Below are 254,287 nucleotides of genomic sequence, written 5' to 3'. Positions count from 1 at the left end.
CAAGGGCATGGACATACTTGAGAACAAGGGTATGGACATACTTTAGAACAAAAGCATGAACATACTTTAGAACAGAGACATTAACATACTTTAGAATGCAGACATGAACATACTTGAGAACAAAGGCATGGACATACTTGAGAACAAGGGCATGGACATACTCAAGAACAAGGCATGGAAATACTTTAGAACAAAGACATTAACACACTTGAGAACAAAGGCATGGGCATACTTGAGAACAAAGGCATGGACTGTTTTAAGAACAAGGGCATGGACATACTCAAGAACAAGGGCATGGACATACTCAAGAACAATGGCATGGACATACTTTAGAACACAGGCATGAACATACTTGAGAACAAAGGCATGGACATACTTGAGAACAAAGGCATGGACATACTTTAGAACACAGACATGGACATACTTGAGAACAAAGGCATGAACATACTTAAGAACAAAGGCATGAACATACTTTAGAACACAGACATGTACATACTTAAGAACAAAGGCATGAAATATTTTAGAACAATGATATGGACATACTTTATAACACAGACATGGACATACTTTAGAACAATGGTATGGACATACTTGAGAACAAAGTCATGGACATACTTGAGAACAAAGTCATGGACATACTTTAGAACACAGACATGGAGGTACTTGAGAACAAATGCATGGACATACTTGAGAACAAAGGCATGACATACTTTAGAACAGAGACATGTACATAGTTAAGAACAAAGGCATGAACATACTTTAGGACACAGACATGGGCATTCTTTGGAACACAGACATGGACATTCTTGAGAACAAAGGCATGAACATACTTAAGAACAAAGGCATGAACATACTTTAGAACACAGACATGTACATACTTAAGAACAAAGGCATGAACATACTTTAGAACAATGATATGGACATACTTTAGAACACAGACATGGACATACTTTAGAACAATGGTATGGACATACTTGAGAACAAAGGCATGGGAATATTTGATAACAAAGGCATGAAAATACTTGAGAACAAGGGCATGAACATACTTAAGAACCAAGAGATAGTCATACGGTATAACAATGGCATGAACATATTTAAGAACAAAAACAGACATACCGGTACTTTAGAACACAGACATGGGCATAGTTTAGAACAAAGACATTGACATACTCTAGAACTAAAACATGGACATACTTTGGAACAAACGCATGAACATAAATAATACCAATGGCATGGACACCTTTAGAAAAAAATATGGACATACTTTAGAACAAAAACATGGACATACTTTTGCACAAAAACATAGTCATACTTTAGAACAAAAACCTTGACATACTTTAGAAAATCATGGACATACTTAAGAACAAAAACATGGATAAACTTTAGAAGATAGGCAGGAACATACTTTAGAACAAAGACATGAAAATACTTTAGTTCAAAAACATGAACATACTTTAAAACAAAGTTGATTTTTTTTTGGCATCTTTGCAATTGGGTAACAGGAAAGATAATGCTATATTCGGCAAAAACAAAAGTTATCATTTTGAAAGTACAAGTTCAAGTATAATAAGTTCATTAATTAAAGGGCAATAACTCTGATGGTACTGATTCAATCTTGACAACACATGTCCATGCACCACAGCACTATTGTTGTACACACATCATGGAAGTTCAACTAATCCATTTCAATTATTTATATTATTAAAGGGCAATAACTATTGTGTTATACACAGTTCATGAAAATTTCACTATGAGTATATTTAAACTCATGTCCTTAGGCCATCAGGTAATAGCTCCGGATATCACCGTTTAGTGTGTGTGTATTTTTTCATTAATTAAGGGCAATAATTATTGTGTTCAATAAATGCAAGAAACAAAATTTTGGAGACAACAGCGCAGCATTAACTTTTCACTTTTACATGGTCTGTAATGTATTTTGAAACATAGTCGACGGGGTCATTGCTTATGATCTAGGAAGATAATGGTGAAAACCTAGAACATGTCCCCGATCGAACAAAGTCAAACAGTTGACACCCAACAAGACAAAATGCGAGTTTGTCAAGCCAACTCAAGTCGACTGGAGTTTTAAGGCTGTGTAGATGATGTGCAAATCCGCAAATCCAGTGAAGTGTGACACAGTCAAGAACACGCTAGCAACATCCAACACTGCGGACGTAAAAGGCTGCCTCGCTATGACGGACTACGGATAACAATTGATTCACAACTAAAGAACACTGACCAATCCGAAACCTGATAAAATGAACGTACTGTGGCAATGGACGGACGAGAAGCAGACTGCCCTGCAAGATCTAATAGACACGCACAACACTGAAACAATCTTGATCGGATACACACCGAAATCATCACTGATGCGTCACCACATCATTTTTCAAAACAACAAGGTTGACACATTTTCCCTGTATGTCTATATTTGCTGCGTTTAGTGTTTGTTACATGTTGTCTGCGTTTTCCGTAAATCATGTAAATGGCTATAGTGGCTGTGCAAATAGCTGCGTTTCAAACCGAGCCCAAGGTTTTGCAAGCAAGGCACTGACGGTCGTCGAAACAAGATATTCACAAACGGAAACGGAACGCTAGAGGGATGGCGTATACGACTAGAAGTTTTTGACTTTGATGGCAAATATCGTTCTGGCAAAACGAACATGTAGACAGTCATACGTCTATGCCTAAAACGTCCCTTGCAACAATTAATGCTGCAGGATAAGTCTCGCTCATAGGGCAAGAAAGTGTTCCTAAAGACTGCATGAGACCTCCTAAGAAAAGAACTACAGACATTTAAACAAACTCTATTACAATAACAGTTTATTTGGCAGTGTTATACCTTCAGAAAGGCGAACTACTGCTCACGAAACTAAGCTAGTAATAGCAACGACACATGTTTCGATAATTACACAAAGACTTCAAGACATTGTCAAACGAAACAAAAACTGAGAAGATGAGTTTTTCCAGCAGATGACAAAATGGTTGAACATGTATGTACAAGCTGCATTTTATAGCATATACCAACACAAGAACCGCATAATCAAAATGTCTGAAAACGTTTTAAAACGTAGTTAGACTTCCAGATTAGTTTACATTGATGACCATTCAAGACACCTGAAGGTGAAACTAGTTAAATATCTAAAACATTTGGCTAAGACAGTAAAACAGATTTTGAATGGTTATCATTTAGCATACTTTGCTGAATATTTTGGTTTCAGAAACGGAGAAAATTAATCATTTTATTAATCATTTTATTAATCATTTTATTAAACATTTTATTAAACAAGTTATATAGAAAAATTGTAAATTGGAATTTACGTTTCCTATTATATGGTGGCATATAACTGCTTTGTGTTAACAACTTACTTTTCGACTTTTTTTACTTTTTTCTTATGACATTTATCTTACCGAAAAAGTTTCGCGAATATTAACTTATATATATATATAAGTTAATATTCGCGAAACGTTTTCGGTAAAATAATTATCATAAGACTTTGTACAGGCGGGAAGGAGCCCAGAACTGCCACCTCCTACCCTTTCAGTTAGCTGTACAACATTAACAGGTTAATGTGTTATGGTTTGCGAATTCAAGTGCATACTTACTGGTAAACTAGATAAGATTCGTGTTACCATTTATCTATAAATGGTTATCTAGTTATGATTTGCGAATTGCACTTACGTAAGTTACATAATAATTGGTTAACAGTTAATTGTCGAATACAAACTTGAACCGAGTTCCATACATCTTTGGATAAGTAAGTTAACCATCTCTTACCATAATTGGTTTTGTAGTGTTTTATTTTGTTTGTAAATGAAATTACTTCGCTTAAATATGTTGGCATGAGCCCAAGCAAATATTTAAAGATAATAACACTGATGTGAAATTTACATCTGTTATCAAAATTCACCATGGTAACCTAATTCTTTGGGAATATAATAGTTTATTCGGATTTAAACGTACAGTTCATCATCCATCAGCATGGTTATACATACAAACAATAGACAATATACCATTTAGTGTATTACATCTAGAATACTTTACAAACATATCAAATGTATAATATAACTAAGCAGAACATGCATAAAAACATACTATCAAAGAAAATAGAATACTACATTGTAACAATGATAACAAATATTCAATTTACAAGTATATATATCAAAGTTTTTTACGTCTTGTTTTATGAAACATGCATTAAACAAAAAAACATCAATGTCATTGATACTGAAAGACCTAACATGGTAAAAAAGTTTTAGTTTATAAACAAAAATAATTAGAAAATAAGTGACTTCCATAAACTGTGCTCGTACAGTACGTAATTTGTTACCTCTGAGGATTGTCTAGTTTCGATTCTTAGACCGTGACATGATATCCTCATTTGTGTCAATAATTTTAAAATATGACGGGGAATATAACTATTCAGATAAATCTCGTATTCAAATATAACCTTAATTACCTTATACACATTTAATACTTTTTTTCCATTATATCATTTCTCCAGTTTTGCATATTACAATCATATAATCTTTGTTTAAAGCTTAGTAAAATATATCTTTATCAACTAAGTAAGGTTGTTCCCACATCAGCAAAATCATACATATACAGCAAGTTTTTAACCAGGTTTTTCTTATTAAGTAAATCATTCAAGGACATACATATATTTTCATTTTGCAATTTTCTGAAAACAGCAACTTTAACCAGTACTTTATAAATAGTGGGCGTTTTCCCAGTTCACCATGGAACACCTAAAATTCTAAAATTCGTTTACAAAAACGCAAATGTATAAGCTCTATTTCTTTGGATGTTGTAACGACCCAAACTTCTGACGAATAATTGAGTATAGACAATATACGCAACTGGCATTTTCTCTCTGCTGTAAATCTAAACCCTTTTGATTTAAACAATTACACGCTAAAGGCATTTAAGGCCTTTACACACAGTAGATGTACATTTGTATTGAATGACCCATAACAGTTTAAAATAGTGTTGTCTACCATCTCGCGAGAAGTGACACCGTACATTCAGTGTTCATCATTTCGTAAACGACAGCTGCGTCTCAACACGATACTTTTTGTTGTATAAACATTTACTCTTAGTCCCCGGGCATCGACCACAGTATGCCTTCAGACTGTCTAAGCTGCGTTACATATGTCTTCTGGGACCAGACTGAGTAAGAAGAAATTTTCGTAAAATTATTTTAGCAGTTTCTGAATTGTAAATATGTTAATGCCTTTAAGCCTCTGCTTCATATTGTACAGCAATAGTCCATCGTAGATAAAATATAAGCGTTGTAAAAATTGTCTATGTCAAAATTTAGAAAATATAACTAATTCATTTGAGAAGTGCAATTTAAGAGTTCATTTTACCATGATACTTAGTTAAATTGATATTTCCTGTTTTATTGATCATTAATAATAACACCGAGAACCATACGTTTAGGGACTTGTTCAGGCGTTGTATTATTCATTACTTAATGACAACGTAGTGCTTTGTTTAGATTTGTAACAACTAGAAATCACCACGCCATTAGATTTGCCAGGAAGAATTAACATATTGTTGTTAGCACCAAGAAGCAAATGCATCATAATCAAATCATTTTGCAAATATTGTTGAATTTAAATGTACGTATCAAGAGTCGGACCCCTTTCTAAGTTATATTCACGAGTGCTACCTGACTCTTGCAGCAATATAATAATATGTAATTGCTCTAGAACTCATGATTTGTTGATGTACCAAGGAGAAAAAGAGTGTGTGACAAAGGGTTTGATAAAATATGCACCAGTATGAAAAAGGGAGGGTGTGACAGACGAAAGAAGAGAGAAAACGTGTGTGTGTGTGTGTGTGTGTGTGCGTGTGCGTGTGCGTGTGTGGGTGTGGCAGAGGACGAAACACTGTGACAGGGGGAAATAATAGATTGTGTAGCAGCGGTGAAATGAGAATGTGTGCCGCAGGGAACGAGAAATAGTTTGTGATACAGAGGGAGAGGAAAGTATGCTGCTGGCGGAACGAATAGTGTGTGCTACAAAGGGGAAAAAATATTGTGTGCTACAGAGGGAAAGAGAAGTGTGTGCTACAGAGGGAAAGAGAAGTGAGTGCTGCAGATGGAGAGAAGTGTGTGCTACAGAGGGAAAGAAAAGTGTGTGCTACAGAGGGGAAGAAAAGTGTGTGCTACAGAGGGAAAGAGAAGTGTGTGCTGCAGAGGGAAAGAGAAGTGTGTGCTACAGAGGAGAAGAATTTTGTGTGCTACAAAGGGGAAAAATGTGTGTGCTACAGAGGAGAAGAATGGTGTGCACTACAACGGGGAAGAATAGTGTGTGCTACAGAGGGAAAGAGAAGTGTGTGCTACAAAGGGAAAAAAGGGTGTACTTCAAGTAGTAGTAAAAGGGACAGAGCAATCTTAGGTTAAGAGCAAAACCTAGGTTTCATGTGGTATAGAGCAATCTTGGGTTAGGAGCCAAACCTAGGTTTCATGTGGAATAGAGGAATCTTAGGTTAGGAGCCGAACCTAGATTTTCATGTGGTAGACTCCCTTTGCTATTACTCGCGTGAAAGAATATACAAACAAATCGTTTTGTTGTATGAAAAGCGTTATGAACAGACGAGGTGGGTGTGTGCGTGTGCTTGTGTGCTGTTCACTTATTGTCTATAAATGAGACAACTGTTTACATATTGCATCATTATTGTCGTGTTGGGCTTAGCATCAGTTCTTGAAACTTTTTGTTTGACGATGGATACCGATGAAAAGGATGATATTTTACAAAAATATTATTTCGAGGAAAATAACCCAGCCGCGTATGCTGGTCCGCAAAAAATTGTTTCATGTGATTCCAAAGAAATATCCCGGAATATTTACATACTTAACTTACACTATGTAATTTGTACCATAAAAAGGATTCGAATATTGTGCGATATTTTCACACCAACAGTATCACATCTTTAAAATCATAAAAGTAAATAATCAAGCACGTCGTGACAAAGTTTATCAAATGTTGACATGTACTGTTACAAATCTAACTTTAATGGAGGAAATAATATACAATATATTACCACTAACACAATATGTTATTAGTATGATCTATGATATAACCATAATATGGTGACATATATTACCAAGATATGAAAATTGTAACAATGTAAACTTTATATTGTATAATTTAAACATTATATTACCAATATATTTAAACTTACAAAGTCATCATTAGAAAATTGAATACCAAATAAATCAGCATTCTTTTTTTAAAAAAGTCACGATATGACAATGCAACCTTTCTAATGGGAAGCCATCATTATGGACACTTTTATGATTTGATCAAACTATTTATTTAGGCCTACATCGTTCTAGCTTCAAACTGCTTTTATCAAACATCAGAATAAGATGTCTGCTCAAACATCAGAATAAGATGTATGCTCAATTCAACACTATTTTAACAGAACTTCTAAATGCGCACACCAGGATAATAGATCAGCAACACAAAGTAAGGGTTTTTTTTACTATTCTTGCAGTAATCTATTATACTCATATTAAAATACCATTATTGAAATATCGTTTTCATCCTAGTACTATTTTTAAATTTGCTTAAGTATCTATTGTTACTATTTCAGATTGCAGAACTTGAATTAGAAAACGCTTTAATGAAGCAACAAATTATTGCACAACATCAAGTGAGTAAATTTTACTGTTATTTATTTACAACTAACTCATTGATCATTATTTGGTTTACTTTAAGTAATGTCTTTAATAATTCCCAGTCATTTCCTCCTCAAGTCATCTCTGACAGTGAAATAAAACATAATGTACTCGATGGACAAACCTGGATAAATTCAAATTAACAAGTACAAAATTGTCTTCCACATAAACTACCAGCAGATATTGAAAATATGTTTTGTTTATTTTTCCAGCTTCAGGAAATCAAATTCAACATTAACGCAATAGCTAATACACTAAATCAGCAGCAGCAGGAAATCACATAAAAAATTCAAACAATAGCCAATACACTTGATCGGCAACAGGAGGATGAACCACAGGAGAGGTGTGTCTTAAATATTTTTATTAGGAATATACGTTTAAGATATATAACAACTTTTCAAACTTAAAACAGTAAACAAAAACATGAACATGAGTGGTAAAACTTTGTATCAAAATACCCTTTTAATACTGTTATTGGTAGAAAACTAACAAAATGATATGAAAATACACCATGATACTATGAGGTAAAATGTATATGAGGTAATATATATATGAGGTAATATATACATGAGGTAAAATATATATGAGGTAATAAATATAAAGCCAATACTTATGAAGCAGAATATAGTAAGGTAATCAAAAGTTTAAAAAATGATTAATTTACAGCCACAAAAATGAAATAAATGAAATGTGATTCTATTGCAGCATGAAGAAAACGCCAGTCAAGCCTTTTTCGGTATGTACAAAAATGTTATACTGAAAATAGATTTTCAAATTAGTTTAAGTGAAGTTTAGGCATACTGTGATACATCAATGCCTAACCGTTTTAAAAAATTCAAACGGATAATATCTCGATAAAAGATTAAATACAGAGCAATTTAGAACTAACACCATAACTATGCATATGTATTACAACAGAAATAACACAATTACCGAGCAATTTAGAGCTAACACCGTAACTATGCATATGTATTACAACAGAAATAACACAATTACCGAACAATTTAGAGCTAACACCGTAACTATGCATATGTATTACAACAGAAATAACACAATAACGATGCATAACAACAGAAATATCACATACCAATATGACTATAAATTGAGATGATTGTTCTAAGTTTTATGAAATAACTTGAATTGACAATTTCCTACTGAGTGATATCCCTTTTCGGGCAGAGAAAATCTGTGACACCGCGTAAGACAACTAACTTGAATTGATCTTATTATCGGTTTATTTTTGATAAATAAACATGTTGCGTGTATTAATGTAATATTGTATTTAAGTTTTACGAAATAACTAATAAATGTATCAGAAAATTTACTGTCTGTTTCTGTGATTTTCAATTAATCTTAATAAGCAAATCACTTTGCAGTTTTAGCTCTTGTCCTTTTACTTATAGGTTCTTGTTCTTTTTCAGAGTCTTCTTCTACCCTATCAATGCGTATGTACCTCAAATACAACAGGAGACAGGAGGGATTGACGAGGACTTAGGAGGCAGTGAGGAGTGACGAGGAGGCTTTAATGAGTTTCTAGTAGTGTTTTCCAAGCATTTGAGAAACGTGAGGGTTGCATTGTGCGCATTCCTTTAACAAATATACTTGTGTCGAATTAAAGTCAGTGTCCGGCGAAATACCGTTGACAGATCTGCATTTATAATGGAACCAAACAAGAACGAAATTCGTCTATATTCGTGCGTCAAATGTAGGTACTTTTTCTTTTCCTGGAGGAATCTGTTGCACCATTTACGAGTATGGCATACCTGCGCATATTATTCCTACACATGTATATGCTGCGAGCAAACGTTTCAGGATCGGAAAACATTTTTGTTGCATTTGAAGAAAAGAGTTGGTACACAACCGCGCGGTTAATGATGCTACTATAAAATCAAGTGTCATGAAGTTTTCAACCTCAGTGAGTGTTTGGATGACAAGTAGTCAAGTCGTACATTAGTGGAAAAAATGGATCTATTGGATACACGAAAATATAAGATGAGGAGTAAATTGAAAAGCAGTGCCTCTCGAAACAGACATGAGCCTCTCTCCAAAATGTATATACGGATGGTTCTCCCGGCTGAACAGACGACAGCTATCGCCAAAAGCATGCTTGACCGTCATTCGAAACCTAAAGGGACTTGGATTGACTTGGAATTACAAAGAATGAAAGAAGCCAGCAAAAACCGAAAGTGCTCAGTGTGGGTGTTATCGGTAATAAGTGCAACAAGAAACCTAGAAAGATGGCACCATCTAGACAGAAAACGCCGAGACAAACTTCAGAAAAGTCCGAAAACATCGTTACCATCGGGCAGGTATAAACCTGAATGTTTCACTTACTCCTCCTCATTAGCGCTTAAGGATTTTGTTGCGATGCACCAGTGTGATATTTGTTTGAAAAGTTTCGGAAGACGCGATAATATGTTGCGACATAAAAGGTCTGCGCATTCAAACGAATATTCGGATGAAGACGCTATGTCTGACGTTACTGACCAAGAGGATATTTTTAGATCTGTTGATGAAAACGAGTCTGATAACAGCGACGACGACATGTCTGTAACCTCGGAGAACTCTTCGGGTATTGATCATTGGCAAGAGGTTGTCGATGAGGCTTTTCAAGAGTTTCAATCGCAGTATGAGGAGGAAGTGCGTGAACTTATGAAGGATGATACCGACCTTAGTGAAAGCGAACCCAAGAAGGATGAGCAAGAGGAGAAACAAAACAGTGAAAATCATTCAAAGATACTTTAATTCGTTCGGACTAGAGTGCTTTGGGAATTTATTTGTTTTCAATCCTTACACAATGCAGAATACAGACGCCATTTAATTCCATAACACAATTGTATCTGATAGTTTTGCAACACGCACTTGTTTTTAAGTAAAATAAATGTCTTTAATGATGTAAAATAAAATGTCTTATAATACGAAACGGAGTTGTTTTTGTGTGTTTTAGTTGTAGTTTTATTTATGTTTTAAGCGTTTTCCATATAGAAACAAGACAAATGTTGATGTTGGGTATCAAAGACGCCGCCAGATCAGTTAAAAATAATAATGATTGCATTAAAATATTATGTTGATATTGTATTCAGTCATACCTCCTAGTTTGTAAAAAGGTGTGCTTAAAATTAAACATCTCAACTGTCCAAATAATAAACTCATTTCATTGTACTGAGCATTAGGTTTAAAACTACAATCTCTACCAAATTTAATCAAGTAAGTTTTATATCTGATTACAATTCATACATACTACATGAGTAATATTCTCGATGACATTTTATTACCCAGCTTGTATGTCTACAGGTTATGTTCTATTTTTATATCTCTATGTTATATGCGTTTACTAACACATTCATTGTGTATGTCATCTGCAACAGTGCAAATCCTTCTTCGCCTTATATATCTGCAACACTATATCTATACTATGCGTTTAAGTCTGCGCCCGTAACCAGACTGCTGTAAATGTGCCTTTTCGATCACAGGCATCTGAATCATTGTTTGTCACTTAAATGTTGTTTAAAACCATTTTGGGTACATACAATGAGATAAACAACACATTTGAAGATACATACCAACATATCGCACACCATTTTAAAGGTAATTGACTCTTCTTTCCATGTCACTTATTTAAAAATGGATTGTTTATATGTTGGTTGAGAAATTTGCATAAAACTGGACTTTACCGTGAAATCGGGTAAGTTTGAGTTACATACCTTGTTTCTTTTTTTGTATATCAAAGACACTCAATATCTTCAAATGTGTTGTTTATCTCATTGTATGTACCCAAAATGGTTTTAAACAACATTTAAGTGACAAACAATGATTCAGATGCCTGTGTTTTCGACTGGTGTTTCGAGTTCTTTTTCAATCCTAGTTTGACTATTGTTATCAATTTTAAAATAAAGCGAACTGTGCTGATTATATCCTTGTACAACATTGCTTGCCATTTCTTGGTGAAAAATATAGGGAACCAATAGCGAGAAATGTCTATAATACTTCCAACCATCGTGAATTAAAACTCTGCTAGCAATCAAGCGATCTCCGTCGGAGTGTTTCAATCGAACACATCCATGCTATTTGTTAAACTTAACGCTCACATTTGTTGTTGTAATTTTATACCTGTTCTTATAATACTGATACTGCATATTTTCTTAGTTCTTACTTGAAGATAAAAAATATCAATTTACCTTCTGTTTGGTTTTCTGATTTTCCTAAAGCTATAGAATGGACACGTCTAAAGAAAAGGGTAAACCAATCAAGTCTCGCTTACAGATCACAGTAAAGAGCTGGCTTCTTTCATTCTTTGTAATTCCAAGTCAATCCAAGTCCCTTTAGGTTTCGAATGACGGTCAAGCATGCTTTTGGCGATAGCTGTCGTCTGTTCAGCCGGGAGAACCATCCGTATATACATTTTGGAGAGAGGCTCATGTCTGTTTCGAGAGGCACTGCTTTTCAATTTACTCCTCATCTTATATTTTCGTGTATCCAATAGATCCATTTTTTTCCACTAATGTACGACTTGACTACTTGTCATCCAAACACTCACTGAGGTTGAAAACTTCATGACACTTGATTTTATATTAGCATAATTAACCGCGCGGGTGTGTGCCAACTCTTTTCTTCAAATGCAACTAAATGTTTTCCGATCCTGAAACGTTTGCTCGCAGCATATACATGTGTAGAAATAATACGGGCAGGTATGCCATACTCGTAAATGGTGCAACAGATTCCTCCAGGAAAAGAAAAAGTACCTACATTTGACGCACGAATGTAGACGAATTTCGTTCTCGTTTGGTTCCATTATAAATGCAGATCTGTCAACGGTATTTCGCCGGACACAGTATATTTGTTAAAGGAATGCGCACAATGCAACCCTCACGTTTCTCAAATGCTTGGAAAACACTACTAGAAACTCATTAAAGCCTCCTCGTCACTCCTCACTGCCTCCTAAGTCCTCGTCAATCCCTCCTGTCTCCTGTTGTATTTGAGGTACATACGCATTGATAGGGTAGAAGAAGACTCTGAAAAAGAACAAGAACCTATAAGTAAAAGGACAAGAGCTAAAACTGCAAAGTGATTTGCTTATTAAGATTAATTGAAAATCACAGAAACAGACAGTAAATTTTCTGATACATTTATTAAATGTAAAAAGTTATTTCGTAAAACTTAAATACAATATTACATTAATACACGCAACATGTTTATTTACCAAAAATAAACCGATAATAAGCTCAATTCAAGTTAGTTGTCTTACGCGGTGTCACAGATTTTCTCTGCCCGAAAAGGGATATCACTCAGTAGGAAATTGTCAATTCAACTTATTTCATAAACTTTATAACAATCATCTCAATTTATAGTCATATTGTTATGTGATATTTCTGTTGTTATGCATCGTTATTGTGTTATTTCTGTTGTAATACATATGCATAGTTATGGTGTTAGTTCTAAATTGTTCGGTAATTGTGTTATTTCTGTTGTAATACATATGCATAGTTATGGTGTTAGTTCTAAATTGCTCGGTAATTGTGTTATTTCTGTTGTAATACATATGCATAGTTATGGTGTTAGTTCTAAATTGCTCTGTATTTAATCTTTTATCGAGATATTATCCGTTTGAATTTTTTAAAACGGTTAGGCATTGATGTATCACAGTATGCCTAAACTTCACTTAAACTAATTTGAAAATCTATTTTCAGTATAACATTTTTGTACATACCGAAAAAGGCTTGACTGGCGTTTTCTTCATGCTGCAATAGAATCACATTTCATTTATTTCATTTTTGTGGCTGTAAATTAATCATTTTCTAACTTTTGATTACCTTACTATATTCTGCTTCATAAGTATTGGCTTTATATTTAATACCTCATATATATATTACCTCATATATATATTACCTCATATACATTTTACCTCATAGTATCATGGTGTACATTTTATATCATTTTGTTAGTTTTCTTCCACTAACAGTATTAAAAGGGTATTTTGATACAAAGTTTTACCATTCATGTTCATGTTTTTGTTTACTGTTTTAAGTTTGAAAAGTTGTTATATATCTTAAACGTATATTCCTAATAAAAATATTTAAAACACACCTCTCCTGTGGTTCATCCTCCTGTTGCCGATCAAGTTTATTGGTTATTGTTTGAATTTTTGATGTGATTTCCTGCTGCTGCTGATTTAGTGTATTAGCTATTGCGTCAATGTTGAATTTGATTTCCTGAAGCTGGAAAAATAAACCAAAACATATTTTCAATATCTGCTGGTAGTTTATGTGGAAGACAAGTTTGTACATGTTAATTTGAATTTATCCAGGTTTGTCCATCGAGTACATTATGTTTTATTTCACTGTCAGAGATGACTTGAGGAGGAAATGACTGGGAATTATTAAAGACATTACTTAAAGTAAACCAAATTATGATCAACGAGTTAGTTGTAAATAAATAACAGTAAAATTTACTCACTTGATGTTGTGCAATAACTTGTTGCTTCATTAAAGCGTTTTCTAATACAAGTTCTGCAATCTGAAATAGTAACAATAGATACTTAAGCAAATTTAAAAATAGTACTAGGATGAAAACGATATTTCAATACATGGTATTTTAATATGAGTATAATAGATTACTGCAAGAATAGTAAAAAAAAACTTACTTTGCGTTGCTGATCTATTATCCTGGTGTGCGCATTTAGAAGTTCTGTTAAAATAGTGTTGAATTGAGCAGACATCTTATTCTGATGTTTGAGCAGACATCTTATTCTGATGTTTGATAAAAGCAGTTTGAAGCTAGAACGATGTAGGCCTACATAGTTTGATAAAATCATAAAAGTGTCCATAATAAAATGAATTATGTTTGATGACTTCCCATTAGAAAGGTTGCATTGTCATATCGAGACCTTTTTTAAAAAAGAATGCTGATTTATTTGGTATTCATTTTTTTTTAATGATGACTTTGTTAGTTTAAATATATTGGTAATATAATGTTTAAATTATACCATATAAAGTTCACATTGTTACAATTTTCATATCTTGGTAATATATGTCACCATATTATGGTTATATCATAGATCATACTAATAACATATTGTGTTAGTGGTAATATTGTATATTATTTCCTCCATTAAAGTTAGATTTGTAACAGTACATGTCAACATTTGATAAACTTCGTCACGACGTGCTTGATTATTAACTTTAATGATTTTAAAGATGTGATACTGTTGGTGTGAAAATATCGCACAATATTCGAATCCTTTTAATGGTACAAATTACATAGGTAAGTCATGTATGTAAATATTCCGGGATATTTCTTTGCAATCACATGAAACAACTTTTGAAGACCAGCATACGCGGCTGGGTTATTTTCCTCGAAATAATATTTTTGTAAAATATCAACCTAGGTTTGGCTCCTAACCTAAGATTGCTCTGTCCCTTTTACTACTACTACTACTACAGAGGGGGGAAAAGTGTGTGCTACAGAGGGAAAGAGAAGTGTGTGCTATAGAGGAGAAGAAAAGTGTGTGCTACAGAGGAGATGAAAGTGTGTGATACAGAGTGAAAGAGAAGTGTGCGCTACAGAGGAGAAGAAAAGTGTGTGCTACAGAGGAGAAGAATGGTGTGCGCTACAGAAGAGAAGAATGGTGTGCGCTAAAGAGGGGAAGAATAGTGAGTGTTACAGAGGGAAAGAGAAGTGTGTGCTACCGAAGGAAAGAGAAGTGTGTGCTACAGAAGAGAAGAATGGTGTGCGCTACAGAGCGGAAGAGAAGTGTGTGCTACAGAGGGAAAGAGAATTGTGTGCTACAAAGGGGAAGAAAAGAGTGTGCTACAGAGGAGAAGAATAGTGTATGCTACAGATGGTTAGAATAGTGTGTGTTACATAGGGTAACAATCGTGTGTGTTACGGAGGGAAAGAGAAGTGTGTGCTACAAAGGGGGAAGCAAAGTGTGCGCTACAAAGGGGAAGAATAGTTTGTGCTACATAGGGGAAAAATAGTGTGTGTTACAAAGGGGAATAATAGTGTGCGCTACAGAGGGGAAGAATAGTGTGTGCTATAGAGGGGAAGAATAGTGTGTGCTATAGAGGAAGAGAATAGTGTGTGCTATAGAGGAGGAGAATAGTGTGTGCTACAGAGCGGAAGAATAGTGTGTAATATAAAGAAGTATAGTGTGTGCTACAGAGAAGGAGAATATAGTCTGTGCTATAGAGGGGTAGAATAGTGTGCGCTACAGAGGAGAAGAATAGTGTGTGCTACAGAGAAGGAGAATAGTGTGTGCTACAGAGGTTAAGAATAGTGTGTGCTACAGAGGGTAATAAAAGTGTGTACTGCAGAAGAGAATAATAGTTTGTGCTACAGGGGAGAAGAGTGTGAATGCTAGTGGGGAGTGAAAATAGATCGTGTGCGTGCGTGCGTGCGTGCGTGCGCGCGCGCGTGCGCGCGTACGTGCCTGATGAAATTAAATAGAGCATGACAGAGGAAAATAATGGTGTGGTTTAGAGGATAATAAATGTGTATGTGTCAGATGGAATAAAATAGAGCGTGACAGCAGGGTACATTGATGTTAAACACAGGAGAAGAATAGATGCGGGAAAATGAGATGGGATAAAATGAGCGTGTTATAGAGGAAACGAATATCATACAGATAGATGTAAGAGGGAGAAAGATGAGAATACTTGACCGCGCGCGTTGCAAAATGGTAAGATAAAAGGTACATTGTATGTCTGACAGATGTGAGAAGAGCTTAGAGACCTATTTTCAAATCTATATTTATTGGAAAAGGAAATACATGTATGAGCGCAGTGACATGTTTTGATAATTATCACGTCATTTACTAGCCTGGGTTACCTGCCCTTACCATTTCATTTCCTGTTGTGCAGAGTACGCTGGGAACCGACAACTGCGTAGTGTTTGTAGAATTATAAGAACTGTTGTGTGCTGCGTTTGCAATTCTTACAAGCGTCGTTTCCTATTTAATGTTTTTATGCACTTTATGGCACTTTAAAGGGATCTGAGACGTTTCCTTCCAATAAATATGTAAAAAACCAAAATCATAAGACAACCTTGGTAAGTAAGACTACTCGAGATGTCAAAATTTAGTCAGTGTACCTCATTAAAAATATGTTTTAACGTCAAATAATAGATATCAGTCCTCATTTTCTCGAAACGTCTTCTACTTCAGACTTCTGTATTTTTGTTTTTCTATAATTTGTGTACCTTTAATCTCCATTAAGGAATTTAGACTATTTTATAGTTATTATCTATATGGTAATGACAATTAACCATTTCTCATTGATCAAAATTAAGTATGTATTTATCTCATTAAAATTAGATACATTCATCGAGTAAAACACACTGTCCCATTTCCCTTCGTGAATTTTCGCTTTAGTGGCCAAAACAATGAATTTACCCTCTGTCCACTTGCCACTGGTTATGGATTTTCAGCTCTTGACAGCCGATCAGACGACTGAGGAATTACAATTGTGGCATTTTTTACAATTATCATGTTCATTTTTAGTTGTACTGAGTTAATATTTCACATGTAACATCTTGGGGTACTATGACAACATAAGTCAAAATACAGTTTCATGGTCTTATTTATTTTATACTATAAATCGTTCATTGTAGAGGCGGTAATTAAAGCCTTGATTTTTGTGCTTTGGAGTGCACAAATCTGGAACTCTTAAAGTGTTGTTATTATATGCCCGTTTTAGAAAAACGGGACATATAATTTTAAAAAGTGGGGGCAGTTCCAAAGCCTGGCAGACAGTGTTCAGTATGTTGTTCACTCAATAACTTTAAGAGCCTCTTGCCAAACATAACCAAATTAGGGCAAAATGTGATAGGGCATAATACCATGGACAAGTATGATAACCAGCCCGTCGAGAGTAATCAACCTTTAATTATAGAAATTACCTAGAATTGGTCTAGTCTGCTCAAAAACTTCAGAAGTCTATGCGCAATCACTACCAAATTTTGTCAAAAAGTGTATTGGCATAATATCTCGAACAAGTTAGAAGGTCAGCGATGAAGCTACATGTATAGTTACTCCAAAGATATCTCCCTTTAATTATAGAAATTACTTTATATCTGTCTTGTCTAATCAATAACTTTTGAATGCTTTATCTAATCATTACCAAATTTAGCAAGAATGTGTATGGGCATAATGATAATATCAAAGACAAGTCTGATAACCAGCCATATTGCTTTAGTCACTCGGAGAATTATTGCCCTTGAATTTAAAGAAAAATCTCAAATCAGTTGCCACTCTTGTTCTAAAATAAAACATCATTTTAAAAATGTTTTGCGAAATTTTGTCAAAATTTAGTTTGAATTGAAATGTAAACTAACTTGCATCTAAAACTTGATCAGGAATTAAATGGCTTAAGTCAACCCTGAAAAAATACATGTACAGTTTTAATGAATTATTATGCTATCTTAATTAGCACTTGGCTGCCAAGTTATATGCTGTATAAACTGAAATTCTCAAATACAAAGCATGATTTCTATTTATAAATATCTTTAATGAAGGTAAACATTACTATGATGCCTCAAAGATGCATACATGCTCTGTGATGTCATTCTCCCATTATGACCACCTTTTAGCAGTTTGGAAAAATGAATATCATTTTTTAGAATGATGATCAATGAAACAAGAAAATTTTTAGCAAGTGTTGCTTAGGCAAGCGTCTGTATTAATTTGATCATTGAACAAAAACGCATGTTTTACTAGGTGTTCAGGATTTATAAACTGTTCAAATCGTCAACCAGTATTGATTAAGGTTAATTTCAATAATTAGATAAGCAATTTTTTTACAGACAGAAGTATGAGCTGGCCGTCCCAAAGCGCAAACCAGGGTGGTCAGACAAGCCCTCTGACGTCCAGCTGGCAGCCATTTCTCGACCAGGCACAGGAGACTCAGGCAGCTTCTGCTACTGCTGGTATTTACTTAGGCCATGCTGTTTTGTTATTTGGTTAAGTGTCCACATACTCCTTGGTTTTGAGCTTTGTGAGCAGAAAATCAACATTTTTGAGTAGCTTAAATAAACCGAATTATCTTCAGTTTCCAATGGACAACAATAGGATTATTAGCATATGTTTTATCAATACCACAAGCAGACACTTGGTATCAATGAATTTAATAGAAAAGCAAGCATCAGGTGTCTGGGCAATCAATCACAACAACATATATTTTTAACTCAACTATTAACTAAGCTGTGATAGTGTGATTGTTTTCCATTTTCTGTCTGTCCATCATCAACTTCTGCTCCTAAACCACTGGGACAGTTTCACCCAAACTATTCTTCTCAGAAACCACTGTCATGATTTTAAAATAATTACACAGAAATGTTCTTTTGTTGACCTTATATTGAATTCTTACACTGCATGTTAATTTGTAAAAAATGGCCACCAAGGGGCGTGGCTACATTTCACTTTATATGTCTACAGGAAAACTTTAAAAATCTTCCCATCAGAAACCACTGGACTGATTTTTAAATGATATCACAAAAATGATCCATCTTGGCCATTTTGTTTTCTTTTTTGATCAGATATGATAAAGCAATACAAGGGTAACATTTAACACAAGTACATGTAGCATGTTTGTAGGGAACTGGCCCAAACTTCTCAAAACTTCCTATTAAGCTTAAGTAGTTTATTTCATTTAGCATTACTACATATAAAGTTGTCAAAGCATTCTCTGTCTTATCATTATGTATAAGTACTTCCTGAAGTGTCGAACCCTGCATAAACATGCTAAATAGCTTAATATTTGCATTGGCAACTGATTATGTCCAGTGTCTGGCGCAAGTTATGTATGTTAATGTACCTAAAGAATGTATGGTTGTGTTTCAGGGAGCAATGGCCTGATCCCCCCTCCCCCACCCCTGGTACGCCACAATGTGCCAACGCCACCAGCAGGTTCGTGCAACGTTACATGCTGCTGGCACACTACTAATGAGTTGCATCATGCAACTCATTAGAAGTGTGCCACATAGGTGGCAGTAGGTCACTGATGGTAAAAAAATATTTTGTTGACGTAGTTCGAAATCAAAATGAGCATTTAAAATATTTCATGTATTGGGTTATAGTTAGGTTTTGATGAGGCCAAGTTGCTGCAGAAGAGGGGTAAGGGGCTAAGGGAGGAAAAGGACACATTGTATCGGGATAGAAGAATTTTATTGTGATGTGTTTGATAGAAAGACTTAGGGCTTATGATATAATTGAATCAAGTTAGATTTTAACTGCCAAACATGTAAGTTTGTATGTATTTTTAAGCATATTACTGTAAATATCCTTTTATATGTGCTTGCTCTAATAGACATGTGGGGGGTCTTTCTGTGGGTCTGTTTTCTGATTCTGCAACATAAAAAATAATAACCTTTGTTCTAGACAAAAAAATATACAATTCATTCTGATAAAAAGCATTCCTACATGTAGTTCTTGCCAAAAGTTGTGTATTGATATATTGAAGCTATGTGTTTAGAGGAGATTTTATGATTTACACATTAAAGAGTTATACCAATATGTTGCAGTGGAAATTGATGGCTGTATATTTGGTTTGCTGAAGGTGGAATAATAGTTCTTATTTTAGGAAGCAGTGTTCACAAAAAGACCTGTGCATTTAATAGGACATTTAGAGTATAAGTTTAAATCAAAACAAAAGATCTGTTGGACAGCCTTAGGTATTTATTTCTATGAAGGCAGGAGGGTACACATGCTGGTCTTCATGAGGGCAGAAGAGCTACCAAAAAAGGACAGGGTGCAGCCCACTATATAAACTCTTTCAGATTAACACCCTAAATGTATTTATTTAAACATATCAAAAATTAATTTTCCTCATCCCTGACCAGTGACCAATACTGCCACCTATTGTCAAAGTTTTCAAAGAAAACACGTTGTGGTATTGCTAAAGCCATGAGTTAGGTGAAATGTTTATTGATTGGTCGATGGTTATCCAATAATTTCTGTTGACCAATTAAATTTCTTCTATGTGCAAACTAGCCAAAAGACGTATGGATAACTTATCCTTTTTTATACAATTGGCCCCTGGTGTACAGAAGTCTTATTAGACAGGTAATTATCCTAATTGAACAATGGTTGTCATTGAAACGTTCAATGGACCAATAAAAGAAAAGTATTACGTAAATTCAAATAGCGGGTGATTGTTTAATCTATATCTTTGATCGTCTTTGACAAATCTTAGTGATAAGGCAGTGTTAGGCTATCATCTGAGGCTACCATTTTATGTTAAATAAGCCTTTTGTGTGTGTGTGTGGGGGGGGGGGGGGTGCTCCTTGAATTAATTTGAAATGGAGTTCTGCATTTAAAATGAGCAAGACTTAGTATACATGGATTTTAAAATGAATACACATTATTGTTGAAATCCTCTTAGACTGTTTAAAAATTGGGGTTAATTATTTTAAAATTCTCTTTTGTTGGGTAGTAATGCAGGCAAGCTGATACTATGGAGAGTTACTAAAATGATATCTGATCGTATTATAACACTTCATTTTGGATTCTGGAGTATGTTAAGATTTTGTCTTTGTGTTGAATGAAATGTATTGAGTATCTGTCGAAAATAAATTCTGTTTTTGTGATGTACATTCTTTTCCCAAAAAAGTCTGCACTATGCTTTCATTTAATCTCCTGTTTCGTACGGCACACATAAAGGGACCATGATGTGCGGCGGAGGCGGCTTCTTCACCAACACATTTTCATTTTCACTATCTAACTCTTGCCTTTGATTATCCAGTCTTTACCACACTTGGTCAAAATGTTTATTGTTATAAATTTCTCAACTGACTTTGATCAACAACCAGATCACACTATTTGTTCCAGAGTCTTGGCCCCTGAATTGTCAAAAATTGACCAAATTCATGTTGTCCACTAGAGCATTTCTATTCCAGTCTTTACCAAACTTGGCTTCAATGTGTGATTGTTATATCTCAACTGTGTTAAATGAAAAGTCGCATTATCATACCCTAAGATAGCTGTAGTATTGTAGTTGCTTATGTCCCATCCCGTCACAAGATATAAAGTATTGCAAAACACATGAATCTTCAAAGCAATGTTTGGTCAGCATGGGCAATTGTACACTCACCACATGTGTGACATGTCATTAAGCCCATCAAGAGTTATGGCCCTTCACTTACTAAACATGGTCTGAAAGATGTTGTGTTGCATGTAGCTTAAAAAGTATTGCACATACATAAATGAAATATCACAGAAATGTTGTTCAGGGTGAGAAACTATTCGCCTGCAATTTTTGTGACATTTTACAATACTTCATCATATAAGAGTAATGTTGTTCAGCTAGGGAAATTGTTCACCTGCAATTTTTGTGACATTTTACCTCATCTTACTAGAGTTATGGCACTTGACTTGTGGCATAGTGACAACATTACACCCAGCTCAGTTAGGGAGCAAGTTCCTGTACTTTATTCATCTTCTGGTTATGTAGGTCAATACATACATTATCGTCCCCCGAGGCAGATTGGCTTGCCAGACTGTCATGTGCCCTGTCATGTGACCATTATGTCACATCTCTCCCTTTCTCTATATAACAAACAAACTACAAAAAAACACATAAGAACTATACTTTCAACCCAGGAGGTTAAAAAGAAATATTCAACATGACAATTATATGATTAAAATATTCATAAAGATTTATTACATATTGTAATGGTACATGATAAAAAGAAATGCACAACGTTACAATGATAGAATTAAAAATATACACATAAAATAATTGCTTTCAATTATAAATGAAGACATGATGTAGTCTGTGTTTTGGGGTCGATCGGTGATCTTGGAGACCCTATCTTTGAACTGATAACTTTTTTTTAACTTATAACCTTGGGTATTTATTTCTGATGTTACATGATGCATTGATGGCCTCATGACAGTCTGTCTTACCAATCCCCCAGGGGGATTGATCAAAGGCCATTAGGGGATTGATTATGTATGTATTGATGTTTAAACAACTAGGAATTGAGGAAAGTATGGGTAACCTGCCCCTGAATCGAACTGAGTGTTGTGTTGTCACTATGCAGTTTGGGAGAAAGTCACCAACTTGATTCAATGTTATGTTCAAGAAAATGTGATAATAAATGTTCATATTAAATGATCAAATAGATGAACGCTATATCCATGTTAGGATGTACATATCTGCTTGGTTGCAATTGTCTGAAGATTGAATATAAATTATATAATTATATATATATATTTATATATATATATTAAGAAAATTTCCAGCCTGCACTGTTTAACAGTTTCAATGAGGCATTAGATGTGTTCTATGATAAAGAATGAATTTCAAACAGATCATTACCGGTGATTGACAGCCAATGCCCACAACTTAATTGATTAAACAGATATCAAAAGGTCTTATTTTGATCTAACAACCAGATACTTATTTCCATCAGTTATGGTTTTACATGTATATCCTCTGCTTGAAAATATACATGTGGGGGTTGTCATTCGTAAGATAGCTCTTGATGTCGGGAATATCTTGGAAAACTTGCACACTTTTATACTACCCAGGTGAGATTACTGAGAGGGAGCGGCAAGACATTTGGCTGATTTTTCAGAACTTATTTAAAGTTAACAACATTGTTAATGTTGTTGTTGTTAACTTTCAAATCTTTACTGCTCTGGAAGTTTAATGGATGCCCTTACGATCTGCTGTGTTTCTTTTAAGATTTGATACACTTGCTTCAGCTGTACTTGTTTTTATTTAAAATTGTGAGCACATCATCAAATATTTCACATTTAAATGTTAAACAACCTTGTCGTTAATACGTTATTGTTTTGAGCAATCAGCCCATTTATTGGTGCAATAAATATTTACGTGTATTTTTATTAATGACAATTCTATTTGTATGTGTTTTATCCTGAGGTGAGCTTGATTCATGTTTGTGTGTATATTCATGTTTGTGTGTATATTCATGTTTGTGTGTATACATGTACTCATGTTTGTGTGTGTATTCATGTTGGTGTGTATATTTATGTTTGTGTGTATATTCATGATTGTGTGTATATTCATGATTGTGTGTATATTCATGTTTGTGTGTATATTCATGTTTGTGTGTATATTCATGTTTGTGTGTGTATTTGTGTTTGTGTGTGTATTCATGTTGGTGTGTATATTCATGTTTGTGTGTATACTCATGTTTGTGTGTATATTCATGTTTGTGTGTGTATTTGTGTTTGTGTTTTTATTTGTGTTTGTGTGTATTTTCATGTTTGTGTGTATATTCATGTTTTTGTGTATACATTGTATTTACTTATAATTGCTTTTTGATGCAGGAATAGCCCGATCACAGTCTGGAGGATACACAGCCCCACCAGCTCACTCGGGTGTGGTGGTTTACCATGGAGCCCCGGCAAGGTTTCCAGGCCAACTGGGCACTGTACAGGGAACTGCAGCACCAACCCAGGTCACAGGGTTTCAACCAGGTAGATATCCCTATAGTTATTTAACTAATTGATTTAAATAATAACAAATGAGAACAGGGATTTTTTTCAGTAATTTAACTTAAAGACAAACCTCAGAGTCAGTATTGAACATTGATCTTATCTTATTATCTTACCTTATTCTTAGACATGCCTCACTGATCCCATTCAGCCCTATTGGTTAGCTAAATATACTGGCCAATCAAAAGACTATTAATAATAAAGATTCTAATCTTAAATTTAAGTTTAATCTAAGTTTTTTATTGAATACAGCCCCAGGGTTAATAAGTATTTATATCGAGATTTCTGATTGTAAGGCAGTATCTTAAGCCCTTGTTTTTCATAACCAATTAAGTTTTTTGAAGTGGTGTAGAATATACATGGGTGCAATTTAAGTTTATTGAAGGAAACTTGCTCGAGGGTTTATTTCCTTTGAAAAAATCATTGTCTTTACTTACATGTATTCTGAAAACAGTTTACACTCATGTATATATACTTAAAAAAATACTGAGTTTGATTTGAAACAGAAGCAGCTCTACAAACTCAATCTAAAGATATTTTAATTTTATGTTTCTAAATTCCTTAATACAATTATGTGCAGTAAATGATGTCTTCTTTTACTAAAAGTCCATTTTTACTCAAACAAATGAAAGTATTCATGTTTGTATTAATCTTCATTTTCCCTTGACAAAACATTTTTGGCAAAAAATGGCAAAATCACGTGAGATTTGATAAAAGCAGTTGTGAAGTTGACAATTAAAGAGACTTGCTCATGTTTTGGCACCATTTTTTACTCCCTGGTAATGCACGTAAAAAGACTTATATTTTAACTATTTTACTTTTTGATACTAAAATTGAAATTAAATTTGAAGCCTTTTGTTGCAACGCATTACTAACGCTATTCAAAATTCAAAAAACGATTTGCCACACTTTATTTTGTCAAACAAAAAAAATAATATCATTTTACAAAATTATGACCAAGTCCCTTTATAGACTAAGACAAAACTCAGCAGTTACAAATTGGATGCTAATTGTACTCATCAAAGATATTATGGCCATGATCACTGTAGCCCAGTTTGGTAATCTTGTGAAGTTAAAGGGCGGTCATGGTCATTTTTAGCTCGACTATTCGAAGAATAGGTGGGCTATACTACTCGCTCCAGCGTCGGCGTCCGGTTAAAGTTTTAGGGCAAGTTGGGATTTTCACTTATAAGTCCAATACCCTACATTCAATTGACTTAATACTTCACGCATTTGTTCAGGGCCATCACATGCTGAGGTTAGATAACTCCATATTATTCTTTACACAGATTATGGCCCCTGATTGACTATGAAACTTAGGTTAAAGTTTTAGGGCAAGTTGGAATATTTATTAATAACTTCTATATCCTTTGTTCAGTTGACTTAATACTTCATAACAGTTGTTCAGGACCATCACACAATGAGGTTACATAACTCCATATTATCCTTTATACAAGTTATGGCCCCTGATTGACTTAGATTAAAGTTTTAGGGCAGGTTAAATTTTTAGGGCAAGTTGGGATTTTCACTTAAAACTCCAATAGCATTCATTCATTATCCCCCACCTTGAAAAGGCGAGGGGATATAGTAATGGTAGGCGCGATTCCGTACGTGTGTGCGTGCGTGTGTCCGTCTGTCTGTCCCACATTCATTTCTTTGCATCTCCTCTTACATTTCTCATGCAATTTCTACCAAACTTTCACAGATTGATGATCATAAAGTGAAGCAGTGCATATTGTCGGGCTGTTGCGATTCTTCGCAACTCCTCTTACGTTTTTCATGCGATTTCTACCAAACTTTCACAGATTGATGATCATAAGTGAAGCAGAGCATATTGTCGGGCTTACCTGATTTGACCATTTTTGAAAGAGTAATTGCCCTTTGCTTATTTATCATTTAAAATTGGTTTCTTCCCAACTCCTCTTACGTTTTTCATGCAATTTCTACCAAACTTTTACAGATTGATGATTGAAAGTGAAGCAGCGCATATTGTCGGGCTTTCCCGATTCGACCATTTTTGAAAGAGTTATTGCCCTTTGCTTATTTTACATTTAAAATTGGTTTCTTCGCAAATCCTCTTACGTTTTTCATGCGATTTCAACCAAACTTTTACAGATTGATGATCGTAAAGTGCAGCAGCGCATATTGTTGGGCTTTCGCGATTCGACCATTATTGAAAGAGTTATTGCCCTTTGCTTATTTTACATTTAAAATTGGTTTCTTCGCAACTCCTCTTACGTTTTTCATGCAATTTCTACCAAACTTTTACAGATGGATGTTCATAGAGTGAAGCAGCACATATTATCGGGCTTTCCTGCTTTGACTATTTTTGAAAGAGTTATTGCCCTTTGCTTATTTTACATTTAAAATTGGTTTCTTTGCAACTTCTCTTACGTTTTTCATGCGATTTCTACCAAACTTTTACAGATTGGTGATCATAAAGTGAAGCCGGGCATATTGCCGGGCTTTCCCGATTCCACCATTTTTGAAAGAGTTATTGCCCTTTGCTTATTTTACATTTAAAATTGGTTTCTTCGCAACTCCTCTTATGTTTTCATAAGATTTCTTCCAAACTTTCACAGATTGATGATCATAAAGTGAAGCAGGGCATATTGTCTGGCTTTCCTGATTTGACCATTTTTGAAAGAGTTATTGCCCTTTGCTTATTTTGCATTTAAAATTGGTTTCTTCCCAACTCCTCTTACGTTTTTCATGCGACTTCTACCAAACTTTTACAGATTAATGATCATAAAGCGAAGCAGCCCATTTTGTCTGGCTTTTGCGATTTGACCATTTGTGAAAGAGTTATTGCCCTTTGCTTATTTTACATTTAAAATTGGTTTCTTCCTAACTCCTCTTACGTTTTTCATGCAATTTCTATCAAACTTTCACAGATTGCTGACTATATAGTGACGCAGCGCATATTGTTGGGCTTTCGCGATTCGACCATTTTTGAAAGAGTTATTGCCCTTTCTTTATTTTACATTTAAAATTGGTTTCTTCGCAACTCCTTACGTTTATGACTATATAGTGACACAGTGCATATTGTCAGGCTTTTGCAATTTGACCTTTTTTGAAAGAGTTATTGCCCTTTCTTAATTTTACGCATTTCTTATGTTCCTGAGAAACTACCCTTACCATTGATTGGCTTTCGTTACATAAAATGTCCCCATGAGGTTGGGGATAAAGCTGTTTGTGACCGCTCTTGTTTGACTTAATACTTCACACAGATGTTCAGAGCCATCACATAATGAGGTTAGATAACTCCATATTATCTTTTATACAAATTATGGCCCCTGATTGACTATGGAACTTAGGTTAAAGTTTTAGGGCAGGTTGGGATATTGTTTAATTACTTCTATACCCTTCATTCAATTGACTTAATACTTCACACAATTGTTCAAGACCATCACCCAATGAGGTTACATAGCTCCATATCCTTAATACAAGTTATGGCCCCTGATTGACTTAGGTTAAAGTTTTAGGCAAGTAAAGATAAGGGCAAGTTGGGATTTTAATAAAAAAACAGGCTGGTGGGAGGGCAGCATCAAAGTCACCTTATGTATCGCATAATTTTAGTTAGGTTTGACATAAAGAGACCAAACTTGGTATTATTACATCTTTATTGTATTCTAAGTCAAAGTGGCATAGTCGAGCGCGCTGTCTTAAGACGGCTCTTGTTTTGCTAATACTAACAATAAAAAGATCCACAGCAGTGATCAAGCTATTATAAGCTAAATATTGTTCATTTTAAGGTATGATCATATCTCATATGAGTGAAATCAACGATGTTCTGGTCAATTTACTTTAACAGTCATAACAGTTATCATTGAATAATTGTGTGCTTTTTGTTCCCTTCAGGTACCCAGCAGTACCCCATGCTGTCTGAACAGCTGTTCTCTGCTTCCCAACACCATCCATATCAGCAGCAGCAACAACAGCAGCAGCAACAACAACAACAGCAGCAGCAGAAGCAACAACAACAGCAGCAGCAACAATATCAGCAGCAGCACTTCCCACAACAGAAAGAACAGCGTCAGAATTACCAGCTTCAACAACTACTGCATATTCAGCAGCAGCAACAACAAAAACAACAACAACAGCGACTACCTCAAACTGCTGCTCAACAACCATTGCCTATCAGAACACAACAACGTCAGCAACAACAACCAGAGTTTGTCCAGCTGGACTCAAACCAGGTGAGATTTGCAGGACAGCAGTATGCCCAACAAGTTCTTCAGTCGACAAGTACTCAAGTGTTTGTAAACCAGCAGCCACAATTCACCAAGGCAGGCCAGTCCAGACAGTTCAGGCCCCAATTCCCCACTCAAGATCAAGTCCACACCCAGCGGATGCCTTCTCAGCCAGATAGAAGTGCAAGATTGTATGAGCAGATGTCCCAGGCAGGAACATTTGTCCAACTACAGCCACCTGGGGGTCAGTTTGCTGGTCCCCAGTCAGCTGCAGGCCAGCCAAGATTTCCTGGCATGTTGTATGGGACTGTTGACCAGTCAAGCAGTGTACCGAGGCAGATGGGGGCACAACCAGTATACACTCCACAGCCCCGTTCACAAGCTCCTCCTCCACGTGCCCACCAACAAATGGCAGACTCCCATGTCATCAGACAGCCTGCTCCTCCTCAGAGCAATGTCAGTAATAATCCCATCTCTGGAAATGTAGGTCCAGTGCTTTTGCAACCGCAAGATGTTTTCAAACAAAATGTTTTGCGCCATGCTTTGAGTAGATTGCAACAAGCATTTAAAGATACTGATTTGAATTTTCACAACTTAAATCCTACTCACAAAGCTGTACTTGTGCGCTATATTAATAACTTGAAGAGGAGACATGAGGAAAAGGTTGCGAGGGAGAGACTTGAGAACCAGACTGTACATGGTGCTGTGCCTGTCTCTACCAGTGAATCAGACCGGATCCGAGAAACATTTGTCATACCAGAGGCAGTGAGCGACAGAGAGATGATGGGTCGATGGTACAGCCATCCGGACAATGAACAGGACACACCTACGGCGAGGAATCCAAGCCTCAGTATCATAGACATTCTTGGGACTCACTCACCTACAATTACCACAAGCCCATCAACTACGGCAAGCCCTACGCCATCTCCCCCTGTCTACACAACATCTCTACCTGTCCGAACCACTGGTCCAGAAACTGAGGATTTGCAAGAAATGTCTGTAATGCAACCTTCCGAAGAAACAGAAGCAATGTATGAATATAAAGTTAAAGATTTATTGAGTTTTGAAACCATGACTAGGATTAAACACCACAGTGGAATAGACTCTGACAGTAGTTGTGGAATGTCGCGGCATCCAAGTATAGCTTCAGAGAGTGGTGGAAAGTCGCGGCATCCAAGTATAGCTTCAGAGAGTGATGGAAAATCGCGGCATCCAAGTATAGCTTCAGAGAGTGGTGGAAAGTCGCGTCATCCAAGTATAGCTTCAGCGAGTGATGGAAATCCGCAGCCATCCAGTACACCTTCAGAGAGTGGTGGAAAATCATGGCACACTAGTACAGCTTCAGAGAGTGGTGGAAAATCACGGCACACCAGTACAACTTCAGAGAGTGGTGGAAAATCACGGCACAACAGTACAGCTTCAGAGAATGGTGGAAAATCACGGCACACCAGTACAGCTTCAGAGACTGGCGGAAAATCACGGCATACCAGTACGCCTTCAGAGTGCGGTGAACAAGTTGGAAGAGATAAGGAAACTGTTTGTATGAGTATGGCTACTGATGTAGTTTTAAGTGAGCCAAGTCCTGTCCAGGTGAACACGCCTATGGACAGTGGAGCGAATGACAGCTCTGTAGAAATTATCAGTGGTGCCGTGATGCTTGATGAGCACAAGAACAGGATGATGGATGAGTTGCAGCTAGATCCATTCTTCTGCACCCAGGATCTCTTCCCGGATGTTGATTATTCTGACTATGTGCCCGCTACTCCCAGAATGCAAGAGTGTCCAACTCCGCTGGATTTAAGCTCATCGGGAAGAAATTCGGGCACCAATTCACCATGTACTGTTTCAGATCAGCCTGTAAACCCCATCTTACCTATGAGCACGTCTTCGAGTGAAGTATATAAACCTACTTTACCATTATTGTTGCCCTCACCTAGGCAGACAGGTCCCATTCCCTACAGTACAAACCCTGGAACCACTGTAGCTGGTCCTGGCGGCAGTGTGCAGACATCAGTGACTCCAGAGTGTTCACCTCCAGTTTTATCACCTGTAAGCACTCCCAGACTGATGTCTCCCAGGGAGAAATCACATGGGCAACCAGCTGATCAGCCATTTAACCAGGTTACAGCTTTTTTACAATTTCACATAAGTTTTTTACTTAAGCCAGATTTATAACTTTAAATAATTCAAACAGAGATATAAAAAACTGTCAAATTTTGTTCTGTATGTGTATATTATATATATCGTATGTGATAGTGATGTTCCGATGATCGATTATAATCGAAAATCGATTGGTTGGGCCTGAAATCGGGGACAATCGATAGTATTTAGTTATAATCGATTATCGAAAAAAAAAAAAAAAGAAAAAAAAAAAAATTTAGTTTAGTGTTCAGATGTTATCTTTAACAAAATGGCTGATGAAAGCCACAATGAGCAAGAAAATGGACTATTTTTTATACAACAACGCTTAATAACTTCAGTCATAGACATAAGGTATATGCATATAATAATTAAGAGTTTAATACTGTACATGAATAAAACTACAACTCAGGTACTATCTAGTATTTTAAAAACCGATTGTACTATCGATAATCGGTTACTTGAGTGGAACCAATCATCGATAGTAAAATTGCAACCGATTCCCAACACTAGTATGTGACAACATTTACATCGAACCGTAAGCTTGACTGTTCAAATCTAATGTACCAAAGGTATAATGATTCTCTTAAATATTTGTTTTAAAGTTCAGAGGCTCATTTTAATAAGATATCTTAGTCATAAACCTAATGCTGCATAGGAAACATGTCAATTAATGGGCAGAAACTGTACGATAAATGCTCTTACAATATTTTTTTATTGAAACACAGTTTAACATCAAAACTGGAAAGCCTTGTAATGTTTATTTAAACAAGGCCCTGTGTGTTAAAGCTGCACTCTCATAGATAAACCATTTTTACAACTTTTTTATTTTTTATCTTGGAAAGAGCAAATTTTTGCGTAAATATCTACAAACCAATATGAGAGTGCTGACAAAAAATCAGATTGTAGATTTTCATATTTCTGTTCAAAATTAATGTTTTATGACTTAAACCATTTGTAACTGTTAAAGAAAAATGCATAAAACATCAATTTTTGAGCTTAAATATAAAAAATTTGCTATCTAATTTTTTGTTAGCAGTCTTATATGACTGGTTTCCATTGATTTTCGCAAAAAAATGGCTCGTTCCAAGACAAAAAAAAAAGTTGTCAAAACGTTCAATCTGTGAGAGTGCAGCTTTTAACAATTATGATATAAGTTTTGATCTTTGTTTATGATGAACATGATTGTATATTTGTAGGGAAGCGGGGAGGAAGAGGAGGTGCAGCCCAGCCCCAGGGGAAAGAGGAAAACTATGTGTGACAGGACCAGTCTGCCCTCCCCCAAGCGTGCTAGAGGTCAACGGACCAGAAGGGGCAAAGGTCAGGATCAGGGGGAAGCTCTTATTTGAAGCTTGTCAGTTTTTCAAAGAAAAAAAATGGAGTTATTGTCAAAGGGTGTTGTCATTAGCATTTGGTGGCTGGTAAAAACTTGACCTTGACCATCATTAAAAAAGCATTTGAGGATTTGGCATGAAATTTAGTGCACATGTTTTACAGTGGTGGCGTCTTATAAACTTTAACCTTGGTCATAATTAAATAAAAAAGAAAGATTTTTGCATGAAACTTAGTACACATGTTTTATATTGACAGTATGTTTATTTTGTAGCAAGGGGATTTAGTAAAGGCGTGTGTGTTAGTGCATGTTCCATGTGTGCGTGTTGGTAATCTTGTCCGGAGCATTACTTGATAAGTCCTTAGATATGACCTTAAATTTCATAGATGTATTGATTGAGGAGAAGTGCGGTGCACAGGAACCATAACTCTGGCTGCAATATGTTTTGAGTTATTGCCCTATGTTGATTTTCATACTTATTTTTTGTCCGGAGCGTAACTCGAAAAGTTTTTGAGGTATTCACTTCAAACTTCATGTACAGATAGTTCTTATAGAGGAGAAGTGCAGTGCCCAGCAACCATAACTCCGGCTGCATTAAACTTTTTAATTATTGCTCTTTGTTGTCATTAGGCAAAATCAATACTGTTATTAATTCTGTAGGGGATATGGCAGTCTGTGACTGCTCTAAGATTTATATTTTATAAAAATGGTGCATGTTTTACTATACTTGTACTAAAAGAACTATTTATGTTGCAGGTCGGGTGTGGGCTGTGAATTTCTCAGCCCCCAAGAGGGGGAGGGGCAAGAGTGGAGGAAGTCAACCCAGGGGAAGGGGCCAGAGTGGACGTGGTCAACTGAGGGGCAGGGGCAGAGGTGGGTATATTGATTTGGGATTCAAATGATAGAAGGTGGAATTGATATTTAATTAAAAAACTTTAAGTTCATGTTAAACATTTTATAAGGAAAGTATTATGTTTGAAGATAAATTTTATACAATCTTAACATAATTAACTCTGCTCTGGTTGCCATGGCAATGATCAATTCTTGTTAATATCAATCCCCTTTTCAATCACCAAAAAATACACAAAATAGTTTTAATTAGCTGAAAGCAAGAATGTTAATTCGTGTTTTTCAACTGGAAGTACATGTGCATCAGATTGTGTGGGCAGCTCATAACTATAATGTTGCTATGTCACAGGTCGAGGTAGAGGTGCAAACAGAAATGTAACACCGCAGTCTGACAATCTATCCCCAAAATTGGAGCCCCTAGCGACAGAAAACCAAGACCTTGAACCTCCCACATTGAACCCAGAAAACCCAATCAGGAGCTTGATAGATGACATTCATTGGAAAAATCACACTCCTGAGGAACTGAAAACTTATATCGATAATATCAATGAAGATGTGTTAAGAAGTTCTTTAACAGATTGTTACACCCTGAAGGTCATTCTTAATAAAGTATTACAAGGAGGAAGTGGAGCGACTGATAAATCCAATACCACCAAGGGAAAACTGAGTGACAGTGTTAAAGAAACAAATTCAGATCAGAGTGTTAAAGAAACAGATTTAGCTCATGCTGCAAATAAAGAAGTGTACACAAAGGTGAAAGGAAGAAAACTAGAGACAAGAATGAAATTGAAAACTGCGGCTATTAAAAGAGCAAGAATACAGCATCCATATGTAAGAACACCAAGCCCAGTAAAGACCTATCACATACCGAGTCCACTCCTTAGTAAATATCACAAGTCAAGTCCACTCCTTAGTAAGGATCACAAGTCGAGTCCACTCCTTAGTAAGGATCACAAGTCGAGTCCACTCCTTAGTAAGGATCACAAGTTGAGTCCACTCCTTAGTAAGGATCACAAGTCGAGTCCACTCCTTAGTAAATATCACAAGTCGAGTCCACTCCTTAGTAAAGATCACAATTCGAGTCCACTCCTTAGTAAATCAGATACTGATGTGCCAACAAGTCCAGTAAAAAGTGCTGATAAAGTCAAGGATCTTAGTACAGATGGTCAAAAGAAAACTGGTGAAGATGAGAGTGAGAATATACAGCTCGATGAGGATAAAAACACAAAAGATACTGATAACGTATCTGCCAGTGACATTGCTTCTAAAAGTGAAGTTCATGAGAAACTGTCTGAATCTCCTGTTAAGATTAAGAAAGAAACAATGCAGAAAGGTTCTGAAATAAGTGATGTTCCAAATACATGGCCTGAACAAAAAGACAACGAAACAAACGATCCTGTCCATATTCCTATTGCATCTCCTAAAGAAGACCAAACACCGGGTTCTTCAAAAGAAACAGCTTTGGAAGAAAAGAATCCAGCAGGCAGTGTGGAAGAAAAGAATCCAGCAGGCAGTGTGGAAGAAAAGATGCCAGCAGGCAGTGTAAGCTCTGATGAGGTGCTAGCAGCTCATGGTGAAGTTAGACAGATTACACCCAACCATCAGCTAATGTGGGTCCGGTTTCATCAGAAAGTTGTGCTTAGACTTGTATCACCCAAAGGCAAGTTTTTTGTCATGCTTGAGATCTTACGTAGGTGCTTCAGAATAACTGAACCAGACAAAATTAAAAAAGTTCAGAAAATTCGTATTCTCAAAAGCAAACACTTGAAGATAGTGGATACTGAAATAGAAGAGGAGTTCCGACATGATGTTCTTCAAGCACTCACTAAAAGACAGGTCATCAAAACCATCCCTAAGTCTTTAATTGTAATCAGAGAGGAGGATGCACTTACATGGTTTCACTATGTTTGTGACAATCTGTATTGTGATGAAGGTTGTATTGCACCTTGGAATAAAAAGAAGAAAAAGAAAACAAGTGGTGAAAAGAAAACCAGCCAGGGAGAAAAACAGGGGTCAGGAAGCATGGTGAAAACTGAAAAAGGACAGGACCGGAATGTTTTTAACTATATTGAAAGTGTCAACAAACCTGAAGTTATCAACCTGTGTTCAGATGAAGAAGATGAATGTTTACCAGTGAATTTGAATGATTCAAACACATTGCCATATGTTGATGGCCTTCCTAATGATAGACTTAAAGATCTAGAATCAGAACTGGCACACATACAATCATATGGAAGAGAAGTGACTGATGGTGACTCTAATCAAAGTGTTACACAATGTGCTAATAGGGAGGAAGAAGAGAATGAAGGTGTTGAAATGGAAATCGACAATCATCAGTTTGATGACCAAGATGATAATAGTCTGAGCTTAAAAGTTTTAGATGTACGAACTTGTGCTGATGAGAACCTTGTTAATGTTGAAAATAATGAACTTGTTGATGAAGAGAGTGCAATGAGTCCTGTTCTTGCAGTTGTGCCAGAAGTTGAGAAACCTTCGAATGATAGTGGTAGTATTGTTCAAAGCGCAGAATGCATTGGAAATAAGAAAACAGCTCAAAGACCTGAGGAAATGTCTGATGAAGAAATTGTTCTTCTTGATGAAAGTCTTGGAATGCAACCAGTAGAAATACCTCAAACTGTAAAGGAAGACATTGACGAAAATATGGAAGATGCGCTAGAGAATCTAAGGGTTGAAAGTGTAACAAGCCTTGCCATGACAGCACATGATTTTGAAGAACAGATTGACATGGAATTAAATGAAAGTTTGAACACAGCAGAAACACAGGCAAGTGCATGCAAACAAAGTGACCAGCTCTGCAGTCCTGAAAAAATCGAAGAAGATGAAGCCAAATTGGAAAACATTTTTGAAGTACCCAGCAAAGAATTATGCAATGTTAAGACTCCTGCTGTTGAGACAGATTCAGAAGTAAAACAACCTAGCAGAAAGAAATCTTTTAGAGACAGACTTAAAACTACTAACAGAACTCTGTTTGAAATAATTGATAGTGATGAAGAAGATTTGTCTGATTCGGATAAAACAGTTCAGAATAGAAACACAGCAAGTGATGATCCAACAGAAAATAATAGTTATAGTACAGATGATGATACTAGTTTAAAACCACTGGACAGGAGTAAAAGTAATGAGATTGGTGACACAACTAAAATGAATACTAAAAATAAAGTTGAGAGCATTGAAGTTATTGGAACAAGTGCAAAATACAATGATTGTGATGATGATGATGATTATGATGTCATTGATATTAATTCTGATGATGATTCTAATGATGTTGAAGAGGTGTGTTTTGTTGAAAATGTTGGAAAAGAAAATGTTGCAATGTTTACTGCATCAAAGATAACATCAGACATGGAAGACGAAACATGCACTCACAGGGAAGCTGAACCCAATGATGCGGAAACAGACAATGATGATGTTCTCATTTGTAGAGTCCATGGTAATGATGAAAACCCGGAAAGTGAACAACATCTAAATAACTTGAGACTGGAAATTATCGATGGAAAACCTGAAATAGCAAAAGATAGAAGAGAGAAGTTGTCCAAGGCGAAGATGAAAATTGAGGACATCATTAAGAGAGCGAACAGTGCCAGTGATGATGAACTTCGGAATGTGTTCAGTAAGTTCTTTTGAACCTTAAAACTTGAGGGGGTGTTACTTAAAAGGATTTTAAGTGTAATGATTTTAAATAATTTTAAATGCCACAAATGGCAACACTTTGGGTTTTACATTATTATGCCCCCTTTTGAAAAAAGTGGGGTATATTGTTTTGCACATGTCGGTCGGTCTGTCTGTCTGTCTGTCTGTCTGTCTGTCTGTCTGTCGGTCGGTCGGAATACCAAATGGTTTCCGATCAATAACTTGAGAACGCTTTGACCGAGGGACCTCATACTTGGTATGTGTATTGGTCATCACCAGCAGATGAACCCTATTGATTTTGAGGTCAGTGGGTCAAAGGTCAAGGTCAGTGTGACCTTTACATGAAAAACGGTTTCCGATCAATAACTTGAGAACGCTTTGACCCAGGAACCTCATACTTGGTATGTGTATTGGTCATCACCAGCAGATGAACCCTATTGATTTTGAGGTCAGTGGGTCAAAGGTCAAGGTCAGTGTGACCTTTACATGAAAAACGGTTTCCGATCAATAACTTGAGAACGCTTTGACCCAGGAACCTCATACTTGGTAGGTGTATTGGTCATGACCAGCAGATGAACCCTATTGATTTTGAGGTCAGTGGGTCAAAGGTCAAGGTCAGTGTGACCTTAACATGAAAAACGGTTTCCGATCAATAACTTGAGAACGCTTTGACCCAGGGACCTCATACTAGGTAGGCTTATTGGTCATGACCAGCAGATGAACCCTATTGATTTTGAGGTCAGTGGGTCAAAGGTCAAGGTCAGTGTGACTGTAACCTGAAAAAAGGTTTTCTGATTGTCCATATTTTATTTTCTTATATAGTAGACAGTAGAAATTTATATGTCACTAAATGCATGAGTTGAAGTATCAGTTTTCAGTGAACATCTAGTTTAATTATGCCCCCCTTCGAAGCAGAGGGGTTATATAATTGCTTTGCACATGTCGGTCGGTCTGTTGGAAGACCAAAGCTTGTCCGAGTGATAACTCAACAATTCCCGGACCTATGGTCATCAAACTTGACATGAAGATTAGGTATGACCAGTAGATGACCTGCCTCATATGCATCCAATGACAAATCAGCTGTCATTTCAGTCCATGCATATTTCATTCAATTGTCCAAATATTTCTGGCAACTTGTTTCTTCGACTTTGTGTTCATTTATTTACAGTGAATACTGGCTTATGCTCAAAGAACACAAATGTGTAGGAAAGTAATGAAAATATTAAGCTAAGATAATTTCAATTGATGACTAATATTGAGACCTGTATTGAAACAGCCCCAGTGGAATAGTTAAAGAGACACTACTTGAATTTTCTGATAGCAAAGCTGGGAATCAATGTTCAAACAATGAACTTGGTAGTTGGAAAGATGATAAAAATATTTTAACTATTGATATACAAGGGAGAAAACACACAACAATGGAGAGGACAGTGTTGCCTCCAATAGGTACACTACATACACTCTGTAACCAACTGATTATTAAAGCTGCACTCTCACAGATATACCATTTTTACGTTTTTATTTTTTGTCTTGGAAAGAGCACATTTTTGCGTAAATATCTGCAAACCAATGATAAAAGACTGCTGACAAAATTTCAGATAGTAGATTTTCATATTTCCGTTCGGAAATTAATGTTGTATGCCTTAAACCGTTACTAACAGTTTAAGAAAAATTCATAAAACATAAAAAAATTATATTTGTGGTTTCCATGGATTTTTCGCAAAAATTGGCTCGTTCCAAAAAAAAAAAAAAAAAAAAAAAGTTGTCAAAACGTTCAATCTGTGAGAGTGCAGCTTTAACCAGAGACTAACCACAATGTCATAGAGCTCAATTGTAGTATCTATCTTATGATATATAAAAATTTATATTTACTACGCATGTTGTAAGCCACCAAGCCTTAATTTCTCACAATTTGTTAACAAGCTACTTAAGATGATTTCCTTAAGATTCTTAAGATTGTAAATACTACACAAATTATACCGAAACAAAACTATTGAGCTTAACCTTAGCTTAATCTTGTTATAAAGGACTTAAAATGCTTCAAAAAATTTGGGCCAAATGTTGTTGTGTATTTGTACATGTATTTGTCATTAACTTACATACAAAACAAAAAAAATGTGTATGAATCTTTTGAGCTTTTATGTTCACCACATTTGATCAATTTGTTTTGATACTAAATGGAATAAGTTAAAATTAATGTAAAAAATATACATAATTGAGTTGAAAGTTTGCGAGTGTTAATAATTTATTTGTCTGTATACATGAAGTCAACATAATTCAATGATGGATTATGAAGGAATCAAGCCATAGATATGTAAGCTACACCAAAATCCATTCAAAGTTATGGATATTGAATTTGTTAATCCTTGGCATTTATGTGTGGCTGATGAGGTTGTTGTTTTTGCAGATGAGGTAAACCAGCTGATGGCTCCGCTGAAGCAGTGGTCGTCTGTGTTGATGGCTCGAGGCCTGGCCAGTGAGGGCTCTGCAGGTACGATCTCAATCATAAGACAAAAAGTACCAAATTATTGCATGAATTAATATTCTCAGTAAAGAATGAAAAGTTGTGTGGTGAAACTTAAAGGGTCACTATGAAGGTTGATGCAAATAATATTTTTCAATTTTAATGCATTATTATGTTTAACACATTTGACATAAATGATGAAAACAAAAAAAAAGCATATGCTTTGTGAACAGATAACAAAATTTAACCCCTATATGATTGGATTTTTTTTTTATCAATATCTATGTGACCTCAAATTTCCCAGTTAAAAAAGACGCCAAATTATTGCTCATATTTTTTTATCTGTACACAAATTATATGCTTTATTTTGTTTTGATCATTTAAGACATTTTTTTAAACATTAACCTGCTTTACATAAAGCAAATGTAGCAATAAAGTGTGTTCATTAAATTGTATAAGACTGTCAAATAATTCTTCTTCTTTTATTTATAGTTACCGGTACTTTATGATTACATGTACATTAATTTTTTACATATTTGACATGTGAAACCTGATATTGCTTAATTAAACACAATTCCTAACATTTTCTAGAAAATTCATTATTTGCAAGTTCTTCACAGCCTGATTTAATGTGCCCTTTTCACTCTTAACACCCTTTCCCCCTTCTGCAGCACCCTGTCTTTATTAAAACCTGGCTAAAACCCTTGTAAAGGATTTATCATAGAAAATTCAACATCATCCATTGACATGGAGACAAATTGTATGGATTTTTTTTCCTAGAGCGAAATTGAATGTGATAATGTAAACGTATTTCGTTTCATTACCAGGGGGATTGTCCGCAGAGAAATTAAAGCTGCTGCAGAGGAATGGATTTCTCCCCCCAACTGTCATTAACCTCAGTGATGACACTTAAAAACAATAGGCAAGTGTACAACATGTATAATATATACACTATTGAATTTATGGCAAATGTGCACAAATTTGATATATGGCAAGTGTACTACATGTGATATATATACACTGTTGAATTTATGGCAAATGTGCACAAATTTGATATATGGCAAGTGTACTACATGTGATATATATACACTGTTGAATTTATGGCAAATGTGCTCAAATTTGATATATGACAAGTGAACTACATGTATAATATATAAACTATTGAATTTATGGCAAATGTGCACAAATTTGATATATGGCAAGTGTACTACATGTATAATATATACACTATTGAATTTATGGCAAATGTGCACAAATTTGATATATGGCAAGTGTACTACATGTATAATATATAAACTATTGAATTTATGGCAAATGTGCACAAATTTGATATATGGCAAGTGTACTACATGTATAATATATACACTATTGAATTTATGGCAAATGTGCACAAATTTGATATATGACAAGTGTACTACATGTATAATATATAAACTATTGAATTTATGGCAAATGTGCACAAATTTGATATATGGCAAGTGTACTACATGTATAATATATACACTATTGAATTTATGGCAAATGTGCACAAATTTGATATATGGCAAGTGTACTACATGTGATATATATACACTGTTGAATTTATGGCAAATGTGCACAAATTTGATATATGGCAAGTGTACTACATGTGATATATATACACTGTTGAATTTATGGCAAATGTGCACAAATTTGATATATGGCAAGTGTACTACATGTGTAATATATAAACAATTGAATTAATGGCAAATGTGCACAAATTTGATATTTGGTAAGCGCACCACATTTGATATTCTCTATATATAAACTATTGAATTTATGGCAAAAATGTGCACTAACTCTATATAGCAAGTTTACTTCTTGTGTAATATATTCACTATTGAACAAATGTTTTAGTTTTGATCAAGTTGAAAAAAAATTTAATTCCAGAATGGCTTGCTGAACACTGTTGCCTTGTCAGCCAGTAGTGTGGAAACGTTGCATACGCAGACTTAGGTCTCATTGGATACACAGACCTATGGACTCACAGGCTGCACACACGGGATACACATATGGACACGCAGAATGCACAGACGAACGGATACACAGACGGATGGATGCACAGATGAACATACAGGATACACAGATGGATGGTGCACAGACAAACACACAGGATACACAGATGGACAGATGCACAGACGGACACACGGGATACACAGACAGACGGACACACAGGATACACAGACCATGACAGACTTACAGACACACAGATACACAGACTGCCATCTTGAACAAAAAATAAAATTTGTATTGTAGTTAAGTGTTATCACACGAAATACTTATTCATGGCTATGCAATATGTGTTCTGTTCAACTTTTCAAGGAGTTAGTGCAATATTTTGTATTCTTTATTGTGTGCTGATTTTGTGTATATGTTCGTTGTCAGACTATTTTTGATTGCCTTTACAATAGATGCTCATAGTGCCTTATCTCATTTATGTGAACATGTTGAAATTCAGTGCAGCCCTGTCACGATTGTGGTAGGGGTAACCTAGGAGAAGTAAGGCCGTACCAAATTGTTATTGTTATGTTTAGTGTTAACCCAGAGTTCAAAAATCTATCTAGATATCCTGAAAAAAAGGAACCCTCACTGTAAAAAATGTTTACTAAATGAGTGACAATTTCAGTAGAATATATCCATCAGAGCCTCCTTTGTCCATGGTGGACCAATTTTCTATTGTTAGATAAATTTCAACTGCAAAATGAGTTCAAATAAAATATTTAAGTGTGTTGATCATGGTAATTACACAGAATGCATTATTTCTAAAACCAAATGCCAAGTATAATAGAACAAAGTATGGATCTTGTTGTTTGCATGTGTGTTCTGTAGTGAGAATTATAGTAAAACGAAATGGAATATTATAGCACGATTTTTGATCAGAAGAAGGCGAAACTAGGCTATAAAACATGTTTTTATCTTTTTGATCGAGAACCCCTAAACCTACCATCTGCGGACCCTAAGCATAGAAACAAATTGATATTGCCTAATAAGTATAAAAGAGAAGAAGTATGTTTCAGGGTTCCCGACCTACCATATTGTTTTGTCTCGACCCTTTACCTCTGTATTGCCTTGAGTCATATTGTTTAGCGTTATTATTTTTTTTATTTTAATTTATTTGTTTGATTGTTTTTGGCTTTAAACAATACCAGTGATGCTTACACTGATTGTATAGGTGTTCTTAAGCATATAATGTATAGTTTTTTGTATCAGAAGAAATCTCAAGAAACAGTTTGCCAAATAAGAAAAACCTCCTACACTATTTTTTTTTTTGGGATGTGGGGATGAATTTTAAAACAAACATATTATTCTTTATCGCATTAAATGTAAATGCGAAATAAAAGTGCCGCTTTTGTTCGGAATCAATACATACACATGTATAACAAAAATAAATTTTGAGTGATAAACCTTTAGTTTCTTACTAAATAATGCATTTATGGAAAAAAATAATTACTGATAACAAGATTGTCACCGCATGTTTAATAGCTGAAAACGTTCAATGTAAATCAGGGTTATAATGTCTTTTTTTGATGTAATAAATATGTTCTGTTCTGTTTATGATATTATCTATGTATATATTATAGGCTAGATGAAAGCTAGTGTTAAATAGAGGCCAGTTTCTGCTGATAGAATCTATGTGATTACATATTTCATGAATGCAAGATATAAATCATATGACAAATCATATTCAAAGATGTTAGACAGCATTGAATTACATGTATTTCTTGTGAACGCATTGAATTACATGTATAAATTTCATCAATACCTCGGTAATAATCATTTCTTTAATTACTCATCTTTATAGAAAGGAAAAAAATAAATTCCTACCGCCTTAATATTGTACTAATTAGTTTGCATACACGAACAGTCTTCCGTGTGGTATTGCTACGCATTTGTTACACATTTTCATACAGTGCTTTCAAATTAACTGTTGAAATAAAAGTGCTTGTTTATATTTTTATACCAAAAAGCTTTAAAGCATCGTTTGACAGTTGCCTGTTGTACATTTTATTTAATAAATATAAAATAAAACGTGTTTGTTTTTACTGTTTTTATTTTGTTCAAAAAGGGCGACAATATGTATAACTCTTGGCTTTGGTGGTTGTATGGGTGCCAGCAAAGCGTTGTGCAGCAATAATTTAAGTATTTATTATTCAGTCCAAATGAAATTTGGTAATCATGTTTATGGACAAAATGTCTTGGTCCAGTTAGATCATTGTGAAAAATCTTAATAAATTAAGAGTTATGTTCCTTTTTTCATAAAAAAATGGGTTTATTTTCTTGTACAGATAATTACTTAAGTATTTTTATTGATCCAATTCTGATGAATCTTGGTGACAGTGTTTGAGGGGGAAATGACTTTGTCAATTTATCAGTGACTCTAAGAGTTATGCCCCTTTTACATAAAAAATGGTTATCGTGAGTTTATCGGCTCTCTAAACAAGGGATGTAATTATTGAGCTCATGCTTTTCAAATTGACAACAATTCATAAAAGTTGGAAATATACAATCTTTAAAATTGACTAGTAAAAGTGGAGTACTTCAGGGCTCCATTATTAGTCCTCAGTTATTTGTTTTGTATATCAATGATTATAAGCATTTATTTCATGCTTTCCTGTGGTTTATTGAAAACAAAAGTGGATTATATATTGATATACTCATCGATTGAAAGAGTGAGTTCATCGATGTATAATTTCACTGTTCTCTTAGATTTGACCTGTTTCATTGTAAAAATGGTAACATGATTGCATACAATACCGGCAAGAAAATGTAATGACGTCATTTAATTTTTATCCGGTCGGACATCATTGGGTTTACATTTTGCGTGGTTTTCTTCTTATGTATCAATCAATTTTGTTTTACGTTAATTTATAAGCATGAAATGAAAGAAATATTGTTTCAGAAATTCAGTGCTAACTACCTCGTGAGCACCAAAAGTGTATATTTCACTCTTGGCAAAGCCGCTTGTGAAATATTACTTTTGGTGCTCACTTAGTGAAAACTATTGCATATCTTAAACAAAAGCAGACAACTATCCTCTATTTATCTGCAAAATTCTAAAACATATTTATATGCAGGCGATTCCAATATCTATGCTTTTAAGATACTCAAAGGAATTGAAGATAAATTCCACACCTAAATTTCGAACATCATGAAATTGTGTTCTACAAATAATATGGCTGTACATCCAAACCAAACGAAGTTAATTACCGCGTGCAATCATAGAAAACACAGCAACTTAATTAGCATGCGGTGCCTCAAAGCGTCTTCTGTTGTAGTTGAATGAGTTGAAAATGGACGTAAACGGTGAGAATGGTTCTTTCAGGAAACTGATAAAACCAACGGAACGATAACAAAAGACGATTACTAAATGAGTGGCATCCTCAGAAGAATATAGCCACCAGAGCCTCATTTGTCCATTGTGGACCATCTGCAATTGTTAGATAGATTTCTACTGCAAAATGAGTTCAAATAAAACGTTATTTAAGTGTGTTGATCATGGGAATTACAGTATTATTTTCTGGTAGCAAATGGCAAGTATAATAATACAAACTTAAGTATAATGCATGTTGTTCGAATTTGTGTTCTGTAATGGGAATTATAGTAAACGAAATTTATACATACAATGCTGGGAAGAAAATGCAATGATGTAATTTAATTTTAATTCGGTGTGCCATCATTTGTTTGAAATTTTGCCTCGTTTTCCTATTATATATTAATCAATCTTTGATTTTGAAAAATCATAGTCATGAAATAAAAAGAAAAATTGTTTGTTTCTGAAAATCAGTGTAGATCACCTCTAAAACACCAACAATAAATATTTCGCTCATGGCAAAGTCACTCGTGAAATATTACTTTTGGTGCTCACTCGGTGAAATATACTGCAAACTAAAACAGACAATTATCCTCTATGAATTTGCAAAATTATTTTATAAATTAATATATTATATGCAGGCGATTCCAATATCTATCTTTTTGCGAGACTATCAAAGAATGTGAAGATAAAACCCATACCTGTATTTCGAACATCATGAAATGGTGTTCTTCAAATAATATGGCTGTACATCCAAACCAAACGAAGTTAATTACGGCGTGCAATCATAGAAAACACAGCAACTTAATTAGCATGCGGTGCCTCAAAGCGTCTTCTGTTGTAGTTGAATGAGTTGAAAATGGACGTAAACGGTGAGAATGGTTCTTGCAGGTAATTGCTAAAACCAACGGAACGATAACAAAAGACGATTACTAAATGAGTGGCATCCTCAGAAGAATATAGCCACCAGAGCCTCATTTGTCCATTGTGGACCATTTTCAATTGTTAGATAGATTTCTACTGCAAAATGAGTTCAAATAAAACGTTATTTAGGTGTGTTGATCATTGCCATTACAAAGAATGCATTATTTTCTGGTATAGAATAGCAAGAATAGTAATACATTAAGTATGAAGCATGTTGTTTGCACTTGTGTTCTGTAAAGGCAAACATGGTAAATGGAAAGTTACACATTCAATGCTGGGAAGAAAATGCAATTTCGCCTCGTTTTCAACTTTTTTTTTAAAAAATCATCATGAAATAAAAAGAAAAGAAAAGTTTTGGGGTCAGAAATTCAGTGCTAATCACCTCGTGAACACCAACAATAAATAGTTCAGTCATGGCAAAGACAATCGTGATATATTACTTTTGGTGCTCATCCGGTGAAATATACTGCAAACTTAACATGCAACTACCCTCTATTTATTTACAAAATGCTTCAATATATTTATATACAGATGATTCCAATATTAATGCCTTTGAGACACTCAAAGAAATTGAAGATAAATTCCACACCTATATAACAAGCATTATGAAATGGTGTTCTGCAAAAAATATGGCTATACCACATCCAAACCAAACGAAGTAAATTACGACGCGCAATCATAGGAGACACAGCAACTAAATTAGTATGTGGAGCCTCAAAGCGTCTTCAGTTGTACAGTCGAACCTCGTCTGCCCGAACTCGCTTGGCTTGGCTCGAAATTCTCGCTGGCTCGAACTGGATGGTAAAAACCAATTTATTAATACTGAAGGTAAAAATTCCCGCTTGGCTCGAATTTTTCGAAACTCCGAGGTATTTTCGCATTCGGAACTCCTCGGCCATTTTTTTCAAAAACAACCTCGGATGTATTTGGACGGTTTACATACTCAAAAAGTGGTACGTTTAAATCAGCTGCAAGTAGATCGCGTAGTAATTTTATTTAGCAGTTAAACTTTGTGACATTACTCTTGGGATTCTTAAATATGTTTGCAATAATACAATTCAATGGCAATCAATTTAAACTTAGATCAATAAATACAACTCTAAAACACTACATTTAATTAATGATATAATTCAAAAAATTACGAACTACTTCAACTGATGTACCTGCATACATGCGAGGTTGTTTTCGATAAAATGGCCGAGGAGCTCCGAATGGTATTTTCGCTGGTCCCTGCGAGTTTGAGCCAATGGGGTTCGACTGTGGTTGAATGAGTTGAAAATGTACGCAAACGATGGTGAACCAATTTCAGAGAATTGCTTAACCAAATGGAACGATAACACTTTCCACTACAATCCAGCTCTAGCAAGTTCTAGACGACCAGATTTTAATTTCTGTTAAGAACTCGGAATCTCATGGCGAATCCGACGTGTAACTACATTCCTCCAGTTGTTTTAATAAACTCGTATACACCTGATAAGGAAAACAGAGCCTGATAAGGCTCACCGTTTACATCCATTTTCAACTAATTGGCACTACAACGGAAGACACGCTGTAGCATTTTCAACGCATATATATTAAAATGTTGTGGCTCCTAAGGTTGACTGCCGTGCGTAGGCTACTAATCTCACAAAAAAAGTGAAAACTATGACTGAATTATTTTAAAATACATAACTGAAATCAAGAAAAAAAATGTCTTAAGAAAAACTTCTTGGGGTATATATAGACCATAATTAAATCTGGGACTGCAATGAATCATGGTTTGCAATCAGCATGCTATCTGAAGAGTGAAATCTTCAGCAATTAAACTACTGGGGAAGTTTCACTTATTCGCACATTATCAACACGATCCGGCTTGGTGAATTTTTTGGTGAGTTGTGGCCCTTGTTTTTTTGCAATTTATCGTGGGACCAGTCCGTCCCACTATTCATTTCCGGGCTATTTCTGTAATGATTCGATGACATCTTAATTATTAAGAGTGGACGGGGTTTGCGTAGATGTGAGTTTTTAAAGTCAGTTAGATGATCTCCACCCACTCTTAAATCAGTAAGATTTTACTTCATGCCAGCTAATTACGGAATGTCTGTGAAAGGGCAATAAATGGCCACTAGCGCCCCCCCCCCCCCCACCACCCCGCAAAAAAATAAATAATAATAATAAAATCAACCAAGTTTATAATCTATGTCTAAAGCAGTGTAAAAATCGGTAAAAACTAGAAGTTGTTATTTTCTTTCTTTTGGATGACACCCCCCCCCCCCCCCCCCAACCCCCCCCCCCCCCCCGTCCCGCAAATATTTAAAATCATGTGTCGCCGCCTCAACTATTTCCCGAAGGATATTGCACAGGAAGTTGACACAGTTTTTTTGGTCAATCGGAACACCTCGGCCATTATCCAACTATCTCGAATCTTGCCGGAGATGGCCGAGCTGTTACGATTGAGTGTTTGGTCTTCTGACAACTTCAATTACCTTGGGACTGTTTTTAATTATAGCAGAAGTTTTATACAGAATCAATCAACACTAGCGGGGATAGGCTTAAATGCTCTTAATGTCCTTCGTTCAAATTAAAAAGAAGGAAACAATAACAAGCCTCTAAAACCAAGTACGATATGTCAATTATTTGACGCATTTGTATCACCAGTTTTTGATTATGGTTGTGAAATTTGGGGGTTTGGAAAAAAAATAAAGAAATAAAAGGGCTTCATTAAAAGTTTTGTTAAAGTGACACTCTTATTCAAAATCAATACATACACATGTTAAACAAACATAAATTTTGAGTGATTAACCTTCAATTACTTACTAAATCATGTATTTATGGAAAATATTAATTACTGATAACAAGTTAATAGCCGTGTATTTAATAGCTGAAAACGCAAAAATATTAAATGATTGGTGAATGCTAAAATATTTACTGTGATCTACTTCCGTCTCATAAGGTAGAAATACCGTGTTTTCTGCACCTTTCTTTCAAATTAAACGCTTCATAAGAACCATTGTTTTCGACATTTATTAATTCCTTTTGGTAAATTTAAACAATTGTATTAAATATGGTAAATCTTATTTGGGATTAATAGTGCATCTTTAAGTATTATTGCACGTAATTTAAACACTGTCAACATCGACTATCTTCTTAAATATAGAGACGCTCCTTTCTTTAAGGATTGTTTTAGTGGCCATGTGTTTGTCCGAAATCGCTAACTGTTGTCAGTATTTGGTTAAAAATGAATTTAAAATATCATTTCCGACCAATCACTGAGTCGAATTCCTGTGGGGATTTGAAGAATTGTTTAATCATCGTAACACGGATTCAAACACACGGAATCAAATGTCAAAAGTATGTAAACAGATTGTACTTTGTGTCCAGTGGCTTTATTTTTCGGTTCATAAATGCTCTTTCGGCTAGGCTTAACGAGTGAATAACGACATTGACAATACACATGCGATCTACTTGCAGCATAGTTAAGTGTTAAGAATTCTGAAAGTGTAATGCACCAGTCAATTGAAACCACGCCCCCCCCACCCAGGTCCGGGGGTGTACCGGGGATAGCGGGGGAAATGGGCTGTGCTTTTACCTTCCATTTGGCCCCGTAGTGCCGAGTGACTGCGGTGGTTTTGTTTTCGTGCCAAAAATAGCGGGGAATGGGCTTAACCTAGGATGCCCTTGGGGTGCGGGGGCTTTTGGCAGGGTTTTTTACCAGCAGTTTGTCCCCGCAGGGTAGGGATTTTACCGGGGTTGGCTGGACCGAAAGTCAAAGTCCCCGCTGTTCCCTGGACCTGGAATGGCCGTGGTTACAATTGACTGGTGCATAAACCGTCCTTATACAACAACCTAGTTTTTTTTATTGAAACTGATGGTTGGCAAAAAACTTTTTACATAAGTAGTATGTGCACTTGCAAGCCCATCTTTAGAGGTATATTTACTTAATGTAATAGTAAGAGACCTCTTCCCCCACCACTTACCAATTATTATGCCTTCCTATTAAACCCAATCAATTAAATTATGACTGCTTTTCATCAATTGATGGTTTTTGTTTGAATTCAGCTTCACAGCAGGAAAACTAATAATTTTCTCTGAAAATGAGCAATTTTATTGAATCAGTTTGCGTCATATTTCTTCCAGCGGGCGATTATCGGGATTGTTTTACAATAAAGTGGAACATATTCGAACTCAAAATACTCATTTAAACAGAGCAATATGTTACAAATTTATTGAATTATTTTTTTTGTTGGAAAAAATATGTTTTTTATTTATATTTTTAAATATTTACGATTTTAAGTTGGCGATTAGTACACGATACATTAGTGCACTGCCATTTATTATGTTTTGCAAGTGAAATAATTCTTGAAATAACCATACATTAAACATTTAATCATATTGATTTTAAGATCAGGGGCCTAACTTTCTCATTGTGAACTCCTTTTTGATAGTTTTCAGTATTTCACGTGTATTCCAGAAAAAATCCATTTCTGGTCTGAAAAGGTGTCCTTTACCAATAAGGCTTCAATTTTATTAGTATTGTATTAACCAAAACGAATGGTCTACTGCCACGCATATCGCATACACATTTTATTTTGTAAATACATACCCATAAGCCATTAACCAGCTAAGTGTTTGAAATTAGATTTTGTCTACTGGTCAGCCTTTGTTAAACTGCTGGGCTGGTATTCAATATTGGTTTTAATTGGATCTAAGAATGATGTAGCTAATCGGATTTCTTGTTATTAATAACTGACCCATAGAGTAAATAAGGTCGACGATGTATGACCTTAAGATTAACATTAGTTGAATATTGAACACCAGCCATGATTTACCAAGATATTAAAGTGTACGGGATATTTGAAAGAAAAACACTGCCATCTCATTGGACATTATTATTTCAATCACAAAGCGCTAATGGGCGCGCAATGGAAAAAACTAAATGCACCAAAAAATAATCAAGAGTGTTAATTGTAGCTGTCAACAGCTGCTATTAAACGTAATGTTTATTGTAACTGTACACAGCTGCTATTAAACATAACAGAAATATTATTTCATTATTTTAGTCAATAACGTCATTCACGTGTTGATTTCATCAATGTAATATGAGGAGTAAGAAAATATTCAAAGAACGTGTGAATATATTCTACCAGATTGTCACCTTTCCCATGGTAATAGATAGAATGCGTGACTTTGCAAGACGGCAGTTTTACTTGGCTCTTTATTGGCACGATTACCCTGTCATCGCCTTTTATTATATTTGAGAGGACACGCTGGAAAAATCTCAGTTCTGCGGGTCTCGTATAAATCAATATCATCGCTTACCTGTAGAATGTCACATCGCAGCACTCGCTAACTATAGCATTCGACTGGCAAACAAAATCATTCATTTTCATATCAGATTTTTACAGAGAAATTAATTAGTAGCGCTTGTTTATTTTCGCCTGGGGTGATTCGCATGACACCTGTTACTAGGTTTGCTGTGGATTAAGTGAGTTTTGTGTGCAAGTCAGGAAGGTTTTTGTGCTCTAGTTCTTCCATGTGCCCAGCAATCGAAAGGACGCCTGTTCAGGTATGTGCTGTTTTATAGCCTGCGTGCAAAGGAAAATAGTTACTCGAAATAGTTAGTGACCAAAAATGAATGCTAACTTTCCGAGTGTTTAGCGGGAAACGCCCTTCAAATGCCGTTATAACCCTACGTAAGCCGCGAAACAACTCTATTAACAAAACCAATTCATGCTTAAATTGAAATTTCGCGGTTGTTTTCGTTATTAAATGATCTTTTTTTGTTTTAATCTGCAGACTAGTTTCAGTTTTGGGTTTCAAGGGTTTCCGTGTTTTTGAAACCTGTTTCGAAAGGATTGCTTCAGGTAACAAATGCATGGTATTTTGTACAGTTTCAATAACATGATGGATCTTCTGCATTTAGCAACTAATTCTGAATTTCTTCAAAACAATGATACCGCAGATGGTCGTTTGCCTGTTTTAACTAAATGGTGTTTCAACTCATGTGTTGAATCACTGTCCGCCATGCTTTTTTTTCAAAGTGAGCTAGATTTCGGATGAGAACGAACCGACGAAACCGCATCCGGAGTGGGTTTCGATAGCTTTAAATAACCAATTTCGGTGTGTTCGTAAGACAAACGATAAAACTAGTTTCCATTTGTTTGAAACTGTCACAACAAATACTTAGTTGGTGAAACCAATTTAAACTTGTTTATTACAAACAACAATTTACGCCCTCAGAATATTTCGGAGAAATATGTTTTCGACACAGTCAATGCTTTAAACCTGGATTCTAATAAGTACCACCTCAGTCGCAAAGTGTAGCAGTTTTATGCAGCAGTCAATTGTAACCACGGCCCACCAGGTCCGGGGAATAGCGGGGACTTTGACTTTCGGTCCAGCCAATCCCGGGTAAAATCCCCATCCTTCGGGGATTAACTGCTGGTAAAATCCCCGCCAAAATACCCCAACACCCCGGGACACCGCTATTTTCGGCTCGAAAACAAAACTACCGCATTCACTCGGCACTGTTGGGCCACCTGGAAGGTATAAAAACACGGCCCATCTTCTCCACTTTCCCCGGTATACCATCGGACCTGGGGGAGGGGTGCATGGCTACAATTGACTGGTGCATTACAACCTAAAAAACATGACGTCATAACTTGGTTTTCCTGGCTATATATAATCAGCAAGTACTTGAAGAGCTTGCTCGTTCAAGCGTTCATAATCTTATTATCATTATTTTAAATATAATATGTTCCAACTACTTGTATATAATAATACCCATAATTAAGACTTTATTTCAATGGATTTACCATGATACAAAGGAAGTTCATGAAAAGCAAACTAAGCTGCATGGTCACCATGGGGACAGACTAAAAACCAAGCAACGATGCACGCGATCCTGTCTATTATAAGGACATAACATAAATACACTTTGATCTTTTGTTCGTTATTTTTGTCGCATATAATTTTTCCTATTTGCTAAGGTGAAACGGATGTTTGACTTTAAAGACATTATAAACTGATACTGGTTTTCTTTCTATAAATATCGCGGTGTTTGTCGCTGTTATATTAACAACGGATCCGGCCCACTTCGGGAAGCCCTGATAAAATGTGCGGGTGGATTAACTTGTTTGAAAGTCTTTGGCAATAATCTGTGTCCATTGATTAATAAAAAATATCAAGTTGGCCTCGAATGTTTGGAATTCCATGTAACAACACGATTGAACATTTCATTTAAAAGGAATCGGTCATCAGGGGCGTAGCTAGCCCTTTATTTATGTGGATTCATAATTGTGTTAGTGTGGCCTGGGGCATGCCCCAACCCCCTTGAATTTATGAAAACAATGGCGTAATCTTGTGAATTCTGGGCGTTTCTGAGGTGCTTTATTTAGAACTGGAAAACGAACAGTGTAAGGAAAATAAATAAACCCTTTACTTGACACATTCTTTCCTCTAAAAAAGCAAAAAAGCCCTGATAATGTAAATAACATTTATCTAGATAGTCTAACTAAAGTCTAATTTTCTATCCTTTTTGCCATTGAACAGTATAATGAAATGTTCAATGTCCATATGTCTGTATAACTTTGACTGAGTTGTTTATATTTTTTTGTTAGAATCATGTAGATTCAGCCGCGTACTCGCGTATAGGCAGCTACGCGCCTGGTCATGTTTTGCCACCAAACACATTTATTTTATGTATTTTACTCTTTGAAACCGAAATGCAGAAAAAAATACAATTGAAGTATTATATGAAAAACTGGTTTTAGTTGAGAGCTAACCCACATAGGTACAGTCAAGAAAAAATAGCTAACCGATACCCTATCCACTTGCCCATCATGAGACTAAAACGAAGTTTCTTGAAACATTGCTAGCATCACGTGATAATTTCAATTAACCAATCACGTTACAGTATTTATTTGAGTGGCGTTAGTAACGCTTTTTAAAAATTGGACTTTGGAGACAATATCTGAGCATACATCAACATTTGTTGAAGGGTTTCAGCCGTCAGTATCTACGTTTTAACACTCCCAATGATTTGCTACACTTTACTTCGTAATAAGGAATGCGTAAAAGGGCATTGTACAAACCATGAACCATGAGTCCCTTTAGAAATAGAAGGTATGTTGCCTAGAAACGGTATGATGAAACTGTGTGTGGCTAGGGAAACATAATTTGCACAATTGTTATAAATCCTTAGATGTGAAAATAATGATTTCGTTCAGAGATTTTGTATACGTGTCGCCATGAAATATGGCTTTTTAGCTCGACTATTCGAAGAATATGGAGGCAGTACTACTCGCCCCGGCGTCGATGTCGGCGTTTGCGTCTGCGTCCGGTTAAAGTTTTAGGATCAGTTCAGTTGGTATTTTCACTGCTAACTCCAATACCATAAATTTTAACTCACTAATTACTTCACACAGTTGTTCTGGACAACTCACACAACGAGGTTACATTATTCCATATTATCCTAAATACAGGGAACATTTTGTCCGTTTAATGTTTTAGGGCAAGTTGGTATTTTTACTAATAAGTTCTCTACCCTTCATTCAATTGACATAATGTTGCATACAACTATTGACGACCATCTTACAGTGAGGCTACATAACACCATTTCATGCTAAAACAATTTACGGCAATTGATTGACATAGGAACTTAGATTAGGCACATTGACTCAATGTCACTGTTATCTGGAATAGAAAAATGGGTGGTATTGAATAACTTTAGTTAGGTTTGACATATTGTGACCAAACTTGGTATAGAGTAAAAGTTTATGGACCTTTCATGGGATTACGTTTGTGCCCCTAGGATCAAGGTCACTGTCACTCATACATGAATTGATAACCGTGTGGTACTGCACTTCTTCAGTTGACATATTGTGACCAAACTTGGTATGTAGGAAGAGTTAATGGGGGACTACCATGGGCTCCTATGGTCAAGATTAATGGTGTTGTAACTAAAAATAGAGGGAATAAACACAGTTAAAACTGAATCTCAAAACGAAGGCTGAAGTCCTTCTGTCAATCATTGAAACCCTGGTTTCGTCACCTTATGACGTTGCTTGTTTACTTTTTAATTTCTTTTGTTATTCACTCTTGCGCACAGTGGTCAGAAATTGGCTCAGTGTGAGCATTATTTGATAAGCTCATAGTGAGCTGAATTTTCTACCTTTTGTGCCCTGTGCGTAGGAGTGTATTGCGTTTGGCAGGCACACATTATACGTGTCCATATTATCGACTCGCGTAATAATTTCAATTTATCAGTTAATTCTAAGGACTCTAATTTAAGGAAAATTAATTATTTATGCAATATTACTCTTCACAGAGAAGTACAAATTACACATCAAAGCACTACAATTAATTACTATTATCATCAATAATTATACAAACTACTTGTACTAATGCACCGGCATGTACATCCGAGGTTGTTTTCGATCGAGGCGTTCCTTTGGTAAGAATTATGCCAGAATGCACAACATTGCACTCTTGATCCAAAACTCTTTGTCCGTTATTTTATGTGGAATCATACGCCACCCACAGGGCTTCTCAATTAATTGTAATATAAAAATGCTACTAGATCATCGTGTTGTCATTGTTATTGATCATTGTCACACATAACATTAATCTGGGCTAATGGGTGATAAGTGACATCCCCACATGCGTCCGTGTGTCTGTCCGTTCGTCCATCTGTCGTCCATCTGGTGGTGGCTTGTAAGCTTATTTATACACGCACTCGGGCCTTGCCTATTCGGCGAGTGCTCAGATAAGTTAAGTTTTTTTTGGACCATAGTGCACAGATAGAATGTAAACCTAGTTAGAGCTACTCTGGTTCTTTAACGTGCACCAGTGATTAGCTCTGTCAGGGGAAACCCCATTTAACGTCCCTACCGGAAGACGATTAATATTTTTTCTTGGTGCGGCGGGATCTCGAAACTGCGACCCCTGTATTGACAGTCAAGTGTGTAACCACTGAACAACGGATCTGTCCTTACCCCACTGACGTATATCAGCTATTGGTTAACTAATGAGGCTGTCAATGTATTGTCAGACCTGGTGCATTTGTCCATTGTATTTTATTTACCTTTGTAACCTTAAATAGCGTTCATTAACAGATGGACACATGTTTCATCACATATGCCCTTTAAGAAATAATTACTTGATTTGCACCAACACCTACGGATTCACCAGTTGCGTCAACCATAGATAATTAATTTTCTACCTAGATCAAGCAGATTTGCAAAGTTTGTTGTCCGCAAGAATGAGATATAAATGCTGCCTTCCGATGTAGCATTTAATATGACGTAATTAATAACGTGGTATACACACACTTGCCATCCTATAATCGTGTTTTTCGCGTTTCGTTTTTTACTTTTAAAGCTTTTGGATCATATTTCCCGTATAAAATGTCGTGTTTTCCCAAATGATAGGGGAAACGGCGACATTATAGATGAAATCAAATACATACATGTACATGGAATCAATGATAGGTCATCTTGCACATATCCTTGTATAAAAGATTTTTTTCTCTCGATTATTACAGAAGCAGCTAAAGAATTGTTTAACACATTTTAAATTTAGTGTAAAATTTGGAATTGTTATATTTCTTTAATAAACTAATTCTTTAAAATAGAGTTTTCATTTTTAAAAACTTTAGAGTCAAAATCTTAATGGCAGAATATACATTTCTTCCATTGAAATTCAAAAGTTAATGAAATTGATGAATTGAAGAAAAAGGTAAAAAAAATAACTTAAGATGCTTCTATTATATGGCCCCTGGTCGTGTTTTCCCCCACCTCAAACCAGCGTTATTCCACCATCTACAAACGTTACTGCCACCACTTCATCTCGTCGCGATTGGTCACGATGAAATAGATTGTTGAATATGTGCAAGTTATTTCTTGAGCTTCTTCTTGACACCAGAGTAAGGATGCTATGCATGCCATTGATTTATCATTATCAATCCTCTGATTAATGAGACTGTTACTTGACAGTGGCGTGAATATAATAAACTCCTTCAATTTATTGCGTGTCATATCACCTGTATATTTTAGTAACATGTGACCTAACAGTATTCAATTTTTTTTTCTTCAGTTTAACATACGTCACTGCTTACAACATCTACCATGAACAAAACTGAATTATACCATTTTCAGAATGTCAAAAGGCTGTCGACACAATACATACTTTTAGGTCACATGTCACCAAATTTTACAGGTCATATACCACTAAATGAAATAACATGAGTTCATTCCCATCATGCCACAGTGAGATTAATCTTTAACGAATCAAAATGACGTCAACAGCGACATTCTTTTCTTCTCGAATGTAAGGCCTCAAAAAGCAACATTCTTCGTTTTCAGTAACCCAACCGAACCTACTTTTTCGTCCCGACCATACACTTTCTTTTGCGTTTTGATCGATATACCGATTTATTTTAGAAATGTCCTAAATCAACGAATTGAGAGGACATGTTCAACTTTGACTGTTTCATATATAAACTGACTTTTGCAATAGTTATATACCCTGATATAGGTCGGTTTGGCATTCAATCTCGGTTCTCAACAACAAAAAATTAAAAAAATAGAACAAAAATGATATGCCTAGCTACCAACTCTATTGTTGGGAGATGTCAGCTGAAACAAAGAATACATTTTTGCGCCTTATACAGTCATTATTTCTAAGTCATTTTATGGTACTTATTGAAGTAATCCCATTTCCTGAGAGTAAAACATGTGCCCCGCCCATCTAATTAATTGCAGCGCACATCTTGATTTTTCTGAGATAAATTGAAGAAAGTCAGATAGCACATTGCATCAACTAATGAATTGATTTAATCTTTGGTTTTCAGAATCATCAGAAACGCCGTTGATTCCCAAGCTCCGTATAAGACTTGTGTACATTGATTTGCGTCCTTTGGAGATGAAGCTGCTTTTGTGCGCCAACTATGCACTAGATCAAAGAACTCTTACAAAGAACTTTAGAAGACTTACTGTTGTGATTTCATGAGAAGCAGATATAATTTAAAAAAAAAAACTTAAAGAACAGCAAAAAGTGACTTCTTAAGTAGCACAAGTTCAGATAAAAGGATTAAACCTATATCTCACGATGATATAACGAAGTATCGATAATGAATGACGTCATACCTTTATGCGAACCATGTTCAAACGATATTTTAAGAATGGAATTTGAATTTTGTTTGAGAAAGAGGTTAGATGAATATTTGTGGGTCAAAGATGTCCTCGTTGGAAGCCACGCCGTCGAAGAAGAAGCAGTGCAATGTGATAACCGTCAGCGAACCAAGATTGAGGTCATTTACAGACGTCGGTGACGTCATCGATACTGCCCGATTGTCTTGTTCTGAAAAGGATCATTGCGCAAAGGTATTTTGTATATTGCGTAAACAAAGTTCAAAAAACAAGCTCACTTTATACTAGTTAAAGCCATTTCACGTTATCACATTTTTTTTGTAAAAAAACTTGCCCCCACCCCATTCCAAAACAAAAATGATGGCTTGAAGGAGGAAATAAAAAAAATAGATAAAATAAAACCGTCACCAATACAAATACATTTTTTTTATATTAAACAATAATGCAGAGAAGCTGTGTGTACTTAAACACTGTAAATAACACAAATGATATTAATCCTTGCCGACACACTTTCTGGGCTTCAGTATAATTTTCTATATTTCAAAACGTAATTATACAACCAGAGTATCGACAATAAGCAGCCAGTTTAACAATTTCCATATCTCTATTGGACGAAATGTCCTGTTTTCTTCAAAGCACTTGAACTACCCACGCGCCCTGCACATTTATAAAAATATACTGCACTCATAAATTCAACATTATTAGACGCGGCCTGGAGGCATACGAGTTCGTTATTTTAGAAATTTACTTTCTGTAAAAACGATTTATATAAACGCTGTGGTAGTAAATAAGCATGTGTGAATTTATGGGCATATTGTGAATAATAGTTTAAATTATGCATTTGATAACAAATATAAGTGCCTTAACACGACATTAATTGACTATTTTAAATTTAAGTGATATAAAATGGAAGTACAAAGCTTAATTCACACGATTTTACTAACAAATATAAGTCGAAATAACGAAATTAACACAATTTAAATTTAACTGATATAAAATAAAAGTTCAAAGCGTAATTCACACGATTTAAAACAAACATTAATGAATAAAAGTAGGCCGAAAAGGATCAGGCCGAAATGATATCTCGGCCGAATCGAACCGATACCAATAATTTTATCGGTGATAATGCAAGGTACCAGTCTAAATAATTTAAGCTTGCCGGAGACGACCGAGTAACTACGATCTAGAAAGTTGATTAAACCGTCATAGTTCGGCTATGTCCGTGTTTATTCGGAATGTTAACAATTGTATATATTGTCACATGACTTTATTGAGCCAATTTGGTATCGATATTTTTCACGTTGGTCAAAAACTAGGTGACTAGGTCCAATCTGGAACACACTAAAGGCATTATGTTTGTTCTAATATTCATGAAACTTAATCAGAATGTTTCATGAACATCAATAGATATATATATATTAATATTCAATAAAACCCATTCAGCCGCGTCTTTGATGCCTAACATCAACATTCGTCTTGTTATAAAGGGAGTACTATATTTACTACTAGGTATATGTTAGGGTCATTTTGGCGATGGACCCACTTGCTCCGCCCTTTTCGTAGTCACGTGGTATTTTGATGCGAAAGTTAGACCGCCCAGGCGTTAGTTTCATTAAATGAGTGGCCATTAAATGATGGTTAATTGTCGCAGCTTTGTGATTGATGTTTGTACAAAACATGGAAAATCACAACCAAGAAAGTCAATAGTACGTTCCGTTTAAAAACCAACAGTGTTGATATTTAGATTAATACAGTTACCTTCGTATGTTTGCACAGTACATAACTTTACTGGGATGTCCTCATTATTTATTTTAGGATGTATGCCGCTAGGCTTGCAGGCTTTTAAAACCGTAAATCGAAATCTTCCATCGGCAGATCAACATAACATTTTACACATTTGACGAATTAATGCGCGCATGAGCGTATCAACCCGAGCGCTGTTAGATCTGCGGTGGTCGGCGACCTAATTTACATTACCAATTTGATCTTATAGCTACGGAGCTGCGTTTTAGTTGCGTTCTGCATGAACAGCCTGCTAAAACTGCTAAAAGCAGCGCCGAAAAGAGTAGGCAAAATAAGTTTTGCGGGTAATGTAGCTTGAATAAGCTGCGTGTTAAAGTACTTACGCATTTATAATCATAGAAAACGCAACTATTTTTACATCTTAGCATTGACGAGTTACCAAACGCAATATTAAAAGCTGAATACGCAGAAAGTTTCAAATTGAACTCGTACTGAATCAAATGAATATATGTATACATCTGCTTCTATTTGGCCGCGGCCGGGTATCTTGATACTATGATATCGGTAAAACCGTCCAATCTTCTCTACATGATAAAAATTATGGAGCTACGGTAAATGGCGTAAATCCTCGATTGTCATTGGCGTTTTAAACACAGACTATTAATGCATTCAAAATATGTCGGGACGAAATCCATGGTTGCTATGGAAACATGAGCAAACCAATGGTCATAAATTGTCAAAAAATGATGCACCAATGACAAACATAAGAAAGAAGATTGGAAGAAATTGATATACATAGAAAAAATCATTATTTTTGGCATCATTTATTAATGATTATTTCATTTGTAATAATAATGTCCGAAGGCCCAAAATCGCGCAATGCGGCTCATATGATGTGGGTAAGGGTAGAACAAATATTAGGCTATATAAATACTTTTTTTTCATTATCATTAATAGCTACGTGGTTAATAATGCCAAGGTTAAAAAAGCGCCAAAGCATCGCTAAAATGTTTTTATCTGTACCTTAATTATGTGCATTTCTTATTTGTTTGGATCATTCAAGTCAAATGAGTTAGACACGATAATGCATTTAAATTAAAAAAAAACACCACCTAATACACCTATTTTGTGATCATTTTAAATGTGTTGATTTTAAGTAACACCAACTTACTTATAGTCAAGAACAGAGAAAATAAACCCTAAAAAATGCCAGATCTGTGCGACCATGTACTTTAGATGTCATTCATCGCAGGTTTTGATGCAGTTGGGGTCAAGGTGATAATTTTTAGTTCTCACCTTTTTGGGTCTCTGGCTTATCCTGTGTGTTTACGTGATTATGCTCAGTTCTTTCAAAAACAAGGAATGGTGTGCCACTGTCAACAAGTTAATTTAAATATTATATATTTTACAACAATTGTAAAGGAAGTTGTGAAAATTTATACTAAGTCACTCTCTTTGGCACGGTGTTGCGCGAGAGTGTGATCTTGTGTTGTGGCATTCGGAGCTCCTCGGCCATTTTTATCGAAAACAGGCCGAGGAGCTCCGAATGGTGTTTTGGTAGTCTGGTTCCCTGCTTATTGTTATTCCATACAGTACCAAATAACGATACAGTAGTGTTAGGGGAAGTAACTCCAGGCTAGTGTTGCGGAGGAAACCGGAGTACCCGGAAAAAAAACACTTATCCAGCTTGGTGACCACTAACCAACGCGCTTTGTGTTGGGTTTTCAGAACGATGCGATGTTCTGTAATAAGGAGTTTTAAAAGTTTAAAGGTAACTCAATATTGAATACATTTATTGGCTTTGGGGGTTTGTGGAGTTCTGAAAGACAACGAAACCGTTAAACTAGAGGCAGTTCCTTCCTACCGCTATACAGGCAAGGGAATTATTTTGGTAACTTTTGAAGACATACACTGAAAGGTTTCTGCTGTGGAACACTTGTTTGGCGCTGTAATTTTATGCCCAGAGGTTAAGCAGCCGTTAAGGTGAGGGAAGTTCCTTCCATAATAGAGAGAAGGGAACAATCTCTGTAACTATTGAAGTTATACACTGAAATGCCTCTTATTTGGCGCTGTTCGTTATTGCCTAGAGATAAAGCAGCCGTTAAAGTGTGGGAAGGTCCTGCCTTATTAGAGGCAAGGGAACAGTCTCTGTATTTCAGTATTGACGCCATACAATGAAAGGTTTCTGCTCCGGACCTCTTGTTTGGTGCTGTAGGCTTTTGTCTAGAGGTAAAGCAGCCGTTAAGATGTGGGAAGGTCCTACCATATTAGAGAGAAGTGGAAAATCGTTTGGCGCTGTAGGTTTTCGCTTCATATAAAGCAGGCGTTTAGGTGGAGGAAGCTCATACCATAATAAAGAGAATGGCTTAGTCACAGTATCTATTTAAGTCATTGAAATCATACATTGAGAAGCTTCTGTTCCGTACCTCTTGTTTGGCGCTGTACGTCTTTGTCCAGAGAAAAGGCAGGGGTGAAGTTGAGGGAAGTTCCTACCATTTAAGAGGCCAGGGAACATTTTCTGTAAATAATGAAGTTATGCACTAAAAGGCCTCTTGATTGGAAATCTTGTTTGGCATGGTAGGTGTTTCAGTGTGTGTATACCACGTGATAATTGCGTCATAAATGTAACGTCGGAAGGCAATATTTTGATTTGTAAAAAGACTTCAAACAAAAGCTGTGTGAAGTTAGCTAAACACACGACATTGGACATTGGACATTCAAAAGTGAAAGTCGTGCTAGCACGACATTGGACATTGGACATTCAAAAGTGAAAGTCGTGCTAGCACGACATTGGACATTGGACATTCAAAATCGAATGTTGTGCTGGCACGACATTGGACATTGGACATTCAAAAGTGAAAGTCGTGCTAGCACGACATTGGACATTGGACATTCAAAAGTGAAAGTCGTGCTAGCACGACATTGGACATTGGACATTCAAAATCGAATGTTGTGCTGGCACGACATTGGACATTGGACATTCAAAAGTGAAAGTCGTGCTAGCACGACATTGGACATTGGACATTCAAAATCGAATGTTGTGCTGGCACGACATTGGACATTGGACATTCAAAAGTGAAAGTCGTGCTAGCACGACATTGGACATTGGACATTCAAAATCGAATGTTGTGCTGGCACGACATTGGACATTGGACATTCAAAATCGAATGTCGTGCTAGCACGACATTGGACATTGGACATCCAAAAGTGAAAGTCGTGCTAGCACGACATTGGACATTGGACATTCAAAATCGAATGTTGTGCTGGCACGACATTGGACATTGGACATTCAAAATCGAATGTCGTGCTAGCACGACATTGGACATTGGACATTCAAAATCGAATGTTGTGCTGGCACGACATTGGACCTTGGACATTCAAAATCGAATGTTGTGCTGGCACGACATTGGACATTGGACATTCAAAATCGAATGTCGTGCTAGCACGACATTGGACATTGGACATTCAAAATCGAATGTTGTGCTGGCACGACATTGGACATTGGACATTCAAAAGTAAAGTCGTGCTAGCACGACATTGGACATTGGACATTCAAAATCGAATGTTGTGCTGGCACGACATTGGACATTGGACATTCAAAAGTGAAAGTCGTGCTAGCACGACATTGGACATTGGACATTCAAAATCGAATGTTGTGCTAGCACGACATTGGACATTGGACATTCAAAATCGAATGTTGTGCTGGCACGACATTGGACATTGGACATTTAAAGGTGAAAGTCGTGCTCGCACGACATTGGACATTGGACATTCAAAATCGAAAGTCGTGCTAGCACGACATTGGACATTGGACATTCAAAAGTGAAAGTCGTGCTAGCACGACATTGGACCTTGGACATTCAAAAGTGAAAGTCGTGCTAGCACGACATGGGACATTGGACATTCAAAACCGAATGTCGTGCCGGCACGACATTGGACATTGGACATTCAAAAGTGAAAGTCGTGCTGGCACGACATTGGACATTGGACATTCAAAAGTGAAAGTCGTGCTAGCACGACATTGGACATTGGACATTCAAAATCGAATGTTGTGCCAGCACGACATTGGACATTGGACATTCCAAAGTGAAAGTCTAGCTAGCACGACATTGGACATTGGACATTCAAAATCGAATGTTGTGCTGGCACGACATTGGACATTGGACATTCAAAATCGAATGTTGTGCCAGCACGACATTGGACATTGGACATTCAAAAGTGAAAGTCGTGCTAGCAGTTAGCACATTTAAATCAATGTATGACATGTTTTATGAATGAATGTTTTTTTTTTACCGACTTTAAATTAATTTTGATTGCATGCATTATTCGGATTTTTTGTTTATTTGAGATATTGTCTTGAAATTATTTGAAAAGGGTCAGAGATCACAAAGCAATGAACCATTATAAAATTTATTAACACCAAGAGAGCATTGTCATGACGATTCCATAGCAATATTTGAAACTTAAGCATGATTCAGATATATATGATGTCACATATGCAGAGAAAGATTCAAATGAATATACTTATGAATGGTCGTGGATTATATGTAGACAAACAGTGATAATGCTTTCAAAATGGCATATTTTTAATAAGCTTAATTGTTTACACATCACTGCTACACATCTAGTACCATTTATAAAGGAAGTGAAGATAATTATATCCACAGTATATAATGACATATGGAAAATATAGACATGCATTGATGATTCCTACAAGTATAAATGTAATCGTCCGTACATCTTTTTTATCTGGTTTGACGTAAACACAAAAAAATATTGTCAATGAGTCGATAAAGTAACCTATTCCTGCCTGTCGACTTGTTTTTTTATCGACTCAGTTAGTCGAACATGCTACGTCGTCTTCATTTGGTAAAGTTTATATGAAATAATTGTGTTCGATAAACCTTTTTGATAAGTCGACAGAATTACACAAAGCGTTTTATAATCAATCGCATCGACATTAAAGAATTCAAAATGACGTCTTCATCACATACGACATAAGTTCTTATAGGTTTTACAGAATATACAATTTATACATGTAAAATGTGACACCAGCGCCATTGGAAATGGCATCTTGGGCAGAACTGACAATGGTTGAAAGGGTTGAAAGGAAACAAAGCGCAAATAATTATATAAACCCAACAAATGTGCACTTCAGTATGTGTTTATCTACAGAGCTTTAGAATAATTATATTACATTAATGAATGTGTCTGCATTTACATGGAAATATGTATGTATATCAATCGAAAGGATTGTTTTAATACAACTCTCAATAACAATGTTGCGGACTTTCAAATACAAGTTTCTTTGTTAAATATGTGTTAGGTACCTCAAATGTATAATATTGTCGGACATGGATGTGACTTAAGGCAACATACACACACAGCTAAACTTGTCAATGCATAAACCATTGGCGATAATGCTACATTTTGATGCATGGGGATCCCATATAATTTTGGTATTATTTTAAAGGGTACTCCTGACAGATAATTAATGAGTAAAAATGACCTTTGTCCAACAATTATTATTTGTATACTGGTTGTCGTTTCATTATATTTTTTCTCTTAATATTTACCACTTCCATTGGATGCCTAAATAATATTTGGTCACTATGAATAGACAGATATACGTTATTATAAACCATATTTTAAAAAATAAAAGCCAAGTTGAATGTCGTTATTTAACACAATAATTTGAATGGACAAATTAGAATTGCAGCCTTATCACCAGTCCAAGATTTCGGATATATATATTTCTGCCACCTCAGAAAAGTAGATTCAAACATTTGTCCATGCGTGAAATTCTTATCTTTCCAACGGGCAAAGATAAACAAGTACCCGTATGGAACTCTTTTTTATTGCCTTCACTTTGCTGCATCCAGAACTATTTAAAGAACGATTTGACTATTAACATAATCTGAATCACTGTGCGAATATCTATGACAACCAGGAACTTTGGAATGTCCAATGTCCAATGTCGTGCCAGCACAACATTCGATTTTGAATGTCCAATGTCCAATGTCGTGCCAGCACAACATTCGATTTTGAATGTCCAATGTCCAATGTCGTGCTAGCACGACATTCGATTTTGAATGTCCAATGTCCAATGTCGTGCCAACACAACATTCGATTTTGAATGTCCAATGTCCAATGTCGTGCTAGCACGACTTTCTCTTTTGAATGTCCAATGTCCAATGTCGTGCCAGCACAACATTCGGTTATGAATGTCCAATGTCCAATGTCGTGCCGGCACGACAATCGTTTTTGAATGTCCAATGTCCAATGTCGTGCCAGCACAACATTCGATTTTGAATGTCCAATGTCCAATGTCGTGCTAGCACGACTTTCACTTTTGAATGTCCAATGTCCAATGTCGTGCCAGCACAACATTCGATTTTGAATGTCCAATGTCCAATGTCGTGCTAGCACGACTTTCACTTTTGAATGTCCAATGCCCAATGTCGTGCCAGCACAACATTCGATTTTGAATGTCCAATGTCCAATGTCGTGCTAGCACGACTTTCACTTTTGAATGTCCAATGTCCAATGTCGTGCCAGCACAACATTCGATTTTGAATGTCCAATGTCTAATGTCGTGCCAGCATAACATTCGATTTTGAATGTCCAATGTCGTGCTAGCACGACTTTCACTTTTGAATGTCCAATGTCCAATGTCGTGCCAGCACAACATTCGATTTTGAATGTCCAATGTCCAATGTCGTGCCAGCACAACATTCGATTTTGAATGTCCAATGTCCAATGTCGTGCTAGCACGACATTCGATTTTGAATGTCCAATGTCCAATGTCGTGCCAGCACAACATTCGATTTTGAATGTCCAATGTCGTGCCAGCACGACTTTCACTTTTGAATGTCCAATGTCCAATGTCGTGCCAGCACAACATTCGATTTTGAATTACCAATGTCCAATGTCGTGCTAGCACGACTTTCACTTTTGAATGTCCAATGTCCAATGTCGTGCCAGCACAACATTCGATTTTGAATGTTCAATGTCCAATGTCGTGCTAGCACGACTTTAACTTTTGAATGTCCAATGTCCAATGTCGTGCCAGCACAACATTCGATTTTGAATGTCCAATGTCCAATGTCGTGCCAGCACAACATTCGATTTTGAATGTCCAATGTCCAATGTTGTGCTAGCACGACTTTCACGTTTGAATGTCCAATGTCCAATGTCGTGCCAGCACAACATTCGATTTTGAATGTCCAATGTCCAATGTCGTGCCAGCACAACATTCGATTTTGAATGTCCAATGTCCAATGTCGTATGTTTAGCTAACTTCACACAGCTTCAAACAAAGATAATTTCACTATTTCTTCACCATTGTAAATAAAACATAGCGCAGTCTACGCCGCTTACGAAGCCCCACCTTCGTTTTTTTACCAAAATTTTATTGCGAGTTAAGTTTCTTAAAAACTTCTTCAAACCATTTCACAATACGGCCGCCTGATGGAGCACTGTCAAAACATTATTTTGGAAACAGGTTTGTCGAAGTGTTTGATTAAACTAATGACCTCATCAAATTTCGGAAATAAAACAAATGCGGGGCTCTTTACGCGGCATAGAATGTCGTTTGTTTCATTTAAAATGGTGTTGTAAATGAAATGTTATCTTTGATTTAAGTCTTCATTAAAAGCAAAATGTTGCCTTCCGACGTAACATATATGACGTAATTAATCACGTGGTATACACATACTGTGTTTGTCTAGAGATAAAACAGACGTTCAGATGCGAGGAGTTCCTACCATTATATGTATTCAAAATAAAAATTAAAAATAATTATTGTAAGAAATTCCTTTTTCAAACACATACTTCTTCGTGTGTTTTTTTTTTTGGTAAAATAATTATCGCAATTTTGTCAGATAATAGTTCAATAGAAACAAAATGGCTATAAAACTCCTATTCTGGTTTCCCTAGTGTCTGATTTCAAGTATCTGTATCGAATGAAAAATCGTATCGGAATGTGTTTAAACATGACATCCATTGAAACTGCCTACATCGCCATGCAATGGATGAAATCTAATGGTGTAATTAACAAATAAAAAACCGTTTAGTTAGAAATATGATCAGTTACAAATTTGATCAATTTCTATAAAGTAAAAACAAACTATGTAAAAAATATGCTTTTTCTTCAACAGTTATAAGTGAAAAATCGCCTATTTAATGTGTGAGTACTATTTGTCTTCTTACCTCCCTTTTCTTCCCCATTCTTCAGGTGAATATGATTAAGTTTTCAGTTGAAATATTTAATGAAAATAACAGTGTAAGTATGATGACTGTTTAGAAAATTTTGATAGAAAAAAATCAACTTGTTATTTAGAATTCTCTTTAACTATTTTTTTAATCTGGGAAAAATGCACTAAAACAATGCCAAAATTCGTAGCACCCAATGGCGGCAAATGTTTGCGTTTGCCTCCAAGAGTCTATTTAACCCCGTTGGAATTTGCGTTTACACAGACTCCCCCCCCCCCTCCCACACACACACCCTGGTGGTTAATTTCTTCATATAAACGGGGCATCAGTAGGCTGTATGCGTGTTGGCAAAGATTTAAACATTTCCCACTTCTTCAGTCGATATTGTTATAAGATGTTGTTAAGTATCTGAGAATATAAGACAACTAATTGACAGGTATGGAGAGCTGGAATAAATGTCCTTTCAAGTGCGATTGTTATGGAAACCAGAGCGTCATGATTAAGCAAAATTTCAATTTTCATACACATACATACATACATATATATTTATGTATTGTCCAACGTCAAGGTACTAAGTCACAGGCCGGGTCGAACTCGTATGGATGAAGGGAAAACGTAACACTAGCTTTGAATGAAAATAGGGCATTTATTAATGCCATAAAAGTGTTTTTACGAAACATCGTAGAATAAATCATAAGAGACAATAGCATTTGTATAATAACATTTCCCGAAATACATATCTGGGTGGACAAATATATATAATATATATATATATTTATATATATATACATATCAATATAATTTACACACGCATACACACATATATATATATTTCAATCTGCGGTAAATTATACGTATATATTTCAATCTGCGATAAATTACATGTTTAATAACTCGTTTATCCTGATCAATGCTGATATACTCGATACTGCATTTAATATGTGAAGCAACATTTATCCGTCTTTCCTTTGCAGCTCAAGTCTAACAAACAAACAGTAATCCCTTAACAAACCTGCGTTTCGTTATTAGACTTCACAAAAACGGTTGAAATAAAAGAGATATTTTGAAAAATTAAACTCATATACTGGATCTTACATATCAAGTGAATATGGCGGAAAAATGTATTTCCGACAACTTAATCACGGAAATTGATACAAGAAAGGTATTGATATTACGCCTCACGGACCTATAAACCTTGGATTGGAAACTTCTTTATATGTCTACATAAACCGTTTGAACTATCGCGTATACAGTACGAGATTTTCCGAGATCATTTCCAGTGTTTATTTACATACTAACGGTGATGGCGGCCATCTTGTATTTTGGCGACCATATTTGATGAATCCATAAGGTTTTAAATTTTAACCTAATGTGCACATTTTTAATTCAAAATTTGATCTGACTATTTGTAAGTTTTGAAGTTGAATGGCATTTCAATACGAAAAAACCTGCTGCCAGGATCTACTTGATGTTTTTGTTTTTTACATTTCATTTGCCCTTCTACGCGGGATTGCGTCCTTATGGAATGCATAGTCGTTACGATAAACCAATTGTATTTTCCTTTTAACAAACGTTACTCTTTTCCTGATATTGTTTAATGTGTAGTCGTTAAGTGGATTTTGCATCTCATATTATGGTGTTGAGGGCGTAAAACACTAGAAATAAGTGTTAGTTTGCGTGCAAATCGGTCAATTCACTATATTATTTACAGGACATTAATTTAGCGATCTGAAAACTTGGAAAACGTGGTGAAACAGGCGAGCGATGAAATTGTCATCCAGTTTTTACAATGATGGTTTTCCTGACGGCATCGCTTCTTTTGTTTATACTACTGTTTTGTTATTCAGTTGATGATGGTGATAAAATTAAATACATTGCTTATTGAAAATTCGCATCAATGTATCGTTTTAAATTTAATTGATTTAATTAACACATTGTCCTGTAACCAATGATTAATAATTGCTAAATATGCACATGATACCTACAACAGATACTGACGGACCTCAACGAGGAGACGGCGCGCTACTGCATCCTCGCCTCCCTGCTGGGCACGCGCACCGACTGCGACCTCCTTCGCCGGAAGTTGAAGATGGCGCGTTTACGTATGTGGGACCACGCGAAACAAGCTCAAATTAAACTTATTCCCGTATTGAAAAGGTACAGACTATTTTTTCTATGAATTATGCCACATTTATTTTTTTAAATGTTTAAATCTTACAGTTTAAAAGTAACCAACAGCCAATTGTATAAAACCGCTTAATTCTTTGGTTTGGTTCAAGTAAGTCTTTAGTGTTTATTGATTGATCGATATTTATCCAAAAATGACAGTTGACCAATGAAATTGATTTGTGTTTATTGATTGGTCAATAAATAATAATATGTCATAAGAAAATCTATGAACTATATGAAAGGTGTTCAGTGTACACGTGTTTCCATGTATGACATGTATATTGTAGGTCTCGGTCCGGGCTAAACGAGGACCTTGAGAGGATGTACCGAGCCTTCTCTGCGTGTCTCGAGTACCTTGAAGAGCAGTACTTTACCACTTTACTCGTGCAGGCGGAGTTCACCATCCAGTCAGGTATGTCACGCTACTCGTGCAGGCAGAGTTCACCATCCAGTCAGGTACGTCACGCTACTCGTGCAGGCAGAGTTCGCCGTCCAGTCAGGTATGTCACGCTACTCGTGCAGGCAGAGTTCGCCGTCCAGTCAGGTACGTCAGGCTACTCGTGCAGGCAGAGTTCGCCGTCCAGTCATGTACGTCAGGGTACGCATGCAGGCAGAGTTCGCCGTCCAGTCAGGTATGTCACTTTACTCTTGTAGACAGAGTTCACCGTCCAGTCAGGTACATCCCGCTTCTCGTGCAGGCAGAGTTCACCGTCCAGTCAGGTACGTCCCGCTACTCGTGCAGGCAGAGTTCAACGTCCAGTCAGGTACGTCCTGCTACTCGTGCAGGCAGAGTTCACCGTCCAGTCAGGTACATCCCGCTACTCGCGCAGACGGAGTTCACCGTCCATTCAGGTACATCACGCTACTCGCGCAGGCAGAGTTCACCGTCCAGCCAGGTACGTCCCGCTACTCGTGCAGGCAGGTACATCCCGCTACTTGTGCAGGCAGAGTTTACCGTCCAGTCAGGTACATCCCGCTACTCGTGCAGGCAGAGTTCACCGTCCAGTCAGGTACATCCCGCTTCTCGTGCAGGGGAGTTCACCGTCAAGTCAGGTACGTCCCGCTACTCGTGAAGACGGAGTTCACCGTCCAGTCGGGTACGTCCCGCTACTCGTGCAGATGGAGTTCACCGTCCAGTCGGGTACGTCAGGCTTCTCGTGCAGACGGAGTTCACCGTCCAGTCAGGTACATCCCGCTACTCGTGCAGGCATAGTTCACCGTACAGTCAGGTACGTCCCGCTACCCGTGCATGCATAGTTCACCGTCCAGTCAGGTACGTCCCGCTACCCATGCAGGCAGAGTTCATCGTCCAGTCAGGTACGTCCCGCTACCCGTGCAAGCAGAGTTCACCGTCCAGTCAGGTACATCCCGCTTCTCGTGCAGGCAGAGTTCACCGTCCAGTCAGGTACTTCCCGCTACTCGTGCAGGCAGAGTTCACCGTCCAGTCAGGTACATCCCGCAACTCGTGCAAGCAGAGTTCACCGTCCAGTCAGGTACATCCCGCTACTCGTGCAAGCAGAGTTCACCGTCCAGTCAGGTACATCCCGCTACTCGTGCAGACGGAGTTCACCGTCCAGTCAGGTACGTCACGCTACTCGTGCAGACATCGTTCACGGAGTTCACCGCCCAATCAGACTTCACCGCCGAGTGAGGTGTGTAAGGCAACCCGTGCAGAAAGAGTTCACCCCCCCCGGTCAAGAATTTGACTGTACAATGCATGTGGACGTCATTTCCCGAAACGCGGCTTTACAGACATAAGTGGTTTACTAAAGGGGTAAATGTGAATAATTATCTTTTGTCAAATTGTATAAAGTCGGTTAAACGAACACAGCTTAGTGATGGAGGTGACGTCAACGTTCTACGTCCATTTTATACTTACAAATACATTTACATGTAGAGTTGCCGGCTGTCCACTTTTAAAAAAAAAATGCTGATCGTGTGGTGTTTCAGAGCTAGATGTTCTGATACACGCCGGGATGTCAGAGAACCCGTTATCAAAGAAACAGCACGACAAACTCGTGGTGGACCGACTCCCTGGCACAGACATCCTCTCAGTGAAAAGTTTCGGTAGCGGCGACGTCCTCTCCACCGGCGTAGATGAAAACTTGCAGAGGTACGAGACCGCCAGATCTTTAATAGTTCTCGTATAATGTCATCATTATAAGTTTTATTTAGTATACAATGTACTTATTGTTACAACATACCACAGTCGTTGAAGGGTTGCTTCAGTGTCGTATGACCTGTTTTTAGTGACATTTAACCTAAAAGTCTGTTGTTGTTTTTTAAATACTTTTAGGTAAAATGTCACTATAAATGTACATGACATCATGCATACAATGTATGAATTTGTTACTGCATACCACAGTCGTTTAAAGGGAATGAACTCCTGGTTTGGTGTCATATGACCTGTATTTTAGTGACATTTAACCTAATAGTCTGTTGTTGCTCTTTAAATACTTTTAGGTTAAATGTCTCTTTAAATGAACATGGCGACATTAATACGATGTATTAATTGTTACTCCATACCACAGATGTTTGAAGGGAATGAACTCCTGCTTTGGTGTCATATGACCTGTATTTTAGTGACATTTAACCTAATAGTCTGTTGTTGTTTTTTAAGCACGTTTAGGTTAAATGTGTCAATAAATGTACATGGCAACAGTAATACAATGTATTAATTGTTACTCCATACCACAGTCGTTTGAAGGATATGTTTTGGTGTCATATTACCAGTATTTTAGTCACACATAAGCTTTATGTTGTTTTTTTTTAATTATTTGAGGTTAAATGTAACTAAAACTGTACAGGTTATGTACGACACTAAAGCAGGAGTTCACTCCCTTCGATCGACTTTGAATTGTACGATCCTTATGAGAAATACACACCACTATGCGTTCAAATTTAATTAACATTGACAGTTATACCTAATTGACTAATTTTAAAATAGAAATGTCATCTTGGAAATTATAGTAAACATAGTGTCACATTTTCTGCCAAGCCATTTGTGTTAAACATTAAAATATACCTCACTACAACTAAAAATAAACAATTTGCAAAATCAATCTCACATATGACACGCTCGCTGATGAGATGGCTGTCTGAAATTGAAATTGCTAATTATGGTGGACTTATGCGGAGTAATCAGTAGTCAGGCCAGACCATGCCAGACCCATTCTATGTTCAGCGTCATCGGGCTGTTTGCACCGTAAAAAAGCAATAAACAACTACTAAACAATCAGCCAACTTAAACTACGTCATGTTAATGCCCTTATGTTCTTTAAAGCTACTTAGCACCTGTTGTAAATATATGTATAAATTAATTGATTTTCTACTGAAAGTTAATATTTTGATACCTGTACACAAATCATATTCTTTTTTATTTCGATCATTAAGAAGAGCTCAACATCAGTGTGTGTATACCACGTGATAATTTGCGTCACAAATGCTACGTCGGAAGGCAATATTTTGCTTCAATTGAAGTCTTTAAACAAAGATAACTTCACTATCTTCACCATTTTAAATGAAACATAGAGCAGATTACGCCGCTTACGGAACCCCACCTTCGGTCTTTTACCAGAGTTTGATTGAGGTTTTAGTTTCTTAAAACACTTCGACAAACCTTTTCACAATACGGCCGTCTGACGGAGAACTTCAAAACACTATTTTGGAAACAGGTTTGTCGAAATGTTTGATGAAACTAATCATCTTATCAAACTTCGGTAATACAAGGAAGGCGGGGCTATTTAAGCGGCATGGACTGCCCTTTGTTTAATTAAAAATGGTGTAGTAAAGGAAAAGTTATCTTTGATTTAAGTCTTCATTTTAAGCAAAATGTGGACTTCCGATGTAGCACATATGACGTAATTTATCACGTGGTATACACACACTGAACATAATAGCGACAGAAGACGGGCAATTAAGGCCCGCAGAAGTTGCATTTCTTAATCCCAGTACTTTATGATTGCCTATCTGCAATTCCATTGACTGAAAATGTCGGTTGTATTCAGGGAGATAGACGACCTGCGGGAGCTGATATACTCGATGAACCAGAGTATCGCCATCCAGTCCTGGGAAATAGACCCGGAGATTGAGACGGAAAAGTTCACCATTACTGTCGGTCAGTACATTACACATTAATATGACTACACAATCGGAAATCCTCTGCCATTTTCAATCGATAACAACATCCGGTGTCATTCGGAACTACTCGGCCATTTTTATCGAAAATCATTAATTGACTCATGGACTTATAAGTTTATAGGTCCGTGATTGAATGTAGTGTTTTAGAGTGGTATTTATTGATATTAGTTTAAATTGATTGCCAGTGAAGTGTATTATTGCAAACATAATTAAGATTCCCAAGAGGTGAGTCATAAAGTTTAACTGCTAAATAAAATTACTACGCGATCTACTTGCAGCGGACTTAAACGTACTACTTTTTGAGTATGTAAACCGTCTAAATACATCCGATGTTGTTTTCGATAAAAATGGCCGAGGAGCTCCGAATGCATCCGGTGTATATGGACGGTTTACAATATCCAAATTCGGTGCATCTACGTTGTAAGTAGTTCGAGTAGTAATTTCAATTAAGCAGCTAAACCTTAAGATTTTTTTTGGAATAATAATTATTTATGCAAAAATACACTTCGCTGGGAATCAAGTTGACTCCTTGTCTACATGTTGAACGTAGGGAGTGAACGCGAACGCCGGTTTTTAATTGTAGAATGTCAAGTTCCATAAGTACTTCTGTGTTATTATTGTGTGTTTTTTTCCATTTATGTATCAACATGCTTATTTTTCATGAGACTTAAAAATATTAGTACGTTCGACCACCTGATGTACTTTAATATTAACGTCTTATTCTTAAGTAGAATGATATTTACGAATAATCCTAATATATATATATATATATATGTTTTTTTCTGATTGACAACAAAAGATTTTTTTTTTTTTCATTTTAGATAATGGGGAGTCTTTTGCAGAAAGTACAACTAATACAGAACAACTATCTGAGGTATTTAATCATGATAATGAGAGAGTTATTAACAAAAACGTGTATTAAAAATCTGTGATGACCGACACTCATACATCATTAAAGGCAAAGTCTCTTAAAAATAATTTCTTAATAACCTTATTACTTAATTACTGAATAATGATCAAACATAATTACTTAGTTGGTAGAATGGATATGTATAGTGAACCTTAATAGAGACGATGAATCGCTATTTTCTTCCGACAATATTTCCAAGGTTTATACGATTTTTTACCAATTAATTCTTCGTATGATAAGTTTATGAGCACATATGAAGCGAACATATCTCTGAAGCACAAAAAGGCTTTTGCCATTAAGAATGATGTACAATTGTCACGACAATCGTGAGACATTAGTTGACGCACAAACCACCTACTATTAGTCGGCCTTTGTTATAGAAATTCTAAGAAATTCTTGACGCGATACTGATTCAACTTCAAGAGGTATTAAGTTCTTTATACTCAGTTAAACTGCCATTTCCGTTGACATTTCTTTGCCATTGTTGTAAATACAAATGTATTCGTCTATAAGACATTGTTTAAAAATAGAAATGAAATGGTGTTCGTTTATGTGAATCGTCACACAAAGAAAAACATATCGTTTGAGGAGGTTCTTAACATTACTAAACAAGTTTGATTTGTTATTATCAATATCTAACATAGCATCTTCAATTACCTATTGAATATCTATATTATCACTTCTCTTTAGTTTAAACTAGAATTTAATTACGTACGTATATATTTATATGTAACGGGTATCTACCCAATTCACCAGATAATAGAAGCGTTTGAGGTTGTTTGTCTAACACCAAATATAACTTTGCAAAATATAAAATGCATCCTATCCAACTGTGCGGATTGTGTAAATCCCCATACTTCACATTCGTATGTAATAATAGATGAAACCTTCGTAAACATTCATACCTTCTTAAATTTTAGTTCGGTGCGTTTAAACTTTTTACCATACTTGCCCAAATTTCTCGAAACTTCTTAAGCTTACCGTCTCAAGTAGCTTATTTCAATTAGCCAATACACATACTTAAATTGAATTTTGATAACAGGAAAATGGTTTATTGTGATAATCTTACGGATAGTTCCTCTCTAAAAGTATAGAAACTCTTGAAGAAGTAAATATTACGCAAATTATTGATAAACAAAAATAGTGAGCTTACCTTAATCCTTTTATAAGGAACTTGAGAGGTGTCGAGCAATTGGGGCCTGAGTATGGGTAATCAGATTACTAGTGTAAATCTTCTGGGGTTTCACAAAGTTCAACATATCATTGGCAAATAATAATAAAATTAAAAACATATCCTGATAGCTCATATATTATTACTATTTGTAAATATGTTTCCAAGTCCCAAGTTCCGAGAAAACATTAGCTTTACAATAGCATGAAAGCATTGTCCATATATCCTTGGGCTAGTAAATATAGGTTTATCACTTTCTGTAATGAAACTAGCTGATTCTATTAAAATTCCATCAATTTGCATTATCTATACTTAGGTTAAAGCACGTATTGTTAACAGTTTGCGGCCACTCAAAATATTTTTTCGGAGTCGATTTTTATTGACTGAACCGAATTGTACAAAAGTAAAATCACGCTTGTCGCGTTTACAGCCTTTCAATGTTTTCAACGCCGTAATTTTATTAGAAACCAGTCACGATAATTGTTCATTGCTGAAACAAAATGTTTGCTGGTAGTGGTGTACATCATGAAACCTTTGAAACGAACCCATGATTAAATGCCGTTTACATTGCAAAAGAGGGTTGGGAAGGCAAATAAATAACTGCAAATATATTTCTTAAAATAGAAGCAATCCCCACATGACATTGTTTTCCCGGAAGTCTTGAATATGTTGACAGAAAAAATATCATTTTGTACAGAGACTTGCACATAAATGCAAATGGTTTTTGATTAAAAACCTGAAAAAAAATCACCTTTCGTAAAATTGCTCTACTCTTTATTTCACCGAAACATGTTTCAAAGGATTTTTGTATTTTGTATAATGCATGCTAAAATGAACGCCAAACTTAATAAAAAAAAATTGCAACATTTCATGTTTTGGCGCTTCAAACCAACTTTTGCACCGTGTATGGGCCTCAAAGATAGAAGAAAAAATATATCGACCAGCAACAATTACATCGTCTTTTAAGAGCGTTCTCTTCCCTAAGTAGTTATTTCCTCCGGTCTTTGATTGCTTTTTACGGTCGTGTAAACAGCTATTTTATCTGCAGTATTTGTTTCAAATCTTACAAATTATGTCTTCAGAGGAGCTCTGTCTTCTTGATGTTTGATAATATTTGCATTAGTGATTTTAAAACTCTCTTCGTTTCATTTCCATTTGCAGGATAACGAGGGCAGGAAGATTCGGTGTGTCTCCATAGTGATAGTGATTATTATGGTTGTGATTGTTGGGGGCATTGTGGGAATACTGATGGGTGTGCTCGATTGAAAACATTTATAGAAACATCCAACCAATCAGAAGTCGACTTAAGTACAGACCGTTGCAAATAGAAACTGTGAATATCACACGGATTATTAAAATGCCGGTGTGACAGTGAACGAACATACTGAGACACAACTCTGTGCGAGAAATGGTGAGCTCAAATATGCAAGTGTCGGGCATTTTCTTTGCTTAACCAACGAAATAGGATGGTTATGACCTGTTGCTTGTTCTTGAGAATTTTCCTTCAGACATCATCAGACGCGAACCAAGTCTGTCATGTAAGAGATAGCCCTTGGAGGAAATTGAATATTTTATGCAATTTCATAACAACTATTGCATGCAAATATGTCATAGACATACCGAAAGAGTGAAATGAAGAGGTGTTTCTTTTACTATATATTGCCTCAATGCAAACTGAATGGGTTTGAATACGAAACACATTTTCTAAAACATATATTTTAATATACATGTTTCGCTGGGTACAATATTAAACAATCACACTGTATGTATCCTTTCAAATATGTTTTTATTTGTGTTTAACGATATGCCAAAGTGAGATTGAAATTGAAATTGTGTGAAAAAAACAAGCTTATTGTTTTCAACTATTATTAATTATCTTACAAAATTTCACCAATACATTCCGAATGATAAGCACACATTGTTGGGTTGTTTATTTATAGCAATTTCAGTTTTGTTCGGTTGTTTGTGCAAAAAGTAAGTTTTCAACGCAAAAAGCCTGGTTCTTATTGCAGAGTGTACTTCAGAGTTTAAAATTGTGTTGAAATATAGTACAGGGTTATGCTACGTTTACACTAAGTTCCCGGTGGCCACGGCAGCCCCGTTTGCCCGAAACGTATTGCGCAGTGTGATTTTGGCCATTTTTGTCTCCATAAACAAGTTTTGTTAGGTTGTGCTAAGTTTCCTCACGTTTTGTCAAGGTAACCGTGACAAGCCTTAGGGGCGAAAAAGTGGTTCGTCCATGGCCCACTAAGGTCCTGGCGCGGTCTACCAAGGATGCATGTACGTTGCGTCCCGGTCCGATACGTTCTGATGGGATCCCTCACGTTGTTCACGTCTTCATCCAGGTCTGATGCGTTTCCCACGTTTTGTCAAGGCTTCCTATGCATCGAACGCGAACACCGCAGAAGTTTGGGTTACGTTTGTGTCCACGGTATAAATAAAATCCCCCGAACAACAGCAATCACTGTATCACTGTATCAGAATACTTCTACAAGTAAACATGAATTCACAAGATGAAGAAGATTTTGTGTTTTCACCGCAAATGAAACGTAACGAAACGGCTATCGTTAACCCTAGCTTGCCGTGAAAACCGTGACAAAACGAAGCACAACGTGACAAAACTGGAAAGGAACTTCAGATGCCGGGGATTACATATGATTCCCGCCCCCCTACGGACGATTTTTAAGTTGTGTAACGGACTATTACGTACTGTCACGTACTGTCACGTACTGTCACGTGTCATTACGTTTACCCCGTTTTACTACGACCTAATACGTGTATCATCCTCACCGTGGCTGCCGTGGCAAATTTTTTGACAGTTTAAAATTCTGGCCCGGCATGCCCGGCAATAACGGTCTGTCACGTTTGCATATCTCGTTCTCCCGCGCCGTCTCACGTTTATCCCGTTTTCTCCACGATGGTCTGAAACGGGGCTGCCGTGGCCACCGGGAACATTGTGTAAACGTAGCATTAAATAGATGTAGGAGGGTCTTTCGATTTGTTAAATTCTTTAAAGGAGAATGAATTTGAGGCAAATATATGTTTATTTCCTTTTTTTTGCACTGAAAATATCCAGAAAAAGGGCTTTGTGCAGACTCACCTGTAGACATTTTACAATGATTCTATGCCTGACATTTCGCGAAGTAGTATATGAGACAATAACCTAGTTAGGCCTAAAAAATGTTTGGTTAGGGTTACGTCCTTTTCAAAAATAGGTAGGGTAGATAGCCTTTTAAAAAAAAAATATTAGCCTTTATATAAGAATGTCATTTTCATCATTGAAGAATGGTGTTAAAGTTATTTTCCGTATGAAGCATTCAAGGGTTTAAACTACATATTGAAAAGATTTTTTAGTTAGTTTTTCCTTTTTTTTTCAAACTAAAAATTCAAAACGGTACGGTCGGCACCTATTTCGTAGGTAGGGTCGGGTAACCCGAACTCAATGTATTTTTAGGCCTTAGATTGTGTTTAGATTTGTTAAATATTGCATTGTTTTGATGAAATTTTGAAAGAAAAGTTTTCTACATACTGAGAGTTTTTGGTTTTCTCTTTCGACCTTTGTTTCTACATTCTTTTATTTTATCTTGTTTTTATAGTCATATGCTTAAAAAAATGAAAACCAAAATATGATGATTGAATTATCTAGTTTTTCTTTGAAAACAGATACAGTGATCCCTTCAGCGTATCCTTAAGTCTTACCACTTGGCAAAAAACAACGACATTTGGAATGCTTTAAGAAAGTGAGCATTCTATAAACACTTCTATGTATATGTTCTAGTGGCGAAGCCGGGTTCCGGGTTATTTGTGGTGGTATTCCGGCATTCGGAGCTCCTCGGCCATTTTTTCAAAAACAACCTCGGATGTATGCCGGTACATCTGTTGAAGTAGTCCGTATTTTTTAATAAAAGCATTAATTAAATGTAGTGTTTAAGAGCTGTATTCATTGCTCTCAGTTTAAATTGATTGCCAGTGAAGTGTATTATTGCAAACATAATTACGATTCCCAAGAGTTAAGTCATAAATTTTAACTACTAAATAAGATTACTACGCGATCTATTTGCAGCGGACTTAAACGTACCACTTTTTAAGTATGTAAACCGTCCATATACATCCGAGGTTGTTTTTGAAAAAAATGGCCGAGGAGTTCCGAATGGTATTCCGGATACCGAGTTTAATTACGGCGGATTCCACTAATACACGGTGCGTATCCATATCGTACCCCCTTTGCGAAATCTACTGAAACGGAACCATTTTTCCACATGCGCCGGTCATTCTCTGCTGAAAGCAAATCGGTGGACAACAATCCAGTTAATAATCATTCTACTGATGTAAGGAGTTATATCATGTGCAAAAGAAGTATACCACAGAACAGTAGATTTCGCAAAGAGGGTACCGATATGGATAGGCACCGTGTAATAGAGTAGTATAAAACGGGAATCGAATTCATTAAGAAAACAATCAAACAGAATACATATACATTGTGTTTCGATGCAGAATCTAGGAATCGCTGAGCGCTAGTCACGTATATTAAATGTTCAAGTAAAATCTGATAATATTGGGACAGGGACTATAAGTTATAACTTACTAAAAAAAAATGTAGACAATATATAGATGTTTAGATTTACAGCGTAAACACATCTCTAATAATAAAAAAAGCGAAATTCCACTCGACCTATAATTGATATTGCTTCTATTTCAAGACCCCTGGGTGAAGTTTTAACTGTAGGCTATGCATTGTCCAACAGAAATTTCTATTTCTAAGCTTGCCGGAGATGGCCGAGTTGTCACGGTTGCAATATGTATATGTTAATGTTGTGGTATGCACAAACTTTCGGTCCCATTCAAAAGTTGTCTCACTCGCTTTGCTCGCTTGTCATTGAATTATTTTTTAAATGAAATGTCAATACTTGGTTTGAATTTGAATATCACGTTGCATAAGCTCCGATTTAATACGTGCACTCAACTCAACTCAACTTAACAATTTGCAAATAGCCAAATGGCAAACACATTTTATCGTGTATAAGGTCATGGTGATGTTTTCACACACATGCCATCACAGGAGGTACCTCTGGTATTTCCTCCTTTTAAAAACAGAGCAACAACAAACTCACTGTAAAAAAGAAATTGTATCTAGGCGTCTTGCAACTTTATCTTTGCCCAAATGTCATGATTGTATTCTCCGTGTGAATTTCGCTGTTACATTACGGCATAACTTAGTCTACTGTCTAAGTGAAGCGCTGTTTGTACGAACATGGTTTCTCTTCTCCTTCCCGTCCTGCTCGGCTTGTGCTGTGGTGCGGATCGGGTGGACATCGTAACTTTTAACACTGGACTCACCCCGCGGGTGGGGCATTATGAGGAGAGGCGGCAGGAAGTGGGTGCGGCCATCCGGGCCCTGGACGCGGAGGTTGTCTGTCTACAAGAGGTAGGAGTTCATTGATTGATTGTACATGTACATGTTATGTGTCTTTTCCCTCTCTGTTAAAAGGGAACGACAAATCTTCATCAACTCAAATATTTGAAGAGCTTTTAATAATAATAATAATAATAAAATCGACTCGAAGTTCAATTAAAGATGGCTCAAATCAAATTAATCATAGCATCAATTGAATAAGAGACATCTTTAAATTATTTGGAGAGCTCTACAATTCAATTGAAGATATCTCCAAATCAACTGAATAAAAGAGCTCTTCAATCGAATTGTAGGGCTCTCTAAATTAGAGACCTTTCTAATTCAATTGAAGATATCTCCAAATCAACTGAATAAAAGAGCTCTTCAATCGAATTGTAGGGCTCTCTAAATTAGAGACCTTTCTAATTCAATTGAAGATATCTCCAAATCAACTGAATAAAAGAGCTCTTCAATCGAATTGTAGGGCTCTCTAAATTAGAGACCTTTCTAATTCAATTGAAGATATCTCCAAATCAACTGAATTAAAGGGCTCTTCAATCGAATTGTAGGGCTCTCTAAATTAGAAACCTTTCTAATTCAATTGAAGATATCTCCAAATGAACTGAATTAAAGAGCTCTGCAATCGAATAGTAGGGCTTTCTTACCCAGAAACCTTTCTTATTCAATTGGAGATATCTCCAATCTCAAATAATAATTGAATTAAAGAGCTCATTAACAGAATACTAGCTTTCTTCAAAGCAAAAGTGGATAAGAACGGATTTATTAGAATTGGACCCATGCATAAATCATTTGTTGTCCCCAGGATTGAATTAGTAAGAGCTCACTTCAAATGATATTTTTACCAAATGAATTGTTGCTAGCAAATGTTATATACAATCATGATAGTAACACATACTTAGAGAGCTCTTAACTCAATTAAAGAGGTCTTCGACTGATTTGAAGGGCTATTCAAATATTTGAGTTTATATAATTTAGTTAGATGACTTTAATTAACATCTTAAATGAGTAAGAATGGGCAGAGTGAGCTTAGCAAACGAGCCCTTCTTAATCATTAAGATTTTAATTCAGGTCATCTAACTGACTTTAAATACAACCTCATTGGCTGACACATTGTCAACGCAAAATATGATGCAGGGAGTGGCTGCAGTGGGCGGACCTTTCACGCCCGCGAAAATTGAAATTCTTAATGATTAAGCCTAGTACTTAATGATTGCCTTTCTGCAATTTCATTGGCTGTAAATGTAGGTTGTATTCTAAGTAGATTTTGCGTTCCATTTTGTTAAGGAGTGGTATTCAATATTGATCTTGCCGGAACCTAAGAACAATTAAGCCAATCCGAGTGCGTGGTATAAATAACTGATCAACTCAATAAATGAAGTTAATGATGTATGACCATAAGATTGACTTAAAGCTGCACTCTCACAGATTTAACATTTTTACAAAAAAAAAATTCTTGGAAGGAGCAATTTTTTGCGCAAATATCTGCAAACCAATGATATAAGATTGCCGACAAAAGATCAGATCGCAGATTTTCATATTTCCGTTCGAAAATTATTGTTTTATGGTTTAAGATAAATGCATAAACATCAATGTTTGAACTTAAATATAAAAATCTACGATCTATTTTTTTTGCCAGCAGTCTTATATAACTAGTTTCCATGGATTTTTGCAAAAATTGGCTCGTTTTAAGACAAAAAAAATATCAAAACGTTCAATCTGTGAGAGTGCAGCTTTAAGTTGCATATTTAAAACCATCCAAGGTCTGGTATTCCGATGACATGGAGAGAATCCTTAATGCTGCCGGCGAAGACTTCCTATTCACGTATAGCGCTCTCCACAACTCCGCTGGCACGCTGGGGCCAACGCCTGCCATGGACGCTCCGTGTATGACGCTCGGCTTTACCACGGAGTTCATGCCCTGTCTGATGGCTCACTGCATGCACGCGGATGGAGAGATGGCGCTGTTGACGTGTGCCCGGGACACGTGCCACCTGTTTGAGACGCTTGAACAGCCATGCATAACGTGCCTCGCCCTGTCCGGCATCGAACATCTAATGTCAAGGTAATAAACAATTATACATCAATCGTAACCTCTCGGTCATCTCCGGCAAGCTTCGAGTCAGTTCATTCGGAACTCCTCGGCCATTTTATCGAAAACAACCTCGGATGTATGCCGGTATATCAAGTAGTTCGTAAAATTTTGAATTATATCATTTATGAAATGTAGTGTTTTAGAATTGTATTTATTGACCTGAGTTTAAACTGATTGTCAGTGAAGTATATTATTGCAAACATTATTAATATTTCCAAGAGTAAAGTCATAAAGTTTAACTGCTAGATAAAATTACTACGCGATCTACATGCAGCGGACTTAAACGTACCTCTTTTTGAGTATGTAAACCGTCCAAATACATCCGAGGTTGTTTTTGATAAAAATGGCCGAGGAGCTCCGAATGGAGTCAGTTCTGTTAGATAATAGCCGAGGTGTTTCGATTGACAATACATTTATCAAAACATTCTGTTTTGTTTTGATAAGATATAAACGCGACACTGGACTGCTCTTCTTAAAAAAGACCCATAGCTTGTAAACTCTTTGATAAAAACAAATTGATTTGAACACCCTTGGTAGTGCGTGTACACTAATGATCTAAATATCTATCTAAAACATATCTAAAGTCCCTTTATAATAGCTAAACTCACTAATTTTATGGTATACAATTGGAGAAATATTGAAATTCTATGAAGTGAGAAGTGGCGACGGTAGTATTTTCAGAGAATGCTTATGGCAAACACCAACACCACTGAGGAATTGTAGCTTACATGGCAGGCATCATACACATTTACTGGATGATTAAATTTCGTCAATTTTGTATTAAAGCTAGAAGATATAACATATTAACATAACCCCTATAGCGAGTGGCCGCATGTCCCACGTTACGAACGGAATCCCCATTGTGAGTGACCGCATGTCCCACGTAACGAACGGAATCCCCATAGTGAGTGGCCGCATGTCCCACGTAACGAACGGAATCCCCATTATGAGTTGCCGCATGTCCCACGTTACGAACGGAATCCCCATAGTGAGTGGCTGCATGTCCCACGTTACGAACGGAATCCCCATTGTGAGTGGCCGCATGTCCCACGTTACGAACGGAATCCCCATAGTGAGTGGCCGAATGTCCCACGTTACGAACGGAATCCCCATTGTGAGTGGCCGCATGTCCCACGTTACGAACAGAACCCCCATATTTAGTGGCCGCATGACCCATGTTACGAACGGAATAACAACAGTGTGTGGCCGCATGTCCAATGTTACGACGGGACCCCCATCGTGTGGCCGCATGACCCATGTTACGAACGGAACCCCCATAGTGTTTGGCCGCATGTCACACGTTACGAACGGAACACCAATAGTGAGTGGCTGCATTTCTCACGCTACTAACGGAACCCTCATAGGGTGTGGCCGCATGACCAATGTTACGAACGGAACCCCCAAAATGTGTGGCCGCATGTCCCATGTTACGAACGGAACCGCCGCCCCCCCCCCCCCCCCAAAAAAAGTGTGTGGCCGCATGTCCCACGTTACGAACGGAACACTAATAGTGAGTGGCCGCATTTCTCACGCTACGAACGAAACCCCCATAGTGAGTGGCCGCATGTCCCATGTAACGAACGGAACCCACATAGCGACTGGCCGCATGCCCCATGTTACGAACGGAACCCCCGTATATAGTGGCCGCATGCCCAACGTAACGCTCATCTCACCATAGCGCCATACTCCTGAACCATCATCGTTCATGTGCAATTTTTAAACACTTTTTTTATAACTCGCCTTACAGTTTGCATTCATACATTTTGTTATAGGTGCGTAGAGAATGTTGGCTCCCGGTTCAATGTTCCGGGTCTTCTATTGCTAAGCAGACTTCCGCTACGGCACGTGCGCATGCACAGATTCTTTGATGGCGCACAATTTATTCCCCGGGGATACATTACGGCGGAGGTGGGTGGCGATTCTTGCGCATTGTGGAGGTGACGTCTCACTTTGTCTCGGACAATAGATTCGTTCGCTTTAACTTTTCTCATAATAGCAAGTTCCTGTACTTGAACAATGAGATGTAGGGTTCATGTTTACAAACAATCTTAAAGGGGCTGTGCTCCGTATGATAAAATAGCGAAAATTGACATAAACTTGGCATCGATGTGTACAATGCATTGAAACTTACTAACTGAAGTACCATAGTTTACAAATTATTTAAATTTAGCAGTTATTTTGTATTTTTCCATTAAAAAAGATTACTGGGTATGTCTACCAGGTAGAATTCACTCCTTATGCGTGATTGGCTAGTTGGTGTTATCACGTGATATTACCAAGGTAGGTGTATAGCTTAATTATGTCACCCATTTAGAGTAAGCCGTAGTAGCTTAGTGGATACGACGCTGGACTGTAATTTTGGCGACACGGGTTCAAACCCGGTCTCCAACACATTTTTTTTTACATTTTGGTACTTTTGTTTACAATTATGATATCAAAGCGTAACACATTCTATTAGATAATTGTCCTGAGATTCGTTACAGAAAAAAAACTTTTTTTGGTGCCAATCTGGTGTACAGTCCCTTTAAGTCCTAGCCTTGACTCAGATTTATAAAATGATAAGAAAATCATCCTGGCATTCCTTTCCTCGTGCAAAAGATATGTGAAAAATAACGGCAAAATAGTTATATAGTAAAAACATTCACCATCAATGTTATGTTAGTAGCTGTAACAGTGAAATGAAAATGATTTGCAGATTTGAGTGTTGAGTCTGAGTGAAAATAGGCCCTGGTCCAACACTTTCATAACTTCTTAAACTTAAGAGACATACTTAATTTGATTTTGATATACAAGTATGAAAAATGGTTTATTGTGATTATCATAAAGATCATTCATATCTAAAGTCTAAAAACACTTTAAGTAGTACGTAGTACGTAGATTATGGAAAAACAAAAAATAAAGCTTAACTTAATTGACAGTTTTGACATGTTTTTTGTTTTTGCATCAGAATCAGCTGATTTTCGTATCAATGCCTTCAATTCAGTCATATAAGACAACTCACAATAGAACAGATCTCAATTGTTTGGGAAAATGCCGAAACTTTCATTTTTATTAAAGCGTTAGTAACATTCAATTTTTGAATGTAAATATGGAAATATGGAAAAGTGCGATTTGTTCTTTTGTCAGCAGTTTTATATCAGAAATGGTTTCCAGAAATTAACCTTAAAATTTGCTCATTCTAAGACAAGAAAAAAGTTGTCAAAACGGTCAATCTGTGAGAGTGAAGTTTCGAGAAATTGATGCCAGACATACTGTTTTAAAAATGATTGTCATTACATGTACTATATGTTTTACATGTATGTACCACTTTTTCAGGTCGAGGGAGTAGGTACAATCGCCTGTACCCACACAACAGCAGACCTGGGCCCGCCTTACTTCGCAGGTAAGTCTTTGCAGTAGGTGCTGGAACTACACAGCGCAGCTCTCTTACTCCCAAATAAGATTTACCACAATTTATAATTTTGTTTTCATATTCCAAAAAGGATGAATACATGTCGAAAAACAATGGTTCTTATGAAGGATACCGAGTTTAATTTGAAGAAAATGAGCATAACACACGGTATTTCTACCTTATGAGACTAAAGTAGACCACAGTAAATCTTTTAGCATTCACCAATCATTTAATATTTTTGCGCTTTCTGCTATTATTTACAATCTTGTTATCAGTAATTTATATTTTCCATAAATGCATTATCTAGTAAGTAGTTTTAAGTTTATCAGTCAATATTGATGTTTGTTATACATGTGTTATTTTTGAATAAGAGTGTCACTTTAAAGAATAGTCCAATATGTTACTTTAATGCTTTAACTGACAGTTATTTCAAAAGATTGTTGTTATCAATTTCTACCAACATGCATGTTTTTTTTTTCAAGTTTCAACGCCAGGGATCATCTTCCAAGTTATTAAGTCAAGTTATGCTACTACATGTATGAATATTTTGGCCCACATGGGAAGGGGCGACGGATAAGTATTGAGTAGGGTACTTTAAACAGCAAGTGAATCCCGACAACAGGCGTGTTTAGAGACACGATGAGACCTCTAAATAAAAAAAGATTTGACCTGAATTTGTTTCCAAACGAGTTTTTGATTCCTGGACCTCTGCGACACAAGAGATTTTGAAAAATGTCACTTTTATATACAGGGTTGGCATTTAAATGACAATATTTCCAGTTTGTCTTAATCCCCTTTATGGAAAGCAGAATCATCGTTATTGACGGCCAAACGAAATAGTTTCCCTTTAAAGCTTCTCTCTCACAGATTGAACGTTTTGACAACTTTTTTTATTTTTTGTCTTGGAACGAGCCATTTTTTGCGAAAATCCATAGAAACCAGTGATATAAGACTGCTGACAAAAAATCAGATAGCAGATTTTTATATTAAAGTACAAAAATGATGTTTTATGTATTTTTCTTAAACCGTTAGTAACGGTTTAAGCCATAAAACATTAATCTTCGAACGGAAATATGAAAATCTACGATCTGACTTTTTTGTCAGCAATCTTATATCATTGGTTTACAGATATTTACGCAAAAATTTGCTCTTTCCAAGACAAAAAATTAAAAAGTTGTAAAAATGGTAAATCTGTGAGAGTGCAGCTTAAATGAGATGACAGGGATCGCGATGATTGAATAGTGACTTTCTCGATTTTCTTAGAAACGGGTGCAAGTATCGCGACTTTTGAACATAGAATCTGCCACAGCCTTCAGTCTGATCAACATTTATGAGATGACCAGCCGGTCTCTATAACACAACGTTATTCAGTCCAAAGGAAGCCTTAACCATTTTTTTTTATAAATTTGTTAACATAATATTGATTGAAGCGTGTATGCACAGGTCTCGAGTTCGGAAGTTGGCGTGAGCAGAACCTGGCTGAGTTACGACAGCTGGTGGAGGTCCTGAAGGAGGCGCCCCAAGCCGTCATTATGGGCGACCTGAACGCCGGGCCTTACATACCCGCCACGCACGTACAGCCAGAGATCCAAGGTATATCGGATTAAGGTGCAGTTGAAGGTGAATTGGATTGATGTCACCGATCGTTGTATTGGCTGGTATTCAATATTGATCTTAATTGGATCTGAGAATGGTGTAGCTAATCGGATTACTTGTTAGAAATAACTGACCAATAGAGTAAATGAATTCAATGATGTATGACCATAACATTAACTTAAGTTGAATATCAAATACCACCCCAGGAATGTACAAATGCCTCCTTGTAGTATTTTATTTCGATTTCAATCCATGCAAACCGTTTATCATTTTAACTATCCTGTAGCAATTGATTTGATAAGGGAACTGTTTATATCTGAGTATTATTTAAAGCTGCACTCTCACAGATTGAACGCTTTAACAAGTTTTTATTTTTTGTCTTAAAATGAGCCAAATTGTTCGTAAACGTCGGCAAACCGGTGATTTAAGACTGCTGTTAAAAGATCAGATCGTAGCTTTTAATATTTATGCTTGAACATTGATGTTTTATGCCTAAAAGCGTTACTAAAGCTTTAACAAAAATGAATAATTCGGCAGTTTTCTAAATAATTGAGATCTGTTCAATTGTGTGTTATCCTACATGCATGATTTGAAAAACACTGATGCCAAAATCAGCTGATTTTGTGACTAAAAATAATGGCCAATCTGTGAGAGTGCAGCTTGATCACGTTTGATCTGTTTGGCCAGAGTCTTTCTGGTACGCACTGCGGCACCGGTACGCGGATTTGTTCACTGAAACCATGGGGCTGTGTACGTGGTGCTGCTACAACCCATTGTCTGGCGCCAGACGGAACCTCCTCCTAGACCACGTGCTTGTCAGGAACCTCACCGCCATCGCCGCTACCGTCAGTAACACATAATTAAGTTATTAATTTAGGGATGCAAACGAATGGCAAAATTGATATTCGAATATTCTGTAATTCTTTCGAACGAATATTCGAATATTCGATTACCAAAAAAAATATTTTAATAGTTGTAGTAAACTATTATAACATTCACTCAAGTAATAGCCGGGGCATTTTAGCCCTAATTTGTCGTAAACACTACGCGCGGCGGACCCTGAATGTAACCAAATGAATCTCTGAAATTCCTCATTTCACAAGGACAAAAAGTAATACTATATGAATAAAGAAAACAAAATCATTTATATTCCTGTGCCTTCATATTTGTAAACAACGTGAACTAAGATGGATTTCTGGTCAAATGGCGTTATACGCCAATGGAGTGTCTTTTCGTAGGACGAACAGCTTCGTTCTGGGATTGACCTGTACTAAAAAAAAACTATGGAAAAAACACCAAACCAACTCGGAAACTAGTTTATTCCTTAATCGGCAAGGCATTTAAACTTAACCGAAAATAATTGATTTTTTGTGTCACTTATCTTATTGCCAGATATTGTAAAATTAAGGGGACTTTTATAGTACCCTACAAAATACAAATAATTCAAATTATCTCATTGCCTTGTCCTTTACATGAAAAGCATGATGTTTAAAATAGTTTGAAGTGCGTTAAATATATAACAACCACTTGTCGCTTTACAGAACTCCTCTCCAATCGTAACAACTCGGCCATTCCCGTCAATTCTGTTAGATAATGGCCGAGGTGTTCCTAATGCCCTCTGGTCTTGGGCCAAAAAAATAGTACCAGCTCCGTATTAATACTCTATGGTTTAAGTTCGTGTGTACTTTCCACAACACATGCATACCGATATTATACATCTATTACGGAATTTACCAATGCAATCAAGACATCCTTTATGTTATAATAAGTAGTATCTTGAAAAAATGCTCCCAGCCTGGTAAATTCATGATGCAGGTCATTTATGGGTGCGAGTTTTTCAGAGAGTGCTTGACAACAATCTCCCGGGAAAGACGTTTCCGGCCTCCGACCATTTCGGGATCCGGTTGACACTGTATAGGCGGTAGACGATGGAAATAATACACATTGTAATTGATGCATCGATTATCAACAGATTTACATGAACTGTATGTGACTTATGTGACAAATGTTTGTATATATAAGGTTTGTTAAATGTCTAAATGCAAAATAAAGTAACAACAGACTAGAAAGACTTGTCTATCTTTGTTAGTCAGGACAAGGACGGGGTCGCGTGTTATTTTCTGCGCCCCCCACCCCCCACACCACCCTCTCATGTTGTAGGGAATTTGACATCCATCGCTGTTGACATTGACAGCTGGTTTTTGTCACACCGCCCAATTCTCTATCCCTAACATAATGAGTTCGTTTATATTCATTTCAAGGTATTTCACACTGTTTAAATGCAAATGCCTGAGCATAAAATCAATATTTACAACTGTAAAACAGTCCGAAGCAGGGGCGGACCCAGGAGTTGTTAGAGGGGGCGAAATATAGGGGCGTTATCTTTTAACTTGCGCGCCGCCCTTAGAACCGAAATCTATTTGGTTAAAAGTGTTGGGAGGGGGGTTTGAGAGTGCTCCGCCATTTATTTTTTTAACAATTGGACCTAAACTGTGTATTTTGAGAGTATTTTATTACTTTTTTCTCTTATACTAAAATAAAGAGTTGGCTGGACGATTTTAGGGGGTTTGGTTGGCCGCCGGGTGCGCCCCTCCCCCAACTGGATACGCTAGTTTTTCATGATTAATCCTTAAGGTCAGAACGCCTGTATATACAGATCAAAGGGCAGACACTACTTGGGTATAATTTCCCAAGTGCATTAGTGTATCTTGTGACTGACACAAGGTGGTCACCGAAAATACAAAGATGTTTGAAACTGAAAGTGTGCCTTGCACTACTTCTCATCATGCCGGTAAAAAATACAAAGAAGTCATTCCAACAATAACCTTACGAATATTAACCTTAGTTTGTGACCTTCAGTGGCTTCAGACAAAAGCACATCACAGGTGCTGTACCAGGGTATGCAACGCATCGGCTACATGTGGCCAACATTTTGCCAAGTATTAAATTTGGTAAACAAGTTCAGAAAAAGCCACCACGTCAGTAGCAATTGTCACTAAAAGAGAGTAGCCCAAAGTTTGTGACCGTGAAAAAATAAACATGGGTACACCACATCACCTACCCATTGTGAACCTCTATGACAAGTTACATGAAGATGTGTTGAGGTTACATTACTACTTATAAAGACTGTGCAAGGAAACTAAACTAATTCGCCTCAAATTGTCAGCAACCTGACCACATCTTCATAGTTAATACCAATTTCTTTTAGCTCCATTGTGACGAAATCGGACAGCTTGATTATGTTTCTTTAATAGAAACCAGAACTGTTATCAATTTTGAGAGGCCTCAAAGAGGTCGCCACAAGCCACAGCTACATTAACAACTAAATACACTTTACATCATTTATTAATTGTAAAATCCTATCAAATGTTTAATTTACATTAAAACACATTTCATATTAACATTGTTTCAGTGCAAGAGACCTTTACATGCTTACAATATCCATCAAGTATACATGAACACTGGACAAATTAACCTGATCCTAATGACCTCTGTAAGAATAAAAATTTGTGCACACTAATCAACTGATAATAAAATAATAATTAAGGACACAGTTGATGGAAAAGCCTTGAGTGTCCAGAGTGTCACCGACTAATATACTGTGCAATATTAATTATATATTTATGAATCAAGGTCAGTGGGTATATTCAATAAACTCCAAAGACTTTATTTAATTTTAAGATTTTAATCCAAATGTTATGACTGGACAGTAAAAATAACTGACCAATTGACTGAATGGAATCACTGAGGCGTGTCTAATATCAAGAGTGTTATGATTGGACAGTAAAAATAACTGACCAATGGACTGAATGGAATCACTGAGGCGTCTCTAATATCAAGAATAAGAACAATATTGAATAAGTCTCCAGAATCAGATTAATTTGTTAGTAAATATAAAAGCCCAATTTAAACTCAAAATTAACGTATCAAGGACTTGGTGCAAGACGGCTGTATCTCAATATAGAAATAGAAGATGGTACAACAGTCTTGAGCTAGGCCCTCGGTATGGTTGGGTATGGTTGGTTTTATCAGCGTCTCAACCTTTGGCCACTAAACTAAATTACAGCACTTTTTTAACACTCATTTTCAGCAATTTACATTCAATACCATTTAAAATCTTATATGGAAAAAACAACATATAAATAACATTCTCAAACTTTCATCATTAAAACCATGGCGACCGGAAGCTGCCATTCTTTTTTCACATGTACATATGTATCTATGAAGTGGCTAGAAAAAATTATATTGGAATATGATGAAATAAATCCCAAAACAATTTTATTCCTTAAGATCTATGCTAGCTTCAGTATCATAAGCTAATTGCAAGAAATGCTGTTATAGGAAAGTGACAAATGCCACTCAATAAAGTGTTGTCTGGAATATTGCTATTTCTGAACTCTTTTTAGTGTCAAGGATGCAATTATTTTACACAATTATCTTTACTACAATCCTTGGAAGAATTCTTTAAAAAATAATGAAATATCAAGTTACAAAAGAAATTGATTGCCGAGACACATGGCATTTAGTGCAAAAGTGAGACAAACAATGCGGAGAACGTAAGGTACATGACACAACCTCCCATGGTGCTGTTCCAATTTTACGATTTTTTAATTTTCATAAATGGTAATGAAATACCCAGGAGACAACAGAGAAACACTGTTTCATACAGAAAAATATCAATTATATTGTCACTTGAAATGGAATGATTACAATAGATTCTCTGATCTCTACCACCTTAACTGTTCGAGACACACGAAATCCCAGTCTCATAACAGGACAATGTGATTACTTGTACTGTATGCCTCAATTTGGTGGCAAAAATATAAAAAACCTGAGTGATGTTTAATTAATTTACACTTTACATATGTTATGGAAAACTTAACCTGTCTGAAACTTGTTAATGATATGTTTTCAATGAATATCATTATTTCCATTACAACAATAACAAATTAATATAACTGTTTTGTGTTCTTATACAATGTAAGAAAATAAGATGTTCCGCTGAAAAGGTAAACCAAGCATTTCAATACTTAACTGAAAATAATTCCTAAATAACACAGGTGAATGACAGAATGTATGTTATGTTTGGTGGTAGTTAACTCCTCTTTGGTTTGGCGGTGTCGTATTTTGCCTTGCTCGACCACCACAGCAGGAACGGGATGCCAAGGGAAGGCAGAGTCATGAACGCGAACACACACCAGTCAACCTGAAAAACCAAAAACAAGCGACATGAAACAGCTAGAAAGTAAAAACATCAAATTTCTGTTCTAATTCTTTATGCACTTATTTAAAGATGCACTATTACTCCCAAATATCCCAATTTATCACAATTAATGCAATTGTTAAAATATACCAAGAAGGATGAATAAATGTAAAAAACAATGCTTCTCATGAAAGATACCGAGTTCATTTTGAAAGAAAGGTGCAGAAAACGCGGTATTTTTACCTTATGAGACGACAGTAGATCACAGAAAATCTTTTAGCACTCACCAATCATTTAATATTTTTGCATTTTCAGCTTTTAAATACGTGATTACATTGTAAAATGCATTTATGGAAAATATTGAGTAATGTAAACAATATTGTAACAATATTGTTTTCATTACTCAATATTTTTCATAAATGCATTTTTTAGTAAGAAGTTAAAGGTTTATAACTCAAAATTTATCTTTGGTACAAATATATGTATTTATTTTGAATAAAAGTTTCACTTTAAGCTTATAACTGGGAGTAGCATGAAAGCCCATTGTTTGTTCATAGCTGCTATTAAAGTTGGTTACATATAATGTTTCATTGATAATTATTGTACTTGTTACAAGTATACACTGTACTTACAATGTGTGGTGAAAATCTCCTGTTGAATTCTTTGAAGTCAACAATACCACCCTCTCCTGGAGCACTTGTGTAACCAGTCTGAAACAGATATATCACTATACACTTAGTTTTCATTGATTTTATTGATCAAGGTTGCTTTTATTTAACTCAAGTTGCATATACTACTGTTTGCAGATGAACTTATCCTTAAAGCTGCACATTTTCCTTGAACCGTTAGTAACGGTTTAAGCCATAAAACATCAATTTTCCATCAGAAATATGAAAATCTACGATCTAATTTTTTGTCAGCACTCTTATATCATTGGTGTGCAGATATTTACGCAAAAAAATGCTCGTTCCAAGACAAATAATAAAAATGTTAATAAAATGGGCAATCTGTGAGAGTGCAGCTTTTAAGGTTTTAAAGCAGTAAATGATTGTTGCATTTGCTCAGCTCAAAACCAAGTGAATTTGGGATCAATTGCAACATCTATTGCCTGTCAATCAACATCACACATCAAAGAAACAGCAACTACTACCAGTAACAATTGGGCATATTATTTAACATATCATACATGCCATATTTCTAGAGACCATTCAGGGGGATTTGTTTAGAAAGACTGAAAATTCAGGGAGATTTTGGAAGTATTCAGGGGGATTTTTTAGCAGGTCTTAGTTGGCGAAATTTCAAAGTATTTTTAGACGCAAGTACGAAAAAATGTATTCACATATATTTATTGCTATGAAAACCTTTAACTTTTTAAATATATACAGTATTATTTAATATGATTTATTATATTCATATGATACACTGTCATACTGTAATGCATTTGCAGAACAAACTAGAAATGTGTCCATAGGACACGGATGCCCCCACTTCGGTTTTTTGTCACAGAAAATAAGCCATAATGATTTTTGAAGTATTTTTGGCAAAAAAGGGCCGTAACTCCTAAATGACTAAACCGATTTCCATGACTATCGAACTTGATCAAGATATTATGGTCACAAACATGTGTTTAAAGTTTGGTGAGGATTGGACAAACGGTTTTCAAGAATTAGATCGGAAACAATCTTCGGGACGTACGTACGTACAGACAGACAGACGTACGTACGGACAAGGGCAACCCTATATGCCGCCACTTTGTGGGGGCATAAATATGTCATTGGAAAAATATGTTTTCGAGAAAATTAAATTGGTCTACCTTCTCCAAAGGCTTTTAAAAAGTTCTGCTTCATATATATGTGATGACATACAGACAATAAGAGAATGGAATAAATATTATTAATTTCTTCCTTTACAAAAATAGTAGTATTTCTTAGCCTTTGATCATTACTAAAAATAACTTAATCACTTGTTGTAAAAGTTTCCTTCTGGCATTTTTCAAACCTTCTGAAAATATTCTTGTGATTTATACAGTCATTTCTCCTTTGTAGAGTTGTTTGTTTACATGTAGTTTCACTCACATACTGTGGTTTCACTTTGTCATCATTGTTATGTATGTAAAATCTCTTTAAAAAAAAAAAAAAAAAAAAAAAAAATTCTGGTTGATTTTGATCTTCTGTCGGGAAATTGGGGGATGGATGTAAATTCCTTGGGACCCCCCCCCCGCCGGGGGATATGGCATGTATGACAAGTTATATGGAACTTAGGAACTTACTACTGAAAAGATGGACTCATAACCCTTCAAAGCAAATAACTGTACAGCTTCCATTCACCAGCCCATTCAATTGTACGTTTTCATTTTGGCAAGCCGAAGACGGCAACATCAAGCTATGACATCGAGCTATGACAATATCTTCGGCTTGACTTAGTTCATGTAATGTATTTTTAAACACATTGGTTGAAATAGTTTGTTGCATGCTAACGTATGTGACTCCTTACCTGAACAGTTCCTGCATTGTCTCCTGAAGAATAGCTCACTTCCGCAGCCGTGAAATTAAAGTAACCGGATTTAAGAGGGCGTAGAACCACCACATGTGATACATTTGTGTTACTGATCACATCGTTAAGGAACCTATCATTTATATTCCCACACAATCCAACATTACCAGCCCTTGTCAAAATATATGGAAATTCAGTCAAATGCATATATACTTTAAATAAAATATTTTAAGTCCTTTATAACTGATGCCCTTTATATCATATTCCTTGGCAACCCCTAGCTAAGTTACAAACCAGGGACATAGAAGCATTTCATTGTTAAGGATACGGAGCAATTCGTTCCCAGGATGCCTTTAAATTTCCAGCGACAACTTCGAAATCAGCCTCAGGAAAACTGTCATCAGTAAGTTTAACATTTTGAGCAGCACTGAAAGTAGAATACAGCATTCATAATAACGATAAACATTGTAAATATATAGATGATGCACATAAAAAAAATCAGTTTTTTTTCACTATTGCGGAAGAAAAGGGGAAAAATACTAACATGATTCATAATTAAAATACTGATTTAAAAACTTATTTAACAAACCTATCAACATATTCATGAGTGGCACTATATTGCTAGATTTGCTAACAGTTGAAGGACTGTATGCTCAAGCACACTCTAGTTATCAATTTGACAAACTTATTTGTTTTCAAGATCACTGTGATCTTAGACCTATTTTGATACGAGATTAAGAAACTAAAATTAAAGTAAACTAAACGAACCTGCCACCAATGTTGAAGATCTTGTATTCGACAGTCAAGTCTTTCTGTTCAACCAAATACTGGTTGAGGATGTTCTTGGAGGCCAGGAGCCTTGCTTCACCATCATCATCAGCCAGGTTAGAGCCAACAAAACATAACGCAACAACCACAAGTGCACTCAACATCCTCATCTGGAAAACAAAATAAAAACACATCTGGAAAACAAAATAAAAACACATAACTGTGGTAATTTTGAAGTTTCCCATGTTATCAATGTTTTAAGTAGTTGCAATTACTTTTATAGGTACAAAACGCCTGAACAGTGAATTTTTTTAAACACTATCAAAAAATTGTATTTTTTTAATCTGCAGCAGTGCATTTATATACAAGTATTTTATTCATTTATGATATTCAATGATGTCCATGTTCTTCAATTACTAACTATTTGAGGGGGTTTTATGGCTGATTAGTCTAATACCCTATTGAAATATTGCTACATGTATTACATTTTATTAATTTAAATAATACAACTTTCAAATAGAGTAAATAAATTAAATAATTTATAATGATTTTTTTTAATTCACAATATCAATATATCAACACAAAATGTCAACAACAGACGTTTCATCATACACTTAAACTAAGTTGAGAAAAACTAATATAATTTGTTCAGAATTCATGCGAGGGGTTACGCTGATACGCATATGGAATGTGGGTCTTTCCACATTTAGCCTTCCAATTTTTACCTAAGATTGTTAAACCAGTTACTGCCGCAATGCTTACCCACCTCATCCAAAATAATAAACTCAAAACACTCATCACACACTCATTCTAATCTAGGTTACATAGAACTTAACAAGATTTACAAGCTCAGGAACAATAGAACACTGAAATTATGCACCAGATTTCTCAAAATGGACTTTATTTTCGGATTTGGTAAAAACTACAAGTGCCTTGATGCAAAGATAATTTAATAATGAAACACTGTTACCAAAAAAATACAGATTTTGCATGTAACCTACTTCAAAATCACACATATGTGCCCCGACAAACTCTTAAATTACCCCACCCACTGCCACGTCAGTGTAACCGGCGAAGCCTATATCAATTATATTATCACCTTTAATAGATAATTATCATTACAGACAGTCTCAACTGAATTTCCAAGAACAATACAATACTCGCAAACATACAGAGAACATTATTTTTTCGCAATATGCAATGCTTTATTAAAATTAAAATATAAATAAATTTACATACTCTGCTTCCGTGGCTTAAGTCTAGTAGAGTGATTTCCCTTAGATGACAGCGTGTTAAAATATTTGTAATTCATGAAAGTTACAAACGTTTTGGTCAGATAGCATAAACCCTTTTTATGTCACATATGGATATTTTAGTGAATAAAACAATTACGGGTGATAAATGGCATTATCGGTCAGGGATTGAAAACATGTTAACTTATCAAACAGGACTAACTATCAACAACAAAATTGAAGTCGATTCCCCACTATTACACTTATATCACACATGCACAATTTCACATTGCCATTTAAAGTTTCTATCAATTCATTTGAGCAGTGTCGGAGAAACCCTGCCAATACGGATGATAACTCGATCTGCAATATTGGGCTAAAGAGTTTTCATTTTAGCTCCACACGCATCTTCAAGTTTTCATCTATCAATATAGACTAGAAATAACCGCAACCGTGTCTTTGGAAGTAACGATTTAGCAGTGTCATTTACTAATGTGTAAAGTTTCAATACATTTGTTTTGCATCATAGTTTTGGAGCCATTAAAACCTTGAACAAGGGAAGATAACTTGGCAGCAAAATTCTCAAGAGCTGTCTTTCTTGCAGAAGAAGAAGAAAAGGAAGAAGAAGAAGAAAAAGAAAAGAAGAAGAATCATATTGCTTTCTTTAAATATCCAAAACTTCTATTAATGATTTTGAATATATTTCGAGAAATGCACTGAAAAATTAATTGCTATACATATTAAATTAATGGACTCTATTAAGTGTCCAAGAGTTATAATTATTGCAAGATGCACAACTTCAAATTGCCATTTATCAATGGGCAATGTTTTTATTCAATACTCCGGATAAAAATGGACCTTATAACATAACAATTAAAATTAATGATGTAAACTTTAGAAGTTTAAATAATAACATGTTAACTAACGTATATGGTAGTTAATAATTATATCAAATCATGTATAACTCATCAGCCGCAAGAGCAGTACTTGAGATTTGTATTATGGATGGTAATGATACATTTCCTGAGTGTAAACAAAGATAGTGACACTCTCAGTAGTTTATAATCCTAACTTTACATTATGCTGAACATAATTGTACAGTATTGGTGTCATGGAATACAGTTTGATGAAGTGTTAATCTAGCTAGACATACATGTACATTATAACTTGGAATTAATACAGAAATGGCGGGAAAGGTAGGCAAAATGACGTTAGATATAAATTATTTTATTTTATTTTTTATGTTGTTTATAAACATGTAAAGCAGGAAAAAATCGATTGTATTTCTAAATCTATAAATATGAACTCGAGCATGTGATATCATCAATCGGTATAAACACGGATGTTTGAGATTGGGTGGGCGATTTAGGACCTTAGTCGTACTCTTAGAAAAAGTAAAATCATATTTCACTGACTCTCCCAGTTAAAGTTGCTCTACAAATGCATAACCATTGACAAAACATGCAATTTGTTTGATTCCAAAATCTCCTGAAACTGTCCAGTCATCACTTTTCACATACATGTACATGTACTATATACATGTACTTCTCATCTTTCAACTTCTTTCAAGAGAATTTGGACTTAATCTGGCAAATTTAATGTTTTTTTCTCTCAATATTTATGCATTTCCTGTTATGATTTTAATTTATGTGTCAGGGTAATATTAACTAAGATGTAATATTTTTTTCCAAGAGTTAGATAAAGGCACTAAATCGCTCACCTATCCGCAAACCACTGTGGGTATAAATCCAAGCTTCAAGCCAAGTTTGTTAGTTCAGTCCGCCCGGTTAGCTCAGTCGGTAGAGCGTTGGACTGTTAATCGGACAACCAGGGTTCGATTCCCGGGCGGACCAGGTCACTTCTGTTGTGATTGGTTATGAAATACTTTCTTCGACCGTTCGCACTGTACCACTGCCCCTGGCATGTACAGAAGTTGTCAGTTCCTTGCAGAAGTGAAGGCACCTAGTACTGGTTCACCGCCCAGGATAGGTGTAAGGTGGTTGAACTGTCACTCTGGGACCCTTCAATGTGCTCACGCCGGGACCCGGAGTATAAACTACTAACACCACCAGTTTGTTAGTTCGACACAGAACATGGTAAAGATTGTGGTTTAAGGAAATGAAACAGGATGTTCCCATCCTCAATGTGTTATATTTCATTTGATGGCAACATTGATATACATGTTCAGATCAATACTTATGTTACATACGAGCATATTGTTACCGTTTAATCCACATTTGTCCTGCACAAAGCTTGGACATAATATAAGTTTCATAGCCCTTGAAAAAAGGCAATGATCTTTTACGACTTGAAAAAAAAAATGATCGCGGTGATGGTAAGGCAAAATATAATAACTAATAGTGTTAAAAATTATTGCGTACTTTAAATAATAACAGCAACCATTACGTAGGTCACACAAGCCCCCCACCCCTGAAGAGACGCCTGAAATGCACCATTTCTGACTTTGATTGTTAAAATAAATCTTGGACCACCAACCCCTTGAAAACATTTCAAAACATTTAAATGGAGGGAAGGATGCAAAAGGTCCTGCCTCAAAATTACGCCCCCCTCTTACGCCCATTCCTGCACCCGCCCCTGGTTTACCGCCCTTAGCCTGAAATGCAGCAGCAAATTGTTACCACGCCCCCCTCCCCCAGGTCCGGGGGAATACCGGGGATAGCCGGGGAACTTGGCCGTGTTTTTACCTTCCAGGTGACCCCGCAGTGCCGGGTGAATGCGGTAGTTTTATCTTTGCACCAAAATAGCGGGGGATGGGGCTTACCTAGGGTCCCTGGGGTGCGGGGGCATTTGGCGGGAATTTACCAGCAGTTTGTCCCCGGAGGACGGGGATTTTACCCGGGCTGGCTGGACCGAAAGTGAAAGTCCCCGCTATTTCCCGGACCTTGGGGGGGGGCGTGGTCACAATTGACCGGTGCATAAGTTTTATGTCACAAAATATCAAAACATGATTTATCTGATTGTTTTGAAAATAACAGCATTTAAATGTGACAAGTTTTCAATTTATTTCACGAGACATTTACAAAAAAACCTTACAAAGTTAAATAAAAGAAATGTTGGTGTGACAAAAATGTCAGATATTCAATCAATCAGCTGTAATCTATCAATAAATAATCAACACAGAAAATCTTGAAGAAAAATGTCATCTCTTTGATCCCAAAACAATAGCAATCTTCATATTTAAAAAGAGAATTATAATAAATTGCAATAAGTTCCACACGAACACGCCTACCAGTAGTGACTCTGAGAGCGGACACTAGATCCACACAACCACACGTACGAGCCGTGACTCTGAGAGCGGACACTAGATCCACACCACCACACGTACGAGCAGTGACTCTGAGAGCGGACACTAGATCCACACGACCACACGTACGAGCAGTGACTCTGAGATCGGACACTAGATCCACACGACCACACGTACAAGCAATGACTCTGAGACCGGACACTAGATCCACACGACCACACGTACGAGCAGTAACTCTGAGACCGGACACTAGATCCACACGACCACACGTACGAGCAGTGACTCTGAGACCGGACACTAGATCCACACGACCACACGTACGAGCAATGACTCTGAGACCGGACACTAGATCCACACGACCACACGTACGAGCAGTGACTCTGAGAGCGGACACTAGATCCACACGACCACACGTACGAGCAGTAACTCTGAGAGCGGACACTAGATCCACACAACCACACGTACGAGCAGTGACTCTGAGACCGGACACTAGATCCACACGACCACACTTACCAGCAGTGACTCTGAGACCGGACACTAGATCCACACGACCACACGTACAAGCAATGACTCTGAGACCGGACTGGAAAATCCACACAACCACACATACGAGCAGTAACTCTGAGACCGGACTGGAAAATCCACACAACCACACATACGAGCAGTGACTCTGAGACCGGACACTAGATCCACACCACCACACGTACCAGAAGTAACTCTGAGACCGGACTGGAAAATCCACACAACCACACATACGAGCAGTGACTCTGAGACCGGACACTAGATCCACACCATCACACGTACCAGAAGTAACTCTGAGACCGGACTCGAGATCCACACCACCACACGTACGAGCAGTGACTCTGAGACCGGACACTAGATCCACACCACCACACGTACGAGCAGTGACTCTGAGATAGGACTCGAGATTCACACGACCACACGTACGAGAAGCGACTCTGAGACCGGACTCGAGATTCACACGACCACACGTACGAGAAGCGACTCTGAGAGCCGGGACTCGATATCCACACGACCACACGTACGAGCAGTGACTCTGAGAGCGGACTTGAAATCCATACGACCACACTACGAGCAGTAACTCTGAGACCGGACACTAGATCCACACCTCCACACGTACCAGAAGTAACTCTGAGACCGGACTGGAAAATCCACACAACCACACATACGAGCAGTGACTCTGAGACCGGACACTAGATCCACACCATCACACGTACCAGAAGTAACTCTGAGACCGGACTCGAGATCCACACCACCACACGTACGAGCAGTGACTCTGAGACCGGACACTAGATCCACACCACCACACGTACGAGCAGTGACTCTGAGATAGGACTCGAGATTCACACGACCACACGTACGAGAAGCGACTCTGAGACCGGACTCGAGATTCACACGACCACACGTACGAGAAGCGACTCTGAGAGCCGGGACTCGATATCCACACGACCACACGTACGAGCAGTGACTCTGAGAGCGGACTTGAAATCCATACGACCACACTACGAGCAGTAACTCTGAGACCGGACACTAGATCCACACCTCCACACGTACCAGAAGTAACTCTGAGAGCCGGGACTCAATACCCACACGACCACACGTACGAGCAGTGACTCTGAGGGCGGACTCTAGATCCACACCACCACACGTACGAGCAGTGACTCTGAGATAGGACTCGAGATTCACACGACCACACGTACGGACTCGAGATCCACACGAACACGCCTACGTGCAGTGACTCTGAGAGCCGGGACTCGATATCCACACGACCACATGTACGAGCAGTGACTCTGAGAGCGGACACTAGATCCACACCACCACACGTACGAGCAGTGACTCTGAGACCGGACTCGAGATTCACACGACCACACGTACCAGAAGTAACTCTGAGAGCGGACTCGAGATCCACACCACCACACGTACGAGCAGTGACTCTGAGAGCGGACTCTAGATCAACACGACCACACGTACGAGCAGTGACTCTGAGAGCTGACTCGAGATTCACACAACCACACAAACGAGAAGTGACTCTGAGAGCGGACTCGAGATCCACACGAGCAGTGACTCCAAGAGCGGACTCGAAATCCACACGAACACGCCTACGAGCAGTGACTCTGAGAGCCGGGACTCGAGACCCACACGACCACACGTACGAGCAGTGACTCTGAGAGCGGACGCGAGATCCTCACGACCACACATACGAGCAGTGACTCTGAGAGCGGACTCGAGATCCACACGAGCAGTGACTCCAAGAGCGGACTCGAAATCCACACGAACACGCCTACGAGCAGTGACTCTGAGAGCCGGGACTCGAGACCCACACGACCACACGTACGAGCAGTGACTCTGAGACCGGACGCGAGATCCTCACGACCACACGTACGAGCAGTGACTCTGAGAGCGGACGCGAGATCCTCACGACCACACGTACGAGCAGTGGTTCTGAGAGCGGACTGGAAATCCACACGACCACAACACCACATGTACGAGAAGTGACTCTGAGAGCGGACGCGAGTTTCACACGACCACACGTACGAGCAGTGGTTCTGAGAGCGGACGCGAGATCCACACGACCACACGTACGAGCAGTGGTTCTGAGAGCGGACGCGAGTTTCACACGACCACACGTACGAGCAGTGGTTCTGAGAGCGGACGCGAGATCCACACGACCACACATACAAGCAGTGGTTCTGAGAGCGGACGCGAGTTTCACACGACCACACATACAAGCAGTGGTTCTGAGAGCGGACGCGAGTTTCACACCACCACACGTACGAGCAGTGGTTCTGAGAGCGGACGCGAGTTTCACACCACCACACGTACGAGCAGTGGTTCTGAGAGCGGACGCGAGTTTCACACCACCACACGTACGAGCAGTGGTTCTGAGAGCGGACGCGAGATCCACACGACCACACGTACGAGCAGTGGTTCTGAGAGCGGACGCGAGATCCACACGACCACACGTACGAGCAGTGGTTCTGAGAGCGGACGCGAGTTTCACACGACCACACGTACGAGCAGTGGTTCTGAGAGCGGGCGCGAGATCCACACGACCACACATACGAGCAGTGGTTTTGAGAGCGGTTACGAGATCCACACATACGAGCAGTGACTCTGAGACCGGACACTAGATACACACGACCACACGTACGAGCAGTGACTCTGAGACCGGACTCGAGATCCACCCGACACGGCCACACGTACTAGCAGTGACTCTGGGACCGGACTCGAGATCCACACGGCCACTCGTACGAGCACTGACTCTTAGACCGGACACTAGCTCCACACGACCACACGTACGAGCAGTGACTCTGAGACCGGACACTAGATCCACACGACCACACGTACAAGCAATGACTCTGAGACCGGACACTAGATCCACACGACCACACGTACGAGCAGTAACTCTGAGACCGGACACTAGATCCACACAACCACACGTACAAGCAATGACTCTGAGACCGGACACTAGATCCACACGACCACACGTACGAGCAATGACTCTGAGACCGGACACTAGATCCACACGACCACACGTACGAGCAGTGACTCTGAGACCGGACACTAGATCCACACGACCACACGTACAAGCAATGACTCTGAGACCGGACACTAGATCCACACGACCACACGTACGGGCAGTGACTCTGAGCCGGACTCGAGATACACACCAACAAACGTACGATCAGTGACTCTGAGACCGGACACTAGATCCACACGACCACACGTACGGGCAGTGACTCTGAGCCGGACTCGAGATACACACCAACAAACGTACGAGCAGTGACTCTGAGACCGGACACTAGATCCACACGACCACACATACCAGTAGTGACTCTGAGAGCGGACTCAAGATCCACACGACCAAACGTACGAGCAGTGACGCTGAGGGCTGACTCGATGTCCACACGACCACACGTACGAGCAGTGGTTCTGAGAGCGGACTCGGAATCCACACGACCACACGTACGAGCAGTGACTTTGAGAGCGGACTTTGAAACCACACGACCACACGTACGAGCGGTGGCTCTGAAAGCGGACTCGAGATCCACAGGACTAGACGTTTAGCCAGTGACTTTTAGAGTCGAAAACAGATCCAGCATCAAAATTATTCTTGTAAAGTTTCACCCAGGATTCTGACCCCTTTGAGAGTGTTTACTAAACACCAAAAAAATGGGGATTTAAATGGCATATCAGTTTTAACACTTTCCGTGGCAATTAGTAATTGTATATTATTTACAGAGGTATTTAAAAGTCGAACATGTTATAATACCTTATTTTATATTTTCAATCCGGATTATAAAAAAGTAATCAATATTTCCTGATTGTCATAGTTATAAGGAATATGTATTATTTGTTGCGTTCTGCTTTTTTTGCATAAATCTGCCTTTAAAGTAGTATTCTGTAAATAAAGGGATTACTACCATGCCAATGCTTTCAAATAGTGCGTTAAAGCCATTTCAACAAAGGGTAGCGAAAGGTCAATGAATGAAAAAAGGTTTGAAACTAAAGTAGCATGACTAAGAATACCGGGGTTACGTACTGCACTAAATAAGTCCTCGAAATTAAGATTTTTAAGCCTAAATACTAGATGTTCATATATTTGTAATAAAATATCTTTAACAACCTCGAATTTATATACCCATAAGAAACCAAGCCCAGGTTCCATTTATGTGGAGTGGTGCTTTTCCCTAAGCATTTAAGAAGTGATGCTCAGGCCTGTCGCACTAGTCGCATATTAAAGTATTATATTTCTGCTACTTGTCCTAACTACCTGAAAATATCGCAGTGCGCATGCTCGAGACGATACATCCTGAGTAAACATTTTACTATCACCTGTAGATAGTTTATCAAGTTAAGATAAATTATGAGATATGAAAACAAATAAGTAATTTCGTCGTCAATGCATATAAAATACATCTAGATGATTTTTCACTGGATGAGAGATACATAATTTTCACAGTTATCAAACAGTGAAATAAAATGGTAAAACATTTTTATAGTTTACTTCCGCAATTGCAAATGTGAGGTCCGGCCAAAACTATGGAAATTTTTGGTGACCGTTAATACCATTTAACATAAATGTTCTAATAAGTCGTGTATTTTTAATGTTAAATGTTCATATAAGGTCACAAAGTATATCTCTTAGCAGAATATAATAAGGCTAAAAACATGTTTGTTTCCGGTCTCAGAACTGATCCCATTGTTTTTGGGTGCAGGACTAAGTGAACCACTTCCTAAATGAACCACTTCCCAAGTGTACCATTCCAGGACCAAGTGCACCACATAAACATTATAGTAGTGGCTATTGTTTGTTGGCACATAGCACGAAAGGTGATCATAACTAGTAATTATCATCGTTTAAATGCAATACTTCACACATTTCCTACATGTATACTGTAAAAATGGTTCTTTTATCAGTTTGAACTTGAAAAATCATGAAAACCGAAGACTTTTAAAACTTTATAACAAATAAGAAAGTATTGATTAAAAATAAGAACTTTTGGAAAATTGATTATATATTCATTGGAGATCAAATAAAAAAATAAATATTTGTTGCATTCTTTTTTTTTTTAAACATATTTGTATCAAAATACAAAGTACTAATAATCAAACACTTTGATTCAATTAACAATGTATTCATATTATTTTAAAAACATTATTAATCAAGAAAAAACACTGAAATATAATATAACATTCAGGCAATATTCCCTATATAACCATATAGTTGGTTCACTACATCTGACCAAGTGGTTCACTTAGTCCTGGTTCACTTGGGAAGTGGTTCACTTAGTCCTGGTTCACTTAGTCCATGTTCACTTGGGAAGTGGTTCATTTAGTCCGTGTTCACTTGGGAAGTCTTACATTAATTGTTTTCACCTGACACTTTCTTTGATTACCATCTGAAAAAAAATAACCTGAGATTTGAAAAAAATAAAAATCTTAAACAAATATTATTTTTGAGCCTATTTTTAACATTGACAGTTTAATTGAGTTTTTGGTAAAACAGGGAAGTCTAAGATGCCTTAACTAGGCAGAACCTGACCTAGACCCGGGGGCAAATACACTCTTAATCAAAAAATGGCTTGAGGCATTAATCATCTTTTTAAATGACTTAAAACTGCATGAGAACTCTAATTGCGTTTTTGTACGGAATGTTGTGAAGAACATGTTAAGAGTTTTATTAGGCAGACAGATGAGTAGGCAGCATCCACTTAGTTGTCTGTGCTCTAACCCAAGAAGCCTTTATCTGATAATCACCAAAATCAACACAAGATATGTATATGGGCAAAATATTTCGGCCAGGTTTGATAAGCAGACATTTTGCTCCAATCAGTAGAGTAATTGCTCAGATACCACAAACTTTTTTGTCTGCGATATAACTCAAGGAACTTTTGTCTGATCATCATCAAACTTGGACAATATGGAAATTGTTTATAATTTCAACTGGAGTATCTTGTGACAGTTTGATACTCTTGCTTTGAATTGATAATTCTTTCTAAGTTTAAAACTATGAGAATGTGACTGTACTTTACATGTTGTTTGTGTTACAGCCGTACCACTGGCAGAGCCACAATGTCAAGACCAGTGGTGTCGACGACATGGTTCTTCTCCAGAAGATCTCAGAGTCTGGGATTGTGGACAACCTCAAGAAAAGGTTCATGGATGACACCATTTATGTATCCTTAACATTTAGTGCCTACTTGTATCTTGTTTGTGTTGCTTGCTGAGTATTATCTTGGGTTTTGTAATTCATATACTCTTGACACAAGTGTTTATCATTTTAAATGAATGTTAATAATTTTTTATTTTTTTTAGTGTAAACATTGATGGTTGATGGCTGTGTTTTTCCAATACTTTATTTTAACCAAAATCATTGAATGCCTGCCAATTGTCCTTGTGTCCTTCCATTTATGCAAGTGAGGTGTTGATGGCTAAGTCAGTTGTCAGCATTTTGCCTTTTCAAGCCTTGCCAACTTCCATGTTTTGCAATGACATCAGAGAAACCCGATACTTTCATGACATGTATAACATGAGCTGAGGTAAAGAAATAATTTGGAAAAAATATCCCTCTAAGTCAGGCCTTTTTTTATTCTGTTTTTGGGGCCGACATTCGGCCCCATTCCCCAAGCAAAAAAGTATATATTTTTCCCCAATTGTCGCTTAAAATTCCCCCACCGCCAAAAAAAAAATAAAATCCGAAAACGGAACGATATAAAGCGACGCAGTTATTATCCGTCTTCTAAACTTTGGTATGACGTCATCTTAGTGTACTTCCTAGACTACCGAGTGTTCCGAATGTACTGGTTCCCAGTTTAACTGAATTGTATGTGAATAATAAAGCATCTACTCCGGAAACCATATGCGATTTCCGCCCACGATTTCGTTCACGATATTTCAGTTTGAAGTTGGAAATGTCGCATAATAATCGTTGTTACGTCAAGAAATTGGACAAAATTGCGGCGAAAGGATGTAAGCGGGTCGACACATTCTTTCGCCAACAGTCTCTGAGCCTTGATAATAATAATAATGCGGAAAAACGGAGGAAAGTGCAGTCTGTGGATGTCGACCTCGATGGCAAAAGGCAAAAGGGCAGCACAGACATTGCTGCCATTCTCAGTGAGGACCCTGTACTGGCCAGATCCTACAAAGCCATGGCATATCTGGTGGACTTAAGCTGCATTGTGCCGACATCAACAGCTTGTGTTGAGAGACTTTTCAGTTTGATGAATTCCTTGTGCACTCCATCCAGGAGCTCTCTTGGTCAAGTCAGGCTAGAATCTTTGATCAGAATTGTGATTTCTGAAACTACTGAACTTTCTCAATCAGATATTAACAACATCATTAACATCTTCAATCAGTCAAAGAGGGACATATGTTTGTAAAGCATGAGAAAACATGATATTAAAGTTGTGAAACAAGTTTATTGTGTTCGCCTTTCTTTTTTTATAAACAAATGTCAATGTCAATTTTCCCCAATTTTGTTAATTTTCCCCTCTGAGAAGGACCCGCCACCTTTCCCCAAAACCTGAAAAAAAGAGCTGTAAGTATTAGCCAGTGTAAAAGAGATTGATCACAATTTTGTTGACCATTTGCAAGTCATGTACAGATAGGTTGATGGCAGGGTCACTTGAATTATTTAACAAATATGCGTGCAGGCATATTAAGGCAGGCACCAATATGTGTAATGAATGTATTCCTTGTGGAAGAGATCTGAGGTGTGGTTTTTTGAACCCGATTTGCTTCCTTTTATTTTAGTATTTATGCATTTTGTATAATTATATAGAAGTTAATGGTTTCCATGACCACTGTGGTGTTTTGTCCGGCAAGTCAAGGCCAACATGACAGTTTAGATTTATCGCCCTTCCATTATCGACCTGACTTAATAACTAACAAAATATTTCATCTTTATTTGTTACATTCTTGTCATATCATTTTCTGTCGAAAAATGTCCCCATTTGAGTTCTGAATTTAAATAATTGCACTGTATGCCCTTTTCGAGTTTAACATTAAGCTGTATTTGATGTAATGATCAAATCTTTACAAAATATAAAAATGTGATTGGCATAAGCAAGTTTCCCTTTACTTTGTAATAAATGTTTGTTTAAAGATCTGTATTGAGGTTAAGTACACAACCTGTCAACATAAGTTACATACCAGGGTATTCAATATCATGAATTGGGACTGTAGAAAAAACAATATAGTTCCTTTTATGTATGGTAAGGTTAACAATAAAGGCAGGAAGTATTTATTGAGATGAAACATGCACAGGCTCAATATAATACCATAACACAAGCTACACATGTAAGAGGATTTATTGGCAGACGGAAGATGCAATTAAGTAAATTGAAAACAGCTTAGAGAAGAAGACTACCAGAAAAATAAAATAGATAATTATACATAATAATAATAGTAATAATAATAATAATGATAATAATAATAATAATAATATAAATAATAATAATAATAATAATAATAATAATAATAATAATAATAATTTTAATAATAATAATAATAATAATAATAATAATAATAATAATAATAATAATAAAAATAATGATAATAATGATTATGAAAAATAATAATAATAATAATAATAATAATAATAATAATAATAATAATAATAATAATAATAATTAAAATGTAATTATTATTGTTAAATGTTGAATGTATTGTGGCCAGATATTAACCTTAACTTGAGTGCAGACTTATATTGGACCTGTGTTAGTGTCTGTGAACCCATTCAAGAGTCTGAACATCTTTGGGGACAAGGAGGTAGACCAGTACCAGGGAGCTGTAAGTACACCCAGTACATTACACATGGCAACCTAGTGGACAATACACGGATAATTTGAGACCTTTAAAAATATAGTATTTTGTACACTGGAAGTAACTTATACAAATGAAAATAAAGGACAATGATCTCTCTTTGTAATCTACTTGCCCCAATTTCTTGATACTTGTTAAGTCTCTTATAACAGGATTAAGCTAAGCTCTCTATTTTTGTTTTTCTATAATTTGTGTTATGTTTACTTATTAAGATTTTTTAGACTTTAACTAGAAATAAAATTTATGATAATCACAATAAACCATTTTCCATTTATTCACATTCAACTTAAGTATGCATTTCGGCCAATTGAAATAAGCTTCTTAAGCTTAAGAAGTTTCAAGAAATTGGAGCCAGGCCCCAATTTCTCGCAACTTCTTAACCTTAATGGGCTTAAGTATCATTAAGTAAAAGTACATGCTTGAATTGGAATTTAATAAATGATTAATTGTGATTATCATAATTATAATTCCTATCAAAAGTATAAAACTTCTTAAAGAAGTAAATATTAGGCAAATTATTGGAATACAAAAATAATCAGCTTAGCTTAATCCTGTTGTAAGGGACTTAAGAAGTTTCAAGTAATAGGGGCCTTGAGAATAAAGATGTTACTTGACAAAGTACAGGCATTTAAGTGTTATAATTGCAGGCCCAATATGAGAACCCACCGCATGTGTTTGCCCTCACTGACAACATGTACCGTAACATGATGATAGACATGGAGAACCAGTGTGTCATTATCAGGTAACTCTCAATTTATTCTCCTGAAACTTGTGCATATATATTAACTGATACCCCTTTTTTATACTCTCATTGTGCATTGTTGTGTTAACGCCACAGTGGGGTACATGGTATTGTTGTGTTCACTCCACAGTTGGGTACATGGTATTGTTGTGTTCACTCCACAGTGGGGTACATGGTATTGTTGTGTTCACTCCACAGTGGGGTACATGGTATTGTTGTGTTCACTCCACAGTGGGGTACATGGTATTGTTGTGTTCACCCCACAGTGGGGTACATGGTACTGTTGTGTTCACACCACAGTGGGGTACATGGTATTGTTGTGTTCACTCAACAATGGGGTACATGGTATTGTTGTGTTCACTCCACAATGGGGTACATTGTATTGTTGTGTTCACTCCACAATGGGGTACATGGTATTGTTGTGTTCACTCAACAGTGGGGTATATGGTATTGTTGTGTTCACTTCACTGTGTGGTACATGATACTGTTGAGTTCACTTTACTGTGGCATACATGGTATTGTTGTGTTCACTCCACAGTACGTGGTATTGTTGTGTTCACACCACAGTGGGGTACATGGTATTGTTGTGTTCACTCCACAGTACGTGGTATTGTTGTGTTCACACCACAGTGGGGTACATGGTATTGTTGTGTTCACTCCACAATGGGGTACATGGCAGTGTTGTGTTCACTCCACAGTGGGGTACATGATACTGTTGAGTTCACTTCACTGTGTGGTACATGATACTGTTAAGTTCACTTTACTGTGGCATACATGGTATTGATGTGTTCACTCCACAGTACTTGGTATTGTTGTGATTACTCCACAGCGGGGAACTTGGTATAGTTGTGTTCACTCCACAGTGGGGTTCATGTTATTGTTGTGTTCACTCAACATTGGGGTATATGGAATGGTTGTGTTCACTCCACAATGGGGTACATGGTATTGTTGTGTTTACTCCACTGGGTATATGGAATTGTTGTGTTAACTCCACAATGGGGTATATGGTATTGTTGTGTTCACTCCACAGTGGGGTATATGGTATTGTTGTGTTCACTCCACAGTGGGGTTCATGGTATTGTTGTGTTTACTCCACAGTGGGTATATGAAACTGTTGTGTTCACTCCACAGTGGGGTACATGATACTGTTGTGATACCACAGTGGGGCACATGGTTTTGTTGTGTTCACTCCACAGTGGGGTACATGGTATTGTTTTGTTCACTCCACAGTGGGGTAGATGGTATTGTACTGTTCACTCCACAGTGGGGCACATGGTATTGTTGTGTTCACTCCACAGTGGGGAACATGGTATTGTTGTGTTCACTCCACAATGGGGTACATGGTATTGTTGTGTTCATTCCACAGTGGGGTACATGATGGTATTGTTGTGTTCACTCCACAGTGGGGTACATGTGATTGTTGTGTTCACTCCACAGCGGGGTAAATGGTATTGTTGTGATCAATCCACAGTGGGTAACATGGTATTGTTTTGTTCACTCCACATTGGGGTACATTATATTGTTGTGTTCACTCCACAGCGGGGTAAATGGTATTGTTGTGATCAATCCACAGTGGGTAACATGGTATTGTTTTGTTCTCTCCACATTGGGGTACATGGTACTGTTGAGTTCATTTCACTGTGGGGTTCATTGTATTGTTGTGCTCACTCCACATTGGGGAACATGGTATTGTTGTGTTCACTCCACAGTGGGGTACATGGTATTGTTGTGTTCACTCCACAGTGGGGTACATGGTATTGTTGTGTTCACTCCACAATGGGGTACATGATACTGTTGTGTTCACTCCACATTAGGGAACATGTTATTGTTGTATTCACTCCACATTGGGGTACCTGGTATTGTTGTGTTCACTCCACAGTGGGGTACATGATATTGTTGTGTTAATACCACAGTGGGGTACATGATATTGTTGTGTTTACACCACAGTTGGGTAGATGGTCTTGTTGTGTTCACACCATAGTGGGGTAAATGGTATTGTTGTGTTCACTCCACAGTGGGGTACATGGTATTGTTGTGTTCACTCCACAGTGGGGTACATGATATTGTTGTGTTCACACCACAGTGGGGTACATGATATTGTTGTGTTTACACCACAGTGGGGTACATGATATTGTTGTGTTCACACCACAGTGGGGTACATGGTATTGTTGTGTTCACTCCACAGTGGGGTACATGGTATTGTTGTTTTCACACCACAGTGGGGTATATGGTATTGTTGTGTTCACTCCACAGTGGGTTACATGATATTCCTGTGTTCACTCCACAGTGGGTTTTATGTTATTTTTGTGATCACTCCACAATGGGGTATATTGTATTGTTGTGATCACTCCACAGTACTTGGTTTTGTTGTGATCACTCCACAGTGGATAATATGGTATTGTTAAGTTCAATCCTTAGTGGAATACATGATATTGTTGTGTTCACTCCACAGTGAGGTACATGATATTGTTGTGTTCACTCCACAGTGAGGTACATGATATTGTTGTGTTCTTTCACAATAGGGTATATGGTATTTCACATTTCTCTTGGTTACAACAGTAATGGCCTTTGACTTTGTCTGAAAAATAATTTGTCGCATGTAGCACCAAAAGTATTGCACTTACACAGATGAAATTTCACAGGTACGATAGTCAGAAAGGAATATTGTGCATCTTTCATTTCTGTTTGCTCCGCAGTGGGGAGTGTACATGAGGTTGTGATGATATTGTTATGTTTGTTTCACAGTGGAGAGAGTGGGGCTGGGAAGACCGTGGCGGCCAAGTTCATCATGAGCTACATATCCAAGGTTTCAGGGGGCGGGGCTACTGTACAGGTACACTCAACATTCAATAGCACAAGTAACTGAATATAATCGTTTTTCAAAAGATAGGCATTTGTGAAATATATCTTTTAAAGGGGTACAATATTGGTGGATACAAAAAAATAAATATATATATATACAACAACAAAACAATAGCATATGATTGGTGTACAGTTGAGAAATTATTAGCCTTTAAAAATGGATTTTTCATTTAAAAGCTTTATGGCCACAAATTCCCCTGTTAAAAAAGGCTCAAAATGTTGCCACAAATCATATGTTTTTTTGTTGCAACCATTAAAGTCAAAATTCGAATTGAAATGAAAACATTTTATATATAAAGTGCCCCTTTAAAGCCAGGCACAAATTGATAATAGTTTTAGCCACTTCTCTGATGTGTAAAAACGATACACATATTTTTTATTATATTCATGTGCTTGGAAATGGTTTTTCAACCCTATAAATGATCCACCCAACTGGAAAAACTGTTATTGGCATATAAAATCTCCACTTGTTGTATTTCAGAGAGTAAAAGACATTATTTTAGAATCGAACCCGTTGTTGGAAGCCTTTGGAAATGCAAAGACAGTTAGGAACAACAATTCCAGTAGATTTGTGAGTATGAAGTAATTTAACATCTTAGGCATTGTCTGAAACAAGTTACAAAATATGATGGGTTTTTTCCAGTTTTTAATGCATTGGTTATTGATTAAATAGAGAAGGCTTGAACATAGATTTGAAAGCTTTAACAAACAAAAAGTTATGAAATTACACATTTTAGCCTGCATGTTTTAATGGCTCGATAGATACAATAGCTGTTGCCTGTTGTCAATGTTTTGCTTGTGTTTTTCAAACAAAGCTTTACATGACTTTTTTTCTATACTTCTTGGGGCAAAATATGTGTTGTTTTGACTGCCTTGTTTGTGACTGGAAACAGCTGCTGTTAATGTTGGTTTTTAGTCAGGATTTAAAAAGGACAGGGTGCTGCAGCGACAGAATGTTAAGTGTCAAAAGGGCACATTACATCAGTCTATGAAGAACTCGAACATTTTCAATATGGCAGAAAATGTTAGAAATTGAGTTTAAGTGAAGTAATATTAGGTTTCAACTGCCAGATATGTAAAGTGTGTATGTATTTATAATCTAATTATGAGTTTTAAACAATATCAAATAAAATATTTGGCATCCTTGAGCATTTAATTCTATGAAGGCAGAAGGGTGCCCATGCTGGTCTCCATGAGGGCAGAAGGGTGCTTCTGAAAAAGGACGGTGCAGCAGCACCCTTCAATAACGCTTTAGCTAAAACTTTAGTTTATGATATTCAGGGAAAGTATGTGGAGATACAATTCAGCCGTGGAGGGGAACCAGACGGGGGCAGAATCTCAAACTTCCTGCTCGAAAAGGTAATGCTTTTATAGATACCATTTATTTTATAAACACCTTTGATTGGTCTGTTCTGTTTTTCATCTGATTCTAAATTGATTTTGCTTGAAATGTGGCTAGTCCATTTGTTGTGTAAAAAACAGTATTCTTGCCCATTTTGAGAAGCCATGAGGAAGTGAATCCGGTTGGCCTTGAGCCCCTAATGTTTTGGGTAAAAGGTGGCCACATTTATCTCGACACAAGCTCAACCTAAACTTTCTTCAGTCCTTATGGTTAAATGTTTTTTTGTACATTTTAAGATTTTTGACATTATGAATATCTTCCATTACAATAAATAACATTTTATCATTCACTAATTCTGAATCCAGGTCCACATACACTTGTTTGTCATGTATTATCAAGTGAGTAGTAAAACTATCCATTGGTTTAACAGTTATTACTTTTTTATTGGAGTATATTGGTCATGTCAATTGCTTGCCCAGCAAGATTTATTCAAATTATGACAACTTAATTGGATGCAACAAGGCCATGACTTACTTGTTGTAATAGAGAAGTCTGGTTGTAGCTACAATGTGTTTAGAATTATTGCTTGCTTGTTGTTTTCAGTCGCGAGTAGTGAGTCAAAACATGGAGGAGAGAAACTTCCACATCTTCTACCAGCTGTGTTCAGGGACCGACAAGGCACAGAAAGGTGTGTTAAAGGGACACAATATATGTTAAAGGGGCACAATATAGGTTAAAGGGGCACACTAGTTAATACAGGTTAAAATGACACAATACAGGTTAAAGGGACACAATACAGGTTAAAGAGGCACAATAAAGGTTAAAGGGACACAATACAGGTTAAAGGGACACACAATAGGTTAAAGGGACACAATACAGGTTAAAGGGACACAATACAGGTTAAAGGGACACAATACAGGTTAAAGGGACACAATACATGTTAAAGGGGCACAATATAGGTTAAAGGGACACAATACAGGTTAAAGAGGCACAATAAAGGTTAAAGGGACACAATACAGGTTAAAGGGACACACAATAGGTTAAAGGGACACAATACAGGTTAAAGGGACACAATACAGGTTAAAGGGACACAATACAGGTTAAAGGGACACAATACAGGTTAAAGGGACACAATACATGTTAAAGGGGCACAATATAGGTTAAAGGGACACAATACAGGTTAAAGGGACACAATACAGGTTAAAGGGACACACTAGGTTAAAGGGACACAATACAGGTTAAAGGGACACAATACAGGTTAAAGGGACACAATACAGGTTAAAGGGACACAATACAGGTTAAAGGGACACAATACAGGTTAAAGGGACACACTAGGTTAAAGGGACACAATACAGGTTAAAGGGACACAATACAGGTTAAAGGGACACAATACAGGTTAAAGGGACACAATACAGGTTAAAGGGACACAATAGGTTAAAGGGACACAATACAGGTTAAAGGGACACAATACAGGTTAAAGGGACACAATACAGGTTAAAGGGACACAATACATGTTAAAGGGGCACAATATAGGTTAAAGGGACACACTAGTTAATGCAGGTTAAAATGACACAATTAAGGTTAAAGGGACACAATACAGCTTAAAGGGACACACAATAGGTTAAAGGGACACAATACAGGTTAAAGGGACACAATACAGGTTAAAAGGGACACAATACAGGTTAAAGAGGAAGTCTTTAGGTTAAAGGGCACAATACAGGTTAAAGAGGCAGTCTATATGTTAAAGGGCACAATACAGGTTAAAGAGGCAGTCTATAGGTTAAAGGGCACAATACAGGTTAAAGGGGCACACTATAGGTTAGAGGGACACAATACACAATACAGGTTAAAGGGGCACAATACAGGTGAAAAGAGCGTCATACAGATTAAAGGGACACGATATAGGTTAAAGGGATACAATACAGGTTAAAGTGACACAATACAGGTTAAAGGGACACAATACAGGTTAAAGGGACACAATACAGGTTAAAGGGACACAATACAGGTTAAAGGGGCACAATACAAGATAAAGGGGCACAATACAGGTGAAAAGAGCGTCATACAGATTAAAGGGACACGATATAGGTTAAAGGGACACAATACAGGTTAAAGTGACACAATACAGGTTAAAGGGACACAATACAGGTTAAAGGGGCACAATACAAGATAAAGGGACACAATACAGGTTAAAAGGACAAAATACACAACACAGGCTAAAATGACACAATACAGGTTAAAATGACACAATACAGGTTAAAGGGACACAATACAGGTTAAAGGGACACACTATAGGTTAAAGGGACACAATACAGGTTAAAGGGACACAATACAGGTTAAAGGGACACAAAACAGGTTAAAAGGGACACAATACAGGTTAAAGAGGCAGTCAATAGGTTAAAGGGCACAATACAGGTTAAAGAGGCAGTCTATAGGTTAAAGGGCACAATACAGGTTAAAGGGGCACACTATAGGTTAAAGGGACACAATACACAATACAGGTTAAAGGGGCACAATACAGGTGAAAAGAGCGTCATACAGGTTAAAGGGACACGATATAGGTTAAAGGGACACACTATAGGTTAAAGGGGCACAATACAGGTTAAAGGGACACAATACAGGTTAAAGGGACACAATACAGGTTAAAGGGGCACAATACAAGATAAAGGGACACAATACAGGTTAAAGTGACACAATACAGGTTAAAGGGACACAATACAGGTTAAAGGGACACACTATAGTTTAAAGGGACACAATACAGGTTAAAGGGGCACAATACAGGTTAAAAGGACACAAAACAGATTAAAGGGGCACAATACAGGTTAAAGGGACATACTTTGGGTTAAAGGGACACAACACAGGTTAAAGGGACACAATACAGGTTAAAGGGACACAATACAGGTTAAAGGGACACAATACAGGTTAAAAGGACACAATACAAGTTAAAGGGACACACTACAGGTTAAAGGGACACACTACAGGTTAAAGAGACACACTATATATTAAAGGGACACAGTATAGGTTAAAGGGACACACTATAGGTTAAAGGGGCATACCATATGTTAAAGGGGCACAATACAGCTCAAATAGGAACAATATAGGCTATTTTTTTTTTTTGCGTCAACCTATATTGTGCTCCTTTGAAGTCAACAGTTTTGCATAGAGCCCAAGTTTGCTGTGCTTTACAGGTTTTAAGTGATGATATTGAATTTATGATAAATAGGAAATATTTTGTTAGTTCATTAATCATTGGGTTGAATCACTTTGAGTTGCTTGTGGAAAGTCCATATAGTACAAGACCGAAGGTAGAGTGTGATGTATCATTATGAAAGCAAAATGAAGTGATACAATTCCACAGGTCAACCGACTAACATAGTATTTCTTTTATTTCACACCTATTTACTTTGAGCGTACTATTGTGGAAGTAGATTTCCCATGCAAACTAAGCTACTGTGGGATACAGAATCAGAAAACACAGTGTGTTATGCAGAATTATATCCACATAACATTTTGGCTACCTTTGACCAAACCAAAAGTTTACCAGACTTATACAATTCACTGCTGTTGTCTAATTTTACTACTGCTCTCAACATAACTTACAGTCAGTTAAACAAAGGATGATCACTTTATGCTTCAGGGTTATTTATTAAATAAGTTAACAGTTACAGCTCAATTATTAAGTTATATTGTGATGAGTTCTGGTATACATGTTAAGGATTTATTGATCCATTATGTAAATATAGTAGCTTGAAGGTTAAAGTAAGAAATTATTCCATTGAAAAAGACATATTTTCTACATTAAACCACCATCTGTGCATATGTGTGGATGAAAATATAAATGTATGTTTGTGTATATATACAGAGCAGATGGGAAATATTATGTTTGTGTATACAGAGCAGATGGGAAATGTTGAATGTTTGTGTATATATACAGAGCAGATGGGAAATATTATGTTTGTGTATACAGAGCAGATGGGTATAGCTGGTCCAGAGTACTACTGCTACCTGAACCAGACCGGGGCATACACGGTGGACGGTGTAGATGATGCACAGGAGCTCAGGGACACTCTCGTATGTTCTCTCCCTAACATGTGTGCACAGTTGTACACATTTTGTTACCTGACAAAATATGATATCTTTATGAATTAAGCTGTTTGTCCATGAACATGATGTTTTAGCTCACCTGAATGCGAAGTGGAAAAACGTGTGCTCATGTGATCGCCTTTTGTCCATTGTGGGTTGTCAGTCTGTCCTCCACATTTCGTTTGTTACCGCACTTGTTTCCTCATTTCTGACCTAATCTATTTCAAACTTGGACACAATGTCAATGACTATAAGATATCAACCAAGTTAGATTATTTGCTAAATCTGACCGGTAGGGCAAGATTCAAAGCCCTTGAGTAATTTAAAAAAAACAAATTGCCATTGTTACCAATATATTATCTTCATTTGTTCACATATCATAATCATATCAGAATTAAAATGATTGACCATACCATCTGGGTCATATCCAATTATGGGTCAAATCTGAGACGTAGTTATTGCAATTGATTGATGAAGAATGCCATAATTAACCAATCATAATCATATTTAATAGAAAATGTATGACCATTAGGTCTTGGAAAAGTTTGATTATGGACCAAATCTGATTAGAAAAGTTATGTGTCTATTAACTATTAAAAAAATACAAAAGGTCAACTCTTAGAAAAATCTTATTGAACTCAATAGAAGGTTTAATTTCATTGTAGCACCAAAACGATCTTAATTAAATCTAGGTCAAGTTTGAATATAGTTTTTGTCGGTGAAAAAGTGGGACACTAGATTAAATTGTAGACATACCTTATGAACATAATGGAAATACCATGGCCTAAGCTCCATACATATAATGTGAGCGATCTAGGGTTCTTTAGATTCTCTTGTTTGTCACATATATACATTAGTGTGTTAACTTAATAGTTTCTGTGGAAAGACCTTGTGGTTATGTTACAGTGCATTCTCTATTTTTCTGAATGTATTAATTATCATTTCTGGCAAATAAACAACAATTGTTATTATGTGAGAGATAAATAACTAACGATGCTTCCACTATACAACTCAGGCAGGAAAAAGCTCATATGAGCATATTTACAAGCCATGTGGCCATTTTTTAGCTCGACTATTCGAAGAATATAGAGAGCTATACTACTCACCCAAGCGTTGGCGTCACACCTTGGTTAAGGTTTTGCATGCAAGCACACATAGGTTACTATTTCAGCAACTACTTGAGGTATTGCATTTAGACTTTATACAGTGGTACTCAACCATCCAACCTACTTAATTAACCAAGTTAGAAAACTCTAATTTGCATTTAATGCAAATAACAGGCCTTTTTTATTTAGACTTAGAAATTCTGGTTAAGGTTTTGCATGCAAGTACACATAGGTTAATATCTCAGCAACTATTTGAGGTTTTGCATTGAGACTTGATACAATGGTACTCAACAATCCAACCTACTTAATTAACCAAGTAAGATAATTCTAGTTTGCATTTAATGTAAATAATTGCCCTTTATTATTCAACTAAGATATTCTGGTTTTGCATGCAAGCACACATAGGTTAATATCTCAGCAACTACTTGAGATATTGCACTAAGACTTTATACAATGGTACTCAACCATCCAACCCACTTAAATAACTAAGTAAAATAACTCTAGTTTGCATTATATTCAAATAATGGCCCCTTTTTTAGACATAGAAATTCTGGTTAAGGTTTTGCATGTAACCACTTTTTTAGTCAATACCTCAGCGAATACATCATGTATTGCATTGAAACTTTACACACATGCTCCCAACCGTTTAACCTTCTTCTTTAATCAAGTTAGATAACTCTATCTTTCATATTTTATAATTTTTGCCCCTTTATTATGCATCTAAATTCTGGTTAAGGTCTTGCATGTTAGCACACATAGGATAATATCTCAGCAATTACTTGATGTATTGCATTGAGACTTTATACAATGGTATTCAACTACCCAATGTAATTGAATAACCAAGTTAGATAACTGTACTTTGCAAATAATGGCCCTTTATTATTAGACTAAAAAAATCTGGTTTAAATGTTCCATGTAAATACATTTATGTTAATATCTCAGCACATCATGTATTGCATTGAAATGTAATCTAACAGTGATCCATGCATGTTTCGCCAAAACTTTTCAACCCTTACAATGAAAAGCGGCGGAATAGTCGAGCGCGCTGTCTCTGTGACAGCTCTTGTTTTAATTTTGTTTAAGTTAACGTGATTAACGACATCATTGTTAATATTTAAACGTGAAGTAGTTGCTGATAAGCTAGTACAGTAAAACTGCGGTCGTTCGAACAAGCGGTCGTTCGAGAACCGGCGTTCCCTCGAGGTCGGAGCTTGGTCCCGAACTTTTCTCCTTCTATTTTCATATAAAATATACCTACGCTGCATCGAAACCTAATTATGTCGAAGAGTTGAGCAATATACTCGGTGTCAAGTACACAAAACATGCACAAAACCTTATGGCTCCCTCGAGGTCATAATTTCACACTTTATCCCGAACGCGTGTTCCAAAAAAACAAAAAGTTGTAAAAATTGCAATGACAGTTGAAAGGCAATTTGATAAAGTGTGAACTTTCACTTGTCACTTTGCTTTGCAATATGGCAATTTTGTAAAAAATAAAAATTTCTATTTATTCATTTATTGATATTTCTTTTACATTTTATATTAGTATATGACAGCCTTTGAACATATAGGCGATTTCCACAACGCAATCGGTGTCTTAGTAAACAAATGACTTCAAACTTGAAATTCACTGAAAGATATTTCACAACTGACTGGAGAATTGAAAATCGGGTCGTTCGAAACATCGGTTCCCTCGAGGTTTAGGCTCGGTCCCCGGCGACCTCCAGCGATCGCAGTTTTACTTTATATTTAAATAAAGCAAGTATGGTTGAACAGTTGTCTGAAATCTTACGAAAAACTGCAAGTAATAAAGGTTTAAAGGGTTACATTAAACTTCCAAACAGAAACGATTTGAAAGTTAACAATGTTGACCTTAACAAAGTTAACGTTAACAACATTGTTGTGAATTTCAGCATGCTATGCAAGTGGTGGGGCTGGATGAAAGTACGCGGGATGATGTGCTGTCACTGGTCTCAGGAATTCTCCATCTAGGAAACATCGCTTTCGTAGAGAATGGAAACTATGCTGCTATAGCTGACACTGGATGTAAGTTGTCTTCTCAATGTTTAAGTAATTTGCCAAGCTTGCTTGAAATCACCATAACCAACAGGGCTTCTAAAATTTTGGAACCTCGATCAGTCTGGACCCGGCGACAACTCCCCCCCCCCAAAAAAAAAGAAGAAAAGAAAGACCTGTTCAAAAGTCCGATAATATAGAAATGTCACACATTTTTGCTACGTCTTTTCTGTCAATATCTTTTTTGCAATGTGGCAATTCGTAAGAGGGCTCTAGGGCCAGCATAGCCAAATCAGATAGTCATTGATGCAAGCTTATTTCAAATGAGATTCTCATCGAGTTCTGCGGCGTTTCTAACAAGAACGACTGCGACCGTAATTAACTGTGGCTTTCCGGAAGCGGTCAGACGACAAAAAGTGAAACAGTATTATGGTTTATTTGCTAAATGCTTCTACAGTGGGTCAACATTCAACTGATGATCTTAAATAATAATATATAACCAAGTTTTATAATCGGGGCAACAAGCTTTAAGTAAAGTTAACGGTCATATGACATTGTAGTAGGAACGGTCATCTGCATTGTCATGATGAGGTTATGGTCAGTGTTTTCTTTTGAAATCATATTCTTTTGTGGATTTCACAGGTAGGGCAAACCACTCTGCTTTGTGTCAAAATTATACAATAAAGTAGTATGATTTTAAATCCACTCAACTTCTAACACCACAAATGCCATATTGTTATGTGAATACTTGCTCCTTGAACATATAAAAACAGTATAGCATAAAACTTGCGCTGTTACATGTATTGTGATTTTTATCAGTCCTAGATTTTCCTGCGTTTCTTCTGGGTATAAATACGGAGCTGCTGCAGACTAAGATAACCAGTCGGAAGATGGACAGCAAGTGGGGAGGCAAGACAGAGAGCATCGAGGTGACCCTGAACGTGGAGCAGGCAGAGTTTACTCGAGACGCGCTTGCTAAGGCTCTCTATTCCCGCATGTTTGACTTCCTAGTCCAGGTACGCTATCTGCCATTCACATACAGTCTAAACCTGTTGGCTCGATATACCAGAGACCAGCATAAATATTAACAACCTCGCAAATATTGAGCCAAGTGGGATTGCTTACACAGAGTAAAACAAAATCTATCCTTTACATCCAGTTCGAGCCAACAAGGAAATCGAGCTAAGTGATATCGAGCCAACAGGTTTCCACAGTATATCAAACTTAATCAAAAACTAATCAGGCTAGGCAAGATGTATGGGCAGGGATTTTATATTAGAAATAAAGGTTGAAACTTTGAATATTTTAAAGGGCAAATGTAAGATCAGTGTAACAGTCTGTCCATCCGTATGTCTGTCTGGTACACATATTTAAACCCCTAAAATACAGGTCATTATTGACTTTAGTTACAAACAAATCACATTGCTTATCCCCTTTTCATTTTAGCAAAAAAACAGTGTCCGGACAATATTAATCATGAGAGGGTTTATAGATGTAAATCATTTATGGTATACATCTTTAACATAATGAAAGACATTCAAGTTTGACTTTGGTTACAACCATTATTTTTTTAAAGAGTTATGACCCCTTTTTTACTTAGAATTTTCCAACATTTAAGGTACATTGTATTTAAATAATTTTTGGTACCCAGCTTTATCACTTTAAAATATAGGTCAAGTTGAATTTTTATAACAATGCACTCATGTGAGGAGGGGATATGGCCCCTTTTCAAAGAAATAGATTAACAACACTGTATCCAGGTGGTGTGCAGGGGTGTTTGTCACTCCGGTGACTGCCTTAGCTCAGGCAATAGCTTATGAAAGATGTCATAGGTTCTTAAAAATTCATAAATGAATTGCATTATCAAATAACACTATTTAACAACAATTTTTTTAGACTAGTTCTTAGTTTCTTTTTGATGCTATACAGAAAATAAATGTGACAATAACAGTTCGTATAGATGTTTCGCATTAAATATTAACAATTTAATATCAGGACAGGAATAAATGGATGAGCCAGAAGGTCTTCTTATAATGCTTGTTTTTTTGTTTTTCTTTCATCTAATTCTGTCCTTATTTTTCAGTCGGTGAACAAAGCTATGCGTAAGGAGACGGAGGAGATTAATGTAGGAATCCTGGACATCTATGGCTTTGAGATTTTCGAAAAAAACGGCTTTGAACAATTTTGTATTAATTATGTGAATGAGAAACTTCAACAGATCTTCATTGAACTTACATTGAAGGCTGAACAGGTAGAGAAACATTTTTATTTTTTATTTTATGCTCATTTATATTTTGAAGAAAACTATGTTATTGTCATAGTGTTGTTGCAGTTGGTGTTGATGGGGTGCAAACACTTTATTTTGGACTATAACTAAATAGACTATGCATGGTATTCACATGAAACTTGGTCCACATGTTACCAGCGATAAAACACACATGTTGCAGTCCCATAACTCTGGCATTAAAAGATCTTGAGTTATGCCACTTGGTAACTTGTCAAAATGTTTACATGAAACTTGGTCCACATGTAACCAGTAACAATACAAACTTGTCCCATAACTCTGGCTCCTCGATAGTCTGAAAAAAACCCTCAAACTTGGCTATAACTGTTTAAAGTTTTCACATTAAAATATTCATGTGTACCGAAGACGATAACTCTGTATATAATAATTGTTGAGTTATGGCCCTTGTTTAACTGACAGCAAGTATTGGTACCTCATACTTGTGGTGTTCAAATTTATTATTGATAACTATATTGCTGATATTGGTAAGTTACCTTAGTATTTTAAGCTTTGTAATAGATAAGGTTCTATCTGGAATGGATATTGATGACCAGCAGTTTGTGGTCATGAGAGAGGGCCTGGTCGGTTGGTTGTGTGAGAGGACCTGATTGGTTAATTGTTAGAGAGGACCTGATTGGTTAATTGCATTCTTCATGTTGGGTGGACTGGCATTTGCATAAATTTATGTTGTTATTCAGGAAGAGTATGTCCAGGAAGGGATCAAGTGGACGCCCATCGACTACTTCAACAACAAGATTGTATGTGACCTGATTGAGAGCAAGAATCCTGTGGGTATCATGTGCGTGCTGGATGATGTGTGTGCGACAATGCATGCTGTGTCAGAGGGTGCAGACATGACATTAATTCAGGTAAGGGGCCATATTGAATAACCAAACTTAGATCTTATTTAAGTCTAATAGCAGAATTTATAAAAATAAGTGGCCAATAGTCTTAATGGACTCACTGAGGCATATATTAGGGGTTGATTCATAAAGCATCTTCAGTCATTTCCTAACTTGTTGATTTCTTATGTCATTCTTTTCATAGTCAAATTAAAATAAAATAAAAATATTTCTCAATAATGTCAGTGAAAATAATGTTTTTTTGAAATTCTTGACTAAAGAGATACTTAAATTAGGGAAGTGACTAAAGTTACGAAATTACGTAAGAAGTTATATGAATACTGTCCCTGATCTTCATCTTAACTGTATGGGGTGGGAGTGGTCTAGTTGTATAGATGTCCCCTCTCAAACAAGAGTTTGTGGATTTGAATCCTATAAGAGGCACTCTTAAAAGCCTCCCATACTGGCTTCTCTCAAGATACTTTTTTTTCGTGAAAGCCAAAAGAAAGAAAAGAATTACCAACAAACGTCCAATAACATTTTATTTATGGTATAAATCATGTTATGACCGAAAATAATTTGCTACATATACTTCTTTGTGTTTCAAAATGTTCAAAGGAAAATACAAATGTTCATTTCTTTAATGTTAGAAACTGGGGGCAGCAGTTGGTAGCCATGAGCACTACAATGGTTCCAACATCGGCTTCGTGCTTCACCACTACGCCGGCAAGGTGGAGTATTATGCCACAGGGTTTTGTGAACGCAACCGAGATGTGCTCTTCGCTGACCTTATACAACTCATGCAGTCCAGTGAAAAGTGAGTAAACCAAAATGGCATTCTTTCTGGTCTTTTTTTTTTAAGAAAAATAGTGAGGTGTTTGAGCTTTGGTGTTGGCAGAGGGTTCAAAGAAAATCTTGGTTTTTAACTCAAACAAAATTGAATCTATTGACTTGAAATTTGGCACACATGTTTCCTATGACACAATGATGAGGTCATGCCTAATGGATTTTATATTTAGGGTCCTTAGTCAAGTAGGTTTTCAGCCTTCAAAATCAAGGAAAAACTTTTGGGAACTAATATTTGCACCTATTCTGGGCATTTTGAGAAAAAATATTTGTAATAATTGCAATATTTACACATATATACATGTAAGAAATATTTGTACCTATTTGAGTTTTTTTGGGAACAAATATTTGCAACTAATCGAGGTATTTTTGGGGAACAAAAATTGCATCTAGTCGAGGTATTTTGGAAACAAATATTAGCACCTCATATTGTAATTTAGGGAACAAATATTTGGACCTTGTAATGGGAATGTATTTTATTATTTGAATTGGAAGTAAAAAAAAGAGTAATTTGTGAGAATAATGTATGATTTCAAAGATTTTTCCAAGTTGGAGCTGGTCAGAATGTCTTATGTTGAGATACCTAGAAATAAAGACTTGATAATGAAATAAAAAATGTTCCAGTAAAACTGCTGTAATATTTATTGTATGAAGAACACTTGCTACATTATGCACTTTTGTGCATTTAAGAAGCCCATTAAACATAGCCTTCAAAAAATATTGTCATTGACATAACACTATGAATATGTTTTTCAGTGACTTCATTGTAAGGTTGTTCCCGGAAGATGTAGCTAAAGCAAGTAAGGGAAGACCCTCAACAGCTTCAGTTAAAATCAAGGTAATGACAGAATAGTCTGGTTTTGTTCCACAATTAATTGTATTTGAGTCAGGCTATTTTCAGCTCTGTTGTTGGAGGGGAAGCATTTTATTTTGGATTTTAACGTATTTGTTTTTGACGTGTAGAATTTACATCTTTCAAGTATACCATGGCAGGATTTATAGGAATTGTATCCTATCAAAAAAAGTTTGTGGACAAACAACTTTCATATTTTCAGATTTAAATTATTCTCGATTTACTTGTCCTTGAATTTATTATAATTAGAAATATACAGGTGCTAGTTGAATGAAATACTTACATATTTAGAGAAACTTTATTGTGATATTTGGAAACATAATCCATTAGGATTGAGCTATGAACTAACCTTATTAAAGTTGTAAGTCAATTGCAAAGTTGATTGACCCTGGATGTATCCTCAGTTTAAACATTACATTCTTCAACGATTATGAAGAAAGCCACTAGATAACCAATGCGCTAACTGGACAACCATGTATCCTTAGCACTGATATGTTAAGTGCGGCATTTCAGATATAACTTGGTTCATATTATTTCTGTAATGCAATACAATATTTATGAAATATTACACACCACTGAGGGTCATATGAAATTATAACAACCAGACCGTCAGCCACCAAAAGTGTATACATTCACCTTCGGGGGCTTACTGGCCAGTCCTTATAATGTCATATGGCCCGAAGTGGTGTGTAATATTTCTTATATTATACCGAACATTTTATATTGCCATTCAATATTTTAAAGCGCTTTAAATGTGTTTAATTGAAGAAAGCTAATAATGTTTACTTGCGAGAAATTTTCGCCGTTGTGAAAATATCAAGCTGCACTTACCAGTTGTATGACGTCAGTGGTCCATATTACATTTTTGGCGAGGACAAAGAAGGGACACATTTATGTAAGGTATAATATAAAGAATTATGTACCACAAGGGCATTTTGGGGGAGGCACTTCTGTGACAGTTCTAGATGCTCAGCCACAGTGGATTAAATTTACCGTAAAGAAAATGTATCTTGCAGACGCAGGCCAACCGCCTGGTAGAAACACTGATGAAATGTACGCCTCATTACATTCGCTGTATCAAACCTAACGAGACCAAACGAGCACGAGATTTTGAAGACAGCAGGTATGGCAACCATTCATTTTATAACCATTGTTTTGTTTGAGCTTGTCAGACAGTCAGTCTTATCCAGGTGATGTCTTATGATAGGGTAAGCTGGTTTTATTTAGTGAAGGTCAACCCAGAAAGAGGCTGTAATGTATTGTGTGCTGTCCTACGGAATGATCTTCAGTTGGTGCATAATGTATCAACCGGGAATTAACCATCTTCGCTCTATTTTCGCATTGTTATACCCCCCAAAACAAAGTTTGGGGGGGTATACTGGAATCGGGTTGTCCGTCCGTCTGTCCGTCTGTCCGTCCGTTTTTTTTTTTGTCCGGGATTCATCTTTGTCGTTATTGAACAAATCTTTTTCAAACTTTCAAATATTAATGACCATGATGTAAACCTGTGCCTCCGTGGATTTGGTCAGAGTCGCATGATCCTGAGTGGAGTTGTGGCCCCTTAATGAGTTAAATTGGGCAAAATTAGCTTTGTCCAGGATTCTTCTTTGAAGCTATTGAGCAAATCTTTTTCAAACTTTCAAATATTAATGGCCATGATGTAAACCTTTGCCTCCATGAATTTGGTGGGAGTCACATGATCCTGAGTGGAGTTGTGGCCCCTTAATGAGTTAAATTGGGTAAAATTAGTTTTGTTCGTCCTACTCCTTCGTCATTTTTGAATGAATCTTTTTCAAACTTTTAGCCATGGTGAGAACATTTGCCCCTGTGATTGTGGTTGGAATCACATGATCATGTCTCCAATTATGGCCCCTGAATAAGTTAAAATAGGCAAAAATTATACAGCTTTGTCTAGTTGTTACTAAAAATAGAAAAACGGTTTCCGGACGATAACTCATGAAAGGCTAGACAGATTTGAACAATTTTTGGTACACAGGTGTAACATCAGAAGATACAGGTCAAGTTCGATATTGGGGCTGGTGGGGCCAAGGTCAAGGTCATTGTTACTAAAAATAGAAAAACAGTTTTCGGACAATAACTCATGAAAGGCTAGACAGATTTGAACAATTTTTGGTACACAGGTGTAACATCAGAAGATACAGTTTGGTACACAGGTGTAACATCAGAAGATATAGGTCAAGTTCGATATTGGGGCTGGTGGGGCCAAGGTCAAGGTCACTGTTACTAAAAATAGAAAAACGGTTTCCGGACGATAACTCATGAAAGGCCTGACAGATTTCAACAATTTTTGGTACACAGGTGTAACATCAGAAGATACAGCTCAAGTTCGATATTGGGGCTGGTGGGGCCAAAGTCAAGGTCACTGTTACTAAAAATAGAAAAACGGTTTCCGGATGATAAATCATGAAAGGCTTACAGATTTGAACAATTTTTGGTACACAGGTGTAACATTAGAAGATACAGGTCAAGTTTGATATTAGGGCTGGTGGGGCCAAGGTCAAGGTCACGGTTACTAAAAATAGAAAAACGGTTTCCGGACGATAACTCATGAAAGGCTAGACAGATTTGAACAATTTTTGGTACACAGGTGTAACATCAGAAGATACAGGTCAAGTTTGATATCAGGGCTGCTGGGGCCAAGGTCAAGGTCACTGTTACTAAAAATAGAAAAACAGTTTCCGGACGATAACTCATGAAAGGCTAGTTTTTCTTGTCAGCAGTGTAACTTCTAAATTACTCAACATATTTAAATAAAACAGTACATGCATGATAAAAGAAGATGCAGTTTGCAGTAACCTTGGAGTTATGGCCTCTTTTCAAAGGAATGGTTTGCCATTCCTGTGTCCAGGCGGCATTTGGGGGTATTCGTCACTACTGTGACAGCTCTAGTTTACAAATGTGAACGCAGTTATATTGAAATAATTCAAAATTTTGTTTGTTTGTTCATAATGTATTGCTTTTGGTTGTGATTTTTTTCTGAAAATGGGGAATTTCATAGGCTCATTTAGAGGGAAATCAGGATCCATTCCGGGTACCGGCAAAGAATTGTGAAAATGCCCTTCCTATTACTCAATACTTAGCCGAAAAATAAAAATTTACTACAACTTCTGTAAGTTTCATTTTGGTTATCAAATATTCGATCGAAAGAATTACTGAATATCAACGTTGTCATTCGTTTGCATCCATAGTTTTTACCAATGATTGTTTATGGTTATTGTCCAATTTTCAATCCCAAATTTCCATTTTACCGGGGTGAATAATATTGACAGTTTATTTTACTTAGACATGGGAAGTTAAATCTATAAGTATATGACAAATGGTAAATCTGATAATATGAAATTGTTTTGTAAATTTTAGAGTGAAACATCAAGTGGAGTACTTAGGCCTGAAAGAGAACATCCGAGTCCGCAGAGCTGGCTTTGCCTTTAGAAGAGAGTTTCCTAAGTTCATGAGAAGGTAATAGCTGTTGTCATAAGAACCTGGAAAAGCTAACACTTTTAATAGTTGGTCATGTGTTTCCTTTCAGAGATTATTGAAATGTATACGTATGTATACGTTAATGTTATATCCAAATAGACGTGCCGTTTTTATTGTCTATTTTCTGATTCTGCGACATGATCATGGCTTACCTTATCTCAAAAAAGGCAATAAATTTGAGTAAATGTTTGTATTTATAAGAAAAAAAAGTTCAAACTCAAATGTTTTGACAATTTTCTCCAATTTATATGTATATGTATTAATAAAATTAATGCTTTTTGTCTTAAATTTTGCACCAATTTCTACATGTAACGGGAAACAAACTTTCCTCATTCTTGCCCAAGGTCATGTATTGACAGAAGCCGTGTGTTAAGTGGACCATTTCACTGATTTTCACAGCATTTGAAGGCTTCCAAGTTTTTAACTCTTTTCATGACTGATCATCAAATTAAGTGAATTTAAACAAAAGGTCCTTAATAAGCGCGCAGGGTTCCCAAAAAGACACCTGTCCAGCAAGTGTAATAGGACATTTACGGTATCTATGTCAATGGATCATGTAGCTTTGTAGGTGGCAGTAGGTTGGATGGATAGTATTTGCCAACCCTTACATACTGTATATATACAGTGAAAAACTTCAAAATATATGATGAATACAACAACAAAATTTGTTGTAAAAGGTTCAATATTCGACATTTTTTATTCGTGCAGTGATAAATTATGTTGAAAAATTAGCATAAATGATGATTAAAGTAAGCTGTTTTACGAAAGCCATGATTTTTTTTATAACATGTGCATGTAGAAACAAAGATGTGTCCACCGTAAATATGGATTTACATTAAAACTTTTGTCACATGCAGATACGCCATCTTGACACGAGAAACGTGGCCGCGGTGGGAAGGGGAGATTACACGGGGAGTACACCATCTTATGTCCTGTGTTAACATGGACCCGGACCAGTACCAGCTCGGAGCTTCCAAAGTCTTCATCAAAAATCCTGAATCTGTAAGCCATAATGTGTAAGAAACTGGAATTTCTCTTCATTGGCTGTTCTCTACAGTTCCAAACTGAAATTACAAAAGAAAAATATTTCCAAATATATCTTATATACAAAATTCGTTAAGCAGGATTATAGTAATTGGTCCCATGTATACAGTGCTGATCGAAAAATCCATCCAGAGGGCATGTGTGGAAGCTTGCCGAGCAACTTGCAGCGTGCCTGTTAATCAGATTGTTTTAATTGCCCCCACCCCATGAACATGAAAGATATTTTTCTTGCACACCTAATACTTTATATTTAAGTAACATTTGACATTACACATTCTGTTTTTATGCATTCCACCAAGTAGCATTTGCTTAGTTGTTTACTAAAGTCCTGTTCATGAGGTGTAGTAATTTGAAGTTAATGTAAAAGATTGGATGTCTGTGTGTCAGTACATATATTAGGTATCAATAAATAAGACAGACAGACTTTTCAGCGTTTTAACAAATAATCCATTACTCAAATGGCGGGAGCTACATGTACCGATAGACAGGAATCACTTTTTCTATGCATTTAGGAACAATTGGGTGAATGAGAAATTTTAATTTATTCTGACACTTGGAAAGGTTGTAACTTTATACTTCAGAGAATTATAAAGTGCGTAGAGAGAGTATATAGACTTACAATCATTTGATGTTGGAGGGCAAAATAAAAATAGTAAAAACTTGTGTTTGTTTCAGCTATTTCTGCTGGAGGAGATGCGTGAGAGGAAGTTTGATGGGTACGCGCGAATCATCCAGAAGGTATGGAGGAAGCATCACGCCCAACAACAGTACTTCAAACAGAAAGAGGAAGGTATGTAAAATAATGACTCTTGTTTTTGTGCACCATCAGACTCTTGACTTTGTGCGACATCTGACTCTTGAACCTGTGAGCCATCTGACTCTTGTTTTTGTGCACCATCTGACTCTTGACTTTGTGCGACATCTGACTCTTTACTCTGTGAGCCATCTGACTCTTGACTCTGTGTGCCATCTGACTCTTGACTGTGTGTCTCATCTGACATTTGACTCTGTGTCTCATCTGACATTCAACTCTGTGTGCCATCTGACTCTTAACTCTGTGTGCCATCTGACATTCAACTCTGTGTGCTATCTGACTTTTGACTCTGTGTGCCATCTGACTCTTGACTCTGTGTGCCATCTGACTCTTGACTCAGTGTGCCATCTGACTCTTGACTTTGTGCGCCATCTGACTCTTGACTCTGTTTGCCATTTCACTTTTGTTTTTGTGCACCATCTGACTCTTAACTTCGGGTGCCATCTGACTCTTGACTCTGTTTGCCATATGACTCTCGTTTTTGTGCACCACCTGACTCTTTACTCTGTGAGCCATCTGACTCTTGACTCTGTGTGCCATCTGACTCTTGACTCTGTGTGCCATCTGACTCTTGACTGTGTGTCTCAACTGACATTTGACTCTGTGTCTCATCTGACATTCAACTCTGTGCGACATCTGACTCTTAACTCTGTGTGCCATCTGACATTCAACTCTGTGTGCCATCTGACTCTTGACTCTGTGTCTCATCTGACTCTTGACTCTGTGTCTCATCTGACATTTGACTCTGTGTCTCATCTGACATTCAACTCTGTGTGCCATCTGACTCTTAACTCTGTGTGCCATCTGACATTCAACTCTGTGTGCCATCTGACTCTTAACTCTGTGTGCCATCTGACTCTTGACTCTGTGTGCCATCTTGCTCTTGACTCAGTGTGTCATCTGACTCTTGGCTTTGTTCACCATCTGACTCTTGACTCTGTGTGCCATCTGACTCTTGACTCTGTGTGCCATCTGACTCTTGACTCTGTGTGCCATCTGACATTCAACTCTGTGTGCCATCTAAATCTTGACTCTGTGAGCCATCTGACTCTTGACTCTGTGAGCCGTCTGACTCTTGATTCTGTGAGACATTTCACATTTGACTCTGTGTGCCATCTGACTCTGTACCATCTGACATTTGACTCTGAGTGCCATCAAACATGTGACCCTCTGTACCATTTGACTCTGTGTACTATCTGTCATTGGACTCTGTGTACTTTCTGTCATTCAACTCTGTGTACTATCTGACCTTCAACTCTGTGTGCCATCTCACATATGACACTTTGTAATGTTTTACTCAATGTGCTATCTGATTTTTCGACTTTCAGCCTCAGACATACTGCTGAACAGGAAGGAACGGAGACGTTTTAGTATCAACCGTAACTTCATTGGTGATTACATTGGAATGGAGGAAAACCCAGCACTGAGAGCTCTTGTTGGAAAACGAGAACGCATTGAGTTTGCAGATACTGTCAACAAGTATGACAGAAGATTTAAGGTAGGGAATAAAAAAAATATTCTCATTTGATTGAAATGTTTTATGGTATTTAAAATTGGTTAGTCTGAAATTTCAGTGTTTTAAGTGTTGAAAAATTGTGTCATTAAATAGCATTATGAGGAATTCAGTCAAATTAGTATTTAATGAAAGTTTTTTTCTTAGAATCAAGGAATATTTTCCTTTCTTCATTTAATGTTCAAAATCATACTCAAGTCAAAGCAAGCATAGTAATAGTTCTGAATAGATGTACCAGATCTTTTATACAAATTATGAATGTTTCAGTCCACAAAGCGTGACATTCTACTGACACCACAAAATATCTACCTTATAGGGAGAGAGAAGGTAAGTACAGTGACATTTGCGACAAAGAAATAAAACACAACACTGAGGGCCATATGACTTTATAAGGACCACCCAGTCAGCCTACAAATGTGTATATGGACCGAAGCGTAAGCCGAGGTCCATTCACCTTCGGGGCCTGACTGGCCTGTCCTTAAAATGCCATTTGGCTCGAAGTGGTGTGTTATATTCCTCATATTATACCGAACATTTTCTATTGCCATTCAATATAGTGAAAGCACTTTTGATGTGTTTTATTGAACAAAGCAATTAATGTTTACTTGGGACAGTTGTTCGCCGTTGTTAAAATCGCAAGTCTTATTCATCATTTTTATGATGTCAGCGGTCCATATTATTTTTGGCGAGGTCCAGACGGGCCAAAAATATGATATGGACCGCTGACATCATACAACTGGAATTTTTATTAAAAAACACTGATATACAGACAGATCGACTTTATATGTACATATAAGGGACACATTTATGTAAGATATAATATATATCATTAGGTATTAATTAAAGGTCCAAGGGAACTTCATCCCATCACAACCTTTCAAGATATTTAATTCAAACTTATAACATATTAAGTAGACAAGCATAAATTTTTTGTACAGTTATTGCCCCTTTAAAGTTGGAAAATAAAATATTTATAAAAACAAAATAAGGCATCAACACTATTATATAAAACAATTAGTACATGACCACAGCAGATATATTCAGACTGAAATATCAATTGCTATGTGTTTTATCTAATGTAATTGCAGGTGAAAAAGGGGCCACAGAAAGGGCAGTTTGTTGAAGTTGTGAAGAGGAAACTCCCTCTAGAACAGGTCCAATCTATAGCATTCAGGTAGGATACAGAAAGGATAATTGCTTGTTTTATTATCCTATATATGGATATAATTCAACGAAAAATTGTTTATTTCAGTGAAAGATCGCAAAATATTTCACCTCGTGAACACTTGATTAAATATTACACTAGCGGCTATGAAACCCATGAAAAATAACTTTTGGTACTCACTTGGTGAAATATATAACAATCTTACAGTGAAATAAACAATTTTTTATTTTTATCATATCCATAAAAAGGATATTAAATATCATTTTTTTGCGCCAAAACTTTATACGAACGTAACATCATTTTGGAAATGACGTTGTTAGAATAGAGTCCCAACCTTGTTCGCGCTGAGGAACAGACTTCAATTACAAAACAGTGAAAATATCAAATTGATATTTTCACTGTTTAAAACGGAGAAATTTCAATTTTATTTCTCTTATAAATCTTTATAAACCACCTGCAAGCATATAATAAACACTCTTCTCACCTCATTTTCTATACTGCTAGCATAAAAAAGTATCCATGAATTTGAAATGGTCTTATTCGTTGATATGAGTTATACTAGATAAGTCTACTGTACGTATTTTTTCCAGTACTATGCAAGATGACTTGATGGTCCTGCATATACAGAATGACTACGCCAGTGTGTTGGAGTCCGTCTTCAAGACTGAGTTTCTCTCATTGCTCACAAAACGATACAAGGACAAGACAGGGAAAGATCTGAGACTACAATTTTCTGACAGGTAACGCATTCATATTGTAATATGTGGCTTTGCTAATATGTGTACTAAGTCTATATATGCGCCCTTATGAAGTGCATATAGTTGCTGCTTTGTCTGTCCATCCATTTGTCTGGCCGTAAGCCCAACTACTCCGGTCAGGGCTATTTCTCAGCATCTACTGGCTTGTATCAAATGAAAGTTTATGGGGAGCTTAACTAAGAAGACGAGATGGGCATATTATCAGCATGCTCAGAATTTTTGTGACAGTGCTATTTTTTTTTTGTTAATTTCTATATAGTGTGGTATAGGTCAGTATGTGTCTGGGCTATTTCTCAGCAACTGCCAGTTTAAATTAAAAGAAACTTCATGAAACCTTTACTTACAAGAGGATATGCGCATATTATCAGCATATTCCAGTTTGATGATTTTCCACAGAGTTACGGCCTTTATAATTTTAAGAAAGTGTGATATAGGTTCATTTGTGACCGGGCTATTTCTCAGCAACTACCAGCTTGATTTCAATAAAACTTAATGGAAATCTTTACCTATGAAATTTAAAATCAAATTTATAACCCATTTGGGAGCATACTTCATTCCTAATGAATATCTTGTTAAATATTGTCACCTTAAAGCAGCATTAGTGTGTCAAAAGTATCAGAAGTGCTACAGTTTGTACATTTTGTGCAAACAATAATTTTTTTTAGATGGAAGATGAAACACATGAGTTACAGGGGAGGTATGCCCCTTTGATAAAGCTTGTGCAAACTGTAATACAATTATGACCCATTGTCATGAAAGCACAAAGTACTTGAGTGAGATATTATTGTATTCAGTCACATCCTCTTCTTGCTATCTGTCCCACCTTTGCTGCCTGTGTCACATCTGATATCCACTACATATGAACTCTGATATCTGCTACATATGATATCTTTAACTTTTGGTATCTGATATCTACTACAAATGAAATCTGATATCTGCTACATGTCTGCTACATTTGAAATCTGATATCTACAACATATGACATATGGAATCTGCTTGATATCTGATATCTGGTATATTTGATATCTGATATTAGTTACATTTGATATCAACGCTTTTGTGTCTTTATTGTATATATAAAACAAGCGCCATAAAAATCTGGTATATAATAAAATCTTGCCTTTGAAAACTGCAATAGTTACATGTTATTCTTTTATTATGATTTCCAAAATATGAGTTTTATTGTTGTAGTTATCATTTCATTACCCTGATGTATTTAACAGTATTGACTTTGCTGTGAAGAAGGAGGGCTGGGGAGGTGGCGGGTCACGCATGATTAAGTTCCAGAGAGGCAGTGGTGACGTCCCTGTGTTGAAAGCCTCCGGCAAAAATCTCGTAGTCTCCATAGGACCAGGTCTGCCTAAAGACTCCAGTAAGTAACAGTTGCTTTATGACTTCCTTGGATAGTTAAACCTTCGAAAACTCGGATCTGTATGTACGTTATGTTAACTGTGTCACCATTAAAGTTCAAGTAAAATTCGTAAAACATATTAAAGGATCTTGTGTAAGTCAGTTTGTTGCCAAACATGGTCATATGAAACCCTGTGAAATGGATGTCTGGTTAGCACAGTTGTTTGGACTCTAGCTTCTCACCAAGGGACTGTAGGCTCAATTCCGTGCCTGGGCATTCTCCATTTTGGTTTGTTTCAAGTCACCAAGCCGGATTAGTGGGTTTTCTATGGGTACTCCGGTTTCTCCCACAATACTCTTGCACAACATTGTGCCAACTAGAGTTACTTAGCATAAGTTTATAAATTTCTTCACAATGGTTGTAAAATAAGTAAAGTTTTTACCACACACATTCGGTGTAAAACAATGAATTGTGGTCTGCTATCTAGTGTTTAAATTTAGCACCTATTTTGACCTCTAATCTATTCCATGTTTTTCCTTTTTTTCACATTGAGCCATGTACTGTGTCTGATAAAGGGCCATAATAATTTTGAACTTTTATTTAGAATTACAATTGGCAATGTAGTCTATCAAACTATGATATCATGAGAACTTCTATTATTCAAACTGTTATTGTCATTGAATATCTACCCTTCTTTTCAGGGCCACGGAGGACAATTGTTTCTGTCAGCAACGGGAAATCAGGGAACCGCCGCCCATCGAGAACTGCCCCGTCACGCCCTGCTCCGTCCTTTGCGGCACCCGCCATTCCAACCAACCAACGTAAGAGGGTTACATACAGCTATATTAAAGATCACCCTTGTTGCCTTATCAAAATTCTCAATAGAAATCTATTCTCTGTAGATGGTTATAACAGAGAACATGTTATTTCCTCAGTCAGCGCCTAGTGGACTATCTTAATTAGAGTATGCTTGCCAGGTTTATTTCGAAGCCTTGGCATGAATTTTTATTTGCTGGCACCAAGTGGATTAAAGGTGTTTTATGATGTATTTTTCTCTTGGTTATATCCAAATAATTTCTTAGAAAGGCTTCGTTTCAGTGTAAGATCACACTAAATTTCACCTTGTGAATTTTACTTTTGGTGCTATCCTTTATTGCCGTAAGGTACTTAAGTTAATCCCACAAAACATGGCCACATTATTGCGAAACTTTGTGGTTCTGGAAGAACATTTTTCACAGCCTTTTCACCAAGCCGGACAAGTGGGTCTATAGAAAGACAGTAAAGCAGTGTTCTAAGATTCAATGATAAAAAATAGCAATGACTGAAAATGTCATTTCTTTCTAACAATATAATCAACAACCATTTTACAATGTTAGCCCCAGGGAGAAGGATGTCGAAGCAGCGAAGTGTTGATAAAATGCCGTCTCTACCAAGAGAGGGTGGCCATAACATGGCCAAGAAGATTCATAATGCTGTACAGCATAGAAATAATGACTTCATGAAAGTCCCAGATTCAGGACAGTCAGGGTAAATATTATCAGTACTTTTGAATATAAAATTTCAATTTTGTAATTATGGACTAACTAAGCACTTGTGCCAATGTAGACTGAAATTAATTGGATCATGTTGAGGAAATAACATTAAGACAAGAATCTTTACATGAACTTTTTGTACAAATTCAAAGGGCCATTACTCAAGTGGAATATGCTGGTGTTCATGCAAAACCAGGCTTGGTATTTTTCATTTCATTTCTGTAGGTTCGTTTAAATCCGTCCACCAGTTTTGTAGATTTGGGTGGACAAACCTATTTCTATATGAACATTGTTAAAAAACAAAGGGCCATAACTCCAATCCATATACCCGATGTTTTATACAAATGAATGTTGACCAATGTATTTTTTTCATTGTGACAAAATAAATATTGCAGAGCTCAGCGTCACAGACTTAGTGGAGTAAAGCCGAAGCCAGGGGCTGGCCGTCCAAAGCCCACCCCGAAACCGAAGCCTGCATCTTTACCACAGTGTAGAACTTTGTATGCATATGATGCTCAGGACACGGATGAACTCAGTTTTAATGAGGGAGAAATTATCGACATTGTTAAAGAAGGTTAGAAATTATTCCATGTTATTTCTAGTATATAACATCATAATTTCAGTTCAGCGTATGCGTTGTTTTGTTGACATATAGTTCAGGAAGTATCATATCTAACAGTTAAAATTGGGGACAACTTACTTAGCTTTATCCAGGTTTTCTACTGGGTTATTAGAATGAGGATATCATTTGATTAGCGTCCGGTGGGGTCAAACTGTTGGTTTCTGCTCAATATTTTTAATAAAAAGCATCGTATAGTAATGTAGCAAGCTTACGTAGATACGTACCTTGGAATTGCATTTGGGGTATATGGGGCCAAGGTCACTGTTAATCAAAAAAGATGTAATGGAAGAATTGCTTTTGCAAACTTAAGAACACTGTTTATATGAAGGTTACAGCAATGGATGCATTTAGTACAATAGTCTTGTATTTGGGTAACAGAATCTCGAATGGTGAACATTTCTGTTAGCACATCATTAAAACCTGGTTTTGTCGCATTGCAGTATTTCTAGACATTTATTGTACTGGTAATGATAAGTAATTAAACATGTATTCCTTGTATTCAGATCCTGCTGGCTGGTGGACTGGACGGCTTAGAGGAAGAGATGGACTGTTTCCAGCAAACTATGCAGAGAAAATATGAAATCTCATCTTGGGTCTCATTTGTAACTTTAACCGCTGCTTCACTCGTAAACTCCACAATACTAATATCATGACAGTTCCCACAGTTTTCTGTGATTCATGACATTTGATAACTTGTCTCATAGTGTTATGATTGTTATATAATTATAGACTCTGGTGTTGACTCGTTTGCAGACATGCTGATAATTGTCATGTTTGCTTACATTATTACGGCTTTGTTTTTTGTTGATGGTTTTCTTTCCAAGGGTTATTGGCCAATATGTAATCAGTTAAGCTTATACATCTGTGTCATTTAAATGATGTCACCACATGGATGTATATGAATAACATTTGCTTTGTTTAATAAAGCTTTCTAAATGAAAGAGGGAGTGAGTGGTCAGGTGGTATAGGTATCGGCCTCTTACTGAAGATGTTTGAACACCACCAAGGGTACTTTCTCATGCCTTCTCAAAATGGAGACCAGTACTGGTTTCTACCCAGGAAATAGAATTGAGAGTTATTTATAAGCTATATATTAGCTTCCATCATAATGGAGCTGAAAGAAACAAGTATAAACTAAAATATATGTATATTCATCACAATTCCAAATGAACAAAAGTCAATGAATATTTTTCATGAAAATTGTATGTGTTTGTTTACCTTCTGAATATTAGCTCACACTTTTTGTGTACTGAATGCAATACAAAAAATAATGGACTTCATACACTGTAAAGTGTTCAAGTTTTACATTTAGAATTTTATACGATATCGAAATGTACCAGACTGTATATGTTTGTACTGTCCAACATGTATGGCAAATAGTTATTATACTGATCAGATAGTTCAGTATTGTTCTCTGTCATAACTTAGTATTCAGTCTTATGCCTCTGTCAATGGGATCTCTGGACAGATTCACATCATTTAATCATTTAGAAGAGCTCTGATAACCAAAAACTACCAAATTTCCATTCAGTAATGAAAACAACCGCCAAATTTCCATTCAGTAATGAAAACAACCGCCAGATTTCCATTCAGTAACGAAAACGACCGCCAAATTTCCATTTAGTTATTCAAGGGTTTTATTAAGCAAGTTATTTGGAATCTCATGCATGTGTACTGGCTAGTTTAGAGGCCTTTGGGGGGCATTACGTGCTGAACACTAAGAAAGTTAGCATTGATATTTTGGTCTACTAAACGATTACTTACATATACCTTAGTTATAGATATACATTTATACAAAATATATTTTCATAGCAAATGATTGCCTTAATGCTAGGTTTATGCATTTTATAGAATTGTAGACTTTTATAGAATTGTAGACTGCTGCATTTATATTTGGTGGGAGTTTGTCAATACTTTATTAATCTGTTGTCTTCTTACTTCTGTGATTATGCACTTGTTAATGTTTGATATTTTATTAAATACCAAATGTGTTATATGTGAACCACCTGAATCAATACCGTTTGTTGCAACTTTTTTTGTATTACTACATAGTCCCAGTATGATGTCCGAACAAATGTGTGTGATTAAATTATACCCCCACAAAGCAAAGTTTTGGTTGGGGTCTTCAGGAGTTAGTTTTTCGGTTGGTTGTTTTTTTACCGTTTCACTTTGACAACTCATGAAAGGGTCGATGAATAACAACTTGTAATATTGGTCAAGTTCGACTTTGCTTACAATTTTTTTTTTTTAGAGTTTAGCCGCTTTTCAGCTTAGTTAGCCAAAAAATTGATTTCAGGGTCATTGCTCATGAAACAGTTGATGAATTAAAACCGTTATTGCAACACATGTTGAACACCATGTAATACAGGTCAAGTTTGACTAGGCTTAAACATTTTTTTCATGAATTTTAGCCGCTTTTCAGCTTAGTTGCCAAAAATTTGGTTTCCAGGCAATTACTTGTGAAGCATTCAATAGATTAAAAGAGTTATTGCTACACATGTTTAACACCATAAAATATAGGTCAAATACAACTTGGGTTACAAGCTACCCTCTTCAAAAATGGTGTCCAGTTAATAACTTGTAAAAGGGTTGACAGATTTATATAATTTTACTCCATAATATAATTGTTTGGCTATAGTAACAATCTACCGAATTTTGACGGAGTTATGGCCACTTTCAACTTAAAAATTTGTCAAAAATACATTGCCCGATCAGTAACTCATGAAAGGTTGAACTGAGTTATCGCCCCTTTTCAAAGAAATAGTTTACCATTTCTGTGTCCATGGGGTATATGTGGGTATTTATCACTCGAGTTGATTGTTTCATTTATGCTATTTTTTCTCACAAACATTCCTACTTGCGTAAATATTAAAGTGTTGCTTCAGGTTCTTGTTCAACTCTTGTGTAACTGAATTATTTTATTCAATTAGTCTAGTCAGTTGTATCTGAGTAACAACATCTTTTTAAGCATGTTGGTAGCTTATTACAACATGTTTGTCATACTTATTGACAGTGGAGACTATTGGTGTCCACTGTTCACACAATTTATTACTCAAATAATGGCTTTTACGCAAGATAATGTTTTTAAACGGTTTTTAAGTTTCTTCATTATATCGCTGCTCTTAGATTATCAAATATTTCTTTACCAAATATATTTGAACGTGTATGAGATTAAACAATGAAATTTGATATATTATTTCCACATACACTTTATTGTTGAGGTATTATTGTAGCAAAGCCAAGTAAAGCTGGTTTGATTGAACACTAGATACATGTCATTTTGACATTTTGTGAGAGGAGCATGTCAGTTGACACAGATGTCAGTTAACACAGAAGAATAGAGAAATGTCAATTGACAGGATGTAAGAGGAACAAGTCATTTGACACAGAAGAAAAGAGAAGTGTCAGTTGACACAGAAGAATAGAGAAGTGTTCATTGACACAGAAGAATAGAGAAGTGTCAGTTGACACAGAAGAATAGAGATGTGTCAGTTAACACAGAAGAACAGAGATGTGTCAGTTGACACAGAAGAATAGAGACATGTCATTTGACACAGAAGAATAGAGTTACATGTCAGTTGACAATGAATAATAGAGAAATGTAATTTAAGACAGAAGAAAAGAGAAGTGTCAGTTGACACAGAAGAACAGAGATGTGTCAGTTGACACAGAAGAATAGAGAAATGTCATTTGACACAGAAGAATAGAGTTACATGTCAGTTGACAATGAATAATAGAGAAATGTAATTTAAGACAGAAGAAAAGAGAAGTGTCAGTTGACACAGAAGAATGGAGACATGTCAGTTGACATAGAAGAATGGAGACATGTCAGTTGACACATGTCAGCTGACAGAAGAATATAGATGTGTCAGCTGACACAGAAAAAAAAACATGTCTGTTGACACAGAAGGAATGTGTCAGTTGACACAGAATAATAGATGTGTCAGTTGACACAGAAAAATAGAGATGTGTCATTTGACATAGAGGAAAAGAAAAGTGAGACAGAAGAATAGACATGTCAGTTGACACAGAAAAAAGAGAAGTGTCAGTTGACACAGAAGAAGGTGTGTCAGTTTACACAGAAGAATAGAGATGTGTCAGTTGACACAGAATAATAGAGGCGTGTCAGTTGACACAAAAAAATAGAGACATGTCAATTGACACAGAAGAATTGAGAAGCGTCAGTTGACAAAAAGTTGAATTAATTCAATACATTCACGGACTCTGACATGAAGTTAATGCCTTATCTATAGGCCCAAAATGCTGTGCGTGCTACTTTTTTTATAAAAGATATTACACAATTAGGTTTTAAAGGATTTCTTTTTTTAACCCTTTCCCTGAAGAGTGTGTTTCCTTCTTTTTGAGCCGTACATGCATATCGCACATTCTGTGGCATTCCACAATTCTGTTATGTAATCCAAGAAGGGATTCAACACTTCTGAGTTTTAACATTTTAATTACAAAACATATTTAATCATTAAGAACTAACAATAAACACAATGACAGATAATTTTGATATTCAAAACATACAATGAAGGCATGTACAAATCAGATCTTATTGCAAAAACTTAGTTTACCTTGCAAAATCTATTCTGTTTTACTATACAATACAGGTAAAACTTATTTTCTTGAACTGAATTGAATTCAAAGCACATTTTGAATTAATTTAAGACTTAGAACACTACTGAAATGATGATATTAATCATCTTACAAATATGGCGCAATAAAAACACATCTACTTGAATACATTCTAGCAAGAAATTTAAAAAGCAGAGCGACTTCAAAATGCATGACTACTTGGTAGATGAAACTGATTTTTCAAACATTGGCCCTATAAAATCACAACATACAATATTTTCCACAACTTTATATCTCAATTAAAAAATGAAAGACACTAACATCATTAATGTTGCATTAAATGCAAAAATAAAAATATATCCAACTAATTAATTATTGGTAAAACACAGGATAAGAAAAAGAGGATAAAACACAACTTTACATGTCAGATTTTAGACCTTAGAAAAAAATCTGTTTTTCCAAAACAATCTATTAACTAGAAACGCAGCAATGCAACATAACCAGGTTTTCAACATTGACAAGTCTTGACAAAGAAAAAATTGCTTGTAGATGACACATTTGTATCAACAGGCAGGAGTTATTTTAATTCCTCTTTGCATGGCAAAGTAACTGCCTGAACACAAGTGTTGATGTCGCCCATAAAAATCTTTAAAAAAACCTGGTTTATAATCACATTACGAGAACATTGTAGCAAAAATATTTATAACAAAATACTTTTCTATTTTGAAAACAACAATAATGAATTTTTGACAAAAGATGGCTTGGTCTCCTAGAATTGGCAAATGTAGCAAAAATGATAAATCAAGCCTTGTTTAGATATTTAAGATATTTGACATGATAAAAACACAGACACAAAGTCACAACCTAGCGTTCTTACCACCTAGCTTACTTACCAGAGTAACATAGCAATCACATTTACTTTTAAACCACCAATAAATACATATTTTAGTAATGTAATTGTGTTACCATGGCAAATCATATACATTTTAAACATTTAACAAACTAGGAAGCACTTTTTTCTAAGACACTAAGTGTCTGAGGTCAGGTGGTTGTTATGGTAACAAAAACACTTAACAGATAATTATTATATATCAAATATACCAAACAAGAAAACAGCATCTTTAAGACACAGAGTTGTGAATTTGAAAATGAAATGCCGCTTTTAAGCTTCACATGGAACATTTATTATAAACAAATAGACCAATCAAGCTTTGGTAAAATTGATATTATCACAACCAGTTAAGATTCAGAAAAGACTAAGCAATCCTAAAAATGTTAAACAATAACCAAAACTGCCATCACAACATATAAAAAACATCAAAATTACATAAATATTTATGCCATAAAAAACTGTTTTCTCAAATATAGTCCATTTTTCTGACTATCCGAGGAAGACTAAAATTTAACACCTCAGTAAAACAAAAACTTTAAAACAAGTTTTCTTGCATTTTAAAAAAGTAAAGGTTTAGTTTAAGAGCTTTGTTTCATGGATTGCAAAGCAATTATTATTATTAGACCTTAATGCTTCCTAAACTGTTCAACTGGGCATAGCACCATCATAATAATATTTCAATAACTTTTGTCTTCAGAGACAACAGCCTTGAAACGCCAGTTGAACAGAATTTTTCAATTATATGGCAACTTGTAACAGATATTACAGCCAATAGACATAAATTTAGGATTTAAGTTACTCAAATAGCACAAGTTTTAAGTTCACATCACTATATTGGACGTTCAAGGACATTCTAGACTTCAGTGTGTATTTTCTGTGTGTGCAGTGGCGTATTCTCGTCATCACTGTCACTGTCACTATTATTGGCCTCACTATCTTCGATCTCACATAGTCCTGAGATTTCGGACATATCATCTACGATGGAGCCCCGACTGTACCCTATATCGTTCATCTCACTATCTGTAGTGAAGGCAGCTGAGAGGCGATTACTGTCCACGTTCAGCTCACTGTCGGTGGTGATCATCGACAGTCTATTGATATTGCTCGAGTTCACAGGAAAACCGTAGTGTAACACAGAGTCATTATCATCCTCCGAACTTGTTGTGTGACTAGAGTCGCTTACATTTGTGTCAACATTGTTATTGGCGTAAGCGGGCGGTGGAGGCCAAATCTCTTCCTTAGTAGGCTCATCAGCACTATGAGCACTCGTGAAGCTTGAATTAAGGGGCAGATAATAGCTAGGATGCACGTGAATGTTTCTGGGCATCTCGTAGTCGTCCAGAAGTCTACTTTGTTCAGCTAGGAGCTCTTCGTAGTTTGGTAGCTCAGGTGGTTCTTCCATGTCATGTTCGGCATACTCCGAGTCACCAACATATTCCGAATCAGTAAATTCCCCATTTGTCGTATATTGTCCAATACCATTGTGACGACCAATGTTATTTATGTGTGTGTTTGACTCGTTGCTGTGGTGGCCACTAGAGGCTGGCGAGTCTGGACACTCGCCCGCTGGTACCTCGCTGATGTTGGGAAGAGATTTTTCTGGTGCCAAGTCGTACGTATCCCAGTTATAGACTGAAAAAAATACAATTTTTTTTTTATGAAACATGGTATTTCAAGTGGAAAAACTTAACAAGCAATATGTCTTAGACAAATAGATATTACTATGCTTTAAAATATTTAGCATGGAGAAAATACTTTTATCAGCAAAAGAGGTTCATAGAGAACGTTGTCTAACCAAGAGATATCGTAGCTTTATGTGACAGGGTCAGGCAATATAAGCAGGGATATTGTGCCTCATCAATAATACTAGCACAGCCTATGTTAGTTTTCTCTGTTTATACATTTTTACAATAATATACACATTATGTGATACAATAAGACGCCATATTTTATACACAGTTTGCCTTACAATTCATGACTTTTTTTTGGGGACATGACGAGGAGCTTGTTTGCCCAACAGATTGTATGCACTTATCAGTATTTTGCCCCAGCAAGGCAGGCACATGCTTTTTGTAAAGCATTTAATTAGGGTGCACTCTCACAGATTTTCAGTTTTGACACTTACTAAAAAATTAGTCTCAGAATTTGCTGATTTGGGCATCATTGCCTTCAATTTAGTCGTATTAGATAATTCACAACAGAAAAAAATTCAAATTTTAGTTAGTAATGCTTTTAGCCATAAAACATCAATTTTCAAACTTAAATATGATAAATTGCAATCTGATCTTTTGTCAGCAGTCTTATATCACTGGTTTCTAGACATTTATGCAAAAATTGCCTCATTCAAAAACAAAAAATAAAAAAAAAGTTGTCAATTGAGTGAAGCTTTAAAAAAGATGGTTCCCAGCAGATGGGATTTGACATATCTGGCGAGCCCAGAGACAGGGAAGGATGGCAAAACACTGGTAAGTGCATGAATGATGATTAGGATAACAAGGTACTGAGAGCAGTAGTCCATCAACTAAAAGAAAAGTCATTAGAACTACACAGAAGTAAGATCTTCACAACAATTATGTCTAAGGAAGCTGAATAAACATGACATAAAGGGCCATGTTGACTTCAACAGTTCATAATTACAAAGAATGACAATAGTAGCCCAGATGCAATTCAGTCTTTCCCTCCTTTGTCATTTCTAGCTACTCTCTACCGATACCTACCAACTCCTTTCACAAAACAAGTTTGTAATAGAAGAAGAATATTGAACAAGATTCCATAAACAATCCAATAGGAAATTATAATCACTTTGAAAAAGAAACCCAAGCCACAGTTTACCCATGCATGAAATAGAAAATATGCAAAATAACTGAAATAGACCAAACTTAGCATATTTAATACATAAACAAGAATATTGCAAGGCAGAACATAATATATCCTCTGCCAAAGAGCCACAAATTCTGTGACTGGAAACAATTCATTGGGGGCCATAACTCTAGTTACAGAGACTATTTATATAGGTTTATTTATCAACAATATTGTGTCAGCGAAGAGTATTTTTCAGTTACAATACTGTAGCAGGCTTCTTTGAAAAGATGGCAATTCAAGGATCACAACTCTTGAGTGTCTCGGATGTGAATTGGTTGGATCTTGACCAAAATTTTTTATCATACTTTCAGCCCATTAACATTGTCAACAAGTTTGTTAAAGAAAAGAAAATATTGTTTTAGAGTAGACAAATCTTATATGGTAAAACATGACCTTCAAGGGCCATAACTCTGGCTTTCATTGAAATTATGCTTTAAATCATCATTACCAAGTTTGATGAGCACATGATGCTCAAGTAAAACAGCGGACAATAAGAACTCGGTCAACATTTAACAATTCAAGGGCAATTAATCAGGAGTGACTTGAGCAAATTTGCTGATTATTAAACTTGCCCGTACATGTTTGGTGGGGTGCAGTCAAGATCTGATCAAGACTGCAGATGTCATCTGCCACAGGCCTACTCGCCATAAGTGATCCCAAAATAATCCCCATATTTGATAGATACGGGCAAATAAAAATAAAAATAAAACACTAAAGAAAAGGATAACTTAAATAAATCTAGCAGTTCCTACAACCAAAACAGCATAACATCCTATAACAACTTATAATATAAAAAATAAACCATCACTATGCTTCAAACTATTGCATACCATTCTTTTCTGCAGCTTAAAATTGAAAGTAACAAAACAATACAATTGAGCTTAGTGTCAACAATAAACATATGATAGATTGTAGAAAAGCATAATTGATATGACGCCCAAGACATTTGTTCTGTGCCCTGTATTGTTATTAAACAGTTTGTTCGACTTCACCTTTTTAAACCAACTCTATGCATTTCCCTGCCCGGGGCTTCGCAGATACAAATAATTGATACAAGTTTGAAAAATGCCAGTACAGTCAAATCTAGTTGGCTCGGTTTTCCAGGGATCGGCAAAAATACTTTGAGCTTTATGAATAACGAGTGAACCAAATTGGTCCTTTACATTTAGTTTGAGCCAAAAAGGAAATCGAGCCGAGCATTATCGAGCCAACGGGTTTCAACTTTATACTGCCATGTATAAATACTATAAAATTAGGGCCACCCTGCGTCATTTCAATTATAACCAAACAGTTTGTGCCCTCAATAAGTTTGTAGATAGAGATGTTAGTACATGCTATTTAAGGTACATGTAGAGTCCGACTGTAGAGGCTAATCTAATACAAGATACTGTAGGCAACAGGTACAATACAGTGATGTATCATCATGCTAATCACCTTTTCTCCTTTTTTTCCTAGTTTCTGCATCACAAAAACGGTAAATATTAGTATGATACTTCTACAGACAACCAGTATCTCCGAAACAACAGGCCCCATACAAAAATACTTAAATCAAATCTCAACTCATTTTACCACATAACATCAAAAGTTATTAAAAATCGTATATGTTTGTACATTGTCTAATAGAATATGTTGATCAAATTTCCACAGACAAATATTCTGCAACAAAAAATGAAATTGAGTATAACTGTTTTTTAACAATTATTCAAAATTAATATATTGTTTTGCTCTTAAATTAGTTTTCTTTTAAATAATGACAAAAGATTTTTATCGAACACATTTTATAAGAAAATAAAATCTAAAAATAAGTAAAAACATACAAGATTTTGAAGCATACTATGTTTTTGTATGGTAAAATCAGTTGAGACTGAGATTGAAATTTGACTTAAGTATTTTTTGTGATTTGGAGACCTGTTACTTAGTTTCCAAATTTCATGGCTCAAAGTATAAAACAACTGTTTCACTTTTTAAACTAAATACATTAATTAATCTTAAAGAAATATACCTAAAATATATACCATGCCAGTCAATTTTCATCAAACATACAGCCTCATTAAAAGTTCAAATATCCTTATTAAGTAGCATGACATTTTATTTTCCGCACAAACGTGTTTCACAGCATTCGGAATACCTCCTCCATTTTCCTTCAAAAACAACCTCGGATGTATGCTGGTACATCCGCAGAAGTAGTTAGTAAAATTTTAAATATCAGTTTTAATTAATTGTAGTGTTTTAATATCTATGTTGTATATCTAAGCTTATGTATTATTGCATAATTTATTAAGATCCCAAGAGTAAAGTCATTCATAGACAATCTACTTTCAGGGTAATTTAATGTTAGATTTCTGACATTGTAAACCATCCATATACATCCAAGGTTGTTTTGGAATATGGTTGAGGTGTTCCAAATGTTTTCACAGGAAGCATTGTCATGCTTGTTGCCATGGCAGCAGGGTCACTCGGTGCACTCACCCAGTACATTTGCACCCGAAATTGGAGTACAACCGTACTATGACAATGTGTCTGTTGGAAATATTTCTGTTGGACCAAAAGTAACAGTCCTACCTCTAGCTATACCTATAGAAGCCAAGAAAGAATTAAGCCCTAGGAAGCAGGTGAGGACAAATTTAATTTCACATTAAAATCTTTTTCGCATGAAAAATATCTATTAGTTAATTACCGGTATTAACAATAAATGCTAGTAGTTTTCTAAATTAGTACATGTAAAATGGGTGAATCCGATGACCCATCATGATTCAGTTAATAAATCGTGTTGGTATGTTATAAACATAAATGTAATCAGTAGATCTAAGCCTGTGACTGATCTAAATCTAAAATTAAATAACGATTTGTTCATTATTTCTGGTACATATGTTAAGTTCAATGACTGCTATAATTGACATAGGGCCGATTGTTCAGAACTTTATGAAAGTTAATAACATTGTCAATTGCATCATTGTTAACGTTTAAAGATGAACTATTTGATCAGGTCCTCGTATATCACAGCTGAACCAGTTGTCTCAAATCTTGTTAGAAATACAGCAGATCACAAGTGTGTCCCTGGAACTTCTAGAGTGGGAAAGCTTTAAAAGTTAACAACAGTGACGTTAACAACATTGTTAACTTTAACAAAGTTTTGAATAAATGGCCCAATGTCTACACAATGTGAGTGTGAGTGAGGGAATAATACCTTGCTGGTCATCCTCCGACTCCGAGATTGGCAGGCTGCCAACAGAGCTCGTCTCCTGACCTTGACCTTCAAGGTGACTCATGGGCATCACCGTGCCAACCGGCATCAGCTTCGACATCTTATCGCTGTGCTTGTCTGCAATAAAACAACATTACATTGTACCTTTCATAGTTAATACTGCCCAAGCTTGGGATAAATTTCCATGTTATTGTTACTTAAAAGTAATTTGTGATGAGGACAGTTTTCAATATTAACATTATGTACCTTTCATAGTAAATACTGCCCAAGCTTGGAATAAATTCTCATGTTGATGATACTTAAGAAGAGTGTGTTTGTGATTAGGACAGTTACCAATAATTAACCTCTTTAAATTACACCACAATTCCTCAGCAGGGCCAACTTATGGCCTGTTACACAGATGACAATATAATTAACTCGACTATGCCAACACAAGACATATATAACTATATACCTGAGATATAATTCTGGAGAATATTTTGGCACGCTCGTTCCCATGGTTCTTTCTGTAAAGAGTCATTATCGCTGCTGGGAAGTGATGACATAGTTGGTTGAACACTTGCAATGGAGCGGCCAGGTTGGGCAAATGTTTGCAGAAAGTCAGAGTTGTAGGGCGAAATATTGGGAATGCTTTCTAGGTCATCTGCTGCACTGCCATAGTTACAGTTACGGAGCTGGTCAAAGTTGTTGAGCGTGTTAATGGAGTCTCGAGCACTGGGTGTGTAAGAAGCCGGGCGCTCTGGAACGGGCGGAGGTTGAGGGGACGGAGGTGTCTTTCGTTTATTGTTCATGTTGTCGATCTTGAGGATGTTCTCTGCCTTGTAGTTGTGTTTGTCACTCTTGTGCAGGTTGAGGTACACCTCGTTGCCATCTCCTGGCACACCAGCCGTGACATTGTGGTGACGTTGGTTCTTTTTGCGTCGCCACACACGCACCAACACAAACGCTATTACAACTACTATCAGACCACACACAATACCTACAATGTAATCATAGCCATTACAACCAATGAGAATCCACACACAATACCTACAATGTAATCATAGCCATTACAACCAATGAGAATCCACACACAATACCTACAATGTAATCATAGCCATTACAACCAATTAAAACAATGAGAATGGTATTTTTCTTCAATTTACAAATAACTCATATTTTATCCTAGTATTCATTTAAACAACAACAAATTAGACTGTTGTTTGAATAGAACTATAATACTATTGTTGTTTGAATAGTTTTCATTTACTGTGTATCAGTTTTTATAATCAATGAATAAAATTTACAGCACAAAAAGTACATTGTATCTTGTTTTGTCTAAGAGTCCCCTGAACAGTTTTCGCACAGCATTGACAATGAGCACTGATTTGCACCCTAACCTGCCTCCCCTGCTAACCCCATCCAAAGTTGATTGAAAACTTACAACCAATGACAGTAAACAGGTGTTAAGTAAAATTAAAAATAGAAGCAGATACAATTTTCGAAATTTCAACCCTCAAAGTATCACTTATCTCTTACCAACAATGATGTAGATCTCCTCTTTTTCAATGCCTTCGTTAGATGAGGTAACCCGAGGCAGCAAGATTTTCTCTTCGCAATGTACGCCACTGAACATTTCCGAGCAGTTACACATGTATGTGTTTGCCATCTGTACGCACGTTCCTGCATTCTCGCATGGGTTAGACAGGCACATGTCCTCCATTGACTCACACCGTGCACCTGATGAACAAAACACATAAAAGATCAATTGATGATATGTGATATACACCATGCATTGTTGTTATATAGCCGAACCCTGTGGGCTTTTACTCACTTGGCTCAAATATTTCGTTGGCTCAACCTAAATGTTATGGACTAATTTATTTATACTAAACGTAAGTATTCCTGCTTGGCTCAAGGTATTTTCTGAGGCTCAAGATTATTTCACCGGTCCCTGGGAGTTAGAGCCAACAGAGTTTGATTGTAGTTATAAAGCAGTGTACCACGTTTTATATTAATATATGTAGTATTGTTTAAGTTATAACAATGAGTATTTTTTCTTTGATATTTTAACTATTTAAGCTCCTGGAACAACAAATAAACCAACTGTTTTTTAAGCCAAATGGTTAAGTCTGGATTTGGTTACTGTGGCAATTCATTTGACAATGAAACCTGCGCTAGACATTTCCCTAATAAGGCAATACACTTTTATGATGATCGGAAGATAAATGCAATCGAACCCCGTTGGCCCGAACTCATTCCCTCAAATTCTTCATTGCCTCAAACTGGATATAACAGACTGAACTATAAACTAAAGTTAAGCATTCCCACTTGGCTCGAAAATTTCAGAGGCTTGAGGTATTTTCGCTCATCCTAGCAAACAGGGTTCGACAATACTTGCTATTCACATTGCTGACACTGAACATGCAAAAAGTGATCTATGTATGTCACCTATCTGGGCAACACAGTAAAAAGACGCAATTTTTCAAACAGTTCTTTATTACCTGTAATATTTTTGCTCTCGATTCATTTGTTAGTATAGTTACCTGCATATCCTGGGGCACACCTGCAGGTGTACGATGTTGGTCCTTCTATACAGGTGCCCGCGTGTTGGCATGGCGATGTCTGACAGTACTTCCCGTACTCACAACGTCGCCCCAGGAAGCCACCAGGACATGTACACTGGAAGTCATTCGGCACGCCCTTCAAATTCGCGCACACACCTGCAGAGGGGAAGGAATGCATTATTGGCTATTTAATAATCAAATAAGGAAGATTCATGTTAAAATTGTAACACAAAGGTTGACAACAATTTTCATTGAGAGCAGCATGAACTCCCTTTAAAACAATCACAAGTCCCCACTCTTGGGCTACATCGTGCCAATGAGAGTTAATTAGTATTAGTTAATATAAATTTCTTCACAATGGTTGTAAAAAATGTAATGTAAACTAAACATGAACCTGTTTTCCAGCTACCCACAAAGTTAAAGAAAATGTGGGTCCTCTAGATGAAACATTACAGAACCACATACCGTTGTTGAGACAAGGCATCCGCTGACAAGGGTCCTTATCAATCTCACAGCGGAGTCCCTGGAACCGCTCGCCACAACGACACATGTACGAGTTGGCTGACGTCGCCTCACATTTTCCACCATTCATACAGGGGAAACTACTGCATACATCTAGCAGTACAAAACAGTTATCCTTATTTCAAGTATTAAATAAAATACACTGCCATGTAGGTAAAACAAGCACATTTGTTTCCAATTAAATAGCTAGAACTGTGTTTAGTGCCTTTTTTTAACATTAATTTAAGTATCAATTTAAAACCATGCATCTGATATGGGAGCTTACTTGAGCTGTCGATTATAAAGTCGCTGTCCTTGCATGAAAATTCCAGATGTTCAAACTGTTGAGAGAGGGCCACAGCGTTACTCCCAGTGACGGGCAGTCGAACATTGTGCAGCTGGATATCTTCGATACATCCCCTGAAACCCTTCCGAACATCAATGTAACCATTACTGTACGTCTCCACCTCGGCACCAAAGTAGACGTCGCTATTATCCAGATTGAGGACATCATTGATCCCAGGGGCTGTCGTGATGGCGGAAAACTGGCCGTCAAGGAAGAGCTCTGCAAAGTTTTTATGGCGCTCGACCATGATGGTATGCCACTTTCCATCACTGATGTGGTTGGGTATAAGCACGAGACCCTCACCGCTCCCACAGTCAAACCGGTACTGTACCATACCGTTCACCAACTGAAAACACAGGCAAATATAACTATCAAAACCTATTCAACACATGGATGGTACACAACAACGGGATAACAGTCTCTTGAAAGCATTACATTTATACCACTGAAATTATTTAATGCTAAAATGCTCCCAGCAGTGGATAAAACAAAATCAAGGAAACGATGTAAAGATAAGAAGTCATATTTCATAATTTGTATGTTCTGGAACCTTCATTTGTGAAAAATTATGTTGAGGGTGAAAAAAGCAGGAATCTGGACCCATTTGGGGTAAAAGATGAGCCGTGTACCTCCAGAATGCTATAGTCCACTCTTCCCTTGGCGAACATGAGGCTGGCTGTCTCCTTGATAGTCTTGATTCTCATTGACAGGGTCAGTCGCATGTCAATCGGGTTCAACAATGTCCACTTGGCATAACTGTTCCCAGCAAACGTCATAGGAGAATCTCCTTCAAATATCAAGCATAACATGAAAGTCATTGGCTTTTATAAACATTGGTCGACAATGGATTTTCCTGTCATTTACTTCTGTTTGCAAATAGGCTTGGCGTTTAAGGTTATAAAACATCAATAGTGCCGGGGTTTCATTTAAATACTTGAATGTTTTAAGTCTAGTCTCTATAGGTATTGGTATGAATGGTTGAGATGAGACTGCCCTAAATGAAAAATGAACTGAGTTAAAGAAGTATTTTCCCACTCACCTCTGTGACAGTTGGTGTTATCACACTTGTTATCAAGGTCCTTCTCACACCTTTTCCCTGTGAGCCCGTCCGGGCACACACACTGGTACCCATGTTGTGGGTCGGCCACACACTCCTTGTACACTGGACATGGGCTCTCCGAACAACTGGTCGGGTTTGGTAGGCAATTGTCTCCTGAAATATAACAGACGATATTCAAGATAAGTTATATATTACAAAAAATCTCTATCTTAATTTATCATAAAAACCATATCATTCACAAATGTACTCCATTACAAGACAGAAGACATCTTCCATAACTGCCTTTTATATCATTATGCCTTTTTTTATCTATAAACATAATTGCTTGTGACACTGAAAAAAACTACTTTAAACAAGAGAAAAAATCAGTTGACTGGACTAATGGTCTTACCAATGTTTCCATTTGGGCATTCACACTCGTAGGTGTATCTGTGTTTGGCCGATACAAAGCTTCCCCCATCCATAAACACAGGTGCGAGGCTGTCTTTATCAAACTCCACGTAGCCGACGCAGGTGCCCCCTTCACACATCCCCCTCTCACAGATATCAGATATCACCTTGACAACCACGACGCCCATCTCAGTAGTAAAATCTTCTGCCAACTTAGCTACCTTCCTCTTCAGCCTATCTTTTGGAATGTACTCGACACCCTTGTTCACGGCAAAAAGAACGTCTAGATTACTGCTTGCATCTCGCCGCTTTCTTTCTGCGATGTTGCCATTTGTGCTGTCTGAGTTCTGTATGCTTATGATTGCGATATCTCTGGTCCTTACATTAAATACCCTCTTCAGAATCCTGACAAAATCTTTCTTGTGGATTTTGAAAAAATCTTGAGGACTCATGTCAGCAAATTGAATGGTGATCGCATTAGCAATCATTTCCTCCGTGATTATGGTAACATCAACATTTACGTTGCCATATGATGTAAACTTGCCGTCAGTTACGCTAACATTGACATTATAGGCTCCTGCGTCAAGTCCAGCAAACGCAATCACTCGGCCATCTTTCTTATCAATGTCGAACAAGTTTCTATGCATTGAGACGACAGTGTAATCCAATGTGTCAAACGTGTCCCCATCCACGGCTTTTAAAGTACCAATGACACCTCCAGGGAATTCGTCCATGTACGAGCTAATGTAAACATCAAGGTTCGACACCTCGGGTGAGTAGGTGCTCTCCTCTATCACATCAACCATGACCTTGACATCGGAGTACATTGCTGGTGTCCCACTGTCAAAAGCTCGCACTGTAAGAAGGTATGTGGCAGTGACCTGGCGGTTCAAGCCACCCGCAATACATAGGTTTCCTTCTTCATCAACGCGGAACTTCCCATCCTGCTCAAGGCCAATCAGGTCAAAGGTGAAGGGTGCTCCATTTGGGTCAAGGTCATCGTCGCTCACCTCAAACTTCAGGATGCAGGATGTAACCTTCTTATTCTCCTGTAAAATACCAAAGAAATTATATAGCATTTAAATGATGGTTTAATTTCCATTGACATACCTTTAAAACAGAAATTAAATCATACATTTTTAAAATTATAATATTCAGACAAAGTATGAATTGAACTCACAGAAAAAGTGACATGTAACATTGTACTGTAACATTTGAACATCATTCAGTATCTAAAAGGCATCATAAAATAATAATGAAAAAAACACACAACAAGAACTGCCACAGGAACTGCAAAAACATGCTTATTAAATGAATTTTACATGGTACAAAATTCTGCAATATGAAATATCAACAAAAACTGACAATATTTCAAATGTCATAACAGTTACTGAAGTAAAATAATAAATGACAAAAGATTGTTTTTTTGACAAATATTTTTTTTCCGGACCGCCACAGTTTGCAACATGGACTTATCCTCCACTCTATTGATGGGGAGACATTTAATTACTGGAATCTGTTGGTATTCTACTCTACACATTCAACATCCAAGGCAAACAATAAATTTTGTAAAACTTAATCAATAGACTTTTAAAACTCATGAGATTTTTTTTAAATCTTGTCTAAAACAATTTTAAAAATCACCGTTTTCATTAGTTCATGCTGTATGAAAATAGGAGGGCATGCCAACAAATAACCTCAAAATCGCTAATGAGCTTTAAGGAAATTGCTCACGTTCCCTTTGTCTTTCATACAGATTGAAAGTGCAAAAGAGATTAATCTTAAAAATAATACTTTGGATAATTATGAAATTTGAGTAACCTCTCCTGCAGTTAAGTATTTTTTATTGAAGAAAGGTTATTGACAATATGGTTTTGTATAAATGAAAAGCCGACAATTGTAACATCATTTACCATTGGTTAAATGATGTCACCCTAATCCAATCAGAGCACAGAGCACAGTATTATAATAACCAATCACGTCACCATGTGGTTTCATTCAATTTGAACACCAAGTTTTCTCTATGCAATAAAATATGGGAATTTATTGTCAAATATTGTTTAACTGCATGCCTGATTATGGTCGTATGTTCTAAGCATTCTGTAGTTGTTATATTGGGCAAGCCTTACACATACCACAATTACATACAAGTCATGAATACACTTTCAAAATAGCATACAAGTTTCCACCCCTTCCATTCTAATACAAATCAAAACCTTATTTAAAAACAAGTGAATAATAGCCTATTTCCCTTTTGTCAATTACTCTTATTTTTTGGTGTGTAGCAGAAAATGTATCATTCAATTTTCATTTAATGCAAAAAATGGTCCACTCTGTTAGTAGTTATTGTAAATTTCCATGCGGGCAAATAAATAAAATAAAAAAATAAACAAGGACAATAATTGTCTGCATGGCAGTACTTACTGAGAGTAGGTCGTTCATCTGGTTTTAACGGAATAGGCACATATATACATTAAAATGTCTCAAAACAATTGTTTTCACAAAACTTGAATGAAATTAAATCTTATACCACATGTTTCATTATTACTTAGCCTATTCTGAGTATTCTAATTGTGCCAGTGTTATTGTTGAGAATTTCTTCTCAAAAATTCCAATTATCTAAGTATTTTGAAAAAAACAAAAAAACACTATGATTAAAAACTATTGATCTTAAAAGATTGTACTACGGTAATGCCTTAAGCTTAATTGTCACAAAAGCTTATATGATCACACAATTTTTTTTATTTCTTGAGTAAAGACCAGTCCTTATTGAGAGCCCACGAGAAGGTGCCTCTGGTTGGGCTCGAATCATGGACCTCTCTGTTGTTTGTGAGGCAGACATCTGAATAACGACACCACCTCAACCTCTACTGTAGCAATACTACATGATCAACGCAGTGACAGTATTTACACTCCATCCCAACACATACCTGTACAAAGACAGTGTAGTTCTCCTGAGAGAAGCTTGGCGGGCAGTCATTGGCATCCAGAATTTCAATGTTCACCACTGTCTCTGCCGTCAGATGGTAGTTGCTCGCTCTCACTTGTAGAGTATAGCTGGAAATCTGGCAAAATAAAAAACAACATTAGCTTTCATTATCCTGCTTTATTTTGGAGATTGTTGAGTGAATATAACTAAAACCTCATGGCAGGATATATTTACTTGTAGAAACCAAAGTTGACATGAGTATGATAGCTCAGGGGAAGTAACTGCTGCCTGAAATATCATGGGTCTGCCAGAGTAAGAGAGTTGAACAGTGTTGCCACAAATAACCTCTCACCAATCGATAAATTGGTTAGAACGATGCTTTATACATCATTTATTATCTATTTCTTAAAAACTACTTTCAAGAAAACAGACTTTAAACGAAAAATCCTTTATTATACACATTGTTGCACAAAAAAATCTGATTCTGTACATCTGACAATGGACACTTACGGCCTCTCTGTTGAGCATGTTTCTAACGAGGATGTACCCATCGGTGCGGTGAATGTCAAACACTTGTAGACTGTCCCCACCCACCAGGGAAAAGTTGACTGCCTTGTTCAGGGGATCGCTGTCCAGATCAGCCGTCAACACCTGGTTTAGATACAGAGATGCAATTTACACTTCAACAATGGATAAAGGTTTCTATATTCCTACTCATTTTCAATGTATTTCTTTGTCCATAAAACTGGAAACATTTCTTCCCAAAACAAACATGCTGAAAATTTCATCTACCATGTACCTAATCAATTTTCATATCATTCTAATATAAAAACATATTAAAACTTGCAGAAACAGCCTAGTTACAAAAGCATTTGGTAAAACCAAAAAAACACCGATGCATTTCAAGGAGTTCTCATAAGCCAGAGTGAACACTTACCTGTAAGACTCTTGAGCCAATCTGTGCGTCCTCCCGAACCATCCCGGAATACTCCTTCTGCAGGAAGACTGGCGGATTGTCGTTCACATCTGTGACATTGATCTGTACGTATGCGGTGTTGGTCAGGGGCACCTCCCCGTGGTCTTGGGCTTGTATGGTGAGAACATAGCCAGGGACTGTCTCGTGGTCCAGGTAGCCAGCAGTGCGAATTATACCTGCAATTACGTTTTAGGGTGATGGTTTTCTATATGATATATGCAGGGTTTTCAACAGAATGAAAAGCCTCCAGGCCTCCTACAAGATCTAATCTGAACTGTTTTCAAAGTCAGTTACTGTTTTATCAATTTCATGCCATTTATTGAAATTGTCAAGTACACAAATCTAAGACTACAAACGTTAATTTCTAACAAAACCCTAAGCTTTGAAACCTCTGTATATTGTGAGAACACATAACAAAAGGCATGCTTCGTATATCAAAAATTTAATAAAACTGATTTCTCTATTGTTGTGCAATAAATTGTCTAGAAATGCTAGAAAGTTAGCACAATATTTCAAGTCATATAAAGAAATCAAAATGTTACAAATCAATAAAGCGCTTAGTAAGAGTTGTAAGAAATTCTTAAAAAGTCATTAAACTGTAATCATACCAGTGTCTTCCTCGACTGTAAACTTGTCCTTGTCATTGCCAGACTGTATGAAGAATGAGATCTGGGCATTGACTCCAGTGTCTAGACTCGAGGCCCTGACGGTGGCCACGTACTGACCAATGGCTGCGTCTTCCCGCACGGAGGCCCAATATGTGGTCTGTTCAAACTCTGGTGGGTTGTCATTCTCGTCTGTCACAGTTATCTCTATGTCAACTTCACTGGTCAGCTGAGGTGTACCCTGCAAATGGAAGGCAATAATTGTCTCATTATGCAAACTAGAATTCTGAATATCAGGTGTCTCCTGTCGCAAAGATCACCATGACCTTGATATTTGACCTACTGTCCCAAACACCAATCAGAGGTGTCTCCTGGCGCAAAGGTCACCATGACCTTGATATTTGACCTACTGTCCCAAACTTCAATCAGGATCAGGGATGACAATGACCAATGTGTATTCTAAGTTTGAAGACTACAACAGACTACTAGGCATTCAAAAGTTATTGATTGTAAGCCTAAGTGTAATACCACAGATGGTGACAATCTTATTGCTGTGTCTGCCATCCTTAATGCTATGCTTAAAAATCATGAGTAATAATTCACTATATGAGAAGTTACAAGAAAAGATCTTTAACAAACAAATATGAACGAAATTACAGACAGAAGGTTGAATTAAACAAACACTGTTTATTACCTACTGCACTTTATAAATTACCAAAGCAGTCATCAAAATAATTACAATTTCCTCTTCAACAAATTTTCTTGCAAATATTAACAGTCTCAGACAATAAACCCAAATGTTTTAACAATTGTTTGTAAAATACAGAACACTAAAGGGAATATAAGGCAGTAAAAGATCTTAATTGAAACCAATTCTAAGAAAGTTGGCAAGTTTTCATCACGAAGCTTTGGACAAGGAAATTGAAGCAATTCTTTGAGTAAAAGTAAACATAGACAATTTTGCCCAACTCCTCACCTTATCGGCAGCATGCACAGTGATGGTGTAATGGTCTGTTTTCTCTCTGTCCAGACGTTTAGCCAGTTGTATAAGGCCGCTCTTCTCATCAATTTTAAACACACCTTCCGGATTCCCCGTCAGAGAGAATGTGATCTGACGATCGTTTCCTGTCACACAAAGGATAACAACATGACACAAACGTAAACTATGTGCTATTATATTATATGGAATTTCAAAACAATCTATGCAAGGAATTAAAATTTTGTTTAACATTCAATTTTTCACTTAAAATTTCTATTACAAATTACAATACTCTTAAACAATAGTATAGATATGTTAAACACCACCAAAAAGCTCAAAATTTTAATCTGACTGTTACATAAAAGTCTTCATTGACAAATAACATTTCCCCCTTTTTTCAAAGCAGCATGAACAATTTAATGTCATTTAGACATTATTTCCATACGTAATCAAAGCAAGCATGTAGCTTTGTTTCAATGTCTTTTAATATTCTTATAGCTTTATGACTGAATTAGTTCTACACCATTTTTAAAATAATGCTAAAAAAGAATTAGTACCAAGGTCAGCATCAGAGGCGGACACCCTGTATATTAGGGTGTTAATGACGGCCCCCTCGCTCACACTCACTGGACCCTGTATGGGCTGGATAACCGGGCTGTTGTCATTCACATCAGTAATGGTCAGTCTGATGTCCATGGAGCAGTATTTCCCACCAATGTCCACCGCCCGAGCGGTGAGCTGATAGCGGTCAATTGTTTCCCTGTCTAGGTGGCGGGCAGCAGTCAACACTCCTATTATAGACAAAAACACCATAAGCTGTTATGTTATACATGTTGTCTAATAACTGCAAACAATGAATTAATTCACAGAATTTAAAACCTTATCATAATAAGCAATAGCTAAACTATTTAATATTTAACATATTACATATATCATTAACATTTAAATAATTACACTCTCTATATGCACATTTGAGCATTGAAAACAGGTCATTCTTATGTTCATGTTTCCAAAAAAGCGTACCAGAGTTTGGTTCCAGGTAAAAGTCTTGTGCACCATCTCCAGTCAGCTCGTATCTGAGGGATCCATACTCATCGGCATCAGAGGCTTTCAGGGTGGAGATCACCCAGCTTGGCGTCACATCCTCACTCACACTCTCATCATAGACGGGCTGGTGGAACAATTATTGGCAATTTTAAAACAAATAGCTTTCAGCTAGCAAACAATCCTAAATGCTGGAGACTAACAATGTTGTGAACAGAAATTATGAAAATACATTATTCTTTGTAGACCCAAGATATTGAAAATTTATCTTTTATAATTGAATAATTTGAGGAAATGTGTAGTTTGGAACCTCAAAAATGACACTGTAAGATTTATTTCATATTAATTTCAAATTTCAGACTTCTTAGCAAAGATTTATGTACAATTAGAAAATTTATTTATCAAATGCTCATAATAGATTTTGGAGAAATAATCTAAAACTTTTGCATTTATCTCAAAACTGTTTTGCCATTAAAGTGAAGTCAGGTTTGATATATTTGCCACTTAAAATAACATTTTGAGGTGACAAAATTCCAAAGAAAGGCATGTCTTTGACAAATTGTAATCGCATGCCTGTTTTACAGACATTGTGAATTTGTTTTAATACATAAATGTGTCAAAATAAAATGAAACAATGCTAATTTGGGTGCAAATTTACAATGAATTACCTTGTGACAGACTGGAGTGTTGTCATTAGCATCGAGAATGTCTATTGTAAGTGTTGCCGTGGTAACGAAAGCACCGTCTGTGGCAGCAACTGTCAGTTTGTAGCGGGGGACTCTTTCTCTGTCTAGCTGTCCATTAACAAACACATCTCCATCAGCTCTGATCCTAAATTTCCCTTCGGGATCCCCTTCTGTGATGTAGTAATGGGTTTCTGAGGTGAAGGTCAAATCCTTATCAACAGTGGTCAAGGTCATGAGAATAGTTCCTTCATAAGCATCCTCATTCACGGCAGCCTGATAATGTTCGCGTGAAAATATGGGAGGATTGTCATTACAATCCATGACCTTGACCTGGACAATGGTGAAGTTCTGAAGGGCATCTGGGCTATCACTATCCTTGACCCAAACAGTCAGGTTATATAACTCCTGACTCTCCCTGTCCAACTCTGATAACAGTGTTATTACCCCTGTTGTTGAGTCAATGCTAAACTGGTGTGAATATTTTCTGACATCATCTCCAAACGAGAAAATAAACCTTGAAGACTTGTCCATATCATGAGCAACAACTTGGACTATATCAATCCCAGCTTCGGAGTTTTCAGGCACAGTGATTTGGTAGGGATTGGACTCAAAATATGGGTAATTGTCATTGACATCCATTAATCTTATGTTTATAGTGGCTTCTTGCACGAGGGGTGGGCTACTTAACGTCTGAGCCTGTACAGTAAGTATAAAAACGCTGTTGGTTTCCATATCGAGAGGGGCAGCAACTCTCACCTTCCCCTGACTGTCAATACTAAACCTGGCAGGAGAGTTACTGCTCTTGGTATATCCAGGGACGATAATGTATTCCAGCGGTGAAAAACTCATGGCCTTCACTGTTGCTATGACAGTGGAGACTGGTTCATTCTCGAGCATGAAGAATGAGTAGGATGGCTGAGAGAAGACTGGTTGAGCATCGTCATTGTCTGTGACCCACATGTTGACTGGTACGTTGTTTTTCATTGGTGGATCACCCTTATCACTGGCTTGCACGAAGAACTGGAAAATCTCATCAACTGAAAAAAGTAAAAAACAAACAAACTTGAAACAATCATTCAATAGGACTGTCTTATGTCTAAAAACATCAGACATCTGAAATGCTAACTGTATGTGTAATGTAACTATATACATGTTACAAATTTAAGACTTAATAAATAATAGATTTACTGTTCTCAATTTTTTGAAAATGTAGAAAAAAAGGCTGGATTTTGATGACAAGTGTAACATAATCAAATATTAAATGATATATTAATGACGCTATAAATATGTTGTCGGGTGCCTCAGGAACTTACCAGAGTTTTTTAGGCTGGAAGAAAGGGTGATGACGCCGGTGTCAGGGTGGAGGTGGAATAACTGCTGGACTCGCGCGGATGTACCCGGGGAAAACTCATACACTATCTCCCCATTTACACCGCTGTCTTTGTCTTCAGCTTGAATCTGCAGGAGCAGTAATGTTCAAATTTAATAGAATACATTGGACTTTTTTTCACAAAGCTCAAGTTTAGTTTATATCTATGTATAAGATATAATAAGGTTTTTATAGGTACTTTATCCTTGTAGCAGTAAGACTGCATTTGAGTGTAAAATGATTAGTTATAAGAAATCCACAGGCTACTTACCTTTGGCCTCTAGGGCGAAAGACTTAATCTCATACCAATACAATATCTCACCACAATCAAGCTAAATATTCATGAAAATATTCCTTATATTGTAACAATATAAAGTTATCCTTCTTGCATTTAGGACTTGACAAAGATTTTATAATAAACCATGCTTTGGGCATTGTTATAACATTATATGATGCACATGTTCCTGTGTTGGGGAGATCCATAAGATTCTACTCAAATAATTTTTATTTCATACTCCACAAATAAACACCACACAAATCTTAATACACACCACCATTATTGTAGAATTGAGTGGCGTTGAATCGAGGACTGTCTGCTTGTACTCCTGGGCCAGGAATTGTGGGACGTTGTCGTTCTGATCCCTGATTGAGATATGGACTGTTGTAAAAGTCATGCGACCACCATTGTCGGACACAGCTACAGGGACGGAGTACACAGATTGTCTCTCACGGTCCAGAACCTGTACTGAGTACATCTCACCTGTTATGGAGAAAATGTATTTATGAATTTGCATGTACAAGTTTTTCTATCCACACCTCTCAATCTTAGTAAAGTGAAGTTAATTATACCAAGACTGATGAACAAGTAGGCCTTTTTCGCAAATGAGATTATATCTAATAATGATCTTAATAATCATTTAGTAATAATTATTTATTTTGCAAATTAAATTACAACTCATAAAGCTTAAGAATTATTAAGAAGAGCATCCTTTTGACTGAAAGCAATGAGACAAGGTCACTAAATATGACTGAACAACAAATTTCCTATAAACTGAGAATAAACACAAACACAGACTGAGTAAGCTATACCAGTAACGCAAATTATACCAGTGTCAGCATCAATCCTGAAGTACTGCTGCATCTCATCGCTGGAAATGGAGTAGCGAATCATGCCAAACGTGCCATCGTCCTCATCTGTCGCCCGCACCTGTGTAACAAGCATACCCTCCCCGTAATTCTCGGGAAACTCTGCCACATAGATGAGCCGATCAAACCTCGGGGCGTTGTTGTTGCTGGTCTGTACCTTGATGTTGACTCTAGCGAAGTTTGAGAAAACTCCATCAGAGACTGATATATTTAAGTTATAGGCAAGGTACAAGTCTGGGATCCTTTGCTGAGAGAGTGAGATGATTCCCTTTTCCGGTTCCATATCAAATGTCTGTCTGTCATTGCCAGCAATGATAGCATATCTTAGTTTTGACCTGCTGCTCGAGTCCAGGTCAGTTGCTGACACCTTGGTGACTAGTTGGCCACGAGCTATCTGATCTGAGATGGTGCAGTGGTACGACCGCTGGTTAAATGTCGGTGCATTGTCATTTAGATCTGTGACTGTTACTATAACCGTAGCAGTAGCCGACAGGGCCGGTATTCCACTATCTGACGCCACAACTAACAATTTATACTCGGGCTGGTCCTCCCTGTCAAGAAACTTTCGGGTTGAGATAGTTCCGGTATCATCACCAATGTGGAACCAGTCTAGGCCCTGATCGCCAGCATTGCTGGGCACCAGCCGGTAGTGAACCAATCCATTGTCTCCTGGCTCAGGGTCTGTAGCCAGCACAGTGAGCACTGAGGCCCCAATACTGGCAGCCTCCGATATTGAGGCCCTGTACAAGTGGCTGGTAAATGTTGGTACTTCGTTGTTCACATCCTGAAGCGGAAAATAAAACAAAAAACTTGCTTAAACTTTTCAAAGGATATAAACAGCAAAACTATTTAGTAATATATTTGAACAACAAAGGCAACAAATTGGAGACCTTGCATTTTGGATAATTTACTGAATCATTTTCAACTTATAAATCAGCAGCAAAGGTAGTTAAAAAAACATACCATAATTTTCTCAACAGTAACTTATGTAAAATATGCTGGGAAAAGTTAATAAAGTATATTTAAATTGTAAATTAGTTAAAAGTTAACCATAAATAACATTGAATGCAGCAATCATTTTAAAGCTGATGTTGTTTGATACCTGAACTGTAATCATGAGAAAGGAGGTAGCGGTGAGGCCGGACATCAACTCTATAGCCTGTATGGTGAGGTTATACGAGGGCTTGGCTCGAGTCAACACACCATGCACTGTCACCACACCTGTGATATACAAAATACATCAATTACTCGCACTTCATTGTGCTTAAGTTTGAATAAGAAAACTTAAGAGTTGATTAAACAGAAATTATTATTGAAAGAAATCTACAGATGTATCCACCTATTTGAATCTATTTTAAGAAAAGGGGGATCTAATCAATCTCTACAATCGGTAAATTTCAGAAGACATTAACCTATTTCCAAACAGATGTATGAGTTTAACTTTAACTTGTTTAGCAATTTGAGCAGTTAGTAAAATGATAATCTATATATAGTGGCAGTGACTGACAGAGCTGAGCAACAAGAGAGCTGCGAACGTCAACGCTTGTCTGTTGAAAAAGGGGCATAATTCAACAATAATTAAAGCCAGGGTTGCGGGTCTTGATTTAATTGCGGGTATTGTCTCTAACAACATGTAGATATAGATAAAAATGATGTTGGACGTTTTGTCCACTTAGTCAGAAATGACATGGGAGGTTTTGTCCACCTAGTCTAAAATGACATGGGAGGTTTTGTCCACCTAGTCAGAAATATCATGGGAGGTTTTGACCACCTAGTCAGAAATATCATGGGAGGTTTTGTCCACCTAGTCTAAAATGACATGGGAGGTTTTGTCCACCTAGTCTAAAATGACATGGGAGGTTTTGTCCATTAGATGTTTTGTCCAGCTTCATGTTTACCAAGTTTCATATGAATATCATAAATGGTTTTGAATTATGGCCAAGTTTTTCGACGCCAATAATGATAGTTAGGCTATGACAATACCTCGACTTTTTCATTGAAAAAAAGACGAGCAATCTAGCATCAGTGGTTCTAGGATACAGAAGTGAGAGGGGGGTTATATGGGTAATGTCTCTAAGAAACATGGAACAAGGCTGATCTCAGACCAGTTACACTTTGTCAACATATGTCTGACACCCAACGTCACCATACATTTGATGCTATGTCCACAAACAACTGACACCCAACGTCAATATATATCTGACACTCTATTTCAGCATACAGCTGACGTCCGATGTCACCATACACCTGACACGCGATGTCAACATACACTTGAGACTCTATGTCATTTTACATCTGACACGCTATATCGACATACACCTGACATGCTGTGTCAACATACACCTGACACACTATGTCAACATACACCTGACACACTATAATGACATACACCTGACACGCTGTGTCAACATACACCTGCAACTCTATGCAAACAACCAATCCCAATGATAATGATGCATGATGGTATGTTTATTTACTTTTATGTGGGCATATAATTTGGAGCTATTATAACTTAGATCAGTATGTATCTACAATAACTCAGAAGGTGAATTTTCAACTGAACTCTACACAGAAGTACTCAACTTCCACCTAGAAGTCCCAACCTTTCAGTGCAAATGGGAAATTCTCATAAACCCTGACTCCAGAAATATGTATTTATATCTGCAACTGCATGATGTGAAAACCACAATTCGGGAAATGAACAATAAGAGTGGTAGTGAAAAGTCATACAGATGTTTTACACATTTGAAAACGGTCTATCGAGAAAATGTTAAAACAAAGTTATGAAGAAAAAGCCAAATTTCAGTTTCAGCAGGTCATCTTCCATGGAGATTAATTACACCAATGTTAATCTTAGTAATAAATCATAAATGAGCACGATACGAAATAAAAACAATGCAAACCAAATCTACAGTCACCAACCAAAACAAAAACATTCATTAGAAATCAAGCAAGTAGGAGTATTACTGCATAACAAATGAAAGAAACTGGTTTTGTATCTTGTATATGCAATGCCCATGGCTTTGTGCTTTAAGCGGGATAACATAGTTCTATACAATGCTTATGTGATATTGACTAGGTAAAGATTGCATGATTATATATGGTCAGCATAAGCTGTCATCTCTGAATACGCAGAATATGATCAAATAATCATAAACGGAGCAGTCAATAGTTTTGATAAAATATTATAGTTGGTTTAACTTTTCATTTGTTAGCAATATTTCAGTCCAAAAGAGAAGCTTAAATTTTATTCAAGAACTTGTTCTATTTATAGAGTGTTGCCTAGCAACCCTCCCCTACAAAGCCGGGCAGTAGCATACATGTGAATGTAAACATAAATGCAACACAGCATAGCATGACTGACATAATTCCCAGTCTCCGTACATTAGAATACATGGGTCATGTCACCTGACAAACAGCATGGTAGGGCCCTGGCTGTCGCTTTGATGTATTGTATATTGTTTTTGGTTTCCTGAGGTTCGTTTTAGATATTTTATGAATATGAATATAATGGCATTTATTTAGCTATAAAAATATGAGTCAGTACCATACTGTGTAATATAATATCAGATTATTCATATTACTCAACTTTTTGAATTTCCAACATAACAGCTATATTTGTTAATATTAGCCGTAATTAATCCCTCATGAAATAAAACCATCTACAATACTTAGAATGTGAAGGAGTTCATAGGAAAAAAACAACAGATTTCTTATGTAAGAAAAAAAATACCATCAAGCCCCAACCAAAACCACAAACAATTCTGTTTTTCCCATTATTTTGCATTCAGTTTTAGCAGCGACATGCCATAGCCCCATCATGCTAGCAGGGTGCAAGCCACAAGCAGGTCTTCTTGCGATAATACTCACATGGACTTTGAATATCCATGGCTTTAAAAATCACACAATATACTTGGGGTATGGTCGACAATCATACAAAATTTGGTTTGGTAAAAAATTACACTTCACAAGAAAATAGCAAGCCATATAAACAATGCAGTATGACACAATACTGGGAGATGTTCAATAAAATAAAATCAATTTAGAATTAATTTTTTTGGCAGACTTTAAACTTCAGAGTAAAAATTCATTTCTTTTTTTTTAATAAAAACAAGAGCACTTTTAGGACAATGATAGTGTTTGAATTAAGAATAGGTTATTGCTTATTTGGAGGTCTTTATGGAAATAAAATGTTCAAGCCTAGCCCATCTAAGTGAACGTTTAATTTCCATAAAGACCTCCAAATAAATAATAACTTGTAATGAATGGTTGAAATCATTTTTGTTTAAAGACAAGACACCGAATCTAAAAAAAAATTGTGATCTAAGCAGAACAACATTACGGCAAAATACGCGCATACTTCTTACAGCACTGTTATCAAAGTTTAACGCTTATGTCATGATTGGACAAGCTATTTTGTTTCAGCTTTAATTTGAGCAGCCAATATAATAATTATTGTCATCCCATTGGTTAAACAAATGATTTCAAGCATTATCAAGTTTTTCTTTAAAGCTAAAATACTTCTTAAAAGCTTTTTAATTCTATGATGTCCATTTTTTTCAAGTATATGAAGACCATCAATATGGCGAATAAAACTTCCCATGACCGCGATATTATACGAAGTACAATACACTTAATATCCCCCAAAAATCACGTTAATGTAGTGTTTTCAACTGAATTGCCCAAATAAAAAGAACAATAAATGCATTAATGTGAACATTAAAAGCAAATTATCGAAATTCACAGCCTTAAATAATGTGCTATTATATTACCTGTGAACATTTACTGAACAATGTGAAATCTCAACCACAAAATAATGGTTAAGTCAACAATATTATGCATTTTAATAGCAATAAAAAAAAAGTATTAAAATTACAAAAAAAAAGACAATTATCAACAAAATTGAAGCTACAAGTCATGAATGAAACCCAGATATCCCATAATTAACGTTTAACAAATATTGGCAATTATCTTGACAGTTTAGAAATTTCAACCTGATTTTTTTGGTCTCTAATGACTAAGACAAGATAATAAATAGGCAAACTTAATAGATTCTATATGTGCCTGTCTTTCAGAGTTTAATATAACCCTTGTTATATTTAAAATTCACAGTTTATAATGATATAATTTTTTAGAAATATGACTCATGAAATTTAATACCAATGTTCATTATAACCTTCGAGTGAAATAATCCTCTAAATATAGAAAATATACAGATAAACATGTTTGTGCATTTCTGGCCTTGCTTTCAATTAAGAATCATGCAAAAGAAATATTGCTATTAGCATTGTATGGTTTTGACATAAATTCACAGCAAGATTAATGAAACAAAATTTTAACGCAAATGACGGTTAAGGAATATTAAAAGTAAAAAAAATCATGACCATACATTTTACAATAACCACCACCAAATTACGGACAAACATTGTACATGTTATACATCATGAAAAATTTCAATAATTATTATCATCCAAACTCATAACATTAAAATATTATACCCATAAAGTTCACAAAGGGTGATATTCAATATAGGCCTTAATTGAATCTAAGAATGGTGTAGCTAATTGGATTGCTCGATATAATAACCGACCAATAGAGTGAATGGAGTCAATGATGTATGACCATAAGATTGATTTAAGTAGTATATTGAATACCACCCCTGAAGTACAAAAAAAGCATTTTCCAATCACGTGTGACTACTCACCAATGTTAAAATCCACATCAAAATCGCCGTAATAGTTTCCGTCCATTATAGTGTAGATGAGTTTCTGGCCGGTGGGACTGTTGGCGGAGAGAGTTGCGACGGCCGACCCCCGCGGGATGTATTCTGGGATGGTTGCACGGTAGATTAGCTGATCAAACACTGGATACGCCTGGCTGATTACCACAATTTGGAGGGATGTCTCAGTTGTCTTTGATGGAATGTCTGAAACATAAGGTAACAAGTTGTTCATTGCTTTTCAGGTTCATGCATTTTTTTATGATTTATTTTTTACAAAAATAGAAGCAATCTTCCTGCTAGCTCAGCCATCATTGAATGTAATTGAAACATAACACATGTATCGATTATATTGCGTATTGAAACACTACAGTCTACATTGAGCCAATGCTTTAGAACTTTTATAAAGTTAACAACTTTGTTAATGTTATCATTGTGAACATTCAAATCATTACTGCTCTGGAATTTTAATGGATACACTTATCATCTGCTGTATTTCTAGCAAGTTCTGAGAAAATTGTTTCAGCTGTCCTTGTTTATATCAAAATATGTGAGCATCATCAAATATTTCACGTCTAAAAATTAACAACAATGTGGATAATCACATTGTTAATTTCAACAAAGCTCTGAACATTCAGCCTATTATGTCTTAAAATTTTACAAAAAAAAACGCTTAATTCAAGTAGTTCTTTTATAAACAACTTGAAAGACAAGAGCCTTTTTGTTAAGAGTTATTAATTTCGTTAGGCTGGGAAGTAGGTAAGTCTTAATTACTCTGAAATTCCCTGTAAAGTTGTAGTGAATGCAATTAGAGTGTTCAAGCCATGCATTAGTTAGACAGTAATTGAGCAATACTTGGGGTATTAATTCATCACAAATCGCAAATAAAGATATACCTATTTGTTTCCTGGTTTTGTTCCAAAAAATTGGGGAACGCAACTTCAGCAATTTCAAAAAGAAATCTTCGAAACTTACTTGCTTTTTACTGGTTAAGTTGTTTTAGTTACGATAGACCATATTTAAGGGCAATAAGCTACTTTTTAACAAGCAGTAATCAGCTGGTTCCTGTTGTCATAGCTGGATACAGCTGCCAGCGTGAACCAATGTCCAAAAATGGACACTGTCAGTTATGCGAAAATCTACTATAGCTATAACTAATTACCCCCATCTTCAGCGGAAACGGTCAGAACAATCTTTTGGCCCACATCAGACTCCTGCAGGTGCTTCAACACAGTGATCTCCCCTGTTTCCGGGGCAATGGCAAACCTATTGCCATGGTCACCATCTCTCTTTAAACTGTAAGTCACATGTCCAAACTGGCCTGCGTCACGGTCAACAGCGGTCACCTGTCAACACAGTCAACAAGTTGTTTAGAGTAAAACATCATTTACCTCCCTTGCACTGTATCGGTGACAAGAGATTATTAGTAGTCATGCTTATGGCTAGAAAATGATAATTAATTAATTCAGAAAAATAAATTCTATTAAAAGTCAAATGGCTCATATAAGATATCAACATCATTTAAATATAAACGCCCATTACATTAAATGTTTTGCCTTACGGTTGTCATTATTCTATATGAATATCTAACAGTGAAAATCAACTGAGTAAAATAACACCTCAAGATGTACTTTCAGTGAAAAAATTAAAACTTAAAAAACAAAATACAGCTAAATCCTTTTATATTTTTTTCCTTATTCCCGGAGTAAAACCAGACTTTGAGTAGGGGTATTTTTAATGAGTCATTCAGAAAATGTAAACAATTCTTTACATTTGAAAAGCCTAAGCGTACCTGTTTTACTATATGACCGAGAGGAGCATCATACACGAGTACGGAATGATATGGCTGTTGCACAAACATCGGGGCATTGTCATTCTCATCTTCCACCGTTACCTTGACAACAGCATGAGCTCGCTCTTCACTGAATGGTGTCTGCCTATGCACCTGTCAATCAATCAAAACTGAATTACACCTCTATTAAAAGTCATAAAAGTAAAGGAATGAGGATGTGTGTACATAACTCTTTGATATTCAAACTTTGTGGTCAATTTAAGCATTCCATAATCTCAGTTACTCACAACTACATACCTCCACAATGAGATTGTAAAGGGCTATTTCCTCTCTATCAAACACAACGCCAGTAGTGGTAAGCACGCCAGAGGTGAGGCCAACCTCAAACATCCCCTTGCCATTCAGCAGGCTGAACGAATACTGCTGGTTGAGGGCTCGGTCGGCCACCATGATCACGATTAAAGTCTCTTCACTGAGTATATTCTCCATCACGCTGGCCTCGTATACTGCTCGGGTAAATGTGAACGGACTGTATTCAGGATGTGCCACTGTAATGTCCACTGTTGACAGAGCTGTGAACACTCCATCACTTACTTGTACATTTAGTTTATAGCTATCTTCCATGTTTTTTGCATTATCAATGTAAATTGCACCCAAGTTCTTGTCAATTCTGAATCTTTTGTCAGAATTACCTTCAGTAATGCGATATCTAAGCTTGGAATTGTAATCATCATCCGTAGCAATGGTTTGAACGACAATCACATCACTGAACGTTGGTAGAAAAACGTGTGCAGTGTATGAGTCTGTTGAGAACTTAGGGGGCGTATCGTTCACATCATCCACGTATATGGTGACTCTAGCAGGAAGCCGTGTTCTGTGCTGGGGTTTACCCATATCCCAAACCTCTACGGACAGTTCGATCTTCTCAACGGCTTCTCTGTCAAGCTCAGCGACTGTTCTTATTGCCCCAGTGTTGTGATCAATGGTTATAAATTTCTTGGCATACTCGTCTCTGATCTCATAGATCAACAAGGCATTCAGATCAGAATCTTTGTCTGTGGCTCTGATAACGAGAGGCTCACCATACTGGTCAAGGACAATGGTGCCGGGCTCAGCCAATTCTGTGACATTGCCTACATACTCATGCTGCAAAAACTCTGGAACATTATCATTTTCGTCTATAACATGAATGAGCAGATGTGTCATGGCTGAAGAGTGAATAACACTGGTGGCCTTAATTGTGAGGTTAAATGAATGGTCAGTTTCAAAGTCCACTTGCTTCTTGGTGAAAACAACTCCAGAATTTGGATTTACTGAGAAAATGTTCCGATCATTGCCACCAATAATGGTATAAATGAGACTTGATCGGCATATTGCTGATATGGTAAACACGTTGGTAAACACAGGTTGATTCTCCAGCAGTTCTGCCATGTATTGGGTCTCCTCAAATCTGGGTGGGGCATTGTCCGAGATGGTCACTGTAATGGTCACCTTGGTGGATGCTGACAAGGGAGTGTCACCCTGGTCGGTTGCCATGACAACCAGCTCAAACAGCGTCTTGTCAGCTTTGTCAATTTCTTTTGCAACAGAGATCGTACCAAGGAGGCGATCAATTGTGAATGTCCCACCAATGTTACCTGAAAATAGAAGGAAGACAAGTGTAATCAATTGTTTAAGAGAATTGATATACTAAACTGTAAGAGAGGAGTCAAAACTGGACAGAAAAGAATAATTCAACTATGTTTTATCAAAGGTAATACCATACAGATCCTTAGAAACGTGCATGCATAAATATACAAGGCGGAGGATCTTTTCAGTGGGGGGTCTTTTAAGAAAAAAATTGATGGAACCTAGACTTATATCTTCCTTGACCAGAAACTGCAGCTGTAAACATGTTATCAACTGCCATTTTGTTCCTAATGCACCTGCTTACATCTTTTTGTATTCCCCACTGCCTTATTGCACTATTGAAGGTCACACAAAACTAATATTTCAATCAATCATTCTCTGTTTATCTGTTGAAGACAAATATGGTAGACACAAACAGGTTTTGCTGACCCAAGAATGTAAGATTTGTACCAAAGTCTAGACATCCTGAATAGAGTAAGTATGTTTATTAAAAACCTTCAAATATTTATCAATCTAAACATAAAATAACATATATGTTAGTTTTCTGTTCCTGACCTTCATTGAGAACGAATATAGATGACAGTTCATTTATACTGGCTACATTTAGTTTATTCACTTATTTTAATGTATGATGAATTAAAGTGTACAGGAAACGAGGCTACATTACCGAATACATAACAATAAATTATTAACTAGTGCATTTCAAACTCTTGTCTTTCAAACAGTGTCTTATGAATACATTTTCCTATTAGTAAGAGGTTTTACATAATATTATGATTAATATATTTTTGACAAGCGCCAAAGTGTTTATTGCATAATTAATTTTACTTTAATGCTTCTTTATTACCAATAAACAAAGACAAATTAAATGAAGAAGAATTAAAGGAAGGGGATATGAACATTCATGTTATTAATTTATCTTAATTAATAAATCTTAATGGAAAGAAAAACTTGGCACGTTGCATTATGCGGTGAAACCAGAAACCTGAATGCACTGAAACTGTATTAAGTGTACTGAAACAGCATTGAAACTGTATAACAAGTAATGAAACAGCACAATAACTGTATTAAATGTACCGAAACAGAAATAAAACTGTACTGAATGCAGTAAAACAACAATGAAACTGTATTGAATGCAGTGAGACAACAATGAAACTGTATTGAATGCGGTGAGACAACAATGAAACTGTATTGAATGCGGTGAGACAACAATGAAACTGTATTGAATGCGGTGAGACAACAATGAAACTGTATTGAATGCAGTGAGACAACAATGAAACTGTATTGAATGCAGTGAGACAACAATGAAACTGTACTGAATGCAGTGAGACAACAATGAAACTGTTTTGAATGCAGTGAGACAACAATGAAACTGTATTGAATGCAGTAAAACAACAATGAAACTGTATTGAATGCAGTGAGACAACAAAGAAACTGTATTGAATGCAGTGAGACAACAAAGAAGCTGTATTGAATGCAGTGAGACAACAAAGAAACTGTTTTGAGTGCAGTGAGACAACAATGAAACTGTATTGAATGCAGTGAGACAACAATGAAACTGTATTGAATGCAGTGAGACAACAATGAAACTGTATTGAATGCATTGATACAACAATGAAACTGTATTGAATGCAGTGAAACAACAAAGAAACTGTATTGAATGCAGTGAGACAACAAAGAAACTGTATTGAATGCAGTGAGACAACAAAGAAACTGTATTGAATGCAGTGAGACAACAAAGAAACTGTATTGAATGCAGTGAGACAACAAAGAAACTGTATTGAATGCAGTGAGACAACAAAGAAACTGTATTGAATGAACTGAAACTGAGTGAATGCAGTGAGACAACAAAGAAACTGTATTGAATGAACTGAAACTGTAGTGAATGCAGTGAAACTGTGTTGAATGTACTGAAACAGCACTGAAACCTTAATAAATGCAGGGCTTTGTTTCAATAAAGATCCATAAAGTCTTTAAGGTGATAAATCTCCAGTTGTAACCCCATTTTTGGTGTTAACTACATTTCAATAAAAACATCTTAAGTACATTTATCGTATAGATTCTGGACAAAGCTATCCGGTTGTCACTGAGCACCCTTGAGCACGGTAAGGTACACGACTAGGATATCTTATTGAAACACAACCAATTAACTACTATAGAGATATAACGATACTTTCAGAGACAAAAAAAAAGCTGATTATAAGGTTACATTTTTACTATCATACGATCTGTTTTCAAAATGCAAAACCGTATAGTGTAATTTAAAATACATCTGAACTTGAAATATAGCCAGTGCAAAGACGGCAAAAAACATGTTTGTCTTTTGTAATGCAATGTTAACTTAAAATCCGATCTATGTCATGCAAAAGCTTAGTGTCTAGACTAAATCACTGAATTAGAAAGTTTGTGTGCTGTGACAAAAAGAAATGGATTTTAATTACTGATATTAAGTTATTGCATAACATATGAATCCAATTGTATTGTTCACATTATGGAGTTAATAGCATAAAAAAGCTCCTTCCTATTAGCATTTCAGGATATCAGTGCCTGTATAACCCCCATTAAAATGTCAAGCTTTCCAGATTGCTAGCATGAACTTTAATTTTATTTTCCTAACTTTTAATTTGTAGATACTGAATTTACCTCGACCCCAATCGAATGACATAAAAAGTATTGCAAACACTAACCAATGACATTATAACTATTGAAAAGCCCCGCAGCGAGGACTTCACCACATCAGACCATAGATTCTACCCACCAATCACCCGGACACCCAGGCCCCCTCAACAATGGGCATCTATCACACACAGCCAGAACCTGACTGATCCGGCCCCTCCCATCTCTCTCAATTTCACCCTGAAACTCACTAGCGACGTTTTGTGGGATATCTATTTTGGTTAAAAGTACTCACCAACCACAATCACTGAGGCAATGTTAACAAGATTAATGAGTTTAAACTATTTGTTTTTGGGCAAAAATAATAATAAAATATTGCGCAATTCAATGACACATGGTTCCAGTTCTAATTATAGCTAAAATGTCAACATATTTCATGTTCTGGGAAATAAATAGTACATCTACACACTTGATAGTCACATTTAATCTATTTGAACGAAATCTATCATTATAAACGTTCAAAATTACCTAACTACAAAGCCCCATAAAACCATCCCTACTGATTCAACAGTAAATGTTCTCGTTTTTTAACAATGTTACGTATTATATCATGTTTCATGATTTATACATAAATTAAATACAATTCTGTATTAATGTTATTATAATATTTTGCTCAAAACATGGGAATATTTCAAACCTGTAAAAAAATCATTCATAATTCACAACCATTTTTGCCTGTCAGCGATTTTAATATTGAAATAAAACGAAGATCTTAAAATCATACTTCTGGGTTTGGGTTACCAGACCCTTAGTAACATATGAAATAGGCGCCAACCCTACTGTTTTTATAGTCTGTTGGTATTTTTTTTTCTTATTTAAGTATCAGTTTTAATATGTAGTTTAAAGACCTTTAAACCTTTACAGACGATAACTTTAACGCCATTCCCCAATGATGACAATCATGTTTCATTATAAGGCCTAATTACAGAATAATATAAAAAAAACAACCTACTCTTATCTGTTTTTGAAAAGGATGTAACCCTTATCAAATAATTTTAAATTTTTTGGCCTAATTACAGTTCCATTCAAACAAGTTATTAACAGAGCAAAAAAATAGTATTTTTGATCTTTTTTAAATAAAAATAAACATGATCTAAGTGTTTTATAAAATAAATGATCATAATGATTTTTTTTTCTGATTTTTTTTTTTTCCAAAAATAAAACATGAGGAAAGTTAAAGCCGATCCCAGTTCATATTACAGTTCAAAGTAATTAATATCAACCAGCAGACTTCATGCTGAACAATCTCCAATGCAGGGTCATCTAGTTTGTTAGGCGAATGTTTTATATCATTCCGAAATGCATAACGAAATAACAAAGGAACGAGTTCCTTCAGAATGCAGTAACTGATATACCAGTCAAAAAAGTACCGATTATTTCTTCTGATATTACTTCTGTATGTTAACTTGATAAGGCGAGATACAGTCTATGAAAATTAACCTTGTAATTAAACTAAGTTACCCCAAGTAATTAACCCTAGCTGCTGGATGTCTTGATAAAACATTCCAGTTACCAAATACCAAATGACAATGTTTACATACTGAATACTATATCCCAGTGTTATATAATCTGTTTTTCCAAAGTTACTCTTTTTTTTACCAACCTTTCGGTGTAAAATTCCTCCATTGACTTCAAAAATGTGCTTTAATCACACTAGGGAATGTGACGAGGTCAAGTCACCATGCAGCCATTATAGGGCGCTGGCAGACCCTCGTAAACTCAAAGACAGGACAAATCTTTCTCTTTTTTTTTTTACTACATACTAGAGTGGAATTTCTTGTCAGTCTGCTTAGAACTTAAAACCGACAATGGTCTGGTTACAGGGAGTGCGCTGTTTTTTGACTTTAAGACACAGACTCAGAAAAGCAGGATTTTAATTAAGAATATCTTTTTTGTAGGAGCAAAGAGAGTAAAAATTGCTGTTTCTTAACTTAGAATCTGATTAACAATCAGGCACATATATTTTTCAATATTAGCAACATTATAGTTATTTTGAAATATTTTTAAGAATTTAGTTTTTTGAGCCTGAGTCTGACATTCAATGCGTTTGTGAAGACAAGCCCTGGACTGTCTCGTGTCCATACCTGTTAAAATGGAGTATGTGATTTCAGCATTGTGTCCTCGGTCATGATCCACAGCTGCCACCTGAAGTATGGACGTCCCGATGGCGGCTGTCTCAAACACGCGCCCCTGAAACTCTGTGGCCAGGAACATTGGAGGGTGGTCATTGTGGTCCACAACGTTAATGGTGACTCGGGTGTAGTTCCAGTTAGGGGTCAGCCCCTGGTCACTCACCATCACGGTGAGGTTATGTTGGGTGGCCACTTCACGGTCCAGTGGGCTGTGGACCAGCACTGCGCCTGGAATCGGGGGGAAAACATTAAACATCAGCTCTAATTCTAAATGAAAACAGTTCATGAGTGATATTACTTTTATGTAAGGTTAACATGAGGATTCAGATTAAATCATGTTCCAATGGAAAGATATTATCAAGGGCATAGTACCAATATGACCTAACAATATTATAAATTAAGTATACTTTTAATGATTAAAAACACAGCAGCAGACATTGGCGTAAAACTCATTCTTGTTTTTGCAATGGTCAAAATTAACCAAACTGTTTACTGATTGGTCAATATTATTCATCCAGCAATTGATATTAACCAATCAAATTAATTCAATGTTCAAACTAGCTTAAAGATAACCTGTTTTATACAATGGTTGCTGCATGATCTATTTTCATGTACCATTTATTCTTACAAGCATTCAGGTAGTGAACAAAATCCATACACTGGACTATGACAAACAATTATATAGAAGAAATTAATTAGAATTGAACCATCTCAATTTAACAAGTAAAAAAAGAAATACTTGTGCTCAAATATTGATTACAATATTTCAAAACCTTTGTTTTCTTAGGTAACAATTACTATGCTGTTTCTTTAGTTTCATTTCACAAAGCTTATTTATAATTAAGATCGAATACTTCTAATTAATTCTGAGAAAGTAATCAATCAAAAACAGCTAAACAAACATCTTTCCTGTCCGTAGACAAAGCCATCATAGTTTTAAGATTCTGGTGTTCTTTCAAAGTGTCTGTTTTAACAAGCTTTGTTCGGCATCTTCTTATTAAAAGTTAGTGCGTCTTAAATCAAACTTTAATTGATGTAATTGAAACTTGATGTGTTTTTCACAATACCTTGGTACCATATTTATCCTAATAAGAAGTAATTTAGTATCCCTTAAGTCATTATTTTGTTATAAAAAAAAAACGATCTCTTACATCAAAGCTTGTGTCCCTATAAATGTCAAGGATAAAAGAACATATTATTCATAATTAAATTTAGTTTTCTGAACTATTTTCTACTAAGAAATTTATCATTATAAAGACTTCCTTGATTGTTTGTACTGCAGCGTTACCATAAATCAACATATGGCCAAAAATAAAATTCATGTATTATTCCAATCAAAATTAATTTAATAGTATAACCAAGTTTGGTAAAGATTGGATAAGACCAACTCAATGAAAGCATATAGAAACAGAAGCAGTTTTTGAGTTCTTGCATTAAGGTGACTACATGTCTTCATCTTTATTGGTGGCTTGGTACCATGAGAATAATCAGTCCATTTTTCTAAACCCATCTATGTGCAAAACTCATTATATATCAAGGTAAGAGTTATAGGCTGGTCCTGCTTTAATTAAATACCTTGATCATTCATTTAAAGTTGTGCAAATGGATGGCACAATCACCACCAGTACGATAAGGTATATGATGATAACTTCACTTATTGAAAAAAAAAAGTAGCGCTCGAAAAACTAGCCAAATTTCCCAGATTTGAAAACAAACATACACCTTTGGTGTTCAAGCATTTAAGGTTTCCATTGAAAACGACAATATTTCATGATTTGTTAACAGTCAGTAGACAAACTTGACTAAAATTGCATTACAATCATCCCCTGTCATTACCAGTTTCCGCTGCAACGTCAAACAGGTCAAGTGTTGTCTGGGAGTTACAGCAGTCTGGCAGTGAGTATATCAGCTTGTTGTTGTCATCGTCCGTGGCCTTCACCTTCAGTAGGGTTGTGCCGATGGGTGCACTCTCGGGAAAACTGCCCTCATAGTGCGTCGTGGTAAACAGAGGTTTGTTGTCATTGACGTCAATCACTTCAATGTACACCTGAAAGAAACGGAATCAGTATGGATTAGAGATAATTAAATTCAAACCTATAATGGAGCCTCCCCTATCTGTAATGAGCTAACTACAGTGATCTAACATATTGTGATCTAACAGAAGTGATATAACTGCAATGATCTAAAAATGATGACCTGGTTGTTAAGTTGGTGGAGGAGCCCAGAGCTGGTTGTAATGTTGAAGTGAATGAAATTTTTAAATGATTAACAAATAGTTTCTTGCAAGCAAAAAAGCTATTTTGTATCTTAAAAACATCTGAAGATGGGTAAGCTAAGCTTAATTGAGAAGTTTTTATCTTTCAACACAGGATCCAGACATTTATTGAGTTTATATGATCAAAGACATATGAAACGACTCATTTCATAATCCTTATATAATCTTTGATACCTGTTGTAAGAAAAGTTGAGCAATAAATGACAGAAAATATCAGATTTACCAAAAAAATGGCACAATCATCTGATAAATAGCAAATAAAAGCCTGTGCATTACAGAAATGCTGACTCTATCTGAATTCAATTAATGAAATACTTAGCAATCTGAAATGAGACATCAGCATTAAATCATGGACACCCACATTCATTTTCTCTGATGTTCTAAATATGTTAAACACTATTATATTATAAAGCGGAATGCTTGCATCTTGAGACTTTTGCAATTTCCACACCGACCTAACAAACTCATTAGCGGTTACACTCTCTCCCTTTCATCTGACAGTATCTTGTCTCATTGAAGGTAAATTGTCTTCATCTTTTACACAAATGTATCCTATTTGATGGATCTGCTTATGATTTATAGCTGTATGAGGCCTTCGTTTTTAAATTTTCATATAATAAAAGTCCTGGAATCCATCATAAATCATGACCGGCCATGCTGGAGTGGATTAATACTTATGGGATCCAGGCTGAGAAAAACCATCATTACTTATGATGTATGGGGGTATAAACTTGTTATAATGGTTGGGTGGGGAATTATACATCCCCAGGGGGTGTAGGCGCACATCAAACAACCCTAGGGCTCTTTGTGGGCTCCCTATACATTGCCAAGTCAACATAGTCTTTTTATGAGAATTCATACAGGCATTGGCTGAAGTGTTCCTATGATCTTTGCTCATAACCTACCTTAAGATCTCTATCAGTTTTTACATACGTGACCTTGGACAAAACCAAAAATATAAATTAACCTGGGCCTGTATTTACTACTGTTCCAAGTCTTAGTTTAAGACTCAATACTTAAAAAAGCAATTTTTTTAATTTTGTTGTAAAATTGCTATTTATACAGGAGAAAAGATGGTCGAAAGTGCTGTATCTGTTACAAATAATCTGTTCTACAATCAGGCAGATATCTTTGGTCACAATTAGTTATATAAGAGATATTTTGAAACATTTAAGAGTTCAGAGTTTCTGAGTCTGAGTCTTAAAATCAGACTCAAAACGTTGGTTAATACGGCCCCTGGTGATTTCTAAATGTCCAATTAGAACTTTCTTTTCAATATAGCTATCAATAATGAATGCCTATATATTTATATATAATAAACAGGATCCCTCCTTATTAAATGATGTTTGGCATTACATCAACACTGTCTCCATAACCTTGACCTTCTATAAAAACACAGCAAGACATCTCTCATTAATATCAGTATTTCAACATCTATATTTCGAGGGGTGAAAGCGAAAAGGTTCTATCTGCTTCTTTATTTAATGTCACTTAGAACCTTTTCGCTTACACCCCAAATTATTTTATAACATGATAAAATTTATTAGTTCTGCATATCATAAGTGTCTTCATAAATCATGTGAACAAACTATTCTCATCATCGTCAATTATAAATGAAATAAACTGCATATAACACGCAGTGCGCAGTTGCAAGTCTAGATTAACAAGCTGTATTCACACACAACAATGAAAACATTTTCCTGCACTTATTTTTGCAACAGAGCTGAAGGTGCATTAGTCTGTTTTTAGGCTATTTTGATTCCAGGTTTTTAGGCACATTTTCTTATGCAACTTTCTCAGCTTTCATTCATAACATTGAAATCTTTATAGGATGAGGGTATGGATGGATCTGAAAGCCCAACTGTGGCTTGTGTTCAATTCCAGCTGGCTGATTTTTGTGGCCTTGAATGTAAAAAAAACTTAAAAAAGACAATTTGTTGTCATTTTTCATCTGAATCTATTATGATTTGACTGGTGAAGAACTCCCAACAAAGGATGATATTCTTGTTTTATTATGTCAGCGTTCAAAGATTGTTTACTGCTAAAAACACCATTTTCGTTTGGTCCCCCACATTCTCTTTTAATTCAAAGCACATGACAGGTACCTGATTTATAGCTTATACCAGTCGCTCTTTGGAGAAAAAAATAGGGTAGTGATGTAATTATAATTGTTAAAATTAGAAGGCTAGAAATTGAATTTTGAATTTTGCCATTACAAACCGAAGTTATAGTTTGTCTTCTAAACAATTAAAAGTCGGCAGGCCAGGCACAGACAAACTCTGACTAATCAGTTTATAGAAGACCAAAAATAAATGCTGACTTTTTAGTGTTCAGCAGGAAATGCCTATCGAATGCCTCCATACTAGCCAATGTGAAGCTTAATCACTTTATAAAAGCAATGAAAGCTTGAATGGAAATGTGGCAGTTGTTTTTGTGATTAAATGGAAATTTTAAGTTGTAATCTTCTAAATGGATTTGTATGTGCCAGAGCAGTTCAACATGATGAAATGTGAATATGATCGGCAATCCCATCGGCTGCAGCTTGAGCCTTATCACTTAAGCCTCTTGGTGCATCGACAGTCTAAAAATACATTCTGTAATTCTAATAAAATTTACCCTCTTTTTCAGATTACCCTCGTAAATATACATGCTAATACAAGTTACATTTGAACAAAACATCTGAATTTTTATTATTATTTTCAAGGTAACCATTAAAATTAGTTCTCATGCGCCAACCATGTTTCCAATTAAAACATTGAAATCAACGCCTTCCGTTCGTTTCCAAATTAAATCCTGAGGTCGATGATATAAGCTATTTATAACATTATGTTTTTATTTATTTCTCCTTTTGATATCTGGCACACGTACATTGCACATAAGCCAAAGAATGTCAAAGAAATAAAATTAACTGCACATGATTGAGGTTTTAATTACAAGAGAATAACTTGGAGTATCATAAATTACAGAAATCTAAATATATTCCTTCTTTATGTATATAATTAGAGTCAAATGGTCTTAAAACAAAAATAGGAAAAATATAGCAGGGCCCTAAAATGAATTAGTGTCTCTGCTCATGTCTTTACCAGTGGAATCATGGGAAGGAATTACATCAAATCATTTAGAGAGCCTTATTCTCACGAAACTGCAAATTTTTCATTTAGTAATGAATTGGTTTTATGAAGTGGGTCATTTAGAAGCTATATAAAATAAGACATTTCATGATCAACTAACATTTACTTTCACTTTATGGAAAATTATCAGTTGTATTCATAAGAGACTTTCTAAATAATTGCATTCTACCTGTGACTCCACTGGCGAAGCATAACCCTGACTCCTAATTTTATTTGACCACAAACATCTACAATGTCACTTTTTGTCTTAGTGCCTAATTTAAAAAAAAATTCTCAGCTGTAACTTCACAATTCTGACATTATTATTAAAAAGTATGAAGTGGAGTCACTATACTTGGAGATATATAGGTTACAAATTATTTTAAAGCAACAGGATCAATTATACACTAAAATATTTGAAAAATGCCTTTAATTTATCATTATCGTAAATATTTCACCATAGTAAGTTAAAGGTAATTTTTTGCAACATAATTTGCTTTCACATAAAAATAAATTCAATGTTAACAGGCTTTTGAATGTCTAGCTGGGACTTTTGATGTTCAGTAATCGATGAAACAGAAACAATCAAATAGATTAATCAGGGTTAATTAGGTCCACGTGTCAGTATAGATGCCAAGTACATAGTCGAAACTAAGCCTCAGTTGCATGAGGGAGATCAAGATTATTCCCAACAAAAACACATGTTGTTTCAAAACTAATTTATATTTTATTCTCAAATGATTTGGGGGAAAACTTCATCAGGGAAAACATTTGGGCGAAAAAAAAATGATACCAGCAAGCCCAGTAAAGAAATGAATCTCTAAATTAGTTGAATAATAGAAACGAGGGAAAGCGAAACTTTTTCCAAGCATAATCAATAATTAGTAAGTAAGAAACTCTTTCATTACTTAAGCTATGAGTATGTTAAACATGAAACCATAAATTACTAATGTTTTCAGGTAGCAGACAAAATGCTTACAAGCAGCTTACACTAAGTTTATGAGAATCTTTGTTATCAGATACTGCGCCCAGACTGACTATATGTTTAAATATATACTAATATATTTTATTTTAAATGTGACAAAAACTGAGCTCATAGATTCACTTTCATATGTGTTTCCTGGGCAGAAACCAGAACTGTGTCCTTTTAGAGAGGCTGTGAGAAAATACCCCAGGTGGGGATCGAACCAACAACCTCTTGGATGAAAGGTGGACACATATACCGATAGACCACTCAAATATGTTTTGAAGCCTGATTGTGGGAAATGGGAAATCTGATATTCCAATATATATGACGAGATGTAATACTTTTTTGTTTTTCATGGAAATAAAGCTGCGTTAAAATCAAATTTACAAAACATCAGAATGGAGAGGCCTTCCTTAATCCTTCAAGTATACGAAGCCTGTTAACCAATATCATCAATCAAATATGCAACTATGTCTGAGAGTGAATATTTTACATCATTTCCTAACACGGCCATGGTATGTCAGCTTGTAAACATCATAAAGAAACTCTTATGTCATAGAGTTTACTTCAAAATATCCAATTGAAGGTACTCCAATCTGCCAGTGTCATAAATAAGCCAAAATTAGCCACATACCCATTGGCCTTCTCTAAATTTACCGCCATTTTATCAGTCTTACTAAATTTCAACAGCAATTATATTTTTTTTTACTTAAAAGTGCAACTACCATTAAATGCATAGAGACTGATTTATTCAAATTACACGAAATTATATTCAATTTTAAATTCACGGGCCACTAACATTTTGTTTGCAACTTACAGGAAACACGGCCTGACTTAATCATCTGAAAAAGCTATCAAATCTCGTTAGGTATGAGAGCGAAATGGTGGAAAATACATTTTAAATGTCATTAAATTTTATGTTGAAATATACAGCCATCTCAGAATATTGATCATCTCCCTGGGTTTCATTTCATTCCCCCCCCCCACCCTCTCCTTCCAGACTCATCAAAAATGATTGTATCAAATTTTATCATCTTTCTATTATCAAAAAGCAATTTTTAGATTATTATTGAATTTGAAACTTCCTATCTTAAATGCCTTTTTAAGACAATCTGAAGCTTTAGTAAATCAAAACTTTCAAAATATAGTTTGACTTTAAGGACCATTGTTTATGATTCCTTTATAATCATCAAGGAAATGCGTAAGCATATAAATACATGATTAAACACTAACTACATTTCTTACAAAGCTTTCTGGAATAAGCAATAGACAATTTTTAATATATAAAGACCTATATAATTCTCTTTCAACTACATCGGCATACCGTGGCAGTGTCGCTGTTGACTCCATCAGTGACGTGTATGGTGAGGTTATATGCGGGAGTTGTCTCCCAGTCAAGGGGTCGAGCCACCATCAGGCTCCCCGCGTCTAGCCCGATGTAGAACTGGTGGCCAGGGTCGCCATCTAAAACAAATAACAGACAATGTACATGACATTTGCTGTGAACATCTCGCTGTCATAAAATTATTTATAATTCAAAGTTAATATATAAGCAAGAAATAGCAAAAGAGCAATGGATATTTAATAGTGGCATTTCATGTTAATAGCTTATAACACAAGTTGCCTATGTAACTAATACCTTAATGGTTACAGATACCTACGGAATTGAATGTACATTTTCTGACTCAAGTTCTCTTAAGTCCGGAGACTCAATGTCATGAATGAAATCAATTAAGAAAATGGCATAAATATGGACATGTCCAATGTTCCTTTCATTTTCACAGCCAGTCTCCGATATTGCCTGGTGGCCAACATAAAAGCTGTTATCTGTACATTACACAAAACAATAATCTTCCATTAGCCAGCTCTTAGCTACTCAATGTTGTCAAGTTTTTTTGACAGCAGTGGCTTTCCCCATAATTTAACTTACGAAAAAACAAACAGTTTGTCAGCAAAATCCATTTGTGAAACTGCGATTGAACTGAATATTCATTGAATAAGCTGTATCTTTTTTTTGTTATATACCTCTAAAAATGCCTTGAAAAGGTCTGCCCGTAAATGATATAATCTTTACATCTGCAACAGTTTTATTTCCGTGGAAAATACAAGTTATCCCTAGACGTAAACAACTGTAGCTGAGAGAAAAAAAAATTTTATAGTAAATTACAAAATACACCAAAAGACAAGAATTTAATCAAAGATATTGAAGAATCTGCGCCTTCGATAAAATCAAGCACTCTGGACCACTAATTCACCTCCTACCTCTCCTAACCACTAATTCACCTCCTACTTCTTCGAACCACTAATCCACCTCCTACCTCTCAGGAAACCCAAATCTACCTCTCTGGAGCACTAATCAACCTCCTACCTCACTGGACAACTAAACTACCTCTCTGGACCACTAATCTACCTCCTACCTCTCCGGACCACTAATCCACCTCCTACTTCTCTGGACCACTAATCCACCTCCTACCTCTCTTGACCACTAATCCACCTCCTACCTCTCTTGACCACTAATCCACCTCCTTAACTCTCTTGACCACTAATCCATCTCCTACCTCTCTTGACCACTAATCTACCTCGCTGGACAACAAATCTACCTATCTGGACCACTAATCCACCTCCTACCTCTCTGGACCACTAATCTACCTACCTAATCAACCTCCTATGTCTCTGGAGACCAAATCTACCTCTCCAGCACTGCCTGATGTCTTTGACTTTCTCTGACTCTTTCAGACCTATCTTCATTGTCTGATATATTAGCACAAAACTGATTAAAAACACATTATGCTGTCTCAGCATTCCCTTGTGGTTCATTATGGGTCAAGAGTTATTCGGAAGTAATATATAAAAAAGTTGGTCCTCAGTAGAAGTACACTGCAAATTTCATTATATGAGAATATGTGAGATATTGTGACCAATTTAATCACTATAAAAACAAGCAACCCCCAGGATGGCAGGAATAAGTCTTCAAGTCTTTGACTGCGGACAACAGCTGTCCTTGTTTGATCAGCTCCAATGTCTACAAATATTCATTCAGTAACAGCTCAGTGTTGTTGACACTTTAATTAACAATGCCGGTCATATATTTACTGAAGATTATAGCTGTCTATTTCTGTCTCTTGAAATACTCTAACTGGATCAAACAGTTAAATGTATCATTGGACTAAAAAATGGTGCATTCAGCATAGGCAAAGTTGGTCACCAAATTAAAACTTCAATATCATCAGATCACTTCATAGAGGGCGTTGCAGAAAAGGGACAGGGTGCTTAGGGAGAAAAAGAGCAGATTGTATACACATGAGAAGAACTTGAACATTGTGAATATGATAAAAAAAAGGAATTGTGTTTAATTAAGTATGGTGATAATTAAAGAAGTCCAACTTCAACATAAATTATTTATTGATGAAACTTTTTTTTTTTTTTTTTTACTTTAATTAAGTAACATTACAATGCAACTACTTCCAAATATGTAAAACTTGTATGCATTTATTTCCAGGTCACCAGTTCTTTGTTATGTTTTGATATGTTTCGTATGTTTGTTATTCATGTCCAAAACTAGTTCATTGAGCTAACGTTTCTTGTTAAAATAACCCAACTTTAAATAAAGATTCTTGCATCTTGTATTTTATTATAAGTTTGAAACAAAACAAAAGAAATATTTGCAACACAACTTAAACATTGAATTCTATGAAGGCAGAAACCTGTGCTGACGCTGGTCTTCACGAGGGCAGAATGTTGCCACAAAAAAAAGGACAGGGTGCAGCACCCTTCCATGACACTTTAGCAAAAACTTGAACTTCAGTGATTGACACACCCGCAATAATTGTTAATTATACTATTATGGGTTTTTTTATGGACAGATATATATATATTTAATTATACAACCCAAGTGGTTAACCCATTAAGATAGTAGAGAGTTAATGACTGTGAAAAAACATCAAAACACAGTCTTCACTTTTCTAAATATATAGTCCTAGACAGCTGAATATCTAACTTTCGAAGCAAAAAATATTCTTTGAAATTTTCATATGTAAGAACCAGCATAGATAATAGTTAAGCATAGATTTATTCTGTTTCTTATCAAACAAACTGTAATCGTAGACAACTCATTGAACATATTATCGAAGATCTTAATTTTGTACCATCAATTCGAAATTGCATTGCAAAAATTTACGCAAAATTGCCCTAGAGGAGAATGCACCAACTGTTAATGGATCATTAATTTATTGAGTTCAGATGGTAAGGTGAACAGTTCCCTAAATGAATTACCTGTTCATCTACTAAATAATTCACTTTCATCAACTTGCAAACTCTTATCAGTTCAAACGAATTTTAAGTTTCACACTTGATAAAGCAAAACATGAAAATAATGAGCAAATCACAGTTGAAAATTGGATCACTCAACATATATTTAAACCAGAGAGATGGATCATGCTAAGTAGCTTAGCTTGCTATTGTAAAAAAGTCACGTTATTATCATGTGTGTTTTTTTTTATTGAAAATGAGCCAAAATTTTGATCCAATTCACAATTCCAAAAAGAATACTCCCCCACCCCCCCTCCCCCCCAAAAAAAGGATTCAAAATTCACAATCCTAAAACAAACAAACTATTATTAAACCTTAACAAGTGAAACACATGTTTAAATGCAGTCTTATTCCCTTAAAATTCCTCAAATTCAGGATCTTAAATGGGTCTTTGTCTTGTTTGAAATATCCTATGGGAAATTCACAATGTTAGACTTGCTTTTGTCCCTTTTGTTACAGTTCTGAGGACCCTGGCACCATTCACAAGAAGGTGGAAAAAACGAAGCGTGTTATCAATTAATGTTTCTAGGACGTGTTCAGCGCGGTGCAGCCAGCAACAATAATGATAACGAGACTTTTAAAGGTTATGACAAAACCTCAGCTTTTTTTGTTTTCGCACTTTGAAAAAAAGACCTGCTAACAATGTGAAGTATAATATGATTACAAAATGCCCTCCTACAGTTTTACATCACAATAAACAAGGAAACCAGGAGAGGTACTTGACTAAACTTGCAATTTTATTGTAGTTTTATTATTTTGGAAGTCTCTGGGGTGGTTGAACGTAGGATTCCAAGGCGTTGCTGAAGTGATTTTGAGATCACGCTGAAACACCACCCTTGTTTCCGCGTATCAAATAGTCTTTAAGTGTAATTTTTTCCCCATGCTTATCAAAACTTTTTTAAGAACAAATCAATGAATTTTTCCCAATGTTCTATCTAAGACTACAAATCAGCCAGATAAAAATGCCTTTCCTACATACCCCCTCCACTTCAAACTCCAAAACCTGTTTTGGAAATGGTTTCATAGGCAGACAAGCTTAGATATAAGTACTAATTTTAACAGTATGAACAGTGAATGTTCATAATTCAGAGATCATACTAAAGATAGTTTTGATATTGTTGTTGAATGTAAAATAAAAACATATGTTGGTACAAGCTGCATGAAACTACTGCAGGAGGTTTATATCCACCTTTCTTGCAATTTATAGCCAGGGGAAATTATACCTGAAAGCCTGAGTTTTCAGAGGGGACAACACATGAAGCTCCCTGTTTTACATATGGTAAACTCCAGGAGAAAGTTGTGCCAGAAAGCCTGAGTTTTCAGAGGGGACAACACATGAGGCTCCCTGTGTTACATAAGGTAAACCCCAGGAGAAAATTGTGCCTGAAAGCCTGAGTTTTCAGAGAGTAGGACACATGTGGCCCCCTGTGTTACATAAGGTAAACCCCATGAGAAAGTTGTGCCAGAAAGCCTGAGTTTTCAGAGAGTAGGACACATGTGGCTCCCTGTGTTACATATGGTAAACCCCAGTAGTACCCACCAACAATGGTATAGAACAGATTGTCCCTGTCTGGATCCTCTGCTTGGAAAAGGTCCACAAGATGGCCGACACGGTCATCTTCCATCACACGCCGGGAAAAACTTCTGGCTGCAAACCGGGGTGGGTGGGGCGATCGCTTTAGCCTCTCAACAACTTCAATTCGAATTTTTACAGTCGAACGACGTGGCTTAGGGTCACCATGGTCAAAGGCACGAACCTATTGGAAGACAAATATCATGTATATCATTTTATTGTAAAAATTATCATTATTATGATATTGATACGCTGATCAACATGAATCATTCTAATTTAGAATGTTAGTTGGGTTTTTAATTAAAAATATCAGAGAATCTGCTGGACAGGTGACTTGTATGATGACTCTGTCTCCTCAAGATGCATGTACTCTATATATATGGTCACACTTGGGGTAACAACTTAGGATGTGCTACGATCTGACGATTTTGGTGGTTAATTTTAGTCTTAAATTGTGTGTTATTGTGTAATTAAGGCCTATCTTAAATTCATCATATTTACAAGAAAATGCTTACTTGAATAATTTTAAGGAGAGGGCGTATCATGTGCATCTATAAGAACGTATAATAATACGGTACATGCCTTTATTCAATACTCCAGCTCATATCTTTATCAAAATTTGCACTCAATAAAAAACATCACCGCTGACTGTAATCACCAATAATAATCATGAAAATATGCCGATTTCAAAATCAAAGGTACATCAGGTTTTTCTCTTTTGATATCATGGTTAATTTCTAAAAGTTTTTTTCTCCTTTTTTTTCTTTTGATATCATGGTTAATTTCTAAAAGTTTTTTTCTCCTTTTTTTTCTTTAGATATCATGGTCTATTTCTTAAAGATTTTTCTTTTCTTTCTTTTTTTAAGTTTCATGGTCTATTTAAAAAAGTATCTCAAAGTGTATGCATAATGATATGATTGCATAACTATCGAGAATGTTACAAAGATAATTGAATGTTATCATTAGTTCATAATTAAAAACTGTTTACCTTATGATTAAGCCCACACATATTACCTTTCATCTTTCGCTTTTATGTTGTTTTGTTCCCCTACCATATGTCTTAATGCTTTTTCCTTAATTTTCATATAAGACCGAACACACATCTTTACTCATATCCCATTTGTTAACTCTTCAAACAATAAATAATGCATCTGGAAAAGTGTTCTCCGATTTCTCTGAAATATCTTACCACAAAATGATGTATGTCTCCGAAGCTTAGATCATCTGTAGCATAGATCATGCCAGTTTCAGGGTGAATGTTAAAAATTCTTGAGTCATCCTTGCCCGTGCGTATTTCGAATGACAATCTCCCATTTTCTCCCGCATCATCGTCCCATGCGAGCACTTGAAAGACAGGGATGTCCTCCCCCTGATGTGCCGTAGCCAGAAACTGCATGCGGTAGATGCGCTGGTTAAACACGGGCCGGTTGTCGTTGTCATCTTCCACGTCTATAAACACTCGTACGCCGTACTTCAGTGGTGGCTCCCCTTGGTCAGATATGGTTACCTGCAAATATACAATAAAACTTTAAGAACATTCTTTACATTATAAATATTAATATTCTAAAAATAGAATATCTATGAACCATCTTATTCAGCTAAATATTTGACTGTTATAATGGGAACTGCCCCCCCCCCCCCCCCCCCCGAAGTTGGAGTACAAAATCCTTCATACATATTTTAAAGGCCTAGAATGCTGTAAATCAATTATGTAACGTCCTTTAATATTTGCTACTTGAATATTCTAATGTTGGAAAACATTTGGACAATACATATAGATGGAGACCAGTCTAATATAAAACAATATATAATATTTTTTGTACATCCGCCAAAAAATATTCTCCTATTTCAATCACAACAGAATACTGTAGCTGATAGGCTGCCATGAAAATATTTAATGAAACCGATGTTTAAACAATAACTGCCAATTTGCATTGTCAGCAATTTAAGCCGGGATGTATCTGTTTCTTGCCAAAAATGCAATATTTTTTGCATGGAACTTTTGGATGACATGGTGCATGTTATTTGAGGAATGCTGAGATGATTAAAAATAAAATATTTGATTTTGTGGTATATGACCATGATAACATCCAGGTTGACAAAAACAGTTATTTTAATTACTTTAACCTTTTAGGTATAGACAGATTTCACACTTAAAATGACTGAGCCACAGTTGTCGGTATTGCAGACAGGTTTATTGCCAAGATTAATGACACTTGTACAGTGGACATCAACACATTAGTGGCCAAGCAAAAAATGATGATATTAAACTTGTCCAGTGGCCATGCTCTGGGTCACACTGTCAAAATAAACATGATCAAAACCAGTCTAAGCCCCAGAAATCTGATCTTTGTCCACAGACCCATGACAGTCAGAACCAGTCAAATGAATCAAAATGTAACATAATGTTTTGGCAAACAACATGTCAGAAGATCTACAACAAAAAGCTTCTGTAAGTTTTGATTATACAGGAAGATTGTTCAGAGTAAATCTAGCAATCTCTGTATTTTTTTAATCTATAATGATATCAACAGGTAACTGTTTGCACCTCTGATAAGCTCAAATGAAATGCCAGAAACAGTAATTATCACTGCTGCTCTTCAATTAGGAGGAAGAAAAGCTCCAATGAGGTTGCACACAACCAGAACTGAGGCCCGGAAGTCTGGAAACTCTCACACATGCAACTCCACTATCAAAGTGGTGGTCTCTCTGTTTAAACATTTCTACAGACTAAACTCAATTTAAGTTCACTAAGTAATATCTATAGCAGTTCTAATGAATAGTATAAACAGTCCTTAATTAGATGTTTGGCTCATAAAACATCTTAAAGCACTAACACAGATTGAACTTTGTTTTCCAAATAGACCATAGACCATTTGGTTTTTAATAAAATCAAGGAATAAACATGATTTAATTCACAAGTTCAAAGGCAAAACAGGTGCCAAAATGCCACAGAAATGTTACATGTGGGTTTTTATGGATATGGCACAGAAATGTTAAATGTGAGATTTATGGTTGTGCCACAGAAGTGTTTTAAAACCCGGCTCTCCAGTGGTCATAATATGTTTTCATTACAGAATTTAGGAGTTCTAGGAAGCAAGCATATTCCAATTTGATAATGCCTTTCAAGTTGAGGAACCAAATATTGATCCTCTCTCCAAACTGGTTTAACACATTCCATAAAATATAATCAAGCCTTTCCTAAAGTTGTTCCTGGGCGGACATTTATTGAAAGCTCATGTTTACAATTTTTCAAAATTAATTTATATTCTACAATATTAAAATGGTATCAGCTTTACAATTCAGAAGCCCAGGTTTTAAATATCTTGCAAGATTAAAGTAAGAGGAACTTAAAAAAGTGCAGAGAGTTCCTTTAATAAATGTATGACTGATCAGCATCCGAAATTGTGATATTTTTTTGGTATTTATGAGAGTTATTTTAAACTTTGCTTTAATTAAAATAAGGATTAAAAAAAACATTAGTCTGACAACTGACAATTGTTTGAAATGCTTTTCTCAATAACTCATGCTCTGTTCTAGAACTTCTAATAATGTTGTGTTATATTTAAAAAAAATAGGTGTAGTAAATTTGTGAAACAAACATCAATTTGGTGCAGTCTTAAGCGCAAATTTGACCTTTGGCAACTGCTGTTTTTGCTTTTTTTAAGTGTTTATTGATGCCCCATGTCAGAATGTTGGATATAGACAATAAAGCAGGCAAGATGAAAGGTTCTGCTCTATCTCCCCCAGCAGGTAGATGGACAACTGGCTAGAAACCTCAGAACAGAAAAAAATCAACAGGCAGTTGGAAAAGTAAAGAAACATTAGCAAGAAAATGCATACCTGGCTGCAATTTTCATTGTTTAGAGTCGATATCAGTGACATCTGCAATACCACTGTTAAGTGACAGTCTGCAATTTGACTGACATTAGTGAGTCTGCAATTTCAGTAACATCAAGTCTGTTATTTGATTTATATCAATTTGAGTCATATCAGTGAGTCTGCAATTTGAGTCATATTAAAGACAGTCTGCAATTCAAGTTGTATCATTGACAGTCTGCAATTTGGGTCATATTAAAGACTGTCTGCAATTCAAGTCATATCATTGACAGTCTGCAATTTGGGTCATATTAAAGACTGTCTGCAATTTCAGCCCTATCATTGACAGTCTGCAATTTGGGTCATATAAAAGACTGTCTGCAATTCCAGTCATATCATTGACAGTCTGCAATTTCACTGTTTTAACACACATCAGCTATGGTCTGCAATTTCACTGTTTTGAGTCACTATCAAACCAGAATAATGATACAAATCACATTATTTAATGCAACTAGAATATGAAGGTCTGCCTTTCTGAAGGTTTCTCGTACCTGAAATGATGTTTTCATGACAGAAACAACATAAAGCGTAAATGCATAAAAGACTTCATGACAACTATTTCTTGGTATGATGAGATGAAACTACAACACTTCAAAGCACCAAAGGATATGTTACACTGCATAAATAAAGATGTAACCTGCATTCATAGCATTTTATTACCTAGCTCCATCCCTGGCAAAGACAATAACATAGCCCAAGATAGTGCGTTTTATTCTGTGAAAACCATGCACTAAGGTAGGACGAACATCATAATAAACATGTTTTTAATCTTCATAAAAAAATGTAGGGACATTTTTTGGCTACATGCTGTTGTCAGAAATAGGTTCATTTGATACATGATTGCAATGTGGGCGTACTAAAAATGCAACAAAGCCTGTGTTTAAAGCTGCACTCTCACAGATTGAACCTTTTGACAACTTCTTCATTGGAAACCGGTTATATAAGACTGCTGACAAAAAAACATTGATATGTTTTATGCATTTTTCTTAATCCGTTAGTAACAGTTAAAGGCATAAAACATTAATTTTCGAACAGAAATAAGACAATCTGCAATCTGATCTTTTGTCAGCAATCTTATATCAATGGTTTAGAGATATTTACGCAAAAATTTGCTCTTTCCAAGACAAAAAATAAAAAAAGTTGTAAAAATGGTAAATCTGTAAGAGTGCAGCTTTAAGGTAGAACTTGTGGCAAAAAGTTATTATTTTAGGAATTTTGCACATGATACGAAGGCATCCTAATATCTCTGTAATAAAAGACTGGAAACAAATTCTGAGGTACGAGCTAAGAATATTTTAGATGAAAAATCATGTGAATTGTGTTTTTTGCAGGAATATGGAATGGAAAAAATGCCAGAAACAATTATGTGAAGAACTCCAGGAGTTTATCTAATTCACTGACATCAAAATCATATTTAAAAACCATAATACCCTAATGTAATCAAAACATTGAGAGAAAAAAATCCCTAAAACATGACAGATAAGGAGCAAGACATTCATATCAGCCATCATTCGTGCAATGCTGCAGACAGAGCTGTATCATAGACTATACTTCTTTTCCATTTCACAAGATCTGTGACATTTTGTTGTTTCTTTTACGATCCTAAAATGAAGTCAGCTCGGAAAAATTTCCCTTGTGGCCAGACTTTATTACATTACAGTATGCACAGACATGCCCTCTCCCAACGAACATCTCATTAACAGATTTAAAACTAAATCTCATCTCTCTTTCCAAAAGTCAAGAATTCAACAGGAAAAATTATACTGAACCCATTTTTGTAATTTTACCGCTCGTTTGGAAGGAAAGTTAGACATACTTAAAAGGATTTAACTGTCTCATTTTACAAGAAGAGAACCTAGCCCAGGGTGACAAACAAGACATCAATGAGAAATTGCCTTGGAGAATCAAATTGCTATTGTTTCAATTCATCAAACACTGGAAATAGAGTAGTCTCCACAAAAAACTCTGAAATCATTACCAATTAGATTATGGTATAAATTGTCTTCAAGATCAGGGAAGAGTTTTCGGGTTATTCTGACTTTATTCCGCAGCATAACGTGTTAATGATTGGAATCATGTTCGCACATGTCAAAGTTAAGAAATGGCAACACAGAGCAGAAATTAGATTTCCACGCCATTTTCTGGCCATTCCTGTTGATTGACTTTCTAAATATGGTCATTAGTGCAGATGGCTGGCCATCGTTATGATTAGGCATACATTCACCATCGACCAAAGACTGACCGCCATATATCATTCACCATCGACCAAAGACTGACCGCCACATTCTGTCACCCCACTGCCCTCATTTTAAGGCATTAAAAACATCTGATGCTGCATGGTTACAGACCAAATTGCTTCAATATCAACTCATTTAAAAGTCCTAAGAAAAATTGTCAATCAAATGTATAATTAATTGGTATATGAGAATTATGAGTAACTTCCGTATCAAAAGCGAAACCCTATTACTCACTTTAATTTTGCATTATAATGACCAGCATGTTCTGACAGAGGTCGAAAGTTCACCCTCTGTGACATGCATACCAATGCTTTGGATTCTAGGAGAACAATCAAGAATGGTATTGATTGTAAAATCACTGTTTGTGCTTATATACAATGGATTTGTTCCCACCTCTTGACTAAATTGCAAAACCATTCTATCAAAGAAACTAACCAGAAAATGCCGAGATATAATAACTCTCAGGATTCAAGTCTCGGCCATTCCGCAGAGGCAGACCAAGGAATTGACAGACCCAGGAATTGACATTAGGGACACATCCTTTTGACATGCGCCCCTCCCTCAAAACTGGAATTTATATGGTTTATAGTGTTTGCAGGGGACCTGTGGGGATTTAGGGCCACTCATTGATACGTCGTAACAATTCAAGTCTGCAATGGTGCATTTTGGGCATATTTTATTACTTTTTTTACTCCAATGTTAACATAAAAAGTAAACTTGGATGATTTAAGGGGGGTTTGCGCTGCCCCCCTCTCCCCCTCCCCCCTCCCTGGATCCGCTTGTATGGTATTTTTAGTTGCAGATTGATTGCAAATTACATTTACGAAACTGTGGCTGACGGTTGACAATTATCAGTGGCGAGAATATTGGATGTTTGTTACAAGCCACCTCAGGGGTTTGTATTTCCCTGACAGACAAAGTAATGAAACACAATTTTTTGGCAACACAAAATAGAACACAAAATTATGCATGGCTGTTATCACAGACCTATAAACCATTTATGGGTCCGTGCTATTATTCAATAACTAGAGATTGTTTTTAAGGAAAATATTATAATGTAGGCAAAAAACATGTTTCATATCATCCAGTAGAAAATTTAGAAAAAAACTAATTAATGACCAGCATGTTCTGACAGGGTCGAAAGTTCACCCCATGTGACATGCGTGTGTTTTTGTGTCCATATGCATATCCTGTATGTATTTTTCCTATCCACTTCGCGCTAAAAATATTCTGAATTTCCATTGGCCTTCTTACTATATTACCGCGATCAATACTAAATGCCAGACAATGCATCCAATTTTGCACTTGTTGCTGGGGGAATAAGTCACACCATATTAAATATACAGTCACAGCTCTTGCTTGATTGATGTGCAAATTTACTCAGAAATAATATCCTTCTGCAGAAAATAATCATATTTAAGACTAAGCCTTAGGCCGACAATGGGAAAGAAATATATGCCATATGTTTTAATGCTGACTGCATGGACTCCTTATAAAAAAAATCAGTTATTTTAATTCTGGTGACTAATACAGCAAGAAATAATGAATAAATAATTGTGACAGAAATGTGACTAATGCTATCTGCACAGAAGTGATGAGCACCCCCACCCCTAGACTGCCTTGACATAGAATCAATGTTATATTGAGTGACATGTCCTTCAAATCTTATCATAAATAGTGATAATTATAAACATGCTTTTTACGGGAGTGGGATTTTTAACTCATTCACATGAATGCCACAATATGCCAGTCAAAATATTCATATTACACACAAAACATTCAGATAAACATTTTGATGGCTTTTCACATGCCCTAATTGAGTAAAGAATATTGTCAGAGCAATCTTAGTTTGACCTAGAGTAAGCCTATATAATTATCTACACATTTATTTTGTCCATAATATATCATTTAAGAAGTCTTTTAAAAAGGTGAAAGAACCCATCACTCAGCTAACAATTACCAGCCATAATCACCTAGCAGAATCTAATCACCTGATTGAAACACCAGCCAGCATGGAGACCAACAAAGGAACTGTCAATAGGCCCACCAGCCCTACATACACACCTGCCAGAAACCAGCAAGATTTCAATAATGATTTTCTTGATCCCGTTAAGAGAGGAAACACAGAAACTTCAGGGAAACTACATTTACATTTACATGTACAAAGCCTCAATCATCAAGCTTAATTAATTCTGTTCTAGCCCCATGAGCTGAGTTTGAAAAATGACCCAGCAATAATCCACGATCCCCACATCTATATCCTCTCAAATACTTTCCTGACAATTTACATCCTTGGATAGCTTCTTTTCATTTCCATCTTAGAAGCTAAAGAACAAAATAATTACGTAATTTGCATATCAGTGGTACAAGACTGGAGTCGGCCAATTCAGATTATAGTTTGTTCGTTTATTTCTAAACCATCATGACATTTTGTATAAGTGACAAGTATAAGAACCCTACCATTCATTTTAAGTGTGGGTGGAGGTCTAAGTGAAATATCTCCATCTCATTAAGCTTAGATTTAGAAACACTACATCATTCCCCAGTTAAATTATCCTTACAGTTTGTATCTCATTGCCTCTGTTTCTCATTAAATGGAAACTTGCAATTTATAAACAACAGAATTTACAGGAAATCTGTCAGATAATGCTACAGTTTTGTTCATAGCGCAAGTGTGATTAGGCCTAAAAAAAAATACATTTGGTCCGGGTTACCCGACCCTACCTACGGAATAGGCACCGACCCTATCGTTTTTATAGTCAGTTTGAAAAAAAAAATGAAAAACTAAAAAAAAAATTGCTTTTCAATATAAAGTTTAAAACCTTAAATGCTTATACAGAAGATAACTTTAACACCATTCTCCAATGATGAAAATGACATTCTTATGTAAAGCCTAATATAATTTTTTTTTTTTTTTTTTTTTAAAAAGCCTACCTACCCTACCTATTTTGAAAAGGATGTAACCCTAACCAAACAATTTTTTTTTTAGGCCTTACAGCCGGCTGTAATAGACTTTAGACTAATCAAAAAAGAGCGTTGTTGATGCTGTCTGGAACATCAAAATACCCACCTGTCCCGACACACCTTCATTCTGTATTAAAGTCCCTGTGAGAGAAAGTGTGTCCTGTTTTAGATACACCATAATTGATTTCAGACATAAGACAAAATAAATACCACCCAAGTGATTGATTGCAGTGGTTTACAATCATGAGAGATCATTTTACATCAGTCATATAGTTTCATTGACAAGATTGGTGTATCCAAATCTATAAAACACAGTCGATTTGGCACTTGCAAAAGCTGTTGTTGTTAAACTTGAAACAGTAGATATCCCCCAACAGTGTATGAGGGCGTTACAAACAGTAACATAATTATTTTCTGGAAGTGTATGCATTAAAGGTTATTATTATCCATTACAAGCAAAAAGTAATATATATTACATAATTATACTTTTATCAAGCAATGGGTACTGTACATAACATTTATACATTATATGAATGACGCGCGAGAGAAGCAAGTGAGAAAACGTGGTAATACGACCACAAGTTTGGGCACATCAAACTGATATATATAGTGTTTTTTAAACACTTCTGCAGGCTCAGACAAGTCATTTCTCAGAATTGCAAGGTTCTACGTACTTGGATCATGGCTATACAAAAGTATAACAACACCAAAGGGGCCAAGTAATAGAAGCTATACCAGAAAAAGTCCCTTCAAACAAACTTTTTGTCATTTCAGAGATGTGTTCATGCTATTGATCTGTACACTTAAACATTGTTCATAAAAATTTATTATGGTAAGGTATATTGGCGGCTCCCAAACAATATCGCAGGAATCTGGAACACCGCCCAAAATAGCCTTGAATCCAGCATACTAATTTGCAACTTAAGCCACTGTTATGGTCATACATCATTGACCCCATTCCCTACATAGGTCCTGTAACTCCTGTTATTAATTTCAAGCAATCCTATTAGCTACATCGCTCTAAGATCGAATTATAAGACCAGTATTGAATAGCACCCCAGACCCATAAACCCACATGCCAGCACACACAGCTCCACAGCCTTTCCCTTCCTGTCTGTCAACTGTTGCGATTGCCGGAGAACAATTACAATAAGCAGCACATTAAGACAAACACCATGCAAAGCTTCTGGACGCTGTAATCAATAAAAAATACCATAAAACCTTGAAGATGTGCCTAACGAACTGGATTCCTTTAAAATGCTGTGATTTTCGTATTACGTGAGAAAACACATTTCCCTCACATCATGCAAGTTGCATGTAGAAAAAAAGTGTAAATAAAATGGTGCATGTGGGAATTATGCCAGGATACAAAATGGACTTGTATGTTTATCACTCTGACCATTATTTGTGGGCCATTTCATCTCATATTATGCAAGTTGTATGTAAAAAACGTGTTAATAAAATTGCTTGTGCATGCGCCAATTATGTCAGGATGCAAAATGGATATATATGGTGATCTCTCTGACCATTATTAGCCGGCCATTGCATTGCTTCGCTAATGACTTTGGTGACAACTTCAGTGCTATAACCTCTAACCTGGGGCCAAAACTAATATATCTTGTAGCTAATTTCACTACAATATGTTATCCTGTGGTTATGTTGCTCCAACACCAGCGATTATATTCTTGACCTTCACTAAATGGTATGTACCAGAACCTGACAACAGCATTATGGGTGGTTATAAAACATTATGCTTTCATAATTGATTTGTTGACAGTTTAATACCACAAAGCTACCATTTTATATCAATTTGGCAGCTATAAAATATTTATGATAGGTAATAGTGGACATTTTATGTAGACTTGATGAAATACCATTATTTTTATGTGTAAGGTAATAGTGGACATTTTATGTAGACTTGATGAAATATCATTATTTTTATGTCCTTTGCAAATATCAATGTACTGCAAGACATCATAATGGATAGACCATGTACATTTGACAGTGATACTTCTGGACTAATTAGTGGCTATATTATTATAAACTAGCTAAACAAACAAAGTGGACACAGTCATGTCAAGCCGTCTATAAAATTTTATAATTAAAGATATTAAACCAGTCAGGAACAGGAAACCAGTCTGTCAATCAGGATCACTGAAGAGCTTATTAGGATGAATATAGCAATCAGACTGGTCTTGTGTCAGAGAGGCAATGTCAATAAAAACAGGCTGACCAGTCTAGCAATAATCCAGTAATCAGGATCTTGGCCCAAGAGAGCACATGGTCTGGCAGCAGCGCACCAACTAATGACCCCTGAGAAGGCAGCTACTCCGGCTTAAATCTGTCTGCTGTGTGATTTAATCTTACTTTATATAGGCATTCATCTTCCTAGCATGAAACAGGAGGCCATTTCTTGGAAATTACCAAGCAATAACAGATTTGTTCACAAGAAATGCATAATATCACAGCTATAACCGAATGGTTTTGGATTTATTTTGGTATTTTCTCTTAAGTCCCAGGGGTCCATTAGCCAGTCCTTGTGATTTTGGTGACCAAGCCATGTATCATCTGCTCGGAGTGAATAGCTATATGGATGTCTTCTGTCACCTCAAAGTCAGACGTGGCAACTAAAAGGATTACACTTGTATGCATTATCCTTTGACCATTCTGTCTGATTTAGACACAGGGAGACTTGAAACCTGGCTGTTTTGTCCTGGCTGACTGATCCTGCTGACTAATGTCTGTGCTCTGTCCAGCCAAAGTCTCTAATCACCTCTCTAATTAGCATCTGTAACTAGCCACTAGGGTGGTGGTGACTGCAGCAAAAATCAATGTTTGCATTTCTTAAATATCTGCGTACAATAAAAGCATCTATAACAAGATGGATTTCATATCTCAGCTGAGAGGATAGAAAATACAAAACTACCTTTAACCCATTAAGATGACAGTCTGATCCTCAAATATGAATTTACAGCATTTTGATAAGAAATAATTATGCCATTGTATTGAGTTTTTATATAATATATTTCAGATTTGTTTGTGTAAACCATTTGCATTGCCATTAGGATGACAGTTCATGCCTCAAACAAGTATTTACAGCATTTTGATAAGAAATAATTATGCCATTGTATTTAGTTTTTGTATATCTTTCAGATTTGTTTGTGTAAACAATTTGCATTTTATGATTCCCCTGCAGCTTCGCTTTGTCTATCCTGGTGATATGAGATTAATGGAGGAGATATGAAAGAGCAGCTCTCTGCATACCAAGTATGCACCTTCATGGCATAAACCATTAACAACCCAAGGGGATAATTTGTAATTTCACGGTTTGTAGAGTCTTTTGCATTACCTTGGGTTACCACCTTTTGAACCCTTACCTGATGTGCTTGGCTCACTTTTAGCATAATAACAGGGATTAGGGTTACCATCTCTGATTTCTCCGATTTCTCTGTTGCACCCTTACCAACAATGCTTTTCTCTGTTGGGTTATTGCTTGCATGATCAGGCTTTCCATGAGCATAAACATTACACCTCTCCCAAGCTAAAGAAACCAAAAGATGGCTATGCTAACGAAACCACAAGATGGTAATCTGAAAGCCTGGAAACAATCTCTATTGTTAATTACTGCTTTAAGTAATACTCCATTACAATGACACATTTGTCAAATTTTAATAAAATGCATTAATGCAGCAATAAAATACTCGATCTTTATTGCCGATATACCTGCAGATAAAGTTGATAAATACGGAAACTCAGCTGATATCTTCAGGAAGATTTGGGTAATAAAATCTGTGCCGGCACTGAGGGGTCTGATCAAACACAATATAAAATTCACAAGTGCAGTAATTACCAGAAGGGGGTAAGAGAGGTACTTTGAAAGAAATTTGTTACATTTTTACACCATCAATCTCCAATCCTCTTGACAAATTATATTCTCTCACTTTGTTCTCCAAACTCCAATTGAACAGTGATTTTCTTTGACAAAGATCTACTGTATCAGCGCCAATAAGCCGAGATAACTTGTTTCAAACCCCTTGATATCCACAGGTGGAAAATCTCAAAAGCATATCAGATGTATTTGGTTATTATAAGTCTGCAAACTTAATGCACTTGAGTACTCAAGAAACTTTTATATTATACATTTGGGAAGGGGACATGTATCTGATAATGAAAACTCAGTGGAGCAAGCATGACCTGCACTGGTAAAATGTGTTTTTTGCTTGCTCAAATTCTGGTTTTATATAGCAGGGCTTGTTGACCATTTTGTTGCCAAGCACTAGTGAAAGAATTCAGGCTTGTTCATTCGAAAGTCAAAAATTGGAAAAAAAATGACAACTTAACCAAGCAGTATCACTGCTTCTATTAACATGAGTAACAAAGGGGCATTGAAAATGTTGAAAGAGGGACATTGACGATGTTTAAAAAGGGGCATTGACAATGTTTAAAAAGGGACATTGACAATGTTTAAAAAGGGACATTGACATTGTTTAAAAATTAAGGGGCATTGATAAGTTTTAAAAAGGGGCATTGATAAAAAAATAAATAAAGGGGCACTGACAATATTTATAAAGGGGGCACTGACATTATTTTAAAAAGGCGCAGTGACGATGTGTAAAAAGGGGCACTGAGAATGTTTAGATTAGGGGCATATACAATGTTTTAAAAAAGGGAGCTAACAATGTTAGTAAAAGGGGCACTGATAATGTTTAAAAAGGTTTATTGACAATGTTTCATGTATGCATTACCCTACTGTCTGCGATCACTTTTAATCAAAGTGAGACTGCTGTTTCCATAAACTTGGGATGATTTTTTGCCTCTTTCGAAGGATAGCAGAATGTATTTTCCTGGGGAAACCAGATGCTGACCTGATTAGGAAAGAAGGCCTAACATTATACCAGTGTTTGTTCCTGTGTGCTTCCCAACTGCTTTGATGGCAATTTAATGATGATGTGGTCATTAAAGCTTGCCCAATGGTAAAGTCAATGGAAAAGCCAGGGGAAATTTAAAGGAGAGATGCTCATTGATAGATCAGAGGTCATACCCTTGTTTGGATAGGCCATTATTGACAACCAGGAAGTCATATTCACAATGCACGGTCTTAGTGCAAGAAGACTGTAACTCTATATAGGGATAAAATACGTTTGAACAGTCTTGCTCATAACTCTTGAATAGTCTCAGAATAGCAAATTCTGTCATTTTTTTCAGTTAAACTAATCACCTATTGCCATTTGTATCATCTTGTAATTTTTTTGCAATCGTTATTATTAGTTATTCCCGAAGCGTGATTAATTAACTAGCAATTGCGAGGTGAGCATCTTAAAAAATTACAAATTTGCCATTATTTTACTGATGGCTTCCGATTAATTACAAAAACACATTTGGAAAACTTTCCCTTGTTGCCGAATAGACTGTTAATAATTTCAGTTTATAAGATTACCGAACTGTTCGCCATAACACAATATTAGTACTGTAGACAGATTTATGGCTTAATAACGGTAAAAAGTAATTTGTATGTCAACGTTTCCATGATACAAATTTACGTTGTCTCATTTGCCATCCAATAAAGGCAAATTACGCCATCTAGAGTAGTATTATATTATTAACGCTACAATCAAAGCATATTACTGGCCTTCCGTTCACATATAATATATTTCAGGATCATCTGGATGGTTGCATGAAATATTAATACCAATATGAGGGATGTAAAATAACTCACAGTTGTGGTGAAAACCCCCAGAATGGCGCCGGTTAAATGCCGAGTTGTGAAATTATAAACACAGCAAAATGTGAAATGGCAGGTGTACAACAGCCTACATGTATGCTGACTAAAGTTATGAAATTTCATCATAAGTATATGGTGTTACATTTGAGACAAGATTTTTCTGACCATTATTAAGGAAATCAAGGGCCATAACTCTTGTTGGACCAAGTTCAATGTTTCAAAAATTGAAGGTAAACAACTTCCCATTCATAATACCGTTTCTATGGAACCCATGCTGACCAACTTTCCTATGAAGTTTCATTTGTGTAGTTTCAATACTTTGGAGCCATATGCAACACTAGACTTTGCGACCAGAATTGTTACAGGACATGACATATATGCACAACTCCTGTATAGCCCCCAGATATATCTATCTGGGGATATAATGATTCCATCAAATTGTCCTATTATGGCGATTTTAATCTCTCACTTGATTACAGGGGAAAACACAATATGCCTTTGTAGAATGATGTGATATTTACAGACAATAATATATCATGTAAATAAGTGTTAAATATTAATTGTAACAATCTTGACCATCTGGAGGAAAAAGCAACATATTGATTTTGGTGATAGTACCTGACCACCAAACTGGTTGTATTCTGAAGATCGAACAGAAATGTCTCGGAAAGAAGCAAGAGCTAGCTAGAACAACACCACAATCAGAAATAAAGTATTAAGTGATCAAACATTCAAGTTCCAAGCAGAATAAATTTTAATGATTATAAGCTCCAAACCTAGAATATATAATGATTGTGTTAAGTGCCACTGACCCAGCAGTAAATCATGCTCTGACACCACTCTGGTTAGCTTAACAACAGTGCAGTTTGTTTGGACTGACCAGTTCTCTGTTTATGGCTGACCAAAACAGACAGGGGGGCAACCAGAAAACAATCAGTTATTGTTTAGTTACAAACCATGAAGTAATTAAGTTAATTTTTGATACAAGAAACATTGTGGGCGATAATTATTAATGATCCAGGTAAATTCCTCCACCTTTGCTTGGAAGGAACTCCTTATACACAATCCTCTTGAGTGTTTAATCTGCAAATGAAGAGGCAATTGTGCATCTTGCAAAAACAACATAGAAGATGAATTCCATACTCATGGTTAATTAAATGGTTCCATGAACATTGGGTGGCCTGGCCCTAGCTAGAAAGCTTTGTTTGGACAACACAACTGCAAGAAGCCAAAGGTACAACAATAATTTACAAAGCTTAGTGCATTCATAGGAGTGCTTAGACAACCTGTCCATCTGTGTGCTGTGGGTGGGGTTCGTTCCACCTGTTGTCAAGAGCCGCTGTATACAAAAGAATCCCTCTGAACACTTCTGTAACATCTCAATGCAGGGTATACTCCTCCAAATTGCAGCATTATTGCGTAAATTGTTTACAATGTGCAACTAAACAATGCTTTTACTACATATACAGATGCATGCAATTTGTCGACCAGTCTTCAACTTCTAAGAAGCCATTTGCCATGGGGATTTTTGCTGTAAGTGGATCGTAATAAGCCATCTGGAAGGCTCACATGCTAAAATTCACGTATAATTAATACCAAGTACTTACACATGAAATTTATCACACTGTGAAAAAAAAAAAGGAATTCATGGAATTTTTATTCCGTTTCTTCATGCTGGTCCTATATTTGTTCACAAGAAATCATCTTTTTCTTTACTTGTTTCATAAACCCAACTCACAAAGGACATTAAAGTCATATTTTATCAATGCCTTGTGTCATAAGATGAAAGAAAAACTTTAACTACAAGTATCTCCTCAAACAGATCTACTGAGACCGTTTTTTCATCATAATGGGAATGAAGTGCGAACAAAGTACCAGTTTTTATCCCAAAAGGCATGAAATTGGAAAATTCAATTAAGATCAAGAACGGAAACTACCAAAAAGTATATCAATCTTAAATATATCATGAAGTAATATACATGGCTCTTGAAAATGACTAAAAATGTAAAATTTATTATTTATAAATTGAATGCGTTATATGGCATGAAAAATACCAAGATTTTGCAACGTAATTTGGCAATATAAGGTTAGCATTTAAGTTAAAGATACTATCTTTATAACCATACACATTAAAAATCTAAATTTCTTTAAACATTTTTCATCAGCTTTATAAAAGCTCTGACATTAATTATATTGCATGAATGCTCATTGTTAGTTGAGCTAAATTCATTTTCTGTGTAAATAGAAAGGTGTTTTATTAATTTACTAAATTGCTCCATCTTTTCTGACTTTAATGTTGGCAGAAATGGCACTTAAAGCAATTTTGCTGACACATGGTGACAAGAAAATGGTTAACTGAAAATTTACCATATTTGGTGAGATGATTTCCTTTGATGTTTAAATGTAAATACTTTGCATCATATAAGCATTTTAGGTGCAAAATATTTTTCTAAAGTTCAAGTGCACAAAATAAAGAATGCTCAAACATAGTTTTTATCAAGTCAAACGGGGCCTCAGCAACATGTTTTCTGACAAAAAAATATCAAAGTGTTCAACCAATTAATCATAATTTAAGTTATTCATAATTCAAGCGTATTATATACATTACCAAACTGACATACCACATCTGTTCTTATAGATGTGCCTTGCATGTCAAATAACTCCTAATTTTGATTTAAATAATATTAGTTTAGTGTAGCCTACAACCATACAATAGGGCAGTGGGTTATATAAAAGACTTAAGCAGGTGTGCTGGAAACAAAGTGGCAAACAATACAATTTTTAAACAGGAGGGGAAGCTCCATTTTTACAATTTCTTTGGCAGGTAGGCACATTTAAGTCCAAGAAACTGACAAAATAACCACAATTGAATGGCAAGTATATGAAAAGAGTCTACAACCACAAGTGCTGTGTTAAATGTAACAGTTCTGACCAAAAACTGGCAAAATTTGATCTTGCATATCTTGCTAGAGCTGGACATTTGATTTTTTTTAACAGATCATGGACGTGAACAATTCATCAATATTTCACAAACTCTTCATCCAAAATACAAAATGATTTTTGCTTGAGCAATGGTAAAGGACCATTAAAATGTTGTATTTCCAGAATATTAGGCCAGGAAAAACAATTTAGAAACCAATTGTCATAACAAGAATTGGTGGTATGTAACCTATGTAACTATGTAGCAAATTATCACCACAAACACCAATGAACAGGACCAATGGTGTTTGGAATGACAGATTTACAGGCACCTGGCTCAGTAATGTTACCTAGGGCTGCTAATTCCTCCATTCCAATCACAACACCTGTAGATCAAGCCACAGACTTAACAGAGTAACCTAATTGATCCTGACAATTCCAGAATTCTCTGCCATTTATCCTCCAAGGCTACCTCTCTCGTTGGGTAAAAAATCTGCTATCAAACAGAGTCACCACAGATCAAGCAGAGATCATAGCTTCACATGTTTTGTTTTTTAACATTTGACTACCATTTGAGATGTGACCATCTCAATGCCGAGGCCAAAAAATTATGGTTTGGTTAGAGTTACATTCTTTTCAAAATCGTGTAGGATTTTCTTCTTCTTTTTTTTGTTGTTGTTTTTTATTCGACTTTATGTCATCATTGGGAAATGGTGGTAAAGCAATATTCTGTATAACAGTTTTAAAATACATATTTAGACACACACACTTAATATGAAAAATAAATAAAATTACCAACAGACTTAAATGGTAGGGTAGGCGTCTACTTCGTAAGTAGGTTCCTTTAACAAAAAGCAAAAGGGGTTGTTTTTTAGGCCCTATAATGATTTTGTTACTTCAATACAAAAAAATGCCCGCTTTCTATTGTATTATATATTGTAAACAACGCAATGTCAAGCTTTAAACATACATATAGAAAATTCTGAAGAAAGTACTCTGCAAAACTGTTGAGCAGCCAAATCGCAAGTGAAGAAACACAGCCAAAATCAATTATAGGGACGTTACTTTTTCCCCACTGTAAATAATTGAAAATCACACATTTCTTCAAACCTCAGAGAAAAATAAAATAGGTAATCCTCTTTTTTATTATTCTCAGAGGCATTAAGGAGTTTTTGTTTATAACGCCAAAGACAGCACCTCCTATAGAAGAAGAGGACTGAAATGTTGATTAGGGGACATAACTGGTGTAATATCTAATGTGGAAAAGGGACATAACTCTATATCAAAACTGGAAATGAAACGATACACAGAATATCGATACTTTATCGATATTTGCGGTCGCCAGTACTTATTGTTGCACAAGCCTGGCTTATCGCAACGGGAGCCAGTCAAACGTTGTACCAAACAAGCTCATAACATTTCCATTAATCGGTGTAAACTTTATACAGATCATGATGATTATTGTTTGTAAAACATCATCTCATTTTATGAAATGTATTTTGTTATGGCAGCATTCAGTACGATAACAACATCAGTGACTTGATTTAATTGCAGACGACAATTTTTATGATGATGACATTGGAACAACCTCCAAAATTTACTCTTTTTCGACCTAATAATTTTGTCATGTTGGTTGTCATTTATTAATGAAGGTATGAAACAATCATTTTAATGAAACATTGCATGGTTTTAAAACTTGTGAATATTGTCATTCTGGGCATAATTGTAGCAAGTTTCAAGCTTTATAAATCATTTTAAGTTTAATGAGTTTTGGCAATTAAGCTTAATAAAATTCTGAAACTGGGTGTCAATAATGGAAATATTTCAGAAATATTCACGACTCCAACAAAGTGCACATGGCTTAAATAATGTTTTCGAGTATTATCATGTAATATGACATGGGAGTGAGTGTGTTGCCATTGTTGGTAGTCATAGTTGCCAGCAGAAAATGACAACAGGATAAACAATAAATCTTGCATAAATACACCCTTTATTCGAGTTGTATTTAATATTTATAACATAATAAATTAAGTAATGCTGTTAAGATGGAAAAAATAAATTTAAACTCATAGTTCCATTTGTTTAGCTAAAACCAATTTGATTTATCCTTCAAATTTATTGTCAAGACTCCATTTGTTCTTTAATGCTGGAATAAAATTTGCTGAGTTATCAAATTTTTTATTCAACTTTCACATGAATGTTTTACTGCAGGACATTTAAGTGACATTTTCAACATCCTGTTTTGAAAACGTGGTTAGGACCTCGCCAATAAAATCATGGTAAATTGAGCAGTAAACCGCAAAACGGCAGCGTACAAAATTGCAATGTAATTACATATTAGGATATAAGAAAATACAAAGCTAAGGTTTAGGGGGTACTCAGTATCAACTCATTTATTATTATTAAAGGTGACTCGAATGTCAGAACAAAAAACAAGAATGACAATGGCCATTAGCAGGTCATACACCATTTACAGCTTTGATAGGAATAATTATTGTGAGTATTTTATAAATGATTCAATACATTTAAAGCTGCAATGGTTTAATACTTGGTCTATATTGCATGATGTAGAAAACAAGGGGCAGTACTCCAGCCAGGATTTAAAAAGGGCCGGGTGCTAGGTCAGAAAGCGCATCTTTTTGATGAGCATTCTACCTAAAATGAGCACTAAATGCAAGGGCCAATTTTCAAAACATTTTGTGTATGTGTCGTAACTGCTTTCAATCCTAATAATTTGTTATTAATACCTTAGCTGTTAATTATCTTTCCTTCTGTGTCAAAATTACGCATATTTATTATATTTTATTTAGCCAGAATATTGGTAACAATTTGACTCATGTATGTATTGTTATAGTAATCATAAGTACCAAATTACATTTTAATATCTCCAGAATCTGATTTACGCAATAACCAACAGGAAAGGTTTTGCAAAATGACCTGGCTACATCAGCTACTGATGACGCAAAGGATATCAGACATTTGGCAATAGCTGAAAATATGCAACAACCGGAAATAAATGAGTTCTTGAAATTAAAAATTCAATTTGCTAAATGAGAGTTGATTTCAGTGTTTTTTTTGTGTGTAAGATCGATGGCTTTCATCTTTTCATACTGAATGAATGACATCACACTGTACATGTACGTACATTCATATTTTTTGAGACCCAAGAAGCAGCAGACAATTATTTCATTAATTATTTACACTTGCAAGGGCAACAGTGCCTAATTCCCCTCAGAACTTCACCAGTAAATAATCTGCAACATGTTTCCCTCATACTTCAGAATTTTCTGAACTGTTCTCAGAAATTCTCTCTGATAGCAGAAAACAGCCGGGTTCCTTGATCGCCAAAAATCCTGAATGTAAATGATTTTTCAAGGCATACACTTTTTATGTTATAACATCATTACGAATTAACCATCTTGCTATTTCCACTCAAAATTCAAGCCACTCAATTATTACCTGAGAGAAATGCAATTTGCAAACACTATTTCTGTTTTTGCTCTCAGACAAAACGAGAGATTCAATTCATCGAGACATATTGGAATTTGTTCAACAATAATTTACCCAGATTAGATTTGTTTTATTTTTAACCTCACTATCAATGCAATAATATTATAGTTCACAGTTAAGCCGTTTTAAATCGTTTGTTATGATAGTGTTTGTTTTGGGTTTTCTGAACGATTAAGTCGGCTGTCCAACTAACCGCATTTAACAAACCAAATTTAGATAATTTTTCTTAGTGGTTATTTATGCAAAACGCTGCACAAATGCATTCATATTAGTCAACGCACATTCCGAAGCTTCTAAATATCATACATAATAAAACTAATAAATGACTAAATGGAAATTTTGCAGTTGTTTTTGTAACGAAAGTTTTGTAATCTGCTTAATGGATTTTGGGTTGCCAGAGCTTTTCTAAATCAAGCGCATTCAACGAGGGAGGTATGATCGAGCCGGAACACTAATCATGGGTAGCACTTGTGACCTAGGGATTGAATCTTCAAACCAATGATCAGAATTCCCAACCTAGCAGTTTCTTGAAAGGAATTTGTCATTACTGCCCCTTGACATGTGATGCTGCCTTAAAACTCTTTTTCAATTACATCTCCAAGCACTGATTATACATCATATACAGATTCCCCCCCCCCCCCCCCCCCCAATAACAACAGCCACAACTTCAATGCTGCCACAGGTACCATATAGACTTTAACTACATAACCATATACTTGCACTTTTAATTCTTCTAAAAAATCAGACTGGCTTAAATAAGGTTTCCAGGAAAAAAACACTTGTTGAATTGTCAATTACATGAACCAATCAGCAACAGTGAAGACTGGAAACGCTTCATCCATCAGATGAGACTTTACACTGTCATGGAAATAAATGACTTCTTCCTGTCTTAGGGATTCTCTCCAGGAGTTTTAAAAATACCATGGAAACTGTTTCCTTGACAACAGTGGGAGCTTTTTTGTCACCACCGTCTGTGAGCTATTCGTGTTAGGATATAATAACATAATATGGGAATGTTAGATTAATTTCATTTAATCTGTATTTCTCATATTCATCAAATTTTTACTGGTATTTATGTAACACTATTTTTCTCTTTAACGAGACTTTTGGCTACAAAATATAATTATTTTGTATAATGTAACTTTCTCCGATAATGTTCCATCATCCCATTGAAAGAAAAGGTACAGATTTATTGAAATAACAATGTTATCAAAGACGTCTACACGCAGTTTATGTTGGCAGTAGTCCATTGTGATCTCTTCAAAGCATTTTTGGCAAATGTGCACTAGAAAATGGTAAAGATCTCTTAATGCAATTTCCATGAAGGAGCTGTTTGTTCATGATTTGGTATTCAAGAGTTCTTGACTACTTTTCATTAACATTTTGAAATCCATGAACTTTTCATAATTTTTTTTTCAAGAACTTATCATTTTAAAAATCAAGAGTTGACATAAATTATGCATATTTTCATTGCAAAATGGAGGAAGATAAAAACTAAGTCATTTTGAAGAATTTTAGTTATATTGGGGAACACCAATGATGTTTTTTTCAATCCATGGTTTTATGAGCTGTTCAAGAACACTTAAAAGTAGAACAGTATCAGCATTTTATTATAAAAACTGAAAATGAGAAGATTACATAATAAGATTGTTTATGATAGACAACCGTGCAGAGAGGTGAAATATTCATAGAGTCTATCAATCCATAGGCTTTCAAATATATCAATTTATTTGGCAGTTTTCATTTCAATATTGTGACATTAAAAGCATATTAAACTTCATTGCCAAAGTACATTTATATGACAGATTTTCAAACAGATTTTTTTTGCAAAAATTGAAGTGCTAAAAGGTTCTCAAAATACTGATAAATAAACACTTTCAAATGCATAACTTGGAATCTTTCAATCTTTACAGCTCTATATACTGGCAGATAATCAAGCCCATAAAAATACATCTTCAGCGATGGAAAAGTCTATTTAAAGGCTTTCCAGTCTGAAATGCCAGTAAAATAAAATAAATAGGACTGGTGTTTATGCTTGAAGGTTTGAGAATTGAACAAACAAATTTCATTTTTTGTTCATCACATTGTTCAGGAAAAATAAGTGTGAGAAATAAAAGCTAGAATTACACTAAATGGATGTGTCACCTGTCGGGAGCGCCCATGGTCGGATTTAGATAACGGTGACGACAGAAAAAGAAATCCCTGAGTCTGCCATTTTTCACAGACGACAATATATTTTTGTTTATTTTTTTTGTTTTAAAACGGGCAAATGAAGGCATGATCCATATATCCATTCATTCTTTCCTATTTAACATAACCCTAAATCCTGACTTTATTCTCCCTTCAAAGTGCAAATTTAAGGAAATAAACCACAAAAGATTCATTTAATATAACTGTTTCAGTCGTCTGGAAGTTGTCTGACATATAATCACAAAAATACTTTTGATAAGGTGTAAAGTAGGAGCGGTTGCTCATTTCTTTTTGAAAAAAATAGGTGCAGTAAATCAAATGAAACAAAACATCCGTTGGGTGTGGCTTTGAAGTCATGTGACTTTGATGTCCGGATTTTTTTGATTTTTTTTTATCTTTTTGATCTTCAGTTTGTTTTTCGTTTAAACAAAGCAAATGATTTAAAGGTCAACTCCTGCCAAACTAAACTACAGCTCAAAACAGAGAATTATTTAATATCAGCATACCTCAAGTTGATGAACAGCCTGTTGCTCTCTATCGAAAGGCTTCCCCGTGGAACTTATCACACCTGAAAAAAGCAAAGAAATCCTTTTATTGCATATAATATTTATAAAATAGGTGGTTTCAAAGTCTCTCAACAAGGCTCGGATCTTCAGCCTGTTCCCTTCCTCAGCTTTATTAAAGTGTACTCACAGGAACAAAGTTTCATGCCTTAACACAGCAAAGCTAATAAATTCTTAATTATGGCATGAGCTAAAATCTTTTACTAATTATAAAGCCATCTGTGATGATGACTATCATTACGATAGTATTATACAATACATCACGTTCAAAAGTTTTCACACTTTAATATAGAAAAATGTTCTGTGAAGAATAACAATAAAAACTTATTTTAACAATTAGGCAAATAAAACAACAATTTCCAATACGAGAATGTCATAAACAAGAGCACAGAGGAATGAACACCAACTCTTGTCTGTTTTTTCAGTTGAACAAGAGGCACAACTTGACCAGCATTAAAGTCAGAGTTAAGGGCCTTGCTACACATATGCATCTTGTCTCTGTCAACTAGCATACCAAGTTTCATTATAATAGTTTGAATGGTTTCTGAAATATGGCCAAGGTTTTCAAGTTTTGCACATTTTTTCGACTACAACCCCGCCCACAACACCAGCACAGCTATAATAACACCTCTGACTTTTTTTCTTTGAAAAACATAAAAGGTAAAAATCAAGTTGTGAAGATATTTTCTACCAGAAACAAATTGTCAATGGAGTGTATACAGAAGCTCATATTGACAATTAACTGTCAAAAGGTCACCTCAAGTATCATGTACTTCAATAGACCGTGGTAAATTACACTGACCAGCTGGTCAGCACCGGGGTTCACAAAGGTACATGGCCATTAAGCGAAAAAAACATAAAACATGCAAAAACATGCCCGTAGAGAAATCACGGTGAAGCACTTGAAGGTTACACCGAACACTGAACTAATTAAAGGGACTGGTTCACGTTTTGTTCGATCAGACATCGAGAAAAAAAGGCAAAAAAAAGAGAGCGTTTGTGAATAGATTACTTGTAACAATCATGTAACATCATCGCAAATTCGAATATGATCTCTGTTGTTGATATTGAACCCAAATTGAAAAAAGTGACATAAAATGGTCCATATCATTTAAAAGGTTTAGTAATGTTATTGAAAATTGATTGATTTTAAGCTCAAATTTACACAATTTTGTTTAAATAAGAAAGCTGTTCATCGTATGTTAATAAAAGTAGGTAAAATATATCAATGGAAAAATGTTGAATAATGTTGCAAATACAAAATCTGCGAATTTATCCCTTTAACATCTCATTATAATGTATGAAAACAGGTACACTTATGTTCAAACCACGAAAACAACTGCAAACCCAGATATAGGCCGATAATAGCCATACCTAATGGCCATACTGTGTTTCAACAGATATATCTAGTCAACTTATACAAATATTATGTTATTATGCTTTTCTATCATGAGGGAACAATAACAAGGATACAACTGACATACAATACTTGTCTTATAAATCAATTCTGATGTCCTTCATCAAACGGTCTTATAACAATGTTAACAAATGGATTTTAGCATGATTCACTTTCAAGCAAACGGTTATAGGGTTTAAACAAAAGCAAGTAAATAGCGATGAAATAGTCTTCATTCTTAATCAGTTTCTCGTTTGACTGTCAGAATCCCAAATCCAATTTCTCATCTCCATGGCGATGCTTTCAAGACAAAGTGGACATTTGAATGTGCAATTTCTCCCATAATTGGTATAGTGCTCCGGCCTGGTCAACAGCCATGCACTGATTAATGACACGTGACTGGTCAAGAATACTGTGGCCGGACATACGCAGCAACACTTCCTTACAGGATTTCCTGTTTAAATCAACCCCAAATCATTGGGTTTTTTCATCGGTATGAAACAGCTGGGTACAACATTATGGGAGAACATGTAATTTACAACTATCTGTTATAAAACAGAATTAGTTATGACAAGTTTGGTAAGCACAAACCAAACATATGGCATGAAACTGGAGAAAAAGCAAAATCATGCCACAGTGATAGCTAGAACTCTAATTGAAGGCTGCTGTACACAGGAATATTACTGTGTTATAATTTTGAATTTGACGAAGCAAATACGGTTTTAAATGGACGTATACTGTGACCATTTCAAAATATTTCATGCATTTGTGATATTCGATGCTGTCCATTTCTTCAAAGCTGCTGCAGTTTTTTAATGATTTGACCAAGTATAAGCCGGAACAAGACCTCCTAAAGAATATTAAGACGCTGCAGTTTTAAATGATTTTGACAAAGTATCAGCCCGAAAACAAGACCTCCTAAAGAGTTTAATACAGAGAATTTATAGAGATGTTAACACACATGGTAGAATCATTCTGCAGGAGTTCATGATGAACAAATTGTATGCAGTTTCCTCTTTATCACCATGTTTATTGCACTTTAATGATGTCATTTTCTCTGAACACAGCAACTAATGACCTTTTCATCATGCACTGGCATTTTTTTCATATATACTAGACTATTTGCAAGTGAACTTCGCATTTGAAAATTTGAAACATTGAATGGCAGCCCAAGCCATAACAAGTGAAATATCTATAGCCCTAACTTCACAAATCAATGAAAACGTCTAGTCTGCCATCAGCAATTTGGCGTATACTTTCACGATGAACTTACTTCTGAAGAGGGGGGCTCATACCCCTGCAATGCATCCTTACATATTCTGTTTGTATAAGTTTCACTTCAACCGACCAAATAAATCCTGGTTTTAAATAACCCTCACAAGAACTGCACAGTGACAAACAAAACTCTTTGAAGAGATGAAAAACTTCAAAGTCGCATTTGGAGCAATACAAATTTCTTGTCTCTTTGGTGCAAATTGGAATTGTACCAATCTTTGCAAAACTGATTGAAAAGCAGATGTGCTTGTCAAATGGTAGTGTGATTCAGAATAACCTAGTAAAACAGGGGTCTCAGCCAAAACTTTTCTTAGTGTTTATGCACATGTCTCAACCAATGGGCTCATATGACAGCTTCTAATTAAATAATTTAGAAAATCTCTGACAAAAACAACTGTCATAATCCCATATAGTCATTAATTGGTTTTGATAAGTGGGTTATTTAGCAGTTGGCACATATGCACCTGAGCTAGTGTAGAGCAACTTTGTGCCAAACACTAAGAAAAGTTATTTTTGCTTTTCTTAACAGTTAATTCATCAGACAAGTAAAGCAAAAGTAAACAAAAACTATCCCTAATGCAATTTATATAATAAAATAATGGCCCTGTAACGTCTTAAAAACTTCACAAAATAACTCTCCACGGAGGCATAATTAATCCCAAGCTTGTGCAAAATTCTAGAAGAAAACAGTTTCTAATTGTTTCTTAAATTGCTTTTGTCTTACACCGTCTGTGACAAATACCATTTTAGCCAAGAAGGAAATATAAAAGCACAATAGATTTACTTGCAATAATGGCTCTGCAAATCTAAAGCTTAAGCGCTATTTCAAAGGAGAAAAAAGTGACGACCCCATTCACAGCTATCATTATTGAGTATTTTCAGTCTTATCTGTGTATTTTCGTCTTAACTGAGTAATTTCGTATTTTATTCTTGTAATTTTTTGTGATCCTACATTTTCATTATCTATCATATTTCAGCAGGTAATTTCCTCAATTGCACTGATTATAAATGGCAGGAGGTTTGATGTATACTTCATATAATCACAATACGCGACATCCACGCGGGGGACACCGAGACTCAGTGTCAATCTATCCGGGGGATGCCTTGTTCAACAATTATGTTTACCCTGCAATTATGCACAAACATTGACGACACAAGTCTTCTTGAACACAGCTACGCCTTTTTCACTGATCAGCCGTTTTCATTGAATTCAGATTCGAAAAATTAAGAATAAAAAAGTTGATTTTGTGACAAATGAAAAGATATTTGACTTTTGCACAATAGGGACTAGAATAAGGGAAGAAAAAGTATTGTTTGCTATGAATGGATATCATTTCATAACTTGTGAAATATTTTAAAGCAACCCCAGTTTATTCCAACAATAAAATCAATATTCAGTTTCATTGTTATTTTCATTGAGGCCAAACCAAATTGATGTTTCCTTTGAATGTTTTGAAAGGGGAAGTAATCACAATGCAATGAGTTTGATTAAATATGAAATTAGTTTAATTCGCATAATTAAGTGTAAATCGTTTCCAACAAAATGGCGACTTCTGGTAATCGTATGTGTTATAACTTTGTAAGTGAAATGAGTTTTAGGGTAAAATGTGGAAAACTTGTTCTCCTTTTATTGGTTTTTTTTTCTCCACGCCTTAAAAAAAATCCCCTGAAATCTGTTCATCATATAAGTTCGTGTTTACTAAATTGGCAGCATATTGGCAGCTTTCTGACTGAGGCAGACTGGTCTATGGAATGTAAAGTTATCAAAAGTCTTTTACAATCATTCTAAGTTATATTTAGTGTCTATTTTTCCTCCAGTAAACCATTAATTCAGCCCAAGACGTGCACTCACTTAGTGTGATGGTGAATACCTCTATATATAACTATATATAACTATGTAGCTAGTGCACAATTTGTGCAAGCTTCTATAAATAGCAAACTTAATGAAAACAATCATTATGACTAAATGGAAATTTGTCATCTTATTTTCATCAGGGCCTTTCATCAGGGACTTTCCAAATGACTAAATGTGAATCCTTCTGGTGATTCGATTGGGGGCGGCAATAGCGAAAACACAAAAAAACTGAACAATACATCTTTCACAGAAATTTAAGACTGATAAAAAATAGGATGTAAAAACCTTTTTTTTTCGTTACCACAATATTAACATTTTGCACCTTACACCGATATTTCCTTACAGCAGGATTATTTATGTAAAACGAGATGTATTAAAGATGCATTAATTATCACTTTTAGTTTACGCATTTCAAATTTGTATTAAATCTCTGGTGAACAACGTAGTAGCTTAAATTTGTTCAGTTATCTACATAAACACAAACATCAGTGACCTGAATTTTAACCCATTAGTAAATCTAAACAAAATCCATTCAAATATCAAAATCTGACCACATTAATTATTCGGAAACGTGACAGTGTTCCAATGTTATCTGAGGGCACACCTTAGTTGGACAATATGGTCAAGGTGTTAAGACCCTTATGTACATGGAAGTCTTATCCACAGTAATCATGTATTACAAAGTAAACAACATTCACTCCAAGGGAGTCAGACAGCAAGCATTATGGAATGAGTTCAGGCCATACCAAATAGTTTCTATGTTTAGCGTCCGATAGGTTTTGGGCTTCCCGATCAAAAAATAAACGACTGATTTTGTATGATCAACAATTTTACCAGTCATGTTCACCTATAAACAAAATAGAGTGCATGAAATACTTGGCTTTGATTGGCTTGTTTGAAGTGATGAAACCCAAGAAGAAAGATCACTGTAAGTATAATGACAAAGACAAATATATAAAACATTACAGTTATGTGCACTAAAGAACAAAACAGAGTGCATGAAATACATTGCTTTGATTGCCTTGTTTGAAGTGATGAACTACAATTTGCATTGATGATTCAGACATATATGATAAGACTTCCCAATACTTGGCATGGATAAAAGTCCTATATAATAACTATATATGTCTGTATTTGCATACTTGTGAATGTTGGAAAGGGTTCTTAGAGCTGATAATTTTCAGCCTAAAATATAGCGCTGGTCTGTTTGAGTTTGAGGGATTCATGCCTAAAGCATGGGCCACTTTAGAAACTGTTTCCAAAGTAATTCCTTTTCATTTCAAGGTACAATACTACTGTTTTTGATGCAAATATGCCTAAGCAAAAACCTATCTTACAACAGTAGTTACTGTACAATAGTCTGAAGTTAAAAGCTTTCAATTCTAATTTCAGGATTAATCCGGAACCTTAGAACCCCTGTGTAGATCTGATGTATTATTGAAAAACAGCTACATCTTAAGGCACATTTTCTTAAACCATTCCAAAAGTGCATTTTTTATTTTGGATCAGAACATATTCAGAAAGAGAAGTTCAAAGAATAATCACCTAAAAATAACACTGAAGTGAGAGCCCAAGAGATGTAAACATCAAAGTTAATATGTTTTTCCCAGTAATCTTCCTAAATGAACTTAGTTCATGAACGTTTTTACAGATTGCTTTCATGCGCCATTAAAATTATATGTGCAATCTAAACAATCTGTATAAAATAAATATGTTTTTCTTAATTTGACGCCATACAATATTACATCAATCCAGACATTCTGATAAACTTTGAAAAGTACAAAGTCAATTAGTGTCTATATACACTACGCAAATGGGATCACAGCCAATGGGATGATGGCCAATGGGACCGCAGCCAATGGGATCGCCAGAAGGGTTCACATTTAGAAAGACTGATGAAAACAACTGCCAAATTTCCATTAAGTCATTAAGTATAGGTTATTGTTTATTTGGAGGTCAGTATGAAAATGTTTAAATCATATTGATATATTTCCAGTGCAAATTTCATTGAAACAGTCTGATTGAGTGTTTCTCATTATTCGCAATTTTTTTTTAGACAACTATAAATTTATACCTTCAATATGAGCAACCAATGGTGATCAATCTATAAGTCGGCAAATAAAACGTTGATCAAAATGAAAGTACGACAAATAAAACCTCAATCAATAGTAATATTTGATTTGAAAAATACTGTGATCTCATTGGCTCAAAAATGATTTTGACATTTACTTTATTTTATTAAGTAGGTTAATTAGAAGCTTTGGCATGTTTGTTGGCTGGAATAAAGGCATTTTGCGCTCAACACTAAGAAAATTAGCACTTATTTACCCATTTATTTATGGTCTCCTAAACATATAGGCTGGCTCTGCTGACTTCATTGTTTAAAAAACCCAAAATAAACATTAACATTTATTGACTGCATATAAATCTATAAAAAAAGGGTTGCAAAAAATGAAACCATTCATGAAACATTATTGGATAATGATGACTTTAAAAAAAAAAGAAAGAATAAGGTTACTGAAAAGAAAACTGTAAATTAACCACTTTAACTGAAAGAAGAATGAAACACCTGTTTAAATGTGCCAGCCATTTATCAAACTCACATGAATAAACACTTTGTCAGCTAATTTTCTTTCAGATTTCTATATCAGCTGAAGATAATTTATTAGATACAATGTAAATACTAGATAAGAATATAATCTGTATCATGATTATGCAATATACTCAAAAATACAACACAGGGATAAAAAATATTGTCTATTCATTGAGGGATGATCAAGTGCAGCTATAATACAAGACCTCCACTGTGTATGGTGATATCGTGGCTTATTGCCATTTTTTCACAGCATGATGCTAAAACAGATGACATTTAGTTCATTAAAGGATCAAAACCTTCATTTAGAAGTGTGACCTTGACCTTAAGGGTGACCTTGACCTTGAGCCTGCCTTTATTCCAGAAGGGTGACCTTGACCTTGCCTAAGTTCCAGAAGGGTGATCTCAACCTTGAGCCTGCCTTTGTTCCAGGATTGTATCCATGTTTACTTGGTGTGTAGAATTTGTTAATCATCCAGTTTGGGTGACCTTGACCTTGAGCCTGCCGTTATTCCAGAAGGGTGACCTTGACTTTGAGCCTGCCTAAGTTCCAGAAGGGTACGCGTGATCTCAACATTGAGCTTGCCTTTGTCCCAGGATTGTATCCATGTTTACTTGGTGTGTAGAATTTGTTAACCATCCAGTTTGCATCAATAAACTTAAACAAGTGTAAGAAATATGGAGTGGGCTTAAACCTTTGACCTTGTGTGATGACCTTGACCTAACAAGGCTCCTACACAGGTCCTGCAAGTTATGTTTTTAGGCTCTAATTATTGACCATTCATCTGTGACCTTGACTTTATATCATGTGTTCTACATTTTGTTGAACATGTGACCAAAGGATCAATGATATCATAAAATAGGTGAGAAGATAAAAATGCAAAGCTCAGGGCTCAGGATGATGTTGCCTTGGAAATCAGATTATGTACACAAAGTAAGGGGGGTCATATCAGGAAAGAACATTCAAAATAAAGTTTCCAAATAAACAAAGTCCATACAATATCAACTACCAATAAATCATATACTAAAGCCTCCATTAACAGAGACTGGAAATAAATAAAACAAGTTTATTATTCAATCTGTTAATGTAATCGCACCAAACAGATTGTATCCAAAAAACTGTCATGAGATAATGTATGCTAATGTGACCATTTTCAGTCAAAAACGACAGCCTGGGGTATCAATATCACAATCACAATCAGATAAAATGCTGAAACTAGGCCAAGCACATCATCCAAGCCTATCTTCCCTCGGCCTATGTCCCCAATTCATTGAGCCATACCATAGACTTCTCAGTGACTTTATTTGCTGCCAGTTTTCAGCATGGTCACAATTAACGTTAGTTGTACAATAAACAATAACCAACTACCGGTAAGTGTGTTTTGATTCAGCCATAACAAAATGTGGACTAAAGGTACTTTGCACTAATTGCTATGTAACATGAGCCAATCAGATCAGAGATCACAAAAAGGTGCCTGCCAATCAAAACTGACAACCTACTGTACATGGTAACCACCATCTTCAAGGTAAAGTGAGGTAATCTGCCATGCCCTTATATTTTTTTTATTAAAAGAATACATCATCATGTAAAATTAAAAAAAATAATATCATAACTTAACATTATGAATTTCACACACCTTGCATTGGCCAAGAAAATGTGCTGAAAGGGTGTATAAGGGTTGTCAAAAATGTTCTGAAACCATGCACAATCTACAAACTTGGTCTCATAACATTCCTGCACAGCCTCGATCCTATCAACAATCATTGTATAAGACAACTGAGGAAGCTATCTAACAATTTCATGCAGAGCGAGTATTGCATCGAACCATGCAAGCATTAACAACATGCAAAAGGCTACTGAAATCTTTAAGGGACCACCGACACTGCCTGCTGTTATGTGACCCTCATACATGTCTTCATCACTGTTTCAATGATACCAGTGCAAACAAAGTGTTATGTTCCAGTCAATTGTAACCACATTCCCCCAGGTCCAGGAAGTAACGGGGGGGGGGGGGGGGGGGGGGGGGGGGGGAATGATTTTCGGTCCAGCCTATCCCGGGTGAAATTCCCGCCCTACTTGAGCAAACTGCTGGTAAAATCCAGACAATTGCCCCCCGCCCCCCATGATACCTTGGTAAGGCCAATTCCCCAATATTTTTGGAGCAGAAACCACCGCATTCAATTGGCACTGCGGGGCCACCTGAAAGGTAAAAACCCGGCCCATTCCCCCCCCGCTATACCCAAGTATACCCCCGGACCTGGGGGGCCTGTGGTTACAATCGACTGGTGCATTACATGAGGATAGATAATGGTTTGGAAGGAGGATGTTTAACTGGTGCAGCAAGTAACCAATGTTCAAAATATCCAGATATCATTGCAGATCAAGGCAGACAACAGAGTAAAAATTATAAAGATTAAAAAAACATAAACAGGAGTAAAAAAGGACATAAAAAATGTATATCTGATTTCTCTGCACCATTTGGCAGAATTTCAGTAAAGTTATCGATTCCACAAACATAAAAACAAATAATAGCACACGAGCTTGTTATCACAAAATGGTGCACTGTATTTCAAGCATTTAAATTACGCCATAAATTCTGGAAACTGGTTTTGTTGGGGAAAGAAAAACCTCTTATAACTTTATCAAATCTATCAGATTGAAATTTGTAACACTAAAAAATGATCTTCCTGAGACTTCTACCTACTGGTGTGCAGAATATGAAATCAGGTAATCTATTGGAAGATATTCCCTCAGGCTAGTGGCCTTGTAAAGCCCAAATATTGTAATTCTTTGTTCAGTGGGTTTTGGCCGAACAAAATTGGAGAAAGTGGGCGAAATTAAACTAGAATTCATGCAATACAAAGTAAACAAGGTTTTCAACATTTTTTGCAAAGAGAAGATTTGGGCAAATAGTGTTCCAAGGTTTTGAAGGTTTTCCTTATGCCCCGATTCATGGTTGCCTGCTGAATGATTTCAGTATCTTATGACAAAATCACTAATTTTAAACTGCCAGGCTGCACTGAAACCAAAATTAAAGGTAATCAGGTGTGCAAATAATATGATCGAGTGTCCACAAATGCACATCATCAAATGCCCACGTGACACGATAACATCAAACCCGACTGTCTGTTATAGATTAAGTGATATACTTCTTATGACCTTGTAATCATTGCAAAATTGCCTAATTGCAGTATTTAACCGATTGACAAGTATTTATAAAGTTTATTTGAAAACAGTTTGTTTTTTTCCAAAAATCATTGATTTATCTTCAGAAAGCCAAAAATGAATGTATAAGGAAAAACTGTCTCAATTTACTGACAAAGAAACCAACCCATTTAATCCAGAAATATGATACACTATTAGTAGAAATGATAAATGAACACATCATCATTTAAGTTAGCTGTCTGCCCATTTTTGCTTGAAGAAAATGGATAAAATATAGACTAGCCATCTGAAAGCCGCCAAGCGCCAGTGGCGGCTGAAATCATTTCCATACTCTGGATCATTGTGGTGTGAAAAATCATTGTGGGAATGTACTTTTCACAAACATATTACAGAAATGGGAGCTTTTTTCCACCCAGAAATCAATCAATATGTCTGAGACTGATGATGAATATTGTCCGTCAATGATATATGTTGTTACTTAACAGATAAGAATTGTCTGGAGAATTGTATAAACAATTTGTTCTTATAAATCAAATACGGAATCTGTTTGAAAAAGAAAATTCATGTTCCATACAAGTTGATCATTATTTTAATTTAAACGGAAGCAAATGAATAATCTGAATAAAAACCAACATTGAGGACATCATCATAATTAGTGTGTACAGATGAAGTTCATCATTAGATACTTCATTATACATTCATATGACATAAAAACTGCTCAGCCATCATCCTTTTCATGTTGTTTTGCATACAAGTTTTCCGCTTATATACAAAACCCTGACATTTTACAGGTGTTAAGTCTTTGTTCATAGCCATATTGGCATGGTGAGAGAGGTCTAGTGGTATAGACTCCCATCCAAAAGGTAGTTGCTTTGATCCCCACCAGGGTGAGAGTCAGGTCGAAGCTCTCATCAATGAGGTAATTGGTATGATCCCCACCAGGGTGAGAGTCAGGTCGAAGCTCTCATCTTAGAGGTAGTTGCTTTGATCCCCACTAGGGTGAGAGTCAGGTCGAAGCTCTCATCTTAGAGGTAGTTGCTTTGATCCCCACCAGGGTGAGAGTCAGGTCGAAGCTCTCATCTTAGAGGTAGTTGGTTTGATCCCCACCAGGGTGAGAGTCAGGTCGAAGCTCTCATCTTAGAGGTAGTTGCTTTGATCCCCACCAGGGTGAGAGTCAGGTCGAAGCTCTCATCTTAGAGGTAGTTGCTTTGATCCCAACCAGGGTGAGAGTCAGATCGAAGCTCTCATCAAAAAGGTAGTTGGTCTGATCCCCTACAGGGTGAAAGTCAGGTTGAAGCTCTCATCTTAGAGGTAGTTGCTTTGATCCCCACCAGGGTGAGAGTCAGGTCGAAGCTCTCATCAAAAAGGTAGTTGGTTTGATCCCCACCAGGGTGAGAGTCAGGTCGAAGCCCTCATCTTAGAGGTAGTTGCTTTGATCCCCACCAGGGTGAGAGTCAGGTCGAAGCTCTCATCTTAGAGGTAGTTGCTTTGATCCCCACCAGGGTGAGAGTCAGGTCGAAGCTCTCATCAAAAAGGTAGTTGGTTTGATCCCCACCAGGGTGAGAGTCAGGTCGAAGCTCTCATCAAAAAGGTAGTTGCTTTGATCCCCACCAGGGTGAGAGTCAGGTCGAAGCTCTCATCTTAGAGGTAGTTGCTTTGATCCCCACCAGGGTGAGAGTCAGGTCGAAGCTCTCATCAAAAAGGTAGTTGGTTTGCTCCCAACCAGGGTGAGAGTCAGGTCGAAGCCCTCATCAAAGAGGTAGTTGGTTTGATCCCCACCAGAGTGAGAGTCAGGTCGAAGCTCTCATCAAAGAGGTAGTTGGTTAGATCCCCACCAGAGTGAGAGTCAGGTCGAAGCTCTCATCAAAGAGGTAGTTGCTTTGATCCCCACCAGGGTGAGAGTCAGGTCGAAGCCCTCATCAAAGAGGTAGTTGGTTTGATCCCCACCAGAGTGAGAGTCAGGTCGAAGCTCTCATCAAAGAGGTAGTTGGTTAGATCCCCACCAGAGTGAGAGTCAGGTCGAAGCTCTCATCAAAAAGGTAGTTGCTTTGATCCCCACCAGGGTGAGAGTCAGGTCGAAGCTCTCATCTTAGAGGTAGTTGCTTTGATCCCCACCAGGGTGAGAGTCAGGTCGAAGCTCTCATCAAAAAGGTAGTTGGTTTGCTCCCAACCAGGGTGAGAGTCAGGTCGAAGCTCTCATCAAAAAGGTAGTTGGTTTGCTCCCCACCAGAGTGAGAGTCAGGTCGAAGCTCTCATCAAAGAGGTAGTTGGTTTGATCCCCACCAGAGTGAGAGTCAGGTCGAAGCTCTCATCAAAGAGGTAGTTGCTTTGATCCCCACCAGGGTGAGAGTCAGGTCGAAGCCCTCATCAAAGAGGTAGTTGGTTTGATCCCCACCAGAGTGAGAGTCAGGTCGAAGCTCTCATCAAAGAGGTAGTTGGTTTGATCCCCACCAGAGTGAGAGTCAGGTCGAAGCTCTCATCAAAGAGGTAGTTGCTTTGATCCCCACCAGAGTGAGAGTCAGGTCGAAGCTCTCATCAAAGAGGTAGTTGGTTTGATCCCCACCAGGGTGAGAGTCAGGTCGAAGCTCTCATCAAAGAGGTAGTTGGTTTGATCCCCACCAGGGTGAGAGTCAGGTCGAAGCTCTCATCAAAGAGGTAGTTGGTTTGATCCCCACCAGGGTGAGAGTCAGGTCGAAGCTCTCATCAAAGAGGTAGTTGGTTTGATCCCCACCAGGGTGAGAGTCAGGTCGAAGCTCTCATCAAAGAGGTAGTTGGTTTGATCCCAACCAGGGTGAGAGTCAGGTCGAAGCTCTCATCAAAGAGGTAGTTGGTTTGATCCCCACCAGGGTGAGAGTCAGGTCGAAGCTCTCATCAAAGAGGTAGTTGGTTTGATCCCCACCAGGGTGAGAGTCAGGTCGAAGCTCTCATCAAAGAGGTAGTTGGTTAGATCCCCATAAGGGCCAGAGCGGTCTAGTTGGGTTTCTAAAATTATGTTACAAGCTTTCTTCACAGTCCAGCTAAATGAAATTAGTATAAAATAACCATGCATAACATGATAACTGCCTATAGAGTACCATATATAATGCATGCAACCTGATTTACGGACAATTTAATATCAACCAAACGAGTCTATCAGGCTAATGGCAGTTATGATCTCAGATCTTGTAGCTCATTGTTAAATCTTGCTCAGGTGTTGAAGTCAACAGCAACCTCTTCAAAGGTCTTGATTAATTGTGGCCCCCCTGGATCTTTTCACCTATACAAAGCTCAATAAAGCTATCGATTTCACACCGGACAGCCTTGATTATATTTACGCCACAATACAATTTTAACACAAATATATTTGATTACTTCCGCAGTTTATTTCAGCATATGTTTGGAGGTTATCTTTTATCACCTTTCTCAAACTGTCCAAATATTTGTGGACTCATGACTGACTGATTGAAGTTCTTCACTAAGGAATAAACACTTTCTAAATCACAGATCTGCAAAGCCATAAAATGCATTGATCAACAAATTAAGAATATAAGAGAACAACAGGGGATTGTACAAATTGCTCATAGAAAGTACTAAAATCCGTACAACAAGAGATATGACACAGGAATAAACATTAGTTCACATGCAAGCATTCAATTCATAATTCAGTTTGCCTCAAGACAGCAATAAAACTCATCTTGAAATAAACTCAATTTTTCTCACAATTCATAATTTCATTTGTTGAATGAGAGGTTTAGTTCAAAATAACCAGATTTAAATACAACGTGGGAAGAAACGATTCAATTTAATCCTTAATGGTGTTGCCAAGTTGAAATTAGCACTCCGTCAGGAGAGAAGATTGGATTAAGAGAATTTGACTGTGATTTAAAACAAAAAAAAGAAACAAGTGCCACCGAGCAAATGCTAACAGTAGATTGTTGTGATATTTATCCAATAAAGGGGAGTAACTCTACAATATAAAAGCCAGAGTTATCAGCCTCCCTGTTTGTACATGCATGTATTATCTCTGGCAACATGTTAACCAAGTCTCATTTGAATATCTTAAACTGTTTTTAAAAATTATCTCTATGGTTATAGTTTTTGCATGCTGGCAATGCCACCAATGACTGTTCCAAGTAATTGTCTGACTGTTCCAAGAATGGATGACCTGTTCCAAGTCAGTAAATGCCCTGTTCCAAAAATAAATGACCTGTTCCACGAATATATGACCTGTTCCAAGAATGCGTGACCTGTTCCAAGTATTTCTGACCTGTTCGAATAATATATGACCTGTTCCAAAAATATATGACCTTGAAATTTCTGACCTGTTCCATGAATATATGACTTTTCCTAGAATAAATGACCTGTTCCAAGAATATGCAAAGCCATGGTTTGCTCTATGAGTCGACTATGTACAAGGAAATAAGGAAGTGCTATATATTTCGTAAGTTAGCAGAGGTCAAGACATAGGGTATAAAGTGCTCAAGTTATAATACAATTAGTAACTCTCAATCGGAGCATGGCAGACAGTTATGATACCCACAGTTTACTTAATCATTTGCAAGTTTTGGCACTTGAACCATCTGACAACAAAATAAATCCCTGCAAACTGATACAGGGTCCAGAGATCTGTACAATAAAGTCCTTTTTAACAGTTTTAATTGTAGGGATAAATCCCTACCCTACTGCTACAAGGTCGGAAGACTTAACAAATCACGATAGCCTGCATGGTGAGGGAAAAATGTCCGTAAATATACCCTACTGTGTGGCAGGCAATAACATCGCTCCATCTTCTATGGGTATCATAAAAACCACTGATAAGGTACTTATAATGTTTTACTTTCATTGAAATTAACCAATACGTTTGTTTTTTCCTTTTTTGTCACATAAAACCGCCAAGGTTTGAGTCATGGCTGCACCTACACTTCACAGAAAACAGATCATTTACATGCCGATATTAGATTACTTTAAACCATATTAAAAGCATGACATGTCCGTCAGACTGGCTTACCACAAACATGTATACATACACTGTGACAAGTGAGTCAAAATAAACAACAAAATTTTATATATGTGGACATCTACTCTTGTCATAAAAGGGGCTGTAATTGAAATACAAACACTATCTATGTTCAAACCATAGTCTAGTAATTCTCCCAATAAAGCTAGGTTTTCTTAGAGCACAGCATGGCTTCAGTTAATGAGTTGCCACGGAAAGGATACAAATCTCCTGCCTTTCTGCCCTGACTTGGTCCCTATGGAGCAGTTACGGCCAGCAAAATGACCATTCCACAACATCTCCATCTCATATCAGACCCCTCACCAATCAATGGTTCAGAAATGACCAGCCACAGGTCATCAGAGCAACTAGTGCAACACCATGGCTTTTTGAAAACATTTCATGACAATTTCTAATACCACTCTTTCGATTCTCAGTAATTTAAAGGAGACTCAGAACAAAACTGATCAATTTGGTGGACTAATGGTTCCCCAGTGTCCAATCAGTGTACTGAGGAAGAGCTGGACGGCCACTAAAAGAGTGCTAGCTATCTTGATATACACATCATCTTTATAGCAGGGATACAGAAGCTCTCAGCCATACACCTGACAACATTGCTCTGTCCCTCTCCACCAGACATAAATCCACATTACAGGACAAGCCCCTCCTAAAAATGTATGTCTCATGCAACTCTCCAGGGACAACATAACTTTCATCAGAAATGCAGGCCATTATTGTTATATGTATATGTTACTAGAAATTGTCAACTTCTTCATGATACTTCAAATCATGGGTCAATGCTTAAGGCACAAGTGACATTCAATATAATAATAATGTGGTACCTCTCTTAATAAAGCATTATAAACCCGCGTCAGTACGTGAGCTGCATAAACGCTTACCAGTTTTAGGATCGATCTGGAAGAAATGTAGAGGGTCGTAACGAGTGATTTCGTAGTGTAGACTCTGGTTGAGGTTGCGATCAAGGTCAAACGCCTGAACCTGGGTCACAAACCCGTTGTTGTCGTTCTCCCTGACGCTGCCGTAGTAGACTGGTTGGTATGGTAGAGGAATGTGGTCATTCACGTCACGGACCTCAATGTACACCTCGAGCCGCGTGTGCAGGGGAACCAAGCCATGATCCTGGGCATAAACCGTCAGCCAGTAATGGGTGGCCGTCTCACGGTCCAGTACCTGGCTGGTCATGATAGTACCTGCAATGATAAAGATAAACAATGTGTGGATATTTTGATTATTTTGTTTCTTGACAAATAGGCATATTTGTGACGTCCTTATATAGTATTAAAGCGTGGAGTGGAGATTTGGTTCAGAATAGCCAAGCCGTTTGTTAAAAAAAGCACCTTTCTTAAAGAAATGGTTACCAGTTACTAAGTACAAATGTTTTTAATTTAGGACAGTACAACCAAAATTTATTGAGAATCTTGTAACTGTTGACTTTTTTCATACTATGTTCATTAATTTTTCTTTAAGTATAGGCAATGAATTATTTATACTGTGTCAGTTTCCCTTTTCTACAGTCATTTCTAAAGACATCCCCCCCCCACCACCACCAATTAATACTAAAAATTCTGAACTCTTTTCCTATTTCTGATGACTTTTCATGAATGTTTACTTCTCAACTGGAAGTATTGACCACATAATATAGCAATTGTTCGTTAAACTCTGCGGTTCCAATACTCAGTTGAATTTGCACCACCTAGGAAGAAAACAATAGCGAAATTGGAGAACACATTACACAAAATGATACGTCGGCAAATTGCTATGAAATTGCTACGATGACTTTAACAATGCTGAAACGTGAGACCCGCAAAATTACAGGGTAGACTTAATGTACTTTATTCCATTGAACACAGCTACCACTGTGAGCGGTTGAAAAAAATAATGTTATGGCGAAAACATATTGTTGTAAAATGAGCTATTCATACAAAGTTCCGATTTGAAATTTTATTAAGTTCAACTGAATGCATCATGACGAATACCAAAGCGTTAGCAAGATTTACGATACGAGTAAAAACGCAATAAGACTATTATCAAGGCTATTCATATCGGCTAATTAATTATGTTCGAGGTCTCAAAATTTATCATTCTGATTTATATCTTCAATGCAAGATGAAGTCCCGATGATTTATGATGGCTGACGTAACTTATATGATGAATGAATGTTATAAGAACAAAGGATACCCCCTTCATGTCTGTCAGTCATTATAACCATCTATGTACTGCAGACTACCAAATATAGACCCAATGTCTGTTTTTTTAGAACTTTTTCTTGGTGTAAGGAGTTCAAAACTGGAGACAACGAGGCTAGCCCATTAATATGTATAAGATGACCTTTGGTTCCAATAAATTGGCAAGCCTGTGGGATCGAGCAATTTAATAAAGGATTTATGTTGTAACTAGAATAGTCTTAAATCTGTATGAATGTCACAAATGGCAATTAACACACTGATTTTTTTTTATTCCTCAACTTTGTGTTTATCTTTAATACTGGCTTAAAGCTGCACTCTCACAGATATACCATTTTTACAACGTTTTTAATCTTTGTCTTAGAAAGAGCAAATTTTTGCGAAAATATCTGAAAACCAAAAATAAAAGATTGCTGACAAAAGATCAGATCACAGATTTCCATATTTCAAACCATATTTCTCGATATATATCGGAAATGAATGTTTTATGGATTAAACCGTTACTAACAGTTAAAGAAAAATGCATAAAACATCAATTTTTTAACATAAATATAAAAAATTCTGATCTAATTTTTTGTTAGCAATCTTATATAACTGGTGTCCATGGATTTTTGCAAAAGTTGTCACGTTCCAAGGCAAAAAATAAAAAAGGTGTCAAAAACGTTCAATCTGTGAGAGTGCAGCTTTGTTAAATTCACACACATTACAATGTAGCAAAATAAGGAATCTATGACGCTAAAATCATCTCAATCTACGAATAAAATCTTTATTGACACGGCCATGCACCTGATTCAACCTTCAAAAATTTCAAAATAAAATCATCATTTTAAGATTATTTTTTATTAACATTGACAACTTTAAAATGCAGATGTACAAAGCTAGCAATTACACCTACGCCATACACACAATATAAGTATTATATAAAAACCAAAAATAATGTTATTCAAAAATACTGAAAATATATTTACTTAAAAAACAGCTGGGGTTCGGGAATAGGCCTGGCTGTGTTATAATTAAATATTTGTGTTTATTTTGCATTGCAATAAAATATTGTGCACATTCACATCAAAGTCAATTAAAAATAATGTCTTTCTACAACAAATACTTTTTCAATTTGAAAATAAAATTCTTTATAATCCAAGTGTCAAATCTAAGATGAAACTGCAAAACTTAACGTTCAATTAAAAACTAAATTTGTTTGCAAAGCTTAAATATTTGGCAAGCGGCACCTGCAATTTGTATAGCGGTCTCTCAATGAAAGTAACATTCGCAATTTAAAAATACATATTCAATTTCAGTCAACCGACTTTCATATAATGACTCATATTGAGCCGGAAGATTTTTAATTCATAAAATCTTGGCTGCGTATTAGCCACACTTGTCCTGCAATCTGCATTAGCTTAGCCGCTGATAACAAAAGTAAATAGTGAAAATAAAATTTAGGACTGCAAAAACACAAAAACATCAGCTGATAATATTTGGGATTGTCGAGCAATAAGAGTGATGAGTGTACTGCAATAGCGGAAAAAATCCCCTCAATACAATAGCTAGGTTTTGTGTGATTTAGGGCAGTTTAAACTCAGGCTTACAGACAAGGACTATTTATAAGCTTCTGTAGTCTGTACAAAGAGAACCATTAACGTCTTTTGACATTAGAGGGGGCCTGACTTGGGGGTGCAACAATTTGACATGCAACTCTCCTCGAAACTGAAAAAATAATGCGTAAATGTGGTATAGCGGGTTTGGGGTATAAATTGACTGCCCCCAAATTGTTGACATGTATTATAGTCTGAAATGGTGCATTCCGGTATGACATCAATGCATATTTTTCGTACCTACTTAAATAAAAAAAAAATTAAACCCCCCTCGATATATCTTTGCAAAAGGTCACGAACATTGATTACTAAATAAATGTACGTTATTAAGAATGAACATGGCTGTGGCCCCAATAAACACTGCATTGTCACACATTCCTTAAGATTGTTAATGAACAATTAACAAAAGTTGACACATAAAAGAAGATTTGGAGCAAATTTAAGGTCGATGAAAAAGAAATTTGTACATTAATTCAGCTTTCATTTTCACAGTAAAAATATATACATGTACAATTAACTGACCTACTGTTTAGTGCATTTTCCACTTAAGTAATTTCTTCTTGTGAATGAATTTATTTCAATATTTGCCAACAGTTGTTCAAATTTGATTATTTGATTTAACTTTCAGGCTTTCAAAGCATTATGTACACACCCTAAAACAAAATTATATAACAGGCAATAGTGCAAATAGGAAAACTTTGACAAACTCGAACTTCATTAAATCTTCTTAAGTCAATAGGATTTTAGTGTATGTTTATAATCCAATACAAGAGGTCTGAAAAATTATACTCATGCACGTACCAAGAGGCATTACGATACAAGTGTTTTAATATTTATCAAATTAGTCAGGTGATAGAGTAAATGGTTTAAATATTATGACATGATATAACATCAGTTTATATAATTGTGAAAAAAGTTATTATAACATTTTTTCTTCGAGGCCTGCACAAAGGACCGCGTTTATTTGCCCAGTAATACATTAAAACATTACCTAAATCAATTTCGTCGCCACAATGTTTAACTAGAGAATGTGGTTTAAAAACGTGTTGTGGGGGAAACAGACTACCTGGAGGAAGCCCACATGTCCGGTTTGGTGACCACAATCCAAACTCACTTTCACATACATATATATTATGTTTATATTGGTCTGCTTAAGAGTAATGGAAGGGTGCTGCATCCTGTCCTGTTATGATAGCACCTTTCTGTCCTCATGTGAAGTGAATGAACACCTCAAGCAGTTTCCAAAACATACACTCAAATTTTTGTTAAGCTTTTGCATGTTTACAACAGGGATGACGCCAAGTACAGCATGTTATTTTTTGTCGCAATAGAGGAGAGGCCGGCAAGTGCAAACAGGCTGATATCTAGCAAGTAAAATGTGATACATATAACAATGTTAATGTTCAAGTTTCTTCATGGCTTGATATGGTTAAATTTCGCTTAAAAAGTGTTATAATTATTGAAGTAAAATACCAACATATGGCATGATACTATTTTGTTATTTCCAATTATGTCAGGCCAACATGTCCAGTTTTGTTTGATACATAACAAGTAAAGAAAACAAATATATATTGTGCCCAGATTTAACAACAAAAATATTTATTCTAAACTTCAAAGTCCACTGACGCCATTCAAGGTCAATGGTCAATGTTCGCAAAAGGCCACTTAGTTAGGACAAATCTAATGTTGAATAATGATATCTGATTTAGATTGTCGACTGCCACAAGTTGTCATAAGTTTTCAACACTCTTTAGCAATGTGCACCAAACCTTGCATTGTTGGGAAAGATTACCTGCTCCAAAGTCAATGATTTCTATTATTCATTATCTAAGTCAATTCCCACCCAACATAACATACTGTAACAAACCTTTACCAGTTTGTGACATAATGTTACATGGGCACATTGTAATAGCTGTCAATAGTTGGTCTAATGTTTATTTTATCCATCACTAGCCGGTGGTCAGTGCTAATGACCATCTTGTCAATTTCCTTTTATGATCATTACACATAGTGATCACCTAATGATTATCAAAGCATAGGATTCTAAAATAACATATTCCTACCTGACATGTTGCTTTTTTCAGATATTTTCAGCTTATAATTATCATTAGTGTTCGGGCTTATGTCCCTGCCAATGGTATCACTGGACAAATTCACATTTAATCATTGGGAGAGCTCTGACAACCAAAATCCATTAAGGATATCACTGAAAACCCACCAAATTTCCATTTAGTAACAAAAACAACAAGCAAATTTCCATTTTGTCATTATCTGGTTTTATAACTGGTGAGTTATTTAGAAGTGAATGCATGGGGCTTTTCCACTGAACACTCGAAAGTTAGCATTTAATTTTGATCTTTTAAACGAAATAAGTGGGTGCTGACTTATGTCTGCCCTGCCCTTCGAATAAATCTATTAGATTAAGACCAAAAAAAAATAATACAATGAAAACTACACGAAAAGCCAAGTAGTCGAAAATTCAAAATAGCCAACATATTGGACAAACGTCACCTGTTGCATTAGTATAAATACCTGTGTGGAAAACTCTCAGATAATTAGCCACAAAAAGGTTATAATATACTATATTAAGCTATGACTCAAATTATGAGAACATATTATTCGTATAAATTGTGGGAAAAATTAGCACAATCATTTTCATATTCTATGGAATACTGCATCATAATATGTTGTGTGGCTTTATTGCATATTTATTGTGCATCTGGGCACAAAACACAGGAACAATCATACTTCCCCGATCATTTCCCTATGCCATCAAGTTTAATGTTTCAATCAGAAATAATTGCATTACAATGTGCATCCATACACTCATCCTGACAAACTGTTTCTGTCAAAATGTAATACCAAATACTGGGCAAGTGCTTATTTCCAAACATTATTTTTGGAATCACTGCTATGCGGATCTTATTGTTTATAAATTTGTTAAGCAAACAAAATTAAACCAAACTTAAGCAATGCAACATGGGTTATTTTAACGCAAAAGTGGCAAGCCTAAATAATTGGGAAGGTTTGAAGGAGTGATTTTTTCCCTAATGGAATGTTCCGAACACCACCCATACCACACAGAGTAGTTAGGCGCAAACCCTGTTTTATATTAAAATGGAGCCCAGGAAGTTAGTCACTAAAAATTCCCCATTTGACTTCTACATTCTCCGTAAACTGCACGGGGGATTACTTCAAGCCATAATGCAGACAATAGGTGCTGGCAAACCTTAAAAATTCTTAACAATCTTATTGGCGTAAATATGATCAAGTGCAAATATTAATTGTCATTATGATACAAGGCTACAGTTTCAAATGATGTATGCTTCCCAGACAGAACAAAAAAGGGTAAACTATAATATAGCTCCCTTCCACGAGTATAAAATATAGGGACCAATCTGATGAAAACTACCGGGGCTACATAGATTTTTGGAACTCTATGGTCAGTAACAGACTTAATTTCTTTTATGACAATTTTGGACTTTAAAAGTGGAGATAAATGCACCACATCTATCAAATGCTTGGGTTTGTATAATTTTGTGGAGATTGACATCATTCAGAACAGACACAGATACAGATTCAGTGAATCACAATTTGAAGAATTTTGTGCTGAACATACAAAATTACAGATTTTGGAAATAAAACATTCCATTAAGTACTTATCAAGTTTACCAAATATAATTATATTTTGTGTTTGAACATTTTTTCTACCACTTTCATTCACCTGAGTAGAATGTTGAAAGTTATCAAGTGATGTGATCAAAAATAAGGATAAAAGCAAAGATAAAGATAAATTTCAGCTATGTTCTTGAGTTAAGTTGAGCAAGTTTGTTTGCTTTAACATGGACAGGTTCGCCCACTTGAGCCCAGATGTTCCAGGAGAATTGGAAAACCCTTCTCATGCCCTTGGAAACGCCCAATTATTGCCCACGATGAAACACTAGTGTAAAGCATTTTATTATTCTGTCATTAAAGGGTCATAAAACATTCATTTTTCTCCAGCAATCAATAGACATATCACAAAAAACGTCCATCAGTCACAGAACATGCGAGGTTGGGTTTGGCAGACCCTTCATTTTTACCACTGCCATACATAAACATGGCTAACAGAGAGGCTTTTGTTTGGCAAAGATTTTGTCTTGATATATTTGCTAATAGTGGACCAATACTTAAAATATTCAGAAGCATTCTCCAATGAAAATGTTTAGCTAGATCACAATATTGAATACTTTTCTTTTACAAAGACTTATTGTCAGAGCTTACAATGGTACATTTAGCATTTTATTTCATAATAGCTTTTCTAAAGTATATTTTTCAATATCAAATTCATAGTCAGAGCTGCTGAGTAAGAGTGAAGTTTTCCACTTAATTTTAAAGTGTATTCATACAACACCTTAATGCAATTTTCTGAAGTGTTTCCTTCACTTTGGCATCACCCGTACTTGCTATTATATAAAAGAACACCACTATATATTTAGAGGTGATAGAAACATTCAGAGGTGTACCTCTATTTTGCACTTTAAACGCCCGCTGTAGGCAATGCTTGACCCGAATGGTAAATCATATTTATATATATACATACAATATTTCTGGGAAAGATGGATCTATTTTCATTACTCATGACCAACACTTCAAAATTAATTACCTATTTGGATAATATTAAATATAATCAATAATATTGCGCTTCAATTATCACCTGCAACCCTAAAATGACACAATTCAAGGGCCAAGTATTTGTTTTATAACTTTACTGTCAATGACTTTCAAATCAACTGTAAATATAAACAATGATTTATAACATTTTCAAAATGACGACATAAAGATAGCAAATTTGGCTTTTCAAAGTGCCCGAGGCATTATTTCTGTCAGTGTCAACTTCGTACTTAGCCGATTATTATCAATAACTTCAACATATGATTAAGCAGTATTTGTGCAACATTTTATTTTTTCTTTATTATAAGATGAAGTTAATAATGGGTTATATCAAAAGAGCAATTGTTTCCACTAGCCCGACCTTACTTATTTTTCCTCCCAACCCAACAATTTGTTGCTGTAACGGTGATTTTTTTCCGCATTTGCTTATAGAAATGTGCATTTTCGGAGTGAACATGTTTAAATTTGACCATTTATATATATATATACATGTATCTTAAATAGCGATAAATCATGTTTTTACTAACCCATGCAATTTTTTTTTAATCATACTATTAACCAATACTCGATGCAATTTTTCCTCTTTCAAACTGTTTAAAAACTGCATTTTACAATTTCTTCAGAGCAGGTGCTATTTAACCAGGGTCATTAGAATAGCATGTCTGGTTTCAAAACATGTCAGATTTTCGTGATTTATGTCGCAAGAGGACCTCTATTCAGAAAACCTAAACCAGATCCTATCATTTGCGTTCTATTGATACATATAACAACCCATATTCACGGTCAAAACCTCAATTTTCAAGGATCACAACTTTTGTTAACAGTGACATGCACTTTATTTATTATTTTTAACACTTTAACATTGCCCGATAGAAATTGCAAAGCACTTATTGCAATTTATACAAAAAACGCCTTGAGTGATGGTTTTTCATTTACATGTTGGAATTAACAGATAATGTTTAAACCGTAAATCGTCTATTGCAGGTAAATTAAAACCCATATATAGCCTTGTAAACAACATGAAAAAATATTGGTGAATCACAGCCAAGCTTTTGTGAATGAGTGATGATTGCCGAGATAGCGGCCAGCCATACAGAGTATGTCACATTTCAACACAAATCTTTACCCCACACAGCCTTTTAGCTTTAAGCCCCAAGATTCCAGCCCTGATAAGCCAAGGACTTTAAACAAAAACAACAGCTCTTTTCTATTCTTAACTTAATCTTAATCTAATCCAAAGAATTTATGACATCTTTGTTTACAAAATAAAGAAATAATCGCATTTTCAATCGGACAATCCAAAGAGTTGACAATAGTTTTCTTTCCTAATTGCATCAATAATTTTATTTTATTTTTAAGACGATTATGCTATTACATTTAACAACAATAAGCGCCTAATATACACTAAATTTTGTTAAAACTTTAAACTTTCATCACATTGAATTGTTGTATAACACCTAAACTAAAGGACCACTTGAAAGTTTAAGTATAGCCAACATGGAACCATGGTCAACATGTTTTAATCACTTTTTCAACTTTAACAATATAATACTCATGATTGTTTTAAATTCAAAATTGAATATCGGTATAAAAGTTGAACGAATTTTTTTTTTAAATGTCCCAAACCAGAGTTTGTCAAAAGAAAACATGAATCCACATCTAGTTTATCATTAAAAATACATGTATATATTATGTTTTTTATCTCCTGAATGCAAGACTGTTACAGATTATTTGTTGAAATCTGTTTGGTCTTACAAAAAGGCAGAGCTGTCTCCAGTTACACCAAATGTCTGAAAACTTACAATAAAATGGGAATGCGTGTGAAACTAACATTTCACTGATAAGAACTAAAAAAAAAGTTTATTTACTGTTGTTGTTCTCTCTCTCTAAATATTTGTAGACATACCATTTGAATCAATGTTGAACCTTCCAAGACCGGAACCATCACGTATGGAGTAGGTAACTCCGTCTCCATCAGGGTCATAAGCCTTGACAAACATCACCGTCGTTCCCACTGGTTCATTCTCGCTAATATATCCATATGTATAGAAATTCTCAAACACTGGAGCAAGCAGATTTTCGTTTACATCCACAACTTCGATATTAATGAAGCACACAGAAATAAGGGGTGGGATACCCCCATCCTGAGCGCGCACACTGATGTTATGCACTTGCTGGACTTCATAATCAAGGCTTTTAATGATTCTAATAACACCGGTTTCCGAATCGATTTCAAAGAAATCCTCCCCATACACGAGCTGGTATGAAACTTCTCCGTGTTTGCCCTCGTCAGTGTCAGAAGCAGTAACAACCGTGACCACAGAACCAAGGGGCAGATCTTCCCGAATTCTGACGCTGTAAAGGTTCGGGGTAAATTCCGGCACCACGTCATTAACATCTGTCAACTCTACCAGTACTGTAGCTGTTGAACTTAGGCTCACCAGTTTTTCACCCTTGTCTGAGGCTCGAACCAGGACTGTGTAAACAGGGTACTTTTCTCGATCAAGAGGCTTATGAACCCTGATAATTCCATTGTTGGGATCAATTGAAAATAGATCTGAGCTTGACACGATGGCATATTGAATAAAAGCATTTTTACCAGTGTCTTTGTCTGTTGCTGAAACTTGTGTAACAGTTGCATTGACGTTAATATTTTCAGATATTGTTGCTTTGTATACATTTTGTTCAAACACTGGAGGGTTATCATTTTCATCAATGATTTTGATTGATACAGAGACATTGGCAGACAGAGCAGGAGATCCGAGGTCAGAGACAACTATTACCAGCTGGTATTCATCGCGTAATTCCCGATCCAAGTGAGACATGATCATGAGCCCTCCAGTGAACATGTCCACCTTGAAGAAACCATCGATGTCACCAGAGTGAATAACGTAAACCAACTCTCCGTTATAGCCCGAGTCAGTGTCTACTGCTTCCAGTCTAGCAATAACGGAGCCAACAGCAAGTCCTTCAGAGATCTCTAGACTTGTTGGAACACTGTCATTGAATTCAGGAGCGGTGTTCACAACAACTGCTTGTGGTTTCTTAGATATACCAAAGTCTGTCGGTTCGTTGTTTTTGTGAGATAAAGTGACAAGACTCTGCAACCTTTGATAAATGTCTGTAGTTTTACAATTGATGTTGACATAACCATCCGGAAGATGAGGAGTGTTTTGTTCATCAATGAGCTCAATATCTATACTAATAGGATCTGAATTATGGATTCCATCTCTCGCTAAAACCTGGATATAAAGCCGGTTTTCTGGAAGATTGGCCAGTGAACAATTCAAAGATATTCTGGCAGATTCACCATTAATGGAAAAACAACCATTTTCGTTGCTTGATATGATACTGTACTGGATGATGTCATTTATATCAAAATCTATGGCGGGAACAATATGAATTTCAGTTCCTACTGGTGCATGCCTGGATACAAATCCAGAACATTCCCCCATTTCAAAGTGTGGTTCATTATCATTTGAGTCCTGAAGATTGATAGTAAATAGCATCTCGTTTTCTTGCAAGAATGGCGTACCCCAGTCTGCCACCCGAATATTAAGCTTATAAGAATGTCGCATTGTTTCATAGTCAAGCACAGCTTTGGTTTTTAACACCCCAGAAAAAGGTTCAATATCAAATGGAACAAACAGCTCATTTACAATCGAAAAACTCAGTCTCCCATTTTCGTTTTTATCGTTATCTATGGCACCTATTGTGAAAATGCTTGTACCAACAGGAAGGTTTTCTTGGATGTAGATTTCAGACACATTGTCAGTGATATGGAATTCTGGGGTATTGTCATTGTGATCGGTAATTGTGATGTTAACGATACAAGAATCACTGTTTCTATGGTGTTTGCGAACAGCGTCATACACAACAACTTTCAGCTGCACATTGCTAACTTTCTCAGCATCAAGTAAAGCGGAAGTGGTAATAAGGCCAGAAATATGATTGATTTTGAATAAGTTTTTGGTGTTGCCAGCCACTATTTCATAGCGTACATCAAAATGACTCAAACTCTTTACAGTTGTCACAAAAGTCACTGGTGTATTCACAGGAGCAATTTCCATTATCTGAACATGGAACTCTGTATTTGAGAACTTTGGTATAGTTTTGGCATCATACACGCTTATATAAAAAGTTTCATTGCGCTGTAGAGGAGGATCACCTTGGTCAGTGGCCTGTACAGTCACACTAAATCCAGGCATTGGAATGGACTGTTGGGTGGAAGGCTTCATTAGCACCCTGTATTCTGTATCCTGTTCCCCCTTCTCGAGGGAAATAAGTCCATCCAAACTTCCCTCAAATATACTCACTGACTGGATCAGTCCGTTCGTCCCAATGTCTCTGTCCTGAACATTAACAATGGCAAGAACCACCTTATTATCACCAGGTATCATCACATTAGGAATTTTCTTAACAGAAATATCAGGAGGGAAAAAATTCACTTGTTTAACATGCAGCGTCAAAGATGCTGGCCGTTTACGCATATTTTGTTGGTTGTCCGGCCCTCTGTCTGATGCTAGGATTTTCAATTGATATTCTTTCTGCAGAAAATAGTTGAGAGGTCTAGTTAATGTTATAACACCACTTGTTGGATGAATAGCAAAAACATTTGTCTTGTCTGCGAAACTGTAATATATTTGTGCATTGATTCCATCGTCCCCATCATACGCAGATACTTTCATAATACTTTCATGCAGCTGCATGTTTTCTGCGATGGTCACCTCATAACTGTTGCTATCAAACAACGGTTGCAGATCATTAACATCTGATACAAAAACATTTACATCCGTACTAGTTTCAAATGTCATTCCATTACTTTCGGCTAATGCTTTAACTTTCAATCGATATTCAGACCTAAACTCCCGATTTAATCGTCCATAACTCCCGGAATGTGTTCTTATGAGGAGGAAAGAAAAGTCACCCACTTGATGGTCTTCAACTTTAAAGAGATCATCCTCAGAATCCACCAAGTGGTATGTTATTTTAACATTCTTGTTTTCGGGAAGGTAAATCCCCATTTTTGACAATGGGGTGACAAAAGTCTTCCCCAGGGAGTTCTCTGGCACAGACACATTGTAGATGTCCTTTGTGAAATGCAGGTCTGTGAGATGGAACTCTCCCGCTGCCATGGCAACTGTTGCTAAGCAGAATGTGGTGACCCAAATAAGCCACTTGATCAAGGTTGCCCCTGACAACAAAGCCATCTTGTCTCCTTTCAGCATAGCTCATCTCCTGAAATTGAAATATAAAAAAATTGTCAATACACCCATGTACATGTTCTTCTACCACTACTGGTACACAAACTAAACATGTACAAGTGATCCTCATCTAGATATTTGTTACAGCAAGTCTGTTGGCCCTCATCGTCGGCAACATCGGTACAATTTCTGTACACTTCATAATGGTGCACATATGTAGTAGTGTATCGAAGGCATCCGATGATTGTTCGTCCTAAATGCACTTATTTCTTCTACCAAAATCTGTCTTTTTTTCTTTTTTTTTTAATTTGGCTATGTGAATCCATAGATGGCATTATCAGTAAGTTTTAAATATATAAATTAGGTTTTACATGTAATTATTATTTAAAAACAATCAGCATTGTTGGCAGATACTCCAACCTAATCAATTATCCCCTTATAGCTTATATATGTCTAATTTTATTTCTGATAAAAAGTAGCTAAGGTTACTTTTTTAAACTTAAAAGTGCAACACTATAGTTGAAGATAAACCTTAAGTAGGCAAATGACATGGTAGAATATTTGGACCAGATTACCAGTTAAAATGACATGTCAACAAATAATAAGACCATTTTGACTTCGAATCAACAAATAACACATACATTTGTATACAAAATAGTTAAGCTCTTAATCTGCCAATAACAATTTGCTTCATTTGATATACATGTAACTTAGAAAAACAATTAAAGAAATTAAAAAACAATTGCATCATAAATCTGAACACTAGGAAGTGTTTGTAGAAAGTGTTATAAAAGAGATAATCATTATGAATAACCAGTATTTATATGAATGTGCAAGGTAAAATGGTCAGGTTATATATCCATGGTCTAGTGGTTTAATAGACACTTGACAGTCAATCCAGGGGTAGCTGGTTCGATCCATGTATAAGCACTAACAAAAGTAACCTTCTTCGGCGAGGGACGTTCAACTGGGTTCCAGTGTGAGTGCTATTCACTGGTTCACATTAAGAGAACCAGGCCCCAATTTCACCTAAAAGCTTCAACCCCTCACTATAATTGTTTTGCTATAATTTGCGCAATATTTATATTCTTAACAGGTCCTTGGACTTAAGAAGAAAGTTGTTTTTAAGTTAATCACGATAAACTATTTTCATTTAGTAAAAGCAAGATTATGAAAGAAATATTAAATAAGAAATTTTGCTCAATGAAATAAGCTACAAAAGCTTGTTGCACCTTAGAATTTTCGAGAAATTGGGGCCAGACTCCCCTTACCAGAGTTACTTTCTGATTATTCACTATTTCCCACATCCAACAGATGAATTTACCAGTGGCCCATGGTAAAAGTAAAATAACCAAACACTCAATCAAAATGGTTAGGTTTTGTATTAAGATAACCAGACAATATCTATCATGTTAAAAGTGTATTTGATAGTCAACTTATTCACTTCTTTGGCACAAAGGTGGAGACTAGGATGTAGTTTATAACAACACACACACAATCTTCAAATTTATCAGAAAATGCACAAAACATTCCCCACTATCAGGATTGTAATACAATTCTTCTCTGGAGAGCTATGGATTTGGTGATTAAAATTTTCTGCCTTTTCTTGCAAGAACATCGCATACAAAACCTCTATCTTTCCTATCAAGCAATAAAATAATATTGCAGAATAGCAATTTAGGAGCAAACAAAATTTCAATATAAAACAGAGTTTAATACTTATGTGGTTTTGAAAGGCAAAGACTTGCTTGCTCCGAGATCATTATTTATTTTCATTGTTTCCTGACAATAAATTGAAAAGTAAATTGACATCTAGTTGTTAAAATGTTTAACAACTTTTATATAAACCAAACATGAATACCAGACAGTTAACTATCAGGTTATTACTTACTTTAATACAGAATGATAAAATACTGTCCCAGTTATCAACTAGGACTTATCAACTACATATAGTTTATACTCTGGTCATGAAACAAATCCATCACAGGTGATTAGTGACAGGAAGTCAATTGTGAAAGATAGACAGACAAGAATGACAACTCAAAATTTGTTCAAGTAATTTAGACAAACTTTGGCAAAAAAAATTAAATAGATAGTTACTTGTTTACCAGTTTTTTAATAATAATACAATGCAATGCTAAACCTTTGAAAACTGAGCTAGTTTAACCTGAACTAAAATAGCCAATAATGGTTAAGGTTTTTAAAGATATCAGATCAGATAACCGAAAAACATACATTAAGCCTGATGTATTACTTATTAACACTCATAATAAAAACTTAATATTAGAAACCCAATATTATATTAAACATTTTAAAGATGGTTAGTTTTTTTTTATTTTGCATTCCGAAAGATTAGTTACCCAAAGATTTTCGATTATGGTACTTTCTTGTTATATTAATTTAGTGGGAGAAAATGTTTGGCTCAGTTCTCGTAATATAATATACTTTTGTGATGGAGATATGTGACAATTTCCGCCATTGAGGACCTTGAAACCTGGGGTCATGAATATGAACAGTCTCAAGTCTGAGTTCAGACTCAAGACTCAAATTTGCAAATCTTAATTTCATTGCATCTTCCCTTTTGCAGAGCACTGATGATGAACACCGCTGAATAATTTTACATTTTGAATATTTTACTTTAATGATCATATATAAAATTGTAAAAGAAATGGAATAAAGCTGATTTCTTGTTCCATCATAAAAATACAGTTCAGAGTCTAGACTGTTCATAATCATGGCCCTTGGTCAACAAAATGCATCTTACTTCTTTGAGCATGTTTCAAAAGATTAACTAACAAGATATTGATTGAAAGACATAAATTACAGTTTGCATTGGCATTTAATCAAAGTCTGCTTTCAACAAACAGACACTGTTTACATAAGATGTATGGCATAACACAGTAACATGACACACTGACTAGGAGTCTCTTTATTTTACCAGACTGTTAAAAACTTTTCCTTACAAACTTACTGCTCCACACTGAGTCCAAGACGCCATTAGGAGACACACTGCCAACTTTTACAAACAAATCTTAACCCTTTCAATTAATGGCATTCAGACTTATTTCTTATCTCTTAAAACCCTATATACTGGATTTATCTACCTCCGGTAAATCTCAAGATTTTATTCCTTTCAAGGGAGTTGCATGTTTAACAATATCATAATACTTTGTACTCTTGATTTCGGTATCATACTGGGTTTTTTTTACATGTTTATTTAAAAATTATATTTGTTCAGTTGACAGTTGCTGAAATGCATTGGTTCTAGAAATGCAAAGCTAACAACTGTGTGTAAATTGTGATTTCCTTGTGGCTACATTTATTATTAATTTAGTCTAAGCTTTTTGTTACATCTGTCAAATCTTTGTCAATGATAATTTATAAATGATCCATTTACACTGACACACTTTCATAATACCCCCGTTTCAAGCGCCCAAGGGCTGTAATTGCAACCTTATTTTACCTACCTTAAATTAAAATACTGTTACTTAAGTGTTATTAATACATATTATTTTTAGTAAGTTTTCACCTGTTGACATTACCCATTTAATTTTACGCTGATAATCCATTCAATAAAACTAATGTGGACCATGTTATGCATATTTAAATTCCCGCAACATTTAAATCCACATTTGAACATTCAAAGAAGAAACACCTGTCTTGTGTACAATCCTCACAGGTAACTTTCCAAACTTCATTTCGTTAATTTATAAACACTTTTATCTCGACACGGATGACACAATTTGCTTGAACATAATAAGAAACGTGCACATAATATTGACATGCATGCATTAATAAATGACAAAGATTATTTTACATTAAATCCTCTTTCTGAATATCCTCCTCGACATGATTAAAGTTTCCCATCTTCACGATATGAATGAACTGTACATGTGCACTCAACTGTCAACACGACCGCATAACCATTACGATCGCGTTATGAAAAAGTAGTTCCTAATTCTGATCACACATACTTTCAAGAAAACGCAGTGTCATTAAAAAGAAATACTCGGAAATGTTTTAAAATATCTTGCTTTCGTGTAGCACAGTCTGGGTGAAGGAAATATTTTATTTTTCTAGGTTTAATTGATTGAAATAGTTTAGAGAGGCGGAGTGACACATTGTACAGGTAATTCAAGAACTGCAACTCTCTACAAAATCGGATGACATTTCGCCACGACCACTGCACAGTTGCTCCCCTTACACTAGTTCTAATAAATTCGCGTTTTTTTTTTTTTAAATACATCTTCTTGATTTGTTATCACGTTTATAATATTGGTTTAAGTGAACAAGTACTATGGTTTTTGTCGGTACTGGAGTTGAACAATTTCCTCGTGTTTTCCAAAGCATATTTTGAACATTATTCCAAATGCTTTAGTCAAAGTTTAGTATTTTATATTATTTCAGAATTTTCAATGTCTTCTCATTTAAATGCTTACACTTATTAAGCGTTGTCTATTTTTATGAATAGGTGAATAGGCTCGGTGCTGGGGTCTTTTATTTTGATGTCACGTATGCCCGTGAAGCAAACATATTATTTGTATATGCTTACATGTAATATAATATTATTCAAAATTAAATTAATTTTAGCTGTAAAAGCGTGAATACTTGTTAACCCTTTAGCGAGATAGACTGACATTTATTTCAGCTATATTATTATTAGTATAAATGAAACAGTTAGTAAGAAAAATAGTAGAAATAGAAAATGTATACAATAATGGAATTAATAAAGACATTAAAGCAAAAATAATTGTGTAAAACTTGATTAGACCAAAGATACAATTGATATGATAATTATTGAAACTTAAATATATGTTAATTAATTCAATTTTATTTTAGAAAGCAAATGAATCCCAAAACTTGAACCACTTGTTCACTAAACCATATTTTTCATAACAGATTATAGATTTTATTAGCAATAATATTGTTATAACAGCATCATAGCCATACAAGACTATGTACAATAGAATACAGTTGATTAAGTACACATATTTTTAGAAGGAAGAAAATGGAACATGGTCTGTTTATAGTTCTATTGCAAAATGAAGTGTAAACAGACTTTGATAAAGTGACAAGTACTTTAGGTGATTTTGTGATCTGTCATAAGATTTCATATTTTGTTAAAATTGGCCACCTACACAGTAATAGCTATTTATAAAAATAAATAAATATTGAAGCTCTCTGTGTTTAGGGCATACAAAGAGAAAGGGGTACTCATCTAAATTAATTTTCAATAATACAACTTAAGTATTTTTCTTTATCAAAATCGTGTTTAAAAAGTTAGTATGAACAAAGTTTGGTAACTAAATATTAAAGTGTGATAAATATGTAAGGGTAACGGTGAACCTATCCATCCTGAAAATTAGACCAATTACCCTCCAAAGTTCTCTGGGCAAATTGTTAACATGTATAATAAATAATTGTTAAGATAAATATGTCAAACCTAAAAATCATATTAATAATAATCAAGCAGCTTTAAGAAAAGGTCATTCAACTGCAGATAACATGATTATATTAAATTCCTTGATACAGTATTAGAAAAATGAAAGAAGAAACGATGTTGAAATTTCATGGATTTTAAGCAAGCATTTGACACAGTCTGGAGATCTGGCTCGTGGCAGTAAATTTTGAGTACATATACAAATAAAGAAAGTCTAAAACTTAAACAGAACATGTATAGCAATATCAAATCATGTGTTTCTAAGATTACAGAGTATTTTTAAAAAAAATATTCAATAAATATTGATGCCCCCCAAAGGGATATCTTTCCCCTCTGCTCTTCCTTCAAGTTGTTTTAAACGATTTACACTTATACTCAAAATATCATTAATAGCGATGTTGATATTCATGATCCAGCTCATACGGATATGCAATTTTTACTTAAATTGTTTATTTTGATTACAAAATGGCCTGGACACTTATTCAAGCTACTGTGATGTATGGAAAACACTACAAAATCAATTATTATTGTGTTTGGAAATAAAAGACTGAAACAAAAGTACAATTTTAATGTAGCCAATGACTATAAGTATCTCCAGATGTTTCTGCATAGAACAGGATCATTTGCTTGCTGCAAGATGCACAAAGTTTCACAGGCTACCCAAGCTATGCAAAGATTGAACTGAAGCTATTACCAATTGACCTATGGATAAAACTCTTTGATAAAACTACATGTATTTAACCTATTGTATTACATGGTGCGGAAATTTGGGGATAGGGAAATAATAAAGTTTTAGAAAGGTACAACATGAATAATTAAAATATGTTCTTAAATTCAAGCAGTCCATGCCAAACTACATGGTCTTCTTCTTCATTAATAAACAAGAAACGCCGCAATGCGACGAAACCAGGTTTTTAATGATCGACAGAAGAACTTCAGCCTGTGTCTGTTTTTCTATTTTTAGTAACAGTGACCTTGAACCTAGGGACCCCAAATGCAATCCATTGAAAGGTATCCATAAACTCTTCCTTTATACCAAGTTGTGTCAGAATATGTCAACCCTAACTTAAGTTATTCAGTTTCAACCATTTTTCTACTTAGCAACAGTGACCTTGACCTTGAATCTAGGGACCCCAAACGCAATCCAATGAAAGGTATCCATTAACTCTTACTTTATGCCTATTTGGTTAAGATCTGTAGACCCTGACTTAAATTATTCAGTTTCAACTGTTTTTCTATTTTTAGTAACAGTGACCTTGACCCTAGGGACCCCAAAACGCAATCCCATAAAAGTATCCATAAACTCTGCCAATAGACCAAGTTTGGTCAAGAAATGTCAACCCTATCTAAAGATAATCAGTTTGAACCATTTTTCTATTTTTAGTAACACAGACCTTGACCCTAGGTACCCCAAATGCAATCCCATGAAAGGTATCCATAAACTCTTCCTATAGACCAAGTTTGGTCAAGATATGTCAACCCTAACTAAAGTTATTCAGTTTCAACCGTTTTTCTATTATTAGTAACAGTGACCTTGACCTTGACCCTTGGGACCCCAAACGCAATCCCATGAAAGGTCTCCATAAACTATTCCTATAGACCAAGTTTAGTCAAGATATGTCATCCCGAAATAAAGTTATTTAGTTTCAACTGTTTTTCTATTTTAAGTAACAGTGACCTTGACCTTGACCCTTGGGACCCCAAACGCAATCCCATGAAAGGTATCTATAAACTCTTCCTGTACACCAAGTTTAGTCAAGATATGTCATCCCGAAATAAAGTTATTCAGTTTCAACTGTTTTTCTATTTTTAGTAACAGTGACTTTGACCTTGACCCTAGGGACCCCAAACGCAATCCCATGAAAGGTACCCATAAACTCTTCCTATTGACTAAGTTTTGTCAAGATGTCTTCCCTAACTTAAGTTATTTAGTTTCAACCGTATTTCTATTTTTAGTAACAGTGACCTTGACCCTAGGGACCCCAAACGCAATCCCATGAAAGGTCTCCATAAACTCTTCCTATAGACCAAGTTTAGTCAAGATATGGCATCTCTAACTAAAGTTATTCAGTTTGAACCGTTTTTCTATTTTTAGTAACTGTGGCCTTGACCGTGACCCTAGGTACCCCAAACGCAATCCCATGAAAGGTACCCATAAACTCTTTCTATAGACCAACTTTGGTCAAGATATGTTAACCCTTACTAAAGTTATTCAGTTTCATAGGTGAGTTTGACGCCGCCCGGCCTCCCGCCCGAACAATGACGTTCGCCATTCTAATAACCAGGCCCCAATTCCTCGAAACTTCTTAAGCTTAACAGGCTTAAGTCGCTTATTTCAATTAGCCAAAAAACATACTGAAAATGGATTTTGATAAATGAAACATAGTTTATTCTGTTAATCATACAGATTTTTCCTACATAATTTCTAAAAATTCTTGAAGTAAATATAACACATTTTATAGAACAACAAAAATAGTGAGATTAGCTTAATCCTGTTATAAGGGACTTAAGAAGTTTCGAGAAATTGGGACCAGGTTTCACTATGTGAAAACATGGTTAATAAAGACATATATAACTTGACATCATCATTAAATGATGAAAAAAAAATCCTTATACTTCATTGCTTGAATAATTTATAGCTGAATCAAGAAGTTATTAATGCAAAGTGTACAAAGTTAATACAAAAGCTAAATGATCTTTTTGACTTTTGGTGTTCATAAATATAGAAACTGCAAGCAACAGTATATTGGAAGGATTGGAAAAATTATCTGTCTTACATGCCAAGTAAATAGTTTTACTCATTTATAAAATTTAGAACAAGAGATCATATAATGACCAGTGAAACATGCAAATGGCATGGACAACCACTTTGTAAAATTTGTGGTGATGAATTTCATTATTTGTTCGACTGCTATTTTGACACAAAAAGCAACAAATAAAACCCTATTTCTTCAGACATCCTAATAAATCATTCCCGTACACCAGTTTAATTATGTTATGCGTACCACACTATGCGTTATATTTATCATTATCAAACCTCTGATGAATGAGAGTGTAGTACATATAAGCTAGAAAATTTGCTGAATTCATGCAATAATCTACAATCAATGTTGTACAACCTTGACACAATTATTCTTTCAGAAATAAGATATAGAGGATAATTGATTGCTCAGTTTAAGATGGCATGATTGCTCTTGATGACAGTGATGACCCTTGATTGATAAATTATTGATATTGATGACTGGATTATGATTGAATGAACATGGTTGATAAAATTTGTAAATGAGGAATAAATAAAGGATGTACTAGTTAAAGAACAGAATAATTGTTCAACAGTACAGAGAGACTAACAAATAGTACTGGGCTTGATTTTATTTGTAATCTATGTGCCATCCAGCTACCATCTTAGGACAACAGTACTGTGAACCATCATTAGAGGGTTACAAAGCACCCTCTATCTGGACTCCACGGACAGCACCACCGATCTTCACGCCAGATTGCAGCATTGATTTCGACTCCATCTCAATCTCGACTCCTCTGACAGCACCTGCCAGCACTTCAAATATCAATGTCGCCTACCTGTATACCGAGTGCAAATCCTAGTTAAACCGATAATAATACATATTATAATGATAATGGGGAAAAACCTTGCAGTTAATTCTCAGATTCGAGTTATCAACTGTATGAGAAGAACCTACTAGACATAACTCGTGTTTCTGATGCGATTTACCGAACAATAAAATTGAACTGTATAATATTGTATAACATTTATCTCAAAGTGTTACCTTGACCTTTGTGATAAGAGCACACATTTAGTCATTCAAATCTGACTGACCTTCTCATGGTAATCTTCAAATCTGTGAAGTCTCAAATTAAATCCCACCAATAACTAGATTGGTTTTTTGAAAAAGACCTGGTCTCCCCCATTGGTTGAGGTGAGAAATAAACAATGATGGACCTTTGACCTACTGATCTCAAAAATCTATCATAACCAACTAGCATACCAAGTATAAAGTTCCTGGACGTAAAGGATCTTCAGTTGAGTGGAAACCATTTTTCACCTCAAGGTCACTT

The 254,287-nt window shown here is 36.1% G+C and overlaps 6 protein-coding genes across 15 annotated transcripts; 4 read left to right on the top strand and 2 right to left on the bottom strand.

Annotated features, from left to right (window-relative positions):
* Nucleotides 1–16,608: 16,608 nt before the first annotated feature.
* LOC128227685 (uncharacterized) lies at nucleotides 16,609–42,813 on the top strand. Of its 2 annotated transcripts, XM_052938446.1 has the most exons (11): nucleotides 16,609–16,736; nucleotides 18,489–18,611; nucleotides 19,525–19,590; nucleotides 23,980–24,129; nucleotides 28,009–30,461; nucleotides 31,679–31,799; nucleotides 32,569–32,685; nucleotides 33,011–36,292; nucleotides 38,720–38,803; nucleotides 39,604–39,698; nucleotides 40,685–42,813. In XM_052938446.1, the coding sequence occupies exons 2-10, from the start codon at nucleotides 18,497–18,499 to the stop codon at nucleotides 39,687–39,689; spliced, it is 6,474 nt and encodes a 2,157-aa protein (XP_052794406.1). In that variant the 5' UTR covers nucleotides 16,609–16,736; nucleotides 18,489–18,496; the 3' UTR covers nucleotides 39,690–39,698; nucleotides 40,685–42,813. The 2 variants fall into 2 exon arrangements, with proteins under 2 accessions (XP_052794406.1, XP_052794407.1); XM_052938447.1 differs by lacking the exon at nucleotides 19,525–19,590.
* A 7,554-nt stretch (nucleotides 42,814–50,367) lies between these two features.
* Nucleotides 50,368–78,401, top strand: LOC128228945 (uncharacterized). Its single transcript, XM_052940506.1, has 8 exons — nucleotides 50,368–50,574; nucleotides 56,860–57,391; nucleotides 69,105–69,271; nucleotides 69,571–69,695; nucleotides 71,234–71,396; nucleotides 73,291–73,400; nucleotides 74,245–74,297; nucleotides 76,666–78,401. Exons 2-8 carry the CDS (start codon nucleotides 57,224–57,226, stop codon nucleotides 76,768–76,770), a joined length of 891 nt encoding a protein of 296 aa, XP_052796466.1. The 5' UTR covers nucleotides 50,368–50,574; nucleotides 56,860–57,223; the 3' UTR covers nucleotides 76,771–78,401.
* Nucleotides 78,402–80,700: 2,299 nt separating this feature from the next.
* On the top strand, nucleotides 80,701–90,053 carry LOC128228609 (uncharacterized). The gene is made up of 7 exons (XM_052940016.1): nucleotides 80,701–80,929; nucleotides 82,678–82,979; nucleotides 84,782–84,917; nucleotides 86,325–86,391; nucleotides 87,844–87,993; nucleotides 88,684–88,841; nucleotides 89,838–90,053. Exons 1-7 carry the CDS (start codon nucleotides 80,756–80,758, stop codon nucleotides 89,919–89,921), a joined length of 1,071 nt encoding a protein of 356 aa, XP_052795976.1. The 5' UTR covers nucleotides 80,701–80,755; the 3' UTR covers nucleotides 89,922–90,053.
* A 1,270-nt stretch (nucleotides 90,054–91,323) lies between these two features.
* LOC128227276 (translocon-associated protein subunit beta-like) lies at nucleotides 91,324–97,813 on the bottom strand. Its single transcript, XM_052937654.1, has 6 exons — nucleotides 97,700–97,813; nucleotides 96,461–96,630; nucleotides 96,021–96,119; nucleotides 95,693–95,804; nucleotides 93,832–93,909; nucleotides 91,324–93,202 (listed from the first exon to the last, which is right to left on the bottom strand). Exons 2-6 carry the CDS (start codon nucleotides 96,628–96,630, stop codon nucleotides 93,092–93,094), a joined length of 570 nt encoding a protein of 189 aa, XP_052793614.1. The 5' UTR covers nucleotides 97,700–97,813; the 3' UTR covers nucleotides 91,324–93,091.
* A 136-nt stretch (nucleotides 97,814–97,949) lies between these two features.
* LOC128227275 (unconventional myosin-Ie-like) lies at nucleotides 97,950–142,767 on the top strand. 2 transcript variants are annotated; one of them, XM_052937651.1, is made up of 28 exons: nucleotides 97,950–98,888; nucleotides 107,533–107,658; nucleotides 110,186–110,275; nucleotides 110,956–111,050; nucleotides 113,796–113,883; nucleotides 114,394–114,483; nucleotides 115,194–115,271; nucleotides 115,858–115,942; nucleotides 119,219–119,322; nucleotides 122,354–122,486; nucleotides 123,276–123,472; nucleotides 124,540–124,707; nucleotides 125,439–125,609; nucleotides 126,233–126,399; nucleotides 127,185–127,266; nucleotides 128,298–128,404; nucleotides 130,660–130,758; nucleotides 131,637–131,781; nucleotides 132,499–132,613; nucleotides 133,966–134,135; nucleotides 134,418–134,477; nucleotides 135,239–135,324; nucleotides 135,906–136,055; nucleotides 137,297–137,445; nucleotides 138,126–138,245; nucleotides 138,801–138,951; nucleotides 139,352–139,530; nucleotides 140,082–142,767. In XM_052937651.1, the coding sequence occupies exons 1-28, from the start codon at nucleotides 98,877–98,879 to the stop codon at nucleotides 140,156–140,158; spliced, it is 3,294 nt and encodes a 1,097-aa protein (XP_052793611.1). In that variant the 5' UTR covers nucleotides 97,950–98,876; the 3' UTR covers nucleotides 140,159–142,767. The 2 variants fall into 2 exon arrangements, with proteins under 2 accessions (XP_052793611.1, XP_052793613.1); XM_052937653.1 differs by lacking the exon at nucleotides 97,950–98,888 and adding an exon at nucleotides 105,782–105,964.
* Nucleotides 142,768–144,020: 1,253 nt separating this feature from the next.
* On the bottom strand, nucleotides 144,021–248,664 carry LOC128227273 (protocadherin Fat 1-like). Of its 8 annotated transcripts, none has more exons than XM_052937644.1 (38): nucleotides 248,591–248,664; nucleotides 241,476–244,807; nucleotides 232,017–232,328; nucleotides 215,801–215,862; nucleotides 193,063–193,380; nucleotides 191,841–192,057; nucleotides 187,317–187,456; nucleotides 181,477–181,687; nucleotides 179,593–179,868; nucleotides 173,501–174,840; nucleotides 173,204–173,356; nucleotides 172,574–172,757; nucleotides 171,397–171,618; nucleotides 169,563–169,583; nucleotides 166,795–166,913; nucleotides 165,654–166,476; nucleotides 165,098–165,306; nucleotides 164,491–164,635; nucleotides 163,160–164,214; nucleotides 162,471–162,618; nucleotides 162,005–162,238; nucleotides 161,445–161,593; nucleotides 160,472–160,709; nucleotides 159,825–160,039; nucleotides 159,398–159,538; nucleotides 158,889–159,023; nucleotides 158,383–158,400; nucleotides 155,960–157,007; nucleotides 155,548–155,721; nucleotides 155,138–155,295; nucleotides 154,449–154,854; nucleotides 154,127–154,276; nucleotides 153,641–153,817; nucleotides 152,634–152,834; nucleotides 151,570–152,094; nucleotides 151,098–151,232; nucleotides 149,345–149,368; nucleotides 144,021–146,680 (listed from the first exon to the last, which is right to left on the bottom strand). In XM_052937644.1, the coding sequence occupies exons 2-38, from the start codon at nucleotides 244,795–244,797 to the stop codon at nucleotides 145,902–145,904; spliced, it is 14,184 nt and encodes a 4,727-aa protein (XP_052793604.1). In that variant the 5' UTR covers nucleotides 244,798–244,807; nucleotides 248,591–248,664; the 3' UTR covers nucleotides 144,021–145,901. The 8 variants fall into 8 exon arrangements, with proteins under 8 accessions (XP_052793604.1, XP_052793605.1, XP_052793603.1 ...); XM_052937645.1 differs by lacking the exon at nucleotides 248,591–248,664 and adding an exon at nucleotides 248,429–248,540; XM_052937643.1 differs by lacking the exon at nucleotides 248,591–248,664 and adding an exon at nucleotides 248,303–248,427.
* Nucleotides 248,665–254,287: the final 5,623 nt, after the last annotated feature.

The sequence above is a fragment of the Mya arenaria genome, chromosome 3 (assembly GCF_026914265.1).
Source record: "Mya arenaria isolate MELC-2E11 chromosome 3, ASM2691426v1".
In the NCBI taxonomy this organism is placed as follows: Eukaryota; Metazoa; Mollusca; class Bivalvia; order Myida; family Myidae; genus Mya; species Mya arenaria.
Note: the sequence above shows the minus strand (reverse complement) of the source record. Positions and strands in the feature narration are given on the sequence as shown.

What these genes read in the sequence shown, in the direction of transcription:
- LOC128227685 (XM_052938446.1), top strand. Translation starts at nt 18,497, where the DNA reads ATGAGCTGGCCGTCCCAAAGCGCAAACCAGGGTGGTCAGACAAGCCCT. An exon ending in ACGGACCAGAAGGGGCAAAG is followed by an intron (nt 31,800 to 32,568) that starts GTCAGGATCAGG and finishes TTTATGTTGCAG; the next exon opens with GTCGGGTGTGGGCTGTGAAT. An exon ending in GGCCAGTGAGGGCTCTGCAG is followed by an intron (nt 38,804 to 39,603) that starts GTACGATCTCAA and finishes TTTCATTACCAG; the next exon opens with GGGGATTGTCCGCAGAGAAA.
- LOC128228945 (XM_052940506.1), top strand. Translation starts at nt 57,224, where the DNA reads ATGAATATTTGTGGGTCAAAGATGTCCTCGTTGGAAGCCACGCCGTCG. An exon ending in AAAAGGATCATTGCGCAAAG is followed by an intron (nt 57,392 to 69,104) that starts GTATTTTGTATA and finishes TACCTACAACAG; the next exon opens with ATACTGACGGACCTCAACGA. An exon ending in ATACAGAACAACTATCTGAG is followed by an intron (nt 74,298 to 76,665) that starts GTATTTAATCAT and finishes TTCCATTTGCAG; the next exon opens with GATAACGAGGGCAGGAAGAT.
- LOC128228609 (XM_052940016.1), top strand. Translation starts at nt 80,756, where the DNA reads ATGGTTTCTCTTCTCCTTCCCGTCCTGCTCGGCTTGTGCTGTGGTGCG. An exon ending in ATCGAACATCTAATGTCAAG is followed by an intron (nt 82,980 to 84,781) that starts GTAATAAACAAT and finishes ATTTTGTTATAG; the next exon opens with GTGCGTAGAGAATGTTGGCT. An exon ending in TCACCGCCATCGCCGCTACC is followed by an intron (nt 88,842 to 89,837) that starts GTCAGTAACACA and finishes CGAGTTTTTCAG; the next exon opens with AGAGTGCTTGACAACAATCT.
- LOC128227276 (XM_052937654.1), bottom strand. Translation starts at nt 96,630, where the DNA reads ATGAGGATGTTGAGTGCACTTGTGGTTGTTGCGTTATGTTTTGTTGGC. An exon ending in ATCTTCAACATTGGTGGCAG is followed by an intron (nt 96,120 to 96,460) that starts GTTCGTTTAGTT and finishes TTCTACTTTCAG; the next exon opens with TGCTGCTCAAAATGTTAAAC. An exon ending in ACAATGCAGGAACTGTTCAG is followed by an intron (nt 93,910 to 95,692) that starts GTAAGGAGTCAC and finishes TATCTGTTTCAG; the next exon opens with ACTGGTTACACAAGTGCTCC.
- LOC128227275 (XM_052937651.1), top strand. An exon ending in CAGACATGACATTAATTCAG is followed by an intron (nt 125,610 to 126,232) that starts GTAAGGGGCCAT and finishes CTTTAATGTTAG; the next exon opens with AAACTGGGGGCAGCAGTTGG. An exon ending in TATCGACATTGTTAAAGAAG is followed by an intron (nt 139,531 to 140,081) that starts GTTAGAAATTAT and finishes CCTTGTATTCAG; the next exon opens with ATCCTGCTGGCTGGTGGACT.
- LOC128227273 (XM_052937644.1), bottom strand. Translation starts at nt 244,797, where the DNA reads ATGCTGAAAGGAGACAAGATGGCTTTGTTGTCAGGGGCAACCTTGATC. An exon ending in AGGCTGTTCATCAACTTGAG is followed by an intron (nt 193,381 to 215,800) that starts GTATGCTGATAT and finishes GTATATTTGCAG; the next exon opens with GTAACCATATCTGACCAAGG. An exon ending in ATGCCCAAATGGAAACATTG is followed by an intron (nt 155,722 to 155,959) that starts GTAAGACCATTA and finishes GTTATATTTCAG; the next exon opens with GAGACAATTGCCTACCAAAC.